The sequence below is a fragment of the Ranitomeya imitator genome, chromosome 1 (assembly GCF_032444005.1).
Source record: "Ranitomeya imitator isolate aRanImi1 chromosome 1, aRanImi1.pri, whole genome shotgun sequence".
NCBI lineage: Eukaryota > Metazoa > Chordata > Amphibia > Anura > Dendrobatidae > Ranitomeya > Ranitomeya imitator.
This window is the reverse complement of record NC_091282.1, coordinates 405766330-406054687: the sequence shown is the minus strand read 5'-3', so window position 1 is coordinate 406054687 and position 288358 is coordinate 405766330. Positions and strand designations below refer to the sequence as shown.

Below are 288358 nucleotides of genomic sequence, written 5' to 3'. Positions count from 1 at the left end.
ACCACAGTGTTGCCACGCTTTGAGCTAAACCGAGACCTGTTGCATCGAGTCGAGAAAATACGTGGAGAAATGGTAGAGCAGTTATTGGTACCTCAGGCATCTCGTAGGCTGGTAATGGACCTAGCACATGTGCATGTACTCGGTGGGCATTTGGGCCAAAAGAAAACCCTAGACTGAATTTTCCAGCGATTTTACTGGCTAGGTGTCCATGAAGAACTGAAACGATATTGTAATTCCTGTCCTTTGTGCCAGGTAACCAGTCCCCAGCCACACGTTCGGAGTCCTTTGGCGCCTCTACCTATTAGAGGTGCCTTTCGAAAGAGTGGCAATGGATCTGGTCGGTCCTGTCAATAAGTCAGCAAGGGGGCACCAACACATCCTAGTAGTTCTAGATTATGCCACCCGGTGTCCTGAGGCCGTTCCGCTTCGCCACACGTCAGCAAAGCTCATAGCGAAAGAACTCATGGGTATGTGTTCAAGGGTGGGGATTCCACAAGAGATTTTAACAGACCAAGGAACCCCATTTATGTCAAAAATTATGAAAGCGCTCTGCCGTTTGTTAAATGTCAAACAGTTGCGCACATCCGTTTATCATCCCCAAACAGATGGGCTGGTAGAAAGGTTCAATAAGACTCTAAAGAGCATGCTAAAAAAAGCCGTTTGTAAAGATGGAAAGGATTGGGATCTATTATTACTATATTTGTTGTTTGCAGTGCGGGGGGTGCCCCAGGCATCTATGGGTTTCTCGCCCTTTGAACTATTGTATGGCAGACATCCCGAGGGCTTACTTGATATAGCCAAAGAGGCTTGGGAGAACCAACCAACCCCCCACAAGATTGTGATAGAACATGTTGCAAAAATGCAGGAAAGAATGGAGACAGTCGTTCCGTTGGTCCAGGAACATATGGAAACAGCACAACGGTCTCAGAGTCGGGTCTATAACCGGGAGGCTCGAGAAAGAACCTTTAGTCCTGGGGATCGGGTGTTGGTACTTGTGCCCACAGTGGATAGCAAATTTCATGTAAGGTGGCAGGGCCCCTATGAGATTATGGAGAAGGTGGGAATGGTAGACTATAAGGTACGCCAACCAGGACGGAGAAAGCCAGAGCAGGTTTATCATATTAATTTGCTTAAACTGAGGAAAGATAGAGACTACTTTGGCGGGAATAGATCGTTGCCTCCATTTCCTGTGGAGAAGGCTCTACCATTACCTTTGGGTGAGTCAGGAGAAGCCTTCTCCATAGTCAAAATAGCAGATACTTTGTCTCCTAAACAGGTTCAGGAGGTCCGGGAGTTTGTTAGCCGAAATACGGGCGTTTTCTCTGAGTTCCCTGGACGTACTTCCATAGTCCAACATGACATTGTCACGGAGCCACAGGCCAAAATCCGATTAAAGCCATATCGGGTGCCTGAGGCCCGGCGACAAGCCATATCGCAGGAGGTGAAAAATATGCTAGTTAGGGGTCATTGAAGTGTACCAAAGTGAGTGGGCCAGTCCAATAGTCATAATACCTAAACCTGATGAAACGCTAAGGTTCTGTAATGAATTTTCAAAATTTGATGCTTACCCCATGCTCCGGGTGGATGAATTGATAGAGCGGTGGCTAGTGGCTATAGGCTATGTAATGAAGTTTCTTCTGTTTGGCACATGTTCTGTGTGAGGAGCTAGGCTGGAATGAGCCTGAACTGGTTTTGTCAGTTACATATGCTGCAGCGGTTGGCGACAAGACTGGTAGCAAACCTGGGAATGGCAACTGGCGGAAGCTGCTGACCTGGCAGCCGCTTAGCTAAGCCCATCCCGTGCAAGGGTGAGTCTGAGACCAGTGGTTCTCCAAGCTAGAGTATGTTTATGTTTTTCTCTCACTTTCTGCCACGGACTGTTAAAATGTTAATAAACCACTGAAGTTTGGACTTAAAGCCTGTGTGTTGCCTCATTACTGTGACCCTGCCACTACCTACCAGAGCAAATTCCTACAGTATGCATAGATACTGGCTTGTGACTATCTCAGGCAGAATTATGTATACTACCCTATATAACATAAAAGATTGTACAAAACTTGCACTTTTTACTTTTTGTGTCAGTCCTAATTCCTTGTAGATAGTTGTTGTGAGCAGGGCTTTAGCACTATGATTTCACCTGTTGTTTAGTTTACTACTATGCATTTTATGTATTTGTTTATACATAGAAGATCAGAGTCCTATATAATTATTACTACATTATATTATCATTATTACATATTATTGCAGAATCTATTGGTGCTATAGAAATTTGATTATTACTAATATAGGTATAAAGTTTTCGATCCGCAGCATATGTAACTTCTATCGCAGTGTACCGCTTTGTGCACTTCCTGCAGAGTTCACTGCTCTTCAGCCTATATGAACAAAAAAATTGCTCATTTCATTATACCTGGCAGTAGGTTTGTTTGTCCATGTAATTACCTATAATGTTTTTGCTTTTCTATATAATGACAGATGTTTTAAGATTGAAAGTGTGTTGCCAAATAAAGCTGGGACATTCAGTAGCATGTTTGCTTCAGTGTGTGCATGTTCATCTACTTGTCTCAATTAGATAAATGCACCTATTGCTGAGGACACAGGCCAATCATACACTAATGGATATATTATCTGATGTAACACTGCCTACTACACAGTGGGCAAAATTGCAACAGGCTTTAGTGGTTTAAAGAGCTTAAATGTTGGTCTATTCCCTCCAAAGATTAAATCTAGTCTGGTCCTGCATTCAAGTGTTGTAATAACGCAAAGTGATGCTGTAATATAATCCACTGACGCTTTACCACTCTTGTTCATTCAGCTAATGGTGGTTAACTACTGCTGTTCTAGGGACAGTGGCCTGACTGTAATTAACTGGCTCCCTGTCCTTGCATTCGATATTGACATTTGGCTTGCACTTACATTTTCTACTTATTTGTCTGACATTTCTATAAGTGAATGCTACCCTTTGAAATAGTGTACATTAACTTCTGAACTTCCAGTTCTTACCACAGGCTTTTCTTTTACCGGTAGGGCTACTTCTGTATGTATTATTGTGCCGCTTTCTACATTATACAAACTAGTGCCAAGTGTAAGCCATAAATGGCATAAGGAGACTTATAGACCATTCAATGCTCCTCTGGGAAATTAATAATAATAATAATAATAATAATTTTATTTATATAGCGCCAACATATTCCGCAGAGCTTTAAATTTAAATTAAATATGCAAATATCCTCTTCGACGAGGAAGAGAACTAGAACTCTAGTGCCACTTATTGGTGGTTGCAATCCTAAAAGTCAATATTAACCCTGCAATGCGCCTTGCCACATGACTTAGGATAAAAATTCAAATCAGACACTTAATCGGCAGAAAAGTGTTTTGAGCTGTTCGCCCCTCATCAGTGCAAAGTAGGAGGTTTCATTTGTCTGGTGAGTGGCCTCTGACATGTGTTCTAGGGGGGAACTTTTCTCCTTGTGCAGAGTGCCAAGTTGGTGTAAGGAGACTTATAGGCCATTCAATGCTCCTTTGGAAAATATGGAAATACTGTCTTCAGAGAGACAGAGGATTAGAACTCTAGTGTCATCTATTGGGGGTAGCAATCCTAAAAGTCAATATTGACTCTTTTAACGAGCCTTGCCTTATGATTGAAGATAAAAAGCCAAATCAGACTCTCCAATTACAGACAAGTTTTTCAGGGTGTTAATTGAAGATATTTGCATATTGGTTATAAACAAGACTCCTGTTCATAGAGCCATCTCTGAAATAAATGCTTAATGAGATTGTTGAGTTTACAAACCTAATTATCAAATATCTTGGTTGGAAATCCTCTATTTGAGATCTCCTCTATATGCAAGAGCAGAAAACATCTGGTATGTCTGTTCATTAAATGAAGAGCCCATATATTTCACATGGCACTGTGCAATGCTTTATTTATCATGCGGCACTGCAGGTGAACACAACACTAGATACAGGTTTTCCCTCAGACAACAGCTGATTGCCCGGGCCTTTAAAAGTCAGAAAACATTTTGACGAGCCTATTGCCAAGAGACCATGCTAACAGTAAGAAATTGTCCAAAGTGGGCAATCTTTTTTAATTTGTTTTTAAATGCTAGCAATTGCTTGATCTTGGCAGTGATCGGTGCAGGGACTTTTTCTTTAAAGTATTTCTACTTTCTTTTTTTATATAGCGCCAACATATTTTGCAATACTATAAAGATTTTTTTCATCAACAATATCAGTCGCTGTTCCCATTGAGGTTCACAATTTATTCTTCAAATTAACTTTGTAAGTATGTTTTTTTATTATATGAAGAAACTAGATGACCCAGACTAAACATATGGAAACATAGGGAGTGCATACAGAATCCATTCAGATATTTCCCTTTTATGAAGTCGAAACCCAGTATCTCAGTGATGTAAAGTAATTGATAACTGATCATGCAAGATTTTTAATATCCAGCAAGAATCAAATCACACATGCTACCGTGAAGCAAAGCAGAATATGCATTAAAGCATAGATTGTTCAAACTAAACCCTTTTACTCTGCTGATAACTTTAAACACCATTGCCATTTTCTTAAGAAGCTTCATCAGGTTGTCAATTAAAATGGTTTCCAATGAAGAGATATGTACACCCAGTGGCATATCGACAATGTTGGCAGGCCACATGGTGCTTTTGGGACCCACGAGCTAGTGGCAGTGCCAGCGACAACACCAGGCCTGTCATCGCAAGTTCATCTGTAACGGGATGCTGATACAGTTGAAAGCAATGATAAAAGAGGGAGCGTCAGCTCATGCTTCCACCTCCATCATTCTTTCTCGGCTTCTGACATCTCAGTGCAGCAGGCACGATAATATTGCTACATGGCGCCCACTGCATCGAGATGTGGGTGCTTCAGAATGCTTGCTTCAGAAACCGGAACAGCAGGGGAGCGAAAAGGAGAAGTGAGTATTGTATTTATTTTTTTTAAACCAGCGAGTAAATTGTGGTAGCCAGAATACTGTATAGAGGACTATGGGGAGTGCATTATACTGTATGGACTATGGAGGACTATAGTATACTATACTATATGGATAACTATGGAGAGTACATTATACTATGTGGAGGAACATGGGGAGTGCATTATACAGTATGGAGGACTATGGGGAGTGCATTATACTATATGAAGAGCTATGAAGAGCTATGTAAGGGCTATTATAATATTTGGAGGGTTATATAGGGGCATTATAATATATTTGGAGGGCTATGTGGGAGCCTTTATACCTTATGGAGGGCCATGTGGGGGACAATTGTACTGTATGCAGGCAATTATACAGTGCAAAGATTTGTGTGTTGTTCATTATACTGTGTGGAGGGTTGTGTGGGTGCATTATACTGTTTGGAGTCTAGTGGGGACCATTATGCAGTGTGGCGAGGTGTGGGGCCATTATACTATATGTAGACCCATTATACAGCATGGAGGGCTGTGTGGGGGTCACAGTTGCGGGATCATGCTGTGTTGGGATCACCATACTTTGCCAGGAAAGTTGAGATGTGATACAATAGGGTCATCATACTGTGCGTGTGGAGGATACTCTGGAGGAATTCACTGTGGGGCTTTTATACTTTGTTTGTGGGGAGCTCCTGTTGGCATCATACTTTATAGGTGGAATGAAAAGGGAACCTAGGGGTTCAGTAGGAGGAAAATTACTTTGTAAAGGTGCAAAGTTGTGAGATATGCTCTCCTGTGACCCTGACAAATATAACTATTATTTTTTGGGGGGAGCAATTTGAACTTCTGCTATGGGGCCCCATGATTTCTATGTATGCCCCTGGGTATACCTCATCAAGAGTTAATTTGTGAAATCATTGGCCTTCTGAAGGTTACAGCGTTGCGACAAAGTTACATATAGTGCTGAGCCTTATTGCATAACTTTTCTAAGCCAGAATATGCAAGAACCACTCAACTAAGCAAAGGGAAACAGCAGTCCGAGTGTTAATAGGTAAGCAGATGCAACAGTGCAGACAATAAGGAGACAGTGGTACTCATTAATGCACACTATGCACCCATCTTGATTGAAAAAACCCAGAAATGTAGTAATTTTTTCAAATGTATTAAAAAAAACCTGAAATATCACATGGTCATAGATATTCAGACCTTTTTCTTACTATTGAGTAGAAGCACCCTTTTGAGATAGTACAGCCATGAGTCTTCTTGGGAATGATGCATCAAGTTTTTCACACCTGGATTTGGGGATCCTCTGCCATTCTTCCTTGCAGATCCTCTCTAATTCCATCAGGTTGGATGGTGAACGTCGGTGGACAACCATTTTCAGGTCTCTATCGAGATGCTCAATTGGGTTTAGGTCAGGGCTCTGTCTGGGCCAGTCAAGAATGGTCACAGAGTTGTTCTGAAGCCACTCCTTTGTTATTTTAGCTTTGTGCTTAGGGTCATTGTCTTGTTGGAAGGTGAACCTTCGGCCAAGTCTGAGGTCCAGAGCACTCTGGAAGAAGTTTTCATCCAGGATATCTCTGTACTTGGCCGCATTCGTGCTTCTGTCAATGACAACCTGTCCCTGCAGCTGAAAAACACCCCCATAGCATGATGCTGCCACCACCACGTTTCACTGTTGGGATTGTATTGGGCAGGTGATAAGCAGTGCCTGTTTTTCTCCACACATACCCTTAGAATTATCACCAAAAAGGTCTATCTTCGTCTCATCAGACCAGAGAATCTTATTTCTCATAGTCTGGGAGTCCTTCATGTGTTTTTTAGCAAACTCTATACGGGCTTTCATATGTCTTGCATTGAGGAGAGGCTTCTGTCGGGCCATTCTGCCATAAAGGCCCGACTGGTGGAGGGCTGCAGAGATGGTTGACTTAGGCTACGTTCACATTAGCGTTGCGCGGGGCAGCGTTGGGCGCAGCCGCGGCGACGCATGTGTCATGCGCCTCTATATTTAACATGGGCGGCGCATGGACATGCGTTGTCTTGCGTTTTGTGATGCATGCGTCATTTTGGCGCAACTGTCAGGGCGCAGAGGACACTACATCATGCATTTTTTTCTGCGCCAAAAATCATGCAAAAATGAATGCATGCGTAACAAAAAGCTGCGTTTTGCATGCGTTTTTTGCATGCATTGTGCGTTGCGTCGCCGACGCAGCACCGCACAACGCAAATGTGAACTTAGCCTTAGTGGAACTTTCTCCCATCTTCCTACTGCATCTCTGGAGCTCAGCCACAGTGATCTTGGGGTTCTTCTTTGCCTCTCTCACCAAGGCTCTTCTCCCATGATTGCTCAGTTTGGCTGGATTGCCAGGTCTAGGAAGACTTCTGATGGTCTCAAACATCTTCCATTTAAGGATTATGGAGGCCACTTTGCTCTTAGGAACCTTGAGTACTGCAGAAATACTGTTGTAACCTTGGCCAGATCTGTGCCTTACCACAATTCTGTCTCAGCTCCTTGGCCAGTTCCTTTGACTTCATGATTCTCATTTGGTCTGACATGCACTGTGAGCTGTTAGGTTTTATATAGACAGTTGTATGCCTTTCCAAATCAAGTCCTATCAAACACAGCTTGACTCCAGTCTGATTACTTATGACCATGTGGTATTTCAGTTTTTCTTTTTTTTATTACATTTGCAAAAATTTCTACATTTCTGTTTTTTTCAGTCAAGGTGGGTGCAGAAAAAATGAGCTTTTTTAATTTACCAAATGGCTGCAATGAAGCAAAGAGTGAAAAATTTAAAGAGGTCTGAATACTTTCCGTACCCACTGTATATATAGGCATGGTTTTAAGGGTAACAGTGTGAACAATGTCAGTATAGTGAATTATGGCACAGTCGTAACTTGGCATTGCAGCTAATCAGGATATCTATACAGCGTTATATATATATATATATATATATATATATATATATATATATATATATATATACAGGTCCTTCTCAAAAAATTAGCATATAGTGTTAAATTTCATTATTTACCATAAGGTAATGATTACAATTAAACTTTCATATATTATAGATTCATTATCCACCAACTGAAATTTGTCAGGTCTTTTATTGTTTTAATACTGATGATTTTGGCATACAACTCCTGATAACCCAAAAAACCTGTCTCAATAAATTAGCATATTTCACCCATCCAATCAAATAAAAGTGTTTTTTAATAACAAACAAAAAAAACAACAAATAATAATGTTCAGTTATGCACTCAATACTTGGTCGGGAATCCTTTGGCAGAAATGACTGCTTCAATGCGGCGTGGCATGGAGGCAATCAGCCTGTGACACTGCTGAGATGTTATGGAGGCCCAGGATGCTTCAATAGCGGCCTTAAGCTCATCCAGAGTGTTGGGTCTTGCGTCTCTCAACTTTCTCTTCACAATATCCCACAGATTCTCTATGGGGTTCAGGTCAGGAGAGTTGGCAGGCCAATTGAGCACAGTAATACCATGGTCAGTAAACCATTTACCAGTGGTTTTGGCACTGTGAGCAGGTGCCAGGTCGTGCTGAAAAATGAAATCTTCATCTCCATAAAGCATTTCAGCCGATGGAAGCATGAAGTGCTCCAAAATCTCCTGATAGCTAGCTGCATTGACCCTGCCCTTGATGAAACACAGTGGACCAACACCAGCAGCTGACATGGCACCCCGCACCATCACTGACTGTCGGTACTTGACACTGGACTTCAGGCATTTTGGCATTTCCTTTTCCCCAGTCTTCCTCCAGACTCTGGCACCTTGATTTCCGAATGACATGTAAAATTTGCTTTCATCAGAAAAAAGTACTTGGGACCACTTAGCAACAGTCCAGTGCTGCTTCTCTGTAGCTCAAAAGTGGCTTTACCTGGGGAATGCGGCACCTGTAGCCCATTTCCTGCACACGCCTGTGCACGGTGGCTCTGGATGTTTCCACACCAGACTCAGTCCACTGCTTCCTCAGGTTCCCCAAGGTCTGGAATCGGTCCTTCTCCACAATCTTCCTCGGGGTCCGGTCTCCTCTTCTCGTTGTACAGCGTTTTCTGCCACATTGTTTCCTTCCAACAGACTTACCATTGAGGTGCCTTGATACAGCACTCTGGGAACAGCCTATTTGTTGAGAAATTTCTTTCTGGGTCTTACCCTCTTGCTTGAGGGTGTCAATGATGGCCTTCTTGACATCTGTCAGGTCGCTAGTCTTACCCATGATGGGGGTTTTGAGTAATGAACCAGGCAGGGAGTTTATAAAAGCCTCAGGTATCTTTTGCATGTGTTTAGAGTTAATTAGTTGATTCAGAAGATTAGGGTAATAGGTCGTTTAGAGAACCTTTTCTTGATATGCTAATTTATTGAGACAGGTTTTTTGGGTTATCAGGAGTTGTATGCCAAAATCATCAGTATTAAAACAATAAAAGACCTGACAAATTTCAGTTGGTGGATAATGAATCTATAATATATGAAAGTTTAATTGTAATCATTACATTATGGTAAATAATGAAATTTAACACTATATGCTAATTTTTTGAGAAGGACCTGTATATATATATTAGATGGTGGCCCGATTCTAACGCATCGGGTATTCTAGAATATGATTGTCCACGTAGTATATTGCCCAGCCACATAGTACATTGCCCAGCCACGTAGTACATTGCCCAGCCACGTAGTATATTGCCCAGTCACGTAGTATATTGCCCAGCTACGTAGTATATTGCCCAGTCACATGGTATATTGCCCAGTCACGTAGTATATTGCCCAGTGACGGAGTACATTGCCCAGCCACATAGTATATTGCCCAGTTACGTAGTATATTGCCCAGTGACGTAGTATACAGCACAGAGCCACGCAGTATATTGCACAGGGACGTAGTATACAGCATAGAGCCACGTAGTATATTGCCCAGCTACATAGCATATTGCCCAGCCACGTATGTCACAGGTTAAAAAATAAAAAATAAACATATACTCACCTTCCGATCCAAGGGACCCTTGTAGTTCTGTTGCCTGTGCGCGGTGCACGCAGCAGCTTCCAGTCCCAGGGTGTGATGACGTCGCGGTCACATGACCGTGACATCATGGCAGGTCCTTCTCGCACAGGCGCGCAGGAGCTGTGATGATGTCGCGGTCACATGACCGTGACGTCATGGCAGGTCCTTGTCGCATACCATCTTCAGCACCGGAACCTGCCGCTTGCATGGAGCGGTCACCGGAGCATCGCAAAAGGTGAGTATATAATGATTTTTTATTTTTTTAATTATTTTTAACATTAGATCTTTTTACTATTGATGCTGCATAGGCAGCATCAATAGTAAAAACTTGGTCACACAGGGTTAATAGTGGCGGTAACGGAGTGAGTTACCCGCGGCATAACGCAGTCCGTTACCGCTGGCATTAACCCTGTGTGAGCAGTGACTGCGGGGAGTATGGAGCGGGCGCCAGGCACTGACTGCAGGGGAGTAGGGAGGGACTAATCGGACTGTGGCCGTCCCTGATTGGTCGCGGCAGCCATGACAGGCAGCTGGCGAGACCAATCAGCGACTTGGATTCCATGACAGACAAAGGCCGCGACCAATGAATATCCGTGACAGAAGGACAGACAGACAGAAAGATGGGGAAGTGACCCTTAGACAAATATATATACACATTGTCTTCTATATCTTGCAGTTAGAGGACTGCTTATCGGTAATACCTAGTCCTGATATCCCAGCTTAATGGGTGCCACTCTTATTACTGGGCCTATGACTGTTGACTTTTCTCTAGGTGGCTCAAAAACGTCACACAGACTCCAACAGGGGTCACCAGTATTTCACGCTGGGCAGCCAGTCCTGAATTGGTGAGTTATTTGGTACACAGTACGCTCATTAGACTGACCATCTTCATTCCCTGAAGCACGGCCTTGGCGCACACTCTGTACTGTACGTCTGAAGATGGATGTAATGGCTCAGACGAACATCCCTCTCTGCTGCCTGGTCGTCTCTCTCATACCTGGCTCAGCTCACTCGATTTGGATCTTTCAGCTCAGGTCACACATCTGGTTACTTGGTCCTTTACTTGCCTCGGGTTATTCGGTTCTCCACTCATATCTAATTGCTCAGTCCTTCACTTGCCATGACGACTATAAGCCAATTCTACTGCACAGCACGTCCGTCCTGTTACAGGCTCAGGCAACAACTCTTCCTCTTCTTTTCCTTCCTGGGATTTTTATAATTATTAACTGTGCCATAACTGTTACCTAACTGTTACCTATCCCAGTGTCCCCTCTTGTCTTCTCCCACTGGGGACATGTGTTCCACTCTTCAGTTCCTACCATTGGCATCTCTCCTCTTTTTCTATCTCCATCATCTTTGGTTAGCAGATGGCGATGTTTTGCTCAGAGACATTTGGCTTCAACACCATGGTGTCTCCTCACTCGTTCATCCCATTACACATCATTACTCATTTAAGACATGAAGATCAGTGAGTCTAGAAAATAACTAATATGTTTAAGGCATCCTCAAATGCAGTTATAATAACCATCATTCGCTTTAATGAAACTCTCCCATAGAGACTGCCCCTGGAAAGGAAGACCAAGTTATACCTCTGCTGCAGAAGATAGGTTCATCAGAGTTATCAGCCTAAAAAATGCATATTTGCAGCACCTCAGAAATTAGCCCTCCTAAATGATGCAGTGATATCAAGTAGCAGACACAATCACCTGACCCGAATCTAATAGAAATGGCTTGGGATGAGTTGAACCGCAGAGGGAAGTCAAAGCAGCCAATAAGTGCTTTGGGAATGCTTTAAAGACTGTTGGAAAGCCATTCCCAGTGACTGCCTGGAGAAGTTGCTTGAGAAAATGCCAAGAGGTGTGAAACTAATCTTTCTGTGCTAGTGTAGATAGCTGAATGTCACCATTTACCTATGTAAATAGAAATGCCTAATTGCTGCTGAGAAAGGGAGGCTGACAGCGGCGAAACGCGCATCGGGGTGTGTTCAGTGGGCTCTCCAGTGCAAGGTGAGAAATGCTCTCCTTTGGTTCCCCTTTCTATGTCCATTATGCCGGGCATATGTAATGGTTAGATGCCTTATAGAACTGGTGGACTTTCACATATACATTCCCTTAAGTCACCACAAGTGATTGATTGTACTAAAAGGACCTTGAATTATAAGAATGAGGGATTTGTCTTCTGGGACATTAAAAAGAGGGTGTTGAAACTCACCAAAATTACTTCACTATTGTGCTGATATAATGATGTATTTATTGTTGTACTGAGTGCCATTAACCCCTTCATGACCCAGCCTATTTTGACCTTAATGACCTGGCCATTTTTTGCAATTCTGACCAGTGTCCCTTTAAGAGGTAATAACTCAGGAACGCTTCAACGGATCCTAGCGGTTCTGAGATTGTTTTTTCGTGATATATTGGCCTTCATGTTAGTGGTAAATTTAGGTCGATAATTTTTGCGTTTATTTGTGAAAAAAATGGAAACTTGGCAAAAAATTTTAAAATTTCGCAATTTTCAAATTCTGAATTTTTATTCTGTTAGATGAGAGTTATGTGACACAAAATAGTTAATAAGTAACATTTACCCACATGTCTACTTTACATCAGCACAATTTTGGAAACAAAATTTTTTTTTCTAGTAAGTTATAAAGGTTAAAATTTGACCAGAGATTTCTCATTTTTACAACGAAATTTACAAAACCTTTTTTTTAGGCACCACCTCACATTTGAAGTCAGTTTGAGGGGTCTATATGGCTGAAAATACCCAAAAGTGACATGATTCTAAAAACTGCACCCCCCAAGGTGCTCAAAACCACATTCAAAAAGTTTATTAACCCTTCAGGTGCTTCACAGCAGCAGAAGCAACATGGAAGGAAAAAATGAAGATTTAACTTTTTACCGAAATCATATATACCTCCCCTAAAACAAAATCACTTTTATTATTAAAAACAGGCAAACTAGAACCACCTAAAGTGACAAACAAAAAACAAACCAGTGCTAAAAAACAAGAATCCCAAAATCTAATGGGGATATCTAGTCCACTCTATTGAAGGCACCTATATCGCCCCTACCTGGCTGCGGAGGTAGACGCCCTAGGGGGGAACGTATTGGCGCCCCCGCTCCATGATGGCTGACCCTAGAAGCCCTGATGCACCCTGCAGCCACTAATGAGAGCCTCTACCCGTGAGCTAGAGGGTCCCCTGTCACTAGACAGTATAATACCTAGACTAGGGAAGACCTAGGTCCCCAAATAAATTTTAAAAACATTGAATGAACACATGGCGGCACATAACTTGTGGATAGTAGGTGACAACCACTTTTGCGGTGGACAATATTATTTGAATGCAGATACTCTCACTGTTTATACCACAAATAGTCAATACTTGGCCCTTATAGTGTGAGCTTGTCCACTAATGTTTTCCACATGCATATAGAGAATACCACCTTCACTTGATAAAACACATATGCCAACAATTCAAAGCAGCATAAATTGCTGTATAAAAGCATATAATATGGAAAGTATCAGTACTCATCCCTTAATGCATTCGAAGTGGTTCACCATTCGCCATCATAGACTAGCACTTCGACGCGTTTCGCCAGATAAGGCTCATCAGGAGGCTTGATATCTTGATAACCAGTGTCATTTATACACTTCATGCAGTCAATAGCCTCTGTGTCTGTACTGCTACTTACTTAGGCAGTTAACTTGTTCATGCAGCTTTACATGAACACCCGAGCCTCACACTATGGCTGGTCCGAATAACTAAAGCAATTGTTACCATCCACCTCTCGTGTCTCCCCTTTTCCTCATAGTTTGTAAGCTTGCGAGCAGGGCCCTCATTGCTCTTGGTATTTATTTTGAACTTTGATTTCTGTTATGCTGTTTCACTTCTTACATTACATGATTGATATCAATAGCTCAGAAACCAGACAGTATAGCGCTCCATACAGAATAATGAGCCCCATATATTGCTCCATACAGTATTTTTGGGCACCACATAGTGTTCCATAGAGTATAACAGAAAGTATGGGGGTTGGGATCAGAGCACGGGGAGAGCGGACAGGAGGACGAAGGGGAGCAGAGGACAGGACGGAGGGGAGGAGATCGGTGGCAGTGGCGGGGGCAGATTGTGGTCTCCAGCCATGGCCAATGATATTGCAGCATCAGCCATGGCTGGATTGTAATATGTCACCAATTTTCATTGGTGAAATATTACGATTGCTCTGATTGAAAGTGAAACGTCACTTTCAACAGCCAATCAGAGCGATCGTAGCCACGGGGGGGGGGGGGGGAAGGTTGCGAAGCCACCCCTCCTGGGCGAAGTACCACTCCCCTTGTCCCCTTGTCCCTGCAGGTCGGGTGACATTTCAGTTAACCCTTTCAACCGATCTGCAGGAACGCGATCCTGCCATGACGCCACATAGGCGTCACAGGTCGGATAGGCACCGACTTTCATGACGCCTACACGGTGTCACAGGTTGGGAATGGGTTAATATTTTGGGAAGGAGCCAATAGCCATAAAGGTTCCTAGGCTATTAATATCAGCTCACAGATGTTTGCTTAGTCTTTACTGGCTAGTTTACAGAGGAATACGAGAAAAAAATTGACTTAGGGTCCCCCCATAAAATTGAACCAGCAAAGGCTAGGCAGAGAGCTGCGGCTGATATTAATTGCCTAGGAAAGGACCATGGATATTGGCAGCCCCCAGGCTTAAAACATCAGCTCTCAGCCGCCCCAGAAATGGCGCATCTTATAGATTCGTAAATTCTGGCACTTAGCCTCACTCATCCCACATGCCCTATAGCAGTGGCAAGTGGGGTAAAATAAAATAATGAACCAACACAAATACTCCCTGTATGCTGTAATCCATTTAATAACAAGTGTCCCATGACAATCTCCCGTTTAGAACAGTCACATCAGAAGATGTGACCATTCTACAGGGCCTGCGGAGATATACTGACAGAAGATAACTCTCCTGCAGTGCATCACTGAGAGTTCACCAAAGTTTATACTTTCACTTTACTTCATCGTTGCTTGGGAATTTTCTCACACAGCGGTGCCGCAAGTGACAGCACGAACTCTGGTGAACTCTCTCACGGCGGTGGAGTGATACACTGCGGGAGGATCACCTCCTGTCAGTGTATCGCCGGAGTCGTGTAGAGCGGTGATGTGACTGTTCTACATGTGAGATCGCCGTGGGACACTCATTATTAAATGGACTATGGTAGAAAGGTAAATATATGGTGGTTTATTATTTTATTTTTATTGCAGAAGATTAAGGGCGTCAGGGAATTAGCTGTTTGGTGAGTATGAATGTGCGTGTGAATATGTAAATGTGTGTGGGGGTGTATACACTTGAACACAGTCGCCGGATGATGGGACTACTGTCCCATCATCAGCTCATGCTGTCACTGTTATATGTGACAGCAGACATAGCCGGATGGGAGCAGTAATCCCATCAGACTGGCTACACACACACACACACACACACACACACACACAGACACCCGCAGACAGACACACAGACCCGCACACAGCCGTGCACATACCCACAGACACCTGCACACATACACAGATACACACAGAGACCCGCAGACAGACCCACACATATTCTCCGCTCACACATAGTCTCCGCCTACACACATAGTCTCTGCCAACACACTCTCCCTCCTTCCTTCCTTCTTTCCTGCAGCGTTTTTGGCACGCATATCCACAGGTAATCTGCAGACCTTTTTACACCTGCAGTTTAGCTGTGGATTTGACTGACTCAATGTAAGTCAATGGGTGCAGAAATGCTGCAGATCCACAAAAAGAATTGACATGCTGCGGAAAATAAATTCTGAGAATCAGTGCAGAATTTTAGGTAGCATGTGCACACCAATTCTGGATTCCCATTGATTAACATGGCCTGAGCACTCTTTACAGATTTGGTGCAAATCCGCACAGAAAAAACGCTGCGAATCCGCAACAAAATCCGCAACGTGTGCACATAGCCTTGTATGGCACTGTAGCCTCATGTATACAGTATGAGCCCGCACATAGCCTTCTATATACAGTATGAGTCTGCACATAGCTCCTATATACAGCAGAAGCCCACACATAGCTCCCTATATACAGTATGAGCCCTCACATAGCCTTCTATGTACAGTATGAGCATGCACATAGCTACCGATATACAGTATGAGCCTGCATATAACTCCCTATATAGAGTATGAGCCTCCACATAGCCTCCTATGTATAGTATGAGCTTCCACAAAGCTCATATATAGGCATACATCCCATTCACATATTAATAAAAAAAATCACCACATGCTCAGCTCACTCCCATAATCTGAAAGCTCTGCTCCGGTCCCCGAGGCTTCATTCTGGCCAGTAGCATGGCTACCGGGGGGGCAGAGGGGGCGGCGGCCCTGGGCGCCACGCTCTGAGGGGGCCTACCCGGATCTACGCTATGTAACTGTAGTGGCGTGTGAACAGTGCACCGATCATGTCTCCCTGCTCTGCTGCAGAATGTAACTATCTCCCTGCTCTGCCTCCCGGCTGCTATGGGGCCCCTGAGGAGGTGGTGGGGGGTCCTGTGGCAGCAATGGGCCCCCCGCCTGTTATTGCTGGTTCAGCTGTATCAGCTGCATGCCAATACAGTTGACTGCATTGATGAGAGAAGGAGTGCTATGCTTCCTCTCCCATCATCCACGTCACTGACGCCGACACTGACGGGAGGTCGCGATGACGTCAGTACTCGGTGCCCGCTGTCTTGAGATGAGTGGGTGCTCAGAGCACTGTGGGAACAAGGAGGAAGAGAGGTGAGTATTGGACTTTTTTTCTATCAGGTGCATTGTATTGTACAGGCTGCCTAAAGGGGGTGCATTATACTATGCAGGCTGCCTAATGGGGGTGCATTATACTATGCAGGCTGCCTAATGGGGGTGCATTATACTATGCAGGCTGCCTAATGGGGGTGCATTATACTGTACTGGCTGCCTATGGGGGTGCATTATACTATACAGACTGCCTCATGGGGATACATAATACTATACAGGCTGCCTAATGGGGATGCATAATACTGTACTGGCTGACTATGGGGGTGCATTGTACTGTACTGGCTGACTATGGGGCTGCATTATACTATGCAGGCTGCCTATGGAGGTGCATTATATATTACTGGCTGCCTATGCGGGTGCACTAAACTGTACTGGCTGCCTGATGGGGGTGCATTATACTGTACTGGCTGACTAATGGGGGTGCATTATACTATACTGGCTGCCTATGGGGGTGCATTATACTGTACAGGCCTATGGGGAGTGCATTATACTATACAGGCCTATAGGGAGTTAATTATACTATACCGGTCTATGGGGAGTGCATTATACTATACAGGCTTATAGGGAGGCATTATACTATACAGGCCAATGGGGAGTGCATTATACTACGCGAGCCTATGGGGAGTGCATTATTCTATGCAGGCCTATGGGGTGAGCATTATACTATACAGGTCTATGGGGAGTGCATTATACTATGCAGGCCTATGGGGAACGCATTATACTATACAGGCCTATAGGGAGTGCATTGTACTATACAGGCCTATGGGAAGTGCATTATGCTATACCCGCCTACGGGGAGTGCTTTATACTATACAGGCCTACGGGGAGTGCATTATACTATACAGGCCTATAGGGTGGGCATTATACTATACAGGCCTATGGGCAGTGCATTATACTATACAGGCCTATGGGTAATGCATTATACTATCCAGGCCTATGGGGAGTGTATTATACTATATTGAGGGGTATCTGGCACAATATAATATATGGAGGCTATCTAGGGGGCCATCATACAGTGTGGGGATTACAGTGAAGGGGCCATCAAACAGTGTTGGGGGCCATCAAGCAGTTTGGGGGCTACTAAGGGGTCAAAAAAGGGGAGAAGCCAGCGCAGCCTAAGGTTAAGACACAATACATAAAGTGCAAATGCACATATTAATTTCTAACGGTATTTTCAAAATGAGACATTTAGCAAACAATTGATCAATTCTTTGAGCCACCCCGCCTCTTCACGGCAATCTCATATTGGGGCAGTCCTACACTACGTTTTTTATATTCGCTGTGCCATAAAGGCCTCCTAAATGAACTAAAAGCAAGACCACATTAAAAGCCTGCTGTACCTGGAGCATTACTGAGTCACCGCCATGGCGCCAGAGTAGGCAAGCGAGGATAAAGGTTGACCAGGTCCAGACAGACATTTCAGATCCAACCTCTACACTGCCCATCCAGAGCCACAGATGAAGAGTGAAACAGGCTGAGGCACAGGTGCATAATTAAACAAAGCCTAGGGCAGGGCAGGGCAGCTGTGTGTGTGTACAGCAGCCTATCAATCACTGAGACACAGTAAGAATGGCGCACATAACCAGGCGCGGCGCACGGCAACAGTGGTGGTCAGCTACTTACCAATAACAGAGCAAAAAAGGGGAGAAGCCAGCGCAGCCTAAGGTTAAGACGCAATACATAAAGTGCAAATGCACATATTAATTTCTAACTGTATTTTCAAAATGAGACATTTAGCAAACAATTGATCAATTCTTTGAGCCACCCCGCCTCTTCACGGCAATCTCATATTGGGGCAGTCCTACACTACGTTTTTTATATTTGCTGTGCCATAAAGGCCTCCTAAATGAACTAAAAGCAAGACCACATTATGTATTGCATCTTAACCTTAGGCTGCGCTGGCTTCTCCCCCTTTTTTGCTCTGTTATTGGTAAGTGGCTGACCACCACTGTTGCCGTGCGCCGCGCCTGGTTTTGTGCGCCATTCTTTCTGTGTCTCAGTGATTGATAGGCTGCTGTACACACTCACAGCAGCCCTGCCCTGCCTCAGGCTTTGTTTAATTATGCACCTGTGTCTCAGCCTGTCTCACTCTTCATCTGTGGTACTGGATGGGCAGTGTGGAGGTTGGATCCGAAATGTCTGTCTGGACCTGGACAACCTTTATCCTCGCTTGCCTACTCGGCGCCATGGGGGTGACTCAGTAATGCTCCAGGTACAGCTTGCTTTTAATGTTGTCTTGCTTTTAGTTCATTTAGGAGGCCTTTATGGCACAGTGAATATAAAAAACGTAGTGTAGGACTGCCCCAATATGAGATTGCCGTGAAGAGGCGGGGTGGCTCAAAGAATTGATCAATTGTTTGCTAAATGTCTCATTTTGAAAATACAGTTAGAAATTAATATGTGCATTTGCACTTTATGTATTGCGTCTTAACCTTAGGCTGCGCTGGCTTCTCCCCCTTTTTTGCTCTACTAAGGGGTCAGTATACTGTGTGAGGGTACATTACAGTGATGAGGCATCATGTTATATATAAGAGAGCATCATGCTTTGTATAGGGGAGCTGTACAGGGGGAGACTCGGGACAGTATTCAATGTTAAGTGAGCACTTATTGTTATAGGGGAACTCAGGTTACTGTGACTATCAAAGGGGCACACAGGGCATTATTATTTTCTAGGGGCAAAATGTTGGCACTGTTTTCTAGGGCACTTGCACGCGGCATTACTATATTTTAGAGGGGTGCTTTAGAATTTAGAAGTCACAGAGAACCACACAGCAGGTGCAGTAATAGGGACACATACGGCAGCAGCTCAGTATTGGGGTATCAGGTGCAGTAATAGGGTCCCATACGGCAGCAGCAGCTCAGTATTGGGGTATCAGGTGCAGTAATAGGGACACATATGCCAGCAGCGGCTCAGTAATAGGGACACATACGGCAGCAGCGGTTCAGTATTGGGGTATCAGGGGCAGTAATAAGGACACATACGGCAGCAGCGGCTCAGTATTGGGGTATCAGGTGTAGTAATAGGGACACATACGGCAGCAGCGGTTCAGTATTGGGGTATCAGGTGTAGTAATAGGGACACATACGGCAGCAGCGGTTCAGTATTGGGGTATCAGGTGTAGTAATAGGGACAAATACGGCAGCAGCGGCTCAGTATCGGGGTATCAGGTGCAGTAATAGGGACACATACGGCAGCAGCGGCTCAGTATTGGGATATCAGCAGGATGCGAAGTTTGTGCAGGTTGGGAATAGATGGTGATGGGGCTGAAAATATGAGAAGTGAAACGTGTCTTTGTTGTATTCTCTGCAGGTGAGTCGTTGCTGGAAGAAGTTGTCATGTCGGTCTGGGCCAGATGGAAAAGACGGGAAAAGTGAACGATTCCATCAGAAAGGACGTCAGCGGTAAGACATTATCTGTAACTGTGCAGCGATCTGTTATATGTTCTGTAGGACTGGTATCTACCATTGACCATTGACCATATGGCGGTAATATCCATGTTGGTCTTTATATACAGGTCCTTCTCAAAAAATTAGCATATAGTGTTACATTTCATTATTTACCATAATGTAATGATTACAATTAAACTTTCATATATTATAGATTCATTATCCACCAACTGAAATTTGTCACGTCTTTTATTGTTTTAATACTGATGATTTTGGCATACAACTCCTGATAACCCAAAAAACCTGTCTCAATAAATTAGCATATCAAGAAAAGTTCTCTAAACGACCTATTACCCTAATCTTCTGAATCAACTAATTAACTCTAAACACATGCAAAAGATACCTGAGGCTTTTATAAACTCCCTGCCTGGTTCATTACTCAAAACCCCCATCATGGGTAAGACTAGCGACCTGACAGATGTCAAGAAGGCCATCATTGACACCCTCAAGCAAGAGGGTAAGACCCAGAAAGAAATTTCTCAACAAATAGGCTGTTCCCAGAGTGCTGTATCAAGGCACCTCAATGGTAAGTCTGTTGGAAGGAAACAATGTGGCAGAAAACGCTGTACAACGAGAAGAGGAGACCGGACCCTGAGGAAGATTGTGGAGAAGGACCGATTCCAGACCTTGGGGAACCTGAGGAAGCAGTGGACTGAGTCTGGTGTGGAAACATCCAGAGCCACCGTGCACAGGCATGTGCAGGAAATGGGCTACAGGTGCCGAAATGGGCTACAGAGAAGCAGCACTGGACTGTTGCTAAGTGGTCCCAAGTACTTTTTTCTGATGAAAGCAAATTTTGCATGTCATTCGGAAATCAAGGTGCCAGAGTCTGGAGGAAGACTGGGGAGAAGGAAATGCCAAAATGCCTGAAGTCCAGTGTCAAGTACCCACAGTCAGTGATGGTGTGGGGTGCCATGTCAGCTGCTGGTGTTGGTCCACTGTGTTTCATCAAGGGCAGGGTCAATGCAGCTAGCTATCAGGAGATTTTGGAGCACTTCATGCTTCCATCGGCTGAAATGCTTTATGGAGATGAAGATTTCATTTTTCAGCACGACCTGGCACCTGCTCACAGTGCCAAAACCACTGGTAAATGGTTTACTGACCATGGTATTACTGTGCTCAATTGGCCTGCCAACTCTCCTGACCTGAACCCCATAGAGAATCTGTGGGATATTGCGAAGAGAAAGTTGAGAGACGCAAGACCCAACACTCTGGATGAGCTTAAGGCCGCTATTGAAGCATCCTGGGCCTCCATAACATCTCAGCAGTGTCACAGGCTGATTGCCTCCATGCCACGCCGCATTGAAGCAGTCATTTCTGCCAAAGGATTCCCGACCAAGTATTGAGTGCATAACTGAACATTATTATTTGATGGTTTTTTTGTTTGTTATTAAAAAACACTTTTATTTGATTGGATGGGTGAAATATGCTAATTTATTGAGACAGGTTTTTTGGGTTATCAGGAGTTGTATGCCAAAATCATCAGTATTAAAACAATAAAAGACGTGACAAATTTCAGTTGGTGGATAATGAATCTATAATATATGAAAGTTTAATTGTAATCATTACATTATGGTAAATAATGAAATTTAACACTATATGCTAATTTTTTGAGAAGGACCTGTAGAGATTATCTTCAGTAATAGCGCGGTCATCTGCTGAGGTTCTCCTCCACTATTAGGGGGCATCACCCAGTTGTAATCAAGGTTACCTGGTTTCAGGGCCACTCAGAAGCTTCGGCCCCCCTGAACCAAAACCCTAGCTATGCCGGCACAAGCCAGCTGATGACATCATTGCATCGACACGTCACAGCAGAGGCGACGGGAGCTCACCTGGAGCTGCGCTGCTATTCTGCATTGTCGGCAGCGGAGCTCTAGGAAAGCATCCTGCCGGGATTTGTGGCAGTGGATGACGGTGCACAAAACATTGTAATGAGGGCAATCTGGCAATGGGACCCACGGAGCCCTGGACCCCGGGCGGGCGGTAGCCCAAATTGCCCTCATTAAAATCCTCCTATGGCACCAGAATTTCCACTCCAGTTAAGTACTGGAGTGAGATTTCTGGCTTAAGGAATGACACATCTCGTCATGAATTAGACCGGCTGTATGGTCGCCTTCTCCCAGCATGCGGCCATGCGACTTTAAAAACTGTTACACCAGAATTGTGTCGTGAAAGCTTTGATGAATTGGGCCCAATGTGCCTGTGCATAGAAATTGTATTTTGATAATATTATAACTTGAGCCCATTGTATTAGAGAGACCACTGTATAACCATCCACATATACAGCTGTATGAAAAAGTATGGGAACTCCTGTAGAATTATTTGTATTTCTGCATTGATGAAAACATGTTATTATCAAATTATAGAATAATAATAATGCAATTATAGACAAACAATATCTACCTAAACTAGAAATGCAGAAATAGTTGTACCATTTACGGTATATATTTTTTGAGCACAATTGCTGTTTCCTGTTCCTTGATATAATAGAAGGATGGAGATTACAAGTACTACAGTAATTACATTGCTGCTTTGCTATATTTGTACCCTATGATTTTTTATTACTTAGGAAAATGAACTAAGGGCAATGTAACAAAGCAAGATATCTGTATTTGTTGTGTCCTTTGGCTTATTTGTATTTATTAATCATTTTTACTTGGCATTGCACTCTCCTATTGATTACATGTGGACAGCTCATCACCTTTTCTGTTTTAATAAAGTGCAGAATAAAATAAATAAAGTTGAGAAGAGCGCTACTACCACCAAGTGGCTGAGGGTGTGTATGACAATTGTGACCTTGGAACTACTGTATGTGTATTGCTTCATCCTCACTAATGTACCTATGACAAATTTCCTCAAACATGACAGGTCTGTAGCAACATTTCGCACAAAAAATGTGGAGAAAGATGTCCTATAAATATATTACAATTCTGTGAAGTTGCCAAACCATTGCTCTAATTTGTGCAACTTTTTTACGCTTGGCCACACTGCTGGTTGAAGTACGGTACTTATGAGTCATAGACCAGCAATGCATCTGCTGTACAATATGTTTTTAGGATATAAAAACTGTACTTCACAGATTCACAAAATGAAATCCCATTATAATCATAATCATCCTTTTTTGTTATATACAGTGCTCAGCATAAATGAGTACATCCCCTTTCAGGGCCGGTGTCAGCACCCGACGCACCCGGGAAAGTGCCGGGGTCCCGAGCAGATGGGGGGCCCACTCACTGTCACAGACACTAGCGCACCATGGGGGACTAGCACCGCAAGTTCCCCCCCGTCTCTTGCTCAGGGTCCCGGCACTTGTGATACTCACCTCTCTCTGTTCCACTGCTGCGGTGTCTTCCACGTCTCATAACTGTGACATTCAGGTCAGAGGGCATGATGATGTCACTAGTATGCGCCTTCTGACTGAGCAGTCACAGTGTAGAGAGCCATAAGATGCCGATGCTGATGAGTCTGGAGCAAAGCAGCGCGGCCTGTAAGGAGAAGTGATTTTGAATTTTAATTTTTTTTTAAAATGTATGAATCATCTTATGGAGAATTATATGAGGCCCATTCTGTTTGGAGCAATATATGGGGCCACCATATACTGTATGGAGCATTACATGATGCCTAGGGTTAAGCGACCTTGACCTTTTTAGAGTCGAGTCGGGTTTCGCGAAACCCGACTATCTCAAAAGTCGAGTCGAGTGGAATCGGCCGATTATCGCGAAAAGTCGGGGATCGACCGAAACACGAAACCCAATGCAAGTCAATGGGGGAGCATAGTCGGCAGTGAGTAGAGGCCAGGAAAACATGTACAGAGCCCATTTTAATGGCAAAAACATCCATTCTTGTTACTGAAGCTTGTCAATCTTAATTTAGCTTATAATAATTGTAAGGCATTTGATATTGGGGGTCATTTGGCTAAAGTTGTGGGGGGTAGGGCTGGTTCAAGTAATTAGTGGGCCCAGTAAATCTGGACCACGTCACAGCAGTGGAGCAGGGAGAGGTAAGTATTTCAACTTTGCAAGTGCTGTGATCCTGAGCAAGCAGGGGGGGCCCACTCGTTGGCATTGGCACTGGCACAGGGCCCCTCAAAGTACAGCGGTGTGTTTGCACGGCGGGGGCGCCTCCCACTGGCAGCAACACTTTTGCGTACTATGAGGGGCCCTGTGCCAGTGACGTCGCCAACGAGTATTCCTCCCCCTACCTGATGAAGGAACCTGCACCTTCATCTGCACCTTCCTCTTTGTCCCCGTGTAAGGTGGTATGGTATGCGGGAAGGGGGACCTGACTTTCAGCAGGGTCACAATCTTGCAGTGTAGCGTGCACGGGGAATGTTGCATTATGGGTCAATGTACCAGCAGACTCATCTATCACTGGCTGGGCAATGGGCAGGATGAGGGAGAAACAGATATGGGCCCAAAGAATAAAGTGGGCTAAATGCAGTTCAAAATTGGTAACAGGACTAACTAGGGGGCATTGTTTTGTTCAGTGGAGGACAACTGGAATGAGAGGCTGACACAGAGAGTAGGCCCAAATCAGTAAGTATTCTAAATGCAGTTCAAAATTGGCAACAGTAGTAAACCGGCGGCACAGCTTTGTTCACTGTAGGAGAACAGCAAGATGCGGCAGACACAGATAGAAGGCCCCAACCCAACTAGTAGGCCTAATGCAGTGTTGTTTTCAACAACTACTAAACGAGAGCCAGAAGATCGAAGCAATGGAGAGGAAACCTGGGGAACACCTTGGAGTGGAAGACACCGTCTCTACACCCCAGACCCAACTTGCAGGCCGAATGCAGTGTTGTTTTCAACAACTACTAAACAAGAGCTTTAAGATTGAAGCAATGGAGAGGCAACCTGTGGAACACCTTGTAGCGGAAGACACCGTCTCTACACCCCAGACCCAACTTGTAGGCCGAATGCAGTGTTGTTTTCAACAACTACTAAACAAGAGCTTTAAGATTGAAGCAATGGAGAGGAAAACTGGAGAACATCTTGGAGCGGAAGACACCGTCTCTACAACCCAGACCCAACTTGTAGGACAAATGCAGTGTTGTTTTCAACAACTACTAAACGAGAGCTTTAAGATTAAAGCAATGGAGAGGAAACCTGGAGAACACCTTGGAGCGGAAGACACCGTCTCTACACCCCAGGCCCAACTTGTAGGCCGAATGCAGTGTTGTTTTCAACAACTACTAAACGAGAGCTTTATGATTGAAGCAATGGAGAGGAAACCTGGAGAACACCTTGGAGCAGAAGACACTGTCTCTACAACCCAGACCCAACTTGTAGGCCGAATGCAGTGTTGTTTTCAACAACTACTAAACAAGAGCTTTAAGATTGAAGCAATGGAGAGGCAACCTGGGGAACACCTTGGAGTGGAAGACACCGTCTCTACACCCCAGACCCAACTTGTAGGCCGAATGCAGTGTTGTTTTCAACAAATACTAAACGAGAGCTTTAAGATTGAAGCAATGGAGAGGAAACCTGGAGAACACCTTGGAGCGGAAGACACCGTCTCTACAACCCAGACCCAACTTGTAGGCCGAATGCAGTGTTGTTTTCAACAACTACTAAACAAGAGCTTTAAGATTGAAGCAATGGAGAGGCAACCTGGGGAACACCTTGGAGCGGAAGACACCGTCTCTACACCCCAGACCCAACTTGTAGGCCGAATGCAGTGTAGTTTTCAATAACTACTAAACAAGAGCTTTAAGATTGAAGCAATGGAGAGGCAACCTGGGGAACATCTTGGAGCGGAAGACACCGTCTCTACACTCCAGACCCAACTTGTAGGCCGAATGCAGTGTTGTTTTCAACAACTACTAAACAAGAGCTTTAAGATTGAAGCAATGGAGAGGAAACCTGGAGAACACCTTGGAGCGGAAGACACCGTCTCTACAACCCAGACCCAACTTGTAGGCCGAATGCAGTGTTGTTTTCAACAACTACTAAACGAGAGCTAGAAGCTCAAAGCTATGGAGAGGAAACCTGACAGGCGTAGTAGGCCTAACATAACAAAATTTGGCTGTAGGCACTTTTAAATTGGTTCCAGGGGTACACGGGCAGCAGTGGTCTGGTCAGTGGAGGACTAGTGGAAGGAGGGACCGCAGACAGGCGTAGTAGGCCTAACATAACAAAATTTGGCTGTAGGCACTTTTAAATTGGTTCCAGGGGTACACAGGCAGCAGTAGACAGGACACTGGAGGACTAGTGGAAGGAGGGACCGCAGACAGGCGTAGTAGGCCTAACATAACAAAATTTGGCTGTAGGCACTTTTACATTGGTTCCAGGGGTACACGGGCAGCAGTGGACAGGTCAGTGGAGGACTAGTGGAAGGAGGGACCGCAGACAGGCGTAGTAGGCCTAACATAACAAAATTTGGCTGTAGGCACTTTTACATTGGTTCCAGGGGTACATGGGCAGCAGTGGACAGGTCACTGGAGGACTAGTGGAAGGAGGGACCGCAGACAGGCGTAGTAGGCCTAACATAACAAAATTTGGCTTTAGGCACTTTTAAATTGGTTCCAGGGGTACACAGGCAGCAGTGGTCTGGTCAGTGGAGGACTAGTGGAAGGAGGGACTGCAGACAGGCATAGTAGGCCTAACATAACAAAATTTGGCTGTAGGCACTTGCAATTCTCTTGCAGGGGTACGCAGGCAGCATTGGTGTTGTCAGCGGAGGCCGATTGTAAAGAGTGTCTGCCGGTTAGTACTCCAAAAAAATAAATAGATGTTAATGTCTCGCATTACAACAAAACCAAAACACAAAAGGGTGGAATACTTAGGTACAGGGGTGGGCTCCTCTACTGAGTTTTAGACCTAGTAATTTGGCGCTAATTATTTACTGGTGTATTGTCAGTGCCAGGCATTGAATGATGTCAGCGCATAGACTAAACATTGGTGGAACTGTGACAGATAATTGTGCAAGTGGTAGAGCAATGTTTGAGCTGGGGGGGGGAAACTCTCTTGTGGCCGGCGGTACAGGCCCAGGGCCCCTCATGTTACAACAGTGTGTCTGACGTTGGGTGCGCACCACCACCGCCAGAGACACTTTATTGTACTATGAGGGACCCAGTGGCAGTGCCGTCGACCAAAAGCGGGCACACCCACCTCTTCAGACAAACGGCACTCTCACGGGTGCTTGCGCCAAGTGGCGAGACCACGGCCCAGTGGGGGGAGTTTGGCCATTTTGGGAGGTGTAAACATGTCGTATGCTGGACAATCAGCTGCTGCAAATTACGCGATTGGAAAAGTCAGTCAGAGTAGTCCACAAACAAGACCTTTTCATAGGAAAGCTAGGTGTCAGCCGGGCAAGGTGGGGCAAAAGAATTCGAAATCCAGTTGTGGTTCATTTTAATGAAGGTTAGATCATCAACATTTTGGGTAGCCAGACGAGTCCTTTTTTCGGTTAATATTGAACCTGCAGCACTGAATACTCTTTCTGATAGGACAGTAGCTGGCGGGCAAGCAAGCTCCTGCAATGCATATTCTGCCAATTCTGGCCAGGTGTCTAATTTGGATGCCCAGTAATCAAATGGGAATGACGGTTGAGGGAGAACATCGATAAGGGATGAAAAATAGTTAGTAACCATACTGGACAAATGTTGTCTCCTGTCACTTTGAATTGATGCTGCAGTACCTGTCCTGTCTGCGGTCATAGCAAAATCACTCCACAACCTGGTCAGAAAACCCCTCTGTCCAATGCCACTTCTGATTTCTGCACCTCTAACACCTCTGGTCTGCTGCCCCCTGCAGCTCGTGTGAGAACGATCACGGGTGCTGTGTGCTGGGAATGCCTGAAGCAAATGGTCAACAAGAGTTGATTGTTTGGTTGCTAATATTAGTTCCAAGTTCTCATGTGGCATAATATTTTCCAATTTGCCTTTATAGCGAGGATCAAGGAGGCAGGCAAACCAGTAATTGTCATCGTTCATCATTTTAGTAATGCGTGTGTCCCTTTTGAGGATACGTAAGGCATAATCCGCCATGTGGGCCAAAGTTCCAGTTGTCAAATCTGCGGTTGTGCTGGGTTGAGGGGCTGTTTCAGGCAAATCTACGTCACTTGTGTCCCTCAAAAAACCAGAACCCGGCCTTGCCACGCCACCAATTTCCAGTGGCCCCGGAAAAGCTTCTTCATTAAAAAAATACTCATCCCCATCATCCTCCTCCTCCTCCTCCTCCTGTTCGCCCGCTACCTCGTCCTGTACACTGCCCTGACCAGACAATGGCTGACTGTCATCAAGGCTTTCCTCTTCCTCTGCTGCAGACGCCTGCTCCTTTATGTGCGTCAAACTTTGCATCAGCAGACGCATTAGGGGGATGCTCATGCTTATTATGGCGTTGTCTGCACTAACCAGCCGTGTGCATTCCTCAAAACACTGAAGGACTTGACACATGTCTTGTATCTTCGACCACTGCACACCTGACAACTCCATGTCTGCCATCCTACTGCCTGCCGGTGTATGTGTATCCTCCCAGAAATACATAACGGCACGCCTCTGTTCGCACAGTCTCTGAAGCATGTGCAGTGTTGAGTTCCACCTTGTTGCAACGTCTATGATTAGGCGATGCTGGGGAAGGTTCAAAGACCGCTGATAGGTCTGCATACGGATGGAGTGTACGGGCGAACGGCGGATATGCGAGCAAAGTCCGCACACTTTGAGGAGCAGGTCGTATAACCCCGGATAACTTTTCAGGAAGCACTGCACCACCAGGTTTAAGGTGTGAGCCAGGCAACGAATGTGTTTCAGTTGGGAAAGGGAGATGGCAGCCATGAAATTCCTTCTGTTATCACTCACTACCTTGCCTGCCTCAAGATCTACAGTGCCCAGCCACGACTGCGTTTCTTTCTGCAAGAACTCGGACAGAACTTCCGCGGTGTGTCTGTTGTCGCCCAAACACTTCATAGCCAATACAGCCTGCTGACGCTTGCCAGTAGCTGCCCCATAATGGGACAACTGGTGTGCAACAGTGGCAGCTGCGGATGGAGTGGTTGGGCGACTGCGGTCTGTGGACGAGCTCTCGCTTCTGCAGGAGGACGAGGAGGAGGAGGAGGGGGTGCGAACGGCTACAGCCAACTGTTTCCTAGACCGTGGGCTAGGCAGAACTGTCCCAAAATTGCTGTCCCCTGTGGACCCTGCATCCACCACATTCACCCAGTGTGCCGTGATGGACACGTAACGTCCCTGGCCATGCCTACTGGTCCATGCATCTGTTGTCAGGTGCACCTTTGTACTCACAGATTGCCTGAGTGCATGGACGATGCGCTCTTTAACATGCTGGTGGAGGGCTGGGATGGCTTTTATCGAAAAGAAGCGTCGACTGGGTAGCTTGTAGCGTGGTACAGCGTAGTCCATCAGGGTTTTGAAAGCTTCGCTTTCAACTAACCGGTAGGGCATCATCTCTAACGAGATTAGTCTAGCTATGTGGGCGTTCAAACCCTGTGTACGCGGATGCGAGGCTAAGTACTTCCTTTTTCTAACCAGAGTCTCATGTAGGGTGAGCTGGACTGGAGAGCTGGAGATCGTGGAACTAGCGGGGGTGCCGGTGGACATGGCAGACTGAGAGACGGTTGGAGACGGTATTGTTGCCGCCGGTGCCCTAGATGCAGTGTTTCCTACTACGAAACTGGTGATTCCCTGACCCTGACTGCTTTGGCCTGGCAAAGAAACCTGCACAGACCCTGCAGGTGGTGCGGAAAATGGTGGCCTTACAGTGACGGAAGGGATGTTGCGTTGCTGACTAGCTTCATTGGCCGAGGGTGCTACAACCTTAAGGGACGTTTGGTAGTTAGTCCAGGCTTGCAAATGCATGGTGGTTAAATGTCTATGCATGCAACTTGTATTTAGACTTTTCAGATTCTGACCTCTGCTTAAGGTAGTTGAACATTTTTGACAGATGACTTTGCGCTGATCAATTGGATGTTGTTTAAAAAAAATGCCAGACTGCACTCTTTCTAGCATCGGATCCCTTTTCAGGCATTGCAGACTGAGCTTTAACCGGATGGCCACGCTGTCCTCCAACAGGTTTTGGCTTTGCCACGCGTTTTGGGCCCGGCAGATGGAACCTGTTGCGATGTTGATGCCTGCTGCGGCCCCTCCTCCTCCGCTTCAGAACTACTGCCGCCTGCACCCTGTTCCCCCGATGGCTGCCAATCGGGGTCAACAACTGGGTCATCTATAACCTCCTCTTCTAGCTCGTGTGCAACTTCGTCTGTGTCACCGTGTAAGTCGGTGGTATAGCGTTCGTGACGGGGCACCATAGTCTCATCAGGGTCTGATTCTGGATCAGTACCCTGCGAGGGCAATGTTGTGGTCTGAGTCAAAGGACCAGCATAGTAGTCTGGCTGTGGCTGTGCATCAGTGCACTCCATATCAGATTCAACTTGCAATGGGCATGGCCTGTTAACTGTTTCACTTTCTAAGCCAGGGACGGTATGTGTAAAGAGCTCCATGGAGTAACCCGTTGTGTCGCCTGCTGCATCCTTCTCTGTTGCTGTTTTTGCTGAAGAGGACAAGTAAGCGACTTGTCCCTGACCGTGAACATCCACAAACGATGCGCTGCTTTTACATTTACCAGTTTCACGAGAGGAGGCAAAAGAGCTAGAGGCTGAGTCAGCAAGATAAGCCAAAACTTGCTCTTGCTGCTCCGGCTTTAAAAGCGGTTTTCCTACTCCCAGAAAAGGGAGCGTTCGAGGCCTTGTGTAGCCAGACGACGAACCTGGCTCCACAGCTCCAGACTTAGGTGCTATATTGTTTTTCCCACGACCACCCGATGCTCCACTACCATCATTACCAGCTGGCAATGAACGCCCACGGCCACGACCTCTTCCACCAGACTTCCTCATTGTTTTAAAAACGTAACCAAACTAACGGTATTTGTTACTGTCAAACATCTTACAAGGTGAACTCTAACTTTTGTATGATTTAGATATCCCTTTATAGGTGGGTGAGACCGCAAGGAAAATCAGGCACGATGTTACACACTCTGTTTTCTGTGGCACCAAATGAGAGAGATGCCACACACGCAGGACTGTCACTCAAGCAGAAAGGCCAATATTAATCTCCCACTGTTTTTTTTTTTTCAGGGAGAATTTAGATACCAAATTAAAAAAAAAAAAACACTAGGCTTTCTATGGCCCACTATTTAAGAGAGATGGCACACTCAGGACTGGCACACAAGCAGAAAGGCCAATATTAATCTCCCACTGTTTTTTTTTTCAGGGAGAATTTTGATACCAAATTTAAAAAAAAAAAAAAAGGCTTTCTATGGCCCACTATTTAAGAGAGATGGCACACTCAGGACTGGCAGACAAGCAGAAAGGCCAATATTAATCTCTCACTGTTTTTTTTTTTTCAGGGAGAATTTAGATACCAAATTTTTTTTAAAAAACACTAGGCTTTCTATGGCCCACTAATTAAGAGAGATGGCACACTCAGGACTGGCAGACAAGCAGAAAGGCCAATATTAATCTCCCACTGTTTTTTTTTCAGGGAGAATTTAGATACCAAATTTAAAAAAAAAAAACACTAGGCTTTCTATGGCCCACTATTTAAGAGAGATGGCACACTCAGGACTGGCAGACAAGCAGAAAGGCCAATATTAATCTCCCACTGTTTTTTTTTTTTCAGTGAGAATTTAGATACCAAATTTAAAAAAAAAAAACACTAGGCTTTCTATGGCCCACTATTTAAGAGAGATGGCACACTCAGGACTGGCACACAAGCAGAAAGGCCAATATTAATCTCCCACTGTATTTTTTTTCAGGGAGAATTTTGATACCAAATTTAAAAAAAAAAAAAAAGGCTTTCTATGGCCCACTATTTAAGAGAGATGGCACACTCAGGACTGGCAGACAAGCAGAAAGGCCAATATTAATCTCTCACTGTTTTTTTTTTTTCAGGGAGAATTTAGATACCAAATTTTTTTTAAAAAACACTAGGCTTTCTATGGCCCACTAATTAAGAGAGATGGCACACTCAGGACTGGCAGACAAGCAGAAAGGCCAATATTAATCTCCCACTGTTTTTTTTTCAGGGAGAATTTAGATACCAAATTTAAAAAAAAAAAAACACTAGGCTTTCTATGGCCCACTATTTAAGAGAGATGGCACACTCAGGACTGGCAGACAAGCAGAAAGGCCAATATTAATCTCCCACTGTTTTTTTTTTTTCAGTGAGAATTTAGATACCAAATTTAAAAAAAAAAACACTAGGCTTTCTATGGCCCACTATTTAAGAGAGATGGCACACTCAGGACTGGCACACAAGCAGAAAGGCCAATATTTATCTCCCACTGTGTTAAGGACCGGCGGAACGCACCAAGTATAGATGATATGAAACTAGGTGCGTTCGCAGTCCGAGGTCCACCGTGCAGGTAAAGACCCTGCTGCTAGTAAGACGGACTATATGGCGGTACTAAGTATACACACATGGGTTAACTTCACCCTGCGTGAAGGAAGCGATCCTGTTGCGTCACAGGACCGCAGTACCGCATATAGAGCGCGAGCAAGAAGTCAGCGAACCCAACCCCTACTCAGGATTGAAGTCCGATTAGACACTTGCTGGCACAACAACGCAACTAGGTGTGTAAGGAAACTAATAAATAGGATATAAAGGCACGAGAGTGCGTGCGGTGCCGCACTGACGGACACCACTAACCACCCAGGCTTGGGTAAGGAAAGCGCAGAGGCAGCGCACGGCGCCGTACTGGCGGACACAGCAACTGGACGCTGTGATGTGTGTTACGTGCAGATGGCTAGTCTGGTGCTAGATAGCTACCATCATCCACGAGCAGTCAACAACACTAGGGAGGGATACTTAGGAGCTTTCATCCATCGACATACATCCATCTACACACACACATTATCAAGACAATACTAGCGCATGGCCGTGCGGTCATGCGCAGTTTATATAGTTGCAGCACAGGAAGCAGCTACAGAAGTTTTGCCCTTTCAGGACCTGCCAAGAGGACCAATGGGATGTGCTGCAGTGCCTGAGCATGTGACCCTCGATCTCCAACGGGAGATCTTGCCCTGGGCATGCTCAGTGTGTGCAAATAAGGACTTAGTCCCAGAGAAGCCCGCTCGCCGCAGATCAGTGCAGGATACAACAGGAGAGCCAGAAAAGGCAGCAGTAACCCCCTGCACAGAATCAGTCCCAGCAAGACGCTGGGAGCGGCGCCTCCGCTGAGCAGAGCCCACTGCGGCCGAAGCAGAATGGGAGACCGCAGCAGACACGGATCGAGATTCCCCCTGTGCAGCAGAGGAAACTCGACTCCTAATATTACCCCCCCCTCCTAGGGCCCCCCCCTCCTTGAGCCTCACTACGCTCAAAAGCTGCAATAAGCAGCGGAGCCCGAATGTGCTCCACAGGCTCCCAGGTTCTATCCTCTGGGCCGTGACCCTTCCAGTCCACCAGATAAAATTTCTTGCCACGTACCACCTTGCACCCCACAATAGCATTCACCTCAAACTCATCCGTGGATGAACCCGATGTCCCAGCAGATGACTCAGAAAACTGGGACAAATGAACGGGCTTTAAGAGGGAAATGTGAAAAGTATCGGTGATACCAAGGCGTGGAGGAATAGCCAAACGGTAGACCACAGGGTTGACCTGTTCCAGAACCTTAAACGGGCCAATGTAGCGAGGAGTAAACTTAGTGGACTCAACTCGCAGCCTGATATTACAGGCGGAGAGCCACACTAAGTCGCCAGGAGCAAAGACCGGAGCGGGGCGCCGGTGTGTATCAGCTGAAACCCTCATTCTCTCCTTGGAGGCCCGGATGGCATCCTGTGTGCGGTCCCAGATGTCACGTGCCTCCACCGCCCAGTCTGCCACCCTAGAATCGGTGGATGACACGGGCATGGGCACAGGGACACGCGGATGCTGGCCGTAATTAAGGAGAAAAGGAGTCTGACCAGTGGAATCGGCTACGGTGTTGTTCAAGGCAAATTCCGCCCAAGGTAGCAAAGATGCCCAGTCATCCTGCCTAGCAGAGACGAAATGTCGCAAATATGTCACCAGAGTCTGGTTGGTTCTCTCCATCAACCCATTCGTCTCGGGATGGTATGCAGAGGAGAGGTTTAACTCTATGCTGAGTAAACGGCAGAGCTCTCTCCAAAACCGAGACGCGAACTGGGGAGCCCGATCGCTGACAATCTTATCAGGCATACCATGCAATCGGAAAACGTGCTTAATGAACAACACCGCCAAAGCCCGTGCAGAGGGTAACCGAGGAAGCGGCACCAAATGCACCATCTTAGAGAAATGGTCGGTGACAACCCAAATAATGGAGCAGCCACGCGACTTGGGTAAGCCCACCACAAAGTCCATCCCGACCATCTCCCAGGGCCTGTCTGCCACCGGTAGAGGGTAAAGCAACCCAGCAGGCCGTTGCCGAGGAGACCGATTCTCGGCGCAAGAAACGCACGCCTGAATATAGTCCCTGACATCTCGGGCCATATGCGGCCACCAGTATGTTCTCGCCAAAAGCTCAGATGTCCTCTTGGTCCCAAAATGCCCACCCACTCTGGAGGAGTGAGCCCAAGAGAGAACCTCCGGTTGCAAGTTAGCTGGTACGAAAGTCTTGCCCGGGGGCACAGACTCTAGCGAAACCGGAGCTACAGTTCTCAGGCTCTCAGAAGGGACAATAAGCCGAGGCTCCTCCTCCTCCTCCGATGACACTACGGAGCGGGAGAGAGCGTCAGCACAAACGTTCTTCTCCCCGGAGAGGAAATGGAGAGTAAAATGAAACCGGGAGAAGAACAGGGACGATCTAGCCTGGCGAGAATTCAGCCGCTGGGCCGTTTGTAGATATACCAAGTTCTTGTGGTCAGTGAAGACTTGGAAGGGAAAGCGAGCTCCCTCCAAGAGATGTCTCCACTCAGAAAAAGCCAACTTCATGGCTAGCAACTCCCTGTCCACGATGGAATAATTCCTCTCCGCTGGTGTGAAGGTGTGAAGGTCTTGGAGAAGAAGAAGCAAGGATGCTTCCGACCTTGAGCATCCTTTTGGAAAAGGACTGCTCTAGCACCAACGGATGAGGCATCCACCTCCAAGATAAATGGTTTATCAACATCGGGGCGATGTAGGATGGGAGCGCTAGCGAAGTGTGACTTGATCGAGAGAAAGGCTTTAGAGACCTCCTCTGACCACAACTTGGGATTTGCTCCCTTCTTGGTGAGGGCAACCAAGGGAGCTACCAAAGTTGAGAAGTGTGGAATGAACTGGCGATAGTAATTAATGAACCCCATAAAGCGCTGCACCGCTTTAAGAGAATGGGGTTCCTGCCAGTCCATTACAGCCTGTAGCTTGGCAGGATCCATAGCCAAACCCTGGGCAGAGATGATATAACCAAGGAAAGGCAAGGACTCCTGCTCAAACACACACTTCTCCAACTTGGCGTAGAGGGAGTTTGCCCGTAAGAGGTCGAAGACTTTGCGAACATCTCTCCGATGGGAGTCAATATCTGGAGAGAAGATGAGAATATCATCCAGATAGACTACGACCGAGGTGGTGAGCATATCCCGGAAGATGTCGTTCACAAAGTCTTGGAAAACGGCTGGGGCATTACAGAACCCGAAGGGCATCACCAGATATTCATAGTGCCCATCCCTGGTGTTAAAAGCCGTCTTCCATTCATCCCCCTCACGGATGCGAATCAGGTTGTAAGCACCCCGCAGATCTAACTTAGTAAATATCCTCGCTCCCCGTAGCCTATCAAACAGCTCAGATTATCAGGGGTAATGGGTACTTGTTCTTAACGGTGATGGCGTTAAGACCCCTGTAGTCTATGCATGGACGTAAGTCTCCAGTCTTCTTCTGTACGAAGAAGAACCCAGCCCCTGCCGGTGACACTGACTTCCTAATGAATCCTCTTGCCAGATTCTCTTGGATGTACTGAGACATTGCCTCCGTCTCCGGGAGAGATAACGGATAGACTCGACCCCGGGGAGGCTCAGCACCAGGCAAGAGGTCAATAGGACAGTCATAGGGGCGGTGAGGCGGAAGGGTCTCCGCAGCTCTTTTGGAGAACACGTCTGCATAGGGCCAATAGTGCTTGGGGAGAGAGGAAAGATCTGCGGGTACCTGTGTAGTAGCAACCTGAACGCACTCCCTCTGACTTCTACCCTCGCAGGATTTACTCCATCCCAAAATTCTCCCAGAGGACCACTCAATATGAGGAGAATGGTAGCGAAGCCATGGTATCCCCAACAGGACCTCATCAATTCCCTCAGGAATGACTAATAGGGAGATTATCTCCTGATGTGATGGAGACACAGAAAGCGTGAAAGGAATGGTTTGGTGGGTAATCTGTGAGGGTAGTGTTGACCCATTTACCACTCGAACGGTTACAGGCTTGGCGAGCATCACCAAGGGTATTGCGTGACGCTGGGCAAAAGAGGAAGACATAAAATTACCCTCTGCCCCAGAATCCACGCATAGCTCGACCATAAGAGTGGATGGGCCTATGGTAATTGTCCCCTTGAAGGACAACTTTGAGGCAAACGTCGCCGTGTCTAGTGTACCTCCTCCAACTGCCACTAGACGCTGACGTTTCCCCGACCGCTGAGGACCCTTGGAGGCAAGATGTCCTGACTGCTGGCAAACATGACGGACCCTATGTGCATGGGCGGACTGAGATTTGGATCCCGCTCGTGTCACCTCTAAGGCCTCATGTGACTCAGATGCCTGGATTGGAGATTCCAAAGGTTTGGCGAAGGTGGGAGCCAGCCGAAACCTCTGCCTACACTGGGCTCGCTCTAACCTCCGCTCGTTAAAACGGAGGTCAATACGAGTAGAGACAGTTATTAACTCCTCCAGTGTGGCAGGAATCTCCCTAGTGGCCAGAGCGTCCTTAACGTGATCAGCCAGGCCCCTCCAAAATATGGGGATAAGGGCTTTATCCGACCACTCCAGCTCAAAAGCTAAAGTACGGAAGCGGACGGAAAAATGGCTGACCAAGGACTCACCCTGAGTTAATGCCAGTAGTTGGAGCGCTGTGTCATGGGTGACTTGAGGTCCTAAAAAGACCTTTTTCAGAGTGCTCAGAAACAACGGAGCACTCTGCACCACATGATCATCACGCTCCCACAGCGGCGTAGCCCACTCCAACGCCCTGTCCGACAAGAGAGAGACAATAAATCCCACCTTAGCCCGCTCTGTAGGAAAACGTGCAGCCAGGAGCTCGAGGTGGATAGAGCACTGACTCACGAATCCCCTACAAGTTTTGCAATCTCCAGAAAATTTTTCTGGCAACGGGAGGCGAGATAATGTCGGAACAGGGGTGGCAGTGGACAAGGTTGCTACAGCCACGCTAGCAGCCTGTACAGCAACTGCGGTAACATTCACAGCTGAGGTTGAGCTCTCGAGAACCGACAACCTACCCTCCAGCTGCTGGATATACCGCCAAGATTGCTGAATGTCCGCCATTTACTAGCCAGACCTTGGCGCTAGTATTATGTTAAGGACTGGCGGAACGCACCAAGTATAGATGATATGAAACTAGGTGCGTTCGCAGTCCGAGGTCCACCGTGCAGGTAAAGACCCTGCTGCTAGTAAGACGGACTATATGGCGGTACTAAGTATACACACATGGGTTAACTTCACCCTGCGTGAAGGAAGCGATCCTGTTGCGTCACAGGACCGCAGTACCGCACATAGAGCGCGAGCAAGAAGTCAGCGAACTCAACCCCTACTCAGGATTGAAGTCCGATTAGACACTTGCTGGCACAACACCGCAACTGGGTGTGTAAGGAAACTAATAAATAGAATATAAAGGCACGAGAGTGCGTGCGGTGCCTCACTGACGGACGCCACTAACCACCCAGGCTTGGGTAAGGAAAGCGCAGAGGAAGCGCACGGCGCCGTACTGGCGGACACAGCAACTGGACGCTGTGATGTGTGTTACGTGCAGATGGCTAGTCGGGCGCTAGATAGCTACCATCATCCGCGAGCAGTCAACAACACTAGGGAGGGATACTTAGGAGCTTTCATCCATCGACATACATCCATCTACACACACACATTATCAAGACAATACTAGCGCATGGCCGTGCGGTCATGCGCAGTTTATATAGTTGCAGCACAGGAAGCAGCTACAGAAGTTTTGCCCTTTCAGGACCTGCCAAGAGGACCAATGGGATGTGCTGCAGTGCCTGAGCATGTGACCCTCGATCTCCAACGGGAGATCTTGCCCTGGGCATGCTCAGTGTGTGCAAATAAGGACTTAGTCCCAGAGAAGCCCGCTCACCGCAGATCAGTGCAGGGTACAACAGGAGAGCCAGAAAAGGCAGCAGTAACCCCCTGCACAGAATCAGTCCCAGCAAGACGCTGGGAGCGGCGCCTCCGCTGAGCAGAGCCCACTGCGGCCGAAGCAGAATGGGAGACCGCAGCAGACACGGATCGAGATTCCCCCTGTGCAGCAGAGGAAACTCGACTCCTAACACACTGTTTTTTTAATTTTTTCAGGGAGAAATTAGAAACCAAATTAAAAAAGAAAAAAAACACTAGGCTTTCTATGGCCCACTATTTAAGAGAGATGTCACACTCAGGACTGGCAGACAAGCAGAAAGGCCAATATTAATCTCCCACTGTTTTTTTTTTTCAGGGAGAATTTAGATACCAAATTAAAAAAAAAAAACATTAGGCTTTCTATGGCCCACTATTTAAGAGAGATGGCACACTCAGGACTGGCACACAAGCAGAAAGGCCAATATTAATCTCCCACTGTTTTTTTTTTTTTCAGGGAGAATTTAGATACCAAATTTTTTTTTTTTTTAAAGGCTTTCTATGGCCCACTATTTAAGAGAGATGGCACACTACTCAGTACTGGCACACAAGCAGAAAGGCCAATATTAATCTCCCACGATTTTTTTTTTTCAGGGAGAATTTAGATACCAAATTAAAAAAAAAACACTAGGCTTTCTATGGCCCACTATTTAAGAGAGATGGCACACTCAGGACTGGCAGACAAGCAGAAAGGCCAATATTAATCTCCCACTGTGTTTTTTTTTTCAGGGAGAATTTAGATACCAAATTTTTTTTAAAAAAAACACTAGGCTTTCTATGGCCCACTATTTAAGAAAGATGGCACACTCAGGACTGGCACACAAGCAGAAAGGCCAATATTAATCTCCCACTGTTTTTTTTTATTTTTTCAGGGAGAGTTTAGATACCAAATTTAAAAAAAAAATAGGCTTTCTATGGCCCACTATTTAAGAGAGATGGCACACTCAGGACTGGCAGACAAGCAGAAAGGCCAATATTTATCTCCCACTGTTTTTTTTTTTTTCAGGGAGAATTTAGATACCAAATTTAAAAAAAAAAAAAATTAGGCTTTCTATGGCCCACTATTTAAGAGAGATTGCACACTCAGTACTGGCACACAAGCAGAAAGGCCAATATTAATCTCCCACGGTTTTTTTTTTCAGGGAGAATTTAGATACCAAATTAAAAAAAAAAACACTAGGCTTTCTATGGCCCACTAATTAAGAGAGATGGCACACTCAGGACTGGCAGACAAGCAGAAAGGCCAATATTAATCTCCCACTGTGTTTTTTTTTTCAGGGAGAATTTAGATACCAAATTAAAAAAAAAAAAACACTAGGCTTTCTATGGCCCACTATTTAAGAGAGATGGCACACTCAGGACTGGCACACAAGCAGAAAGGCCAATATTAATCTCCCACTGTTTTTTTTATTTTTTCAGGGAGAATTTAGATACCAAATTTAAAAAAAAAACACTAGGCTTTCTATGGCCCACTATTTAAGAGAGATGGCACACTCAGGACTGGCACACAAGCAGAAAGGCCAATATTAATCTCCCACGGTTTTCTTTTTCAGGGAGAATTTAGATACCAAATTTAAAAAAACAAAACACTAGGCTTTCTATGGCCCACTAATTAAGAGATATGCCACACTAAGGACTGGCAGACAAGCAGAAAGGCAAGTATTAATCTCCCACTGTTTTTTTTTTTTCAGGGAGAATTTAGATACCACATTAAAAAAAAAACACTAGTCTTTCTATGGCCCACTATTTAAGAGAGATGGCACACTCAGGACTGGCAGACAAGCAGAAAGGCCAATATTAATCTCCCACTGTTTTTTTTTTCAGGGAGAATTTAGATACCAAATTTAAAAAAACACTAGGCTTTCTATGGCCCACTATTTAAGAGAGATGGCACACTCAGGACTGGCACACAAGCAGAAAGGCCAATATTAATCTCCCACTGTTTTTTTTTTCAGGGAGAATTTAGATACCAAATTTAAAAAAACACTAGGCTTTCTATGGCCCACTATTTAAGAGAGATGGCACACTCAGGACTGGCACACAAGCAGAAAGGCCAATATTAATCTCCCACTGTTTTTTTTATTTTTTCAGGGAGAATTTAGATACCAAATTTAAAAAAAAAACACTAGGCATTCTATGGCCCACTATTTAAGAGAAATGGCACACTCAGGACTGGCACACAAGCAGAAAGGCCAATATTAATCTCCCACTGTTTTTTTTTTCAGGGAGAATTTAGATACCAAATTTAAAAAAACACTAGGCTTTCTATGGCCCACTATTTAAGAGAGATGGCACACTCAGGACTGGCACACAAGCAGAAAGGCCAATATTAATCTCCCACTGTGTTTTTTTTTTCTGGGAGAATTTAGATACCAAATTTTTTTTTAAAAAAACACTAGGCTTTTTATGGCCCACTATTTAAGAGAGATGGCACACTCAGGACTGGCACACAAGCAGAAAGGCCAATATTAATCTCCCACTGTTTTTTTTTATTTTTTCAGGGAGAATTTAGATACCAAATTTAAAAAAAAAATAGGCTTTCTATGGCCCACTATTTAAGAGAGATGGCACACTCAGGACTGGCAGACAAGCAGAAAGGCCAATATTTATCTCCCACTGTTTTTTTTTTTTCAGGGAGAATTTAGATACCAAATTTAAAAAAAAAAAAATTAGGCTTTCTTTGGCCCACTATTTAAGAGAGATTGCACACTCAGTACTGGCACACAAGCAGAAAGGCCAATATTAATCTCCCACGGTTTTTATTTTTCAGGGAGAATTTAGATACCAAATTAAAAAAAAAAACACTAGGCTTTCTATGGCCCACTAATTAAGAGAGATGGCACACTCAGGACTGGCAGACAAGCAGAAAGGCCAATATTAATCTCCCACTGTGTTTTTTTTTTCAGGGAGAATTTAGATACCAAATTAAAAAAAAAAAAACACTAGGCTTTCTATGGCCCACTATTTAAGAGAGATGGCACACTCAGGACTGGCACACAAGCAGAAAGGCCAATATTAATCTCCCACTGTTTTTTTTATTTTTTCAGGGAGAATTTAGATACCAAATTTAAAAAAAAACACTAGGCTTTCTATGGCCCACTATTTAAGAGAGATGGCACACTCAGGACTGGCACACAAGCAGAAAGGCCAATATTAATCTCCCACGGTTTTCTTTTTCAGGGAGAATTTAGATACCAAATTTAAAAAAACAAAACACTAGGCTTTCTATGGCCCACTAATTAAGAGATATGCCACACTAAGGACTGGCAGACAAGCAGAAAGGCAAGTATTAATCTCCCACTGTTTTTTTTTTTTCAGGGAGAATTTAGATACCACATTAAAAAAAAAACACTAGTCTTTCTATGGCCCACTATTTAAGAGAGATGGCACACTCAGGACTGGCAGACAAGCAGAAAGGCCAATATTAATCTCCCACTGTTTTTTTTTTCAGGGAGAATTTAGATACCAAATTTAAAAAAACACTAGGCTTTCTATGGCCCACTATTTAAGAGAGATGGCACACTCAGGACTGGCACACAAGCAGAAAGGCCAATATTAATCTCCCACTGTTTTTTTTATTTTTTCAGGGAGAATTTAGATACCAAATTTAAAAAAAAAACACTAGGCATTCTATGGCCCACTATTTAAGAGAAATGGAACACTCAGGACTGGCACACAAGCAGAAAGGCCAATATTAATCTCCCACTGTTTTTTTTTTCAGGGAGAATTTAGATACCAAATTTAAAAAAACACTAGGCTTTCTATGGCCCACTATTTAAGAGAGATGGCACACTCAGGACTGGCACACAAGCAGAAAGGCCAATATTAATCTCCCACTGTGTTTTTTTTTTCAGGGAGAATTTAGATACCAAATTTTTTTTTAAAAAAACACTAGGCTTTTTATGGCCCACTATTTAAGAGAGATGGCACACTCAGGACTGGCACACAAGCAGAAAAGCCAATATTAATCTCCCACTGTTTTTTTTTATTTTTTCAGGGAGAATTTAGATACCAAATTTAAAACAAAAATAGGCTTTCTATGGCCCACTATTTAAGAGAGATGGCACACTCAGGACTGGCAGACAAGCAGAAAGGCCAATATTTATCTCCCACTGTTTTTTTTTTTTCAGGGAGAATTTAGATACCAAATTTAAAAAAAAAAAAATTAGGCTTTCTTTGGCCCACTATTTAAGAGAGATTGCACACTCAGTACTGGCACACAAGCAGAAAGGCCAATATTAATCTCCCACGGTTTTTTTTTTTCAGGGAGAATTTAGATACCAAATTAAAAAAAAAACACTAGGCTTTCTATGGCCCACTAATTAAGAGAGATGGCACACTCAGGACTGGCAGACAAGCAGAAAGGCCAATATTAATCTCCCACTGTGTTTTTTTTTTCAGGGAGAATTTAGATACCAAATTAAAAAAAAAAAAACACTAGGCTTTCTATGGCCCACTATTTAAGAGAGATGGCACACTCAGGACTGGCACACAAGCAGAAAGGCCAATATTAATCTCCCACTGTTTTTTTTATTTTTTCAGGGAGAATTTAGATACCAAATTTAAAAAAAAAACACTAGGCTTTCTATGGCCCACTATTTAAGAGAGATGGCACACTCAGGACTGGCACACAAGCAGAAAGGCCAATATTAATCTCCCACGGTTTTCTTTTTCAGGGAGAATTTAGATACCAAATTTAAAAAAACAAAACACTAGGCTTTCTATGGCCCACTAATTAAGAGATATGCCACACTAAGGACTGGCAGACAAGCAGAAAGGCAAGTATTAATCTCCCACTGTTTTTTTTTTTTCAGGGAGAATTTAGATACCACATTAAAAAAAAAAACACTAGGCTTTCTATGGCCCACTATTTAAGAGAGATGGCACACTCAGGACTGGCAGACAAGCAGAAAGGCCAATATTAATCTCCCACTGTTTTTTTTTTCAGGGAGAATTTAGATACCAAATTTAAAAAAACACTAGGCTTTCTATGGCCCACTATTTAAGAGAGATGGCACACTCAGGACTGGCACACAAGCAGAAAGGCCAATATTAATCTCCCACTGTTTTTTTTATTTTTTCAGGGAGAATTTAGATACCAAATTTTAAAAAAAAACACTAGGCTTTCTATGGCCCACTATTTAAGAGAGATGGCACACTCAGGACTGGCACACAAGCAGAAAGGCCAATATTAATCTCCCACAGTTTTTTTTTCAGGGAGAATTTAGATACCAAATTTAAAAAAAAAAACACTAGGCTTTCTATGGCCCACTATTTAAGAGAGATGGCACACTCAGGACTGGCACACAAGCAGAAAGGCCAATATTAATCTCCCACTGTTTTTTTTATTTTTTCAGGGAGAATTTAGATACCAAATTTAAAAAAAAACACTAGGCTTTCTATGGCCCACTATTTAAGAGAGATGGCACACTCAGGACTGGCACACAAGCAGAAAGGCCAATATTTATCTCCCACGTTTTTTTTTATTTTTTCAGGGAGAATTTAGATACCAAATTTAAAAAAAAAAAAAGCTTTCTATGGCCCACTATTTAAGAGAGATGGCACACTCAGGACTGGCAGACAAGCAGAAAGGCCAATATTAATCTCGCACTGTTTTTTTTTTCAGGGAGAATTTAGATACCAAATTTAAAAAAAAAAAAAACACTAGGCTTTCTATGGCCCACTATTTAAGGGAGATGGCACACTCAGGACTGGCACACAAGCAGAAAGGCCAATATTTATCTCCCACAACTTATTTTTTTAGGGAGAATTAAAAAAAAAAAAAAAAAAAAAGGGACTGTCCTACAATTACTATCTCCCTGCAGTAATCTCAGCCAGGTATGGCAGGCAGCAATAAGAAGGAGTGGACTGCTGCACAAATTAAATCAAATGTGTGGACAAACAAAAAAGATAGCTGTGCAGAAAGGAAGGAACAACAGGATTTGTGCTTTGAAAAAGCAGTTGGTTTGCACAGCGGCGTACACACAGCAATGCAGCTATCAGGGAGCCTTCTAGGGCAGCCCAATGAGCTACAGCGCTGAGGAAAAAAAATGTAGCCTCCACTGTCCCTGCAAACAAAAGGTGGTGTTGGACAGTGGAAATCGCTACAGCACAAGCGGTTTGGTGGTTAATGGACCCTGCCTAACGCTATCCCTGCTTCTGACGAAGTGGCAGCAACCTCTCCCTATGCTCAGATCAGCAGCAGTAAGATGGCGGTCGGCGGGAACGCCTCTTTATAGCCCCTGTGACGCCGCAGACAGCAAGCCAATCACTGCAATGCCCTTCTCTAAGATGGTGGGGACCAGGACCTATGTCATCACGCTGCCCACACTCTGCGTCCACCTTCATTGGCTGAGAAATGGCGCTTTTAGCGTCATTGAAATGCCACTTTGGCGCGAAAGTCGCGTACCGCATGGCCGACCCCACACAGGGGTCGGGTTGGGTTTCGTGAAACCCGACTGTGCCAAAAGTCGGCGACTTTTGAAAATGAACGATCCGTTTCGCTCAACCCTAATGATGCCTATTCTATATGGAACATTATATGGGCCCATTCTGTATGGAACAATATATGGGGCCCATTCTGTATGGAGCAATATATGGAGCCCATTATATTGTATGGAGTAAGATATGGGGCTCATTATTCTTTATGGAGAATTATATGGGGCTCATTATAGTCTATGAAGCAATATATGGGGTCCATTATTCTATTTGGAGCAATATATGGGGCTCAATATTCTGTATGGAGAAATATATGGGGCTCTTTATACTGTATGGAGCAATATATGGGGCCCATTCTGTATGGAGCACTATGTGGGGCCCATAATACTGTATGGAACACTATATGGGGATCATTATTCTGTATTGAGCGCTATGTGGTGCCCATAATACTGTATGGAGCAATATATTAGGTTCATTATACACTATGGAACACTATGTGGTGCCCAAAAATACTGTATGGAGCAATATATGGGGCTCATTATTCTGTATGGAGTGCTGTACTGTCCGCTTTCTGAGCTATTGATATCAATCATGTAATGTAAGAAGTGAAATCTTTGGCATTATACTATACCTAAAGTATATTTCTCTGCCGTATTTGTGCATCCTGTCCTGTGTCCCCCACCCAACAGAGAGGGCATGGATGTCTGACATTTGTACGGTTCTGCAAGACTTTGAGGACTCCACAAAGATGGTGAGCAGCGATGATGCCATCATCAATAGGGTTGAGCGAAACGGGTCGAACATTTTCAAAAGTCGCCGACTTTTGACAAAGTCGGGTTTCATGAAACCCGATCCGACCCCTGTGCGGGGTCGGCCATGCGGTACGCGACTTTCGCGCCAAAGTCGCGTTTCAATGACGCGAAAAGCGCCATTTCTCAGCCAATGAAGGTAAACGCAGAGTGTGGGCAGCGTGATGACATAGGTCCTGGTCCCCACCATCTTAGAGAAGGGCATTGCAGTGATTGGCTTGCTGTCCGCGGCGTCACAGGGGCTATAAAGGGGCGTTCCCGCCGACCGCCATGTTACTGCTGCTGATCTGAGCCTAGGGAGAGGTTGCTGCCGCTTCGTCAGAAGCAGGGATAGCGTTAGGCAGGGACCATTAACCACCAAACCGCTTGTGCTGTAGCGATTTCCACTGCCCAACACCACCTTCGGTGTGCAGGGACAGTGGAAGCTACATTTTTTTTTTTCCCCTCAGCGCTGTAGCTCATTGGGCTGCCCTAGAAGGCTCCCTGATAGCTGCATTGCTGTGTGTACGCCGCTGTGCAAACCAACTGCTTTTTTCAAAGCACAAATCCTCTTGTTCCTTCCTTTCTGCACAGCTATCTTGTTTGTTTGTCCACACTTTTTATTTAATTTGTGCATCAGTCCACTCCTTATTGCTGCCTGCCATACCTGGCTGAGATTACTGCAGGGAGATAGTAATTGAAGGACAGTTCCTTTTTTTTTTTTTTTTTAGTGGGAGATTAAGATTGGCATTTCTGCTAGAGTGCCATCCCTGTCTGTGTCATCTCTCACTCAGTGGGCCATAGAAAGCCTATTTATTTTTTTGCTTGATTTGGGTTCTAAAATCTACCTGAAAAAATCACTACATCAATCAGTGGGAGAAAAATATTGGCCTCAGGGCTTGTGTGCCACTCCTTACTCCTGTGTGTGCCATCTCTCAGTGGGCCATAGAAAGCCTATTTATTTTTTTGCTTGATTTGGGTTCCAAAATCTACCTGAAAAAATCAATAAATCAATCAGTGGGAGATTAATATTGGCCTTTGGGCTTGTGTGCCAGTCCTAAGCGTGCCATCTCTCTCTCTCAGATAGTGGGCCATAGAAAGCCTATTTATTATTTTTTTTATTAGGTTTATAAATTTTCCCTGGAAAAAAAAAAAAAAGTGGGAGATTAATATTGGCCTCTGGGCTTGTGTGCCAGTCCTGAGCGTGCCATCTCTCTCACAAATAGTGAGCCATAGAAAGCCTATTTATTTTTTTGGTTGATTTGGGTTCTAAATTCTACCTGAAAAAATCAATAAATCAATCAGTGGGAGATTAATATTGGCCTCTGGGCTTGTGTGCCAGTCCTAAGCGTGCCATCTCTCTCTCTCAGATAGTGGGCCATAGAAAGCCTATTTATTATTTTTTTTATTGGGTTTATAAATTTTCCCTGGAAAAAAAAAAAAAGTGGGAGATTAATATTGGCCTCTGGGCTTGTGTGCCAGTCCTGAGCGTGCCATCTCTCTCACAAATAGTGGGCCATAGAAAGCCTATTTATTTTTTTGGTTGATTTGGGTTCTAAATTCTACCTGAAAAAATCAATAAATCAATCAGTGGGAGATAAATATTGGCCTCTGGGCTTGTGTGCCACTCCTGACTCCTGTGTGCGTCCTCTCTCACTCAGTGGGCCCTAGAAAGCCTATTTTTTGTTTTATTTGTTTTCTAAATTCTCCCTGAAAAAATCATTTTATTTTATTTGGTTTCTAAATTATTCCTGAAAAAAATCATTTTTTTTTGTATTTTTTTTTTCTAAAGTCTCCCTGAAAAAAAACAAAAAAAACAAATCAGTGGGAGATTAATATTGCCCTTTCTGCTTGTGTGCCAGTCTTGACTCCTGGGTGTGCCATCTCTCTCTCTCCAATTGTGGGCCATAGAAAGCCGATTAATTTTTTTGCTTGATTTGGGTTCCAAAATCTACCTGAAAAAATCACTAAATCAATCAGTGGGAGATAAATATTGGCCTCTGGGCTTGTGTGCCACTCCTGACTCCTGTGTGCGTCCTCTCTCACTCAGTGGGCCCTAGAAAGCCTATTTTTTGTTTTATTTGTTTTCTAAATTCTCCCTGAAAAAATCATTTTATTTTATTTGGTTTCTAAATTATTCCTGAAAAAAAATCATTTTTTTTGTATTTTTTTTTTCTAAAGTCTCCCTGAAAAAAAAAAAACAAACAAACAAATCAGTGGGAGATTAATATTGCCCTTTCTGCTTGTGTGCCAGTCTTGACTCCTGGGTGTGCCATCTCTCTCTCTCCAATTGTGGGCCATAGAAAGCCTATTAATTTTTTTGCTTGATTTGGGTTCCAAAATCTACCTGAAAAAATCACTTAATCAATCAGTGGGAGATAAATATTGGCCTCTGGGCTTGTGTGCCACACCTGACTCCTGTGTGCGTCCTCTCTCACTCAGTGGGCCCTAGAAAGCCTATTTTTTGTTTTATTTGTTTTCTAAATTCTCCCTGAAAAAATCATTTTATTTTATTTGGTTTCTAAATTATTCCTGAAAAAAATCATTTTTTTTGTATTTTTTTTTTCTAAAGTCTCCCTGAAAAAAAAAAAAAAATCAAATCAGTGGGAGATTAATATTGCCCTTTCTGCTTGTGTGCCAGTCTTGACTCCTGGGTGTGCCATCTCTCTCTCTCCAATTGTGGGCCATAGAAAGCCTATTAATTTTTTTGCTTGATTTGGGTTCCAAAATCTACCTGAAAAAAATCACTAAATCAATCAGTGGGAGATAAATATTGGCTTCTGGGCTTATGTGCCACTCCTGACTCCTGTGTGCATCCTCTCTCACTCAGTGGGCCCTACAAAGCCTATTTTTTTTTTATTTGTTTTCTAAATTCTCCCTGAAACAATCATTTTATTTTATTTTGTTTCTAAATTCTTCCTGAAAAATTCATTTTTTTGTATTTTTTTTTCTAAAGTCTCCCTGAAAAAAAAAAAAAAAATCAAATCAGTGGGAGATTAATATTGCCCTTTCTGCTTGTGTGCCAGTCTTGACTCCTGGGTGTGCCATCTCTCTCTCTCCAATTGTGGGCCATAGAAAGCCTATTAATTTTTTTGCTTGATTTGGGTTCCAAAATCTACCTGAAAAAATCACTAAATCAATCAGTAGGAGATAAATATTGGCCTCTGGGCTAGTGTGCCACTCCTGACTCCTGTGTGCGTCCTCTCTCACTCAGTGGGCCCTACAAAGCCTATTTTTTTTTCATTTGTTTTCTAAATTCTCCCTGAAACAATCATTTTATTTTATTTTGTTTCTAAATTCTTCCTGAAAAATTCATTTTTTTTTTTCTAAAGTCTCCCTGAAAAAAAAATAAAATAAATCAAATCAGTGGGAGATTAATATTGCCCTTTCTGCTTGTGTGCCAGTCTTGACTCCTGGGTGTGCCATCTCTCTCTCTCCAATTGTGGGCCATAGAAAGCCTATTAATTTTTTTGCTTAATTTGGGTTCCAAAATCTACCTGAAAAAATCACTAAATCAATCAGTGGGAGATAAATATTGGCCTCTGGGCTTGTGTGCCACTCCTGACTCCTGTGTGCGTCCTCTCTCACTCAGTGGGCCCTACAAAGCCTATTTTTTTTTATTTGTTTTCTAAATTCTCCCTGAAACAATCATTTTATTTTATTTTGTTTCTAAATTCTTCCTGAAAAATTCATTTTTTTTTTTTCTAAAGTCTCCCTGAAAAAAAAAAAAAAAATCAAATCAGTGGGAGATTAATATTGCCCTTTCTGCTTGTGTGCCAGTCTTGACTCCTGGGTGTGCCATCTCTCTCTCTCCAATTGTGGGCCATAGAAAGCCGATTAATTTTTTTGCTTGATTTGGGTTCCAAAATCTACCTGAAAAAATCACTAAATCAATCAGTGGGAGATAAATATTGGCCTCTGGGCTTGTGTGCCACTCCTGACTCCTGTGTGCGTCCTCTCTCACTCACTGGGCCCTAGAAAGGCTATTTTATGTTTTATTTGTTTTCTAAATTCTCCCTGAAAAAATCATTTCATTTTATTTGGTTTATAAATTCTTCCTTAAAAAATCATTTTTTTTTTTTTCTAAAGTCTCTTTTTAAAAAAAAAAATCACAAATCAGTGGGAGATTAATATTTACATTTGCGCTTCAGTGACAGTCCTGCGTGTGTGGCATCTCTCTCATTTGTTGCCACCAACAACAGAGTGTTTAACATTGTGCCTGATTTTCGTTGTGGTCTCACCCACCTGTAAAGGGGTAGCTAAATCATACTGAAGTTATAGCTCACCGTGTAAGTTGTGTGACTGCAACAAATACCGTTAGTTTGGTAACGTTTTTAAAACAATGAGGAAGTCTGGTGGAAGAGGTCGTGGCCGGGGGCGTTCATTGTCAGCTGGTAATGAGGGTAGTGGTAGTGGTCGAGCATCAGGTGGTCGTGGGAAAAAAAATATTGCACCTAAGTCTGGAGCTGTGGAGCCAGGTTCGTCGTCTGGCTACACAAGGCCTCGAACGCTCCCTTTTCTGGGAGTAGGAAAACCGCTTTTAAAGCCGGAGCAGCAAGAGCAAGTTTTGGCTTACCTTGCTGACTCAGCCTCTAGCTCTTTTGCCTCCTCTCGTGAAACTGGTAAAAGTAAAAGCAGCGCGTCGTTAGTGGATGTTCACGGTCAGGGACAAGTCGCTTCCTTGTCCTCTTCAGCAAAAACAACAACAGAGAAGAATGCAGCAGGCGACACAACGGGTTACTCCATGGAGCTCTTTACACATACCGTCCCTGGCTTAGAAAGTGAAGCAGTTAACAGTCCATGCCCATTACAAGTTGAATCTGACATGGAGTTCACTGATGCACAGCCACAGCCAGACTACTATGCTGGTCCTTTGACTCAGACCACAACATTGCCCTCACAGGGTGCTGATCAAGAATCAGACCCTGATGAGACTATGTTGCCCCATCACGAACGCTATACCACCGACCGACAAGGTGACACAGACGAAGTTGCACACGAGCTACAAAAAGAGGTAATAGATGACCCAGTTGTTGACCCCGATTGGCAGCCATTGGGGGAACAGGGTGCAGGCGGCAGCAGTTCTGAAGCGGAGGAGGAGGGGCCGCAGCAGGCATCAACATCGCAACAGGTTCCATCTGCCGGGCCCGTATCTTGCCCAAAACACGTGGCAAAGTCAAAACCTGTTGGAGGACAGCGTGGCCATCCGGTTAAAGCTCAGTCTGCAATGCCTGAAAAGGTATCCGATGCTAGAAAGAGTGCAGTCTGGCATTTTTTTAAACAACATCCAATTGATCAGCGCAAAGTCATCTGTCAAAAATGTTCAACTACCTTAAGCAGAGGGCAGAATCTGAAAAGTCTCAATACAAGTTGCACGCATAGACATTTAACCACCATGCATTTGCAAGCTTGGACTAACTACCAAACGTCCCTTAAGGTTGTAGCACCCTCGGCCAATGAAGCTAGTCATCAACGCAACATCCCTTCCGGCAGTGTAGGGCCACCATTTTCTGCACCACCTGCAGTATCTGTGCAGGTTTCTTTGCCAGGCCAAAGAAGTCAGGGTCAGGGAATCACCAGTTTCGTTGTAGGAAACACTGCATCTAGGGCACCGGCGGCAACAATACCATCTCCCACCGTCTCTCAGTCTGCCATGTCCACCGGCACCCCCGCTAGTTCCACGATCTCCAGCTCTCCAGTCCAGCTCACCCTACATGAGAATATGGTTAGAAAAAGGAATTACTTAGCCTCGCATCCGCGTACACAGGGTTTGAACGCCCACATAGCTAGACTAATCTCGTTAGAGATGATGTCCTACCGGTTAGTTGAAAGCAAAGCTTTCAAAGCCCTGATGGACTATGCTGTACCACGCTACGAGCTACCCAGTCGACACTTTTTTTCCAGAAAAGCCATCCCAGCCCTCCACCAGCATGTTAAAGAGCGCATCGTCCATGCACTCAGGCAATCTGTGAGCACAAAGGTGCACCTGACAACAGATGCATGGACCAGTAGGCATGGCCAGGGACGTTACGTGCCCATCACGGCACACTGGGTAAATGTGGTGGATGCAGGGTCCACAGGGGACAGCAAGTTTGGGACAGTTCTGCCTAGCCCACGGTCTAGGAAACAGTTGGCTGTAGCCATTCACACCCCCTCCTCCTCCTCCTCGTCCTCCTGCAGAAGCGAGACCTCGTCCACAGACCGCAGTCGCACAACCACTCCATCCGCAGCTGCCACTGTTGCACACCAGGTCTCCCATTATGGGGCAGCTACTGGCAAACGTCAGCAGGCTGTATTGGCTATGAAGTGTTTGGGCGACAACAGACACACCGCTGAAGTTCTGTCCGAGTTCTTGCAGAAAGAAACGCAGTCGTGGCTGGGCACTGTAGATCTTGAGTCAGGCAAGGTAGTGAGTGATAACGGAAGGAATTTCATGGCTGCCATCTTCATTTCCCAACTGAAACACATTCCTTGCCTGGCTCACACCTTAAACCTGGTGGTGCAGTGCTTCCTGAAAAGTTATCCGGGGTTATCCGACCTGCTCCTCAAAGTGCGTGGACTTTGCTCACATATCCGCCGTTCGCCCGTACACTCCAGCCGTATGCAGACCTATCAGCGTTCTTTGAACCTTCCCCAGCATCGCCTAATCATAGACGTTGCAACAAGGTGGAACTCAACACTGCACATGCTTCAGAGACTGTGTGAACAGACGCGGGCTGTTATGTTTTTGTGGGAGGATACACATACATGGGCAGGCAGTAGGATGGCAGACATGGAGTTGTCAGGTGTGCAGTGGTCGAAGATTCAAGACATGTGTCAAGTCCTTCAGTGTTTTGAGGAATGCACACGGCTGGTTAGTGCAGACAACGCCATAATAAGCATGAGCATCCCCCTAATGCGTCTGCTGATGCAAAGTTTGACGCACATAAAGGATCAGGCGTCTGCAGCTGAGGAAGAGGAAAGCCTTGATGACAGTCAGCCATTGTCTGGCCAGGGCAGTGTACAGGACCAGGTAGCGGGCGAAGAGGAGGAGGAGGACGAGGAGGATGATGGGGATGATTATATTTTTAATGAGGAAGCTTTTCCGGGGCCAGTGGAAATTGTTGGCGCGGCAAGGCCGGGTTCTGGTTTTTGGAGGGACACAAGTGACGTGGATTTGCCTGAAACTGCCCCTCAACCAAGCACAACCACAGATTTGAGAACTGGAACTTTGGCCCACATGGCGGATTATGCCTTACGTATCCTCAAAAGGGACACACGCATAACAAAAATGATGAACGATGACGATTACTGGTTGGCCTGCCTCCTTGATCCTCACTATAAATGCAAATTGCAAAATATAATGCCACATGAGAACTTGGAACTAATATTAGCAACCAAACAATCAACTCTTGTTGACCGTTTGCTTCTGGCATTCCCTGCACACAGCGCCCGTGATCGTTCTAACACGAGCTGCAGGGGCCAGCAGACCAGAGGTGTTAGAGGGGCAGAAATCAGAAGTGGCGTTGGCCAGAGGGGTTTTCTGACCAGGTTGTGGAGTGATTTTGCTATGACCGCAGACAGGACAGGTACTGCAGCATCAATTCAAAGTGACAGGAGACAACATTTGTCCAGTATGGTTACTAACTATTTTTCATCCCTTATCGACGTTCTCCCTCAACCGTCATTCCCATTTGATTACTGGGCATCAAAATTAGACACCTGGCCAGAATTGGCAGAATATGCATTGCAGGAGCTTGCTTGCCCGGCAGCTAGTGTCCTATCAGAAAGAGTATTCAGTGCTGCAGGTTCAATACTAACAGAAAAAAGGACTTGTCTGGCTACCCAAAATGTAGATGATCTAACCTTCATTAAAATGAACCACAACTGGATTTCGAAATCTTTTGCCCCACCTTGCCCGGCTGACACCTAGCTTTCCTATGTAAAGGTCTTGCCTGTGGACTATTCTGAACGACTTTTCCAATCTCGTAATTTGCAGCACCTGATTGTCCAGCATCCGACATGTTAACACCTCCCTAAATGGCCAAAGTCCCCACACGGGGCCGTGGTATCGCCACTTGGCGCCAGCACCCGTGAGAGTACTGTTTGTCTGAAGAGGTGGGTGTGCCCGCTTTTGGTCGACGGCACTGCCACTAGGTCCCTCATAGTACAATAAAGTGTCTGGCGGTGGTGGTGCGCACCCAACGTCAGACACACCGTTGTAATATGAGGGGCCCTGGGCCTGTACCGCCGGCCACAAGACAGTCCCCCCCCCCAGGTCAAACAGTGCTCTACCACTTGCAAAATTTTCTCTCACAGCTCCACCAATGTTTAGTCTATGCGCTGACATCCTTCAATGCCTGGCACTGTCAATACCATTGTATTGACATTTTTCTTATGTTAGGCCTTCGAAGCCTGTCTGCGGTCACTCCTTCCACTAGGCCTCCACTGACCTGTCTACTGCTGCCCGGGTTCCCCTGGAACCAATTTTAAATTGCCTACAGCCAGCCCAATTTATTATGTTAGGGCTTCGAAGCCTGTCTGCGGTCCCTCCTTCCACTAGGCCTCCACTGACCTGTCTACTGCTGCCCGGGTTCCCCTGGAACCAATTTTAAATTGCCTACAGCCAGGCCAATTTATTATGTTAGGGCTTCGAAGCCTGTCTGCGGTCCCTCCTTCCACTAGGCCTCCACTGACCTGTCTACTGCTGCCCGGGTTCCCCTGGAACCAATTTTAAATTGCCTACAGCCAGCCCAATTTATTATGTTAGGGCTTCGAAGCCTGTCTGCGGTCCCTCCTTCCACTAGGCCTCCACTGACCTGTCTACTGCTGCCCGGATTCCCCTGGAACCAATTTTAAATTGCCTACAGCCAGCCCAATTTATTATGTTAGGGCTTCGAAGCCTGTCTGCGGTCCCTCCTTCCACTAGGCCTCCACTGACCTGTCTACTGCCGCCCGTGTTCCCCTGGAACCAATTGTAAATTGCCTACAGCCAGGCCAATTTATTATGTTAGGGCTTCGAAGCCTGTCTGCGGTCCCTCCTTCCACTAGGCCTCCACTGACCTGTCTACTGCTGCCCGTGTACCCCTTGAACCAACATCAGAAAATATAAAAATAAGTATTTTGCTTATAAAAAAGAAAATACTGGAGAGATATCAAATGCAGACATTTTAACATTAAAAACAAACACATACAACAAAAATCTGGTACAGTACTAAAAATGGCCACCAGCTACAATAACTTTCTCCTGCAAGTAGTTAACTGAAAGTTTTTTTCAATTTAAAACACAGATATGGCATCCACCGAGTGTTGTCCTGTCGCGTCTTCTTTATATTATTGCCAAGAAGATGCAAAACAATGAAAATAATAAAATCATTATTTACCAAAAAAATAGAGTAAGTCAAAACCACATTGCAAATAAACATTCATTACAAATAAAGAAGCAGGGCGCGTCCGAGGGTGAGTATATACCTAATAAGAATATAATCACCCTCGGACGCGCCCTGCTTCTTTCCGACAGCCTTCCTTCCTAAGAATCAGCCCTTCCGTGGTGTAGAGAGAGGGTGTGTTACACTCCAAGGTGTTCCCCAGGTTGCCTTTCCTGAGCTTCGATCTTCATGCTCTCGTTTAGTAGTTGTCGGAAAGTAGGCTGCATTAGGCCTACAAAATGGGTATGGGGTGGAGAGAGATGGTGTGTTACACTCCAAGGTGTTCTCCAGGTTTCCTCGCCATTGCTTCGATCTTCCGACTCTCGTTTAGTAGTTGTAGAAAACTACACTGCATTAGGCCTACAAAATGGGTATCGGGTGGAGAGAGATGGTGTGTTACACTCCAAGGTGTTCCCCAGGTTGCCTTGCCATTGCTTCGGTCTTCCGACTCTCGTTTAGTAGTTGTAGAAAACTACACTGCATTAGGCCTACAAAATGGGTATCGGGTGGAGAGAGATGGTGTGTTACACTCCAAGGTGTTCCCCAGGTTGCCTTGCCATTGCTTCGGTCTTCCGACTCTCGTTTAGTAGTTGTAGAAAACTACACAGCATTAGGCCTACAAAATGGGTATGGGGTGGAGAGAGATGGTGTGTTACACTCCAAGGTGTTCTCCAGGTTTCCTCGCCATTGCTTCGATCTTCCGACTCTCGTTTAGTAGTTGTAGAAAACTACACTGCATTAGGCCTACAAAATGGGTATCGGGTGGAGAGAGATGGTGTGTTACACTCCAAGGTGTTCCCCAGGTTGCCTTGCCATTGCTTCGGTCTTCCGACTCTCGTTTAGTAGTTGTAGAAAACTACACTGCATTAGGCCTACAAAATGGGTATCGGGTGGAGAGAGATGGTGTGTTACACTCCAAGGTGTTCCCCAGGTTGCCTTGCCATTGCTTCGGTCTTCCGACTCTCGTTTAGTAGTTGTAGAAAACTACACAGCATTAGGCCTACAAAATGGGTATGGGGTGGAGAGAGATGGTGTGTTACACTCCAAGGTGTTCTCCAGGTTTCCTCGCCATTGCTTCGATCTTCCGACTCTCGTTTAGTAGTTGTAGAAAACTACACAGCATTAGGCCTACAAAATGGGTATGGGGTGGAGAGAGATGGTGTGTTACACTCCAAGGTGTTCTCCAGGTTTCCTCGCCATTGCTTCGATCTTCCGACTCTCGTTTAGTAGTTGTAGAAAACTACACTGCATTAGGCCTACAAAATGGGTATCGGGTGGAGAGAGATGGTGTGTTACACTCCAAGGTGTTCCCCAGGTTGCCTTGCCATTGCTTCGGTCTTCCAACTCTCGTTTAGTAGTTGTAGAAAACTACACTGCATTAGGCCTACAAAATGGGTATCGGGTGGAGAGAGATGGTGTGTTACACTCCAAGGTGTTCCCCAGGTTGCCTTGCCATTGCTTCGGTCTTCCGACTCTCGTTTAGTAGTTGTAGAAAACTACACTGCATTAGGCCTACAAAATGGGTATGGGGTGGAGAGAGATGGTGTGTTACACTCCAAGGTGTTCTCCAGGTTTCCTCGCCATTGCTTCGATCTTCCGACTCTCGTTTAGTAGTTGTAGAAAACTACACTGCATTAGGCCTACAAAATGGGTATCGGGTGGAGAGAGATGGTGTGTTACACTCCAAGGTGTTCCCCAGGTTGCCTTGCCATTGCTTCGGTCTTCCGACTCTCGTTTAGTAGTTGTAGAAAACTACACAGCATTAGGCCTACAAAATGGGTATGGGGTGGAGAGAGATGGTGTGTTACACTCCAAGGTGTTATCAAGGTTTCCTCGCCATTGCTTCGATCTTCCGACTCTCGTTTAGTAGTTGTAGAAAACTACACTGCATTAGGCCTACAAAATGGGTATCGGGTGGAGAGAGATGGTGTGTTACACTCCAAGGTGTTCCCCAGGTTGCCTTGCCATTGCTTCGGTCTTCCGACTCTCGTTTAGTAGTTGTAGAAAACCACACTGCATTAGGCCTACAAAATGGGTATCGGGTGGAGAGAGATGGTGTGTTACACTCCAAGGTGTTCCCCAGGTTGCCTTGCCATTGCTTCGGTCTTCCGACTCTCGTTTAGTAGTTGTAGAAAACTACACAGCATTAGGCCTACAAAATGGGTATGGGGTGGAGAGAGATGGTGTGTTACACTCCAAGGTGTTCTCCAGGTTTCCTCGCCATTGCTTCGATCTTCCTACTCTCGTTTAGTAGTTGTAGAAAACTACACTGCATTAGGCCTACAAAATGGGTATCGGGTGGAGAGAGATGGTGTGTTACACTCCAAGGTGTTCCCCAGGTTGCCTTGCCATTGCTTCGGTCTTCCGACTCTCGTTTAGTAGTTGTAGAAAACTACACAGCATTAGGCCTACAAAATGGGTATGGGGTGGAGAGAGATGGCGTGTTCCACTCCAAGGTGTTCTCCAGGTTGCCTTTCCTGAGCTTCTATCTTCAGGCTCTCGTTAAATTGTGGTTAAATGGAACAACTGCATTTGGCGTACTAGTTGGTTTGGGGCCTACTAACAGTGTCTGCCGCTCCTTGCTGTTCTCCTGGTTTCCTGTCCTGAAATTCCGTTTTCAGGCGCTCGTTAAGTAGTTGTTAATGTTAGACTGCATTTGGCCTACTAGTTGGGTTGGGGCCTACTATCGGTGTCTGCCACTCCTTGCTGTTCTCCTCCACTGAACAAAGCTGTGCCGCCTGTTTACTACGGTTGCCAATTTTGAACTGCATTTCGACTACTTACTGATTTGGGCCTACTCTCTGTGTCAGCCTCTCATTCCAGTTGTCCTCCACTGCTATGCCCCCTGGTTATTCCTGTGTTACCAATTTTGAACTGCATTTAGCCCACTTTATTATTTGGGCCTATATCTGTGTTTCCTCCTCATCCTGCCCATTGCCCAGCCAGTGATAGATGAGTCTGCTGGTACATTGACCCATAACGCAACATTCCCCGTGCACGCTACACAACAACATTGTGACCCTGCTGAAAGTCAGGTTGCTCTTCCCGCATACCATACCACCTTACACGGGGACAAAGAGGAAGGTGCAGATGAAAGTGCAGGTTCCTTCATCAGGTGGGGGGAGTTATACTAGTTGGCGACGTCACTGGCACAGGGCCTCTCATAGTACGCAAAAGTGTTGCTGCCGGTGGGAGGCGCCCCCGCCGTGCAAACACACCACTGTACTTTGAGGGGCCCTGTGCCAGTGCCAATGCCAACGAGTGGGCCCCCCCTGCTTGCTCAGGTTCACAGCACTTGCAAAGTTGAAATACTTACCTCTCCCTGCTCCACTGCCGTGACGTGGTCCAGATTTCCTGGGCCCACTAATTACTTGAACCAGCCCTACCCACCACAACTTTAGCCAAATGACCCCCAATTTCAAATGCCTTCCAATTATTATAAGGTAAATTACGCTTGACAAGCTTCATTAAGAAGAATGGATGGTTTTGACATTAAAATGGGCACTCTAGGTGTTTTCCTGGCCCCCACTCACTGCCGACTATGCTGCCCCATTGACTTGCATTGGGTTTCGTGTTTCGGTCGATCCCGACTTTACGTCATAATCGGCCGATTTCACTCGACCCGACTTTTGAGATAGTCGGGTTTCGCGAAACCCGGCTCGACTCTAAAAAGGTCAAGGTCGCTCAACTCTAATCATCAACGCAATGATCCCGCTTCTGTGCCTACTTAAACAGTTACTGCTGATCATTAATCATGAAGCTTTGCATGCGGACCAGATGGAGATGGAGGAAGACAAGAGACAGGGAGATATTACTCAGCCCAGCCTCATCTCATCTGTTCAGTTCAGATTGGATAACAATAAGCGGTTGTAGGCTGAGGAAGAGGAGGAGGAATAGGAGCTGGCTTCGCCCTGTCCTTCCAACAGAGATGGAGAGTAGTCATTATGGTGGAGACAGGAAAATGATGGCTGTAGTGACCTTGGCACACATGGCTGACTTTATGTACCGCTGCCTTTCCTGTGACCCTCACGTTACATTCATCTTGGACAAAAAAGAGTACTGGTTGTTCACCCTGCTGGACCCGTGCTACAGGGAAAACCTTCCATCTCTCCTTCCTGAGGTGGACAGGTCTACTAAAATAGTGTTATACCAGAAGGCCAATGTGGAAAATATGTTGAAAAAATTCCCATCAGACAACCAAAGAGGAGAGGTGAGGAGACACAAACCAGATACAGTAGAGGCAGGGATATACTGTCTAAGACATGGATCAATTTCATGACACCCCACCAGCGTCCAGGTGCTTATGACCGGGTAATTTTGGCAAGGAGGGAAAAGTTTTTAAAGAAAGTCAAGCAATACCTGGTCAACAAAACCAGGGTACTTCCCAATTCCTTTGCAACCTTCGGTTATTGTGACTCAAAGCTGGACACTTGGTATGAGCCCAAACGTAGATGAACAGCGCTCCAACCAGGTGTAATAGTATCAAAAAGACAATTTATTTCGCCATGAATCAGCAACATTTCGACCAAAATCTGGTCTTTTTCAAGCATATACAAAGGTACAAAATGCCAGCTTAAATGGTGTGGATGCCACGCAGGGCACCAATCACCATCTAGCTGCTAATTACTATAAAAATACAGCACATAACACACATCAAATAGACATAAAATCCATAGTGACCAATAAAACAAAGCCCACAGTATAGATAATTGTGAAACCATTACAAAATACATAGTTAGTAATGTGTTTATCTTCTGTTGAACAAATCAAAGTCTGGCATCATCATATCCATAGTGATGTTCAGCCAATACATGAGCTCGTATAGTAGTCTTCCAGACCAATCCGGTGTGTCCAGGGCATCGGCGCCAAAAATGGGGACAACCAATCCCTTCTTCACATGTATTAGAACGCACCCGAAGCAGCCTATCGGAGAATACCTTGCATAATACATCCGTATCCACATCATTACATCGCGTCACTTCACTGGTTACACCGCTGGGTTGCAGGCCCTGTGAGAACCGCCTAATGAGAGCGCACGCGTGCCACATCGCAGACCCACCCACATCACATGGCCGCGACATGGGTACGCCCAGTGATGACGCGCAAGAAATTCCCCTCACAGCGAAAGACGCATCATGGGAGCACAAGCGCGTCACACCATAGACCCACCCACATCACATGACCGCGACAAGGGTATGCCCATCGATGACGCGTGCGCAACTCCCCTCACAACGGACTTACAAGACCGCGACCCCAGCTGGTTGTCAGGGTGACACTATTGGAGGAAAACTCCAATACGGTCACCTATTGGGTTGCCAGATAACCTGCATAGAAAAACACCAGCAGAACCAGCGCATCATAACATATTACTCCAAACAGATAATTTGAAGAGTGAAAAAACACAAAATCACCAAACAAACATCTAATATATAAAGCTGAATGTGTGTGTGTATGTGTGTGTGTGTGTGTGTGTGTATTTATGTATGTCCGGGATTGGCATCTGCACCGTCGCAGCTACAGCCACAAAATTTTGCACAGTCACACGTCTGGACCCCGAGAGCATCATAGGCTATGTTGTGAGGTGAAATTTTAACCCCGCGCTTTCCAATTCACAAAACAATTTTGCCCCTATCTACATAATGGGAAAAAATGAAAGGAAAAGTGTAGGAGGCAAATTGACAGCTGCCAGATGTGAACAAGGGGGACTTAAAGAATGAGAGCGATGGCGCCAAAGAGTATATACCGTACAGTTGCTAAGGTGGGGCCCCGACATGGGATACTCACCACACACGGGGATATGAACACACCCACAAAATGCGCCACACACTACCACGTGCTTGAACACATATTACCCTCAGCACACATTTCACCACACATACACCAACCTCGCCACATAAAAGTCGCAACACAAAAGTCGCCGCTCAAAACTCGCCACATGCAAAAACTAGGCTCACGCAAAACTCGCCACAAGTGCAAAACTCACCTCATGGAAAACTCGCCACACGCAAAACTTGCACACGCGGAAAAATTGCCACATGCACAAAAGTTGCAACACATGCAAAAGTTGCCTCACACAAAACTTGCACATACTCAAAAGGCACCACACATAAAACTCGCCACACGCAAAACTTGGCATGCGCAAAACTTGCTGCACACAACTTGCTACACTAACCTGTCACATGCAACTCGACACACAAAAAGTTGCTACACGCATGTCCCCACATAAAACTCATCTCACAAAAGTCGCTACATGCATGTCGCCACATGCAACTCAACACACACAACTTGACAAACGAAACTCGCCCTAAAACACACACAAGTCTGGTATTATCCTTCAAAAATAAAAATCTGATTAATAAGCAGACAAACTACAAGAGCAACAAATGTACCATATAGGAAATATGGCAGCTGTCAGTCACATGACCTGTCTATTATGTGTATGTGTGAGCTAATATATAAAGCCAGGGGGAGGGCTTCCTGTTGGCTGAGGATTTATCAGGCTGCCAATTTAGCTTACAAATACTGAGGTAAAAATACTGAGCAAATAACGTGTGAACGAGGTCTAATACAGGAGGAGATGACACACAGGTATATACTATATACAGGGGAGATGACACACAGATATATACTATATACAGGATAGATGACACACAGGTATATACTATATACAGGAGGAGATGACATACAGATATATGTTATATATAGAAGATGACATACAGGTTTATACTTGTTATGATTAGGTAATTCAGTACCACAATGGACATAGAAGTCAGAGCACATACAGTGACCTGACAATAACCCAAAAACATAGAACGAGCTCTGAGACGTGGGAACTCTGCTGACCGCAATCCCTAATCCTCTCCAACCACACTAAAGGCAGCCGTGGATTGCGCCTAGCGCTCCCTATGCAACTCGGCACAGCCTGAGAAACTAGCTAGCCTGAAGATAGAAAAAAAAAGCCTACCTTGCCTCAGAGAAATACCCCAAAGGAAAAGGCAGCCCCCCACATATAATGACTGTGAGTAAGATGAAAAGACAAACGTAGAGATGAAATAGATTAAGCAAAGTGAGGCCCGACTTTCTGAACAGAGCGAGGATAGGAAAGGTAACTTTGCGGTCAACACAAAACCCTACAAACAACCACGCAAAGGGGGCAAAAAGACCCTCTGCGTCCCAGAGCTTCCAGCAAGCAAGAAAAACAAAATAAGCAAGCTGGACAGAAAAAACAGCAAACAAAAATAACAAAAGCGGAACTTAGCTATGCAGAGCAGCAGGCCACAGGAACGATCCAGGAGGAAACAAGTCCAATACTAGAACATTGACTGGAAGCCAGGATCAAAGCACTAGGTGGAGTTAAATAGAGCAGCACCTAACGACTTCACCACATCACCTGAGGAAGGAAACTCAGAAGCCGCAGTACCACTTTCCTCCACCAACGGAAGCTCATAGAGAGAATCAGACGAAGTACCACTTGTGACCACAGGAGGGAGCTCTGCCACAGAATTCACAACAGTACCCCCCCCTTGAGGAGGGGTCACAGAACCCTCACCAGAGCCCCCAGGACGACCAGGATGAGCCATATGAAAGGCATGAACAAGATCGGAAGCATGGACATCAGAGGCAAAGACCCAGGAATTATCTTCCTGAGCATAACCCTTCCACTTAACCAGATACTGGAGTTTCCATCTTGAAACACGAGAATCCAAAATCTTGTCCACAATATACTCCAACTCCCCCTCCACCAAAACCGGGGCAGGAGGATCAACAGATGGAACCATAGGTGCCACGTATCTCCGCAACAATGACCTATGGAATACGTTATGGATGGAAAAAGAATCTGGAAGGGTCAAACGAAAAGACACAGGATTAAGAACCTCAGAAATCCTATACGGACCAATGAAACGAGGTTTAAACTTAGGAGAGGAAACCTTCATAGGAATATGACAAGAAGACAACCAAACCAAATCCCCAACACGAAGTCGGGGACCCACACAGAGTCTGCGATTAGCGAAACGTTGAGCCTTCTCCTGGGACAAGGTCAAATTGTCCACTACATGAGTCCAAATCTGCTGCAACCTGTCCACCACAGTATCCACACCAGGACAGTCCGAAGACTCAACCTGCCCTGAAGAGAAACGAGGATGGAACCCAGAGTTGCAGAAAAACGGCGAAACCAAGGGAGCCGAGCTGGCCCGATTATTAAGGGCGAACTCAGCCAAAGGCAAAAAGGACACCCAGTCATCCTGATCAGCAGAAACAAAGCATCTCAGATATGTTTCCAAGGTCTGATTGGTTCGTTCGGTCTGGCCATTGGTCTGAGGATGGAAAGCCGAGGAAAAAGACAAGTCAATGCCCATCCTAGCACAAAAAGCTCGCCAAAACCTCGAAACAAACTGGGAACCTCTGTCAGAAACGATATTCTCTGGAATGCCATGTAAACAAACCACATGCTGGAAGAACAATGGCACCAAATCAGAGGAGGAAGGTAATTTAGGCAAGGGTACTAAATGGACCATCTTAGAGAAGCGATCACAAACCACCCAAATGACTGACATTTTTTGAGAGACGGGAAGATCTGAAATAAAATCCATAGAGATATGTGTCCAAGGCCTCTTCGGGATCGGCAAGGGCAAAAGCAACCCACTGGCACGAGAACAGCAGGGCTTAGCCCGAGCACATATCCCACAGGACTGCACAAAAGAACGCACATCCCGCGACAGAGATGGCCACCAAAAGGATCTAGCCACTAACTCTCTGGTACCAAAGATTCCAGGATGACCAGCCAACACCGAACAATGAACCTCAGAGATAACTTTATTCGTCCACCTATCAGGGACAAACAGTTTCTCCGCTGGGCAACGATCAGGTTTATTAGCCTGAATATTTTGCAGCACCCGCCGCAAATCAGGGGAGATGGCAGACACAATTACTTAGTAACGAAAAAGAAAATCCAGCTCACCATAGTAACAGTTCAACTCGGAGCACGGAAACGCTGTGTCAAGGCGTGGGGAATCCAAAAAGCAAAAAAAGAATATCCAGCTCAACGAGACAGTGAAAAGTAAAAACTTGGTACTTTATTCACTTCATGTAGAAGCAGAGGATAAAAACATCAGCACAATAAGGATAAGAACACTATCTATCTACGCGTTTCAGGTGGCAAAGCACCCTTAATCATGATATCATGATATCATGATTAAGGGTGCTTTGCCACCTGAAACGCGTAGATAGATAGTGTTCTTATCCTTATTGTGCTGATGTTTTTATCCTCTGCTTCTACATGAAGTGAATAAAGTACCAAGTTTTTACTTTTCACTGTCTCGTTGAGCTGGATATTCTTTTTTTGCTTTTTAGACACAATTACTCCCTCTTTGAGAATACCCGCCGGCTCAGATAAACCCGGAGAGTCGGGCACAAAACTCCTAGACAGGGCATCCGCCTTCACATTTTTAGAGCCCGGAAGGTACGAAACCACAAAGTCAAAACGGGCAAAAAACAGCGACCAACGAGCCTGTCTAGGATTCAACCGCTTGGCAGACTCGAGATAAGTCAAGTTCTTATGATCTGTCAAGACAACCACGCGATGCTTAGCTCCTTCAAGCCAATGACGCCACTCCTCGAATGCCCACTTCATGGCCAGCAACTCTCGATTGCCAACATCATAATTTCGCTCAGCAGGCGAAAACTTCATGGAAAAGAAGGCACATGGTTTCATCACCGAGCAATCAGAACTTCTCTGTGACAAAACAGCCCCCGCTCCAATCTCAGAAGCATCAACCTCGACCTGGAATGGAAGCGAAACATCTGGTTGACACAACACAGGGGCAGAAGAAAAACGACGCTTCAACTCTTGAAAAGCTTCCACAGCAGCAGAAGACCAATTGACCACATCAGCACCCTTCTTGGTCAAATCGGTCAATGGTTTAGCAATACTAGAAAAATTGCAGATGAAGCGACGATAAAAATTAGCAAAGCCCAGGAACTTTTGCAGACTTTTCAGGGATGTCGGCTGAGTCCAATCATGGATGGCTTGGACCTTAACAGGGTCCATCTCGATAGTAGAAGGGGAAAAAATGAGCCCCAAAAATGAAATCTTCTGAACACCAAAGAGACACTTTGATCCCTTCACAAACAAAAAATTAGCACGCAGGACCTGAAACACCGTTCTGACCTGCTTCACATGAGATTCCCAATCATCCGAGAAGACCAAAATATCATCCAAGTATACAATCAGGAATTTATCCAGGTACTCTCGGAAGATGTCATGCATAAAGGACTGAAACACTGATGGAGCATTGGCAAGTCCGAATGGCATTACTAGGTACTCAAAATGGCCCTCGGGCGTATTAAATGCAGTTTTCCATTCATCGCCTCGCTTAATACGCACAAGATTATACGCACCACTAAGATCTATCTTGGTGAACCAACTAGCCCCCTTAATCCGAGCAAACAAATCAGACAACAGCGGCAAGGGGTACTGAAATTTAACCGTGATCTTATTTAGAAGGCGGTAATCTATACAAGGTCTCAGCGAATCATCCTTCTTGGCCACAAAAAAGAACCCCGCTCCTAATGGCGACGATGACGGGCGAATGTACCCCTTCTCCAAGGACTCCTTCACGTAACTCCGCATAGCGGCGTGCTCAGGCACAGATAAATTAAACAGTCGACCTTTTAGGAATTTACTACCAGGAATCAAATCGATAGCACAATCACAATCCCTATACGGAGGTAGGGTATCGGACTTGGGCTCATCAAATACATCCCGGTAATCAGACAAGAACTCTGGGACCTCAGAACGGGTGGAGGACGAAATAGACAGAAATGGGACATCAGCATGTACCCCCTGACAACCCCAGCTGGACACAGACATGGATTTCCAATCTAATACTGGATTATGGACTTGTAGCCATGGCAACCCCAACACGACCACATCATGCAGATTATGCAACACCAGAAAGCGAATAACCTCCTGATTTGCAGGAGCCATGCACATGGTCAGCTGGGTCCAGTACTGAGGCTTATTCTTGGCCAAAGGCGTAGCATCAATTTCTCTCAATGGAATAGGACACTGCAAGGGCTCCAAGAAAAACCCACATCGCCTAGCATACTCCAAGTCCATCAAATTCAGGGCAGCGCCTGAATCCACAAATGCCATGACAGAATAAGATGACAAAGAGCAGATCAAGGTAACGGACAAAAGAAATTTTGACTGTACCGTACCAATGGTGGCAGACCTAGCGAACCGCTTAGTGCGCTTAGGACAATCAGAGATAGCATGAGTGGAATCACCACAGTAGAAACACAGCCCATTCTGATGTCTGTGTTCTTGCCGTTCAACTCTGGTCAAAGTCCTATCGCACTGCATAGGCTCAGGTTTATGCTCAGATAATACCGCCAAATGGTGCACAGATTTACGCTCACGCAAGCGTCGACCGATCTGAATGGCCAAAGACATAGACTCATTCAGACCAGCAGGCATAGGAAATCCCACCATGACATCCTTAAGGGCTTCAGAGAGACCCTTTCTGAAAATAGCTGCGAGCGCACCTTCATTCCATTGAGTGAGTACGGACCACTTTCTAAATTTCTGACAATATACCTCTATCTCATCCTGACCCTGACACAGAGCCAGCAAATTTTTCTCTGCCTGATCCACTGAATTAGGTTCATCGTACAGCAATCCGAGCGCCAGGAAAAACGCATCAATATTACACAATGCAGGATCTCCTGGCGCAAGAGAAAATGCCCAGTCCTGAGGATCGCCACGTAAAAAGAAATTATGATCCTAACTTGTTGAACTGGGTCACCAGAGGAGCGAGGTTTCAAAGCCAGAAATAGTTTACAATTATTTTTGAAACTCAGAAATTTAGTTCTATCTCCAAAAAACAAATCAGGAATAGGAACTCTTGGTTCCAACACAGAATTCTGAACCACAAAGTCTTGAATATTTTGTACTCTTGCCGTGAGCTGATCCACACATGAAGACAGACCTTTAATGTCCATCGCTACACCTGTGTCCTGAACCACCCAAATGTCTAGGGGTAAAAAATGGCAAAACACAGTGCAGAGAAAAAAAAAATGGTTTCAGAACTTCTTTTTTCCCTCTATTGAGAATCATTAGTACTTATGGCTTCCAGTACTGTTATGATTAGGTAATTCAGTACCACAATGGACATAGAAGTCAGAGCACATACAGTGACCTGACAATAACCCAAAAACACAGAACGAGCTCTGAGACGTGGGAACTCTGCTGACCGCAATCCCTAATCCTCTCCAACCACACTAAAGGCAGCCGTGGATTGCGCCTAGCGCTCCCTATGCAACTCGGCACAGCCTGAGAAACTAGCTAGCCTGAAGATAGAAAAAAAAAGCCTACCTTGCCTCAGAGAAATACCCCAAAGGAAAAGGCAGCCCCCCACATATAATGACTGTGAGTAAGATGAAAAGACAAACGTAGAGATGAAATAGATTAAGCAAAGTGAGGCCCGACTTTCTGAACAGAGCGAGGATAGGAAAGGTAACTTTGCGGTCAACACAAAACCCTACAAACAACCACGCAAAGGGGGCAAAAAGACCCTCCATACCGACTAACGGTACGGAGGTACACCCTCTGCGTCCCAGGGCTTCCAGCAAGCAAGAAAAACAAAATAAGCAAGCTGGACAGAAAAAACAGCAAACAAAAATAACAAAAGCGGAACTTAGCTATGCAGAGCAGCAGGCCACAGGAACGATCCAGGAGGAAACAAGTCCAATACTAGAACATTGACTGGAAGCCAGGATCAAAGCACTAGGTGGAGTTAAATAGAGCAGCACCTAACGACTTCACCACATCACCTGGAAGGAAACTCAGAAGCCGCAGTACCACTTTCCTCCACCAACGGAAGCTCATAGAGAGAATCAGCCGAAGTACCACTTGTGACCACAGGAGGAAGCTCTGCCACAGAATTCACAACATATACTATATACAGGAGGAAATTACACACAGATATATACTATATACAGGGGAGATGACACACAGGTATATACTATATCAGGAGGAGATGACATACAGGTATATACTATATATAGAAGGAGATGACATACAGGTATATACTACATATAGGAAATGATGACATACAGGTATATACTATATACAGGGGAGATGACAGACAGCAGGTATATACTATATACAGGTGAGATGACATACAGGTATATACTATATACAGGAGATGACATACAGGTGTATACTATATATAAGGGAGATGACAAACATGTATATACTGAGGTGAAAATGAGAGGTGTGAGGTGAAAATGAAAAGGTGTGAGTGCAAAATGAGAGGAGTGAGGGAAAGTAGTGGAGTGATCGGAAAATGACAGATGTGAGGTCGAAATGACAAGTGTTAGGGAGGAATGAGAGGGGTGAGGGAGAAAATGAGAGCTGTGAGGGAGTTAAATGAGAGATGTGAGGGGGAAATGAAAGATGTGATTGAGAAAATGAGAGGCGTGATGGGAAAATAAGAGAAGTGAGCTGCTATAACTAACCACAGATATTTACTATGCCCAGGCAACGCTGGGCTCTTCAGCTAGTTATACTTATATAATGGGACAGTCGGGAGACAATGGATCAACATCATATATACCATATCCCTGTATTATTTATTTCCAGAAAGGCCACTATGGATTTTATGTCTATTTGATGTGTGTTATGTGCTGTATTTTTATAGTAATTTGCAGCTAGATGGTGATTGGTGCCCTGCGTGGTATCCACACCATTTAAGCCGGCATTTTGTACCTTTGTATATGCTTGAAAAAGACCAGATTTTGGTCGAAACGTTGCTGATTCGTGGCTAAATAAATTGTCTTTTTGATACTATTACACCTGGTTGGAGCGCTATTCATCTATTTTTGGACTGTTTGGAGTATCCAGGATGGTTCCCTGGACATGGAACGGGCGCCCCCTTGAGTGAGTGCTGTCAGCCCTTTCTTTTTTTCTACTATATGGACTGAACCTGGACTGATGTGCACCCCTACCATAAGGATGGATGCAACTACTGATCTAGAGGTGGGTGGTCTAGATAATGCCATGACCTTTTCATACACTGATGATGACGCCATATGGATATTGTCTGGCTCTAGTGCAGATATGACGTTTCTGAGTAAACCTACAACGGACATGCTAAAAAGGAAATGGGAGAATGACAAGAGGAGTTTTATTTCCCTTGAACTCCATGTTATGACCTTGATGGAATATTTCAGGGCGAGGAGGATTCCACGTGGGTTGCGACCACATCTAAGGCCAACCCTTTTACCTGATAATGAACAATTGTGCTCGAAATTTGAATCCATCTCTAATAAGTTTGCTTTTGATATCATGTTGATATCATATCGGAGAGGAGGAGGGGTTTGTCTCTATGTAAAGTCTTGTCTAAAGTCCACTTTAAGGGAGGATATTAGCGAAGGGAATGAGGATGTCGAGTCCATATGGGTCGAAATTCATGGAGGGAAAAATGGTAACAAAATTCTCATTGGGGTCTGTTACAAATCCCCAAATATAACAGAAATCATGGAAAGTCTACTTCTAAAGCAGATAGATGAAGCTGCAACCCATAATGAGGTCCTAGTTATGGGGGACTTTAACTACCCGGATATTAACTGGGAAACAGAAACCTGTGAAACCCATAAAGGCAACAGGTTTCTGCTAATAACCAAGAACAATTATCTTTCACAATTGGTGCAGAATCCAACCAGAGGAGCAGCACTTTTAGACCTAATACTATCTAATAGACCTGACAGAATAACAAATCTGCAGGTGGTCGGGCATCTAGGAAATAGCGACCACAATATTGTACACTTTCACCTGTCTTTCACTAGGGGGACTTGTCAGGGAGTCACAAAAACACTGAACTTTAGGAAGGCAAAGTTTGACCAGCTTAGAGATGCCCTTAATCTGGTAGACTGGGACAATATCCTCAGAAATAAGAATACAGATAATAAATGGGAAATGTTTAAGAACATCCTAAATAGGCACTGTCAGCGGTTTATACCTTGTGGGAATAATAGGACTAGAAATAGGAAAAACCCAATGTGGCTAAACAAAGAAGTAAGACAGGCAATTAACAGTAAAAAGAAAGCATTTGCACTACTAAAGCAGGATGGCACCATTGAAGCTCTAAAAAACTAGGGAGAAAAATACTTTACCTAAAAAGCTAATTAAAGCTGCCAAAAAGGAAACAGAGAAGCACATTGCTAAGGAGAGTAAAACTAATCCCAAAGTGTTCTTCAACTATATCAATAGTAAAAGAATAAAAACTGAAAATGTAGGCCCATTAAAAAATTGTGAGGAAAGTATGGTTGTATGTTATGAACTGGTGATTCAGAACCACAATGGACCTGGTGGTTAAGAGCACACAAAGTGACCTGATAGTTACTAATAACATAGGACGAGCTCTGAGACGTGGGAACTCTGCTGACCGCAATCCCTAATCCTATCACACCACACTAGAGGTAGCCGTGGAGCGCTCCTGACCAGACCTAGGCGCCTCGGGCACAGCCTGAGAAACTAGCTAGCCCTGAAGATAGAAAAATAAGCCTACCTTGCCTCAGAGAAATTCCCCAAAGGAAAAGGCAGCCCCCCACATATAATGACTGTGAGTAAAGATGAAAATACAAACACAGACATGAAATAGATTTTAGCAAAGTGAGGCCTGACTTACTGAATAGACCGAGGATAGGAAAGATAGCTTTGTGGTCAGCACAAAAACCTACAAACAACCACGCAGAGGGCGCAAAAAGACCCTCCGCACCGACTAACAGTACGGAGGTGCTCCCTCTGCGTCCCAGAGCTTCCAGCAAGCAAGAAAAACCAATATAGCAAGCTGGTCAGAAAAAATAGCAAACAAAAGTAACACAAGCAGAACTTAGCTTATGCAGGGCAGACAGGCCACAAGAACGATCCAGGAGAGAGCAAGACCAATACTGGAACATTGACTGGAGGCCAGGAACAAAGAAGTAGGTGGAGTTAAATAGAGCAGCACCTAACGACTTAACCTCGTCACCTGAGGAAGGAAACTCAGAAGCCGCAGCCCCACTCACATCCACCAGAGGAAGCTCAAGGACAGAACCAGCCGAAGTACCACTCATGACCACAGGAGGGAGCTTGACCACAGAATTCACAACAGTACCCCCCCTTGAGGAGGGGTCACTGAACCCTCACCAGAGCCCCCAGGCCGACCAGGATGAGCCAAATGAAAGGCACGAACCAGATCGGCAGCATTAACATCAGAGGCAAAGACCCAGGAATTATCTTCCTGATCATAACCCTTCCACTTAACCAGGTACTGGAGTTTCCGTCTCGAAATACGAGAATCCAAAATCTTCTCCACTATATACTCCAACTCCCCCTCCACCAAAACCGGGGCAGGAGGATCAATGGATGGAACCACAGGTGCCACGTATCTCCGCAACAATGACCTATGGAATACATTATGGATGGAAAAAGAAGCTGGAAGGGTCAAACGAAAAGACACAGGATTAAGAACCTCAGAAATCCTATACGGACCAATGAAACGAGGCTTAAACTTAGGAGAGGAAACGTTCATAGGAATATAACGAGACGACAACCAAACCAAATCCCTAACACGAAGTCGGGGACCCACACAGCGCCTACGGTTAGCGAAACGTTGAGCCTTCTCCTGGGACAATGTCAAATTGTCCACTACATGAGTCCAAATCTGCTGCAACCTATCCGCCACAGTATCCACACCAGGACAGTCCGAAGACTCAACCTGCCCTGAAGAGAAACGAGGATGGAAACCAGAATTGCAGAAAAACGGCGAAACCAAAGTAGCCGAGCTGGCCCGATTATTAAGGGCGAACTCAGCCAAAGGCAAAAAGGACACCCAATCATCCTGATCAGCAGAAACAAAACATCTCAGATATGTTTCCAAGGTCTGATTGGTTCGTTCAGTTTGGCCATTTGTCTGAGGATGGAAAGCCGAGGAAAAAGACAAATCAATGCCCATCCTAGCACAAAAGGCTCGCCAAAACCTCGAAACAAACTGGGAACCTCTGTCAGAAACGATGTTCTCCGGAATGCCATGTAAACGAACCACATGTTGGAAAAACAATGGCACCAAATCAGAGGAGGAAGGCAATTTAGACAAGGGTACCAAATGGACCATCTTAGAGAAGCGATCACACACCACCCAAATGACCGACATCTTTTGAGAGACGGGGAGATCCGAAATAAAATCCATAGAGATATATGTCCAGGGCCTCTTCGGGACCGGCAAGGGCAAAAGCAACCCACTGGCACGAGAACAGCAGGGCTTAGCCCGAGCACAAATCCCACAGGACTGCACAAACGAACGCACATCCCGCGACAGAGACGGCCACCAAAAGGATCTAGCCACCAAATCTCTGGTACCAAAGATTCCAGGATGACCAGCCAACACCGAGCAATGAATTTCAGAGATAACTCTACTCGTCCATTTATCAGGGACAAACAGTTTCTCCGCTGGGCAACAGTCAGGTCTATTAGCCTGAAATTTTTGCAGCACCCGCCGCAAATCAGGGGAGATGGCAGACAAAATTACCCCCTCTTTGAGAATACCCGCCGGCTCAGGCAAACCCGGAGAGTCGGGCACAAAACTCCTAGAAAGGGCATCCGCCTTCACATTCTTAGAGCCCGGAAGGTACGAAACCACAAAGTCAAAACGGGAGAAAAACAGCGACCAACGAGCCTGTCTAGGAATCAACCGTTTGGCAGACTCGAGATAAGTCAAGTTCTTGTGATCAGTCAAGACCACCACGCGATGCTTAGCTCCTTCAAGCCATTGACGCCACTCCTCGAATGCCCACTTCATGGCCAGCAACTCTCGATTGCCAACATCATAATTACGCTCAGCAGGCGAAAACTTCCTGGAAAAGAAGGCACATGGTTTCATCACCGAGCCATCAGAACTTCTTTGCGACAAAACAGCCCCCTGCTCCAATCTCAGAAGCATCAACCTCGACCTGGAACGGGAGCGAAACATCTGACTGGCACAACACAGGGGCAGAAGAAAAACGACGCTTCAACTCCTGAAAAGCTTCCACAGCAGCAGAAGACCAATTGACCACATCAGCACCCTTCTTGGTTAAATCAGTCAACGGTTTAGCAATACTAGAAAAATTATTGATGAAGCAACGATAAAAATTAGCAAAGCCCAGGAACTTTTGCAGACTCTTCAGAGATGTTGGCTGAGTCCACTCATAAATGGCCTGAACTTTAACAGGGTCCATCTCGATAGTAGAAGGGGAAAAAATGAAACCCAAAAATGAAACCTTCTGAACACCAAAGAGACACTTTGACCCCTTCACAAACAAAGAATTAGCACGCAGGACCTGGAACACCATTCTAACCTGCTTCACGTGAGACTCGGATAATATGATATGGGGGCACCACAGAAAATATGAAGCTGGGATCCAACCCTGACCTTAGGATATAAACATGTACAAGAAAAACAGAGAAACAGCAAAGGCCATAAAATGGAGATCACCAAGCAGCAAAGATTTGTACAGCAAACACAGCTTTTATTGAGGTATAACACGAGACAAACATATTAAAAACATTTAAAAGACATAAAGAACAACTGCCTAAAGTAAGGCATATGCCTGTATACAGATAAACGAGGGGGATACACAATACTCCTCACAGTCCTATATGAACAGCATAAATAGTACAGTATACACTAAATGTGCAAACACCTATAGATTATGTAAAACACAAGTAGGACTGAGGTAGATGGATGCATGCGAACAAGCAATTCAAAGGAGGGCCCATAATAGGTCCTAATCCACTGACAACCAGAGATAAGATATATAAAAATGGTAGCACTCAGATAAAGTAAAGCATGAGGCTATATCTATTTGTTAGCCTTACTCCATAAATAGTGCAAAGACAATAGTGCACTTAGGTGGTACCACTCAAATAAATAGAGCAAGGCATAGAACTGCTTACAGTGGATACCAAAGCTCCCCAGGTAGTACGGTGTATGATAAACCAAATGGCCCTAAGAGTCCAAATGCAAGGACATATCAAAGCAGGCACATATTAACCTGCTCAGAAAGAGCCAACCACCTGGTTGCAGCGCATACCTACCAATCAATCCCCCAAACAAGGAAAAATCAAGTGGGTATAATAACCCAGTATAAGTGACAGGCATACAAGAAAGCAAGTACCCTACGCGTGTCGCCACTACCGTGGCAGTGTTTGGGGGATTGATTGGTATGTATGCGCTGCAACCAGGTGGTTGGCTCTTTCTGAGCAGGTTAATATGTGCCTGCTTTGATATGCTTTACTTTATCTGAGTGCTACCATTTTATATATCTTATCTCTGGTTGTCAGTGGATTAGGACCTATTATGGGCCCTCCTTTGAATTGCTTGTTCGCATGCATCCATCTACCTCAGTCCTACTTGTGTTTTACATAATCTATAGGTGTTTGCACATTTAGTGTATACTGTACTATTTATGCTGTTCATATAGGACTGTGAGGAGTATTGTGTATCCCCCTCGTTTATCTGTATACAGGCATATGCCTTACTTTAGGCAGTTGTTTTTTATGTCTTTTAAATGTTTTTAATATGTTTGTCTTGTGTTATACCTCAATAAAAGCTGTGTTTGCTGTACAAATCTTTGCTGCTTGGTGATCTCCATTTTATGGCCTTTGCTGTTTCTCTGTTTTTCTTGTTCACGTGAGACTCCCAATCATCCGAGAAGACCAAAATATCATCCAAGTATACAATCAGGAATTTATCCAGGTACTCTCGGAAGATGTCATGCATAAAGGACTGAAATACTGATGGAGCATTGGAAAGCCCGAATGGCATAACCAGGTACTCAAAATGGCCCTCGGGCGTATTAAATGCTGTTTTCCATTCATCGCCCTGTTTAATACGCACAAGATTATACGCACCACGAAGATCTATCTTGGTGAACCAACTAGCCCCCTTAATCCGAGCAAACAAATCAGACAACAGCGGCAAGGGGTACTGAAATTTGACTGTGATCTTATTTAGAAGGCGGTAATCAATACAAGGTCTCAGCGAACCATCCTTCTTGGCCACAAAAAAGAACCCTGCTCCCAATGGTGACGACGACGGGCGAATATGACCCTTCTCCAAGGATTCCTTTACGTAACTCCACATAGCGGCGTGCTGAGGCACAGACAAATTAAACAGTCGACCTTTAGGAAACTTACTACCAGGAATCAAATCGATAGCACAATCGCAATCCCTATGCGGAGGTAGGGCACTGGACTTGGGCTCATCAAATACATCCCGGTAATCCGACAAGAACTCTGGGACCTCAGAAGGGGTGGATGACGAAACAGACAGAAATGGAACATCACCATGCACCCCCTGACAACCCCAGCTGGACACAGACATAGATTTCCAATCCAATACTGGGTTATGGACTTGTAGCCATGGCAACCCCAATACGACCACATCATGCAGATTATGCAACACCAAAAAGCGAATATCCTCCTGGTGCGCAGGAGCCATGCACATGGTCAGTTGGGTCCAGTACTGAGGCTTATTCTTGGCCAAAGGCGTAGCATCAATTCCTCTCAGTGGAATAGGATACTGCAAGGGCTCCAAGAAAAACCCACAGCGCCTAGCAGACTCCAAGTCCATCAAATTCAGGGCAGCGCCTGAATCCACAAATGCCATGACAGAATAGGATGACAAAGAGCAGATCAAAGTAACGGACAAAAGAAATTTCGACTGTACCGTACCAATGGTGGCAGACCTAGCGAACCGCTTAGTGCGCTTAGGACAATCGGAAATAGCATGAGTGGAATCACCACAGTAAAAACACAGCCCATTCCGACGTCTGTGTTCTTGCCGTTCAGCTCTGGTCAAAGTCCTATCACATTACATAGGCTCAGGTTTATGTTCAGATAATACCGTCAAATGGTGCACATTTTTACGCTCACGTAAGCGTCGATCGATCTGAATGGCCAAAGACCTAGACTCATTCAGACCAGCAGGCATAGGAAATCCCACCATGATATCCTTAAGGGCTTCAGAGAGACCCTTTCTGAAAATTGCTGCCAGCGCACATTCATTCCATTGAGTGAGCCCAGACCACTTCCTAAACTTCTGACAATATATCTCTACCTCATCCTGACCCTGACACAGAGCCAGCAAATTTTTCTCTGCCTGATCCACTGAATTAGGTTCATCATAAAGCAATCCGAGCGCCAGAAAAAATGCATCAATATTACATAATGCAGGATCTCCTGGCGCAAGGGAAAATGCCCAGTCTTGAGGGTCGCCACGTAATAAAGAAATAATGATCTTAACTTGTTGAACTGGGTCACCAGAGGAGCGGGGTTTCAAAGCCAGAAATAGTTTACAATTATTTTTAAAACTCAGAAACTTAGCTCTATCTCCAGAAAACAAATCAGGAATAGGAATTCTAGGTTCTAACATAGAATTCTGAACCACAAAGTCTTGAATATTTTGTACTCTTGCAGTGAGATGATCCACACAAGAAGACAGACCTTTAATGTCCATCACTACACCTGTGTCCTGAACCACCCAAATGTCTAGGGGAAAAGAAAGACAAAACACAGTGCAGAGAAAAAAAAATGGTCTCAGAACTTCTCTTTTCCCTCTATTGAGAAGCATTAGCACTTTGGGCCTCCAGTACTGTTATGAACTGGTGATTCAGAACCACAATGGACCTGGTGGTTAAGAGCACACAAAGTGACCTGATAGTTACTAATAACATAGGACGAGCTCTGAGACGTGGGAACTCTGCTGACCGCAATCCCTAATCCTATCACACCACACTAGAGGTAGCCGTGGAGCGCTCCTGACCAGACCTAGGCGCCTCGGGCACAGCCTGAGAAACTAGCTAGCCCTGAAGATAGAAAAATAAGCCTACCTTGCCTCAGAGAAATTCCCCAAAGGAAAAGGCAGCCCCCCACATATAATGACTGTGAGTAAAGATGAAAATACAAACACAGAGATGAAATAGATTTTAGCAAAGTGAGGCCCGACTTACTGAATAGACCGAGGATAGGAAAGATAGCTTTGTGATCAGCACGAAAACCTACAAACAACCACGCAGAGGGCGCAAAAAGACCCTCCGCACCGACTAACGGTACGGAGGTTCTCCCTCTGCGTCCCAGAGCTTCCAGCAAGCAAGAAAAACCAATATAGCAAGCTGGTCAGAAAAAATAGCAAACAAAAGTAACATAAGCAGAACTTAGCTTATGCAGGGCAGACAGGCCACAAGAACGATCCAGGAGAGAGCAAGACCAATACTGGAACATTGACTGGAGGCCAGGAACAAAGAACTAGGTGGAGTTAAATAGAGCAGCACCTAACGACTTAACCTTGTCACCTGAGGAAGGAAACTCAGAAGCCGCAGCCCCACTCACATCCACCAGAGGAAGCTCAAGGACAGAACCAGCCGAAGTACCACTCATGACCACAGGAGGGAGCTTGACCACAGAATTCACAACAGTTGTAGATGATGAGGAAAAAGCTAACATATTAAACACCTTCTTCTCCACGGTATTCACGGTGGAAAATGAAATGCTAGGTGAAATCCCAAGAAACAATGAAAACCCTATATTAACCCCTTCACCCCAAAGCCGGTTTTCACCTAAGTGACAGGGCCAATTTTTACAATTCTGACCACTGTCACTTTATGAGGTCATAACTCTGAAACGCTTGAACGGATCTTGGTGATTCTGACATTGTTTTCTCGTGACATATTGTACTTCATGAAAGTGGTAAAACTTCTTCGATATGACTTGCATTTATTTGTGAAAAAAACAAAAATTTGTCAGAAATTATGAAATATTAGCAATTTTCAAACTTTTAGTTTTTATGCCCTTAAATTAGAGAGTTATATCACACAATATAGTTAATAAACAACATTTCCCACATGTCTGCTGTACATCAGCACAATCTTGGAAACATAATTTTTTTTTGTTAGGGAGTTATAAGGGTTAAAAGTTGACCAGCGATTTCTCATTTTTGCAACAAAATTTGCAAAACCATTTTTTTTACGGACCACCTCACACTTGAATTGACTTTGAGGGGTCTATATGACAGAAAATGCCCAAAAGTGACACCATTCTAAAAACTGCACCCCTCAAGGTACTCAAAACCACATTCAAAAAGTTTATTAACCCTTCAGGTGCTTCACAGGAATTTTTTTGAATGTTTAAAAAAAATTTAACATTTAACTTTTTTTTCACAAAATTTTTACTTCAGGTCCAATTTGTTTCATTTTACCAAGGGTAACAGGAGAAATTGGACCACAAAAGTCGTTGTACAATTTGTCCTGAGTACGCCGATACCCCATGTGTGGGGGTAAACCACTGTTTGGGCACATGGCAGAGCTCGGAAGGGAAGGAGCGCCATTTGACTTTCCAATGCAAGATTTGCTGGAATTGAGATTGGAGCCCATGTCACGATTGGAGAGCCCCTGACGTGCCTCAACAGTGGAAACCCCCACAAGTGACACCATTTTGGAAAGGAGACCCTCTAAGGAACTAATCTAGATGTGTGGTGAGCACTTTGAACCTCCATGTGCTTCACAGAAGTTTATAATGTAGAGCCGTAAAAAAAAATTCTTATTAATTTTCACAAAAAATGATCTTTTTGCCCCCAATTTTTTTCCCCAAGGGTAACAGGATAAATTGGACCCCTAAAGTTGTTGTGCAATTTGTCCTGAGTACGCCGATACTTCATATATGGGGATAAACCACTGTTTGAGCGCATGGCAGAGCTCGGAAGGGAAGGAGCGCCATTTGACTTTTCAATGCAAAATTGGCTGGAATTGAGATCGGAACCCATGTCGCATTTGGAGAGCCCCTGACATGCCTGGTGGTGAGCACTTTTAACCCCCAATTGTTTCACTAAAGTTTAGAATGTAACGGTGTGAAAATTAAAAAATCATTTTTTCTTTCCACAAAATGATGTTTTAGCCCACAATTTTTTTTTTCGCCAAGGGTAACAGGAGAAATTGGACCACAAAAGTTATTGTCCAATTTGTCCTGAGTACGCTGATACCCCATATGTTGGGGGGAACCACCGTTTGAGTGCATGGCAGAGCTCGGAAGGGAAGGAGCGCCGTTTGAAATGCAGACTTAGATGGATTGGTCTGCAGGTGTCATGTTGCATTTGTAGAGCCCCTGATGTACCTAAACAGTAGAAACCCCCCACAAGTGACCCAATATTGGAAACTAGACCCCCCAAGGAACTTATCTAGATGTGTTGTGAGAACTTTGAACCAACAAGTGTTTCAATACAGTTTATAACGCAGAGCCGTGAAAATAAAAAATATATTTTTTTCCACGAAAATGATATTTTAGCCCCCAGGTTTTTTTTTTCCCAAGGGTAACAGGACAAATTGGACCCCAAAAGTTGTTGTCCAACTTGTCCTGAGAACGCTGATACCCCATATGTTGGGGGGAACCACTGTTTGGGCGCACAGGAGAACTCGGAAGGGAAAGAGCAGTGTTTTAGTTTTTCAAAGCAGAATTGGCTGGAATTGAGATCGGACGCCATGTCGCGTTTGGAGAGCCCCTGATGTGCCGAAACAGTGGAAACCCCCAAATTATAACTGAAACCCTAATCCAAACACTCCCCTAACCCTAATCCCAATGGTAACCCTAACCCTAGCCCCAACCCTAACCCTAGCCCTAAATGAAAATGGAAATAAATACATTTTTTTTACATTTTATTATTTTTCCCTAACTAAGGGGGTGATGAAGGGGGGTTTGATTTACTTTTATAGCGTTTTTTTTGGCGGATTTTTAGGGTTGGCAGCTGTCACACACTGAAAGACGCTTTTTATTGCAAAAAATAGTTTTTGCATCACCACATTTTGAGAGCTATAATTTATCCATATTTTGGCCCACAGAGTCATGTGAGATCTTGTTTTTTGCGGGACGAGTTGACGCTTTTATTGCTAACATTTTCGGGCAGATGACATTTTTTGATCGCTTTTTATTCCGATTTTTATGAGGCGGAATGAACAAAAACCAGCAATTCCTGAAATTCTTTTAGGGGGGCGTTTATACCGTTCCACGTGTGGTAAAATTGATAAAGAAGCTTTATTATTCAGGTCAGTACGATTACAGCGATACCTCATTTATATCATTTTGTTATGTTTTGGCGCTTTTACACAATAAAAACTATTTTATATAAAAAAATAATTGTTTTTGCATCGCTTTATTCTGAGAGCTATAACTTTTTTATTTTTCTGCTGATGACGCTGTATGGTGGCTTTTTTTTTTGCGGGACAAGATGACGTTTTCAGCGGTATCATGGTTATTTATATCCGTCGTTTTGATCGCGTGTTATTCCACTTTTTGTTCGCCTGTATGATAATAAAGCAATGTTTTTTGCCTTGTTTTTTTTTTTGCGGTGTTCACTGAAGGGGTTAACTAGTGGGATAGTTTTATAGAGCGGGTCGTTACGGACGCGGCGATACCAAATATGTGTACTTTTATTGTTTTTTTTAATTTACATAAATAAATGGATTTACTGGGAAATTGTTTTTTTTCTTTATTTGGCGATTTTTTTTTATACATTCTATTTTTTTTTTTTTTACTTTCTACCATTGTCCCAGGGTGGGACATCACTGTATTAGATCAGATCATTGATCTGACAGTGTGCATAGCACACTGTCAGATCAACGATCTGACAGACAAGCTTAGGTGGCTTTCCGGCGCCTGCTCTCAGCAACTCTCAGCAGGCGCCGGCTAGCCATGTCATTTCATGACCCGGAAGGAGTCCGGCGGCCATCTTGGATCCGGGGACTCCTTCCGGGTCACCGGAGCAACGCGATCTCATCACGTTTCTCCGGTGGGAGAGCGCAGGGAGCCCCCATCCCTGCGGGATCCCCCTCTATGCCGCTGTCACTACTGACAGCGGCATCAGAGGGGTTAAATGCCCGCGATCGGCGCTACCGCCGATCGTGGGCATTCCTGCGGGGTGTCAGCTGTCATATACAGCTGACACCCACACCCGATCACCGCGGCGCTCAGCACGAGACCGCGGTGATCGGTGCGCCGTACTAGTACTGCTGCTGGCACAAATGCAGTGCCGGCAGCGCAGTACTAGTACGGCGCATGGCGCGGAGGGGTTAAGGGTCACCAATCTAACCCAATAAGAGGTGCGAAACCGGCTAAATAAGATTAAAATAGATAAATCTCCGGGTCCGGATGGCATACACCCACGAGTACTAAGAGAACTAAGTAATGTAATAGATAAACCATTATTTCTTATTTTTAGGGACTCTATAGCAATGGGGCCAGTAAGTCTAACCTCTATTGTTGGTAAAATATTTGAAGGGTTTCTGAAGGATGTTATTCTGGATTATCTCAATGAGAATAACTGTTTAACTCCATATCAGCATGGGTTTCTGAGAAATCGCTCCTGTCAAACCAATCTAATCAGTTTTTATGAAGAGGTAAGCTATAGGCTGGACCACGGTGAGTCATTGGACATGGTATATCTCGATTTTTCCAAAGCATTTGATACCGTGCCGCACAAGAGGTTGGTACACAAAATGAGAATGCTTGGTCTGGGGGAAAATGTGTGTAAATGGGTTAGTAACTGGCTTAGTGATAGAAAGCAGAGGGTGGTTATAAATGGTATAGTCTCTAACTGGGTCGCTGTGACCAGTGGGGTACCGCAGGGGTCGGTATTGGGACCTGTTCTCTTCAACATATTCATTAATGATCTGGTAGAAGGTTTACACAGTAAAATATCGATATTTGCAGATGATACAAAACAATGTAAAGCAGTTAATACAAGAGAAGATAGTATTCTGCTACAGATGGATCTGGATAAGTTGGAAACTTGGGCTGAAAGGTGGCAGATGAGGTTTAACAATGATAAATGTAAGGTTATACACATGGGAAGAAGGAATCAATATCACCATTACACACTGAACGGGAAACCACTGGGTAAATCTGACAGGGAGAAGGACTTGGGGATCCTAGTTAATGATAAACTTACCTGGAGCAGCCAGTGCCAGGCAGCAGCTGCCAAGGCAAACAGGATCATGGGGTGCATTAAAAGAGGTCTGGATACACATGATGAGAGCATTATACTGCCTCTGTACAAATCCCTAGTTAGACCGCACATGGAGTACTGTGTCCAGTTTTGGGCACCGGTGCTCAGGAAGGATATAATGGAACTAGAGAGAGTACAAAGGAGGGCAACAAAATTAATAAAGGGGATGGGAGAACTACAATACCCAGATAGATTAGCGAAATTAGGATTATTTAGTCTAGAAAAAAGATGACTGAGGGGCGATCTAATAACCATGTATAAGTATATAAGGGGACAATACAAATATCTCGCCGAGGATCTGTTTATACCAAGGAAGGTGACGGGCACAAGGAGGCATTCTTTGCGTCTGGAGGATAGAAGGTTTTTCCACCAACATAGAAGAGGATTCTTTACTGTTAGGGCGGTGAGAATCTGGAATTGCTTGCCTGAGGAGGTGGTGATGGCGAACTCAGTCGAGGGGTTCAAGAGAGGCCTGGATGTCTTCCTGGAGCAGAACAATATTGTATCATACAATTATTAGGTTCTGTAGAAGGACGTAGATCTGGGGATTTATTATGATGGAATATAGGCTGAACTGGATGGACAAATGTCTTTTTTCAGCCTTACTAACTATGTTACTATGTTACTATGTTGCCTAACATAGAATTTTTGAAGAAAGAAATGGAAGTGATAAAGAAAGGTATCACGGAGTTGGAGGAACAACTAAGGACACAGCTGACAGCACAGGATTGGAGCACCCTAAAAAGTAAGATTGATGAGAATCTGGAGTAATTCAGCACAGACATTGAGACCACTAAGAGGGTTAAGTGGTTTCGTGACATGGAAGACTATAAGATGGGTCGAGTCTTTTCATGGCACATGGGACCTAATCATTTTCCCTATAATAAAAAAGGTAAGCCTGGGACATATAGGAGACGCAGGAAACCACATGGGAGGAAGCACTCCAACTTTGGCTTTACCTCTGCTGAGTCTGATTCTACTGAAGACTCTAATAGGGAAGGAACCAAGAGATTACATTTTTTAGAGAGAGAGAAGGTGGACAAAACAAATCCAGGAGATGCGGCCACAGAGGGGGCTGGAAGCACAGGAGAACGGGGCTCACACAGGGAGCAACGTCAAGTGAGGAAATATACAATGAAGACGAGGAACATGAAGGACAACTAATGGACAATAAAGAGTTAGTGGTAAATATCTCATCTGTTGTATTATCTGAGACTGAACTTAAAGTACTATCAAATGGTCTGTCATTTTGTCCGTCCAGTAACCAGGATTGGTTTACATTGGAGATTGATCTGCATGCTTTTTTTAGGAGGTTAAGGGTGTCATCATATTTCCCTGATAAATCTAGTGACATGAATGTAACTACAGATAAGTCGGTACAGGGCTTTTCCTTACATGACGTGGGGTTATATATGAAAAGTGATTTTCAACCACCTAATAGGGACCACTTTGTGGAATCCTGTATTGAATTGGTACAGAGAGATATCAATAAATGATGGAATACTTTTAAATCCCCGATGAATCACAATATGACGTCAGCCGATAGAAAGGTTTTGAAGGCATTGGCAGACAATACTCTGTTGACTATTAAACAGGCCGACAAGGGTGGGGCGGTGGTTATCATGGACAGTGTGAAATACAGAGCAGAGATACTGCAACAATTGGGAGATCATTGTGTCTACGAGAGGCTTTCATGTAACCCTACAACTCATTTTCAGAAGGAATTACAACTTGTGGTCAGTGACTCCCTGACCATGGGACTCATTGACCACAAGTTTTCAGAATATTTGATTGTTGATACACCGGTTGTACCAGTGCTATATGTACTACCCAAAATTCATAAGGATTTGTTTAACCCCCCCGGGAGACCAATTGTATCAGGGAGGGGCTCCTTATTTAACAAAACTGCTATTTTCTTGGATCGAGTACTCCGTACCTATGCTGTGTCAGCACGATCGTACATCTGTGATACAAATGATTTTTTTAATAAAATCGATGATGTGATTGTGTCCGATTCCACCATTTTGGCTTCATTCGATGTTGTATCATTATACACATCGATTGAACATGATAAAGGACTTGATGCTGTATCATGTGCGCTATCGGGCTCTGACGTGGCCCCAGAGTGTGCACAGCTTGTCCTCACACTGATGGAATTCATCCTCAGGAGGAATTATTTCCTCTTTGGGGATGATTTTTTTCTACAGTTGAGAGGTACCGCCATGGGGTCTAATGTGGCCCCAACGTATGCTAACATCTACATGACGGTATTTGAGGACAGGTACGTGTACAATTCCAACCTCTGGTCAGAGCCCTACATTGATGACATTTTTCTAATTTGGGATGGGACTCTAGCGGACATTGGAGGAGTTTCATAAGGGCCTTAATGGGGTGTACTTGGAGTTACAATTTACTTTAACACACTACATGACTCGACTCCAGTTTTTGGATACTTTGGTATATAAGGATGGTGACAGATTGAAGACAGACATTTTTATAAAGGACACTGATAGGAATGGTTTGCTATTATTTGATAGCAACCATCCAAGGACGATGATTAACTCGTTACCTTGGAGTCAACTATTGAGGGTCCAGAGAATAGTGTCGGATGGCACTGTAGTTGATAAAAGATTGGAAGAAATGTGCTCTAAATTTGTGACTAGAGGATATCCAAAAAAGGAGTTGAATAGGTTTAGTCTAAAGGCCCGCAATCTACCACTTGAATCCATCCGTAATAGGATTATCTCAAAACGCTCTTGTGAACGTATTCCATTTGTGTCAACGTATAATTCAGCTAGTAGTCAGGTTGATAGGATTCTAAAGAAACATTGGTCCTATTTACAGCCTGGTTTACCGTCAATTCCAGCTTTTGAAAATTACCCTATGATGTCATATAGAAGAGGGCAGAATTTAGGTGATAGTCTGGTTAAATCAGATATTAAGACATCCAAAATCTCAATTCAACAGACTTTGAGCACACCCTGGAATGGAAACTTTCCATGCCTGGGTTGTGCTAGCTGTAATAATATGCTCAAAGGGGAATTTTTTCATCACCCCCACACGGGTAAAAAGATTTTCTTGAAAGAACGGTATACCTGCACTTCGAATTTTGTTGTTTACATGTTTATTAGCCCATGTGGTCTGGTATATGTGGGTGAGACCACAATGGAAGTGAGGGCCCGCATCAGTAAACACAAAAGCACTATTAGGACAGGACTTACTGATTTGCCGATCCCTAAACACTTTATGGATAATAAACATTCAGTAAACCAACTACATTTTAGGGTGATTGACAGTGTCCCAACATTAAGAAGAGGGGGGCATAGGTTATTGTTACTTAGAAAAAAGGAGATGAGATGGATCTACACCTTGGGGTCATTACAACCCAGGGGTCTGAATTTGGATTTTAAGCTACAGGTATGCATCCCCAAATAACTCTATTCCCCTCCTGGATGTAGCAGGGTCATTAGTGTTTTGATTTTAATGCTTTTGATTTCTTACAAATTTTTTATCATGTGTGGTTTACATGTTGTTTTGTTTCCCCGATATAGGTAATTGATGTGACAGTTTGTGGAGATTCTTGGAAAATACCATTATTTTTTGGCCTTTCTGGAAATAAATAATACAGGGATATGGTATATATGATGTTGATCCATTGTCTCCCGACTGTCCCATTATATAAGTGTAATGTTTGTTTAGTGATTTTCTGCTTTTTCACTCTTCAAATTATCTGTTTAGAGTAATATGTTATGATGCGCTGGTTCTGCTGGTGTTTTTCTATGCAAGTTATCTGGCAACCCGATAGGTGACCGTATCGGAGTTTTCCTCCAATAGTGTCACCCTGACAACCAGCTGGGGTCGCTGTCTTGTAAGTCCATTGTGAGGGGAGCTGCGCGCGCAGCATCGATGGGCATACCCTTGTCGCGGTCATGTGATGTGGGTGGGTATATGGTGTGACGCGCTTGTGCTCCCATGATGCGGCTTTCGCTGTGAGGGGAATTGCTTGCGCGTCATCACTGGGCGTACCCATGTTGCAGCCATGTGATGTGGGTGGGTCTGCGATGTGGCGCGCGTGCGCTCTCATTAGGCGGTTCTCGCAGGGCCTGCGTCCCAGCGGTGTAACCGGTGAAGTGACGCGATGTAATGATGTGGATACGGATGTATTATGCAAGGTATTCGCCGATAGGCTGCTTCAGGCATAATACATGTGAAGAAGGGATTGGTTGTCCCCATTTTTGGCGCCGATGCCCTGGACACACCGGATTGGTCTGGAAGACTACTATACGAGCTCATGTATTGGCTGAACATCACTATGGATACGATGATGCCAGACTTTGATTTGTTCAACAGAAGATAAACACATTACTATGTATTTTGTAATGGTTTCACAATTATCTATACTGTGGGTTATGTTTTATTGGTCACTATGGATTTTATGTCTATTTGATGTGTGTTATGTGCTGTATTTTTATAGTAATTAGCAGCTAGATGGTGATTGGTGCCCTGCGTGGCATCCACACCATTTAAGCCGGCATTTTGTACCTTTGTATATGCTTGAAAAAAAACAGATTTTGGTCGAAACGTTGCTGATTCATGGCAAAATAAATTGTCTTTTTGATACTATTACACCTGGTTGGAGCGCTGTTCATCTACTTTTGGACTGTTTGGAGTATCCAGGATGGTTCCCTGGACATGGAACAGGCGCCCCCTTGAGTGAGTGCTGTCAGCCCTTTCTTTTTTTCTACTACCTGGTATGAGCCGTCCATCTATGGAGATTATGCAAAGCCCTGCCACTAGTGTCTTGACTGAGCAGGATTTTAATGCTGCCGGGGAGGTCATAACAAGCAAACGCTTTCACCTGTCAACAGAAAGTGCTCACAGGCTCACTCTCATAAAAATGAACAAAGCCTGGACTAACCCCTACTTTTCCATACCACCAGATGACCGCAGCACACAAAGTGTTTTTAATCTTCAATATTTGAATGAGGGCCTCCAGTTGTTGCCTTCAAGGGTCTATGGATGACTGGATGACTCCACTTATATTTTTTTCATAGTTTTGTACAGTGCAAAGCCTTTATGAGCATAGAAGTGTCACAACTACACTTACTTAATTTTTTATGAGGCACTCCAGTTGGTGCCTTGAAGGGTGAATGGATGACCCGTCTTGTAATTTTTGTCAGGCTTTGCACTGTGTGCAGATCATTTATCGATGTAGAAGTACCACAACTACACTTTGTTCACACTATTTGAGTGAGGTGCCTTGAAGGGTGTATGGATGACACTGCTTGTAATTTTTGGCAGGCTTTGCACTTAGTGCATAGTCCTTATGAGTCTAGGAGTACTACTACATGACAATTTGAATAGAACATGTATGAGGCCTTCCATTATGTCTAATATAGGATGTATATTAGTCCCTCTGAATCCTTAATTTTTAGAGCTTCTTGCTTCCTTCATAAACTACAATGAAATTTCCAATTTTTTAATAAAAAAAAATCAATTTTGGATTATGTAAATTATTATTTTTTAAAATGTTGCCTTACATACATGTCATTATACAGGAAAAAATGTTTCTTAACATTTATTTCCTGTAAACTCCAAGTTCTCTTCGATTTTGAATGTTTTATTTTCTGTCCTTAAAGTGAAGTAAAAGTGTGATGCCATTGTTCTCAGCAGTGATTTGGGAGTCAGAAATGCTTCTAAGGGTTTTCCCAATGTTCTTCTCCTTTCTTCAGCACTTTTTCTATCCATTTCAACATTTTCACTGCCCCCCAGACCTCCATGCAAGGTGTGCCGGAAAAATGCTCAAATTTACCATTACATTCATTAGTCAAAACAAGCATTGGGAATTGCCTGGTTTGAGTAACGAGCATCCGGGCATTATAGTGCTCACTCATCCGTAGTCACAAAGCTTAAAGAGAACCTGTCAGGTTCCCATGCTCCCAGAACCACCAGCAGTTACATCTGCATATGTATACACCCTGCCTAACAGTCCCTGTATCACATTACATACATAAACAGATTTTTAGAAAAAAGTATTTTTAAAGTCCTGTTTATGATATGTAAATAAGGCCTTTGACTAGTCAATGGGGCGTTAGTGTCCCCAGCCCACTAAGCATGTTATCAGACCCCTGTGGGCGCACTATCATAACTTAAGTTACAAGTGTTGCATCATCGCAAGTGCTATACTTACCTCGCGCATGCCCGCAGCTTCTTCACCTTGAATCATTGATCATCTGAAGCCAGGTGTAGGCATCCCGGCCCTCAGGAAGGCGCACTGCGCATGATCGGAAGACACATATACCCGGCTTCAGATGATCGATGATGCGTGCATGCGCAAGGTAAGTATAGCACTTGCAATGACGCTGGCGCTTGTGAATTGTTATTACGCCCACAGGGACTGTTAGGCAGGGACTTTATATATACAGATGCAACTGCTGGTGGTTCTGGGGGCACGGGGGACCAGACAAGTTGTTCCCTTTAATTCATTTAGTTGCTATGCATGTTTATAGGGCATACAAGCCATTCACGCCTTTATTAAAAAAATGAAAAATACAAAATAAAAAACAAAGACTAATCTGAATGTAAACATTTTATAACATATAAATAACATTCAAATGTTTTAATGTTTCAGTTGAAGTTGTTATCGTTGACATAGACAAAACTAAACAATAATTTTATTTAGAAAATGTTCACTTCTGTATAAAAATGTATATACAAAGAACTGTATTTATCCAGAATGGAAGTGTATGTGCATTTTCAAGCTCATTTTACAGTCTACATATACGATTAATCTAGCTATTACCGTAAATATCTTTGTAAATACATTGCAGTAGTTGTATTATCCTTAAGACACTTTATAAATGCTAAGATAAGCTATTGGGAATGTGTCCCTGTTGACTTTTTCCAATTATAAGAAGCAGAATTGTGAATGCGGCTCTGAAGTATAATACCAGTTGTAACTCATTGTATTCACAAACATATTCAACTTCTTATGGAGATTAATTCTATTTATAAAGTGTAAAATTGAATTTAAAAGTGAAAATACTTTTTAATACATTTGTAGAAATTGTAATCATACAGTCGAAGTCTAAGCTACTGGAGCAAACCAAGTACAATTGAAGGATGGTGAATCAATGATCTGGCAGCATCCGGATAATAGGTTCATGCTATAATTGCCTCCAATGGTAACATTTGTTGGACTTTCAGCAACAACCCTGCAACAATAACAGAAGAGAAGATTATTACCATTGCTTTCCTCAATCTTCAGCTATACTTGATTTTGAAAAAATGGATACAAAATGTTTACTAACGGTTTATTGAAGTGTATAGTCTATACGTAAAAATATGATTATTTTTTGTGTTATAGAATTCAATGCTAAGGTTCCTCTTAAGTGGGTGGACAAATTGTGCCACTTGACAATATAACAAATTGATCTACACTAGTTTACTTGCACTTCTGTTATAACCGTGTGAGTTTTTGAACTATGATTCTTTTTGTAATTCTTCATTTAATCCCATACGGTTTCCATTACAGTCAACAATCGGATGAGATAACTGTTCATAGGAGGGAATGCGAAGACAGCAAACAATGCTTTTTATGACAGCATAAAAGTTGCAGACAGTGAAAAACAAGCAAATTAATGTTTAGTTTTATTCAGATTTTCTGAGTCAATAAAGATAATATCAGGTGTAAAAACAGTAGATATTATCGCTCCTCTTTTTTTTAATCCACGCCTGCATCACAAACCTGGATAAAAAACCTGGAACAAAAATCAAACTGTCTGGCCAGTACCAGTAAAAGCTATGAGATTTCAGAAATCTCAAGCAAACTCATTGTTTTTTTTCTTTAAGTGAATTGGAAAACTGATGCGTTTTTGAAAACTGTAGCATGTCACTTCTTTCAGTGAAGACCGTAAGAAAAAAAAACGGGGCAAAAATCGATGCTTTTTCATTATACCATCGAACAAAAAGTAAAATAAAACACGACAAAAAAAGATAGCAAATAAAAATGGTATCGCTTAAAACGTCATTTTGTCCCGCAAAAAACAAGTCGCCATACAGCTCCATCAGTGGAAAAAATAAAAAAGTGATAGCTCTCACAATACAGCGATACAAAAAGTATTAATTTTTCTATCAAATAGTTTTTACTGTGTAAAAGCGCCAAAACATAAAAAAAACTATATAAATATTGTATCACTGTAATCATACTGACCGGGAGAATAAACTCATCTAATCACTTATACTGCATGAGGAATAGGCGTAAAAATTAAAACTAATTCTTCACCTGCTGTTGATTTGTTCATTTTGCCTCCCAAAGATCGCAGTAAGGCTAGGTTCACATTGCATTAGTGCAGTCCGTTCAACGCATGCGTTAAATGGACTGCGTTATCGCAAGTGCCGAAAAAGATTTTGTTATGCGATTGCGGTAGTGCAGGTGCTCTATCTGCGCTTGCGGTGACAGACCCGGAAACGCTGCAGCCCACGTCTGAGGGTCCATCACAGAATGATGGCACATCGCTAGCACATGCAGATTATGGCATGCGTTGGCGATGCGCCCGTTAATAGGGGTTAATGGCAGCATTAACGGACTGCCATAACACAATGTTAACCCAGCCTATGGCTCAGCTGACATTTATCCTGCGCTTTACTATGAGCATTTACACTGGGGTTCTTGTGATACGTGATTCAGATGAAACCCTAGGTAGAAATTTTTTTTTCCATCATCTCCTCATATGAGAAAATCGGATCACACTCAGATTATACTCTGATTAGAGTCTTATCATAGTGTGATTAGCATAATCAGACTGATTTTCTTGGAATAAAGAAAATACGGTCTTGAGACCCTAGCCTCATGCTGTGGAATGATGGTGAACAATTGTTGGTACAAACAATTATGACAATTATTGTCATGCATAATGGGTCTATTACACATAAACATGGTGTAAGAAAATTGTAATGTGTAAATAAGCTTGATTTTACATTTACAAGTTTTGTCCAGACTAAACAAATGTTATCGCAGTAGTCAGTGGTGATTTATCACTTCAATATGTTGCCTTCGCCTTTTTGGTGGGAGTCTGTTGTGACTCTACCAAAACTTAAGGTAAGGGCTTCAGCCGGTACAAGGTCTACTTCGACCAGCCAGTCTGTTAGTATAGAATAAATAGCTCTGGCAAAAATTAAGATACCACTGCAAAATGTCAAGTTTTTCTGATTTTCTCTTTATAAGTATATTTTTGAGTAAAATGTAAATTGTTCATTTAGTCTACAAATGTCTTCGAATTTCCAAGCAATACATTTTGTAATTTTGTTTTGCTTTTACTGAAAAGAAGAAAAGAAGAAATGGTCAAAATTAAAAAAAAACAAAAAACAAAACGGGGCTTTCAGACCTCAAATAATGCAAAGAAAACAAGTTCATAATCATTTAGAAACAACAATACTAATGTTTTAACTCAGGAAGAGTTCAGAAATCAATATTTTGTGGCATAACCATGATTTTAGCTTTAATGCGTCTTGGCACACTGCTTCTGGCACAAAAATTTAAGCAGTTCTTCTTTGTTTGATGTGATCCTCTTGATTACATTCCAGAAGTTTCGAAAGGGGTTCAGGTCTGGAGATTGGGCTGCCCATGACAGGGTTTTGATGTGATGGTCTCTTAATGTTTGCCAGAGCTGTATTTGCTTATTGTAATGTACTCCATGACTGATGTAAAGAGCACACATTTGAGAATGAAAAACAGAACAATTTTTGTTTAGACATTAAGCCAAGGAATGTTCTGAAATTTTAGCTCTGAAGCCACCTATAGAATTGTGAAGTTCTAGCTTGTAAAATTTGTACCTTAGCATTGGTACAAGGCAAGATATTGCATACTAGCTATTGAACCCGTTCTGTGCCCGGGTGGCGAGCATTTATATTGGTTTATGGTCCCCATCCTGTCATGTGCTGCTCCAATCCTGCACCCCCATTTTGTGATGTGGTGCTGTCATCCTGCTCCCATATTTTGTAATGTGCTGCTGCCATCCTACGTCCCCATCCTGTCATGTGTTGCTCCCATCCTACACCCCCGTTTTGTGATGTGGTGCTGTCATCCTGCTCCCTTATTTTGTAATGTGCTGCTGCCATCCTACGTCCCCATCCTGCCATGTGCTGCTGCCATTCTACGTCTCCATCCTGCCATGTGCTGCTGCCATCCTACATCCCCATCCTGCCATGTGCTGCTGCCATCCTACGTCCCAATCGTGCCATGTGCTGCTGCCATCCTACATCCCCTTCCTGTCATGTGCTTGTCACGATCTATGTTTGGATCTGTGGCAGATCTGGTGTCCTTCAGATTAAAATGTTTTTTCCTTTCTGGTCTTTGGGGGTTAATGCAGTTTTCTCCCCCCGGTGGCCGCTGGTGATATTGCATTGCATTGCATTGCTGCTGGGTCAGATGATGTTTGTTACCACTCCCTCCTTCCTTTAAAAGGTCACCTGGTGCATCAGCTAACTGTTGGTTATACAGGTCCTTTGGATACCAACCTTGGTGGAATTGCTGCTTGCTAGTGCTTTGGTTCTACAGCTGAATCCTCATTCCTGGTGCCTTACGCTGCTGCGCGGTGCTTTTCAGCAGAGAAAGCTAAGTGTGCTGTTATTGTTTCTTTTTCCCTTTGTTGTGTAACTCTCCTTGTGTTGCATTAGTGCAGCGGTGGGACCAGTGCTCTTACCTGCCAGTTCCCTACATATGGATTAGAGCAGAGCAAGTGAGGGACAAGGTATCCTGGTCGGCGTCGCGTTGAAAGAACCCATATAGGGACGTGTTGTGAATTCCGCTCTTGGGCTCCCTCCGGTGGTTGTAAGTGGCACTTTTGTGAGTTCTGCTCTTGGGCTCCCTCCGGTGGTTTTAAGTGGTATGGCTGCTCCTTGGATTTAGCAGTCTGCAGCTGCTTCCACTGATTGTCTTTCTGCTCGGCTATTTATGTCTGGCTCTCTCTTCAGCCAGTGCCACTTGTCAATGGTTCCTGGTTGGATTCACATCTCTTTGGATTTCCCTGCTATCCTGACCAGTTCAGCAAAGCTAAGTCCTTGCTTGCTCTTTTCTGTCCACAGGTTGTGGACTTATCCGTTCTGTGCTTTCTATGTTTGTCCAGCTTGTCAGTATGAATTAATTCTGTGTAGCTGGAAGCTCTGGGAAGCAGATTTACCCTCCACACCTTTAGTCAGGTGTGGAGATTTTTGTAAACTCTGTGTGGATTTTTTGTAGTGTTTTATACTGACCGCACAGTATTCCATCCTGTCCTATCTAACTAGCTAGACTGGCCTCCTGTGCTCATCCTGGTTTCATTCTGTGTATGTCTTTTCCCTCTCCACTCACAGTCATTACTTGTGGGGGGCTATCTATCCTTTGGGGATTTTCTCTGAGGCAAGATAGTTTTCCTGTTTCTATCTTTAGGGGTAGTTAGTTCTCAGGCTGTGACGAGGTGCCTAGGGAGTGTCAGGAGCATCCCATGGCTACTTCTAGTGTTGTGTTGAGCTTAGGGACTGCGGTCAGTACAAGTACCACTTCCTTCAGAGCTCGTCCCATGTTGCTCCTAAACCACCAGATCATAACAGTACAAGTGGCAAGAAAATGAATTAAATGCATCTCAAAACAAGGAAAAAATTCTGAGCCATTTTTTTTCTGTGCTCTGTTCTGTCTTTTCTTTCCTCTTGATCTCTGGGTGGTTCAGGATTTATGCTCTGGCATGGATGTTCAGGGTTTGTTTTCTCGTGTGGATCAACTTGCTGCAAGAGTACAGAGTATCCAAGATTATGGTGTCCAGACTCCGGCTTTGGAGCCTAGAATTCCTACTCCTGATTTGTTTTTTGGGGACAGATCCAAGTTTTTGAACTTTAAAAATAACTGCAAATTGTTTTTTGCTTTGAAACCCCGTTCTTCTGGTGATCCCATTCAGCAAGTTAAAATCATCATATCCTTGCTGCGTGGTGACCCTCAGGACTGGGCATTCTCCCTTGAATCAGGGGATCCGACATTGCTGAATGTAGACGCATTTTTTCAAGCGCTCGGATTATTATATGACGAACCTAATTCTGTGGATCATGCAGAAAAAACCCTGTTGGCCCTGTGTCAAGGTCAAAAAGCGGCAGAATTATACTGCCAGAAATTTAGGAAATGGTCTGTGCTCACTAAATGGAATGAGGATGCTCTGGCTGCTATTTTCAGAAAAGGTCTTTCTGAAGCCCTTAAAGATGTTATGGTGGGCTTCCCTACGCCTACTGGTTTGAGCGAATCTATGTCTCTAGCCATTCAGATTGATCGGCGTCTGCACGAACGCAAAGCTATGCACCATATGGCAGTCTCCTCTGAGCAGAGTCCTAAACCTATGCAATGTGATAGGATTTTGACTAGAACAGAACGGCAGGAATTCAGACGTCAGAATAGGCTGTGTTTTTACTGTGGTGATTCTGCTCATGTTATTTCTGTTTGCCCTAAACGTACTAGGAGGGTCGCTATGTATGTTACCATTAGTACTGTACAGCCTAAATTTCTTTTATCTGTGACCCTGATTTGCTCATTGTCGTCCTTTTCTGTTATGTCATTTGTGGATTCAGGCGCTGCCCTGAACTTAATGGACTTAGAATTCCCCAGGCGCTGTGGTTTTTCCTTGCAGCCTTTGCAGAGCCCTATGCCTTTGAGGGGCATTGATGCTACACCATTGGCCAAGGATAAACCTCAGTATTGGACGCAGATGATCATGTACATGGCTCCTGCACATCAGGAAAATTGTCATTTTCTGGTGTTGCATAACCTGCATGATGTTGTTGTACTGGGTTTTCCATGGTTACAGGAATATAATCCGGTGCTGGATTGGAAAACTATGTCTGTGACTAGTTGGGGTTGTCAAGGGGTACATAGTGACGTTCCTTTGATGTCAATTTCCTCTTCCCCCTCTTCTGAGGTCCCTGAGTTTTTGTCGGATTTCCAGGATGTATTTGATGAGCCAAAGTCCAGTTCCCTTCCTCCACATAGGGACTGTGATTGTGCTATTAACTTGATTCCTGGTTGTAAGTTCCCTAAGGGCCGACTTTTCAATCTGTCTGTGCCAGAGCATGCCGCCATGCGGAGCTATGTTAAGGAATCTTTGGAGAAGGGGCATATTCGGCCGTCTTCGTCACCATTGGTAGCGGGTTTCTTTTTTGTTGCTAAGAAGGATGGCTCCTTGAGACCCTGTATAGATTATCGTCTTCTTCATAAGATCACGGTCAAATTCCAATACCCCTTGCCTTTGCTTTCTGATTTGTTTGCTCAGATTAAGGGGGCTAGTTGGTTTACTAAGATTGACCTCAGAGGGGCATATAATCTTGTTCGTATTAAACAGGGTGACGAATGGAAAACTGCATTTAATGCGCCCGAAGGCCATTTTGAATACCTTGTGATGCCATTCGGGCTCTCTAATGCTCCATCTGTGTTCCAATCCTTCATGCATGATATTTTCCGCAATTATCTTGATAAATTCTTGGTTGTATATTTGGATGATATTTTGATTTTTTCCAATGATTGGGAGTCTCATGTGAAGCAGGTCAGGATGGTGTTCCAGATCCTTCGTGATAATGCTTTATTTGTGAAGGGGTCTAAGTGCCTATTCGGAGTTCAGAAGGTCTCTTTTTTGGGTTTTATTTTTTCTCCCTCGTCTATGGAAATGGATCCTGTTAAGGTCCAAGCTATTCATGACTGGATTCAACCCACATCTGTGAAGAGCCTTCAAAAATTTTTGGGCTTTGCTAATTTCTATCGCCGTTTCATTGCCAACTTTTCCAGTGTGGTTAAGCCCCTTACTGATTTGACGAAGAAAGGCGCTGATGTGACGAATTGGTCCTCTGCGGCTGTTGAGGCCTTTCGGGAGCTTAAACACCGATTTATTTCTGCCCCTGTGTTGCGTCAGCCGGATGTTTCTCTTCCTTTTCAGGTTGAGGTTGACGCTTCTGAGATTGGGGCAGGGGCCGTTTTGTCTCAGAGGGATTCTGATGGTTCTTTGATGAAACCGTGTGCTTTTTTTTCCAGAAAGTTTTCGCCTACGGAACGCAATTATGATGTCAGCAATCGGGAGTTGTTGGCTATGAAGTGGGCATTTGAGGAGTGGCGACATTGGCTTGAGGGAGCTAAGCACCGCGTTGTGGTCTTGACTGATCATAAGAATCTGATTTTCTCTGAGGCAAGATAGTTTTCCTGTTTCTATCTTTAGGGGTAGTTAGTTCTCAGGCTGTGACGAGGTGCCTAGGGAGTGTCAGGAGCATCCCACGGCTACTTCTAGTGTTGTGTTGAGCTTAGGGACTGCGGTCAGTACAGGTACCACTTCCTTCAGAGCTCGTCCCATGCTGCTCCTAAACCACCAGATCATAACAGGGACGGTAGTAAGATCAGGGCACAGCCTCAGGTGAGTGCAGGAGGTGCCCATTCCCCGTTCTCTACCGTCAGGGCCCACCGTTGGTAAAGTGTCCCCGGTGTACCCTTGTGTGTTCCGTCATTTTGTGACCGACCCGTCAGGCCGTGCTACACCTGGACAGTGACTTCACGACAGTGCTGCTCCCATCCTGTGCCCCCGTTTTAATCAGTGATGGCAACAGACACTGTAGCGGTATTGAGTCGAAAGTGGCTGCCTTGCTCCACAGACATGTGTTATATATTCTTTAGAAAGTTACTTGGTATTTTTTTTGCTGATGTATTGTATAGTGTAGATATTCTTACACATGCTCCTGATATCTGTAACGAAATCATTGATGTGGGCGGAAATGCCACGAAATTATGAGAGGGCGAGATTGTGACGCTGTAATCGGCACCTGCGTAGTCCGCGCTGCAGTGTCTCTTCAGATGTATGTAAGTAACGTCATGAGGGCGGGATCGTGTCCACCGTGTCCCCACGGCCTCTGATTCCAGCCCATTTATGAGCCTGAATCAGGGGGCGTGGGGACACGGTGATCACAATCCCTCCCTCATAACGTTGTGGCAGTTCATGCCACAGCAATTACTTACTTAGGCCCCCTGATTCCAGGGCATAAATGTCCCCCTGCTCCCTGAATCGGCGCTTGCACAGTCCGCGCTTTCCGGTGCCATTTTCTTTAAGACACACTGCAGTATCCAAGAAAATGGCACCAGAAAGCGCAGACTGCGCAGGCGCTGATTCCGGGAGCAGGGGGACATTCATGCCCTGGAATCAGGGGGCCTAAGTAAGTAATTGCTGTGGCATGAACTGCCACAACGTTATGAGGGAGGGATTGTGATCACCGTGTCCCCACGCACCCTGATTCAGGCTCATAAATGTCCCCCTGCTCCCGGAATTGGTGCATGCACAGTCCGTGCTTTTCTTGAAGACACACTGTAGTATGTATTCAAGAAAATGGCGCCGGAAAGCACAGACTGTGCAGGCGCCGATTCCGGGAGCAGGGGGACATTCATGCACCGGAATCAGGGGGCGTAAGTAATTGCTGTGGCATGACCTGCTGCAGCGTCATGAAGGCGGGATTGTGTCCACCATGTCCCCACGCCCCCTGATTCCGGGAGCAAGGGGACATTTATGGGCCAGAATCAGGGGGCGTGGGGATACTGTGGGGGTGGAAATAAAGTGATATGGGCGGGATTGTGACACAGATTTCGGCGCCAGCGCAGTCTGCGCTTTCCAGAGCCATTTTTTCTTGAATACGGACTCTGTGTCTATAATCTAACACTAGGAGCGTCGCGCTTGCACAGTCTATAAAGGCTTCGGACAGAGTGACGCTCCTATCGTTATATTATAGATATTTGCAAGGTTAAAGTAAAATGGTGTGATATGGACATGTACTTAAGGGTAGATTCACACAGTTTATTACCAACCAACCTGGATTCAGTAGGACAGGATTTTTTAAGCTATCCTGCTGTTCTGGGGGGTCAGGGAAATGTCCCGACTTAAACTATATCTCTGTGTCTTTAGGACAGGTATACAGTTGAGTATAATGATGGAGCAGGGAGCCCTCACATCTCTGCTCCCCCATTCCGTCTGAATAGATACTGAAGAGTTTACAAAGGAACTTTAGGTCACATGATTGGATATCAGTGACAGGCTCTAAAAAGCAAGAATGTGACAGGACACACAGGTGGGATGCTTGAGTGTATGTGTGGGGAGCGATTGACATCATACTGTGTATGGGGGAGCTGTGGTGAGCAATATACCGTATGTGTGAGGGGGAATGTAAAGTGAATATATCACACTATGTGTGGTGAGTGAGGATTGTGAGGGGCATCATACTATGTCAGTACTGTATGACCATCATACTGCGTGGTGGCAGAGAGGGGCATTATATTGTGTTTGGGGTTGTGAGTCATCATATTGTATTTGGTGACATCATGTTGTGTGGGAGCTACAAGGGCATCATACTGTGTGGAGGGCACTGTGGCAGCAGCATACAGTATGAAAGGGCTGTGAGGACATAATATTGTACTGTCTCTGTGGCTATGAGGGCATCATACTTTGTGTGGGGACCGTAGAGGAAGCATATTGTTTGTGTGGGTGGCTGTGGGGGCATCATACTGAGTGTTAGGGCTATGGATGTGTCATACTGTTTGGAGGGACTGTGGGAACATCACACTGTGTGTGGGGCTGTGGGGAATTATACTTTATTGGTGGGCTCTGGGGACATTATACTCTGTGTTGGTGGAATGTTTTCAGGGATAAACTATTGTTTTCATGAAAGGGATACGATGCTGCGTGGAAATACTAATTCGCTTCAAGAGGAGAAATATTTCTGTGCGGGTTCATATAAAGGAGTTTTTGAGTTTAGGGACGTGGCCTAGTATAAAATAATAATTGCCGCAAACCTGTATTTCCTATTTTTCAAAGATGTAAGATGTGGGTTATTGACGAAATATCTGCAAATGAAAATCAGAATGCACAACAAGCACAATGATTTCTGCAAACCTCATTCAGATGATTTGGTAGTGTCGCAGAAATTTCTGTATGAATACAACCTAAAGTATTCATTCATCAAATTCTGCAACTTGAACACCGTAAAAAAAGGAAAAAAAAATGTTAACACATAGTTACCATGTGTAGAGGTTCAAGCAGCAGTCAGTAATCTCCGGTGCCATAACAGGCAAGTCTGTAGAATTAAGGAAGGCGCTGTCTAACACGTCACTGCATATGATTGTGGCAATTGGTGGCGTTAATATTCCTGTAAATGGTATGAATTAATGAAAAAATAGAAAGATATTAATCTACATAAAACTAGAAGCAAATTATTCCAATAAATATAATCTCAAATAACTAAAGTAGACCACACTTAGGTACTATCTTTATGTATCTATCTATTTATCTGTCTATTATCTATGTATTAGATGCTCAGTACCTAGGTAACTTCTCACTCTGAGATTGCATGGTGGTCGGTAACAAAGGTAATGAGCTGCACACTGAAGAATACAGGGGTTTTTAATTCTATAGAGGAGAGGATTTGCAACATAAATTGCAAAGTTGCTTCATTTTACTTTGCAATTTTAACCATTTAAGAACTTGAGCCAAGCCAATATTTCTCTTTCTGTATAACTTTCTCTTGCAGGTTTCAAAGTGGCCACTGGGACTATTTTAAACTCCTACTTCTTTTTCCTCTAGGATATCCATATGTACAATAATAGCATCAGTAGACTATGTACTGAAGCTTCAACTGAAGGTGTGTCGTGAATGGGGGAAAATGTGTTATCACCAGCTGCCTATATAGTAGGTTTTACATGCTATTGTAAACCTGCCTGCGATGATAGTGAGGCTTCTGAAAAGTTTTTTGTAAAAAAAAAAAAAGGAAGTAAAATAGCCACAGTCTAAAATAATCTAAGTTGCTCGTGTGAAAATTGCAAGATTACTATTTAAAAAAACAACAAAAAATATTGATCTAGATTGTGAGCCCTATTGGGGACAGTGATGTTAATGTATGTAAACTGTAAAGCGCTGCGGAATATGTTAGCGCTATATAAAAATAAAGATTATTATTATTATTATTGTGTCGTATATAAGAAAAATACAACCACATGTTTTTAACACAAAATCCTGTTTTAAACTACAGGTCATTTTACGATGACACATTTTTTAAGGCTATGTTCACATGTCCAGTAGTGATCCGTTGGAAAGGATCCAGCAGTGTTTTTTTGACAATGAAGTCTATGGAAAACGGATCCATTAGTAGCCATCCATTGTTCTCCCATTTGAAATGGATCCTTTTTTTTCCCTACTGGATCAGTTTCAAATAGATGATTACATGAAAGGTCACATGTCCAGCAGTATATGTTAAATAATTGGTTTTCCACCTCCATTAAGCAAAAAAAAATGGGAGAACAGCAAGTGGCTAATTAACGGATCCATTTTCCATAGATTACAATGTTAAAAACAAATCTAACTGAAATCAGTTTTTTTAAAATGGGCAAAAAAAGCCAACGGATTGCTGCTGAATCCATTCTAGCGGATCACTACTAGAAAAAGGCACATTGCCTAAGAGTTAAGTTTATATATTTGATTTAAATATGAAATATATTTGTTATTAAAAATACAATACCTGCAATGCAAGCAGTCATAAAACATGCTACTGTGCCAGCGATCATGGCTCTAATGGCACCTGCTGCAATATCGCCTTTTCTGCTTGGTGCCATGGAGGCTGCAACAAGACAAAAAAGTATTTGAAATATTGCATGTAACAGTTCAAAACTAGTGTGAAATATGCCAAATACATCTATGTAGCCTATTTATCCCATGTTGTCTTTTACTAGAATAAAGTATGTTCCAATTTATTCAAGCAATTTCTTATGGTGGATGTAAGTGCTGCTTTATGTTAACCCCGTCCCAACATTGGACATACTTCTTATGTCTCTGTCAGGTCCCAATGTATGATGCTGACTCCGGAGCTAAGCTTGCATTATACCTGGCAGACACTGTCTGTTTTACACAGTCAGCATCTTACTCAAACAGTGTGAGATGTGTGTCGGCTCACCAGAGTGGTATAATAGTATTTTCCTGTTTCCACACCAGTATAACACTGTACCTGTTGTAAATAGATTTGCTTCTCTACAGTAATGTTGTTGTTCAGCTACAAGGTGTCACTGTTGCCTAGGCATTGCTGAAAGTCTGTAAGATGCTTGTAAAATGTCAAAGGTGGGACTACAATGTGACTGATGTGAAACACAGGAAGAGGAAGTGCGGCCATCTTAAGGGCAATCTGCAGCTAATGAGAACAGGGAGAGGATGTACTGTGCAGGAATCTGACAACATCCTCTCGTGGAAGCACCTGACTGAGACCAGATCAGCAGCAGATTTTAGTTCAATGTGACCAGAACTTGTCCAGATGTGAGTAGATTTCTGCCAGAAATGCTGCTAAGAGACGGAAAAGGCCAGGAATTAGCGTGAGAGGTGTTGGAGTTAAACCACAAGCATCAAAGGTACCGCTCACCTGTTGAAGGGGCCCTGTATCTGTCTGTAAACTGACTGTTTGTCAGACAGAGTAGACCCAGGTCGGTAAGAACACTAAGGCCCACTGTGCCACAGTAGGTAACTGTGCATGCACCACCCTACATTCTGGCGCCAAAAGACGTAAGGCTGAAATAGAGCCTGTGGTAAGATAGTTAGGCATATCGATTGTTAAGGCCATGTTATTGCCAAAATCAGCATCCAGGACTTTTGGATTTTTTGCCATGTTTCCTGCTTGTTTTGTAGCTAAGAATCCTAATCCACACCTAGTTGCCGACATGGCACGCAATGGACTCTAGACCAAACTTGAACTTCCTTTTGTTTCAGGAGAGAGTTTTTCAGTGGTACATTATAGTACAAGACAGTTGTTCAACTGCAGACACAGATGGTTAACTTTTGGGGTATTTTCAAAATAATTGAGGACAGACTATTCCTTTGAGCAGAGAGCTTGAAGATGAGTCCGGCTGTCATCTCCAAGGACAATCAGACTCAGAACTGCGGGAATAGGAAATGATTTTCATGGAATGTAATGTGGTGCTAAGCTAGGTGGTCGTGAAGGAAATAAGACCAATGTGGCAGGAATGTGTGAGACTGTATGTATTGAGATGCACTGTGTTAATGAAGAAACATAAGAGATGTTGTGTACCCGCTATCATGTGTTCATAGTTGCCATGTAATGGCTGTTTAGTTAAGAATCACTTGTTAAGTCCTGGTAGTGTCCCTATTATGAACTGGTTAACATCTGGTCCTGGCAAATTAGTGTCTTCAGTTACATGCTGCCTGCACAGGCGTAGCACCCTCACAGCACATGTCTACACACTGAACCAGGACCCCACTTTCATGTAATGTGCCGGGATGTGGCAGACAAGTACCTCTCCCAAGGCTCCTGCCCCTCGCCGCATTACACTACTGTCAATGGTTGACAATGGCATTTTCAACATGCAATCTGGGGAGACATGCCATTCCACCACCTTCCATGCTACCGATGAGTTGCCATGGCAGCTGTGGACCTGCAGAATGCCCCAGTGCCTGCTATGATAGTACTCATGTGAAGACCAGCCTTTGGGCTTTATAGGAGACTGTGATGTTTACTATTTTTACTATTTTTGCAGTGTATAGCACAAGCAATCAGACGATCGCAGGCTTGAGTCCCCTAAGATTAAAAAATAATGTAAAGTTAAAAAATATATACAGTGGGGCAAAAAAGTATTTAGTCAGTCAGCAATAGTGCAAGTTCCACCACTTAAAAAGATGACAGGCGTCTGTAATTTACATCATAGGTAGACCTCAACTATGGGAGACAAACTGAGAAAAATAATCCAGAAAATCACATTGTCTGTTTTTTTTAACATTTTATTTGCATATTATGGTGGAAAATAAGTATTTGGTCAGAAACAAACAATCAAGATTTCTGGCTCTCACAGACCTGTAACTTCTTCTTTATGAGTCTCCTCTTTCCTCCACTCATTACCTGTAGTAATGGCACCTGTTTAAACTTGTTATCAGTATAAAAAGACACCTGTGCACACCCTCAAACAGTCTGACTCCAAACTCCACTATGGTGAAGACCAAAGAGCTGTCAAAGGACACCAGAAACAATATTGTAGCCTTGCACCAGGCTGGGAAGACTGAATCTGCAATAGCCAACCAGCTTGGAGTGAAGAAATCAACAGTGGGAGCAATAATTAGAAAATGGAAGACATACAAGACCACTGATAATCTCCCTCGATCTGGGGCTCCACGCAAAATCCCACCCCGTGGGGTCAGAATGATCACAAGAACGGTGAGCAAAAATCCCAGAACCACGCGGGGGGACCTAGTGAATGAACTGCAGAGAGCTGGGACCAATGTAACAAGGCCTACCATAAGTAACACACTACGCCACCATGGACTCAGATCCTGCAGTGCCAGACGTGTCCCACTGCTTAAGCCAGTACATGTCCGGGCCCGTCTGAAGTTTGCTAGAGAGCATTTGGATGATCCAGAGGAGTTTTGGGAGAATGTCCTATGGTCTGATGAAACCAAACTGGAACTGTTTGGTAGAAACACAACTTGTCGTGTTTGGAGGAAAAAGAATACTGAGTTGCATCCATCAAACACCATACCTACTGTAAAGCATGGTGGTGGAAACATCATGCTTTGGGGCTGTTTCTCTGCAAAGGGGCCAGGACGACTGATCCGGGAACATGAAAGAATGAATGGGGCCATGTATCGTGAGATTTTGAGTGCAAACCTCCTTCCATCAGCAAGGGCACTGAAGATGAAACGTGGCTGGGTCTTTCAACATGACAATGATCCAAAGCACACCGCCAGGGCAACAAAGGCGTAGCTTCGTAAGAAGCATTTCAAGGTCCTGGAGTGGCCTAGCCAGTCTCCAGATCTCAATCCTATAGAAAACCTTTGGAGGGAGTTGAAAGTCCGTGTTGCCAAGCGAAAAGCCAAAAACATTACTGCTCTAGAGGAGATCTGCATGGAGGAATGGGCCAACATACCAACAACAGTGTGTGGCAACCTTGTGAAGACTTACAGAAAACGTTTGACCTCTGTTATTGCCAACAAAGGATATATTACAAAGTATTGAGATGAAATTTTGTTTCTGACCAAATACTTATTTTCCACCATAATATGCAAATAAAATGTTAAAAATACAGACAATGTGATTTTCTGGATTTTTTTTTCTCAGTTTGTCTCCCATAGTTGAGGTCTACCTATCATGTAAATTACAGACGCCTCTCATCTTTTTAAGTGGTGGAACTTGCACTATTGCTGACTGACTAAATACTTTTTTGTCCCACTGTATACATAAAAAATAAATTTAAGAATTGGAACCATTGTACCTTTTTTCCATTAAAACAAATACATAGAAACAATAGATATATTTAGTATTACTTTGTTTTAAAATCTGACCTATCAAAATCTAAAATTTATTAATCCAATTGGTAAATGCAGTACAGAGAAGATAATTTAAATGCAAGAATTGTGGTATTGGATTTGCTGCAACTCCACCAAAACGTTTAATAAGAAACAATCAAAACACTGAATCTTCCTGAAAATGGAATCGGCATCACCTATCTAAAAACAAAAATGTTACAGGTCTCAAAAAATGGTGATAAAAACTAAATTTTTTTTTACAATTTCCTGAATTTTTTTCACCACTTAAGCCAAGAAAATACATACAAGTTTCTTATCTGCAATTCTACTGATCTGGAAAATTATAATACCCAGTACTTTTACAGTACAATGAATCTCATAAAAGCAAAACCCCAAAACAATTACGAAATTGCGTTTTTTCCTCTCATTTTTCACTACACCTGGAATCTTTTTTCCTGTTTTACAGTATGTCATTTGGGAAAATAAATGGTGTAATTCATACTACAACTTGTCCTGCAAAAAACAACTCCTTTTATTGCTGTGTTTCCGTAAAAATAAAAAAGCTATAGTTCTGGGAAAAAGGGGAGAGAAAAACAGAAAAATAAACAAAACAGAATAGATGGAAAATTGCCCATTCTGGATTAACAGATAAGAACATTTTTGACTTTTGCAGAAAAAAAATCTATAGTTAACAGCTTTGCTGCTGTAAAGCTCAAGTATTAGTGATGTTTTCTCTCTAAACAATCACAAAAGACTTCCCAATCACAGTATTTGGAGGAATTCAGGTTCCTGGGTTTTATAGCAAGACTCCAGGGCAACATTTTGAAGTGCAACTTTCCATTTTACTATTAAACTACTGCCATAACCCATTAAAGTACACAGTTTCCCCAGGCCCCTCAAACCACCACTATGCAATTAATACTATCTTTATACCCTCCTACTATACAAGCCACTTTATATTATAGAAGTCACTTTTATTGATTACTGCATATGGCAAAAAACAATTTTATACATTTGGTGGCCAGGGGCATAATGATTGCCATCGCAGAGGGTGTGACTTTCGCTGGGCCTAGGTAGGAGGGGGCCTGTCAGTTCCAACGCCTATTTTAGTTGGACGTGCCAGAACGTGGCCTGACGTGATGGGTGAAATTATTACAGAAAGGGACCCAGGATAGGGGACATTATATCAGGAAGGGCTCAGGATGGGGGACATTATTACAGAAAGGGGCCTAGGATAGCGGACATTTTTACAGGAAGGGTCCCAGAATGAGGGACATTACAGAATTACAGAAAGGGCCCAGAATGGGGGACATTACTACAGGAAGGGCCTAAGATGAGGGACATTATTACATTAAGGGGCCTAAGAGGGAGGAGGTTATTATATGGGGTGGGCAAACACATATGTCTTTATAAAATCTAAAACGCTAAAAGGGCCTATACATCTGTGCAACATACAGTTGGGGGACAAGTCGAAATTTTGCAATACCTGACTCTAGTTCTACCACTGTTGGTGGTAATATGCTAATTAGGGGGTTAGTAATCGTGCTGTCATTGTTTTTCATAGACTAACCATCCCACTAATCCTGTTATCATTCTCCTGTAGGCATCTGTAACATGAGGTACAAGAGGGATGTCACTATAATCTCCCCCTTACAATGCACGGTAAGCTCAGTGTATGCACCCCAGCTTCATTGGTGTACTGCACATGCTCAGCCAATAAGTCGTGACATAGAACACAGCCATCCTCAAGATTTTCAGAGTTGGCAGTAAGGGCTGTATGAGTTATGCATCATCACTGGCTCCCTGGGCATGTGCTATGCTCTGAGGAAGCTGGAGTGGATGCACTCCACTTACTGCGCATAGTCAGGGAGGCAGAGATTTGCCAAGAGCAGGTGGTGACGTCACTCTTGCCGCTCACATTAGTGAGGTTGACTAGGGTGATAAAACATGATCAGTGAGATTATTAGTCTGGGGAAGACAATGACCATATGATTAGTCACCCACTAATTAACATATCTCTAGTAATAAAATTGATTTTTATAGCAATATATTTGCAGGTTGTGCTGCAGAAAAAAAAGACAGTGAAATAATGGAGTCAGACCTACCCACTGAGATACCCATTTACTTCAGTATAGCAAACTGATTACAAAGCATAATCATTTTGAATATGCTGGAAGTCCTTTCTGTCAGTGTCCATTTTGCGGGACATAAAAGCATAGTTGCCTAATGGGAAGCACTTTTCTAGTGTGAATGTGGCCTAAGGAACATGGAAGTGTCCTTAATCTACATCCTTTCGAGCTATAGTTACCCCAAGCCTTGCAAGACAATGACCATATTGTTAAATCAGTGATGGACAGCATTTTACTATGCCCAAATTGTTGTCATATTATGTATCATTTCAACTAATGGGATTAGACTTTAACTCTACAGAATATAAATATATATATACATACATAGTCCACCAATAGTAATTCCTAAGGAGCCAAAATTTGCAAATCCACACAAAGCATAAGTTGCAATAACTTCAGATCGAGCCTAAAACAGAAGATATAATAATAATGAAAAATAACTTATTAAGGCATTTACAATTGCTTTTGGCATCTATTTATCGCAACGTTTTACTGACTGAAGGTCAAAGTGAGCAGAAAGTCAAAAGAGGCCATGTTCACATGAAGCATAAATGCTGTCTATGTTTTTTCCTGCATTTTATCTTCAAATTTACGGCAGGTGTTAACACCAAAAAATATGCAATCAAAATGTTCTCTGATTATTGTATTTATATATAAATTAAAAAAAGGTGCAATAATTAAAGGTGAATGATATCAGTAATATTAATAGTAATAATAACAATAATAATAGTACCAGTATATACAGTATATAGTGGTGCCAATTATAATAAATAAGCATAGATGAAGATAGTAATGCTAGACATCCAACTTTTGTAAAGTGGTGACTGGAATTACACACAAGAAAGAAAAGCTCTCAAAATATCATATAATTTGAACAATGTTACAGCATGGTCAAATACATGGTGCCGACCAAAGTAAAGGGGGACTCAAAGTGCCTGGCCACCCGGAAGCACGTTTCACACAGCATGCATCATCTACTCATCTTTTCTTTATGCATGCCCATCTGCATTGTGCCATCCCTTGGGGCCTTGGTTCTTAACCTTGAATGGATTCCTTGAACTATATTTTTATATGTAGAAAACCTATTTTGTTTACTATAAAATACATTCATTTTGATGACAGACGTGACTGATCTACCAGCTACCAGCCATCATAAAAATGATGGACCACCTCTTTTTAAAATGACTACAATGTTGTTTCTCTGCCTGTGAACAAATAGCAAACAGAGACTTAACATGGTTTGGGCACGAAGACTCTATAAAGATATTAAAAAGACATTTATTAATGTATTTTCTATGCAGATATACACAGCAAGAGGATACATTTCAGTAAATTGGGGGTAAAATGCTACTTACTGACATATATTGCTTTACTCCACCTATAAACAATGGCCCATTATCCTTCCTCTTCTTAATTAGTCCAGCAAGGTATTCATATGCCACAAACTCGTTAAAAAATGTCTTGTATCCTATAAGCTTTCCAACTATGAAGCTGTCTTCCAAGTCTACACCCATCATGAAGGAGAATGGCATGAAGACATAAGAACATATTATCTGCACACAAAAAAATACATGATTTTTCAAAACATGCCAATGTTATTTATCAAAGGGTCATTCTTCCTATCTTAGCTGTTCTGTTATGCACGTTACCCAGCCCACTTGGCTGTTCCTGGAACCCTGGCCACTGGTGGCTGGCAAAAAAGCACATTTGGATTAAAGAAGCGCATAAAAGACCAGTTCTTAATGGCAAGCAGTGAAGTTAGGACCACGTATATAACGTATAAAAACTCACTGTTAGATGAGGATAAAAATAATTGGATACGAGCCAAAAAAAATTTTGAAGAGTGGGCGGAAAAAAGGGAACAATTATATAAAAGTAACTTGGAAATAGAGTTGAATAGATATGGGGATAAAGCAGGGAAAATATTGGCTAATCTAGCTAGGGGAAGATATGCTTATGCATCTATAATGGCAATTAGAGACTCAAGAGGGCAACGCCTGATGGACCCCAAAGATATAAATAAGGAATTGGGCAAATTTTACACTAAGTTGTACAAAGAGGAGGGACGACAGGACGTAGCAGGGGATGTATGGCTTGACAAAATTAAAATTCCCGGATTGACAGATGAGGAACTACAAGAATTGAATGGATGCATTACGGAAGAAGAAATTAGTATGGCAATAAAGGGGATGGGAGCCAATAAGGCACCTGGACCCGATGGATTTAATGGTTCTTTCTATAAAGCAATGAGTGAGCAAATAACTCCCACACTTAAAGATTTATATAATCGTATTTTACAAGGAGAAACTATGTCAGAAGTCATGAATACGGCTTACATAAAACTTCTCCCAAAGGGAGGGAAAGACTTAGAGGACCCCTCGGGTTATAGACCGATATCACTGATAAATCAAGATGTCAAACTCCTCTCAAAAATTATGGCAGATAGGTTGGCTAAAATACTGCCAAGATTAATATCGAAACATCAAACAGGCTTTGTAAAGGGAAGGTCAGCCGTTGCTAATATAAGAAAAGCCATGTTGTTGTTAGACATGGTTAGGAACAAACAATTGGAAAAGGGGGAGGATCCAGCAATGGTCACATTAGATGCAGAAAAAGCATTCGATAATGTGAGGTGGCCATGGCTGGGTCAAGTACTAGACAAAATAAACCTAGTAGGCCCATTTAGGCAATTTCTGGAGGTATTGTACCATAACCCCAAGGCAAAGGTATATACAACGGGGTTTCTTTCCGATGCCTTTGAGCTGAAGAAGGGAACAAGGCAGGGATGCCCTTTATCTCCTTTGTTGTTTAATCTAGCAATCAAACCCTTGTCAAGGTACCTAACTGATCATAGCTCTTACAAGGGGATAAAGGTGGGAAAGGAGGTGGTCAAAACTGCTTTGTTTACAGATTACATAATTTTGTTCATGAGAAATCCAGAAGAAGATCTCCCTAGGTTACTATTAGAGATTGAAAAATTTGGGGAATTCTCGGGCTTTCGATTAAACAAGACTAAATGTGAAATTCTGTTCATGAGAAATAATGTGAAACGTGGTCAGGGAAATAATATAATGGGCATCCCGAAAGCGACAGCATCTGTAAAATATTTGGGAATACATTTGGGAAGTTCGCCGAAACAAATATATGACCTAAATTATAAGCCTATTATTGACAAAATAGAGAAAGAATTGGAAAGATGGGGAAATCTACCCCTCTCACTACTAGGCCGCTGTCATCTAATTAAGATGACAAGCTTTGCGAGATTATTATATCCAATGCAGACTATTCCAATGCTAATCCGACACGTCGATGTTCTCAAATTGAATAGGGCTTTCTCTAAATTTATTTGGAGGGGGAGAAAAGCGAGACTTGTTATGAGAACACTAATGCGTCCAAAAGAGGGAGGAGGAGTAGGGTTGCCGAATATTAGAGGGTATAATCTCTCGTGCTTAATGAGGAATGTAGTTGATTGGATTAAAAAGACAGGACGCTATACAGATTATACACTAGAAACGGAATTTTGTGGCTCATGGGATTTGACAGCATTGCTTCACACGCCACTGTCATACTTACCACCAAATATTAAACACTCGGTTATTTGTAAAGACACTATTGCTACATGGAAAGCAGTAAGGAAAAAACTGAAAATGTCATGGAGAGTGTCAAAGCACCTGAATCCTTGGTCATTTCCAGCCTTTAAATTGGGAAGGGAAAATAAATTATTCATAGAATGGTCTAGAAAAGGAGTACAGACACTAGAAGATTTACTACATTTACAGGAAGGTCGGTGGCTGACGGGATCTGAGGTATTAGACAAATATGAGCTACCGGGATTCCATTTGATGCTATATAGTCAACTGAAGCATTATGTACTAGATCTCTTACAAGATGTAAGGAAGGAGGTTGACTCAGATGTGTGGGGAGACTTAGTCACTAAAGACATTAAGGAAATATCGATCTCCTCGATATATGGGTCGTTGAGAGATGTATTACGACCATCAGGGTCAGACAAAGTGTTTTGCAAATGGGAAAAATTCATGCAAGATGAAGAACTTGAGCATAAAATACTACATGGATGGAAATTGGTAAGGGAACATATCATAAATGAGCAATGGAGGGATAGCCAATTTAGAATAATGCATAAAATAATATGTGGCTTTAATATACCGCCAACTCCACAGAACCCTGATAGGCAGATGAGTTGCCCCAAATGTAGCGCATCAAGAACAGATATGGAGCATGGCATGTGGTCGTGTCCCAAGACACAAGAGCTTTGGACCATGGTTCAAGATATGTATCTACAGATGTGTGGGATTTGGGTAGACTCTAGCCCGATGTGCTGGTTGTTTCATTATACGACAGGCAAAACAAGAGGGGGACAGTTACATGATCTGTTCCATACTATTGCTTTGGTGACAAAACGTTTAATTTTGCAATATTGGTTGGCTAGTTTACTCCCAGGGATAAAAGAGATTAAAGCAGGACTAATGGCTGTCCTATATTTAGAAAAAAGAGAAGCAGAAAGGGATAAAGATAAGATGACGAAAAGATTTTTCAAAAAATGGAGAGTGTTCATAGAATCCCTATTGTCGACAGGGGAAATTCAAGAGATAATGAGGCCCTTTGTTAATTCAGATTGGTATTTGTTAGAAGATTTAAGTGGTAGTTTGGATAAATTAAAATTTGTCACATGATAAAGGCATCAGTTGGTGTATGTTCTAGATTTGATTGTCGGACTCCAATCATTGAAGTGGGTTAGATGTGGACATTAGGGGACATGTTAATATTATTTGTGTTATAAAGATTAACGAGTGTTTTATTTCTGTGTAATAATTTAAAGTAACACTTGCAATATGTATTGTACTTATTTGTTTAAAAAAAAAAAAACAACCAATAAAAATGATGTTTAAAAAAAAAAAAAAAAGCACATTTCTGCGTATATCAGCTATGACGTAAGAAATTACCTTTTAATATACGGTAGTTTAATATAATTCAATTGAGCTCACACTGCACATTCTCAAAATAAGACCAAGTTCACACTACCGTGTTTTACGTTCGAGTGCTGTCAGTGAAAAAGCGGACTGCAGACGAGCCAATGTTATTCAATGGGGCATTGTGGACAAGCAATTTTTTTTCACAGGCAGCCAGCTTGCTGAATCTGATTTTTGCGGATACATTGCAATTATTAAAAATAGGAAAGTATTTAGTCTTGTTAAGTTTGAATAACTGTTGCAGTGTAAAAAAGGACCGCATACAGATGACACATGAGAAAAAATCGTCCAAGTTTTCTGGATGAAAGTTTAACGATTGTTTTATATGTTTGTGTGAACTGACCCTAGGTCAGATGAAAGTCTGAGCTAGAATCAGTCTTTTAAGTCTGACAAAAATACATATCTTCATGTTTACCTCAAAGCTTAACTGTGGATAATCAAACATATTTCCCAGCCATGAGAGGACGGAATTGAAGAATGCCAGCAGCGAGAGAAAAGCCATCAGGTTTACTGCTATGTTTGCCACTAGAGGAATTGACGCAGAAGCTCCTTGACTTGCAGCTTCCAGAATATTTCTCGCATCCCTGATTCAAAGCAAGAAAAATAATGCAGAATAAATATGCCAGATGATAATTCTAAATACTGGTGTGACATGAGCAGCACAAATAATATTCAATATAATTGTATTTATTTGCTTGACCACGTTAAATTAGCAATATCTTATCAGATATATACTGTAGCTTTCATCAGACGCTATGTGTGAATATTATCCTTACAGTGCAAATTATTGTATAATGTGTATTACATTCTACACAGCTATTACATAATAAAAAAAATAATAATAAGTCTGTGCTTATTAATTGTATAAGCCGTCCACATTTATTACCTACTTATAATATATGACCTATATACCTCTTACCCTTTCTCCAGCTTAAGCCCATTCTGCATATTTATTTTTATTGGTTCAGTTTCTGGCCAAAATAACTTGGATATAGCGAGCGCCGCTGGGGCAGACATCACAGAAGCAGTCAGGAGATGAGAAGAAGATACCTACAAGCGAGGATTTCAGATTGATTATATCTGATCATTTTGTACAGATTAATCCTATATTGAACCCAATGGGCCCAGTCATTTTGTGATTTTTTTTTATAGTCGCCTTTCTTTTTTTTGTCTTCTGGTATTCCTTGTCGTTGTTTTGTATAAGATTCAACAAAATGTCACACGTGGTTCATGAAATGTGCACAAAAGTAAAAAAGCTTTTTGATTTTGTTTTTAAAGGGAACCTGTCACCCCGTTTTTTCAGATTGAGATAAAAATACTGTTAAATAGGGCCTGCGCTGTGCGTTACAATAGTGTATGTAGTGTACCCTGATTCCCCACCTATGCTGCCGAAATACCTTACCAAAGTTGCCGTTTTTGCCTGTCAATCAGGCTGGTCAGGTCGGGTGGGCGTGGTCAAATCAGGCTGGTCAGGTCGGGTGGGCGTGGTCACAGCACTGTTTCTTCCCCAGCTTTACGTTGGTGGCGTAGTGGTGTGCGCATGTCCCAGTGCCGAATCCACTTGCGCACACGTTAAGAAACAGCGCGCGATCTGCGCTATTACTGTCTTCGGTGGGGGCGGCCATCTTCCTGGGGCCGCGCATGCGCAGATGGAGTGCTCTGCTGCACGGGGCTTCAGGAAAATGGCCGCGGGATGCCGCGCGTGCACAGAAGAGATCGCGGCGGCCATTTTCCTGAAGCCGAGTATGCAAACTCGGCTTCAGGAAAATGGCCGCCGCCACCGAAGACAGTAATAGCGCAGATCGCGCGCTGTTTCTTAACGTGTGCGCAAGTGGATTCGGCACTGGGACATGCGCACACCACTACGCCACCAACGTAAAGCTGGGGAAGAAACAGCGCTGTGACCACGCCCACCCGACCTGACCAGCCTGATTTGACCACGCCCACCCGACCTGACCAGCCTGATTGACAGGCGAAAACGGCGACTTTGGTAATGTATTTCGCAGCATAGGTGGGGAATCAGGGTACACTACATACACTATTGTAACACACAGCGCAGGCCCTATTTAACAGTATTTTTATCTCAATGTGAAAAAACGGGGTGACGGGTTCCCTTTAACATTTTCTGTGACTTTTTTAGCTTAAAAAAAGAATGTTCCGCTAAAATGTCTCAAAAATTACATCAAAAGTTCCAGGTGTACCCAAAATCATTCAAGAGACTGGGGTACATTTGTGACATTTCAAAAATTCCCAAAGGATGAATCAGGCAAACTATAAACTCAGCCCAAAGTAGAGAAAAAAAACACAGATGAACACATCAGTTAGGCTATGTTCATACGTCCAGTAGTGATCAGAGAGAACAAATCCAGCAGCAATTTGTTGGCAAAAAAAGTTATGCGAACACAATAATTCACTGCCAAATAATCAATTCAATGTCTCCAAAAACTGATTAACAAAATTATCTTACAAACTTATCCAATTGGAGTAATGAGAATAAAATTTAACTTTTAATGTTGCACTCTAAAATTAATACTATTAATTGTTTTAACAAATTTGTCTACTTAAAAATAAAACCACCACAAATATACTACAAAAGAATTGCAGTTAATGATATACTATCCAGGATATTATCAACATCCTAAACTGCAATCTTGATACAAAGGGTATTATTCAATATCCGGGGAGTTTTGTTATTTGCTATTTTAATACTGTGTACTCTACAGTATTCTTGTGTAATGCATTAATAACAAAGTGCTCTTGCGCCATTCAGTTTCCAATGCTCTAGTTGATTAATTCTGTGTCAAATGGATAACAAGTAGAAGATTTCTTCCTCCAAGATGGTGCCGCCTGCGCAATAGCAGCTATCGGATCTCCATACACACCAATAGCTGCTACTGCGCAGGTGCGGTGGGCGCCATTTTAAAATTGACTTTTTTTCCTCGCTCAATTAAATAAGCAAAAGGGATTAAGTGCACAGTACACATGCGATTATGCTGCAGCGCAGGTGGCACGGCTGGCACCTGCCTGCAGAGGTGTTTTTTTTTTATTATTCAGTTTGTGCTGGTATTCATTACGCAAACTAGGGGGCAGGTCAGTAAGGGATCAGTAATAATAAAAGTGGATAGGATCAGGCTCAACCACTGTTGGGTGCTCAGGGGTAAAACAGTAAGACAATACAAAAGATTTAACCCCTTACACTCCAAAAACATGAAGACAGAACTGTTGCTTTCAAAGTTTTTTAATATATCTTGTGCAAAAGAGAATGGCTTCCAACGTTTCGGCTCAGGCACGAGCCTTTATCAGGAAGACAATCTTACGGTAGTTTTATCGTATGTAGGTCCTGGGCTCTCAGATTGCCCTATGGAAGTCTGTCAAAAGTGGTCTTGATTGGCCAACAGAATGGAATTAAATGAAACTGTCCACACCCATAGTGGACTATCCTTTGTTATCAATTGCTGGGAAAACAGATGTATTGAGGTACACTTAGGGTACCGTCACACAGTGGCACTTTGATCGCTAGGACGGCACGATCCGTGACGTTCCAGCGATATCGTTACGATCTCGCTGTGTCTGACACGCTACTGCGATCAGGGACCCCGCTGAGAATCGTACGTCGTAGCAGATCGTCTGAAACTTTATTTCGTCGCTGGATCTCCCGCCGACATCGCTGAATCGGCGTGTGTGACGCCGATTCAGCGATGTCTTCACTGGTAACCAGGGTAAACATCGGGTTACTAAGCGCAGGGCCGCGCTTAGTAACCCGATGTTTACCCTGGTTACCAGCGTAAACGTAAAAAAACAAACATTACATACTTACCTTCAGCTGTCTGTCCTCGGCGCTCTGCTTCTCTGCACTCCTCCTGCATCCTGTGTCAGCACCGGCCAGCCGGGAAGCACAGCGGTGACGTCACCGCTCTGCTTTCCGGCTGACCGGCGCTGACAGTGCAGTGGAAAGCAGAGCGCCAGAGGATAGACAGCTGAAGGTAAGTATGTAGTGTTTGTTTTTTTTACGTTTACGCTGGTAACCAAGGTAAACATCGGGTTACTAAGCGCGGCCCTGCGCTTAGTAACCCGATGTTTACCCTGGTTACCAGGGGACTTCAGGATCGTTGGTCGCTGGAGAGCTGTCTGTGTGACAGCTCTCCAGCGACCACACAGTGACGCTGCAACGATCGACATCGTTGTCGTATCGCTGCAGCGTCGTTTCAGTGTGACGGTACCCTTAGCCTTTCAAAAGTAATGGAATGCACATAAGGTATTGTAAGAGGTTGTTAGACCACAATGAGCCTTATTCACTGTTCATAGGGAAGGCTGCAGCTGGCATGTGGCTCCCACCCTGTGTCCTTGTTAGTGACTGCTTCAGTGTGGAGGCTCATTGTGGTCTAACTACCTCTTACAATACCTTATGTACATTCCATTACTTTTGAAAGACAGACTTCCATAGGGCAATTTGGGAGCCCAGGACCTACATACGATAAAGCTACCATAAGATTGTCTTCCTGACGAAGGCTCGTGCCTGAGCTTAAATGTTTGAAACTATTCTCTTTTGCACAAGATATATAAAAAAAACTTTGAAAGCAACAGTTCTGTCTTCACGTTTTTTAAATGTGCCGAAGTAAGGGATCAGTGACCTGTCAGTGACCTGTATTATGAATATCTAATCAGAGCACCACATACACCATCCCGGCCTTAGGGCACGAGAATCTCATTAACACAAAACTGAAAATAAAGATTAAGATACAACCACAAGATGCATTTCATCAACCAATGTATCATTTTATTCAGTATAACGGTGCCGACCTGACACTTTGTGTAGGTTTCTATGCACAATTCTGCTGACAGGCTCCCTTTAAGGTGTTGTTTATATGTTTGGTTTTGCCTCCCAAGGATCTAATGGGGTTCAGATACATTTGTCTAACCGTTCGGCGAAGGGCAGTCCATTCTGCGAATCCGAACAGAACCTCGCTCATCTCTACTCCTAACTATGCAGCATAAGCTAGCTCTGGCAATGAATACTTGCCAGGGCCCAGAGTATATAGGAGATGGGAGTGGCTAACAGTGAACAGCTGAGAGCCTTAATGCAGGAAAAGCTTCCAAGAGCTCTCAACCGGGCAGATTAACCTCTGCACTGCTAAAATAAACCTGCACCATTTAATTTGAAGGTGAAGTGCTTCTAATCAGTGCAGGAGTAGGAGAAATCAGATGCTGTGGTATTCTTGCTCATCTTAGTAAGCCCATGACAAATGGATGGCTAATTAATCGATACGTTTTTTACGGATTTCATTGTTAAACAACGGTCCCAGCAGAGATCAGTTATTTAAAAATGGACTCATAAGTAGTGCCTGCACAATTCTTTGCCCATGAATTGCTGAAGGATCCATTCTAACTGATCACTACTAGACATGTGAACATAGCGTTAGTGACTTTAAAAAAAATGCTCAAATAAAAGGATGGCAGAAATACAATAATAAATTGGGAACTATGTTATAGCCATACATTTAAGATAGCATTGTTGTGTCTATTGGTAATAAGAAGGTTGCTCTACTCAATACAAGTACCCTCCAGGTAATACTGTTCTAATAACCAGTATGTGTCAAAGAAATGTATTCTGCACATTATATAAGCAGATAAGAAAGTAATTGTGAATAAAATGGCAACTGCCTTTACTTACTCCAAATGAAATGTATGCTCCAAGGACACTTCCTGCAATGGTAGCAAAACCAGCTGTCATAACTGCATGTATCTCAGACTTTGTCAAGTGTTCTAGGTATGGCCGTATCAGAAGGGGAGATTCTGTCTTCAAATAAAACACAAACTATTTAGAATGCATTTAACATGTACCTCAATTTATGTGTGTATGTCGGCAGCGATACTGTGAAGTCATTCAACAGTGAATATATGTTTATTCAGGCACAAAGATAACACAGCTTACAACTGGTATTTCCTTTAGCTTAGGATCTTAGCATCTTGTCTGTCAGCTTGCAAAGTGAAAGTAAAATCTGCTCCAACTACACACACAGTGAGCAGGAACGTCCTGTTTTTTTTCACAGTGCTTTACTGCCAATATAACACTACTGCTGGAGACAGAAACTCATACACTATTAAACAGTAGTAAATAGTAGTTGATACAATATTCACAATAATAATCATTATTTAAACACTCCCACTCAACAACTACTTATCCTGTTAGTTCCATATAGGTTCTAAATGCTTCAAATGTGGCTCTTGGAAGTGGCTTTGTCTTCAGACACATGCTCTGTTTCTGTAGATGACAAGGCTACAGACACCTGTTTTCTGCTAGACCATGAAATTGATCTTTCTTCAAGCTTGAATAAATATCCGCTTGTCGATTTACAGTCACTTAAGTCATCAGCCCTGTCTGGATCTACGTAGCCTGTATGATTTAGGTCTCTTGTTGAAGATATCCTTAAATGTATGTGTTGAGTCTCCTTCAAGTATCAAAGAACTCTCTTAATGGTGTTTCAGTCTTTTGGGTGCATTTTTTCACATATCTGCAGATAATTCCAATTGTTGTTGCGATATCTGGTAGATTCATAGTTGAAATGTGTAAAAGTGCCCCACTGCCTGTCAGTACTTCTCATTGTTAGGTAACAGATGATCACCTTCCAACTTTTAGTAGGATGGTTCCTTTGGGATTGACATATAGAGATGAGCGAACCCGAACTTAAAAGTTTGTCGTTCGTACTGGACAGTTAGTTAGTGTCCGGTGCTAAACTCCAAACAAGGACTTCTCCCGAAAGTCCGTTGCAATGTTTGGAGTTCCAGGGGAAGTCCAAAGTCCATTGCAGAAAGAGAGAGAGAGATTTTTTTCAGATGTAAAGTTCAGGTCTCTATTGTTTTCATAAGGTTCTGGTTCAAGTTCGGGTAATGTTCTGGTACCCGAACCAAACTTTGGACTAAAGTTCGAATTGGGTACCAAAATCCTATCTTCCACAGGTCTGCTCATTTCCATTGATATAACTTTGGCTTCTGACATTCTAAATTGATTCAGAATTGAGTTGATTTTTGCACTTTGGTTTAGAAGAAAGCTTCTTTTCTTTAGAAGTGGATTCCTAGATAATATGTCACATTTCCAAGGTCTTTAATATCAAAATGTTGATTCAGAATTTTAGTCATCTTTGCAATTTCTGCTTCCTCTTGATGAACCATAATCGCATCATCCACTTCTAAGAGAATATATATCCACTTTCTGTCTGTACATTTTGTGTATAAACACGGATGTGCTTGACCTCTTTTAAATCCTACCAATAAAAGACTTTGTTCATTTTGGTGTTCCATGCTGTTGCCGATTGCTTAAGACCATAGAGAGATTTTTGTAGTACTATTATGAAAAGATTTTCTCTCTGATTACACAGATTGACTGTAATACCATCAGCAAGTTTTTTTTGTGGTAACCCACTCGTCCAAATGGATGTGCAAACATTTATTAGCACCTTTTGAGTATGAACACTGAGCCAGTAATGAATTCACCTAACCGTAGCCTTGTCAATCCCATATTTGGTCATTTTTTCAATAAGGATAATGTGAGATTCTTTTTCAAATGCTTTGCTGAAGTCGAGATATACTATATCTAACGCATTTCTCTGATCCACCCAGTCAATGATTTCATCATAGAAGGAAATTAGATTAGTCTGGCATGACTTGCTTGCTAGAAACCCATGATGCCTCTAGTTAATTACTGTATTCTTATACAAGTACTTACATAAATACTATTCAATAATTTGCTAAAACATCTTTCCTGGTATAGAAGTAAGGCTCACTGGCCGGTAATTTCCTGGCTCTATCTTATTTCCTTTTCTGAAGATAGGGACAACATTTTCCCATCTCCAATCTTCTGGGACTTCTTCTATTCTCCAGGAATTTTCAAAGATTCTGGCTAGTGTTTCTGCAATTTCCTCTGCTATCTCTTTCAGTACCCTAGGATGTAATTCATCTAGACCAGGAGATTTAAATTAATTTAAATTTGCAAAGTGTTCCTTCACCATCTCTATGTTTATATATAGTGTTGATCCTTCTATCCCTTCAATAGCACATTGAAGATCAGTTGATGTTACATTTGCTTTCTTAGAGAACACAGTTGAAAAATAGGAATTTAAAAGCTCGGCCATCTCAACATAATTTTTGACCACTTCACTTTTTTCATTCAGTAAAATATAGCAGCTTTGACTTTTCTTTTACTTTTGACATACCGTCAAAATCCTTTTTTATTTCTTTTTGTCTCCCTTGCAAGCATCACTTCATTACTGGCTTTAGATATTCTAATGCTTGCCCTGCATTTCCTGCAGATAGCATTGTATTCTTCTTTAGATATGCCCCCCCTTTTCCAGTTTATATAAATTCATTTTTACTTTTTAGCAAGTGTTTAAGTTCTGTGCTTATCCATCCTGGTCTTTTTAAATGCTTCCAATTCTTCCTTCTTTTCGGGACTGTTACTGATTGTGCAGTGAATAATTCATTTAGCAAAATCTCCCATCCTTCTTGGACATTTTTGTCCTACAGAACATTCAGCCATTGTACCTTTCCTACCCTCTTTATGAGTCCATTAAAATCTGCCATTTTGAAGTCCAACCTTAAAGTCTGAGTCCTCACTGGTCTTCTTCCTCTTGTAATCCAAAATTTGAGGATAACATGATCGCTGTCTCCTTAATTCCCAGCCACCTTTACTTCCTCAACTATTTCCACTCTATTGGTAAGAATTAGGTCCAAGATGGCAGATCCTCGTATTCTTTCTTCTACCTTTTGAAAGATAAAGTTGTTAGCAAGAGAAGATAGGAATTTTCTGGACCCATTACTTTTGCCGGAAAGAGATTCCCGACAAGTATCTGGAAAGTTAAAATCTCCCATGATCACTATGATCATGATCACTTTTTTTTTTAGAACAAAGTCATCTGATGTAAAAAGAGCTCATCTATATCTTCAGTCTGTCCAGGTGGCCTATAGTAAACCCCTAGAATAGTGTCCTTTCTGTTCTTCTCTCTTTGTAGTCTTACCCAAACAATTCCTACGGAGCTATCATTCTCTGAAGCTTGAATCTCTGTGGAGATATACACTTCCCCTACATACAATGCAACACCTCTTCTCCACTTGCTAAGCCTAAAGGTACCGTCACACTTAGCGACGCTGCAGCGATACCGACAACGATCCGGATCGCTGCAGCGTCGCTGTTTGGTCGCTGGAGAGCTGTCACACAGACCGCCCTCCAGCGACCAACGATCCCGAGGTCCCCGGTAACCAGGGTAAACATCGGGTAACTAAGCGCAGGGCCGCGCTTAGTAACCCGATGTTTACACTGGTTACCATCGCAAAAAAACAAACAGTACATACTTACATTCAGCTGTCTGTCCCTTGCCGTCTGTTTGCTGCACTGACTGCTGGCCGCAAAGTGAAAGCAGAGCACAGCCACAGCGGTGAGTCACCGCTGTGTGACTCACCGCTGTGCTGTGCTTTCACTTTCACTTTGCGGCCAGCAGTCAGTGCAGGAAATAGACGGCAAGGGACAGACAGCTGAATGTAAGTATGTACTGTTTGTTTTTTTACGATGGTAACCAGGGTAAACATTGGGTTACTAAGCGCGGCCCTGCGCTTAGTTACCCGATGTTTACCCTGGTTACCAGTGAAGACATCGCTGAATCGGTGTCACACACACCGATTCAGCGATGTCTGCGGGGAGTCCAGCGACGAAATAAAGTTCTGGACTTTCTTCCCCGACCAGCGACAGCACAGCAGGGGCCTGATCGCTGCTGCCTGTCACACTGGACGATATCGCTAGCGAGGACGCTGCAACGTCACGGATCGCTAGCGATATCGTCTAGTGTGACGGTACCTTAATTCTTATAAATAGGTTTCTTACAAATAGCCTTCAAGATTTCAATTCCATTCAAGTGTATCATCCCATTAGGTTCCAGTGATGCCTATGACATCATATTTTTCTTCCTGTGTTAACATCTCCAATTCTCCTTGTTTTTCTCATGCTATGCGTTTGTATAGACACATTTTAGTTTGTTATCAGTTTCGTTTGCTCCTCTATTTTTACTCAGAGTTTGTTCCACTTCTCATTGCAGGGTTCGCAAAAGAACTCGGTACTTATTCCTGGCCGTATACTTCCCATCCCATATTGCTCTAATTTAAAACTCTACTGATGAGTGTTGCAAGACATCCACCAAATATATGTTCTCCTTTTTTTATTAGATGCAATCCATCTTTAACAAGGAGTCCATCATGCAAGAAATTCACTACATGGTCAAAAAACTCAAAACATTGCTGATGGCACAATTGATGTAGCCAGCTGTTCACCTGCAGAATGCTGTTCACTCTCCTTTTTCAATGTCCAACCACTGGCAGGATGAATGAGACAATGACCTCCAGTTTATTTACTTTTCAGCCTAGGTCTTCAAAGTCTTTGCATATAGTTTCCAGGTCCATTTTGCTGTGTCATTTGTTCCTACATGTATTGGTGGGTCTGTGTAGTTGTCTATAGCAATAAAGAGTCTTGATACTCTATCAGGCACATCTTTGATTTGGGCATCTGTAAGACAGCACACTTCTCGTGAAGTGATGTCCAATCGGCAGATAACAGATTGCTTTCAAGACTCGGGATATAGAGGATACTCGAGGTTACTCGAATCTTTCTGCTTTGTGTTGGGGAGACTTGACAATTAATGTAACCATTTCCAATTCCTTCTGAATTCATATACTGACCATTAGCGAAGATCACTTGCTATGACTTTGGTCAAGGTTAGAGAAACATCTTCTGTCATTAGTCATATGGCTAGTTGCCCCAGAGTCTATACACCATGCATGCTTTGATGTACTTGCCTTAACAGTAAATGCAGTTTCAGTACTTGAAGTGCCATATTTTTCAGTAATGGTACTTGTAACCCTTTGACAATTGTATTTCTTTTTAGCTGATTCATTATAGTTTTCTAGACTCTGCAGTCAGTCTTTAAGTGCCCTGATTTCTTGCAAAGATAGACAAAACACTCATATGTTTCCTTCAAATGACTTTTCTTTTTGGTAGATCTTGGGTTTTTAAAGCGGATTCTGCTTTGGATAAAGCACTGTTGCTTACACTTTCTGTCTTTCGCTTATATTCATCTACATGCTTCTCTGACATACTCCAATATAAGCTTATAATCTGGGTGCATCTAGTGCTGTTACACGTGTGTCATATCTTTCTAGTAGATAGCTTAGTAGTAGTGCAGCAACATGGAAATACTTTAGATCTTCCCCAATGCCTCACAGGTGCTAAACAATTTCTAGAGTTTTTCTTACATAACCCTGGTTATCCTGGCCCTTATTTAGCTTAGACTGATAAAGTTCACTCATTAAATAGAGCTTATTGCTGAGATGTATCCTTTCATGCACTTTCTGCAGCTGTTCCCACATTTCTTTTGCAGTTACACATTTACATAAATTCACAACTTGATCATCATCTATACTGATGGAGAAAGTGTGTTTTGCTTTTTGATCCTTCTCTACCCAATCTTCTGGTATTGGGTCAGGTGTTGTGAATTCTGTGGCAGAGCTCCCTCCTGTGGTCACAAGTGGTACTTCGGCTGATTCTCTCTGTGAGCTTCCGTTGGTGGAGGAAAGTGGTACTGCGGCTTCTGAGTTTCCTTCCTCAGGTGATGTGGTGAAGTCGTTAGGTGCTGCTCTATTTAACTCCACCTTGTGCTTTGATCCTGGCCTCCAGTCAATGTTCTAGTATTGGACCTGTTTCCTCCTGGATCGTTCCTGTGGCCTGCTGCTCTGCATAGCTAAGTTCCGCTTTGCTATTGTGTTTGCTGTTTTTTTCTGTCCAGCTTGTCTATTTGTTTTTTCCTGCTTGCTGGGAGCTCTGGGACGCAGAGGGTGTACCTCTGTGCCGTTAGTTCGGTACGGAGGGTCTTTTTGCCCCCTTTGCGTGGTTTTTGTAGGGTTTTGTGTTGACCGCAAAGTTACCTTTCCTATCCTCGCTCTGTTCAGAAAGTCGGGCCTCACTTTGCTAAATCTATTTCATCTCTACGTTTGTCTTTTCATCTTTGCTCACAGTCATTATGTGTGGGGGCTGCCTTTTCCTTTGGGGTATTTCTCTGAGGCAAGGTAGGCTTATTTTCTATCTTCAGGCTAGCTAGTTTCTCAGGCTGTGCCGAGTTGCATAGGGAGCGTTAGGCGCAATCCACGGCTGCCTTTAGTGTGTTGGAGAGGATTAGGGATTGCGGTCAGCAGAGTTTCCACGTCTCAGAGCTCGTTCTATGTTTTTGGGTTATTGTCAGGTCACTGTATGTGCTCTGACCTCAATGTCCATTGTGGTACTGAATTACCTTATCATGACAGTCAGGTCTAGACTCATGGGTGTATATTCATGTACTTTCTCTTTTCAGCAGCATCTCTACCTTAAATTTCCATGATTTTGTAGTTTTGGTTAGTCAGATTTGGCACTGTGAACTTCACAGAGTTGCTGCTGATGGTCATCTTCTTATTACACTGTTCTTCTCTCTCTTCTGGGTTGTTCTCTGAGTCACTAGGTCTCTGGGCCTATAGCATTGGATTAATCTCTGTACTATCCAGCTATTCAACAGTGAATATACAGTACAGACGAAAAGTTTGGACATACCATCTCATTTAAAGATTTTTTTGTTTTTCCATGGCTATGAAAATTGTACATTCACACTGAAAGCATCAAAACTATGAATTAACACTTGTGGAATTATACACTTAACAAAAAAGTGTGAAACAACTGAAATTATGTCTTATATTCTAGCTTCTTCAAAGTAGCCACCTTTTGCTTTGATGACTGCTTTGCACACTCTTGGCATTCCCTTGATGAGCTTCAAGAGGTAGTCACCGGGATTGATTTTCACTTCACAGGTGTGCCCTGTCAGGGTTAATAAGTGGGATTTCTTGCCTTATAAATGGGGTTGGGACAATCAGTTGTGTTGTGCAGAAGTCTGGTGGCTACACAGATGATAGTCCTACTGAATATACTGTTAGAATTTGTATTATGGCAAGAAAAAAGCAGCCAAGAAAAACGAGTGGCCATCATTACTTTAAGAAATGAAGGTCAGTCAGTCCAAAAAGTTGGGAAAACTTTGAAAGTGTCCCCAAGTGCAGTTGCAAAAACCATCAAGTGCTACAAAGAAACTGGCTCACATGAGGACCGCCCAAGTAAAGGAAGACCAAGAGTCACCTCTGCTTCTGAGGATAGGTTTATCCAAGTCACCAGTCTCAGAAATCCCAGGTTAAGAGCAGCTCAGATTAGAGACCAGGTCAATGCCACACAGAGTTCTAGCAGCAGACACATCTCTACAACAACTGTTGAGAGGAGACTTTGTGCAGCAGGCCTTCATGGTAAAATAGCTGCTAGGAAACCACTGCTAAGGAAAGGCAACAAGCAGAAGAGACTTGTTTGGGCTAAAGAACACAAGCAATGGACATTAGACCAGTGGAAATCTGTGCTTTGGTCTGATGAGTCCAAATTTGAGATCTTTGGTTCCAACCACCGTGTCTTTGTGCTGCGCAGAAAGGGTGAACGGATGGACTCTACATGATTGGTGCCCACCGTGAAGCATGGAGGAGGAGGTGTGATGGTGTGGTGGTGCTTTGCTGGTGACACTGTTGGGGATTTATTCAAAATTGAAGGCATACTGAACCAGCATGGCTACCACAGCATCTTGCAGCGGCATGCTATTCCATCCGATTTGCATTTAGTTGGACCATCATTTATTTTTCAACAGGACAATGACCCCAAACACACCTCCAGGCTGTGTAATCACTATTTGACCAAGAAGGAGAGTGATGGGGTGCTATGCCAGATGACCTGGCCTCCACAGTCACCAGACCTGAACCCAATTGAGATGGTTTGGGGTGAGCTGGACTGCACAGTGAAGGCAAAATGGTCAACAAGTGCTAAGCATCTCTGGGAACTCCTTCAAGATTGTTGGAAGACCATTCCCGGTGACTACCTCTTGAAGCTCATCAAGAGAATGCCAAGAGTGTGCAAAGCAGTCATCAAAGCAAAAGGTGGCTACTTTGAAGAACCTAGAATATAAGACATATTGTATTTTCAGTTGTTTCACACTTTTTTGTTAAGTATATAATTTCACATGTGTTAATTCATAGTTTTGATGCCTTCAGTGTGAATGTACAATTTTCATAGTCATGAAAATACAGAAAAATCTTTAAATGAGAAGGTGCGTCCAAACTTTTGGTCTGTACTGTATGTTTATTCAGGAACAAAGATAACACAGCTTACAACTGGTATTTCTTATAGCTTAGGATCTTAATATCTTGTCTGTTAGCTTGCAAAGTGAAGTGAAAGGAAAGTAAAATGTGCTCCAGCTACACACATACAGTGAACAGGAGCTTCCTGTTTTTTTAATGTGTTTCACTGGCAATAGAACACTACTGCTGGAAACAGAAACTAATGCACCATTAAACAGTATTAAACGATATTAAACAGTAGTTAATGCAATATATACAATAATAAGTATATATATATATATATATATATACACAGTATATACTGTGTATATTATTTGAACTATTGAAATATGAGTATGGGAGACATACCTGGCCAACAAAAATGTTCCCAGCAGCAACCAATGATTCAGTAGGAGTTGTTGCCATAGTAATTTGCATTAACCATCCAACCTATTAAAAAAGTACATAGTAAATATTAGTTTCTTTTTTCCACAGTTTAAAGGGAACCTGCCATGTCAAAAAGCACTATTAACCAGCATATATAGGGCTAATCTGGAGGTTAATAATGTTTAAAAGCCTTGTGCCTGCACCACTGCAAGCTCAGCTACTGGGAGGAAATCAGCTTATTCCTCCTGTCAGTCTTTGGCTTTCAGTCATAGGCATTAATGATGAGCGAGTGTAATGCTCGGGTGGTTTTCAAGTATTTGTAACTGCTCGGAAATTTAGTTTTCATTGCCTCAGCTGCATGATTTACAGCTGCTAGCCAGCCTGAGTACATGTGGAGATTGCCTGTTGCTAGGGAATCCCCACATGTATTTAACCCTGCTGTTCTGTTCGGTCTGGGGAGACCTATTTTGAACTTTGGTATTTTTTGGGGTGTTCAAGATGCGGTTCTGAAACTTGTGGTTGATTGACTTAAATGAGGATGGGTCGGTCGGCCACGGGTTTCAGAGCCGCATCTTGAATATTTTAAAGAATATTGAAGTTCAAAGTCGGTCATTTTTGACCAACAGAACAGCAGGGTTAAGCTGTCTATCAGCTATAAATCATGCAGCTGAGGCAATGAAAACTAAATCTCCGAGCAGTTATAAATACTCAGAGATCACCAGAGAGTGCACGGGAAAACCCGAGAAATGAGTACACTCGATCATCACTAATAGGCACAGATTCATTCACCGCTCAGTACAAAGTAAGTGGCAACTGTAACCACATCCTGTCACTGACTAACAGTCACCTCTGCACTGATGCACTGTAGAGCCAACTATCAGTCAGTGCTGAGGCAATGTACTAAGTTGGCTACACCTTATGAAGAGGAGCTTCCTGGAGGCATAAAGTTAATTTCCTCCTGGTAGCCGGGCTTTCAGTGCTGTGGCTTAATATCTGCAGGTTAATAGCATTTTGGGACATAACTAGTGATGAAAGAAGGTGTTATGAAAGCATGCTTTGTTGTTATCCGAGCGTGCTCAAAAAACATGTTTGAGTCCCAGGGGCTGCATGTCTTGTGGCTATTAGCCGCAACACATGCAGGGATTGCCTGTTTGTTAGACAAACTCTGCATTGCGGCTGTCAAACAGCCACAAGACATGCAGCCGCTGTCACTCGAGAAATATTTTTTTGAGTATGTCGAAGACACTCAGTTAGCACCCAAACATGTTCAGATAACCCTTTATCTGAGCATGTTTGCTCATCACTAGATATGACAGGTTCCTTGTAACATATACAGCTCTGGCAACAATTAAGAGACCACTGAAAAATGTTCAGTTTGTCTGATATTTCTCTTTATAGGTATAAAAATATGAGTAAAATGAGTAAAAATGTAAATTGTTCATTTATTCTATAAACTACTGACAATATGTCTCTGAATTTCCAAGCAATAAATTTTGTATTTTTTTTCTGAAAAGGAGAAATGGTCAAAAACATTTTTAAAAGCCCAGTTCTTTCAGACCTCAAATAATGCAAAGAAAACAAGTTCATAATAATTTAGAAACAACAATACTAATGTTTTAACTCAGGAAGAGTCCAGAAATCAATATTTTGTGGAATAACCATGATTTTTAATCACAGCTTTCATGCGTCTTGGCATGCTTTCCATCAATCTTTCACACTGCTTCTGGCGCAAAAATGTAAGCAGTTCTTCTTTGTTTGATGGCTTGTGACTATCCATCATCCTCTTGATTACATTCCAGAGGTTTTCAATGGGGGTCAGCCAGGTCTGGAGATTGGGCTGCACATGACAGAGTTTGATGTGGTGGTCTCTTAATTTTTGCCAGAGCTGTACATATGACAATTAACTTTTTTATTGTTATTACACCATATAAGATGTTAGCTACAACGACAAAATAATGTTTAAACAAATACTTATTTTTAAATGAACACCTTAATAACCTATGATATACCAAACAGGCATCACTGTGTTTAAGAGCTGGCATCTGTAACTACATCGGCCAAAGCACACTCTGATCACTGTTGTTTAACCATTTAAAGGGAATTTGTCAGTAGGATCAACACTCCTAAGCCGTCGATATGTGTATGTACAGTAGGTTATAGGAAACTGAATAAAATGATAACTTGATATCTGCATTCTGATGTTTTATTCCACAGAAATCCACATTTTCATTATATGTAAATGATCTATTAAGATCTCTGTGTCGGACTCTGACCTGCAGGGCATTATGTCTAAACTCGAAAGGCAATGTAAAACATCATTAGCTTGCTTAACCAAAGCTTCGGCAGCTTGGAAATAGTGCCAGGCAAGTTGTTTTTTATTTTTTCGGCGGCGAATAATAAGTCGAATCTTAAAGTGTTCAAATCTGCATGAAACCACAAATTTGAGAAAATATTACTTTATCCTCTCAACTCTAATTGGGACTATTTATTCAGCTGTAATAAAGTTACAGTTACTGTTCTACTGCATTCTTACGCCTTAAGACAACAATCACGTTATATGTATTGTGTTATGCGGATTTAGATGTAATGTGAATGGTGATGTGCATTTTATAAAATGTGTTATGGTAATGTACATCAGGGGTGTCAAACTGCATTCCTCGAGGGCTGCAAACAGGTCATGTTTTCAGGATTTCATTGTACAGCACAGGTGATAATTTAATCACCTACACAAATAATAAGTTGGTGATTAAATTATCACCTGTGCAGTACAAGGAAATCCTGAAAACATGACCTGTTTGCAGCCCTCGAGGAATGCAGTTTGACACCCCTGACGTACAGCATGTAAGTAATGTAAAATGTTAATGTATAATGTGAGTAGTGCATAGTGTAGAGTAGGCAAAGGATTAGATTAGGGATAAGAAAAGTACTGTTTGTATAGTAAGTGAGTTAGCAATGGTATAGGACATAAGATCAGGCCAATAGGTTTAGCCTATAGGATAGGACATAGTTATTGATAGAACTAGCCCAGTGGGTCAAAACTAATGTTAATGAAAGGTGGTCACTTCTTGATGGTGAAAGAGATAGAGAAGAGCAATGACAAGTCCAAATTCAAGTCCAGTGCGCTGCTAGGGTCAGCATGTGTTTACCATTCGAGGCAGTGGGATGCCATGCTATAATCCCGAGGGTACTCTCCTGTCATGTCTGGAGCCCAAGGACTAACATAGGGGCTGCCGGGCACATCGTATCCTTTGGCATACAAGGGAACATTGACAGGGACCCACCAAGATGGAAGGTAATGGATCCCGGGTGCATTGCCAAATTTGAAGGGAGGTCCCATGGGGCTAACAGAGCCAGTGTGAGAAGAGATGCTCAAGGACGAACGAATGATAGGACTGAAGATGTGTTGTGCTGAGAAAGTAAGGAATATTAAGTGCTGTGCCCTATCCCATGTGTTACCACTTGATGAACCAGAACGAACTATTAAACATTTGCTTGTTGCAATGAACTTGGTGTTCCCTGAATTGTGTACGGCGGCTTCTGAGTGTGGAGGCCTGGAGACATCCTAGGCCTGCGGCCTACAAGTGACTGTGGTGTTCCCCACACACGACAGCACACTGAGACTGGGACACCGTTTGTCTTTAAAGTGCCAGAACGTAACCAGAAATCAGCTCAGTCATGACTACCTCTCTTGCACGCTTTACACAGCTATACTGTATATTTACATTATATCTATAACATGTAAATGGAAACATTGGTAAGAAGAGAAAAAGCAAAAAAAAAGAATATTTACCTTTTTAATTAACCACTGCATGAAACCGAGGTAATAAAGCATTGACATGACAGTGCTGAAGAATATCACAATTGGTAGGACCTGCGTGATACAAGAGAAAAGTTTCACTTGACAATTTCACCTAGAATCTCTGACGTAGCACTTCTATGAATGTACCACTCCCTTGCCTTGAACCTGAGACTAAAGGTACCGTCACATTAAGCGACGCTGTAGCGATATAGACAACGATGCCGATCGCTGCAGCGTCTCTGTTTAGGTTGCTAGGAGACGTCAAACACCGGCAACAGCAGAACGATGCAGGAGCGATCCAGTGACGTACTTATCGTTCTCGCTGGTTGTTCGCTCCATGGAAAAACATTGCAGGCATCGTTGCTTTTGCTGTCAAACAGGACGAATCACGCCGACCTGACGACCAAATAAGGTTCCGGACTTTCAGCGACGAACAGCGATGTCACAGCGGGATCCTGATCGCTGCTGCGTGTCAAACACAACGAGATTGCTATCCAGGACGCTGCAACGTCACGGATCATTGTCGTTCTCATTGTTAAGTTGCTTAATGTGACGGTACCTTAAGGCCACATTCACACGTTCAGTATTTGGTCAGTATTTTACCTCAGTATTTGTAAGCCAAATCCAGGAGTAGGTGATAAATACAGAAGTGGTGACATGTTTCTCTTATACTTTTCCTCTGAGTGTTCCTCTCCTTGTTTTGGCTTATAAGTACTGATGTAAAATACTGACCAAATACTGAACGTATGCACATGGCCTTAGGGTTAGTAAAATCCTTGACAGATGCTAAATGGGTTTAGATGCCCGAATAGACTCAGTAATCCTATATTTTAGAGCATTGGTGGTAGTGTCAGCTTCTTGTGTTCTAAAATTTCCCAATGGCATATAGAACAAAGAATAATAAAAGCTATAAAAGACGTAAAGGTCGGTTGGTTCATTATAATGCTTGAAGCTATCTGGATTTCTAATCTAGGGGAAGGGTATACAATAAATGTATGCTGTCGCTGTCCTTATGTTCTTCCTTTTGGTGCAGTGTAAGTTTGTTTTTCAAACTAGCGAGATGACAGCCAACATTTATTGGTACAGAGTATGCTCCTCAGTTATTTAGACACAATTTATTAACTTTTTTAGGGCTCACCTTAAAAGCGAAAAAGTGGTCAACATACTTTTCTCCAAACACAAACTTTGAGCCAGTATCTGAGTACTCCAGGAAAGTCTGAAACAAAGTAAATGAATACAGTTTAGTTACTGGTCACCACTAAATTTACATAATAATATAATAATAATTTTTATTTATATAGCGCCAACATATTCCGCAGCGCTTTACAAATTATAGAGGGGACTTGTACAGACAATAGACATTACAGCATAACAGAAATCACAGTTCAAAATAGATACCAAGAGGAATAAGGGCCCTGCTCGCAAGCTTACAAACTATGGGGAAAAGGGGAGACACGAGAGGTGGATGGTAACAATTGCTTTAGTTATTCGGACCAGCTATAGTGTAAGGCTCAGGTGTTCATGTAAAGCTGCATGAACCAGTTACCTGCCTAAGTATGTAACAGTACAGACACAGAGGGCTAATACTGCATAAAGTGTATGAGAACATGATGCGAGGAACCTTTTTTTTTTTTTTTTTTTTTTATTATAAATAGGCCACACAGGGATCGTTAGGTTAATGCATTGAGGCGGTAAGCCAGTCTGAACAAATGAGTTTTTAGGGCACGCTTAAAACTGTGGGGATTGGGGATTAATCGTATTAACCTAGGTAGTGCATTCCAAAGAATCGGCGCAGCACGTGTAAAGTCTTGGAGACGGGAGTGGGAGGTTCTGATTATTGAGGATGCTAACCTTACATGACCTTCTTTAGAATCCTACTGATATTGGTATGACGTGTATAGTACTGACCTTTGAAAATTGTGTTCTCTAAAACCATTAATACAACAATTTTTCAAATGCTAGTGAGAACGAATTATCACCTGTCCGCCGGAGAGGTGATAACTTAATGATCGTGAAGTCCGACCTCTGGGACACATACAGATTGGCAGAACAAGGAACTTTTATCCCCATTAGAATTTATCACACAGTCCCTCTATTCTTTCTCTATAGGGCTTCCAGAAAATGCTGAGAGCCCAGCTTGGCAGCCCCTTAGGGAATGAATAGGGCAATGGTCTAGAATGCACACAGCCACTCAATTCTAAGAGGGGTTAAAAGTTCCCCATTCTGTTCATCTGTGCAGGTCCGGGCAGTCAGACTGTAGGAATGTGGACTGTCTAACCCTGCTCTAATGGTACCGTCACACATAACGATATCGTTAACGATATCGTTGCTTTTTGTGATATAGCAACGATATCGTTAACGAAATCTTTATGCGTGACAGCGACCAACGATCAGGCCCCTGCTGGGAGATCGTTGGTCGCTGGGGAATGATCAGGACTTTATTTCGTCGCTGATCACCCGCTGACATCGCTGAATCGGCGTGTGTGACGCCGATTCAGCGATGTCTTCACTGGTAACCAGGGTAAACATCGGGTTACTAAGCGCAGGGCCGAGCTTAGTAACCCAATGTTTACCCTGGTTACCATTGGAAAAGTAAAAAAAAAAACACTACATACTTACATTCCTGTCGCGTCCTTCAACGTCAGCTTCCCTGCATCCCCCAGTGTCAGCGCCGGCCGTAAAGCAGAGCACAGCGATGTCACCGCTCTGCTTTCCGGCCAGCGCTTACACAGTGCAGGGAAGCTGACGCTGGGGGACGCAACAGGAATGTAAGTATGTAGTGTTTTTTTTTTTTACTTTTACAATGGTAACCAGGGTAAACATCAGGTTACTAAGCGCGGCCCTGCGCTTAGTAACCCGATGTTTACCCTGGTTACCCGGGGACTTCGGCATCGTTGAAGACAGTTTCAACGATGCCGAAGTCGTTCCCCTGATCATTGGTCGCTGGAGAGAGCTGTCTGTGTGACAGCTCCCCAGCGACCACACAACGACTTACCAACGATCACGGCCAGGTCGTATCGTTGGTCGTGATCGTTGGTAAATTGTTAAGTGTAATGGTACCTTTAGTCACGAAGACCAAAGACATGCTATGTGAATATCGTTGTGCTGTTTTATATGGAAAAGTAACGCGCGTCTAATGTAATGTATTATGTTGATGTACAGTATATAAGATGTTAATGCATAATGTGAGTATCACATAATGATAAGCTTAGCACAGCATATGATATAGAATAGGGATAAAAGGTTTAGCATACAAGATAAGACATGGTTAAAGATAAATTTAACTCAGTGGGTGGGCACTAGTGTCAGTTAAAATGGGGGCACTTACTGGTTGGAGGGAGTTCAGTGTCAGTTAGTGAAGTGTATAGTGGAGTTCAAATTAAGGTGGGGTGGATCACTAGGGGCAGCATGGGATAAATATTTGAGGCAGTGGAAGGCCAAATGGAGTTTCCTGATGGACCTAGGGCTTGGGCCAGGACCCAGATGCACTGCCGAAGTGGACAATGAATCATTGAGGTTGATGAAGACAGCGGGTTTGGAGGTAATCAAGAATAAATGGGTGGCAGGGCTGAAGAGGAGTTTACTGAGGAGGAAGGAAGTGCGAGTTGCTGTGCCCTTTCCCACTTGTGCCCACCTGATCAACTTGGACTGTTTAGGAAAAGTTTGACTTTTTCAAAAAACTTGGTGCCCCATGCATTGTGCACGACAACTCTTGAGGCTGGAAGACTGGAGCCAGTGGATGCCTGCAGCCTACATGTGCGTGTGATGCCCCTGCACCCTACAGCACACTGGAACTGGGACACTTCTTGTCTGTAAAGTGCCAAAGCGCAACCGGACAACAGCTCGGTCGCAGCTACCTTTCTCGGACACTTTACAAGATGCTCACTGACTAATAAGTTATTGCATATCCTGCAATAACCTGTTTTGACTGGAGAACCCACCTAAATTTTAATACAATTCAGCGCCATTCAGAGAGAAAATAATACCGCCATGTAATATCCTATGGATTCAATAAGTAGTTTTTTGTTTAATTCCTTCATCCCATACTTTTGTATCAATATTATTATACTCATTTTCATTTGTAGTACCTGTCAGTATTAGAAGAGAAAGCAACTCAGAGACACATTGTCCAGTGAATAAAAGGGAACATGTCAGTAGGATTTCACCCCCCCAAAACTATGTATATGAGCATGTAGCTCGAACAAGTTCAACAGAACCTTTACATGGCCAGTCCATTCCTCCCCTACTGACAAGTCAATGTAAGAATTTATATGCAAATGTGCGAGAAAGACTGTGGTAGATCTGAAGCCTCCATGAGTCCAGCTCTTTACCTCGTCCAGCACTGCCTCTCCTGGACTGACTGACTGACTCTATGCTGTGACGTCAGGCAAGGGGCACGTCAGTTGAGGAGGCATTAGTCTACTGGGAGTAGAGCTGAAGTGACAGATCTACAGATACTTCTTCAGCCTCATTTGCATATCAATAGAAACGCTGTTTTTTTTGTAATGGAGAATGGACTGACAATATAAAGGTATTAATCGTCCTATACATCTCTGTATGGTAATGTCAAATATATGTTCTTTATCTAACATTTGGCATTTCGGTACTGCCCAAAAGAAAATGCCGCCAAATTTAGTTTCATATGTCCCTCCCATGACTTCTTTAGAAAATAATTTTAAAGAAAACCTCAACATCCATTATGACTAAGGTACACTTGACAAAATTTGCAGGACAGGATTAACGTTTTTGTATATGGGAAATAGACACTTTGTGCAATATTAAAACATTAGTGCATAAACGTGTGATGTCCAAACATAACATGATCATGTCACACGTTAAGTATGATAATGTCATCAAAGGGCACTGTTGTGTACAGATTCCTTCATCCTTTTTCCAGTGGGGATGGAAAAGCATTATGGCTAAAGTTTGCAGAGCACACGTTTGAGACATAACTACTGAGCCCCAGTGCGATATCGGTAACGGGCCTCCTTATCTACTATGTGCCATTTTATAATACTGCTGTCTTCTTATGTGACCAAGAAGCTTTTTGGGCAACCCAGGCCCTATGGCATGGGTGCGACTTATACCTTTATACTCCCTGTAATTGTTCCTCTGCTTTGTGTGCTCTCAGCATAATACTGATTAAAATAAATAAATAAAAATGAAAAGTCCTCAACTGAAAGAGGAAATGAAAAAATGAGTTTAGATAAAGTCTGAAAACACATTGTAATTAGTCACACCTACTCAGTATCCTTAAATTAAAGCAAGTCAATAAGAAACATGCATAACTTGAAAATCTTGTTTGAATGCGTTTCTTATGATTGAATACAATATTTTGCCTGCCGGGAATATAAGGGAGGCTAAAACAATAAATCAGGTGTTCCAGTTACTGGAATAGCCTGAGAATTAATATTTTTTCAGAAATGTATCTGATGTTTCTGAAGAAATAGGATTTGTCTGTGACATATCCTATGCTTTTGTAATGAAGAAAGCAAAAAAATGTTATGACAGAAAGTCACATTGTAGAATCAAATGTGGACTAAAAATGCACTAGGCTAATTAGATAGGACAAATAATGCCCCTAAAGAGCGTTAAAGGTCCACCATTACATATCAAATCCACTGTAAAGATCATAAAAAAATAATATTTATAATTTACATGGTGTTAAAAAATAGCCAGATGAAGAGTTATTACTAGAGTTGAGCGACCTTGACCTTTTTAGAGTCGAGCCGGGTTTTGCGAAACCCGACTATGTCCAAAGTCGGGTCGAGTGAAATCGGCCGATTATGACGTAAAGTCGGGATCGACCGAAACACGAAACCCAATGCAAGTCAATGGGGCAGCATAGTCGGCAGTGAGTGGGGGCCAGGAAAACACCTAGAGTGGCCATTTTAACCCCTTCATGACCCAGCCTATTTTGACCTTAAAGACCTTGCCGTTTTTTGCAATTCTGACCAGTGTCCCTTTATGAGGTAATAACTCAGGAACGCTTCAATGGATCCTAGCGGTTCTGAGACTGTTTTTTCGTGACATATTGGGCTTCATGTTAGTGGTAAATTTAGGTCAATAAATTCTGTGTTTATTTGTGATAAAAACGGAAATTTGGCGAAAATTTTGAAAATGTCGCAATTTTCACATTTTGAATTTTTATTCTGTTAAACCAGAGAGTTATGTGACACAAAATAGTTAATAAATAACATTTCCCACATGTATACTTTACATCAGCACAATTTTGGAAACAAAATTTTTTTTTGCTAGGAAGTTATAAGGGTTAAAATTTGACCAGCGATTTCTCATTTTTACAACGAAATTTGCAAAACCATTTTTTTTAGGGACCACCTCACATTTGAAGTCAGTTTGAGGGGTCTATATGGCTGAAAATACCCAAAAGTGACACCATTCTAAAAACTGCACCCCTCAAGGTGCACAAAACCACATTCAAGAAGTTTATTAACCCTTCAGGTGCTTCACAGCAGCAGAAGCAACATGGAAGGAAAAAATGAACATTTAACTTTTTAGTCACAAAAATGATTTTTCAGCAACAATTTTTTTATTTTCCCAATGGTAAAAGGAGAAACTGAACCACGAAAGTTGTTGTCCAATTTGTCCTGAGTACGCTGATAACTCATATGTGGGGGTAAACCACTGTTTGTGCGCACGGCAGGGCTTGGAAGGGAAGGAGTGCCATTTGACTTTTTGAATGAAAAATTGGCTGCACTCTTTAGCGGACACCATGTCACGTTTGGAGAGCCCCCGTGTGCCTAAAAATTGGAGCTCCCCCACAAGTGACCCCATTTTGGAAACTAGACGCCCCAAGGAACTTATCTACATGCATAGTGAGCCCTTTAAACCCCCAGGTGCTTCACAAATTGATCCGTAAAAATGAAAAAGTACTTTTTTTCACAAAAAATTTCTTTTAGCCTCAATTTTTTCATTTTCACATGGACAACAGGATAAAATGGATCCTAAAATTTGTTGGGCAATTTCTCCTGAGTACATTGATACCTCACATGTGGAGGTAAACCACTGTTTGGGCACATGGTAAGGCTCGGAAGGGAAGGAGCGCCATTTGACTTTTTGAATGAAAAATTATCTCCATCGTTAGCGGACACCATGTCGCATTTGGAGAGACCCTGTGTGCCTAAACATTGGAGCTCCCCCACAAGTGACCCCATTTTGGAAACTGGACCCCCCAAGGAACTTATCTAGATGCCTAGTGAGCACTTTAAACCCTCAGGTGCTTCACAAATTGATCCGTAAAAATGAAAAAGTACTTTTTTTCACAAAAAAATTCTTTTAGCCTCAATTTTTTCATTTTCACATGGACAACAGGATAAAATGGATCCTAAAATTTGTTGGGCAATTTCTCCTGAGTACATTGATACCTCACATGTGGAGGTAAACCACTGTTTGGGCACATGGTAAGGCTCGGAAGGGAAGGAGCGCCATTTGACTTTTTGAATGAAAAATTATCTCCATCGTTAGCGGACACCATGTCGCATTTGGAGAGACCCTGTGTGCCTAAACATTGGAGCTCCCCCACAAGTGACCCCATTTTGGAAACTGGACCCCCCAAGGAACTTATCTAGATGCCTAGTGAGCACTTTAAACCCTCAGGTGCTTCACAAATTGATCCGTAAAAATGAAAAAGTACTTTTTTTCACAAAAAATTTATTTTCGCCTCAATTTTTTCATTTTCACATGGGCAATAGGATAAAATGGATCCTAAAATTTGTTGAGCAATTTCTCCCGAGTGCACTGATTTCTCATATGTGGGGGTAAACCACTGTTTGGGCACACGGCAGGGCTCGGAAGGGAAGGCGCGCCTTTTGACTTTTTGAATGGAAAATTAGCTCCAATTGTTAGCGGACACCATGTCGCGTTTGGAGAGCCCCTGTGTGCCTATGCATTGGAGCTCCCCCACAAATGACCCCATTTTGGAAACTAGACCCCCCAAGGAACTTATCTAGATGCATACTGAGCACTTTAAACCCCCAGGTGCTTCACAGAAGTTTATAATGCAGAGCCATGAAAATAAAAAATAATTTTTCTTTTCTCAAAAATGATTTTTTAGCCTGGAATTTCCTATTTTGCCATTGGTAATAGGAGAAATTGGACCACAAATGTTGTTGTCCAGTTTGTCCTGAGTACGCAGATACCCCATATGTGGGGGTAAACCACTGTTTGGGCGCACGGCAGGGCTCAGAAGGGAAGGCACGCCATTTGGCTTTTTAAATGGAAAATTAGCTCCAATCATTAGCGGACACCATGTCGCGTTTGGAGAGCCCCTGTGTGCCTAAACATTGGAGATCCCCCACAAATGACCCCATTTTGGAAACTAGACCCCCAAAGGAACTAATCTAGATGTGTGGTGAGGACTTTGAACCCTCAAGTGCTTCACAGAAGTTTATAACGCAGAGCCATGAAAATTAAAAAAAAAAATTCTTTTCTCAAAAATGATTTTTTAGCCCGCTTTTTTTTATTTTCCCAAGGGTAACAGGAGAAATTTGACCCCAAAAGTTGTTGTCCAGTTTCTCCTGAGTACGCTGATACCCCATATGTGGGGGTAAACCACTGTTTAGGCACATGCTGGGGCTCGGAAGTGAAGTAGTGACATTTTGAAATGCAGACTTTGATGGAATGCTCTGCGGGCGTCACGTTGCGTTTGCAGAGCCCCTGATGTGGCTAAACAGTAGAAACCCCCCACAAGTGACCCCATTTTGGAAACTAGACCCCGAAAGGAACTTATCTAGATGTGAGGTGAGCACTTTGAACCCCCAAGTGCTTCACAGAAGTTCATAACACAGAGCAGTGAAAATAATAAATACGTTTTCTTTCCTCAAAAATAATTATTTAGCCCAGAATTTTTTTATTTTCCCAAGGGTTACAGGAGAAATTGGACCACAAAAGTTGTTGTCCAGTTTGTCCTGAGTACTCTGATACCCCATGTGTGGATTATTTAGGATTATTTAGTCTAGAAAAAAGACGACTGAGGGGCGATCTAATAACCATGTATAAGTATATAAGGGGACAATACAAATATCTCGCTGAGGATCTGTTTATACCAAGGAAGGTGACGGGCACAAGGGGGCATTCTTTGCGTCTGGAGGAGAGAAGGTTTTTCCACCAACATAGAAGAGGATTCTTTACTGTTAGGGCAGTGAGAATCTGGAATTGCTTGCCTGAGGAGGTGGTGATGGCGAACTCAGTCGAGGGGTTCAAGAGAGGCCTGGATGTCTTCCTGGAGAAGAACAATATTGTATCATACAATTATTAGGTTCTGTAGAAGGACTTAGATCTGGGTATTTATTATGATGGAATATAGGCTGAACTGGATGGACAAATGTCTTTTTTCGGCCTTACTAACTATGTTACTATGTTACTATGTTTGGGCACACGTCGGGGCTCAGAAGGGAAGTAGTGACTTTTGAAATGCAGACTTTGATGGAATGGTCTGCGGGCGTCACATTGCGTTTGCAGAGCCCCTGGTGTGCCTAAACAGTAGAAACCCCCCACAAGTGACCCCATTTTGGAAACTAGACCCCCAAAGGAACTTATCTAGATATGTGGTGAGCACTTTCAACCCCCAAGTGCTTTACAGAAGTTTATAACACAGAGCCGTGAAAATAATAAATACGTTTTCTTTCCTCAAAAATAATTATTTAGCCCAGAATTTTTTATTTTCCCAAGGGTTACAGGAGAAATTGGACCACAAAAGTTGTTGTCCAGTTTCTCCTGAGTACGCTGATACCCCATGTGTGGGGGTAAACCACTGTTTGGGCACACGTCGGGGCTCAGAAGGGAAGTAGTGACTTTTGAAATGCAGACTTTGATGGAATGGTCTGCGGACGTCACGTTGCATTTGCAGAGCCCCTGATGTGACCCCCCACAAGTGACCCCATTTTGGAAACTAAACCCTGCAAGGAACTTATCTAGATATGTGGTGAGCACTTTGAACTCCCAAGTGTTTCACAGACGTTTACAACGCAGAGCCGTGAAAATAAAAAATAATTTTTCTTTCCTCAAAAATGATGTTTTAGCAAGCATTTTTTAATTTTTCACAAGGGTAACAGGAGAAATTGGACCCCAGTAATTGTTGCGCAGTTTGTCCTGAGTATGCTGGTACCCCATATGTGGGGGTAAACCACTGTTTGGGCGCACGTCGGGGCTCGGAATTGAGGGAGCACCATTTGACTTTATGAATACAAGATTGGCTGGAATCAATGGTGGCGCCATGTTGCGTTTGGAGACCCCTGATGTGCCTAAACAGTGGAAACCCCTCAATTCTACCTCCAACACTAACCCCAACACACCCATAACCCTAATCCCAACTGTAGCCATAACCCTAATCACACCCCTAACCACAACCCTAATTCCAACCCTAACCCTAAGGCTATGTGCCCACGTTGCGGATTCGTGTGAGATTTTTCAGCATCATTTTTGAAAAATCCGCGGGTAAAGGGCACTGCGTTTTACCTGCGGATTTACCGTGGATTTCCAGTGTTTTTTGTGCGGATTTCACCTGTGGATTCCTATTGAGGAACAGGTGTAAAACGCCGCGGAATCCGCACAAAGAATTGACATGCTGCGGAAAATACAACGCAGCATTTCCGCGTGGTATTTTCCGCACCATGGGCACAGCGGATTTGGTTTTCCATATGTTTACATGGACCTGCAAACCTGATGGAACACTGCTGCGAATCCGCAGCGGCCAATCCGCTGCAGATCCGCAGCAAAATCTGCACCGTGTGCACATAGCCTAATTCTAAAGGTATGTGCACACGCTGCGGAAAACGCTGCAGATCCGCAGCAGTTTCCCATGGGTTTACAGTTCAATGTAAACCTATGGGAAACAAAAATCGCTGTGCACATGCTGCGGAAAAACTGCACGGAAACGCAGCGGTTTACATTCCACAGCATGTCACTTCTTTCTGCGGATTCCGCAGCGGTTTTACAACTGCTCCAATAGAAAATCGCAGTTGTAAAACCGCAGTGAAATGCGCAGAAAAACCACGGTAAATCCGCGATAAATCCACAGCGGTTTAGCACTGCGGATTTATCAAATCCGCAGCGGAAAAATCCGCAGAGGAAAAGAATACGTGTGCACATACCGAAACCCTAACCCTAGCCCTAACCCTACCCCTAACCCTAACCCTAGCCCTAACCCTACCCCTACCCCTAACCCTACCCCTAACCCTAACCCTACCCCTAACCCTACCCCTAACCCTAGCCCTAACCCTAACCCTACCCCTACCCCTAACCCTACCCCTAACCCTACCCCTAACCCTAACCCTACCCCTAACCCTAACCCCACCCCTAACCCTAACCCTAACCCTATTCTAACCTTAGTGTAAAAAAAAAAAAAATTTCTTTATTTTTTTATTGTCCCTACCTATGGGGGTGACAAAGGGGGGGGGGGGGTCATTTACTATTTTTTTTTATTTTGATCACTGAGATAGGTTATATCTCAGTGATCAAAACTCACTTTGGAACGAATCTGCCGGCCGGCAGATTCGGCGGGCGCACTGCACATGCGCCCGCCATTTTGGAAGATGGCGGCGCCCAGGAAAGAAGACGGACGGATCCCGGGAGGTAAGTATAAGGGGGGGGGAGATCAGGGCACGGGGGGAGAGTCGAAGCACGGGGGGGTGGATCGGAGCATGGGGGGGTGGATCGGAACACGGGGGGTGGATTGGAGCACGGGGTGGGGGATCGCTGTGCAGGGGGGTGGATCGGAGCACGGGGGGGGGGGAATCGGAGCACGGGGGGCGATCGCTGTGCGGGGCGGGGTGATCGGAGTGCGGGGGGTTTGATTGGAGCACGGGGGGTGTGATTGGAGCACGGGGGGAGCGGACAGGAGGACGGGGGAGCGGAGCACAGGACAGAGGGGAGCGGACCACAGATCGGGGGGCTGGGGGGGCGATCGGTGGGGTGGGGTGGGTGCACATAAGTGTTTCCAGCCATGGCCGATGATATTGCAGCATCGGCCATGGCTGGATTGTAATATTTCACCAGTTTTTTAGGTGAAATATTACAAATCGCTCTGATTGGCAGTTTCACTTTCAACAGCCAATCAGAGCGATCGTAGCCACGGGGGGGTGAAGCCACCCCCCCTGGGCTAAACTACCACTCCCCCTGTCCCTGCAGGCCGGGTGAAATTGGAGTTAACCCTTTCACCCGGCCTGCAGGGACGCGATCTTTCTGTGACACAGCATATGCGTCACAGGTCGGATTGGCACCGACTTTCATGACGCATACGCTGTGTCACAGGTCGGGAAGGGGTTAATGTCAAAACCATCCATTCTTCTTAATGAAGCTTGTCAAGCGTAATTTACCTTATAATAATTGGAAGGCATTTGAAATTGGGGGTCATTTGGCTAAAGTTGTGGGGGGTAGGGCTGGTTCAAGTAATTAGTGGGCCCAGGAAATCTGGACCACGTCACGGCAGTGGAGCAGGGAGAGGTAAGTATTTCAACTTTGCAAGTGCTGTGAACCTGAGCAAGCAGGGGGGGCCCACTCGTTGGCATTGGCACTGGCACAGGGCCCCTCAAAGTACAGCGGTGTGTTTGCACGGCGGGGGCGCCTCCCACCGGCAGCAACACTTTTGCGTACTATGAGAGGCCCTGTGCCAGTGACGTCGCCAACTAGTATTCCTCCCCCCACCTGATGAAGGAACCTGCACTTTCATCTGCACCTTCCTCTTTGTCCCCGTGTAAGGTGGTATGGTATGCGGGAAGAGCAACCTGACTTTCAGCAGGGTCACAATGTTGTTGTGTAGCGTGCACGGGGAATGTTGCGTTATGGGTCAATGTACCAGCAGACTCATCTATCACTGGCTGGGCAATGGGCACGATGAAGTGGAAACACAGATATAGGCCCAAAGAAGAAAGTGGGCTAAATGCAGTTCAAAATTGGTAACACAGGAATAACCAGGGGGCATTGCAGTGGAGGACAACTGGAATGAGAGGCTGACACAGAGAGTAGGGCCAAATCAGTAAGTAGTCGAAATGCAGTTCAAAATTGGCAACCGTAGTAAACAGGCGGCACAGCTTTGTTCAGTGGAGGAGAACAGCAAGGAGTGGCAGACACCGATAGTAGGCCCCAAACCAACTAGTACGCCAAATGCAGTTGTTCCATTTAACCACAATTTAATGAGAGCCTGAAGATAGAAGCTCAGGAAAGGCAACCTGGGGAACACCTTGGAGTGTAACACACCATCTCTCTCCACCCCATACCCATTTTGTATGGCCTAATGCAGTGTACTTTTCTACAACTACTAAACGAGAGTCGGAAGACCGAAGCAATGGCAAGGAAACCTGGGGAACACCTTAGAGTGTAACACACCCTCTCTCTACACCCCATACCCAATTTGAAGGTCTAATGCAGTGTAGTTTCCAAGAACTACTAAACGAGAGCCGGAATATCGAAGCTCAGGAAAGGCAACCTGGGGAACACCTTGGAGTGTAACACACCCTCTCTCTACGCCCCATACCCAATTTGTAGGCCTAATGCAGCGTAGTTTCCGACAACTACTAAACGAGAGCCGGAATATCGAAGCTCAGGAAAGGCAACCTGGGGAACACCTTGGAGTGTAACACACCCTCTCTCTACACCCCATACCCAATTTGAAGGCCTAATGCAGTGTAGTTTCCAAGAACTACTAAACGAGAGCCGGAAGATCGAAGCTCAGGAAAGGCAACCTGGGGAACACCTTGGAGTGTAACACACCCTCTCGCTACACCCCATACCCAATTTGAAGGCCTAATGCAGCGTAGTTTCCAACAACTACTAAACGAGAGCCGGAAGATCGAAGCTCAGGAAAGGCAACCTGGGGAACACCTTGGAGTGTAACAAACCCTCTCTCTACACCCCATACCCAATTTGTAGGCCTAATGCAGCGTAGTTTCCGACAACTACTAAACGAGAGCATGAAGATCGAAGCTCAGGAAAGGCAACCTGGGGAACACCTTGGAGTGTAACACACCCTCTCTCTACACCCCATACCCAATTTGTAGGCCTAATGCAGCGTAGTTTCCGACAACTACTAAACGAGAGCCGGAATATCGAAGCTCAGGAAAGGCAACCTGGGGAACACCTTGGAGTGTAACACACCCTCTCTCTACACCCCATACCCAATTTGAAGGCCTAATGCAGTGTAGTTTCCAAGAACTACTAAACGAGAGCCGGAAGATCGAAGCTCAGGAAAGGCAACCTGGGGAACACCTTGGAGTGTAACACACCCTCTCGCTACACCCCATACCCAATTTGAAGGCCTAATGCAGCGTAGTTTCCAACAACTACTAAACGAGAGCCGGAAGATCGAAGCTCAGGAAAGGCAACCTGGGGAACACCTTGGAGTGGAACACACCATCTCTCTACACCCCATACCCAATTTGAAGGCCTAATGCAGAGTAGTTTCCAAGAACTACTAAACGAGAGCCGGAAGATCGAAGCTCAGGAAAGGCAACCTGGGGAACACCTTGGAGTGTAACACAACGTCTCTCTACACGACGGAAGGGCTGATTCTTAGGAAGGAAGGCTGTTGGAAATAAGCATTGCGCGTCCGAGGGTGATTATATTCTTATTAGGTATATACTCACCCTCGGACGCGCCCTGCTTCTTTATTTGGAATGAATGTTTATTTGCAATGTGGTGTTGACTTTCTCTATTATTTTGGTAATTAATGATTTTATTATTTTCATTATTTTGCATCTTCTCGGCAATAATATAAAGAAGACGCGACAGAACAACACTCGGTGGATGCCATATGTGTGTTTTCAATTTAAAAAAACTTTCAGTTAACTACTTGCAGGAGAAAGTAATTGTAGCTGGTGGCCATTTTTAGTACTGTACCAGATTTTAGTTGTGTGTTTGTTTTTAATGTTAAAATGTCTGCATTTGATATCTCACCAGTATTTTCTTTTTTATAAGCAAAATACTTATTTTTATATTTTCTGATGTTGGTTCCAGGGGTACACGGCCAGCAGTGCCCTGGTCAGTGTAGTAGTAGTTGAAAGAATGGACCGCAGACAGGCATCGAAGGCCTAAAATAATAACACATGGCTGTAGGCAATTTTAAATTGGTTCCAGGGGTACACGGACAGCAGTGGTGTGGTCAGTGGAGGCCTAGTGGAAGGAGTGACCGCAGACAGGCATCGAAGGCCTAAAATAATAACACATGGCTGTAGGCAATTTTAAATTGGTTCCAGGGGTACACGGGCAGCAGTGACCTGGTCAGTGTAGTAGTAGTTGAAAGAATGGACCGCAGACAGGCATCGAAGGCCTAAAATAAAAAAATTGGGCTGGCTGTAGGCAATTTTAAATTGGTTCCAGGGGTACACGGGCAGCAGTGGTGTGGTCAGTGGAGGCCTAGTGGAAGGAGTGACCGCAGACAGGCATCGAAGGCCTAAAATAATAACACATGGCTGTAGGCAATTTTAAATTGGTTCCAGGGGTACACGGGCAGCAGTGACCTGGTCAGTGTAGTAGTAGTTGAAAAAATGGACCGCAGACAGGCATCGAATGCCTAAAATAATAACACATGGCTGTAGGCAATTTTAAATTGGTTCCAGGGGTACACGGGCAGCAGTGACCTGGTCAGTGTAGTAGTAGTTGAAAGAATGGACCGCAGACAGGCATCGAAGGCCTAAAATAAAAAAATTGGGCTGGCTGTAGGCAATTTTAAATTGGTTCCAGGGGTACACGGACAGCAGTGGTGTGGTCAGTGGAGGCCTAGTGGAAGGAGTGACCGCAGACAGGCATCGAAGGCCTAAAATAATAACACATGGCTGTAGGCAATTTTAAATTGGTTCCAGGGGTAGACGGGCAGCAGTGACCTGGTCAGTGTAGTAGTAGTTGAAAGAATGGACCGCAGACAGGCATCGAAGGCCTAAAATAATAACACATGGCTGTAGGCAATTTTAAATTGGTTCCAGGGGTACACGGGCAGCAGTGACCTGGTCAGTGTAGTAGTAGTTGAAAGAATGGACCGCAGACAGGCATCGAAGGCCTAAAATAAAAAAATTGGGCTGGCTGTAGGCAATTTTAAATTGGTTCCAGGGGTACACGGGCAGCAGTGGTGTGGTCAGTGGAGGCCTAGTGGAAGGAGTGACCGCAGACAGGCATCGAAGGCCTAAAATAATAACACATGGCTGTAGGCAATTTTAAATTGGTTCCATGGGTACACGGACAGCAGTGGTGTGGTCAGTGGAGGCCTAGTGGAAGGAGTGACCGCAGACAGGCATCGAAGGCCTAAAATAATAACACATGGCTGTAGGCAATTTTAAATTGGTTCCAGGGGTACACGGACAGCAGTGACCTGGTCAGTGTAGTAGTAGTTGAAAGAATGGACCGCAGACAGGCATCGAAGGCCTAAAATAAAAAAATTGGGCTGGCTGTAGGCAATTTTAAATTGGTTCCAGGGGTACACGGGCAGCAGTGACCTGGTCACTGTAGTAGTAGTTGAAAGAATGGACCGCAGACAGGCTTAGAAGGCCTAACATAACAAACTTGGGCTGGCTGTAGGCACTTTTAAATTGGTTCCAGGGGTACACGGGCAGCAGTGGTCTGGTCAGTGGAAGTCTAGTGGAAGGAGTGACCGCAGACAGGCTTCCAAGGCCTAACATAACAAACTTGGGCTGGCTGTAGGCACTTTTAAATTGGTTCCAGGGGTACACGGGCAGCAGTGGTCTGGTCAGTGGAAGTCTAGTGGAAGGAGTGACCGCAGACAGGCTTCCAAGGCCTAACATAACAAACTTGGGCTGGCTGTAGGCACTTTTAAATTGGTTCCAGGGGTACACGGGCAGCAGTGGTCTGGTCAGTGGAAGTCTAGTGGAAGGAGTGACCGCAGACAGGCTTCCAAGGCCTAACATAACAAACTTGGGCTGGCTGTAGGCACTTTTAAATTGGTTCCAGGGGTACACGGGCAGCAGTGGTCTGGTCAGTGGAAGTCTAGTGGAAGGAGTGACCGCAGACAGGCTTCGAAGGCCTAACATAACAAAATTGGGCTGGCTGTAGGCACTTTAAATTGGTTCCAGGGGTACATGGGCAGCAGTGTATGGTCAGTGGAAGTCTAGTGGAAGGAGTGACGGCAGACAGTCTTCGAAGGCCTAACATAACAAAATTGGGCTGACTGTAGGCACTTTTAAATTGGTTCCAGGGTAACACGGCCAGCAGTGGCCTGGTCAGTGTAGTAGTTGTAGAAAGAAGGGACCGCAGACAGGCTTCGAAGGCCTAACATAACAAAAATGTCAAAACAATGGTATTGTCAGTGCCAGGCATTGAAGGATGTCAGCGGCTAGACTACACATTGGTGAAGCTGTGAGAGATAATTTTGCTAGTGGTAGAGCACTGTTTGAGCTGGGGGGGGGAACTGTCTTGTGGCCGGCGGTACAGGCACAGGGCCCCTCATATTACAACGGTGTGTCTGACGTTGGGTGCGCACCACCACTGCCAGAGACACTTTATTGTACTATGAGGGACCCAGTGGCAGTGCCGTCGACCAAAAGCGGCCACACCCACCTCTTCAGACAAACAGCACTCTCAAGGGTCCAAGCGCAAAGTGGCGATAGCACGGCCCCGTGTGGGGAGTTTGGCCATTTCGTGAGGTGGAAACATGTCGTATGCTGGACAATCAGGTGAAGAAAATTACGAGATTGGAAAAGTCATTCAGAATAGTCCACAGGCAAGACCTTTTCATAGGAAAGCTAGGTGTCAGCCGGGCAGGGTGGGGCAAAAGATTTTGAAATCCAGTTGTGGTTCATTTTAATGAAGGTTAGATCATCTACATTTTGGGTAGCCAGACGAGTCCTTTTTTCTGTTAGTATTGAACCTGCAGCACTGAATACTCTTTCTGATAGGACACTAGCTGCCGGGCAAGCAAGCTCCTGCAATGCATATTCTGCCAATTCTGGCCAGGTGTCTAATTTGGATGCCCAGTAATCAAATGGGAATGACGGTTGAGGGAGAACGTCGATAAGGGATGAAAAATAGTTTGTAACCATACTGGACAAATGTTGTCTCCTGTCACTTTGAATTGATGCTGCAGTACCTGTCCTGTCTGCGGTCATAGAAAAATCACTCCACAACCTGGTCAGAAAACCCCTCTGTCCAACGCCACTTCTGATTTCTGCCCCTCTAACACCTCTGGTCTGCTGGCCCCTGGAGCTCGTGTGAGAACGATCACGGGCGCTGTGTGCAGGGAATGCCAGAAGCAAACGGTCAACAAGAGTTGATTGTTTTGTTGCTAATATTAGTTCCAAGTTCTCATGTGGCATAATATTTTGCAATTTGCCTTTATAGCGAGGATCAAGGAGGCAGGCCAACCAGTAATCGTCATCGTTCATCATTTTTGTAATGCGTGTGTCCCTTTTGAGGATACGCAAGGCATAATCCGCCATGTGGGCCAAAGTTCCCGTTGTCAAATCTGCGGTTGTGCTTGGTTGAGGGGCAGTTGCAGGCAAATCTACGTCACTTGTGTCCCTCAAAAAACCAGAACCCGGCCTTGCCACGCCACCAATTTCCCGTGCCCCCGGGAAAGCTTCCTCATTAAAAATATACTCATCCCCATCATCCTCCTCATCCTCCACCTCCTCTTCGCCCGGTACCTCGTCATGTACACTGCCCTGACCAGACAATCGCTGACTGTCATCAAGGCTTTCCTCTTCCTCTGGTGCAGACGCCTGATCCTTTATGTGCGTCAAACTTTGCATCAGCAGACGCATTAGGGGGATGCTCATGCTTATTATGGCGTTGTCTGCACTAACCAGCCGTGTGCATTCCTCAAAACACTGAAGGACTTGACACATGTCTTGAATCTTCGACCACTGCACACCTGACAACTCCATGTCTGCCATCCTACTGCCTCTGTTCGCACAGTCTCTGAAGCATGTGCAGTGTTGAGTTCCACCTTGTTGCAACGTCTATGATTAGGCGATGCTGGGGAAGGTTCAAAGAACGCTGATAGGTCTGCATACGGCTGGAGTGTACAGGCGAACGGCGGATATGTGCGCAAAGTCCACGCACTTTGAGGAGCAGGTCGGATAACCCCGGATAACTTTTCAGGAAGCACTGCACCACCAGGTTTAAGGTGTGAGCCAGGCAAGGAATGTGTTTCAGTTGGGAAAGGGAGATGGCAGCCATGAAATTCCTTCCGTTATCACTCACTACCTTGCCTGCCTCAAGATCTACAGTGCCCAGCCACGACTGCGTTTCTTGCTGCAAGAACTCGGACAGAACTTCCGCGGTGTGTCTATTGTCGCCCAAACACTTCATAGCCAATACAGCCTGCTGACGTATGCCAGTAGCTGCCCCATAATGGGAGACCTGGTGTGCAACAGTGGCAGGTGCGGATGGAGTGTTTGTGCGACTGCGGTCTGTGGACGAGCTCTTGCTTCTGCAGGAGGACGAGGAGGAGGAGGAGGAGGGGGTGCGAACGGCTACAGACAACTGTTTACTAGACCGTGGGCTAGGCAGAACTGTCCCAAACTTGCTGTCCCCTGTGGACCCTGAATCCACCACATTTACCCAGTGTGCCGTGATGGACACGTAACGTCCCTGGCCATGCCTACTGGTCCATGCATCTGTTGTCAGGTGCACCTTTGTGCTCACAGATTGCCTGAGTGCATGGACGATGCGCTCTTTAACATGCTGGTGGAGGGCTGGGATGGCTTTTCTGGAAAAAAAGTGTCGACTGGGTAGCTCGTAGCGTGGTACAGCGTAGTCCATCAGGTCTTTGAAAGCTTCGCTTTCAACTAACCGGTAGGGCATCATCTCTAACGAGATTAGTCTAGCTATGTGGGCGTTCAAACCCTGTGTACGCGGATGCGAGGCTAAGTATTTCCTTTTTCTAACCATAGTCTCATGTAGGGTGAGCTGGACTGGAGAGCTGGAGATCGTGGAACTAGCGGGGGTGCCGGTGGACATGGCAGACTGAGAGACGGTGGGAGATGGTATTGTTGCCGCCGGTGCCCTAGATGCAGTGTTTCCTACTACGAAACTGGTGATTCCCTGACCCTGACTGCTTTGGCCTGGCAAAGATACCTGCACAGATACAGCAGGTGGTGCGCTAAATGGTGGTCCTACACTGCCGGAAGGGATGTTGCGTTGATGACTAGCTTCATTGGCCGAGGGTGCAACAACCTTAAGGGACGTTTGGTAGTTAGTCCAAGCTTTCAAATGCATGGTGGTTAAATGTCTATGCATGCAACTAGTATTGAGACTTTTCAGATTCTGACCTCTGCTTAAGGAAGTAGAACATTTTTGACAGATGACTTTGCGCTGATCAATTGGATGTTGTTTAAAAAAATGCCAGACTGCACTCTTTCTAGCATCGGATACCTTTTCAGGCATTGCAGACTGAGCTTTAACCGGATGGCCACGCTGTCCTCCACCAGGTTTTGGCTTTGCCACGCGTTTTGGGCAAGATACGGGCCCGGCAGATGGAACCTGTGGCGATGTTGATGCCTGCTGCGGCCCCTCCTCCTCCTCTGCTTCAGAACTGCTGCCGCCTGCACCCTGTTCCCCCAATGGCTGCCAATCGGGGTCAAGAACTGGGTCATCTAATAACTCTTCTTGTACCTCCTGCGCAACTTCGTCTGTGTCACCGTGTCGTTCGGTGGTATAGCGTTCGTGATGGGGCAACATAGTCTCATCAGGGTCTGATTCTTGATCAGCACCCTGTGAGGGCAATGTTGTGGTCTGAGTCAAAGGACCAGCATAGTAGTCTGGCTGTGGCTGTGCGTCAGTGCACTCCATGTCAGATTCAATTTGTAATGGGCATGGACTGTTAACTGCTTCACTTTCTAAGCCAGGGACGGTATGTGTAAAGAGCTCCATGGAGTAACCCGTTGTGTCGCCTGCTGCATTCTTCTCTGTTGTTGTTTTTGCTGAAGAGGACAAGGAAGTGACTTGTCCCTGACCGTGAACATCCACTAACGACGCGCTGCTTTTACTTTTACCAGTTTCACGAGATGAGGCAAAAGAGCTAGAGGCTGAGTCAGCAAGATAAGCCAAAACTTGCTCTTGCTGCTCCGGCTTTAAAAGCGGTTTTCCTAATCCCAGAAAAGGGAGCGTTCGAGGCCTTGTGTAGCCGGACGACGAACCTGGCTCCACAGCTCCAGACTTAGGTGCAATATTTTTTCCCCCACGACCACCTGATGCTCCACCACTACCACTACCCTCATTACCAGCTGACAATGAACGCCCCCGGCCACGACCTCTTCCACTAGACTTCCTCATTGTTTTAAAAACGTAACCAAACTAACGTTATTTGTTGCAGTCACACAACTTACACGGTGAGCTATAACTTCAGTATGATTTAGCTACCCCTTTACAGGTTGGTGAGACCACAGCGAAAATCAGGCCCAATGTTACACACTCTTTTTTTGGTGGCTGCAAATTAGAGAGATGCCCCACACGCAGGACTGTCACTGAAGCACAAATGTTAATATTAATGTCACACTATTATTTTTTTTTTATTTTTATTTTTTTCAGGAACACTTTAGAAACCCCCCAAAAAAAAAAAAATAGATTTTTGCAGGGAGAATTTAGAAAACAAATGTAACAAACTATATGCTTTCTATGGGCCACTGAGTGAGAGATGACGCACACAGGAATCAGGAGTGGCACACAAGCCCAGAGGCCAATATTTTTCTACCAATGATTGATGGAGTTATTTTCTCTGGTAGATTTTGGAACCCAAATCAAGGAAAAAAAATGTAGGCTTTCTATGGACCACAATTGGAGAGAGAGAGAGAGAGAGATGGCACACCCAGGAGTCAAGACTGGCACACAAGCAGAAAGGCCAATATTAATCTCCCACTGTTTTTTTTTTTTTTTTTTTTTTTTTCAGGGAGACTTTAGAAAAAAAAATAATAAAAAAAATATGATTTTATCAGGAAGAATTTAGAAACCAAATAAAATAAAATGATTTTTTCAGGGAGAATTTATAAAACAAATAAAAACAAAAATAGGCGTTCTATGGCCCACTGACTGAGAGATGACGCACACAGGAGTCAGGAGTGGCACACAAACCCAGAGGCCAATATTTTTCTACCAATGATTGATGTAGTTATTTTCTCTGGTAGATTTTAGAACCCAAATCAAGGAAAAAAAATGTAGGCTTTCTATGGACCACAATTGGAGAGAGAGAGAGAGAGAGAGAGAGAGAGAGAGAGAGAGAGAGAGATGGCACACCCAGGAGTCAAGACTGGCACACAAGCAGAAAGGCCAATATTAATCTCCCACTGTTTTTTTTGGTTGTTTTTTTTTTTTTTTTTCAGGGAGACTTTAGAAAAAAAAATAATAAAAAAAATATGATTTTATCAGGATGAATTTAGAAACCAAATAAAATAAAATGATTTTTTCAGGGAGAATTTATAAAACAAATAAAACCAAAAATAGGCGTTCTATGGCCCACTGACTGAGAGATGACGCACCCAGGAGTCAAGACTGGCACACAAGCAGAAAGGCCAATATTAATCTCCCACTGTTTTTTTTGGTTGTTTTTTTTTTTTTTTTTTCAGGGAGACTTTAGAAAAAAAAATAATAAAAAAAATATGATTTTATCAGGAAGAATTTAGAAACCAAATAAAATAAAATGATTTTTTCAGGGAGAATTTATAAAACAAATAAAACCAAAAATAGGCGTTCTATGGCCCACTGACTGAGAGATGACGCACCCAGGAGTCAAGACTGGCACACAAGCAGAAAGGCCAATATTAATCTCCCACTGTTTTTTTTTTTTTTTTTCAGGGAGACTTTAGAAAAAAAAATAATAAAAAAAATATGATTTTATCAGGAAGAATTTAGAAACCAAATAAAATAAAATGATTTTTTCAGGGAGAATTTAGAAAACAAATAAAACCAAAAATAGGCGTTCTATGGCCCACTGACTGAGAGATGACGCACACAGGAGTCAGGAGTGGCACACAAACCCAGAGGCCAATATTTTTCTACCAATGATTGATGTAGTTATTTTCTCTGGTAGATTTTAGAACCCAAATCAAGGAAAAAAAATATAGGCTTTCTATGGACCACAATTGGAGAGAGAGAGAGAGAGAGAGAGAGAGAGAGAGAGAGAGAGATGGCACACCCAGGAGTCAAGACTGGCACACAAGCAGAAAGGCCAATATTAATCTCCCACTGTTTTTTTGGTTGTTTTTTTTTTTTTTTTTTCAGGGAGACTTTAGAAATAAAAATAATAAAAAAAATATGATTTTATCAGGAAGAATTTAGAAACCAAATAAAATAAAATGATTTTTTCAGGGAGAATTTAGAAAACAAATAAAACCAAAAATAGGCGTTCTATGGCCCACTGACTGAGAGAGAGAGAGAGATGGAACGCTTAGTACTGGCACACAAGCCCAAAGGGCAATATTAATCTCCCTTTTTTTTTCCAGGGAGAATTTCTAAAACCCCAAAAAAAAATAAAATAGGCTTTCTATGGCCCACTATTTGTGAGAGAGATGGGACGCTCAGGACTGGCACAGATGGCACGCTCAGGACTGGCACAGAAGCCCAGAGGCCAATATTAATCTCCCTTTTTTTCTGGGAGAATTTATAAAACCAAAAAAATATTTAAATAGGCTTTCTATGGCCCACTATTTGTGAGAGAGATGGCACGCTCAGGACTGGCACAGATGGCACGCTCACAACTGGCACACAAGCCCAGAGGCCAATATTAATCTCCCTTTTTTCAGGGAGAATTTCTAAAACCCAAAAAAAAAATAAAATAGGCTTTCTATGGCCCACTATTTGTGAGAGAGATGGGACGCTCAGGACTGGCACAGATGGCACGCTCAGGACTGGCACAGAAGCCCAGAGGCCAATATTAATCTCCCTTTTTTTCTGGGAGAATTTATAAAACCAAAAAAATATTTAAATAGGCTTTCTATGGCCCACTATTTGTGAGAGAGATGGCACGCTCAGGACTGGCACAGATGGCACGCTCACAACTGGCACACAAGCCCAGAGGCCAATATTAATCTCCCTTTTTTCAGGGAGAATTTCTAAAACCCAAAAAAAAAATAAAATAGGCTTTCTATGGCCCACTATTTGTGAGAGAGATGGGACGCTCAGGACTGGCACAGATGGCACGCTCAGGACTGGCACAGAAGCCCAGAGGCCAATATTAATCTCCCTTTTTTTCTGGGAGAATTTATAAAACCAAAAAAATATTTAAATAGGCTTTCTATGGCCCACTATTTGTGAGAGAGATGGCACGCTCAGGACTGGCACAGATGGCACGCTCACAACTGGCACACAAGCCCAGAGGCCAATATTAATCTCCCTTTTTTCAGGGAAAATTGATAAAACAAAAAAAAAAATTAAATAGGCTTTCTATGGCCCACTATTTGTGAGAGAGATGGCACGCTCAGGGCTGGCTGGCACAGATGGCACGCTCAGGACTGGCACACAAGCCCAGAGGCCAATATTAATCTCCCTTTTTTTCTGGGAGAATTTATAAAACCAAAAAAATATTTAAATAGGCTTTCTATGGCCCACTATTTGTGAGAGAGATGGCACGCTCAGGACTGGCACAGATGGCACGCTCACAACTGGCACACAAGCCCAGAGGCCAATATTAATCTCCCTTTTTTCAGGGAAAATTTATAAAACAAAAAAAAAAATTAAATAGGCTTTCTATGGCCCACTATTTGTGAGAGAGATGGCACGCTCAGGGCTGGCACAGATGGCACGCTCAGGACTGGCACACAAGCCCAGAGGCCAATATTAATCTCCCTTTTTTTCAGGGAGAATTTATAAAACCAAAAAAAAAAATAAATAGGCTTTCTATGGCCCACTATTTGTGAGAGAGATGGCACACTCAGGACTGGCACACAAGCCCAAAGGCCAATATTAATCTCCCACTGTATTTTTATCAGGGAGAATTTATACACCCCACAAAAAAAAATACAGAAAAATGAAAAGGCTTTCTATGGCCCACTATGTGAGAGAGATGGCACACACAGGGATGGCACTCTAGCAGAAATGCCAAATTGCCAATCTTAATCTCCCACCAAAAAAAAAAAAAAAAAAAAAACAGGGAATGTCCTACAATTACTATCTCCCTGCCTGCAGTAATCTCAGCCAGGTATGGCAAGCAGCTACTATCTCCCTGCCTGCAGTAATCTCAGCCAGGTATGGCAGGCAGCAATAAGGAGTGGACTGATGCACAAATGAAATAAAAAGTGTGGACAAACAAAAAAGATAGCTGTGCAGAAAGGAAGGAACAAGAGGATTTGTGCTTTGAAAAAAGCAGTTGGTTTGCACAGCGGCGTACACACAGCAATGCAGCTATCAGGGAGCCTTCTAGGGCAGCCCAATGAGCTACAGCGCTGAGGGGAAAAAAAAAAAAAAAAAAACTTCCACTGTCCCTGCACACCGAGGGTGGTGTTGGACAGTGCAAATCGCTGCAGCACAAGCGGTTTTGTGGTTAATGGACCCTGCCTAACGCTATCCCTGCTTCTGACAAAGCGGCAGCAACCTCTCCCTAAGCTCAGATCAGCAGCAGTAAGATGGCGGTCGGCGGGAACGCCTCTTTATAGCCCCTGTGACGTCGCAGACAGCAAGCCAATCACTGCAATGCCCTTCTCTAAGATGGTGGGGACCAGGACCTATGTCATCACGCTGCCCACACTCTGCGTTTACCTTCATTGGCTGAGAAATGGCGCTTTTCGCGTCATTGAAACGCGACTTTGGCGCGAAAGTCGCGTACCGCATGGCCGACCCCGCACAGGGGTCGGATCGGGTTTCATGAAACCCCGACTTAGCCAAAAGTCGGCGACTTTTGAAAATGTTCGACCCGTTTCGCTCAACCCTAGTTATTACATTCTTTAAATTTGGTATGGCGAATGGTCGTGCATGCTCAGTCACTCTGCCTTGCAGTACAGAAAAATACTCTGCATTTGCCTACAGGACCAGTAAGAACAGGCTGTGGGAAGAATGACTGAGCATGCATGACCAGCAGAATTTAGGTCACTAGTTGGACCTGCACATTTAGTGACCTGAACCAAGTGGTGCCAGACTATGTAAGTAACACTTAATGACACCAGACTATATAAGTAACACTAAATGGTGCCACACTATATAAATAACACCAAGTAGTGTCAGACTATGTAAGTAACACCAAGTGGTGCAAGACTATATAATATCATCAATTGGTGCCAGACTTTGTGAGTAACACCAAGTGGAGTCAGACTATGTATGTAGCACCAAGTGGCATCAGACTATGTAAGTAACACTAAGTTGTGCCAGACTATGTAGGTAGCACCAAGTGGCGCCGGACTATGTAGGTAGCACCAAGTGGCGCCAGACTATGTGAGTAACACCAAGTGGCATCAAACTATGTAAGTAACATCAAGTGGCACCAGACCATGTAAGTAACACCAAGCGGCGCAAGACTATGTAAGTAACACCAAGTGGCGCCAGACTATGTAGGTAGCACCAAGTGGCGCCAGACTATGTAGGTAGCACCAAGTGGCGCCAGACTATGTGAATAACACCAAGTGGCATCAAACTATGTAAGTAACATCAAGTCGTACCAGACCATGTAAGTAACACCAAGTGGCGCAAGACTATGTAAGTAACACCAAGTGGTGCCAGACTATGTAAGTAATACCAAGTGGCATCAGACTATGTAAGTAACACCAAGTGGCTCAAGACGATGTAAGTAACACCAAGTGGCGCCAGACTATGTAAGTAAAACTAAGTGGTGCCAGACTATGTAGGTAGCACCAAGTGGCGACAGACTATATAAGTTTCAAAAACCTGACCTGCACATCCAAACATAGACTCAGTGTGAACAGGTGCTGAACCTAGAGTCGCCAACTCGTATATAGTTAAGTAAATAAGGCAGCACACTGCAGCGCTAGAACATACAAACTTGAAATACGAAATTTGAACTGCATTACTGCACTAGAAATATGAAAAATGAGAGCGTTTAGCGCATAAAAATGGCCAATTTTATGTGTACCTGGTAGCCCCTTTACGGCATATCTCTTATACCAGGTCCTACGCTTGCCTTACCTCGCTGAGAATAAACGTCTCCATCTGAATGGGTACATGTGAAACCTCTTCCTAGACTAAAAATTCTCTCTCTCTATGGAGGGGTATTGGACCTGCTGTAATTAAAACACCTGTAGGCTAGGAGGCGGAGTGCACGATCAGAAGGCTAGAGAATACATTTCAAAAACCTGACTGGCACATCCAAACATAGACTCAGTGTGAACAGGTGCTGAACCTAGAGTCGCCAACTCGTATATAGTTAAGTAAATAAAGCAGCACACTGCAGCGCTAGAACATACAAACTTGAAATACGAAATTTGAACTGCATTACTGCACTAGAAATATGAAAAATGAGAGCGCTTAGCGCATAAAAATGGCCAATTTTATGTGTACCTGGTAGCCCCTTTACGGCATCTCTCTTATACCAGGTCCTACGCTTGCCTTACCTCGCTGAGAATAAACGTCTCCATCTGAATGGGTACATGTGAAACCTCTTCCTAGACTAAAAATTCTCTCTCTCTATGGAGGGGTATTGGACCTGCTGTAATTAAAACACCTGTAGGCTAGGAGGCGGAGTGCATGATCAGAAGGCTAGAGAATACATTTCAAAAACCTGACCTGCACATCCAAACATAGACTCAGTGTGAACAGGTGCTGAACCTAGAGTCGCCAACTCGTATATAGTTAAGTAAATAAGGCAGCACACTGCAGCGCTAGAACATACAAACTTGAAATACGAAATTTGAACTGCATTACTGCACTAGAAATATGAAAAATGAGAGCGTTTAGCGCATAAAAATGGCCAATTTTATGTGTACCTGGTAGCCCCTTTACGGCATCTCTCTTATACCAGGTCCTACGCTTGCCTTACCTCGCTGAGAATAAACGTCTCCTTCTGAATGGGTACATGTGAAACCTCTTCCTAGACTAAAAATTCTCTCTCTCTATGGAGGGGTATTGGACCTGCTGTAATTAAAACACCTGTAGGCTAGGAGGCGGAGTGCACGATCAGAAGGCTAGAGAATACATTTCAAAAACCTGACCTGCACATCCAAACATAGACTCAGTGTGAACAGGTGCTGAACCTAGAGTCGCCAACTCGTATATAGTTAAGTAAATAAGGCAGCACACTGCAGCGCTAGAACATACAAACTTGAAATACGAAATTTGAACTGCATTACTGCACTAGAAATATGAAAAATGAGAGCGTTTAGCGCATAAAAATGGCCAATTTTATGTGTACCTGGTAGCCCCTTTACGGCATCTCTCTTATACCAGGTCCTACGCTTGCCTTACCTCGCTGAGAATAAACGTCTCCATCTGAATGGGTACATGCGAAACCTCATCCTAGACTAAAAATTCTCTCTCTCTATGGAGGGGTATTGGACCTGCTGTAATTAAAACACCTGTATGCTAGGAGGCGGAGTGCACGATCAGAAGGCTAGAGAATACATTTCAAAAACCTGACCTGCACATCCAAACATAGACTCAGTGTGAACAGGTGCTGAACTATATAAGTAACATCAAGTGGCGCCAGACTATGTGAGTAACACCAAGTGGCACCAGACCATATAAGTAACACCAAGTGGCACCAGACTATGTAAGTAACATCAAGTGGCACCAGGCCATGTAAGTAACACCAAGTGGCGCAAGACTATGTAAGTAACACCATGTGGTGCCAGACTATGTAAGTAATACCAAGGGGCATCAAACTATGTAAGTAACATCCAGTGGTGCCAGACTATGTAAGTAACACCAAGTGGCGCCAAACTATATAAGTAACATCAAGTGGTGCCAGACTATGTAACACCAAGTGGAGCCAGATTATGCAAGTAACACTAAGTGGTGCCAGACTATGTCAGTAAAATCAAGTGGCACCAGACAATGTAAGTAACATCAAGTGGTGCAAGACTATGTAAGTAATACCAAGTGGCATCAGACTATGTAAGTAACATCCAGTGGTGCCAGACTATGTAAGTAACATCCAGTGGCACCAGACTATGTAAGTAACATAAAGAGGCGCCAGACTATGTAAGTAACACCAAGTGGCGCCAAACTATATAAGTAACATCAAGTGGTGCCAGACTATGTAACACCAAGTGGAGCCAGATTATGCAAGTAACACCAAGTGGTGTCAGACTGTAAGTAACACCAAGTGGCGCCAGACTATGTAAGTAACACCACGTGGCACCAGACTATGTAAGTAATATCAAGTGATGTCAGACTATGTAAGTAACATCAAGTGACGCCAGACTATGTAAGTTACACCAAGTGGCGCAAGACTATGTAAGTAATACCAAGTGGCATCAGACTATGTAAGTAACATCCAGTGGTGCCAGACTATGTAACACCAAGTGGAGCCAGATTATGCAAGTAACACCAAGTGGTGTCAGACTGTAAGTAACACCAAGTGGCGCCAGACTATGTAAGTAACACCACGTGGCACCAGACTATGTAAGCAATATCAAGTGATGTCAGACTATGTAAGTAACATCAAGTGACGCCAGACTATGTAAGTAACACCAAGTGGTGCCAGACTATGTAAGTAACACCATGTTGCGCCAGACTATGTAAGTAATATCAAGTGACGGCAGACTATGTAAGTAATATCAAGTGGTGCCAGACTATGTAACACCAAGTGGAGCCAGACTATGCAAGTTACACTAAGTGGTGCCAGACTATGTCAGTAAAATCAAGTGGCACCAGACAATGTAAGTAACACCAAGTGGTGCAAGACTATGTAAGTAATACCAAGTGGCATCAGACTATGTAAGTAACATCCAGTGGTGCCAGACTATATAAGTAACATCCAGTGGCGCCAGACTATGTAAGTAACATAAAGAGGCGCCAGACTATGTAAGTAGCACCAAGTGGCGTCAAACTATATAAGTAACATCAAGTGGTGCCAGACTATGTAACACCAAGTGGAGCCAGATTATGCAAGTAACACCAAGTGGTGTCAGACTGTAAGTAACACCAAGTGGCGCCAGTCTATGTAAGTAACATCCAGTGGCGCCAGACTATGTAAGTAACATCCAGTGGCGCCAGACTATGTAAGTAACACCAAGTGGCGCCAAACTATATAAGTAACATCAAGTGGTGCCAGACTATGTAACACCAAGTGGAGCCAGATTATGCAAGTAACACCAAGTGGTGTCAGACTGTAAGTAACACCAAGTGGCGCCAGACTATGTAAGTAACACCACGTGGCACCAGACTGTGTAAGTAATATCAAGTGATGTCAGACTATGTAAGTAACATCAAGGGACGCCAGACTATGTAAGTTACACCAAGTGGCGCAAGACTATGTAAGTAATACCAAGTGGCATCAGACTATGTAAGTAACATCCAGTGGTGCCAGACTATATAAGTAACATCCAGTGGCGCCAGACTATGTAAGTAACATCAAGTGGCGCCAGACTATGTAACACCAAGTGGAGCCAGATTATGCAAGTAACACCAAGTGGTGTCAGACTGTAAGTAACACCAAGTGGTGCCACACTATGTAAGTAACACCAAGTGGTGCCAGACTATGTAAGTAATATCAAGTGATGCCAGACTGTGTAAGTAACACCAAGTGGTGCCAGACTATGTAAGTAACACCACGTTGCGCCAGACTATGTAAGTAATATCAAGTGATGGCAGACTATGTAAGTAACATCAAGTGGTGCCAGACTATGTAACACCAAGTGGAGCCAGACTATGCAAGTAACACCAAGTGGTGCCAGACTATGTAAGTTACATCAAGTGGTGCCAAACTATATAAGTAATATCAAGTGGTGCCAGACTATGTAAGTAACACCAAGTGGCATCAGACTATGTGCGTAAAACCAAGTGACATCAGGCTATGTAAGTAACACCAAGTGGCACCAGACTATGTAAGTAACGCCACGTGGCGCCAAACTATGTAAGTAACATCAAGTGATGCCAGACTATGTAAGTAACATCAAGTGGCACTGGCCTATGTAAGTAACACCAAGTGGTGCCAGACTATGTAAGTCACACCAAGTGGCATCAGACTATGTAGGTAACACCAAGTGGTGCCAGACTATGTAAGTAACATCAAGTGGTGCTAGACTATTTAAGTAACACCCAGTGGCATCAGACTATGTAAGTAACACCAAGTGGCGCCAGACTATGTAAGTAACACCAAGTGGCACCAGACTATGTAAGTAGCACCAAATGGCATCATACTATGTTAGAAACACCAAGTGGTGCCAGACTGTGTAATTTAAGGTCATAACTCTTTATTGGATTTTTTTTATGCTATGGGAACTTTATCTTGATTTTGATGTATAAAGTGGATGGGTTATGCAAGGAGTCCACTGCTGTATTACAATGTGTATGGAGACCAGAAGTAAGTGGTTACTTTTCTATGCTGGTAAAGTAAACAAATTGAAAAGAATGTGAACATTATAATGTTTACCAGTGAAGCTTCACCTTTACCATTTACATTTTTCATGTGGAAAAATTATATATTTACAGTGGGGGAAATAAGTATTTGATCCCTTGCTGATTCATGTCCACTTAGTATATGGCCCAGCCACGTAGTATATTGCCCAGCCATGTAGTATATTGCCCAGCGACGTAGTATATTGCCCAACCACGTAGTATATTGCCTAGCCACGTAGTATATTGCCCAGTCACGTAGTATATTGCCCAGCGACGTAGTATACAGCACAGAGCCACGTAGTATATTGCCCAGTCACGTAGTATATTGCCCAGTCACGTAGTATATTGCCCAGTCACGCAGTATATTGCACAGCCACGTACTATATTGCCCAGTCACGTACTATATTGCCCAGCTACGTAGTATATTGCCCAGTCACGTAGTATATTGCCAAGTCATGTAGTATATTGCCCAGCCACGTAGTATATTGCACAGCCACGTAGTATATTGCCCAGTCACGTACTATATTTCCCAGTCACGTAGTATATTGCACAGCCACGTAGTATATTGCCCAGTCACGTACAATATTGCCCAGCTACGTAGTATATTGCCCAGTCATGTAGTATATTGCCCAGCCACGTAGTATATTGCACAGCCCACGTAGTATATTGCCCAGTCACGTAGTATATTGCACAGCCCACATAGTATATTGCCCAGTCACATAGTATATTGCCCAGCCACGTAATATATAGCACAGAGCATATTGCCCAGCCACGTAGTATATTGCCCAGTTACGTAGTATATTGCCCAGTGACGTATAGCACAGAGCCACGTAGTATATTGCCCAGTGACGTAGTATACAGCACAGAGCCACGTAGTATATTGCCCAGTCACGTACTATATTGCCCAGCTACGTAGTATATTGCCCAGTCACGTAGTATATTGCCCAGCCATGTAGTATATTGCACAGCCACGTAGTATATTGCCCAGCGATGTAGTATACAGCACAGAGCATATTGCCCAGCCATGTAGTATATTGCCCAGTTATGCAGTATATTGCCCAGTGATGTACAGCACAGAGACACGTAGTATATCGCCCAGTGACATAGTATACAGCACAGAGCCACGTAGTATATTGCACAGCCATGTAGTATATTGCCCAGTCACGTACTATATTGCCCAGCTACGTAGCATTTTGCCCAGTCACGTAGTATATTGCCCAGCCACATAGTATATTGCACAGCCATGTAGTATATTGCCCAGCTACGTAGTATATTGCCCAGCTACATAGTATATTGCCCAGTCACGTAGTATATTGCCCAGCCACGTAGTATATTGCACAGCCACGTAGTATATTGCCCAGTGACGTAGTATATTGCCCAGTGACGTAGTATACAGCACAGAGCATATTGCCCAGCCACGTAGTATATTGCCCAGTTAAGTAGTATATTGCCCAGTGACGTACAGCACAGAGCCACGTAGTATATTGCCCAGTGACGTAGTATGTAGCACAGAGCCACTTAGTATATTGCCCAGCCACGTAGTATATTGCCCAGCGACGTAGTATACGTAGTATACAGCACGGAGCCACGTAGTATATTGCCCAGCTACGTAGTATATTGCCCAGCCACGTATGTCACAGGTTAAAAAATAAACATACTCACCTTCTGTTCTGAGGGCCCCCTGTAGTTCTGTCGCCTGTTCGCCAGCTTCCGGTCCTAGGGTGTGATGACGTCGCGGTCACATGACCGTGACGTCATGGAAGGTCCTTCTCACGCAGGACCTGTGATGACGTCGCGGTCACGTAACCGTGACGTCATGGAAGGTCCTTCTCGCGCAGGCACGCAGGACCTGTGATGACGTCACGGTCACATGACCGTGACGTCATGGAATGTCCTTGTCGCATACCATCTTTAGCACCGGAGTGTCGCAAGGAGCGGGATAGGCGCCAGAGGGTGAGTATATGATGATTTTTTATTTTTTTTTACTATTTTTAACATTAGATCTTTTTACTATTGACGCTGCATAAACAGCATCAATAGTAAAAACTTGGTCACACAGGGTAAAATAGCGGCGGTAACGGAGTGAGTTACCCGTGGCATAACGCGGTCCGTTACCGCTGGCATTAACCCTGTGTGAGCGGTGACTGCGGGGAGTATGGAGCGGGCACTGACGGCAGGGGAGTAGGGAGGGACTAATCGGACTGTGGCCATCGCGGATTGGTTGCAGCAGCCATGACAGGCAGCTGGAGAGACCAATCGGCGACTTGGATTGGATTTTGAGACAGATTAGGGACAAAAAGTTTTATACTTTTGTATACACTTTATTTTTATTAATAGAAATAAAAGTTACATATTATGGTCTTCTAATGAGGGTTTATTTGTGGTTCTCCTCAATATGGAAATTACCATTTACTCTGCTGTAGCACAGTAGCGGACATCACATCACACCATCATCAATAACAGCAATTATTGTATTTCCTAAATGAACTTGTTGGAAAAGTTGCGACATTGCTGTTGCACTCTCTGTTTTGTTGGCTAGCATAGGTTTAAGCTTTAGCCTAATACCAGACAACAGCAGACAACAGAACATTTCAGATATGGGGCAGTTCAGGTACAATAGATGAAAACATGTGGCCAAGTAGACTTTCTTAACAATTTTTTTTGTACTGGGTATCACAAAAGTATTACCTGTACTTGTATGCCAAGCCAGTCAAATGCATCAAATCCTGGCTTTGTTCTTAGGATAAGAAGTCCTAATAGGAACTGTAGTCCAATTCCCCAGAACACTTGTCGCCAGTGAACCTTCCAAACAAAGATACAGACAGAACATTACTTCTCCCCCTTAATCTGATTTAATATATTTATTCTAATCTTTTAGCACTTTACTACTGACATCTCCCATTATTTCCCTGTTAGTCATAGCCAGTACTCTTCTCTGCACTGATGGGGCAAAAACTCAGGCACATCTGTCTGCAGATGGGTGTCTCTTTTGGAGGAAACCTATTTGGCTTATATCCGTAGTCATGTTGAAAGGCTCATTAAAGGATCAGACACTATCTTCAATAGGTGGTTCTAGAAAGGCACTATTCTATGTTCTATTTTCTGGAAGAGATTTTTGCCTATTCCTCAGGGCAAAACTTCACCAGCTCCTTCAAGTTAGATGGTTTCCTCTGCTAATCAGCAATCTTCAAGTCTGACCACAGGTTCTCAGTTGTATTAAGGTCTGGGCTTTGACAGCGCCACTCCAAAATATTTACATGTTTCCCCTCAAATCACTCGAGTGTTGGTTTAGCAGTATGCTTTGGGTCGTTGTCTTGTTGAGAAGTTAACCTTCGTCCCAGTCTCAAGTCACTGATAGCCTAAAACAGATTTTGCTCAAGAATATCCCTGTGTTTCGCACCATACATCTTCCCCTCAGCTCTGACCATTTTTTCTGACCCTGCTGCTGAAAGACATGTCCAAAGCATGCTACTGCTACCACTGTGTTTCACTGTGGTGATGGTGTTTTTGGAGTGACGAGCTGTGTAGCATTTACCTTGGTGGCCAAAAGGTAAGATTTTGGTCTCATCTGACCATAGCACCTTCTTTCATACATTTGGGGAGTCTCCCACATGTATTTTGGCAAACTAAAAATGAGCCTTACAATTTTGGTGTGTAAGTAAAGGCTTTTTTTTGCCCACTCTTCCAAACAGGCCACCTCTGAGTGTATGGCTTATTGAGGTCATATGGACAGATACTCCAATCTCTGCTTGGGAACTCTGCAGCTACTTTAGGGTTACCTTTGATCTCTGTGTTGCCTCTCTGAATAATGCCCTCCTTGCTCGGGCTGAGAGTTTTGGTGGGCGGTGCTCTCTTGGCAGATTTGTTGTGCACCATGTTCTTTATATTTAATGATAATGAATTTGTTGGTGCTCCGAGGGATCATCAGAGATTGGGATATTAATGCATAACCCAACCCGGACTTGTACTTCTCAACAACTTTGTCCCTGATATTTTTGGAGATCTCCTTGGCTTTCATGGTGTTGTTCGGTTAGTGGTGCCTCTTGCTTAATGTTGTTTCAGCCTCCGTGGCCTTTCGGAAAAGGTGTGTATATAGTGACAGACCATGTGACACTTACAGTGCACACAAGTGGACTTCTTTTCACTAAGCATGTGACTTATGAAGGTAATTACTTGCACCAGAAATTTTTAGGGCCTTCATAGCAAAAGGGGTGAATATTCATGTACATGCCAATGTTTAGTTATTTGATCCCATAAATTTAATTTATGTCTTTGTTTTTTCATCCAATATGGCAATATTACGGTTTATGTCTGAACCTTTTTCAAGTAAAAAGTATTGGCTTTTGCCTGGGAAGCTTTGCATCCACACATCAGTTAGCTGGTGCTGCATCTCACTTTGTCTGTTTATCTATCTAATCACAATTCTATCTATCTAGAAATTCAAAGATTGGAGGCAGCACACCGTTCAAAGTGGAAAAAAAAGAGCTTCTGTTTAATAGCCCATCATAGTGACGTTTGAGTTCATTAGTGAGAACCTTTTTCAAGCAATACATGGGTGCACATACATGATATTTAAAGCATACAAATGATTGAGGTGCTTAACAACAATTACATAAGAAAGAGTATGTCGTTTTACAAATAAAACATACAAAAGTGCATTCATAGGTCATATATATATATATATATATAGAGAGAGAAATACATTAAAGTGCAGTGATTACATATAGACAAAACACTACAGTAGTGGATCAAATATTAATTGGTAATTTAGTTACAGCTGTATGTTATTAATCGCTTTCATGACTCACCCCATTCAATTCATGCAGGTGCACGTCGACATCGGCGTCCTGTTAATCTCAATGCACCAGTCAGAGTAAAAAAGAGAAAGACAGCAAAGCAGGAAGTGTGCATCATCCCACGCATGCGCGGGAGACATTCTACGGTCCCGGCGTCATCTTAGTTACAGGCAAAGGAAACTCACAGTACTGCGCATGACAGGTGCATATAGTCTTTTTTCTTCTGTCATGCGCAGTACATTCATAATACATGAATGTAATTGTTGTTAAACACCTCAATCATTTGTATGCTTTAAATATCATGTGCGCCCATGTATTGCTAAAAAAAGGTCTTCACTAATGAACCGAAAGGTTACCATGATGGGCTATTAAACAGAAGCTCTTTGTTCATTCTGAATGGTGTACTGCCTCCAATCTTTGAATTTCTACTTCAGGTTTGGCCTCTACCTGGGGGGCTCTGCGCCAAACTTGTAATTTTTAGTGCTGCTCTTACTTTTTTGATCGATCTATCTATCTATCTATCTATCTATCTATCTATCTATCTATCTATCTATCTATATCTATCTATCTATTATCCAGAAAAATGAAGGCAGCACTCCAATAGAAAAAGTAAATGTGGTTTATTGGCCCATGTCCGACGTTTCAGTCCAGAATGTGGACCTTTCTCAAGCTTGAGAAAGGTCCACATCCTGGACTGAAACGTCACACATGGACCAATAAACCATATTTATTTTTTCTATTGGAGTGCTGCCTTCATTTTTCTGGATAATAGCATGAGGTTTGGTATATACCTGGAAGGATTTTTTGCACCCTTTGTTTTCTTTTGGTGCTACTTTTTGTTTTCTTTTTCTATATCTATCTATCTATCTATCTATCTATCTATCTATCTATCATAAAATACTAATTTGAAAGCCATTTATAAATTACTTCTTCCTCCATTGTTTATTTCCATTAAGAATAGGTATATGCTCACATTTTACATTGCCATTTGGTACTATCTTGTCACTAAGTTGTAGACTTCCTCCTCCATCATTTATTACCTATTTGTCATATACCAAATTTAAAGAAAAAGAAACAATAACTTGAAATGTGTTTCTTGGGTAAATGTGATCTCTATACCTTAGTTGGATGTTTAGAGAAGATGAGCATCAGGAGGATATACATAACAAGGCCACCAAATGAAATCAGCTGATTGGATCCCATTTTTGCTGTGTCAAAAATAAGCCACAATATCACTGCTGCAATAAGACTTATCCAAATTACCCTACAGAGAAAGCACACCATATTAACTTTTAAAAGCAAAATAGTAGAAAAACATTAAAATACTGTATATGAAGTTTATATATTTCATTTTAAGAAAAATTACACATTTTTCTCTTAATAAAAATGCTATGTTTAGCTGAAATTAAGTGGAATGTTTTTCTTTAGGCTTGTCTATAAGATTTGATAAATGTCTGAAAAAAGCAAGGACAAAACACATGAGTAGAAAGCAACACAAAATAGCTTCTAAAAGTCATATGAAATGTGTGTCATTTTTTATATGCCAAAAAAAGAAAATGCTTCTAAAATAGAAAAACAAACAAACAATAGGGCAGATTTACTAATGAATAATATTGTGACAGTGTAAAATCAGAAGAGTCTAAAGATGTGTTTTAGTGAAGGAAATTTAATCTGACCCAAATAATAAAGTTTCGTTATAGCAAAATTGGGATATTAAAACTTAACCTTTAATTAAGTATATAAAATATTCACAAAAAAAGAAAAAATTTAAAATGTGTATATACACAAGTGACTTTAACCGGTTATTAGTGAACAAAATAATGAACCTTACAAAGTTTTACTTGCTATTGTGAGATAGCGCTTACTGAGTGTGTTGGGGGACACTCGCTTAGCATGGGATTCAGTCACACAGGCATGGGTTTCCACTTAGGCTACTTTCAACTTCCGTTGCAATGCGTCGTTCTATGCAAAAAACGCATCCTGCAAAGTTGCCCGCAGGATGCGTTTTTTGCACATAGACTTGTATTACCGACGCATCGCGATGTATGGACACACGTTCCATACGTCGTGCACTGTATGCGCTAGTAATTGGCGGACCGTCATCACAAAAAAAGTTCAATGTAACGTTTTTTTGTGCGACGCGTCCGCCATTTTCGACCGCGCATGCAAGGCCAAAACTCGGCCCCCTCCTCCCCAGAACTCATAATGTGCAGGGAAGCATCTGAAAACTGCATCCGCTGCCCATGTTGTGCACTATTTTGCACAACGTCTGTCGGAACGTCGGGCCGATGGTTTGCGATGGCCTCGTACCGACGGAAATGTGAAAGTAGCCTTAAACAGTCTATCTGGTTGATTTTATGCAGCATAAACCGGGTCATGCACAGTTCATTATATACATGCGGGACTTCTCACTTCGTTGAGTTACCATGGGTGACTGTACACTGAACAGTTCATCAATGTCCATGGAACACAACAAGCACCAACAGTCTGTTCCACTGGCAGATACTTTTCTGCCATTATAATAGCCCCTTCCCGGGTGTTACCTTTCTGGAACTCCTGCTGGAGCTCCTGCTTCACATGCTGACCTTTTGTAAGTCCTTTCTCTCTCAGGAAAGCTGCCGAACGGGGATCACTGTCCCAGACAATGCCTTGCTCACTGTGCCACCTGATGGTCCAGATCCTCAGACTGGCTGTAGCTCCCCCAATGCAGTGCCATCACAGACTCTGCACATTCGGCCTTTCTGTGCGCTCTTCAGGACGTCTGTCCCCACCTGGGACCGTCCAACACACAGGCCACTGTGTGTGCTGTTCAGGACGTCTGTCCCCACCTGGGACCATCCAACACACGTCTCTCAGTGCGCTATTCAGGGATCCGATCCTACTCCCAGGATTTCCAAACACACAAGTCTTCAGATCCACAGCCTCTCAGTGCGCTATTCAGGGATCCAGTCCACACACAGGACCTCCCAAAACAGACTACTGGGTGAATTATCAACCCGACGATCATAATGCAGCAAAAATCAAAATATTACTTACAATTTTATGTATGTATAAAGAACTATAATAGCTGTGTATGTCACAACCAATGCTCACTGTATTTATGAGGGACAGGCCTGTTGTGCCATTTATGTCCTCATATTGAGATGGTGAATACATTGAGACATCATTCATACATGTGTATGTCAATGCTGAAAATGGCTTGATCTCACCCAATTGGTCGGGTATGCATACTCTGCCAAAAAATTAGAGGTACAGTCAAGCCCCAAGATAATCTCCTGTCTCCTTGATCTCACCCAATTGGTCGGGTATGCATACTCTGCCAAAAAATTAGAGGTACAGTCAAGCCCCAAGATAATCTTCTGTCTCCCGACGTGTTTCATCCATGTGGACTCATCAGGGGAGTTATTACACCAGAACTCCTGGTTGCTGTCGTATGCATACTCACCAGTTTTCCAGTTTAAAATAACTCAAACTCATGCCTGATTAGTTTCCGCCTCCAGTGTGTGATTTGTTTCTGGCCCATGGAACGCATTTCCAGTATGTGGAATGTACATCCGGTCATTGGAGAAGACAGTGCCAGTGGTGACACGCACCACATCACCATGGCATCGCCGTTTCTCTGGACCCGGCATTTTTGCTAATCTGCTTAAACCAGACATGGTAGGGGATTGAAAGAAACGATGAGGATCTCAATTTTTGGCCATTATATGAATTGTGCACTGCGTGTTCACCACCACTTTTCTCCTTTGGAAGCTCTATCTCTTAAATTAAAATTGACTCCGAGCTATTTTGGGTAAACTAGATATTATGTCTCTCATTCATTTCTTATGATCTCTAGAGCTCCAAATCCCATGCCTCAACTGCGGAGTTGACATACTTAAAGGGGTTTTCCATCTTTAAAAGTTTTCTTTATTCCTACCCCTTGCTGCTCCAATGTTGACACTCTGACATGGCTCCCTGTCTTTATTGATGCACCTCCAGCACATGACCAATCGCTGGACTTAGTGGCTTTCAACAGCTACATCAACATCACCACGACCGCTGAACACAGTACCTGGCTGCAATGGTCATGTGCTGTACTTGTGACATTACTACTGCAGTTGTGTTAACAAACTCAATGACTAGAGAAACTTGGTAATTTAGACCAGGGTCACACTTGTGAGTGCAATGTGAGAAACTTGCGTGAGTCTCTCGCATCAATACCTGGCACTGCCGCCAGCACTCAGGACCGGAGTGTGTGGCTGCATGTATTTCTATGCAGCTGAACGCTCCGCTCCCGAGTGCCGGCGGCAGTGCCGGGTATTGATGCGAGAGACTCACGTGAGTTTCTCGCACTGCACTCGCAAGTGTGACCCTGGTCTTAGGCTCATTTTGCTTTTATTACACAAAAAGTCTTAGCAATAAAATAATTTTTACAATGGAAAACTGTTCAACCTAGGTAAAATTCTGTAATATGCATTTATTAAATCATAGGTAACTTTTAATTGTTAGCGGACATTTTTAGAACAACAACATCATTATTATCAAAATATCCAAGACAAAAGTGAATGCAGGCCAATAGACATCTTGGAAATGTAGAGATTCATATAACAGATACTGATATATTGTATGACACTCACCATTTCATCCAAAACCATTGTTTTTCGAAAAATGTATTAACAGGGCTGAAAAATGTGACAATTTTGCCTTCATATTTGTCCATAAATAAATCCCAGCAGACAAAAAAGATGACCAGAAGAGTTAGAACAAAGAGAGCCAGCGCCCTTTTGAAGTTCAAAGCACAGGCTGCGATCACCATCGCCAAGAAACCTTTAAGACAATATGATAACAGTTATAATGTGAAAAATATTTCATATCACTTGATGCGAAAAGATTTTTATCATCAAGGTAAAACAAACTTACAACGATGCCTGTAAACCATACTGATTACATATTACAGGAGAAATTGCCAAAAGCCACCTCTTCATCTGGACTTCCTGCTTTGCCTGGTGACTGCATGCGCTGTGCACATAGTACTGGCTATAATGCAAGCTCCCTGCTCCAGTTCATCTACTTTCTTATGAAATTCAAGAAGAAGCAGCAAAGAGGAAATAAAGGGCTCCCACTGTGACCAATTATTATATACTAGATGGAGGCCCGATGCTATTGCATCGGGAGGGCGGTAATGGGGGCAGGCTTTGCAGCTTTGAGAATCTCTCCCCTCCATGTACTCACCCACCTATCCACTCTCTCGTTCCCCATGTGCTGACTTCTCCCTTCTGTGCTCTCTTCTTTGATCTGTCTACCCCATGTGCTATGCGCTGTTCCTGTACAAAGATGGCGGTGGTCAGTGAATCATTCGGCTGATGCCGGCGGAGGCGTGTTCGCGATGGTGTTCCGCTGGTGGTAACATGCAAGAGGCTGCGTACAGCGTATACAGTGTGTGTGTGTGTGTGTGTGTGTGTGGTGCATACGGCGTATATTGTGTGTTTGTGTGTGTGGTGCGTACGGCGTATACAGTGTGTGTGTGTGTGGTGCGTATGGCGTATACAGTGTGTATTTGTTTGTGTGTGTGTGTGGTGCATATGGCGCATACAGTGTGTGTGTGTGTGGTGCGATGGTGTTCCACTGGTCTGGTGGTACCGCGCAAGCAGTTTCATATTGAGACACCCATCACTTGGGCGTACCAAAATGGAGGTCGGTGAACTTCCGCCACTTGGAATTCTGGGATCCGGACACATATGGACGGAACAGAACGTGAAGACATTACAAGGTAAGTATATATTAAGATGCTGCATATCCATGTCTAGAACAACGAAGACATCTATGAGGTGAAACTTTAGCCAATAGCGGCAGCACAGGAAGCCATGTGAAATACGCCAGCATCGTTTGAGTCACTTCTCCTGTACAGCCCAGTAATTTGCAGCTGTATCATATCATAAGCAGCTTTCAGAACAGCTTAAAAACAGGAATTTACAGGACTAGTGTATAAACGGCCCTGAAATATTAATTGGCCTTATTACCTCATTTTACAAATCAAAAATCTAGCTCCATGGCAGTACACTTTCAGGATTAGTTTATTGAATAAATCTAGATGTGGGGAAAGAGCGAACCATGCGGTAATTAGCAATGGAGGAAGAGTGGGTAAGTGTTAGTAGACTCCCCTGGTGGAGTGACCGGCACAACTCCTATGGAGACATGAAGAAAACTAGCTGCTGCTGCCCTGTGACTGGTGGATAAATCCTCCAGTAGATATTGGATCCACGTGGAAGAAACACACAAGGTGGGTTGCACTGCTGGAGTAAATCAATTCTTCAACTATAATAATGATGACCCTTTTGTCATCACCATTGTTGAACAATCAATTTACCCCAATAGTGCCACCCACCATGAGTGTTTCATCCAGCTGGGTAGTTTACTGACACAGGTACTTGCTGGGAATCTGTCAAAATGTTTTTGCTACCCCAACTAAGAGCAGCATGATATAGGGGCCAAGACCATGATCCCAGCAGTCAGTCACTTATTGCAGCAGTTTTGATAAAACTTGTTCTATCTGCTGCAGATCTACCAGTTCCCTGAATCCTGAGCTCTGTATAATCCCACCCACACCACTGATTGGCAACTTTCTGTGTACACTGTGTATAGGCAGAAAAGTGCCAATCAGGGGTGGGGGGCGGGGTAATACAGAACTCATGAATATGGAGGACTACATGGCAGTAGGTTTACTAGTCATCTAGTGATAATCATCTTCTACTGATAAAACAGATATTTTATCAAATCTGCAGCAAACTGCCCAGTAAGTGACAAATCGCGGCTCCTACATGGGAAGCAAGGCACCCCAGGAGCCATCTCAATGTTCCATAGGCTTTTATTGTCTGACTATCTTAGAGAACATCCACTTTGATACTTTCATGAAAGAAAAATAGGAGGCAGATATTGAGGAAATTGATGCTAAGCAATGGAAGCCAATTTTATGATCTATGGGGCAAATCTGTATCCGTGAAGCCCATTCACCCTCTCAAATATACGTAGTGCATCAAACCAAACAATTTTTATACTAGATTGATGTCTGGTCAGATGCAAAGTGTCCGAGATGTGGGTTCACTCCTGATGATGTCCTTCGCATGACCTTAAACTGTGTCCCTCTTGGCTGTTTCTTGAGCAGATTCCTTGGCTATATGGGAAATGTTTTGGAAATGCAAATTTCTCTGGAACCACTTACTTGTGTCTTAGGCTATATGGATGATATAACAGAGGAAGACTATAAAAGAGGATAGGCAAGAATTGTAAAAGAAACTAAAAGAAGAAATGTAAGAGACGTGTCCTAAGGCTGGAGTCACACTAGCGTATAGATTGAGATGCGAGAGCATTGGATGCAATATTCTAATGACCCTCGGCTCCTGCTCTGCTGCGAGCATTATTAGAGTGTCAGGGGAAAGGTGGATGTTTGGAACTTTTATTTGCTTATTTATTACACTTTTTCAAACCTTTATTACTTTTTACTCATCTTATTAGCCCATTGCAGATGTGATTGTCAGATCGCTTGTGCTATATAAAGCGGTGCCTGAACATCGCTGCATATAGCAGAAATCACAGTCTCATTTGCAGCCCGGCCATAGGTAAGGTTTCAAAGGCGCTCCGTAATGCATGGGGGTCATCAGCTGAACCCCGGCTGTCAGGACTAACACGTGCCCACGTCGGAGTGTGATAAATGCCACTGAGTCCACCTGTGATTGTTAGCAGCAGGTTCTGGCTGTAATACTCAGCCATCACTGTGCTTCCAACCTGTGACATATATAAGAAAGATGTTGTGAAGGGGTTAATTAGAGCCAATATGCTTTATACATCATGTATGTAGTGACTGTGAAGCTTACGCCCCCATAGATGGTGAACTGTTACATGAACTGGTGCGTATCTGTACATACTAGAGGTGGGAGATGACCAATCAATTGCCCACTGAATGTGGAATTAAGATACAAATACAATAATAATTTAATAATATCAAATAAGTAGCCATGTATCAAGAGTGTTCCTTGACACTATAAATATACAACTGGAGTACATACAATTCCTTCTGATCCTCCACATTGACTTATTAATCTTAGGACTGCCTAGCACTGAGGTTATTCATTCTTACCTGCCAACAAAATGCCATAGATGACATGCTTAATTATGTTTTTATGTTTGTTGTAGAAGTAACATACAGCATCATATTTCTCTTCAAAGAATCTGTGGAAGAAAAAACATAATTAGATGATTGGAACATTATGGAGCCAGTTCACCGAAGCTTTTATGACAGAAATCTGGCAAAACAGCTTTGGAAAGTCGCACAGTTTTTGAGCAAAAATTTTGCAACCTTTGGTGATCTTCCAGAAGTTTCACTTAGCTCTGCTAAAATTGGCAAAACAGGAGTAGGAAGGGGCATGGTCACACCCGTCCATCAAATTCATCAAAAATGCCAGCGCTTTGTATGCCAGAGATGATACTCCAGTACCTGACTAGAGTAGCATTTCGGGCGCAGCACACAGAGATGCTTGCCACTTAGAAGGGGTACCAAATTAATTAAGTGATGCCTTATTGAATTTGGTGCCATCTATTTCAGTAAGTTTGGAGTATGCGTTTGAGCATTGGGTCAATCTTAATGAATTGACCACTATGTCTCTATCTATCTATTTCTCGATCTAAAAAAAAGAAAGCAATCATAAATTATTTCCCCTTCCATTTTTTAATCCATTCAGAATAGGTAAATGTCCACATTCTATCATATGTAATATACTGTAATTAGACTTGTTCACATGACCAGCACACTGTCCATGGCAAATCAATGGTGTGGTTGAACATTTTTTACACATGGCGCATTTGTCTACTTAAACTTGCCCATTAAACTCAATGGCCCCGATTCATCAAAACAAGCATTGTTTATGTGGTGAAGATGTCCCTGATTCATGAAGAATATCTGTACAATTTTTGCTTCTTTTGGCAATAGAAATCTGGCACAAAAGTCATAATAAATTATTATTCAAGCTGTTAGACCTTCACATTGCTATTAATAGCTTAACCCCTTTACCCCCCAGGGTGGTTTGCACGTTAATGACCAGGACAATTTTTACAATTCTGACCATTGTCCCTTTATGCGGTTATAATTCTGGAACGCTTCAACAGATCCCCATGGTTGAGTCATATTGTACTTTATGATAGTGGTAACATTTCTTCAGTATGACTTGTGCTTATTTGTGAAAAAATGGAAAATTGACTAAAATTTTTAAAAAATTCGCAATTTTCACACTTTGAATTTTTATGCCCTTACATCACAGAGATATGTCACACAAAATAGTTAATAAATAACATTTCCCACATGTCTAGTTTACATCAGCACAATTTTGGATCCAATTTTTTTGTGTGTTAGCACGTTATAATAAGGGTTAAAAGTTGACCAGCGATTTTTCATTTTTCCAACTAAATTTACAAAATCATTTTTATTAGGGACCATCTCACATTTGAAGTCACTTTGAGGGGGCTATATGACAGAAAATAACCCAAAGTGACACCATTCTAAAAACTGCACCCCTCAAGGTGCTCAAAACCACATTCAAGAATTTTATTAACCTTTCAGGTGCTTCACAGGAATTTTTGGAATGTGATGAAAAAAATTTTCTTTTAACGGGTGAGAGTCATTTCTCTTTTCCAGATCCTTTGTGCTACCAGTAACGTGGAAGCCTCTATATTTCCGTTAACAGATGACGGACCTGAGTGGGGACTTGCTTTTATTTTTGATTGAGTGGAAGCTTTTATTGGGAATATTTTACATAATGTTTGGGATCACATTTATCCGGCGCTCTATGCTGAGCACTTATTTTGGGGTTTCCATCTAAATCTGATTCAGATGAAACCCCCGAGGGATCCATTCACTATAATGAAGCAGCAGAATAAGGCTATGTGCACACGTTGCGGATTTTGCTGCAGCAGTTTCCCATGAGTTTACAGTACAATGTAAACCTATGGGAAACAGAAAACGCTGTGCCCATGCTGCGGAAAAAAAAAACACGTGGAAACGCAGCGGTTTAGATTACCCAGCATGTCAATTCCTTGTGCGGATTCCGCTGCGGTTTACACCTGCTCCACAATAGGAATCCGCAGGTTTAAAACCGCAGGGGAATCTGCACAAAATCCACATAACAACTGCGGTAAATCCGCAGGTAAAACGCAGTGCCATTTAGGTGCGGATTTCTAAAATCGGCTGCGAAAAAATCCGCAGAGGTCCGTTCTACATGTGCATATACCCTTAGTCTGGAATCCATTTGGCCTCTGGTCAGTGGTGTCCTTTTCAGAAGTGCACAAAACTGTGGCAGATGGCACTTTTATGCAATCCTCAAAAGACGGACACCACAGGGTCATAGGTCAGACGGCATCCACAGTGCCTCCATCTGCCTCATTATAGGAAATTTTCAGCCGGGGTTCGGGCTGATTCACATATTTCAGAGATTTATTGAACTGAAATCACTTTGAGGGGAAAATAAGTATAACAAACTATAATAATGTGGTTACAAAAGTGAGAACACTCTCTTATAATTGGGGATGTGGTTGTGTTCAGAATTAGCCAATCACATTTAACCCTTTCATGACCAGAGGTATTTTCGATTTTGCTCCCCTTCTTCCCAGAGCCATAACTTTTTTATTTTAATGGTCATGTGAGAGCTTGTTTTTTTTTTGTTTTTAATCATGTTCACTAAATGTTAAATCTGACCTGCATTGTAATTCACCAGGTCATTACGAGTTCATAGACACCAAACATGTCCTAGATTGTTTTTTATTTAAGTGGTGAAAAAATATTCAAAATTTTGGTTAAAAAAAAAAAAAAAAATTAGCATGGGAACCGCGGCTCTCTGACCGGCGGGGATGATTTCACCGCCGATCAGAAGCGGTGTTTGCCGCGCTGTCATGCCCAGACCTGAATCAAATTGAAAATCTGTTGGTTGGCCTGAAGAGGGCTATATACAGGAGATTGAATGCTGTCATAAATTCCAAGAGTACTTCAATCCTTTGCTAGGTGAAGAGAATGGGGCATCAGACTGCGCTGCTCGCCTGTCAGGATAATGTACCAGAGAAGTCCAGGTATAGACTGTCCTGAGGAAGTGGTGTGATCACCACGAAACGTGTAGAAATAAAGTCTATTCTCTATTACATCTACCTGGACTTCTCTGGTACATTAACCTGACAGGCGAGCAGCGCAGTCTGATGCCCCATTCTCTTCACCTAGCAAAGGATCCTCACATCGGGGCTTGCAGCAGCCGCCAATGCTAAGTGCAGTGGTTGTGTCTCACACAACCATAATAGGTGAGTGAATTTATACTATCTCTCACGAATATTCCCTTTATCTCGGATAAGACCCTATGTGCGCTCTATATTCCTTCTAGCTACTAAGGGTACTTCAATAAAGTATTTGTTCAAGGGTGTGCAAATTTATACAACCACATTATTCTAGTTCTTTATTTTTATTTTTCCACCCGGGAAGATTTCATTTAATTTTTCAATGAAATTGTAGAGATTATGGGTGACATTAAAGGTGGAAAAAGTTAGGAAAAGATTCTTCTTGGTATTGTTTTTTTTACATAACAAAACCTCACATGTTAACAGGGATGTTCAGACTGTTTAAATCCACTGCAAATAGCACTAAAATCATGTAAGCCGGCCTTACTGGGGCAGTGGCCACAATGAGGAAGTTATGTTATATGCGCCCTACAGGGGTGTGTAGACTTTTTATATCCACTGTACATGCCTCATATCTGCAGATAAATAACATTCCTGGATGTAACAGGCTTTCTTTAAATGTATGTAATTTGAGCAAAACATTTTTTGCTTGCAAATGGGTTTCATTAAACATTTAGCTACTTTTGCCTGTATAGCCTATATGTCAGGGGTGTCAAACTGCATTCCTGGAGGGCTGCAAACAGGTCATGTTTTCAGGATTTCCTTGTACTGCACAGGTGATAATTTAATCACCTACACAAATAATGAGTTGGTGATTAAATTATCACCTGTGCAGTACAAGGAAATCCTGAAAACATGACCTGTTTGCAGCCCTCCAGGAATGCAGTTTGACACCCCTGCTATATGTTACACTGTCTAGTGCTGGCTGCAGATGCTCGTAAATCTTTTATCCTTTTGTATTTTTCTGAGCTCAGACCACATGAACTTTCAGTTGAACTTTGATAAGCACAAGTCAGCTGAGAAGAGCACAATAAAAACAAGATAATAATCAGAAACTCAGAACAATCTCTTTGACAGATTTTCAGTTAAAAAAAAAACCTCTCACCAGTTTTAGCATGCTAAACTGGCCACATCATGGAATAGTGTCTGCAGAGATGAATACAATGTGTTTGCTATTTTTTTTATTTTATATTTCTCATCTCAGTTGTGGAGATATAATTATATAGCTTGTAAAGTTTAGATTGTAGTTTCCCCTTTAACCAAAAAGAATGTTTGCAGAGGTTCATTTCTGGGGTCAGTGACTTTATTTTTTCCAATGTCATGCAGGGAAAAAAGAACATGCCTCCAGAGAAGCTTAGAACAGGCTTTTTCTGTGTGAGACATTTACTGACACACAGTTCTGCTCTCCGAGTCCTCATTAATCTTATTGTCAGCATCTACCATGATTACAAGCAAGGCAGGAGAGTAGAGTAGAGCTGTGTGTCATTACAAACCAAACACCCCTTGCAACTCTCCTCTCACAGTGTTGTCATCTCTGCACTACTCCACCTCCATTGCATTGAAGGCGAGCTCTGCTCTACTGTCCTCTCCTACTTTAAACAACAGTAGATGCTGGCAGTGAGGAGAGCAAGATTGTGCAGCATTACATACTGTCTATCACAGAAAGAAAGCCATATCTGATATTCTTTGGTAACTTGTTTTGTTTTTCCACAGCCTAACACCTAAGGTTAATAAGCAGGAGGCATTATGCAGAGGAAAAAAACACTACCTCATCTACATTAATACATCACCAGAAACACTATCAGTACATGAATACATCACCAGCACCACTATCAGTACAGGAATGCAGCCCAAGAGCCATCATTGGTACATAAATACATGATGAGAACCATCATCAGTACATAAATACAGCACCAGAACACCTTTTAATTAGCACCAAGTTTAGTACAGAGATCAATTGCAATGTCAGGTTGGCCTCTGCCATATACAATTGTGTTGCAAATTGGTGGGGATCTGGGTTCTGAGATGCTCCACTGAATTGCTGAAAAGACGTCATCATCTATATTCCACATTTGGTTTGCACTCCTGTCTCCTGTCTATTGAGCAAAAGGAGGGAGTGTTAGCACATAGACCTCTATTAATCTGCTCAGAATTAAAGAGCCTGCAAAATATTAAAAAGTCTCACAAAAGTTTAGTTACTAATTAACGGCTTCAGAATCGCCCATATATGATAAACATCCAGGGGTTCTGGGTTCTCTTCAGCGACGTTCTAAAATGTCACTGCATTGCAGAAGTCCTGAGATGACCATCAGATTCAGATATACTCCTCATTGAGAAGGCAACTTTCTGACCACTGTATACATTACTGCTCATCATTATTAGCACCTATGAAGTTTAAGTACATAATGTGGAATATCTCCTGAAAAAAATTGAATCAAGTGACGGCTTTTTGTATGAAGAACCCTTTTAAATCCAAAAAGAGCAAATAATAAACTATAATTTAAAACAAAAAACAATGGGAGCGAAAAATAGAAAAACCTAAAGCTTGATGTGATGTGACACTGGTATTGGAAACCTTTACATTGAATTAGTATGGAAGCACATTTTGACTAGACTGTGGTAAATCACAAATAAGAATCAACTGTGATTAATTGTCAGTGCCCGTGTGACATAAATGAGTCAATGAATGATGGCTCCAGTGTTTTAAAAAGCCACATGGTAGGTCCTGTTCCTTTGTCACAATGGTGAAGACAATGTACTTGTCCGAGGACATCAGAACTGCTATTATTAGCAAACACAAGACTTCCAAAGGGTATAAGGCCATCTCTAAAGACCTTGGTATCCTATTTACAACAGTGCACAATGTTGTTAATAAGTTTGCCAAGCATGTAACCATCAAGAATCTTCTCGGACGTGGGGGAAAGAGGAAAATTGACAAGAGATGTTTTCGAAGGTTGGTGCGAATGATGGAAAAAACACCATGTCAAACATCCAAGGACCTTAAGTCCAACCTGGGGTCATGATTTCAATAAGTATCATATGCTGCACACTAAACCATGCAGAGCTTTATGACCGAAGGCCAAAGAAGAAACCATTGCTGAAGAAAAGACATAAAAAGGAACAAGTGATCTTTGCCAAAGAGTACCATGACAAACCAAATTCCTTCTGGAAAAAAATTCTGTGAACAGATAAAACAAAAATTGAGCCTTTTGGCAATGCAAAGCATCAGTTTGTTTACAGACTGCGCAATGAAGCTTATAAGGAAAAGACCCTACCAACAGTTCAGCATGGTGGAGGTTATATAAGGCTGTGGGGGTGCTTTGCTGGGTCTGGCACTGGAGGCCTTGAGTATATCACAGGAATCATGAAATCAGAAAATTATGAAGAGGTTTAAGAGCGAAATGTCCTACCCGGTGTAAGAAAACTGATTTGAGTCGAAGATTATGGGTCCTACAGTGAAACAATGACTCTAAGCACACATCCAAAAGTACACAGAAATGGTTGAAGAGAAAAAATTGACTATTTTATAATGGCCAGCAATGAGTTCTAACCTCAATCCCCCTGAAAATCTTTGGTGTGAGCTGAAATCTGCTATTGGGAAAAAGAACCCTGTAAACATTCAAGAGCTTGAACAAACTGCAAAGAAACAGTGGGAGAAAATACCAGCTGAGAAGTGCAAGAAGCCTATAGATGACTACAAGAAACGTTTGGAGGCTGTCATCAATGCCAAAGGGTGTGCAACTAAGTATTGATCAGGGGTGTCTTTATTGCTGCATATTCTATTTATTCTGTTTCTTCTTTGAAACTGCAACATGTAAGTTCAAAAACAATAATTTATTGTCATATTACTTTGGACCACTAATTAAAATATCCTGAGTATATAACTTTGGTACATTTCCATTTATTTCTGAAGATATTGTAGTATATGAAAAAATGAAGGGGTGCCAATAATGGTGAGCAGGACTGTAAACAGTGCTAAACAAGCGCTTTGCCTACAGGATATACGAAGTGCTCACAGTGCTTCCTCCTCTGGATCCAGCAGTCAAGTGATTGCTGGGTATAGGGAGGGACAAGGAGCTGCTGGGTACAAGAGGACCCAGTCACCTCTTTCATGCAACCAGACTGAATTTCTCCTAAAACTAAGGCTAAAAAACAAGCCTCACTTGCAAGAAAAAATATTCAAAAAATCAATCCCTCATATCTCAACGTGGATAGAAAAATAAAAGAGTTATGGCTCTGGGAAGAAGGGGAGGAAAAAACAGAAATGCAAAAACAGAAATTGGCCACTGCGCGAAGGGGTTAAATATCATCATTCTTGGCAGCAGATCCTCCTGTTTAAACAGGACATATGCTGCTTAGAACAATGTTATTCTATGCGCAGAGCAGGGGTGGACATATCATTAGTGAAACTCGTGCGGCCGCACAGGGGCTCGAGAGGTAAGGTTCCCACCTTCAAAGCAGGTGGAATTGTGCATTATGATGAGCTCTTGGGCTGCAAAGGGCCCATATATTGTTTTTGCACAGGGGCCTCTTCTGTCTGTGACCGCCAGTGGCGCAGAGAACAATCATGTTAACGATTGTTCTGTGCACATAAAAGTGCAGTCGGCCTCTCTAAACAGACTATTAAACAACTGTGGTTCTTTAAAAACCGTGATTGTCCAGCGTAATTGTATTCTTAGATCCATACTTCCACCATGATGTGATCTCACACTATCCACCACCCTGTATACTGACGTCTCATACTGTGCCTTCACACTATATACTGCCCCTATACTGTGCTCTCTCTATATACTGCTTCACACTATATACTGCTCCCCATATTGTGCCCTCTCACTATATATTGCCACTCTACTGTGTACTTACACTTAATACTGCCCCCTATATTGTACTCTCACACTATATACTGCCCCTATACTGTGCTCTCACTCTATATACTGCTTCACACTATATACTGCTCCCCATACTGTGCCCTCTCACTATATATTGCCACTCTACTGTGTACTTACACTTAATACTGCCCCCTATATTGTACTCTCACACTATATACTGCCCCTATACTGTGCTCTCACTCTATATACTGCTTCACACTATATACTGCTCCCCATACTGTGCCCTCTCACTATATATTGCCACTGTACTGTGCACTTACACTTAAAACTGCCTCCTATATTGTACTCTCACACTATATGCTGCCCGTATGCTGTGCTCTCACACTATACGCTGTTCCTATACTCTACTTTCACATGATATACTGCCCTAACACTATATACCACCACTCATACTGTGCCCTCACACTATATACTGCCCTTATACTGTGCTCTCACTCTATATACTGCTTCACACTATATACTGCTCCCCATACTGTGCCCTCTCACTATATATTGCCACTCTACTGTGCACTTACACTTAATACTGCCCCCTATATTGTACTCTCACACTATATGCTGCCCGTATGCTGTGCTCTCACACTATATGCTGCTCCTATACTCTACTTTCACATGATATACTGCCCTAACACTATATACCACCCCTCATACTGTGCCCTAACACTATATACTGCCCAAATACTGTACTCTCTCACACTACATACTGTCCCTCATACTTGGCCCTCACAGTATACAAAGCCTCCCATACTGGGCCCTCACACTATATACTTCCCTCATAACTTGCCCTCACACTATATATATATAACATTAGCACACTGCTGCATGTTGGGGCAGGTAATACAAATGAGAAGAACCCATCCAAAAAGACAGTTACCCATATGTGGTCTGGAGGAGGGGAGGGGGAATAAAATATATATGTATATTCTGTTTTCTTTTCTCCTGACAAATATTGGTCTACTTGCAGTGCAGGTTAATTGCTGATCTCCATATTATGGTGCCTTTTAGTTGCCCATCGTCATCACAGATACTGTATAGGAGATACAGGCCTTGTTACTTTGACTTGGTGCATTTTATGATTGTGTTTATTGATGTACAGGTCTCAGCAGATCTTTTGATAATGCGTGATGTTTGCCGATAGCTTTCTTCTAGTGTCCATAATTACTATAGTATGGGTGAACTGCATCTTGACCGTCTGTGTGAACTAAAATGATTTTATTCTTGTGCGTTCACTTCACAAGTGTACGGGCACATACACGAAACATCACATACACACTATACAGAATTTTCCTATAAAAAAGGTTGCAAAGCAGAATGTCCAAAATACCTTTTATGATCTGAGGCTTCTTTATTATGTTTGCTAAATGATGGATCATCTTCGAGCTAAAATTAAAGTTGGAGAAAAAAGAAACGGATGTAATTACAGTATAATATGTAATATAATGAGTACAGATGAGCGGGTCACTTCGCACAACCCTGGTTCATGGTCCAAGTCAGTGCTCTATGGCTGTGGTCAGGAGCTGGGTGAGATTCCTATGCTTCATAGATGCCTGACGTGGCGCTTGATTTTCTGTCCTGGCGTGACGTCATTTGGGCAGTGTGTGGCGCACAGATGAAGTCTCGCCAACCCAGCTAATCATGAGCCGAGTCTGGGATCTCGGAGGATAAGCAATTTTGTGGAGATCTTGTTCATGGCCAGAGAATGTTGACCTGGACCGTGGACTGGGGTTGCGTGACGCGACCCGCTCGTCTCTAATAATGAATAACGGTACATTTTTTCATCTGGTTATTACAATTTATCCACAAATATTTAAATATCAAAAGTAACTGGAAATTAAGTGAATGAAACGTAAATTTGTTTACCACTTACCTGGCTAATAATGACAGAGTCTCCATTAATATGTTTCCTGTTTGGTACATCGCTAGAGGCAGATTCATCATTCTGTAAAATATAATCATATATATGAATTATTCAGATAATCAATAACTAAGAAAATCTTAATAGTTGAAAATTATTTTTTTTCAGTACTCTACTCCTGCTCAGCTAGGTTGCTCTTTACAGACATTTCCTAATGGAGTATGTTTTACAATGGAAATGAAAACACACATGGACCGATTCAACAAGTATTCCTACACTAATTTTGAAGATAAACCTGCCAAAGTAAGATGCAACTAATTCAGGGCTGCTTTGTGCGTCCACCATTGTAGATGTTCCGCCTGTTAAGCCCTTGTACATTATAGAAAAGTGTCATGGCCGGCGTAAAAAGGCAAAAGCTACTTTAAGCACTAAATATCAGGCATAAAAGTCATAATAAATTGATACTCAAGCTATTGTTTAACTGATAATAGGTTAAATCTCGAATATCTGAACTTCTACTGTTTACCATAATTTACTATCTACCAAAAGTATTTTCTGAGCTCATATTTGCAGGGGAAAGCCACATTGGCAAGAGTAAAGTTAGCACCATTTGTTATTTCATTCATACATTTTCTATAAGAATAAAAGAAAAAAGAAATAATGCAAAATTCTATTGATTAGATGCTTCAGCGCTATCAATTCACAAGAAACTCAAGTATTATCTAATATAGCCATGTCACGAGAGATACCAGGTTGTCTGTAATATGACACACTGTGGCTTAAGCTAAGAGCATTTTGACATTTTATATACTACAGTTTGCCAAGAAATGTATAATGCGGTAATAGGGAAAATAAATTTTGGGAGACCAATATAAAATTGATTGTATGAGAAAGCGTTAAACACCATGTGCTGCATACACAAAGTACAGGGGAATATTCCTGCTGATGATCTGCACTTATAGATTCCTAAAATACACCATAGCATTTTCACCAAGTGTGGCTATTTCATGAAGAGCAGTTTTCAGTCTTCTTTATGCATCTGCCATAAAATGGAGGTAAAATGGGATTCCTCAGTATGAGGACACCAGTGAATACTGTATTGAAAAGTTCACTTCACTTACTTTTCTTTGAGCATTTTTTTATTGTTTTTATGCCTTTATATAACATAATGTATTTAATAAAAAAAGAATCTTCTAGGCTTGGAATATCCTTTCTACTTTTCACAGTGATTAAAAACTACAATGAACTATACCAATTTTAACTTATACTATTTTTTACAAAATATATAGTAAACTTGCTCTGTGCAAGAGCCATATAAAAATAAAACCGGTTATTTCTTGTTGCAGACCAGGGGTTTATCGGCCAAGTTGGAATTCCCTGTGCTCACAGCTGAACTTGGCTAGCCACTTCTTTCCCCTTTATATGTAGGCTCTGATACAAATCCTTGTCAGAGCTAGCTTTATTGCTGCATGGCTAATGGAGGGAGAGGCGTTCTTATGAGAAGGAGAGTTGGAGGAGTTATCTGTGACTGTTTCTTGGTTTGTATGTGTGGTAATTCCCTATCGTTCTCTATTTTGGTTTATTCCCCTACTTTCACACTCCGATGCATTCCTCTGTTATATGTGAGTGAATATTTTGTATGCCTAAAGTTTTCTGTTAACCCTTGTTTGTGTTGCCTTGTTTGTCGGATTGGTGTACTATGGTGCACAGTAGTGCCCCTGTTGCCTGGATGGGGGAAGAGAACAGATGGAGGGCTAACTCAACAGATAAGGCAAGTGTGGAGGCCCTGGAATCTTCATGTTCAGAAGTATCCCGGGGAGTAGGGAGAGCTAGAGCGCCCCCTAGTGTTAGGGAGATGGAAGGAGCCCCTGGTCCCGGGTCACCTGACAGCTGTGTTTTCATATACGATCAGCATTTTGGACCAGTGTGTCATCAGTGTGTTGGATCAGTGTGTCATCAATGTGTTGGATCAGTGTGCCATCAGTATTTTTGATCAGTGTGCCATCAGTGTGTTAGATCAGTGGGCCATCAGTGTTTTGGATCAGTGTGCCATCAATGTTTTGGATCAGTATGCCATCAGTGTTTTTGGGGTATAGCAAATAAAAAATAAATTGCATAGCTCCTCCTAAACTTTGCAATGTTAAACAATTACAGCACATGGATGGCACACTGATGACACACAGATACCATCCGTATGCTATACATGTTTTACACAGACCCAAAGACTTATATTGCTTTTTGTCATCCATGCTGAGGGTAAAAAAACAGACATGTCTTAGAGTAGTTTACACAGACACAAGGTCCTGGTAAAAAGATGGACATGTGCACAGCAGAATAGGTTATAATGGGTATGTGTGGCATCCGTGAAAAAAATGGATGCCACGCATACTGCAAACACGGGCCGTAGATATGCTCCAAACAAACTTCACTAGCTAACTTCTTTGTTTTTTGTTAAAAAGTCCTGCTGACAATTTTGCTTGGAAAGCAGCAAGTTCAGAGCTCAGCGGTAGTTGCCTGCTTTCCTTTGTAAGGAGGTGGCTGGGACCGTCGACTAACTCCTCTCTCCTCCACACTGGGCCCCTACGCTACCTCAATGGTTCCTTTATGTTTAACACTGTTCTGTTGTGTATTGGTGTTGTCCTGTCATACATTAATATGTACTGTGATATGGGTTGGTTGCTATGAACTGTGCGTGTAGCTGCTATAAGATTGAGCTTTTTTAACCTTGAACTGTACCCATTTTTAACCCTGAACTATCCCCCAGCTAAAAGCAGCGCACCGAAGTGCTAATGAGCCCGTAATCTATAAAAAGGAGGGAGGGGGAGAAGCGAGGAGTGAGCCGGGTCAGGACTGTGTGGCTATCAGGCCAGTGTGTTTGAATGGGTCCCAGGAGCCAAGGGACTGCGGTCAGTCAGACCCACTTTAAAAGGAACAAGAACTCTTATGTTTCTAAGGTTTTACCTCAGTCGAGCCAAGGTCTTGGACTCAGCCAGAGACTGCATATGTTTAATAAGCTGATTTATGTTTACAGGAGCCGGTATGGTTGGGGACAACCATGTTTAGGAGGGAGGGGTGTAAGGAGGTGGCTGGGACCCTCGACTGCCTCCTCTACTTCACACTGGGCCCCTAAGGTACCTCAACGTTTCCCTTATGTTTAACACTGCTCTGTTGTGTATTGGTGTTTTCCTGTCATACATTAATATGTATTTTAAAATGTGTTGTAAATGCCATGTAACTGCCTTGTATATAATTAGCTCAGGGACAGAAGGAGTTAGGAAATCAGGCTGGTCCACCAGGCTTACAGGAGACAGATTTCCTTTTCCTGGAGCAAAGCCTGGGCAGGCTTGCCCGTGGCAGGACATGCTTCACTGTCAGGAGCAGAGGACACCCCAGGAGAGGGAATAAAGGACTGCCAAGGACTGATAGGCAGTTTGGACAGGCATCAGTGCTGTGGGAGCGACGGCAGCAGGCCTGTTGGTTCCCAGAATCCAGATGGGAGCCATTGATACTGCACAATTTGTGAAGACGCAGGGAAAGCACAGGAAGCATCACTTTATTTTCCTAATGTTACCTCATGTTCATTAAAGTTTCTAACGTTGGACAGAATCGTGACCTGTGGTCAGCAGAATGGTGGGATTTAAAGTAGGGTGTGGGACTGTCCCATAGGCCACAGCAGGGAGTTTATTACACTAGCTTGTCTGCTGGACAGCACTTACACACATTAGCCTAGCTTGGTTGAACCACAGGTCTCAACCACACCAATATCTCTGGCAGCACAAAATCTGCACCACCTAGTTACAATGATTTTGATGGTAGCACCTGTTGATAAAATCAGATGTCATCAGAGCAGATCTGGGTGGTAATGTGATAGCACCTCTGGATTCACATGTTGCATGCAATTGTACTCTCTAGTTCAGCAGTACAGTGTCCTTAATCAAATATGTCGGTGCTTGAAAATGTATGAAAACTTGAGAATTTTCCATATTTCAACATAAATTTAGAGTAGATAAAGATAACTAAGTGAAACAAATGAGTCAATATATTAGATTCTGTGAACCTTTGCTTTCAGTAGTTGGTGTTACCCCCAGGTATAGCAATTATATTTGCTATAATTGTTGATTAGCCCTGCACAACAGCTTGGATGAATTTGAGCTCATTCCTCCCTACAAAATAACTTCAGCTCTGTTATGTTGGTGCGTTTTCACCCATGAAGAACCCAGTTTACATCCTTCCACAGTATTTCTATAAGACAAAGGTAAGGACTTTGACTTGACCATTCTAAAACTTTAACTTTATTCTTTTTTACCCATTCTTTTGTAGAACAACTTGTATTCTGTTGGTCGTTGTCTTGCTGCATGACTCATGTTGTCTTAGTATTCAGCTCATGGACAGATGTCCTGCCATTTTCCTTTAGAATTTGCTGGTATAATTGAGAATTCATTGTTTCATCAATGATGGCAAGTTGTCCCAGCAAGTACACAGCAAAACAGGCCTAAACCATGATACTACCACTACCATGTTTCTTATATAGCATGAGGCTTTTCTGCTGTAAAGCATTGTTTTCTTTTCTCAAAACATACCAGTTCTCATTTAAACCAAAAATTTGCATTTAGATTGATCCATCCACAAAGCTTAGTCCTGATGGTGGATTAATGAACATTAACTAATGTGAGATAGGCCTTTAGTTGCTTAAAGATTAGCATGGGTTTCTTTGTGACCTTGCGGACTATTATACGTCTTGCTCTTGAGTGATCAATGTATTTAGGGAAGGAAAGAATGGTCTTGCATTTCCTCCATTTTTACCTAATCTGTGTGACTGAGTCAAAACTCTTTAGAGATGGTTTCCAGCCTGATGAGTATCAACAAGGTTTCTTATTAGGTTCTCAGAAATCTCCTTATTCATGCAATTATACATATTCACAATCACATATTGTGAAGATCACACTTTGATAGATCCTTGTTTTTTAACTGAAACAGCTTGCTTGCTCCCTAATCCTTTATCATCCCTTCGATGGAAAACACCAGACCCTAATTTCTCCTTCAAAGTATCTGCTAATTCTAAAGGCCATACTTTGCCACTTACATGCATGTGACATTGGCTAATTAAAAAAAGACAGTGTATTATTTTTTACTCTTGTTTTATTTGATTCTCTTTATTTTTTTTAGAACTTCTGTGAAAATCTGATTCAGTTTTAGGTCAAACTTATGCACAAGTATGGAAAATTCTGAAGGATTCACAAACATTGAAGCACAACTGTAAATGAAAACGGTAAACCACATTTAATAGCACCTTTGTGATGCTGTATTGCTCTATAGGTACCGTCACACTCAGCGACGCTGCAGCGATATAGACAATGAGCCGATCGCTGCAGCGTCGCTGTTTAGGTCGCTAGGAGACGTCAAACACTGACAACAGCTGAACGATGCAGGAGCGATCCAGTGACGTACTTATCGTTCTCGCTGGTTGTTCGCTCCATGGAAAAACATTGCTGGCATCGTTGCTTTTGCTGTCAAACATGACGATACACGCCGACCTGACGACCAAATAAAGTTCTGGATTTCTAGCTACGACCAGCGATGTCACAGCAGGATCCTGATCGCTGCTGCGTGTCAAACACAACGAGATCGCTATCCAGGACGCTGCAACGTCACGGATCGCTGTCATTCTCGTTCTAAAGTTGCTCAGTGTGAAGGTACCTTAAGTCCTGTTTTCATGGCAAGAGCTTTAGGGTGGTGGTAGCAGTTGCATTACTTTGACTGTTAGGGCTGGTGTTGTACGAGGCATGGTATTGTGGCACCCCTAGGGGTATTTGCCACAAAAATAGTTACTGACAGTAAATACAAATACTAAAATAGCAAGACTGCACTACCACCTCCGGCCAGAAGGGGGAGCTCCAGAGACTCCCCTTGATCCATTCTGGTCTGAGAGAAGAAATGGCAGTTGGGCCAAGGAGCTGAAAGTGAGAGGTCATACAGCTGAATTTCTAACAGCCCTGTGACTGTTACCAGGCCTAAATCACCGGCCTGAGGAGAAGAGGGATAGAGAAAAAGGACATTGTGAGAACCAGGTAGCATTAATCACTACCCAGAACAGGCGCAAAGACGGATACCGGATCCGTGGCTGTATTCATTATATATAATACAGCAACCGGAAAAACGTGAGGTGATATCAGCTTCACTAGGGCCGGACGCAGCAACAGACACAGAGTTCAGCGGTACTCCCGGAGGGGGTAAGCTGATAAAAGGACTCGGGTTGCCCGTCGAACCAGGACCCGGAGGGGACAGATTGGGCCGGCAGCCAGTTCACATACAGCAGCAGGGCCACACAGAAATTGCGCACAATAAGAGGCGAAGACCCCGGCAGGGTCAAAGTAACTCAGAGTTCCCATACAGACTCCGGTGACAGGACTGGTTGTAAATCCTTTTATGTTAAAGTAAACTGGTTAAACGTTTCAGTGCCTCAGTCTTTCATTTGGACAATAGCCATCTATCCAGGATCGGGATCGTCACCGCTGGGAGAACCTGCTGCTGATCAAGTAAGTGCCTGTCCCCTCACGATACCCCTTACACTGTGCATTGCCTGAGGCAACAGCACCGGGTCAAGCCACCCGTGACATCCCCCTCAAGAGACAGACTCCATTGGTCCGGTGCTGGGTATCCCGGTCTCCTGGGCGTCACAATTGGCGTCACGAACAGGATCTAGCCAGCCCGTATACCGGGTATTGTGTGCCGTGATTGGAGCCCAAAACTGTGAAAACTTGGATGAAAAATCTTGAAAATTGACTTTATTAAAGAAAAATCCATTCCCCATTGAAAACTATTGAAAGTGACTTTTCCCCATTGGTTATAATGGAGTAAAGATGGCCGCCATCCCCTGAGGTAATCACTTCATAACCGTTAGGCACGAGACTGTTAATTGAGCTACGCCATCACTTGAACCCCAGTGTAACTGAAAAACTTCAGAATCCGCCATTACAGAGCGCGGCGGGCAGGAGCAGCAGGGGGCGTGTCATTGTGGGCGGCACCAAGCTGAGCGCTCTGACATCAGAGCAAGGGGAAAATCGATCCTGCTGCACAGCGGAACGAATCTACACTATCCCGATGGAAGCGGAGGACCGGAAGGGTCCGGATTAACTAAGGGGGCACAGTATGTCGCAGCACGGAGACGCCGCAGCACCCGGCGACGCTAATGCAGCTGAAAGACAGAGTGTCGATAGAGAGTCCGGTAGCGCAGCCGTGCAAGGAGTGGCGCCCATCATGCCGGTGCTGATGCCATATACCCCGGGTGGCCCATGGCTTCCAATGTATGAAGGTGAGCCTAATACCCTTGACGATTTCAGAGAAAAGATGCTGGCCCATTTTGACATGTTCCCCTTGGGTGAAGTTCAGCGTGTTAGTCTCCTGATGATGCAGTTAAGTGGCCATGCTAAGCGAGAAGTCACAGCATGGGCAGCTGATCTAAAAGGCACTGTTGAACGCATATTTGCTGGATTAAAAGCTACATTTGAAACCACTGCCAGCAGCAAAGCTAAAGTACGATTCTTTAATTGCAAACAAAAAGTTAATGAGGGCGTGAGAGACTTTGCCTTAAACCTGCAGGAAGCCCTTAAATCACTTACACTGGCTGAACCCATTTTTAACACCGGAGCGGATAAACTGCTAAGAGATCAATTTATTGAGGGACTCTACACCCCTTCTCACCGGGGGCATGTGAGCATGCTTGTTTTTAAGAACCCTGAATTGACATTTGCCCAATTAAAGGAAAGCGTTATACGTCTCCAGCTGGCAGAGGCACCTCGGGATCAGGAGCCTGCGCAACTCATGGCAGAGGCTCCTCAACAACATGGAGTACCAGTGACATCAGCTATGTCCGGGGCCATTGCTAAGCCCCTGGGGCCCAGTACTGAGGCTCTTCAACAAAAGCTTGACTCTTTAACTGATGTTGTTGCTTCAATGGCTAAAACCATGCAGGAGATGAGAGGACCCAAGATGGAGTTGTCAAACCGTAGAGAAGGTGTTCCATGGATGAGACCCCGGAGATACCCGACATGGAGAGGACGACCCCGCGACCGCTACTAACCGGATGGACAGCCCATTTGCCGCCGTTGCCAGCAGCCAGGCCACTTTGCACGAGATTGTGATTTAAACGGGTATCCCCTGGGAATGCGGGCCGCTTCGCAGGAATGAACTTTCAAGGCCCAACACCCTGGCACGACAGGTACATCGGAGGACGACCCATTATCCCTATCGTGCTGGACGGAATGCCCCTCAACGCTTTGCTGGACACAGGTTCCCAGATTTCATCTATACTGTATATCCTTTATAAGAGGTACTGGGCTGATGCAGATATTGATAAAGGGCCCTCTGATGTTGAACTAGATATATGGGCCAGTAATGGTAAGTTGGTACCGAAACTAGGATTCAGGGAGATGACCATAAAGATTGGTAAAGTAGAATTGAAGAAACAGGGTATAATTGTTGTTGATGTTGACCGGCGGAACTGTGAACCAACTGTATTGATAGGAATGAATGTGTTAGAGAACTGCTTTTCCGAAGTCATTTCTGTCTTACAGCAAATTGCTGAAACTGCCCAATCCTGCCAGCAGAGAGTTCTCCGGAGGGAAATAAAAGTATTGATGTTAAGGCAACAGGTAGAAGTTGCAGGTGGAGAAATCGGCAGTGTGAGGGTAAGTGATCCAACGTCTATTGTAATCCCACCAAAAACAGAAATGCTGGTATGGTGTTGAGCAGCCATTGGACACCGACAGCAGGCCCACTATACTCACAGCACGAGGGATAGTCGAGGTACACCGGGGACGAGTGCCGGTACGACTTTTGAACTGTGGAGAGGAAGAGGTCACTTTGCCAAGGTATGCTACAATGGCAAAGCTATATACTGTTGACAACAATGCCATCACAACCATTGAGCCCTTAGAACCAACCTGTCAGGTGGAAGGCAATGGCTCAGATGGAGAAATGGAGGATTGGTGCCAACAGCTACACGTGGGCATAAAATTCAACACCTACCCATCAAAAACAAGGGGTGTATAGGCTAGTGATGGAATATGAACAAGTCTTCAGTAAACACCCATTGGACTTCGGACGGATAGAAGGGGTAGAACACACAATCCCCACAGGTGACCATCCCCCAATAAAAGAAAGATATAGACCCATACCGCCCGCTCACTATCAATGTGCAAAAGATATGCTGAGGGAAATGAAACAGGCCGGGGTAATAAGAGACAGCTCTAGCCCCTGGGCGGCCCCTCTAGTGATTGTCAAAAAAAAAGATGGAACTATGAGAATGTGCGTAGACTACCGGCAGATTAATAACATCACTCATAAAGATGCCTACCCCTTGCCTAGGATAGAAGAGTCCTTGACTGCTTTGAAATCTGCTAATTATTTTTCCACCTTAGACTTAACAAGCGGGTATTGGCAAGTCCCTGTGGCTGAGAGAGATAAGGAAAAGACGGCATTCACCACACCAATGGGTCTAAGTGAATTTAATCGCATGCCGTTCAGACTCTGCAATGCATCCGGTACCTTCCAGCGGCTGATGGAATGCTGCCTCGGACACAAGAACTTCGAGACCGTCCTCCTGTACCTAGATGATGTGATCGTCTACTCAAAGACTTACAAACAACACTTAAAAGACTTGGCAGAAGTGTTCGAAGCCTTATCCAGGTATGGCATGAAAATCAAGCCATCCAAATGTCACCTTCTCAAGCCAAAGGTACAGTACCTGGGACACATCGTGAGTTCGGAGGGAGTAGCACCGGATCCCGAGAAAATAACCGCCATAAGGGATTGGCCGAGACCTACCAGCGCAAAAGAAGTGAGGCAATTCCTGGGATTGGTGGGTTACTATCGCAGATTTATAAAAGGATTTACCAAGTTGGCAGCACCCTTGCAAGACGCCTTGGTAGGGCAGACGAAGAAACCTTCAAACCAAAACCCTCCTTTCCAGTGGAACGACGAAAGGGAAGACTCCTTTGAACAACTAAAGAAGGCACTAACCGGAGAAGAGGTTCTGGCATACCCAGATTACCATCAACCTTTCATCCTCTACACCGATGCCAGTAATGTGGGACTAGGAGCGGTGCTGTCACAAAAGCAAGAAGGTCGGGAGAAAGTCATCGCCTTTGCAAGTAGAAAGCTCCGGCCTACTGAAAGAAATCCAGAAAATTATAGCTCCTTCAAATTGGAACTACTGGCAGTAGTTTGGGCTGTGACGGAACGTTTCAAACACTATCTGGCCGCTGCAGAATTTATTGTCTATACTGACAACAATCCGTTGACCCACCTGGACACAGCCAAATTAGGTGCGTTAGAACAGCGATGGATAGCCCGGTTATCTAATTACAACTTCAAGATCAAGTATCGAGCAGGTCGCAAGAATGGAAATGCCGATGCCCTATCCCGGATGCCACACTTGAGAGATGTAGAAGAAGAAACGGGGGAGCTTGAAGAAATTGAACTACCAGCCTTCCATCATCCCAAGGCAAAACATCATCAGTCAAGTACCTATCAGAAACAACAAGAGGTGAATTTTAATCCGTTAGCACACCATAGATGGGCTGACACCCAAGACAGCAATCCGGCTGTGAAGTTGGTGAAGGAACTGTTAACTGAGCAAAGTGCATATCCCGATGAGGATGCCCCCGAAGAGACGCATCAACTCTGGAAAGAGAGAGGCAAAATGTTCCTGTATCAAGGGAAGCTCTGTAGAAGGTACACCAATCCGAAAACACATGAATTGGTTTGGCAGATTATCGTGCCTAAACAAGATGTCAAGATGGTCCTCGAAGCTTACCATAATGGTGCTGGTCACTTTGGTTGGAAAAAGTTAGAAGTACTTCTAAGAGAAAGATTTTATTGGGTCGGGATGAGAAAATCAATCGAACAGTGGTGCAGAAATTGTGGCCCGTGCAACCTCAGAAGAAACGATCAAAAGAACCAAAGAGCACCACTGCAGCCCATAATCACCAAACAACCACTTGAACTTGTAGCCATAGACCACGTGAAGTTAATACCAAGCCGGTCCGGCTATGTCTATGCCTTGACCATCGTGGACCATTATTCACGCTTCTTGGTAGTAGTACCCGTAAAAGATCTGACAGCAAAAACGGCAGCCAAAGCGTTCCAAACGTACTTTTGTAGACCCCATGGATATCCGGAACAGGTTCTCACCGACCAAGGTACACCCTTTGAATCAGAGATCTTCAGAGAATTCTGTAATATGTAATATGTATGGTTGCAAAAAGATCAGGACGACGGCCTATCATCCACAAACAAACGGCTTATGCGAGAAGATGAACCATATTGTAATAGACCTACTAAAGACTTTACCTGAGACAGAAAGGAATCAATGGCCAGAGAAATTGCCTGACTTGGTGGATCTGTATAATCATGTCCCGGTGAGCTCCACCAACTGCACCCCAGCTTATCTTATGCGTGCAAGACCCGGCCAATTACCAATCGATCTAGAAATGGGAATTCTGAAACCAGACGCAGAAGTTCAAGACTCCAATTGGGATATCATACGGCAAAAGCAGTATCGCCAAGTGCAAGAGAGTGTGGAAAGAAGCCTTCAGCAAACTAGAGAAAGACAAGAGCGAACTTTCAACCAGAATGCTCTAGTGACCCCATTAAGACCGGGTGACCAAGTGCTCAAGAGAAATCGTCGAACCAATAAACTGGACAATCAGTGGGAAGCCGTACCCTACACAGTTTTACCAACAAGAGTGGATAATCCTAAAATGTGTCTCATTAGCAAAAACGGAGGCTTAACATCCGTACTAGTGTCAAGAGACAATCTTAAATTATGTCCGGAAGCATTGAAAGAGCCAGACGTTGTCCAGCCAGAACCAGAAGTTATTCAACCCATACAGGTTCAACCAGTAAAGGAAAAAGAAGAGGAAGTGTATCACACCTGTATAGGAGACTTTCCCAAAACCCTACTAACATACCATGGTGCAGTAGTGGTTCCCATGGTGGCCTTTTATCCAACACCGAACCCAATACCAGAAGTCCCAAGACAGGAAGAGGCTGACCCCGTACTACGGGAGGTTCCAGGCCAGGAAGAACAGATTCCTGAAAAGAGTAATCCCATTCACGGTGGACTTGCCAACTCCATAGTTATGGAATTATCTTTAGCAGAGCGGGCAGATACTACATCCGCAGTAGACAGTAGTACACCACATGAAGAGACACCGCTATTACGTAGATCACAGCGTAGTACCCAGGGTCAATTACCGGCCAGGTATGCAGATTACCAACTATAAAGCTCATAATGTGAATTGTATATATGTTATGCCGTATATAGTTAAACAGAAAGTGTAGTATAGTCATTGTTATCAGTCTGCAACGTTTAAGCCCAGTGCCTACAGAGACTTGTCTGTATGAACTTCTTGCATATTCTTGAACTTGTTATCAGCCCGGAGGCACTAAATCAAAGCTCCGGAAAGACTGCTTTTTGAACTTTGCTTTTTGCTCTTTTTGAACTTTCTTTAGACTTTATATTGACAACTTCGTTGGAAAAATGGAACTAAATTCCTGGACACAAAGTGCAGTGCCTTTCCTAGTACCTTCAAGGATAGGACTGTATTAATGGACGCTATTTGAAGTGACTTTTTACAGAACTCTATTTTTGTTTCTTTGAGTGGTTTTTGTAACTTTTCATTTTTAAGACTCTGTACATATTAATTGTTATTTCAAAATGTTATTGTCCCACAGTCCCGGAGTACTGTTCTTAACTAAGGGGGAATGTGGCACCCCTAGGGGTATTTGCCACAAAAATAGTTACTGACAGTAAATACAAATACTAAAATAGCAAGACTGCACTACCACCTCCGGCCAGAAGGGGGAGCTCCAGAGACTCCCCTTGATCCATTCTGGTCTGAGAGAAGAAATGGCAGTTGGGCCAAGGAGCTGAAAGTGAGAGGTCATACAGTTGAATCTCTAACAGCCCTGTGACTATTACCAGGCCTAAATCACCGGCCTGAGGAGAAGAGGGATAAAGAAAAAGGACATTGTGAGAACCGGGTTAATCACTACCCAGAACAGGCGCAAAGACGGATACCGGATCCGTGGCTGTATTCATTATATATAATACAGCAACCGGAAAAACGTGAGGTGATATCAGCTTCACTAGGGCCGGACGCAGCAACAGACACAGAGTTCAGCGGTACTCCCGGAGGGGGTAAGCTGATAAAAGGACTCGGGTTGCCCGTCGAACCAGGACCCGGAGGGGACAGATTGGGCCGGCAGCCAGTTCACATACAGCAGCAGGGCCACACAGAAATTGCGCACAATAAGAGGCGAAGACCCCGGCAGGGTCAAAGTAACTCAGAGTTCCCATACAGACTCCAGTGACAGGACTGGTTGTAAATCCTTTTATGTTAAAGTAAACTGGTTAAACGTTTCAGTGCCTCAGTCTTTCATTTGGACAATAGCCATCTATCCAGGATCGGGATCGTCACCGCTGGGAGAACCTGCTGCTGATCAAGTAAGTGCCTGTCCCCTCACGATACCCCTTACACTGTGCATTGCCTGAGGCAACAGCACCGGGTCAAGCCACCCGTGACATCCCCCTCAAGAGACAGACTCCATTGGTCCGGTGCTGGGTATCCCGGTCTCCTGGGCGTCACAGTATAGAGTACAGTTATGTTATTTTTACTGTTACTCTCCGGAAAACAATCACTCATGTTCTTCAATTGTTCGGGCAATGCTTTTTTGTAGCTTTTTTGCATACTTTTAACAAGAGACCATTGATATAAAGGCTTTAACTTGATATCCACAAAAACAATCAAAACAATTTGTGAAAGAGTGATGCAGTCACAGATATTGCAACCAATATTACTATAGCTGATAACTGGCCTTATACAACATGCCATCAGAAGAATTTTTGTATGACCAGTTATCGAAATTTGAACAGCTGACATGTGCCTGGAACAGCCATGGGCGGAATCACGATCCACCCCCGGCTATTAACCCATTAACACATTAAATGCCACTGTCAAACTCTGACAGCAGCAGTTAACATGCGCTTCCAGCAATCACGCCGGAAATCCACCCATTGGTGACCCCATCACATGATCTTAGGTCACTGATGGGTGAGCGTGACAACCAGAGGTTTCTTGCAAATTGCAATGATAGCAGCTATATACTGACTAGTATTTAACATGAGTTTAACCCCTTTCCATTGCTGGGCGTAATAGTACGTCCATGTCGGTATCCCTCCCTTTGATGTGGGCTATGGCGCTGAGCCCATATCTTTCCCAGCACATCAGCTGTTTTGAACAGCTGGCATGTGCCTCTAACAGCCACTGGTGTAATCATGGTCCACGCGCGGCTGTTAACTAGTTAAATGCTGCTGTCAATCTTTGACAGCGGCATTACACTCGCTCTTACCGGAAGCGCGTAGCAGATACCTCCCATCAAGGACCCCGTCATGGGATTGTGGGTCATCGATGGGTTGGCTTGACAACCAGAGGTCTCTGGCAGACCTCTATGGTTGTCAATGCCGGATTGCTATGTTCTGCTACACACAGGCGTTCTGATCATCACCTGTATGTAGCAGAGCGGACAACTGAAGCTTCTAGTCTCCCATCAAGACTATTGAAGCATGCAAAAGTAAAAAGTTTTTCAAAATATTAGAAAAACTTTCGTCCCATTCAAAATAAAACAATAAAAAAAATCAAACATGCACATATTTGGTATCGCCATGTTCAAATTCGGCCTATCTATCAAGTTATAAAAAGAATTAACCCAATTGCTAAACGGTGTAACGGGAAAAAAGTTAAAAATGCAAGAATTACGTTTTTTTTCATCATCACAGCATTGCATTAAAATACAATAACGATCGATCAAAATATCGTATCTGCACCAAAACAGTATCTTTAAAAACTTCAGGTCAGCACGCCAAAAATAAGCCCTCATGCAATCCAAGATCACGAAAAATGGAGCTGCTACGGGTCTCGGAAAATGACACAATTTTTTAAAAATTTTTTTAACAAACTTTGGACTTTTTTTTCACCATTTAAATAAAAAAGAATCTAGACATGTTAGGTGTCTATAAACTCTTAATGAACTGGAAAATCATAATGGCATGTCAGTTTTAGCATTTGGTGAACATTGCAAAAAAATAAAAAAAACACTTGAGTTGGACTTTTGTTTTGCATTTTCACCGCACTTGGATTTTTTTTCCCGTTTTTGAGTACATGATATGGTAAAACCAATGATGTCTTTAAAAGTACAACTTGTCCCGCAAAAAAAAAGCCCTCACATGGCCATATTGACAGAAAAATAAAAAAGTTACGGCTCTGGGAAGAAGAGAAGCAAAAAACAGAAACGCAAAAATGAAAAAGGGCTCCATCATGAAGGGGTTAAAGGACTGAAGTTCAAAGTATAACAAGGAATTTCAATAAAAGAAAAACATGGGAACAAATGCAAAATAATATTGTTCTTATGCTCCCAACAAATTTTAGTTTGAGGCACACATGGGATGCACAGCAGCACTGTTAGCAGCAAAACCAAGATGGGCTTTCAGCTATTGTAAGCAGCTTAATAGAAAGGCACAAGCACAGTTTAAGACACCTTTACTAGGTTGCCACATTTTGACCTGAGGTGTGAAGTCTAAGATACAGATGTCTAATCAAAGAGTATGACAAAAAATGGCCTTGGAGCATTATATTATTAATTATGAACAAGATGGGTAGAACCCCATATAAAACCTAGTAACATAGTAACACAGCTAGCAAGACCGAAAAAAGACATTTGTTCATCCAGTTCAGTCTATATTCCATCAGAATAAATCTCCAGATCTATGTCCATCCAAAGAACCTAATAACTGTAAGATACAATATTATTATGCTCCAGGAAGACATCCAGGCCTCTCTTGAACCCCTATACTGAGTTCGCCTTCACCACCTCCTCAGGAAAGGAATTCCAGATTCTCACTGCCCTAACAGTAAAGAATCCTCTTCTATGTTGGTGGAAAAACCTTCTCTCCTCCAGACGCAGAGAATGCCCCTTTGTGACCATCACCTTCCTTAGTATAAACAGATCCTCAGAGAGATATTTGTATTGTCCCCTTATATACTTATACATGGTTATTAGATCACCCCTCAGTCGTCTTTTTTCTAGACTAAATAATCTTAATTTTGCTAATCACTCTGGGTATTGTAGTTACCCCATCACCTTTATTAATTATGTTGCCCTCCTTTGTACTCACTCTAGTTCCATTATATCCTTCCTGGGCATGGGTGCCAAAAATTGCACACAGTACTCCATGTGTAGTCTAACCAGGGATTTGTACAGAGGCAGTATAATGTTCTCATCATGTGTATGATGTACCTCTTTTAATGCACCCCAAGATCCTGTTTGCCTTGGCAGCTGCTGCCTGGCAGTGGCTGCTCCAGGTAAGTTTATCATTAACTAGGATCCCCAAGTCCTTCTCCATGTCAGATTTACCCAGTGGTTTCTCGTTCAGTGTTTAATGGGGATATTGATTCCTTCTTCCCATGTGTATAACCTTACATTTATCATTGCTAAACCGCATCTGCCACCTCTCGGCCCAAGTTTCCAACTTATCCAGATCCATCTGTAGGAGAATACTATCTTCTCTTGTGTTGACTTCTTTACATAGTTTTGCATCATCTGCAGTTATCAGTATTTTACTGTGTAAACCTTCTACCAGATTGTTAATAAATATGTTGAAGAGGATAGGTCCCAACACTGACCCCTGCGGTACCCCACTGGTCACAGCCACCCAGTTAGAGAATATACAATTTATAATCACCCTCTGCTTTCTATCACTAAGGCTAGTTTCACACTAGCATTCGGCATGGCTGCGGATGAAAGCCTTCTTCCTCAGTGAAGTCCTGCCCACTACAGCGCCTCTTCCTTCAGCTCCGCCTATGTCTGCCTGTATCCTGCATACCCTATCTTTAACATTGGGTGCGCAGGCCATGCGGATGTAGGTGGATGCCTCCGCATGCATCGTTTTGAAGCTGCACTGACAGCAACAAAATCCAACATGTTGCGTTTGACACAGGTCAGCGCAGCGTCAAGATGAGGTATGCGGAGCCATCCACATACATCCGCATGGCCTGCGTACCTAATGTTAAAGATAGGGTATGCAGGATGCATGCAGATGTAGGTGGAGCTGAAGGAAGTGGCACTGCAGTGGGCGGGGCTTCACGGACGAAGAAGGCTTTCATCCGCAGCCCTGCCGAACGCTAGTGTGAAACTAGCCTAAGCCAGTTACTTACCTACTTACACACATTTTCCCTCAGACCCAGCATTCTCATTTTGTGTACCAACCTCTTGTGACACAGTATCAAACACTTTGGAAAAATCAAGATATACCACGTCCAATGACTCACCTTGGTCCAGTCTATAGCTTATCTCTTCATAAAAACTGATTAGATTGGTTTGACAGGAGCGATTTCTCATAAACCCATGCTGATATGGAGTTAAACAGCTATTCTCATTGAGATAATCCAGAATAACATTCCTCAGAAACCCTTCAAATATTTTACCAACAATAGAGGTTCGACTTACTGGCCTATAATTTTCTGGTTCGCTTTTAGAGCCCTTTTTGAATATCGGTACCACATTTGCTATGCACCAGTCATGCTGCAGAGTCCCTAAATATAAGAAATAATGGTTTATCTATTACATTACTTAGTTCTCTTAGTACTCGTGGGTGTATGCCATCCGGACCCGGAGATTTATCTATTTTAATCTTATTTAGTCGGTTTCACACTTCTTCTTGGGTTAGATTGGTGACCCTTAATATAGGGTTTTCTTTGTCTCTCGGCATTTCACCTAGCATTTTATTTTCCACTATGAATACTGTGGAGAAGGTGTATAATATATTAGCTTTTTCCTTGTCATCTACAACCATTCTTTCCTCACAATTTTTTAAGGGACCTACACTTTCAATTAGGATTCTTTTACTATTGATATAGTTGAAGAACAGTTTGGGATTAGTTTTACTCTCCTTAGCAATGTGCTTCACTGTTTCCTTTTGGGAGCTTTAATTAGTTTTTTAGATAAAGTATTTTTCTCCCTATAGTTTTTTTTAGAGCTTCAATGGTGCCATCCTGCTTTAGTAGTGCAAATGCTTTCTTTTTACTGTTAATTGCCTGTCTTACTTCTTTGTTTAGCCACATTGGGTTTTTCCTATTTCTAGTCCTTTTATTCCCACAAGGTATAAACCGCTTACAGTGCCTATTTAGGATGTTCTTAAACATTTTCCATTTATTATCTGTAGTCTTATTTCTGAGGATATTGTCCCAGTCTACCAGATTAAGGGCATCTCTAAGCTGGTCAAACTTTGCCTTCCTAAAGTTCAGTGTTTTTGTGACTCCCTGACAAGTCCCCCTAGTGAAAGACAGGTGAAACTGTACAATATTGTGGTCGCTATTTCCTAGATGCCCAACCACCTGCAGATTTGTTATTCTGTCAGGTCTATTAGATAATACTAGGTCTAAAAGTGCTGCTCCTCTGGTTGGATTCTGCAGCAATTGTGAAAGATAATTTTTCTTGGTTATTAGCAGAAACCTGTTGCCGTGATGGGTTTCACAGGTTTCTGTTTCCCAGTTAATATCCAGGTAGTTAAAGTCCCCCATAACAAGGACCTCATTATGGGTTGAAGCTTCATCTATCTGCTTTAGAAGTAGACTTTCCATGATTTCTGTTATATTTAGGGATGTGTAACAGACCCCAATGAGAATTTTGTTACCATTTTTCCCTCCATGTATTTTGACCCATATGGGCTCGACAGCCTCATTCCCTTCGCCAATATCCTCCCTTAAAGTGGACTTTAGTCAAGACAAACCCCTCTTCCTCTCCGATTTTTACGATCCTTTCTGAACGGACTTTAACCCTGTAAGTTAACTGCCCAGTCATAGCTTTCATCTAACCATTTCTCGGTTATTCCCACTGTTATGCTGTGCTATCAGGCAACACAGTGTGCAGTAATCAGCGCACATACAGTGATATGGCAATAACCCAAAAACAATAGAACAAGCTCTGAGACGTGGAATCTCTGCAGACTGCAATACCTGAACCTATCCTCACACAACTAAAAGCAGCAGTGGATTGCGCCTAACACTACCTATGCAACTCGGCACTGCCTGAGGAGCTGACTAGCCTGAAGATAGAAATACAAGCCTGACTTGCCTCAGAGAAATACCCCAAAGGAATAGGCAGCCCCCCACATATAATGACTGTTAGCAAGATGAAAAGACAAAACGTAGGAATGAAATAGATTCAGCAAAGTGAGGCCCGATATTCTAGACAGAGCGAGGATAGCAAAGAGAACTATGCAGTCTACAAAAAACCCTAAAGCAGAACCACGCAAAGGGGGGCAAAAAGACCCACCGTGCCGAACTAACGGCACGGCGGTGCACCCTTTGCGTCTCAGAGCTTCCAGCAAAAGAGAATAGCACAGCTGGACAGAAAAAACGGAAACAAAAACAAAGTAACACTTATCTAGCAGAGCAGCAGGCCACAGGAAAGATGCAGTAGCTCAGATCCAACGCTGGAACATTGACAAGGAGCAAGGAAGACAGACTCAGGTGGAGTTAAATAGCAAGGCAGCCAACGAGCTCACCAAAACACCTGAGGGAGGAAGCCCAGAGGCTGCAATACCACTTGTGACCACAGGAGTGAATTCAGCCACAGAATTCACAACAGTACCCCCCCCTTGAGGAGGGGTCACTGAACCCTCACCAGAACCCCCAGGCCGACCAGGATGAGCCACATGAAAGGCACGAACAAGATCTGGGGCATGGACATCAGAGGCAAAAACCCAGGAATTATCCTCCTGAGCATAACCCTTCCATTTGACCAGATACTGGAGTTTCCGTCTAGAGACACGAGAATCTAAAATTTTCTCCACAATATACTCCAATTCCCCCTCCACCAAAACAGGGGCAGGAGGCTCCACAGATGGAACCATAGGTGCCACGTATCTTCTCAACAACGACCTATGGAATACATTATGTATGGAAAAGGAGTCTGGGAGGGTCAGACGAAAAGACACCGGATTGAGAATCTCAGAAATCCTATACGGACCAATAAAACGAGGTTTAAACTTAGGAGAGGAAACCTTCATAGGAATATGACGAGAAGATAACCAAACCAGATCCCCAACACGAAGTCGGGACCCACACGGCGTCTACGATTAGCGAAAAGCTGAGCCTTCTCCTGGGACAAGGTCAAATTGTCCACTACCTGAGTCCAGATCTGCTGCAACCTGTCCACCACAGAATCCACACCAGGACAGTCCGAAGACTCAACCTGTCCTGAAGAGAAACGAGGATGGAACCCAGAATTGCAGAAAAATGGAGAGACCAAGGTAGCCGAGCTGGCCCGATTATTAAGGGCGAACTCAGCCAACGGCAAAAATGACACCCAATCATCCTGGTCAGCAGAAACAAAACATCTCAGATATGTTTCCAAGGTTTGATTGGTTCGTTCGGTCTGGCCATTAGTCTGAGGATGGAAGGCCGAGGAAAAAGATAGGTCAATGCCCATCCTACCACAAAAGGCTCGCCAGAACCTCGAGACAAACTGGGAACCTCTGTCAGAAACAATATTCTCAGGAATGCCATGCAAACGAACCACATGCTGGAAGAACAAAGGCACCAAATCAGAGGAGGAAGGCAATTTAACCAAGGGCAACAGATGGACCATTTTAGAAAAGCGATCACAGACCACCCAAATGACCGACATCTTTTGAGAAACGGGAAGGTCAGAAATGAAATCCATCGAAATATGTGTCCAAGGCCTCTTCGGGACCGGCAAGGGCAAAAGCAACCCACTGGCACGTGAACAGCAGGGCTTAGCCCTAGCACAAATCCCACAGGACTGCACAAAAGCACGCACATCCCGTGACAGAGATGGCCACCAGAAGGATCTAGCCACTAACTCTCTGGTACCAAAGATTCCTGGATGACCAGCCAGCACCGAACAATGAAGTTCAGAGATAACTTTACTAGTCCACCTATCAGGGACGAACAGTTTCTCGGCCGGACAACGATCAGGTTTATTAGCCTGAAATTTCTGCAACACTCTCCGCAAATCAGGAGAGATGGCAGACACAATGACTCCTTCCTTGAGGATACTCGCCGGCTCAGATAACCCCGGAGAGTCGGGCACAAAACTCCTAGACAGAGCATCCGCCTTCACATTTTTAGAGCCCGGAAGGTACGAAATCACAAAATCAAAACGAGCAAAAAATAACGACCAACGGGCCTGTCTAGGATTCAAGCGCTTGGCAGACTCGAGATAAGTAAGATTCTTATGATCAGTCAATACCACCACGCGATGCTTAGCTCCCTCAAGCCAATGACGCCACTCCTCGAATGCCCACTTCATGGCCAGCAACTCTCGGTTGCCCACATCATAATTACGCTCAGCAGCAGAAAATTTCCTGGAAAAGAAAGCACATGGTTTCAACACTGAGCAACCAGAACCTCTCTGTGACAAAACCGCCCCTGCTCCAATCTCAGAAGCATCAACCTCGACCTGGAACGGAAGAGAAACATCTGGTTGACACAACACAGGGGCACAGCAAAAACGACGCTTCAACTCCTGAAAAGCTTCCACGGCAGCAGAAGACCAATTAACCAAATCAGCACCCTTCTTGGTCAAATCGGTCAATGGTCTGGCAATGCTAGAAAAATTACAGATGAAGCGACGATAAAAATTAGCAAAGCCCAGGAATTTCTGCAGACTTTTCAGAGATGTCGGCTGAGTCCAATCCTGGATGGCCTGGACCTTAACCGGATCCATCTCGATAGTAGAAGGGGAAAAGATGAACCCCAAAAATGAAACTTTCTGCACACCGAAGAGACACTTTGATCCCTTCACGAACAAGGAATTAGCACGCAGTACCTGGAAAACCATTCTGACTTGCTTCACATGAGACTCCCAATCATCAGAGAAGATCAAAATGTTATCCAAGTAAACAATCAGGAATTTATCCAGATACTCACGGAAAATGTCATGCATAAAAGACTGAAAAACAGACGGAGCATTGGCAAGTCCGAACGGCATCACCAGATACTCAAAATGACCCTCGGGCGTATTAAATGCCGTTTTCCATTCATCTCCCTGCCTGATTCTCACCAGATTATACGCACCACGAAGATCAATCTTAGTAAACCAACTAGCCCCCTTAATCCGAGCAAACAAGTCAGATATCAATGGCAAGGGATACTGAAACTTAACAGTGATCTTATTAAGAAGGCGGTAATCAATACACGGTCTTAGCGAACCATCCTTTTTGGCTACAAAAAAGAACCCTGCTCCCAATGGTGATGACGATGGGCGAATATGTCCCTTCTCCAGGGATTCTTTCACATAACTGCGCATAGCGGTGTGTTCAGGCACGGACAAATTAAATAAACGACCCTTAGGGAATTTACTACCAGGAATCAAATTGATAGCACAATCACAATTCCTATGCGGAGGTAGAGCATCGGACTTGGGCTCTTCAAATACATCCTGATAATCAGACAAGAACTCTGGGATGTCAGAAGGAATGGATGACGAAATAGACAAAAATGGAACATCACCATGTACCCCCTGACAACCCCAGCTGGTTACCGACATAGAGTTCCAATCTAATACTGGATTATGGGTTTGTAGCCATGGCAACCCCAACACGACCACATCATGCAGATTATGCAGTACCAGAAAGCGAATAACTTCCTGATGTGCAGGAGCCATGCACATGGTCAGCTGGGCCCAGTACTGAGGCTTATTCTTGGCCAAAGGTGTAGCATCAATTCCTCTCAACGGAATAGGACACCGCAAAGGCTCCAAGAAAAATCCACAACGTTTAGCATAATCCAAATCCATCAGATTCAGGGCAGCGCCTGAATCCACAAACGCCATGACAGAATACGATGACAAAGAGCATATCAAGGTAATGGACAGAAGGAGTTTGGACTGTACAGTACCAATGACGGCAGAGCTATCGAACCGCCTAGTGCGCTTAGGACAATTAGAAATAGCATGAGTGGAATCACCACAGTAGAAACACAGCCTGTTCAGACGTCTGTGTTCTTGCCGTTCAACTTTAGTCATAGTCCTGTCGCACTGCATAGGCTCAGGTTTACTCTCAGACAATACCGCCAGATGGTGCACAGATTTACGCTCGCGCAAGCGACGACCGATCTGAATGGCCAAGGACATAGACTCATTCAAACCAGCAGGCATAGGAAATCCCACCATGACATCCTTAAGAGCTTCAGAGAGACCCTTTCTGAACCAAGCCGCCAGTGCAGATTCATTCCACAGAGTGAGTACTGACCACTTCCTAAATTTCTGACAATATACTTCTACATCATCCTGACCCTGGCATAAAGCCAGCAAATTTTTCTCAGCCTGATCCACTGAATTAGGCTCATCGTAAAGCAATCCAAGCGCCTGGAAAAACGCATCAACATTACTCAATGCAGGGTCTCCTGGCGCAAGAGAAAACACACAGACCATTCAGACGTCTGTATTCTTGCCGTTCAACTCGAGTCATAGTCCTATCGCACTGCATAGGGTCAGGTTTAACCTCAGGCAGTACCGCCAAATGGTGCACAGATTTACGCTCGCGCAAGCGTCGACCGATCTGAATGGCCAAAGACAAAGACTCATTCAAACCAGCAGGCATAGGAAATCCCACCATGACATCCTTAAGAGCCTCAGAGAGACCCTTTCTGAACAAAGCTGCCAGCGCAGATTCATTCCACTGAGTGAGTACTGACCATTTCCTAAATTTCTGACAATATACTTCTATATCATCCTGACCCTGGCACAAAGCCAGCAAATTTTTCTCAGCCTGATCCACTGAATTAGGCTCATCGTACAGCAATCCGAGCGCCAGGAAAAACGCATCGACACTACTCAATGCAGGGTCTCCTGGCGCAAGAGAAAATGCCCAGTCTTGAGGGTCGCCGCGCAAAAAAGAAATAATAATCAAAACCTGTTGAATAGGATTACCAGAAGAATGAGGTTTCAAGGCCAGAAATAGCTTACAATTATTTTTGAAGCTCAGGAACTTAGTTCTGTCACCAAAAAACAAATCAGGAATAGGAATTCTTGGTTCTAGCATAGATTTCTGATCAATTGTATCTTGAATCTTTTGTACATTTATAACGAGATTATCCATTGAGGAGCACAGAGCCTGAATATCCATGTCCACAGCTGTGTCCTGAAGCACTCTAATGTCTAGGGAAAAAAAAAAACAAAACTGAAGACAGAGCTGAGGAAAAAAAAAAATGATGTCAGGACTTCTTTTTTCCCTCTATTGAGAATCATTGGTTTGGCTCCTTGTACTGTTATGCTGTGCTATCAGGCAACACAGTGTGCAGTAATCAGCGCACATACAGTGATATGGCAATAACCCAAAAACAATAGAACAAGCTCTGAGACGTGGAATCTCTGCAGACTGCAATACCTGAACCTATCCTCACACAACTAAAAGCAGCAGTGGATTGCGCCTAACACTACCTATGCAACTCGGCACTGCCTGAGGAGCTGACTAGCCTGAAGATAGAAATACAAGCCTGACTTGCCTCAGAGAAATACCCCAAAGGAATAGGCAGCCCCCCACATATAATGACTGTTAGCAAGATGAAAAGACAAAACGTAGGAATGAAATAGATTCAGCAAAGTGAGGCCCGATATTCTAGACAGAGCGAGGATAGCAAAGAGAACTATGCAGTCTACAAAAAACCCTAAAGCAGAACCACGCAAAGGGGGGCAAAAAGACCCACCGTGCCGAACTAACGGCACGGCGGTGCACCCTTTGCGTCTCAGAGCTTCCAGCAAAAGAGAATAGCACAGCTGGACAGAAAAAACGGAAACAAAAACAAAGTAACACTTATCTAGCAGAGCAGCAGGCCACAGGAAAGATGCAGTAGCTCAGATCCAACGCTGGAACATTGACAAGGAGCAAGGAAGACAGACTCAGGTGGAGTTAAATAACAAGGCAGCCAACGAGCTCACCAAAATACCTGAGGGAGGAAGCCCAGAGGCTGCAATACCACTTGTGACCACAGGAGTGAATTCAGCCACAGAATTCACAACATCCCACTATGTCATAGTTACCTGTAGATATTTCTGCTTGTAGTTCTTCCATCTTGTTTGTCAGGCTTCTGGCGTTTGCAAGCATGCAGTTTAGAGGATTTTGTTTTGTTACAATCACCTCCCTGTGGATTGTTTTAGAAATGTTCCTACCTCCCTTGCGAGTATGTTGTCTTGGGTCTTCTTTGCCGCACAGAAATCTCATAAAACTTAGCTTTTATTATTATTATTTACAATTAAAATGCACAGAGGGTATTAAAATGTTGTTTCTAATCTGTTTATAAAATAGCCACTTACATGAATACATCTGGTGACTCCCTGGGATGCCACCATTTATATAGCCGAATAGGACAGTTGTGGTATAAAGCATGAGTTCCCCAACATGTTTCTCCATTTTATAAGGGAGTGGGACACTGGCATGTCCTCTTCTGCTATATAAATGGTGGCACCCCAGGGTGTCATCAGATGAATTCTTATACGGTAAGTGGCAACTTAAAGGTCAATGATATAGGCAGATTAGGGACAACATTTGAATACCCTTGGTTCATTTTTAATTGTAAATAATAATAAAAGCTAAGTTTTATGGCCTGGTAGAGAGGGATTTCTATATGAGGTTCTCACCATCTTGTTAATAATTAATAAGATACATATGTGCAGTTCATCCTTACCTTTTCTTAAATTTGGTTACAAACTTTACAAAGTTTTCCTTAGAAGGCTGGACAGAAGACAGTGGGCTGTGAAATGTAGTCAAGACAGATCTGGGTCAGAAATAAGCTGGTAAATATCTGGTCCGAAAATTGTTGACACATGGCTGGGTCGGTACACAAAAAAGTCAGATGAAGGGGTCAGTGAAGTTAGACAATCTGGGTCAAACACAGGAATGCAAACAGAAAAAAAGCCAGGAACTCAGGGCTGATATCGCTGATATCTAAGCACTGAGGAAATAGAATATTTCCAAGTCTTGATCCTGTGGCTGAAACTTATACAAACATGGTGTCCTATTGGTATGGTCACACCAAAGATCTGCAGGAGCCCTATGGCTTAAAACCCCTGTTTTTATTATAGTAGGTATTTTTTTTATCCACTGGTTTAATGCGCAGTTGTCTCTACATTAATTGATACTGATTTACTATAATGACTTAAGGCTGATTCATCATTACAGTTTGGTCTAATTCATATCAACCTATTAAACCTAATTACTAGTTGACTCATGCAAAATATCTTGTCAACTCTCCCATTTACATTTCCTTGTTCATATGGGATTGTTATAATTTAACATAAAACTTGGACACATATTTATTGCTAAATAACATGACTGGACAAGAAACTAAATCACAACGTAAAAACTAACATCCAAGCAGAGAACAAACGTTTTTTTTGTATGAAAAGAAATATATATTATGGCTCCTTAAGTTAATTACGCTGGAGCAACCTGTATCATAATTTCATTACCAATTATTGAGTGAGATTTCAACAAAAGAACTAATGGTGCAATCTGAAGTGAATTTACATCTCAGCAATCTCAAATTAATAGTCCCAATACACATACCAATATACAGTACTGTATATGAAGGCACAGTCAATAAAATGCATTTACACTGAAAGATAATTGTGGTCAGGTAAGATATGAGAAAAGTTGATACAGGTCAGATATGAGAAAAGTTTTGTGACCAGAGGCCAAAAGATATAAGCAATGCCGGCTTAGAATTACTTCAATTACCAACAACTCTTAGTTTCCATTTATACTAGCTGATTATCGTGAATGAGTGTTTCTAATTACACTGGTTTCCCATTTATTGGCCAATGTGAAGATCATGCCAACAAAATGTTTGTCTGGTGAAATTATTTTAGCCCCTCCACCCCCTGGACAATTTTCCGCTTTTTTGCTTCGTTTTTCTCCTTCCCTTCTTCCAAGAGCCATAACTTTTTTATTTTTCCATCCACATAGCCATTTGAGGACTTTTTTTTGCGGATTGAGTTGTACTTTTAAATGCTATCATTCAATATGTAATGTACTGGAAAGCAGGACAACAAATCCAAGTGTGTTGAAATTGCCAAAAAGGAGCAATTTCACATTTTTTTTTATTTGTTTTTATTTACCATGTTCACAGTATGGTACATCTGAACTGGCAATATGACTCTCCAGGTCAGTATGAGTACGAAGATACCAAACATATATAGTTTTTGTAAATGTATATGGTCACAGAGAAGAGCTACCTGTGAATCACTGGCAGGAGGTCTGTGCTGAGAGGAGAAAGAAGCTACTGAGCTGCAAATGTAGGGCAAGTCTCTGGACTTGAGAGCTCATTTGCATCAGACCGTGCAAACGAGACATAATAGACGAAGACTTATTATTATTATTTAGGTATGAAAGTAATTATTATTACTGGTGCTTTACTGTGATGATGTTTTTTTGGGGTCTAAACACCTGCTGACGGATTCCCCTTAATGGAAAAGACCTTTGCAAAATATTTTTATAATCTAATGCATCTAAAATAAGAAACAATAATATTTTAAAGTCTACCAATTATGTTTACAGCTCATATGTGTCTCCCTGGTGACAGACTACAGATTTTATGTAGTCTGATACTACAGTCATTCACCCTTTCATCTATACCTTGCATTATGCTAATCTAACAAATGAATGTTAGCAAGACATAAGGAAGAACATGGACAATAGTAATAGAAGAGATCAACATTGTAGTCTGCAACTGTCGGCACATAGGTCTGCAGCAGTGGGGTAACTAGAGTCTGACGAGTTCTGCGGCAAAATTTGGACCTTGGGCCCACTCCTGCATGTTGGTCAGATGTGTGAGCCCTTGTAGCGTTCAAATCCTATAAATATGTGTTTGACCCCTTCATTATGTGGTAATGTCCATACCTCCCAAAAGAAAGAGGGATAGTTCATGTGGTGTTCATAACTCGCTGCTGCAAATATTCACCACGTCCCTGGCCACACCTCAATCCACGCCCATTTACCATTTCTTAATCCCCTGACAGGAGAAGTAGTGAGGGAGCAGTGGTAGTGAGGGAAATTCAGACACCTGAGACTGCAGGGAGTAGACCCAAATACGGGACTTGTCTGCTTTATCCTGGACAGTTGGGACTAGAGTTGAGCGGATTCATTTACGGGACTTTGGTCCAGTGTCTAGGTCAGTGGTGCTTGGCGGCATGCAGGGGAGGTGATGGAAAATGCATGCAAAGTATTCTGACACGGCTCTATTACTACCTCATAACTAATGATCTGAGCCGACAATAGAGTGAGTGATGTCATTATGCACATCGTGAAGGAACTAACCCCCCCCTCCCCCCCGAAATGAGTGCCACTGATGATGTTTCATTTCAGGGAGGAGGCAGGGGCTGTGGCAGTGACAACACACTGGGATTCTCAAAGAGTCATCTGAAAGGAAGTAGAGAAAATAATAGTAAAGCAGTTAGATGGTGTAGTTAGGGAATGGTAGAAAATTTTTTATGAAATTATAACAGAAAATAGTTTAGATTATGGCACTAAATAGATAGGGAATTAGAAAAAAAATGAATTTGCCTTCAGACCACCCCTTTACCACTTGTGCACACGTTGCAGATTTCCTGCAGAACTGCAGCTTTTTTTTCCGCACTGAAACGCTGCAGATCTGCAAGTGATTTACAGTACAATATAAATCAATGGCCAAAAAAAAAATGCTGTGCTAATGGTGCAGAATAATCTGCACAGAAAACGCAGCAAATTCAAAAAAGGAGCATGTCACTTCTTTTATGCAGTTCTGCTGCGTTTCTGCACCCATCCATAATAGAAATCTGCAGGGGTAAAAAAAAGAAAGAAATCCGCACAAAAATCTGCAATGTGTGCACATACCAAAAAAAGGAGCAGCTTCTGACTTGTGTTTTCTGCCAAGAAATTCAGAATCTGCACAGGAAATTCCACAGGCAAATCTGCAACGTGTGCACATAGCCTAACTGCTAAGTTATTCCCCTGAAGTTCAGCAACAGGCAGAGCTTCATAGAACATCAATTTCACTATACCCTGCAATACCAAGGTATTGTAGTATGTAGCATAAAAATCCCTTTCAAAAGTAGAGAAAATAATTTTAAATAAACATGTTTGTAATTCTCATGACCAAAAAAGAATGATCTATCAAAATTTTTAATTATTTAAAAGCATTGTCAAGTGCATAAAAGAGGACAAAAATGCATTCAAAATATCATATGTGCACCAAAACTGTTACTGTGCAAGGCGGCACTATGTTGCTTTTTTCTTCACCTGATGTAGTATAGAAGTTGTGGTAAAAATGAAGAGTGTGCTCTGACAGCGGTCAGCTATAAATAACTGCTTTATTTTCTGCAGAGACAAGTCCTGGCTGGAAGAAGTGATGGCGGTCTGCCGTGGATGAAGAAGAAAAGTGAAGGTGAATGACTTCAACCACAGAAATCACTGGTGAGCCAGTGTGTTACCTGTACTATACATTGTATACTATATACTGAGCTCTTGTGTATAATGTCACCAGTGGTCACTGTATTACCTGTACACTATATACACAGGAGCTCTGAATATACTGCAATGTCACTGGTGATCCATGTATTACCTGTTCACTGACACTATACACTGTATACTATGTACAGAGCTCCTGTGCATAATGGCACAAGATATCACTGTATGCGGATACTATACACTGTATACTCTCTACAGAGCTTCTGTGCATAATGTCAATGGATAGTGTCCGTATTATCTGTACACTGACACTATACACTGTATACTATGTACAGAGCTCCTGTGTATAATAGTAGTATTGTGTTTTTTTAATTAACGATCAGTATTGTAGTATTCGGTCACAGTGGTGATAATATGTGGTCTGGTCATGGTGTGGCAGTATTTCACCCTTGCATGTGGTATTATTCGGTCACAATCTGGTGGTAATATATGGTCTGGTTATGGTTTGGCAGAATTTATTCCTTGTAAGTGGTATTATTCACTCACTATGTGATGGTAATATGTGGTCTGGTCATGGTGTAGTGGTATTTGTCCCCTTGTATGTGGCATTATATGGTCACTATGTGGTCGTAATATATGGTCTGGTCATAGTGTGGTGGTATTTGTTCCTTGTATGTGATACTATTAGGTCACTATGTGCTGGTAATCTGTGGTCTGGTCATTAGGTGGTAGTATTTGTTACTTGTATGTGATATTATTCAGTCACTATATGGTGGTAATATATGATCTGGTCATGCTGTGATGGTATTTGTCCCTTGTATGTGGTATTATTAGTCATTTAAAAACATTTAAGTGACATATTCCCCTAAAGAAAAATAAAGAAAAATATACCTAAAAAGAGTATTGGATGTTTTAAGAATTTTTTAATAGGGTAGAGTAGAGTAGGACCTGGCCAAGCATCTGGTGGAGGCTTAAAACATCTTTTGGCAAAAACAAAAGTTGATGGCTATGTATGTGATATGGCGTTTGGTGTGAACTATCACTGTGTGATTGGTGAGGACATGGTGCAGAAGTGGAGTTTTTCCAAGAGTGGGTGGTGGAACTGTGGAAGGTTCATGGAATGGCGGCAGAGCTGGGGTGGATGGGGAGCTAGGGTGGAACCAGAGCTGGTTCTAAAGGGGGCCAGCATGGATATCTGAAATTCCTGGTGGCAGCCCTAATTGAACAGGAAGCCTGCTGTTCTGTCCTAGCAGTAAATTTGCTGTCTAGAAAGTTTAGTAATTTTGAGCCTCAGAGTTGTAACAGGACAATTTTTCTATGTATTTAATCCTTTCTATATTTTTATATTGTAAGGTAACCACACCATCTGCTGGCAATTTGCTGTATGCATTCCAGTTCAGTTTGCAATTTATCATGGGAAGTTCCTAAAGCATTGTGGGATTGTTCCTGTTGCATTGTGGTCTTGTTATGACACTGTGAAAGGAACAGCAGCCATTGTTCCTGTATGCTCCTGAGGAGAAACCGCATCACTGGTTTTTCTGCCTCGCTCCTTGTAAACAGCCTGCTCTAAGCATAGTTGGTAAGCCACTATCTGTGTGGTACAGTCCTGGGTTTATAATTACTTTTGCTGTATTAACCCCTTTTTGCCATCGGGCGGAATAGTATGTCCGATGGCAGAACCCCCGCTTTGATGTGGGCTCCGGCGGTGAGCCCGCATCAAAGCCGGGACACGTCAGGCGATCTGCCTTTGCCTATTAACTAGTTAAATGCCGCTGTCAAACTCTGACAGCATCATTTAACAAGCGCTTCTGGCCATCCAGCCGGAAATGCGTGCATCGGTGAGCCCTGTCATGTGATCGGGGGTCATTGGGGCATCGGCATGACAAGCAGAGGTCTCCTGAAGACCTCTATGGTTGTTGATGCCAGATTGCTAAGAGCGCCACCCTGTGGCCAGTGCTCATAGCAAGTCTGTAATTCTGCTACATAGAGGGGATTTGAGCATCGCCTCTATGTAGCAGAGGCAATCGAGTAATGGCAGCTTCTAGCCTCCCATGGAGGCCATTGAAGCATGCCAAAATGTAAAAAAAAAATTGTAAAATAAATATGAAAAGAATAAAAAAAAATTAAAGTTGAAATCACCCCCCTTTCGTCCCATTCAAAATAAAACAATAAAAAAAAAAACCTACACATATTTGGTATCGCCGACTTCAGAATCACCAAATATATCAATAAAAAAAAATGATTAGCCTGATTGCTAAATAGAGTAGTGAGAAAAAAGTCAAAACGCCAGAATTACATTTTTGGTTGCCGCGAAATTGCATTAAAATGCAATAACGGGCGCTCAAAAGAACGTATCTATTGCGGGCACATGTCAGCTGTTTAAGACAGCTGACATGTGCTGACTGTGATGTGGGCTCACGGCCGGAGCACACATCAAAGCGGGGGTTCTGCCATCAGACTTACTATTCCGTCCAATGGCAGAAAGGGGTTAAAAACAAAGATTCACATCTGCACCAAAAATGCATCAAATATGGGGGAACACGCATAAAAGAAAGGCAGCAAACATACAATAATCAGAGAATATTGTTATTGCATCGTGTAGTCAAGACACCTGCAGAAAGTCTGCAGAAAAAAAGCAGTAGAAAGAACACAGCAATTAAACTACATGTGAACACAGCCTCAGCGTTACATTTTTATTAAAAAATTTTATGGGCTTAGTAGAGAAAATATATCAATTGTGCCACTCCTGTAAATAATATGATCACCATGTTGTGCGGTTTGTTACAATTACATGAGCACCAAATATGTCTCTCATTTGCTGATTTGTGGTGTTTATTATTTTTTAATAAAGCAAATTAAAACTGACATTATTGTAATTCTTTTTCATTATATTTTAATAATTTTATAGAAAGAAAAAAATCTATTTTTTTTGCTCTAGAATCCAGGCAAAAAGGAATACACTGTTGTGCACAATGTATCAGTAAATTCTGTTCGTAATGGTTTGTATTAGTACAATTTGTCTGCAATACATATGAAGTGCACAAAATTCTCCACATTGAACTGCTGGAGCCTGTGGCTCAATATGTTTAGCTCCAGCCTGTAATGTTGAAGGTTGTAAGTTCAAGACCTGGGGAGACTCACAAAAAAAAAAAGAAAATCACATTTTTGTAATTGATTTTTATTATTTTTAGTAGTTTTATAGGAACAAAAAATCAGACTTTTTCTTCACATCAGTACAAAGAAATACATAATCTCGCTTCTGGGTTCGCTGCTTACACTACAAGTCAAGCTAACCAATTGTTCTCTGATCCCACGATGTGCGGCCTAATATTCTGTGGCCGGCAGCTAATTTCGGTTTGCCTGCTATGGAGGGATAATGCCAATGCCTGAAACACTGGCCTCTGATTGGCTGGGGATGTGTATTGCGGCGCAGGGAGCCAGAGGGTCATAGCTCTGCATTATAATTCAGCTCAATATCCATGCACAGACGCACATCCAGCTGGAGTCGGTGTTCCCCTCTCCCTCATTGGCCTGATTGCAGTTGCACTTTCTGCAACTGTGATTGCTACACCCCAGGTCTGCATAGGATCTGTATGCACTTCCAGGAGTCATTGTTCTTTTCACTGAAAAAAGTTCTTCATGGTATTGTGTGTATTTTTGATGCTTCCATGCTGTTTTTTAAGTGAAAGGGCCATCATACCAAATACTGATTTGACTTAGATTTTCTCTTTTGCTTACTTACATGCATTTTATTAACCCTTTCATGCTCCATTGCATACTATTAGGTCATGAAATGTGTCAGAGACTTGACATTGGTATTGTCGATGTTCTCGGTGGGTCTACCACTTCTACTATATCCCCAAGTAACCCAACATTTACACCAAAACCCGATCCCCTCTCACTAATAAAGATACAAACTCCAATTTTGGATAATAATTGGCCACAGCAGCCTTTATTATAAACATATAAATATTTAACATGAAATAAATAACACGGGGAGGGTCCTTGAAGCTCAAAAATCTGGTGATTAACCATAATGAAAAGTGAACACATAACAGACCATAAATTACTCTCAGCCGTCACCCCACTGGCTCGGGAGCACCAAATGCCCCGAAGGGTTCCATTGTCCACTTAACTCCTGGGATCCGGCCCAACGTTGCCAAAATCCCCCCAAAATCACCATACCAGAAAAACCATAATATAACACCAACTGAGGAATCCATATACCCACAAATTTAGCACCAACTTCAAGGACCCCCAACTGCCACAACAAGGGTATTTCACCACCTAAATTACCCGAGAACCTCCCACACCAAACAACTATGGCCCTCTCAATACCGCTCGGTAAACCGAGTGCCCACAGATCAAAGCCCACAGCATTCAAATGCACTCCATCTGCCAAGAGAAATTCTCCCTCCCCCTCCTCTAATTCAAAATGACACACCGCCACACCACCACTTAATTTTTGCCTTATTGATTCGCTCAACTGATCTATCATGCCGCCAGCATTTCCGTGGAACAATATCTGACCACACCACAGTCAGACCACAAAAAGACACCTATAGCCTCAGTAAATCGTGTTTAATGACTCTTATTAATTCATGGAATGGGTGAACCTTCAGGTCATCCCCCCAACATGTAGCACCAGAATATAAGGTGACCTATCCAACCTGACACTACTATGAACCTCTTGAATGACCCTGTTCCAAGCCATGCCCATGGAACCCAAACACCTGATGATCGCCACATTAGTGGAAAACCCGGGTTGTCTTCCTTCGCATCGCATGTCTGCACATCTTGCACCCCAATGGACGCAGGAATGGCCCAAGATCCAGACCAACAGAGGATTGGAACCAAAAACAAAAATAAATAGCTTACCACCAGCACTTAATAAACAAAGCAACCACCAACCCCCCCTCCTCACAGAAACACCCCCTACTCTTGAGGCCTAATGTAACTCCTGTAAAGCCCGGAATCCCATCTCCCGATCCTCCGCACTACTTCTGGGGCTAAACCCCAACGGCTGCTTCCATTACAGCCCCAAACCGAAATAAATGAATGCAAATCTAGAAGAATCCAAACCCAACAAAACCAAAGCTTTCTTGAAAACTGCGATAAACTGAAATTTCGAAAGAAAGGAACCATCCTCATGACACAATAACAGCCCCTTCTCTACAGGCTGAAAACTATTAAAAACATGCAAACAATGTATTGGGCACATCAAAGAACCGCCTGATCCAAAATTCCAAATGACCACCAGTAATCACCACATCCTTAGCCAACAAGCCTCCCTGCCTACTCTTACTGGGAGACACAATCTTCCCAACCCGTAATGCACTGAAAAAGGCCAGAGACAAAGCCAGTCAGAAAAGAGCAGACTCGAAGTCAGAGCCACAAAGCTCTACCAAACATGCACCTAACATTACAGCACGCTAAAAGAAACCAGGCGCCTACTGTCACCCCGCCCACACTCCCTTCTAAATACCTTATGCACTTGCTTTACCAAAAACTCCTTTTTCAATTTTTTCTGATCACGGAGTTTAAAACCGAAAGCTAAGACTGCCCTAATTCGCCCAACCATTGCCGCTGACCAACCTTCCTCGGCCCCACGACTCAATCAACATAACAATGCTCCCACCAGATTCTCATCGGTGTTGCTGGCCTCACACTCCACCAACCAAGCCTCCCATGCGCACCATACCAATTGATAATCGGCCCAAGTGATGGGAGACAACAATGCCCGAATCAAAAATCCTGCAGCCCGGAGACCACATTGCAAAGCTCCGCTGGACAATCCAATCCATGTTCTTCCGCATCCGGGGCCAGCAACTGGAAACGATCCCACTGCATACGAGACAAGGAATCAGCTACGGAATTTTTTACACCTGGTACATATGAAGCAGTAACATATAAGTTTATAAACAATCAAGATTACACCAACTGCTGAAGAAACCGAATAACCGGGGTAAAAATGCAGTCAAACTATTGATCGTGCACATTACACCCATGTTATCACAATGGAACCAGACTCTCCTGTTCTGAAAATCAGCCTTCCACAAGTGCACAGCCACCAAAATAGGAAAAATCTCCAGTAACTTTACATTCTTAACCAAACCCAACGCAAACCATTCATTGGGCCACCTAGTAGCACACCATTGACCTCTAAAAAAAACCCAAATCCAACACCACCGGACGCATCCGTAAACAAATCCAAATCAACGTTGCCCACCATTTCCTCCATGAGTAAAGAACGGCCGTTATAATGCACTAAAAAAACTGTCCCAAACTTCCAAGTCAGCCTTACGTTGACTGGACAAATGAATGAAATGATGTGAAGCCTTAACACCCGTCATGGCGCTGGGCAACCTACATGAGAAGACTCTCCCCATTGGGATAATGCGACAAGCAAAATTCAATTCCCCAGAAGTGATTGAACTTCACATAGTGACTGCTTTTTCAAATGCCTCGCCCGTTCAACTTCTTCCCACAGGGCCACCAGCTTCTCATCAGGCAACATAAACTCCCAACTGACCGAGTCAATCACAATGCCCAGGAAGGAAATGCTCGTGCAAGGCCTTACCTTTTTCTCCGGGGCCAATGGCACACTGAAAAGTTCTGCCACCCAAAAAAATGTCCTCAAAATCATATTACAGCACCTAGACTGATCAGGCCCGAAACACAAAAAATCATCCAAGTAATGTATCAAGGAATCAAAACCTGACATATCCTGAATGACCCATTCAAGGAAAGAATTAAACACCTCAAAAAACACACAAGACAGCAAGCAACCCATTGGCAAGCATCTGTCCATGAAAAACTCCCCTCCCCAATAACAACCCAATAAACTTACACTTTCCAGATGAACCGATAGTAAACGAAAAGGAGATTTGATATCGGTTTTAGCCAACAAGGCACCCCTGCCACAACTACGCACCCAGCACGCCGTCTCATCGAAGGATGTATGCTACATGACTGAGCAGAGCTCCGGGTCTATCCCATCATTCACCGACCTCCCCCGAGGGTACGATAAATGATGAATAAGCTGGAAATTATTTGGCTCCTTCTTCGGAACCACACCCAGGGGCAAAACCACCAAATGCGCCAACGGAGGAACCTTAAAAGGTCCAGACATGCTCCCAATGCAACCTCCTTACCAAACTCCTGCATGACAACCTCCGCTGACCTGAGATTCTTAAGAACCACAGGTATTTCAAAAGGAGGAGCAGGGATTGGAAAACCATCCCTAAAACCCGACAATAACATTTCCACCTTGTCCCTATCCGGAAACCTACAGTACTTAGATAAGGGAACATTGCGTCCAGCTTCACAGAACTCACCCCCATTGGAATTAGTATTCTCTGGCTTAGGTTTATTCTTTTTGAAACATTTGGCAACATCATGGGAGGAACCACTGCAGTGTGAGCACAAGTGCTTGAACTTGCAAGTGGCCCCAAACTTACTCTGGCCTTTGTTAAACTGCCAGCATAATCCATGTTTTTGACCTCTGGACTGACCTGACTGGCTCCCGGCCCCCTGATTACTGCCTTGGGAAGTGGACTGGCCAGTAACCCCAGCCCCACACTGAAAGGAATGACCAAATCTCATGGGAGCCATAACCTGCAGCCACAAACCAATGTTCTTTTGATCCCACCGAATCGCCGGAAAAATTGCCTTCCTCTGCCTGAATTACTCATCATACCATAACCAAGCCTTGCACCCATAAACCTTATTTGCCTACCCTATGGTGTCCATATAGCAAAACAGACCAAAGCAATTCTCTGGAGCCTTTTCACCAATTACACTTGCCAAAATTGCAAATGCCTGCAACCAATTAACAAACATCTGAGGAATCAAGCGCCACATCCGTTTTTCCTCCTCTTCCTTCTTACTCTCATCTCTTTTGCGTTTATCCAAATTAAACTTTTCTAACAAAGAAATGAAAAGATTTCGACATATTCATCTTTCCAAATCTTTTCACACACCTTTTTCTTCAAATGATCCCCCAGTGGCTCCTCAAAACAAACATAAACTTTGCCATGTGCCCTGTCATCTAAATGAAACCCTCTTTTTCTGTCTGAACAGAGACCAATACCGGATCAGAAATTCTACTGGGTGCCACTAAACCCATGCCCGTAAAACCATGGCCTACTCCATGAGAACCCATCCAAGCGGCTGAATGTGTCGGCGTCGACCTATCCCCCTCCAAACGAGCAAGCAACTCCCGCACATTGCTCAAAACATTTCTAACCCCACCACCCCTTACACCAGTTTGAGCCCCCTCATCCTGGCATGGAACCCCAGACCCCACTGCCTTACTAAGCCTCCCTGATGGCGACACCGAAAACGATGGCAACAGACAAGACATAGACTCATGTTCACCGGGCTGCAAGGGAGCTGTGATCCCTCCAGCCGCAGACCTTGCGTTCATCCAGCTGTCCGTCATCCCTGATCCACACTCCGGACCCTCAGAGCCCTGAGGTCCGCCTTCAAAAAAGGATCCTGCTGCCATTGCCCTGCCTGGCCTCTCAACCCTCGATATGACCGCAGTGCGAGCACCTCCTGTGCCAGCAAGCACAGCCTGAGAGGCAAGCCCAGCCTGAGAGTCAAGCCCCTCTTGCAGGAGCACACTGCCTGCTCTGCTCCCAAGTCCTCCATGCTGCAAATTATCTCCAGCCCCGCTGGAGGACAATATGGCAATTTCTGGTCACCAGACAGGTTCAGCAGCCCCACATCCCCTGGGGCAGCGCCTGTCATTGCATCCAGGAGTTTTCTCCCCCTGATGTCTCAGAAAGCAGCAGAGATTGGCCACCTGGCCGGGTCCTCACCACGGCGACCTGCCGTTATATCACCGGAAATAGTAGAGAACATGGCGTGCGTAAGCTCCACCCCTTGCAGTGAAGGGGGAGAAGGCCTACTCACAACCACAGGCCCCAGCCCAGCCAACGGATTCCTCCCAGACTGGGGCCTGCTTGGATGCTTGCGGGCAGGTATACAGCCCAATGAGTCCCTGGAGGGGCTCCTGTGCTGGCGCTGGGACCGAGGAGGTGCATCTGGGGACAGGTGCTCCTGAGGCCGCACACACTGGGATCGCTGCGCCCATAGAGAATCCACTGGTGCATCACTGCTACCTCCTCCGATGATCCCTGACATCTGGGCTTCCAGCCAACCTGGCAGCTGAAGCTCCACAGCCGCCCACAGCCTCTCCAGCAACCGCCAAATGGATCTCATGATGGTAAGTACGGGGTGCTGGTGGACTTCTCACAAATGCCTCCGGAGCGGGAACTGGCAAGCCCCTCCCTTACCCTGCACTATAAAACCTCCCTTTTTGCATACCCCCACCTACTCCCACTATCTCCAACCCCCGGTCATGCCAGCCTTTGCTAATGCCGCAGAGGGGAAGAGGCAGCTTGCTCCGGCCTGTACTTTGGAGCAGGTTCAGAAGCAAAGCCACAGAGAGCAGATGTCATCTATATTATACAGCAGAAATCTGCCTCTAACAGAAGTGACCAGCATACTCTTAAATGTCGCTGTCAATCATTGACAGTGGCAGTTAAGCATCTTCATCTGACCCGGATATTAATTATGGCACCCATCAGCTACCCACAATGCAACTGTAGGGAGCCAAGAGAGCCAATCGGTTTGCTATGATAGCCAGAGCCAGATGCCTGGCTGAAAACCCTGGTGCCTATCACGTGATCTCTCCTGTGATGTCCAGCCCCTGGTTGGATGTCACAGGAGACTGTCATTTTTATAATATACAGCATTACTGTATAATAGCGAAGGGGGCGGCACAAGATATATGTCCAAATAGGAATTAGAATGCTTCAAGGGCCCATACATATGACCAACATATTGGGGGAAGAGGTCCAAATTTTGCACGGGGGCCCATTACTATCTAGTTATGCCCCTGTAAGCCCTCATATGTCTGTCAGTGCAAAAGTATAAAAGTTATGGCTATGCCTAGTGATCAGACTTTAAAATATTATAAAGCACAGCATCAACACATTGATCATTTTTTATATTTCCCAATGAGGAAATCATGTGAGTACCTTGAGTTCTAATGATACTTGACACAACATGAACTCTTCATTTTCTGATACTGCTGTCTTAAGTGCCAGAAAAAGTGTCAGTGCATACCTAAGAGAAAGCTTTACAATATATTTTCAACTGTGCATTGCATGCTTCCTGATATTATGTGCTCTTATGGTGCATTATAAAAATCTATGGCTGATTTTTTAAAACATGTGTTCTATTTTAGACGTTTCTGTTTGTGAATATAACAGTAACTCATGTAAAAAGAGAATCAAAAAAGCACTCTCATCAAAGTTTTTATCGCATATATTGCAGTTATCATATTATACATCACTGTGTACTTAAAATTGCTCATTTTGCCTTCACTTTTCTCTGCTCTGTGTAGAAACATGAAGTCTCTTTTCCTTGCATTTATTATTATTATTATTATTTATTATTATAGTGCCATTTATTCCATGGTATTTTACATGTGAGAAGGGGTATACATAATAAAAAATAAGTACAATAATCTTAAACAATACAAGTCATGACTGGTACAGTAGGAGAGAGGACCCTGTCCATGAAGGCTCACAATCTACAAGGGATGAACGAGGATACAGTAGGTGAGGGTAGATCTAGTCATGCAGTGGTTTGGTGGATCGGTGGTACTGCATGTTGTAGTCTTGTCGGAAGAGGTGGGCCGTCAGGTTCCTTTTGAAGGGTTCCATGGTAGGCCAGAATCTGATATGTTGTGGTACAGAGTTCCAGAGTAGGGGGGATGCGCTGGAGAATTCTTGTATGTGATTGTGGGAGGAGAAGATAAGACGTGAGTAGAGAAGGAGATCTTGTGAGGATCAGAGGTTGGGTGCAGGTAAGTACCGGGAGACTAGGTCACAAATGTATGGAGGACACAGGTTGTGAATGGCTTTGTATGTCATGGTTAGGGTTGTGATCTAGAGTCCCTGGGTAATGGGGAGCCAATGCAGGGATTGACAGAGGGGAGAGGCTTGGGAAAAGTTGGGGGACAGGTGGATTAGTCGGGCAACAGAGACTAGAGTACACTGGAGGGGTGCAAGAGTGTTAGAGAAGAGGCCACAGAGCAGGAGGTTGCAGTAGTCGAGGCGGGAGATGAGGGCAAGCACTAGTGTTTTTGCAGATTCTTGGTTGAGGAATGTGCGGATCCAAGAAATATTTTTAGTTGAAGTAGGTAAGAAGTGGAAAGGGCTTGGATATGTGGAGATCAGGGTCAAGGATTACCCTGAGGCAGTAAGCTTGTGGCACTGGGGAGAGTGAGCAGCATTTACTTTAATTCATAGGTCTGTTGGTGGGGGTTGAGTGAGATAGGGAAATATGATAAATTCTGTTTTGTACATATTAAGTATTAGAAATCTAGAGGAGAAGAAGGGTGAAATAGCGGGCAGACATTGTGGGATTCTGGTTAGTAGGGAGGGGATATCTGGTCCAGAGATGTAGATCTGTGTGTCATCAGCATAGAGGTAATACTGAAAGCCATGAGATTCTATTAGCTGTCCCAGGCCGAAGGTGTAAATGGAGAAGATCAGGGGCCATAGGACTGAATCTTGCGTGACTCCGACAGGGGGCGAGCTGAGGAGGTGGTCTGCGAGTGGGAGACACTGAATGTCCGGTCTGTTAAGTATGACAAGATCCAAGATAGGGCCAAGTCTGTGATGATGTTATCATCCCCCATTTCAACACCAGACCCATCTGCTCCCTCCTTTCCTCTGCCATAGACTGTTGCAGTGACTGATGACTTGTGCAGACAAAATTGACCTCCTACTTCTACATAGAGCTTAGAATGATCCAGCTAGTAAATTTTTAATTACATGACGCTATAAACCTAATGGACACGAGAAGAATTAGCTGGGAAGAAGTGCAAAATGAGCAATTGTAAGTACACAGTGCCATATAATTTGATGACTACAATATATTAAGAGGATAAAAACTTTGATGGGAGTTCTTTACAGAAGAGGTAGAGTAAGACAAGGAAGTGTTTATATGCTTAATGCAGCCTGTGTAACTATGTGATCTAAAACTGTTGATCATAGTTTCCAATATGGTTAACATTGCTTACAACTTTATGTTCCCATTTTAAAGGTAAGAGCAGTTTTATAGCACAAATTGCTGTTTTGGATGTTCATATACCAGCTGTGACGGAAAACTGTAAGGAGAACAGATCACACAATACCGTAGGGTGATCCCCTATTAGAGCATACCTCCCAACTTTTGAAGATCAGAAAGGGGGACAAATTATGTGACATGCGTAGCCATGACAAAAATTTTCCGCGCCCCTAGCCATATCCCAATCCACGTCCATTTACAATTTCTTTCTCCCCTGGCAAGAGGAGGTGTCAGAGGGGCGGTGGTAGTGAGGGACATTCAGAACACGACCGAGACTGCAGGGCGTAGACCCAAAGATTGGACTGTCCACTCTGTCCGGGACAGTTGTAAATAGAGATGAGTGAATGGGTTTCTGGGCCACCGTGCAGGCCAGTGGTAACTGGACAGGAGGCCTCGGATCTCTTACCTTCTGGTGAACCTGGTGCGGCTTTTTGATTAGAGAGCTGGTGTGATGTAAATTGTGCATCATGCTCATCTCTAGTTGGCACCTCCTGTAGATTTATGTCTGTATTATCTGGCTTCTTAATGTCTGTAAGGCAGTGTTCATAGATAGTGTAAATACTATGTTCTTTGTTTCCTGCAGGTGTCCGCACCAAACTATTGCATCTTTGCTGCATTTTTTATGCCTTTTTCCCCCTTATTTGATTCAGTTTTGGTGCATATGTAAATTCGCTTTTTAATGTTTTTTTTTAATAGTACAGGGAAGCCTTTGATTCTGCTCTTAATAATGCAATATTTTTTTTAAATGTGTTTTTCAGGCTCCCCATAGAAGTTTATAGAAAAAAAAATAAGTAAGAAAGCTGCAGAGTTCATTAGTGTCTTTAGGATCACCCAGGGTCGAGATTTCCACTTTGCTTAGACATTTTCACCAAGTTCACATGTAGCATAAATGCTGCATTTTTTTCCTGCTTTATTTTGCACAGAAATTCTGCTGCGTTTAGCTATCCAAGCAATGTGAATGTGATTTTAATGAAAACTACGCCGGCTGAACTGTGCTGTCTAAACACGCTGCTCAATTTTGCTTTTTTTTTTCTCTAGATCCTTCTATATGAAGCCTAAAAAAAATGAATGTAAAAAACTGCAGTTACTTTTTTATGTGCAGCATCAAAGCTTTTCTGTACTATAAAAAAGACTTAAAAACGCGGCTTCACATCTGCACCAAAAACGCATCAAATAAGGGGTAAAAGGTATAAAAATGGCAACAAAAATGCAATTACTAGAGAAGATTGCTATTGTTTAGTTTGGTGCAGACACATGCAGAAAACAAAAAACACAGTATTTATGCTATGTGTGAACATGACCTTACAGACGCAAAAAAGCCAGATGTTATATAGTGAAGGTACAGTAAGATGAGAAAGTTCTGGCGGCTCCGATTGTGAATGAATGAACAAAAACTAAATCCACATGTCAAAACTAGAGATGAGCAGGATGCACATATGATATCATGCCAGCCCTGGCTAATCTAGAGCCTCTCCGGGGACGCAGAAAGGAAAGAGATTCAAGAGTCTACTGTCCAGCCTCCATGTACCACTGATCTGGATACTGGACAAGAGTGACATGAATCAATCTGCTCATCTATAGTCCCAATTGTTAGGGATACAGCGGGGGCAGTCCGGGATATTGATCTATGCTTTGCAGTCTCAGGTGTCTCCTGAATGATCCTCAATGCCATCATTCCTCAGACATCTCCTCCTGCCAGTGCAGAAATAAATGGTAAATGGGTTTGGCCAAGGGTATGGTTACAATTTGCCACACCTCACATTATTCATCCCTCGTTCAGTTCTTCAAACATTGGAGGTGTGATCAACTCAAACATATAAAAGATTAGAAGACCTACACTACCAATATTTTTAAGTGTTCGGCACAATATATATTTTGGTGACATATCTCTTGGGTATGTCAACAATATTCAACCAGTGGTTCTGGCAAGGCCACTTTTGGAGCCTTCGAACTAAAAATTGTTGAGAGTCTTAAACAATCAAAAATATTTGGTGTTTTGCTACCACTGCTATTTCATTTTGTGATTGGCAGGATCACTTTTGCCAATTGTCCCTATTTTTCAGAGACGATCCTGGTAACCGGAACAAAAGATCATGGTTTCTATGTAAACCCAACCCAAAAATTGCCATTTCTGGGCAGTGTTGAGTGTTACTGGGATTATTACTGTTTGAGGCATTGCAATATTGGTAACATTGCACAGTAGTCAGACCAATCAAGAATCGGTTGAATCAGTGGCCACCAATGTCTGTGAGTGACGAACGAACCCCATTAAGATAGTTTTTCGCTTGACAAAAACTTTATTTCAACCAAAACTACAATCTGTGTAAAAATCAGATTAGCCATAAATAATAATTTTAAGTTCAATCCACACCTTTTAAATGACTTTTTATTGCTCCATAAACGACTAATTGGATTACTCCTGATTTAGATACAGAGTGATGTCATTAGCTGTCTCCTTTACTAAAACAGAAGTTGTATTTCTGGATTATGTTTGTCTTTTCTGCAATTTCAGTGATTCAGTGATAATGGAACTCCCTGCTTGCTTCATAAACTGTCTGACCTAGCATACGCGATTGGTTTTGACAGCCTAAATTATATCTTGATATTATATCTATTTGGCTTCAGTTCAGTAAGGCAGGTTCAATAGCATTACATGAGTGTGTATAGCTAGAGCTGACAATTAACTTTCATGAGAAACTCTTACTAATTATGCAAGATGAATCACAAATTCATCACAAAATTGTGATGTGAAGTTTGTTCCAGTTTGTCCCATCCTTTAATGGGGCTGCAGTTGCAAACCATTAAGAAAGAAATTATTTGCTATACTTTTCAGGTATCTTGGTGAAAAATATCCCATACAGCCCTGATCTCACATCATCGAGTCTGTCTGGGACTTAAGGTACTTTCACACTCAGCAACTTTACAATGAGAACAACAACGATCCGTGACGTAGCAGCGTCCTGGATAGTGATCTCGTTGTGTTTGACACGCAGCAGCGATCTGGAACCCGCTGTGCCATCGCTGGTCGGAGCTAGAAGTCCAGAACTTTATTTGGTCGTCAGGTCGGCGTGTATCGTCATGTTTGACAGCAAAAGCAACGATGCCAGCAATGTTTTACATGGAGCTAACAACCAGCGAGAACGATAAGTGAGTATCCGTTACGTCACTGGATCGCTCCTGCATCGTTCTGGAGCTGCTGTGTTTGACGTCTCTACAGCGACCTAAACAGCGACGCTGCAGCGATCGGCTCGTTGTCTATATCGCTGCAGCGTCGCTGAGTGTGACGGTACCTTTAATGAAGAGACAGAAGGATTGGCACAAAGTTAAATCCGCAGATTGCACAATACTGAGTGGGTATATATACATCTAGGAAGGTTTTTTACAATATTTTGTAATGTGTTTATCCAAAATGTGTTTGATGGAGTTGAGGTGAGGGCTCTGTGTGGATCAGTCAAGTTATTCCACATCAAACTCCTCCAACCATTTCCTTTTGGACCTGTGAATTATTTGACTGTGTCCCTCATTACAGGGACACAGTCCTACAATTGTCCAAAATGTCTTGCCATGCAGAAGAATTAAAATCTCTCTTCACTGGACTTAAGGGGCCAAAGACAGCTTCTAAAAACAACCCCATAGCATCATCCCTCCTCCATCAAACTTTACACCTGGCACAAGGCAGATAACTTTCTCATGGCATTCCCTAAACCCAGACTCATCCATCAGACTACAAGGTATAATAGCGTGATTCAAAACCAAGAGCAAAGTCTGCACTCACAGCCGGTTAAATCAGAGATACTGGGTGGAAACCATGAACTGTGCGTCTCTTCAGCCAGTATTAAGGATTCGGGTGCTCCGTGAGATAATCAGAGTCCAATATGCAATACAACGGAAGAAAAATAGAAAGGAGCACTCACCATCCGAAAGTAGTGTTCAGTCTTTAATGTGGCATAAAAAATAGCAAGGTCTCACAGGAGAACGTGGGTGTCACTACAAGGAGCATGATTTGTACTCCTTTGTAAATATTCTTTATACCATTCAATCTAACATATGGCATTGTACTTGTGATTTAAGGCTTGCATGCAGCTGTTCAGCTATAGGAACCCATATAATGAAGCTCCGTCATACAGCTTGATATTAGAAGAGGGCAGGAACTTCGCAGTTGAGTCAGCATGTTTTTGGCGAATTTTATGCACTATGCTTCTCATCACTCAGTAATGCAACTCTACGTGGTTATCCACTTCATGGCTGTGTTGCTGTGGTCCTTAAAGTTTTCCACATTTCAATAGCACCACTTACAGTTGATCATGGAACATTTAGGAGGAGTGAAATTTATGATACACTGAGTTAAAACCAATTAAAAACAACACACTGCACAAACTATAGTAAAGAATGATGTGCTACAGATAAAACAGAGTCCGTATCTATCCTTTTACTAGTATCACTAAATTGTGCAAAAAATGTAATAATGCAATAAACAATCATGAGCCACAAAATGAGTACCCAACAAACACAGTATACTTATATGAAAAAGGGGGCGGGGGTCTCTGGGCTACAAGGTGAAGACCTTATTGCATAGCGCTTCATCCGGGAAGACCTTTAGGCCGGGGACACACAACGTATAAAAATACGGTCCATTTTACACGGACGAGAATTGCACAAATGTTTACAAAACAGTGATCCATGTGCAGTGCGAGGATGCGATTTCCTCGCATCAAATTATCCGTGTGACATCCGTATGGCATCCGTACGGCATCCGTATGGCGAGATTTTCTCGCCGGCTTGCAAAACGGACATAGAATGGATCCATGGCCTCAAATATTAGTTAAAACATATATACAGTCTAAATATATATATATATGTCAGTGAGACACACATATATATACAGTATATACATATATTTATATTTCATACAGCGCTAGATAGCAGAAAAGCCGGTAATTCAATTGCCAGCTTTTGCTATCTCCTTCCCAAACCCGACAGGATGTGAGACATGGTTTACCATACAGTAAACCATTTCATATCCCTTATTTTTTTACATATTCTTCACTAGCAATGTTAGAAGTGTCTGTGTGCAAAATTTGGGGGCTCTAGCTGTTAAGCTAAAGGGTTAAATCGCGGAAAAACTGGTGGCAATTTTCTCCGCCAGAGTGGTAAAGCCAGTGACTGAGGGCAGATATTAATAGCCTAAAGCGGGACCATGGTTATTGCCCCCCGGCTAAAAACATCTGCCCCCAGCCACCCCATAAAAGGCACATCTGTAAGATGCGCCTATTCTGGCACTTGGCCACTCTCTTCCCACTCCTGAGTAGCAGTGGTATATGGGGTAATAAAGGGTTAATGTCACCTTGCTATTGTAAGGTGACATTAAGCCAGGTTAATAATGGAGAAGCGTCAATAAGATACCTATCCATTATTAATCCTATAGTAATAACTGCACGGTGTGGGGCTGTGAGCACAACCCCCATCTGTGGACGTCGGGCACTCAGACCATCCTCATGGATTCAGTTTCTAACTGTTTGTGTGGACACATGCACATTTGTGGCCTGCTGGAGGTCATTTTGCAGTGCTCCTCCTGTTCCTCCTTGCACAAAGGCTGGGGTAGCAGTCCTGCTGCTGGGTTGTTGCTCTCCTACGAACCCCTCCACATCTCCTGGTGTACTGGCCAGCCTCTGGACACTATGCTGACAGACACAGTAAACCTTCTTGCCACAGCTTGCTTTGATGTGCCATCCTGGATGAGCTGCATTACCTGAGCCAATTGTGTGGGTTGTAGAGTCCGTCTCATGCTACGACGAGTGTGAAAGTACAACCAACATTCAAAAGTGACCAAAACATCAGCCAGAAAGCATTGATTCTGAGATGTGGTCTGTGGTTCCCACCTGCAAAACCACTCCATTATTGAGTGTGTCTTGATAATTGCCAATAATTTCCATCTGTTGTCTATTCCATTTGCACAACAGCATGTGAAATTGATTGTCAATCAGTGTTGCTTCCTAAGTGGACAGTTAGATTTCACAGAAGTTTGATTTATTTGGAGTTATAGTCTGTTGATTAAGAGTTCCCTTTATTTTTTTGAGCAGTGTATATTACATAGATGGATAGAGGAAAAGCCATTCAATTCTATCTGAAAGGATAGAATAGATGGATTACATACAGTAAATACATATACAACGCCTGGCAAAAATCATGTAATCACTGGCCTTGGAGGATGTTCATTCAGTTGTTCAATTTTGTAGAAAAAAAGCAGATCACAGACATGGCACGAAACTAAAGTCATTTAAAATAGCAACTTCCTGGCTTTAAGAAACACCCAAAGAAATCAAGAACAAAAAATGTGGTAGTCAGTAATGGTTACTTTTTTTTAACCAAGCATAGGGTAAAAATGATGGAGTCACTCAATTATGAGGTAAAAAATTATGGAATCATGAAAAACAAGCAAAAAACACTCCAACACATCACTAATAGTTACATAGTTATTAAGGTTGAACAAAGACTTTAAGTCCATCTAGTTCAACCCATAGCCTAACCTAACATGCCCTAACATGTTGATCCAGAGGAAGGCAAAAAACCCATGTGGCAAAGAGTAAGCTCCACATTGGGGAAAAAAATTCCTTCCCGACTCCACATACGGCAATCAGACTAGTTCCCTGGATCAACGCCCTATCAAGGAATCTAGTGTATATACCCTGTAACATTATACTTTTCCAGAAATGTATCCAGTCCCCTCTTAAATTTAAGTCATGAATCACTCATTACAACATCATACGGTAGAGTGTTCCATAGTTTCACTGCTCTTACAGTAAAGAATCTGCATCTGTTATTATGCTTAAACCTTTTTTCCTCCAAACGTAGAGGATGCCCCCTTGTCCGTTTCAGGTCTGTGATTAAAAAGATCATCAGAAAGGTCTTTGTACTGTCCCCTCATATAGTTATACATTAAAATAAGATCACCCGTTAGTCTTCATTTTTCCAAACTAAATAGCCCCAAGTGTAATAACCTATCTTGGTATTGCAGACCCCCCAGTCCTCTAATAACCTTGGATGCTCTTCTCTGCACCCGCTCCAGTTCAGCTACGTCTTTCTTATACACCGGAGACCAGAACTGTGCACAGTATTCTAAGTGTGGTCGAACAAGTGACTTGTATAGAGGTAAAATTATGTTCTCCTCATGAGCATCTATGCCTCTTTTAATGCATCCCATTATTTTATTTGCCTTTGTAGCAGCTACCTGAAATATTTTGTTGCACCACCTCTGGCTTTTATAACCGCTTGCAATCTCTGAAGCATGGACTTAATGAGTGTCAAACACTACTCTTCATCAGTCTGGCTCCAACTTTCTCTGATTGCTGTTGCCAGATCTGGTTTGCAGGTTGGAGCCTTGTCATGGACCATTTTCTTAACTTCCACCAACGATTTTCAAATGGATTGAGATCCGGACTATTTGCAGGCCATGACATTGACGTTATGTGTCTTTTTTCAAGGAATGTTTTCACAGTATTTAATCTATGGCAGGATGCATTATCATCTTGAAAAATGATTTCATCATCCCCAAACATCCTTTCAATTGATGGAATAAGAAAAGTGTCCAAAATATCAACATAAACTTGTGCATTTATTGAAGATGTAATGACAGCCATCTCCCCAGTGCCTTTACCTGACATGCAGCCCCATATCATCAATGACTGGGGAAATTTGCATGTTCTCTTCAGGCAGTCATCTTTATAAATCTCATTGGAATGGCACCAAGCAAAAGTTTCAGCATCATCACCTTGCCCAATGCAGATTCGTGATCCATCACTGAATATGACTTTAATCCAGTCATCCACCATCCACAATTGCTTTTCCTTAGCCCATTGTAACCTTGTTTTTTTCTGTTTAGGTGTTAATGATGGCTTTTGTTTATCTTTTCTGTATGTAAATCCCATTTCCTTTAGGCGATTTCTTACAGTTGACGTTGAATCCAGTTTCCAACCATTCGTTCCTCATTTGTTTTGTTGTGCATTTCCTGTTTTGGAGACATATTGCTTTAAGTTTCCGGGCTTGACGCTGTGATGTCTTCCTTGGTCTACCAGTATGTTTGCCTTTAACAACCTTCCAATGTTCTGAAAAGTGAGGTATCGTGCTAGAACAGCTACAACAAACTATACATGTGGGTTTTTTCTTAAAACCTGTAGTGTGCCCATAAACGACTAATACTGGAACTACCAATGCTGGTATTGATCATATATAAAAGTAACACTAAAGTAACATTAAAAACTTACTCGTTGCCTAGGTCGTGGAAAATCATGCCAGTGGGTATATATTTATATATATGTATTTATACCCACTGGCATGATTTTCCACGACCTAGGCAACGAGGAAGTTTTTAATGTTACTTTAATGTTACTTTTATACATGATCGATACCAGCATTGATAGTTCCAGTATTAGTCGTTTATGGGCACACTACAGGTTTTACAGTTTGACGGCACTGTGAATGTGAGAAAGTTCTCCTGCTCGCAGTGCCGTCAGAGAGGTCCTGGAGTTCACAGCCAATGAACTCACTTCACCTATCTGACATCAATGTGCTTATTGATGCCTCTCCATTACTAACCTTTGGGCTTGATGTCATAGTGACTTGGAGATCCATACTGCTAGGTTATTTTTACAGCACAAAGAATGCCACAAAAACAAAACATCTAAAAGACAAGTGCAGATTTTTTTTTCCATTTTCAATGCATTCAATGTTAAAATGAATGGTGTCATACAAAATTAAAACTTGTCCCCCAAAAAAAACAAATCCTCAAGCCTTTCCTCCATCTCACCTAACTCCCCTATCTGATTTATCTATCACAATAAGTGACATCAAGTTATTCCCTGTATCAAAAGTCTGCTGCCTCGGACTAATCTTCGACTCTGCTCTGTCCTTCAAACCACATATCCAAGCTCTTATCTTCTCCTGCCACGTCCAGCTGAAAAATATTTCCATAATCCATCCTTTCTTCAACCGTGAATCTACTAACATGTTAGTGCATGCCTTCAGCATCTCCTGCCTCAACTACTGCAATAGTCTCCTGTATAGACTCCCTGCTATCACTCTTGCTTCTCTCCTGTCCATCCTTAACTCTGCTGCCGCAATAATCCCTCTCTCTCCTTGCTACACCTCTCTGAAAATCCCTTCATTAGCTCCCATTTCCCCAACTTATCTAGTTTAAACTACTAATATTGATCTGCAAAGCCATCCATCATGTGTCTCCTCCACATATAGCTCTGAACTAATCTCCCAAAATATTACCACACATAATCTCCGGTCCGCCCAAGACCTTCTCTCCTCTACACTTGTACGTTCATCATCACCAAATCGCCTCCAAGACATTTCCCGGGAGTAGCCCATCCTCTGGAATTCTGTGCCCCAACACATCCGGTTTTGCAACACATTCGCAGCTTTCAAATGGAACCTGAAAACTTCTGCAAAAAAGCTTACCACCTGCAATGACCTGCTGCCACCTTATTACCATCGGTGCTGCTGCATCTCCTCTTTATACTTTGTATGTTACCTCTTCTCATGTACAGCACCATGGAATCAATGGTGCTAAAAAAAAAAAATTAATAGTAATAAAAAATAAAATGACAGCTATGTCAGCTAAAAAAAAAAAAGTTATAGCTCTTGTAAGAAACAGAATTCTAAAACTAAATTGAATTCTACAACTAAATTGCTTGGTCGGATAGGGTTTAAATAGTCATAGGCCTGTTATTACCTACTATAGTTATAATACATTTGAGCCATGGATTTTCCACTACAAACTCTTGAATAAAATCTTAATGCTTATATGAAAGGTCCACCCCTAAATCATACCACTATAAATCATGGGCCAGTGCTTAATCCCTGGAGAAAAATGTGGCTACTGTTAGAAGATTGATCATGTTCCTAACCAATGACTAGTTTGTGACTTGGCAGAACTTAGTATAGGGCTATGGTCATACTATCAACATTTTGTCAGTATTTTACATCAGTATTTGTAAGCCAAAATCAGGTGAGGAGCCATCATAGGAAAAATATAATAGAAACATGTCACCACTTCTGTATTTATCACCCACTCCTGGTTTTGGCTTACAATTACTGATGTGAAATACTGACCAAATACCGATAGCGTGACGGCAGCCTAAGAGGGCAGATCACAAACTGCAATACAAAACTGGAACTTAGCATTTGTATATATTGGGTTAATCTCTACCCAAGTGCAATGTTTACCATCCTAACAGTCCAGACTCCACTTCCCAGTTCATGAAGAGTAAATCCACAAGATGTAATGTCCTCTGTTAATATATCACTTAGGAAGTCTTCGCCAAATACAGCCGAAAATCATTTTACAGCGAATCAAATGAATTTGCTCAAATGAAAAATACTTCTAGAGTTACAATAAGCACGGTATACTACAGGATACAGAGATCATAAAATGTTTGCATGGTTATGGATCCTATTGCATTAGATTACAGCACACCTTCTCTTTCAAATATCTGTAATGCTTTAGTTTTTACATTTGTATTTAGTAAGCCATTCCACCATTCATTTGTACAACAAAAGTGCAGAACAGTTAAATAATGACTATAGAGCTTAGATATTTCTCACATACTAGTAATCAAACATTCACAGTTAGCCAAGTCTTTAAAATAATATAAAATAACAACACTGGTCAACGCAATTTTTCTGGCAAAATGTTTTAAAACATATTTTAAGTCAATTTTGGCTGCTGATTACGAATATGAACTCTGTTTTTTTTGGCTATCACATCAGGATTTCGAGATATTTTCAATTTTTTGATGAAAACTACTAATGTTTTATGATAAAAACACATGATTTTCGGTACTACATTTTTTATATTTTTAATCAAGGAATAGCAAAGATTACAAAGTCTATGTACAGCAAATCAAATATACTTACAGAATTAAACTACAAAATATAAAAACATATATATGGCACACAGATGAATGACAAATGGCAGTTATTTGAACTTTATTTTCTTGGCTGCTCTGTGATGTTCAGCTTCTGGGTTGTCTTTCATCAAGCTCCAGAAATAGTCAGCCATCATTTGTGAGTCCCACCGGCCTTGATACCGTTCTTCCATTGTTTTAATGTCCTGATGAAAACGCTCGCCTTGTTCCTCGCTCACATCCCCAAGGTTCTTTGGAAAAAAGTCCAAATGGCTGTGTAAATAGTGAATCTTGATACTCATTCTACATCCAAGATTTCTCAGACTCATTAGTAGCTCTTCCACAATCTCTTCATAGTTGTCTGCTTTCTTATTCCCTAGAAAATTCTGCACCACATTACAAAATGCATTCCAAGCTCTTTCTTCCGTCTCATTCATTGATGTGATAAAATTTGGGTCTCTCATAAGTGTTCTTATTTGAGGTCCATCAAATATTCCAGCCTTTTTCTTCTCTTCACTAAGACCAGGAAAAGTTGAATGTATATAGTTAAAGCATTCTCCACTGTGATTGAGAGCTTTGATGAACTACTTCATCAATCCAAGTTTTATGTGTAATGGAGGAAAGACAATGTTCTTCCTATCCACTAGAGGATCATGGAGGACATTCTTATCGCCAGATGCCAAACTCTGTCGCTGAGGCCATTCAGTTTTCACCCAATGCTCTGCTTTAGCTCTACTGTCCCAGTAGCACAGAAAACAAGGGTGTTTTGTGTACCCTCCTTGCAGACCCAAAAGAAAGTTAACCATTTTCAAATCAACAAAAATTAACCACCCAAATTAAACAAAATTTACCTTAGTGAACCGTCTAAACCGGCACTTTTCATACACTACTTATATTTATCATGGAATTCATGAAAATGGGCTATATACAGTACAGACCAAAAATTTGGACACACCTTCTCATTTAAATATTTTTCTGTATTTTCATGACTATGAAAATTGTACATTTGCACTGAAGGCATCAAAACTATGAATTAACACATGTGGAATTATATACTTAACAAAAAAGTGTGAAACAACTGAAATTATGTCTTATATTCTAGGTTCTTCAAAGTAGCCACCTTTTGCTTTGATGACTGCTTTGCACACTCTTGGCATTCTCTTGATGAGCTTCAAGAGGTAGTCACCGGGAATGGTTTTCATGTCACAGGTGTGCCCTGTCAGGTTTAATAAGTGGGATTTCTTGCCTTATAAATGGGGTTGGGACCATCACTTGTGTTGTGAAGTCTGGTGGATACACAGCTGATAGTCCTACTATCAAATAGACTGTTAGAATTTGATTTATGGCAAGAAAAAAGCAGCTAAGTAAAGAAAAACGAGTCGCCATCATTACTTTAAGAAATGAAGGTCAATAAGTTCGAAAACACTTTGAAAGTGTCCCCAAGTGCAGTGGCAAAAACCATCAAGCGCTACAAAGAAACTGGTTCACATGACGACCGCCCCAGGAAAGGAAGACCAAGAGTCACCTCTGCTTCTGAGGATAAGTTTATCCGAATCACCAGCCTCAGAAATCGCAGGTTAACAGCAGCTCAGATTAGAGACCAGGTCAATGCCACACAGAGTTCTAGCAGCAGGCACATCTCTACAACAACTGTTAAGAGGAGACTTTGTGCAGCAGGCCTTCATGGTAAAATAGCTGCTAGGAAACCACTGCTAAGGACAGGCAACAAGCAGAAGAGACTTGTTTGGGCTAAAGAACACAAAGAATGGACATTAGACCACTGGAATTCTGTGCTTTGGCCTGATGAGTCCAAATTTGAGATCTTTGGTTGCAACCACCGTGTCTTTGTCCGATGCAGAAAAGGTGAACGGATGGAATCTACATGCCTGGTTCCCACTGTGAAGCATGGAGGAGGAGGTGTGATGGTGTGGGGGTGCTTTGCTGGTAACACTGTTGCGGATTTATTCAAAATTGAAGGCATACTGAACCTGCATGGCTACCACAGCATCTTGCAGCGGCATGCTATTCCATCCGGTTAGCGCTTAGTTGGACCATCATTTATTTTTCAACAGGACAATGACCCCAAACACACCCCCAGGCTGTGTAAGGGCTATTTGACCAAGAAGGAGAGTGATGGGGTGCTATGCCAGATGACCTGGCCTCCACAGTAACCAGACCTGAACCCAATCGAGAAGGTTTGGGGTGAGCTGGCCAACAAATGCTAAGCATCTCTGGGAACTCCTTCAAGATTGTTGGAAGACCATTCCCGGTGACTATCTCTTGAAGCTCATAAAGAGAATGCCAAGAGTGTGCAAAGCAGTCATCAAAGTAAAAGGTGGCTATTTTGAAGAACCTAGAATATAATTTCAGTTGTTTCACACTTTTTCGTTAAGTATATAATTCCACATGTGTTAATTCATAGTTTTGACGCCTTCCATTTGAATGTACAATTTTCATAGTCATGAAAATACAGAAAAATCTTTAAATGAGAAGGTGTGTCCAAACTTTTGGTCTGTACTGTACCTATAGCGCAAAAAAATGTGATGTGATAGAGAAATTATAAGATCAGATTTGAAGTCAGCACCCTCAAATTAGTCTAAAACTGTTCTTAAAGTCCATGCCAGAAAAAGTTTTATTTTTTTGTAGACCAGTGTAATAAGATAAATAAAGAAAATGGTTAAAATTTTGTGCTTCCCAAAATTGTGAAGATCTGATCAACACAATCTTTATATATTTAAATGGAAAGGTGGTTACAGTTTCATCTCTGACGTATATGGAGAATTCTGTGGTTGAGAATTTGGGGACACCCAGTCATCCATTAACCCCTTTTTGTCATTGAACGTACTATTTCGTCCATGTGAGGTGGGCCTTAATTCCCATGAATGGAATAGTATGTCCAGCCCGATCGGCCGCGCTCATGGGGGGAGCACGGCCGATCGTGGCCGGGTGTCAGCTGCCTATCGCAGCTGACATCCGACACTATCCCGACACATTAACCCCTGGCACACCACGATCAAACATGATCGCGGTGTGCCGGCGGTGCAGGGAAGAATTGCGCAGAGAGAGGGCTCCCTGCGGACTTCCCTGAGACCCCCGCAGCAACGTGATGTGATCGCGTTGCTGCGAGGGTCTCTTACCTTCCTCCCTGCAGCAAGGCCCGGATCCAAAATGGCCACGGCATCCGGGTCCTGCAGGGAGGGAGGTGGCTTACCAAGTGCCTGCTCAGAGCAGGCGCTTGGTAAGCCTGCAGCCCTGTAAGTCAGATCACTGATCTGACAGAGTGCTGTGCAAACTGTCAGATCAGTGATCTGTGATGTCCCCCCCTGGGACAAAGTAAAAAAGTTAAAAAAAAATTTCCACATGTGTAAAAAAAAATAAATAAAATAATTCCTAAATAAAGAAAAAAAATTTATATATTATTCCCATAAATACATTTCTTTATCTAAATAATAAAAAAAAACAATAAAAGTACACATATTTAGTATCGCCGCGTCCGTAACGACCCAACCTATAAAACTGTCCCACTAGTTAACCCCTTTAGTAAACACCGTTAGAAAAACAAAAAAACGAGGCAAAAAACAACACTTTATTATCATACAGCCAAACAAAAAGTGGAATAACACGTGATCAAAATGACAGATATAAATAACCATGGTACTGCTGAAAACTTAATCTTGTCCCGCAAAAAACGAGCCACCATACAGCATCATCAGCAAAAAAATAAAAAAGTTATAGTCCTCAGAATAAAGCGATGCAAAAATAATTCTTTTTTCTATAAAATGGTTTTTATCGTATAAAAGCGCCAAAACATTAAAAAATGATATAAATGAGGTATCGCTGTAATTGTACTGACCCGAAGAATAAAACTGCTTTATCAATTTTACCAAACACGGAACAATATAAACGCCTCCCCCAAAAGAAATTCATGAATAGCTGGTTTTTGGTCATTCTGCCTCACAAAAATCGGAATAAAAAGCGATCAAAAAATGTCACGTGCCCGAAAATGTTACCAATAAAAACGTCAACTCGTACCGCAAAAAACAAGACCTCACATGACTCTGTGGAATCAAATATGGAAAAATTATAGCTCTCAAAATGTGGTAACGCAAAAAATATTTTTTGCAAAAAAAAGTGTCTTTCAGTATGTGACGGCTGCCAATCATAAATTTTTTTTAAAAAAACCACGATAAAAGTAAATCAAACCCCCCCTTCATCACCCCCTTAGTTAGGGAAAAATAAAAAAAATAAAAAATGTATTTATTTCCATTTTCCCATTAGGGTTAGGGATAGGGTTAGGGTTAGGGTTAGGGCTAGGGTTAGGGCTAGGGTTAGTGTTAGGGTTAGTGCTAGGGTTAGGGTTAGGGTTAAGGTTAGGGCTAGGGTTAGGGCTAGGGTAAGGGTTGGGGCTAGGGTTAAGGCTACAGTTAAGGTTGGGGCTAAAGTTAGGGTTTGAATTACATTTATGGTTGGGAATAGGGTTGGGATTAGAGTTAGGGGTGTGTCTGGGTTAGAGGTGTGGTTAGGGTTACCGTTGGGATTAGGGTTAGGGGTGTGTTTGGATTAGGGTTTCAGTTATAATTGGGGGGGTTTCCACTGTTTAGGCACATCAGGGGCTCTCTAAACGGGACATGGCGTCCGATCTCAATGCCAGCCAATTCTGCGTTGAAAAAGTAAAACAGTGCTCCTTCCCTTCCGAGCTCTCCTGTGTGCCGAAACAGGGGTTTGCCCCAACGTATGGGGTATCAGCGTACTCAGAACAAATTGGACAACAACTTTTGGGGTCCAATTTCTCCTGTTACCCTTGGGAAAATACAAAACTAGGGGCTAAAAAATAATTTTTGTGGGAAAAAAAAAGATTTTTTATTTTCACGGCTCTGCGTTATAAACTGTACTGAAACACTTGGGGGCTCAAAGTTCTCACAACACATCTAGATAAGTTCCTTGGGGGATCTAGTTTACAATATGGGGTCACTTGTGGGGGGTTTCTACTGTTTAGGTACATTAGGGGCTCTCCAAACGCAATGTGACGCCTGCAGACCATTCCATCTAAGTCTGCATTCCAAATGGCGCTCCTTCCATTCCGAGCCCTCCCATGCGCCCAAACGGTAGTTCACCCCCACACATGGGGTATCAGCGTACTCAGGACAAATTGGACAACAACTTTTGTGGTCCAATTTCTCCTGTTACCCTTGGGAAAGAGCAAAACTGCGGGCTAAAATATTATTTTTTGGGGAATTTTTATTTTTATTATTTTTACGGCTCTGCGTTATAAACTCTAGTGAAATACTTGGGGGCTCAAAGTTCTCACAACACATCCAGATAAGTTCCTTGTGGGGTCTAGATTCCAACATGGGGTCACTTGTGGGGGGTTTCTTCTGTTTAGGTACATTAGGGGCTCTGCAAACGCAATGTGACGCCTGCAGACCAATCCATCTAAGTCTGCATTCCAAATGATGCTCCTTACCTTCCGAGCTCTGCTATTCGCTCAAACGGTGGTTCCCCCCACATATTGGGTATTATCGTACTCAGGACAAATTGGACAACAATATTTAGGGTCCAATTTCTCATGTTACCCTTGGAAAAATACAAAACTGGGGGCTAAAAAATAATTTTTGTGGAAAAAAAAATATTTTTTATTTGCACGGCTCTGCGTTATAAACTGTAGTGAAACACTTGGGGGTTCAAATTTCTCACAACACATCTAGATAAGTTCCTTGGGGGGTTTAGTTTCCAATATGGGGTCACTTGTGGGAGGTTTCTACTGTTTAGCTACATTAGGGGCTCTCCAAACGCAATGTGACGCCTGCAGACCAATCCATCTAAGTCTGCATTCCAAATGATGCTCCTTCCCTTCCGAGCTCTGCCATGTGCTCAAACGGTGGTTCCCCCCACATATTGGGTATCAGCGTACTCAGGACAAATTGGACAACAATATTTAGGGTCCAATTTCTCCTGTTACCCTCGGGAAAATACAAAACGGGGGGCTAAAAAATAATTTTTGTGATAAAAAATTTTTGTTTTATTTTTATGGCTCTGCATTATAAACTTCTGTGAAGCCCTTGGTGGGTCAAAGTGCTCACCACACATCTAGATAAGTTCCTTAGGGGGTCTACTTTCCAAAATGGTGTCACTTGTGGGGGGTTTCAATGTTTAGGCACATCTGTGGCTTTCCAAATGCAACATGGCGTCCCATCTCGATTCCTATCAATTTTGCCTTGAAAAGTCAAACGGCGCTCCTTCCCTTCCGAGCTCTCCCATGCACCCAAACAGTGGTTTACCCCTACATATGGGGTATCAGCGTACTCAGGACAAATTGTACAACAACTTTTGGCGTCCAATTTCTTCTCTTACCCTTGGAAAATAAAAAATTGGGGGCGAAAAGATAATTTTTGTGAAAAAATATGATTTTTTATTTTTACGGTTCTGCATTATAATTTTCTGTGAAGCACTTGGTGGGTCAAAGTGCTCATCACACCTCTAGATAAGTTCCTTAGGGGGTCTACTTTCCAAAACGGTGTCACTTGTGGGGTGTTTCAATGTTTAGGCACATAAGTGGCTCTCCAAACGTAACATGGCGTCCCATCTCAATTCCAGTCAATTTTGCATTGAAAAGTCAAATGGCGCTCCTTCGCTTCCGAGCTCTGTCATGCGCCCAAACAGTGGTTTACCCCCACATATTGGGTATCGGCATACTCAGGACAAATTGTACAACAACTTTTGGGGTCCATTTTCTCCTGTTACCCTTGGTAAAATAAAACAAATTGGAGCTGAAGTGAATTTTTTGTGAAAAAAAGTCAAATGTTCATTTTTATTTAAACATTCCAAAAATTCCTGAGAAACACCTGAAGGGTTAATAAACTTCTTGAATGTGGTTTTGAGCACCTTGAGGGGTGCAGTTTTTAGAATGGTGTCACACTTGGGTATTTTCTATCATATAGACCCCTCAAAATGACTTCAAATGAGATGTGGTCCCTAAAAAAAATTTCAAAGTTGGAAAATTGCAAAATTTTCAAAATTTTCGCCAAATTTCCGCTTTTTCACAAATAAACGCAGGTAATATCAAAGAAATTTTACCACTATCATGAAGTACAATATGTCTTGAGAAAACATTGTCAGAATCACTGGGATCCGTTGAAGCGTTCCAGAGTTATAACTGCATAAAGGGACAGTGGTTGGAATTGTAAAAATTGGCCTGGTCATTAACGTGCAAACCACCCTTGGGGGTAAAGGGGTTAATTGAGGATCCCAGAATCTGTATCTATAGTCTATATTGCAAAGATTAAGTGCACAAGTATTTTCTGCAGTGTGGCTCTGCATGCAGTTTTACCATGAAATATCACAGATTACAACTTGATTGTTAATATTATCTGCACGTTTTTTACAGGATAACAGCAGTTTTACTCATCAAACTTGTGAACCAATTAACAATCAATCAATAGTGATGAGCGAATATACTCGTTACTCGAGATTTCCCGAGCACGCTTGGGTATCCTCCAAGTATTTTTTAGTGCTCGGAGATTTAGTTTTTATTGCCGCAGCTGAATGATTTACATCTGTTAGCCAGCATAAGTACATGTGGGGGTTGCCTGGTTGCTAGGGAATCCCCACATGTACTTATGCTGGCTAACAGATGTAAATCATTCAGCTGCGGCAATAAAAACTAAATTTCCGAGCACTAAAAAATACTAGGATGACACCCTAGCGTGCTCGGGAAATCTCGAGTAGCGAGTATATTCGCTCATCACTAACAATCAACTTGAAAATAGTGGTAAGGGCTCATTCCCACTCCAAGTCAGTATGATTATCGCTATAGCAAACATGTAGAATTTATTTTTTATAAAGTGCTAAAAAAATTACGAAATTAAAAATTGTGTCAACTTTTTCCAAAGAACCTGCTACATTTTCATTTTTACATTGATGGAACTGTATGAGAATTATTTTTGTGTGGTGACCTAATATTATTATTGGTGCAGTTTTAAGGTAGATATGACTTTTTGATTGGTTCTAATTTTTAGCAAAGACAGAAAAAACACAATTCTGGTATTTTTTTTCCTCTTTACAGAGTCTACCAATTGTGTCCATACATTTTATATATTGATAGATCTTATTTTAATAAGAGAAAAAGGTTGAGTTGAATTTTTCAGATATTTTAAAAACTATTTATATGTTTTACCTTTTTACTTTTTTGTCTTCATAATGAACTTGAACCTGCAATAATGTAATCACTTGTAGCATATAGTGCAATACATCAGTATTTGCAATACTGTACGGTTATGGCCAAAAGTTTTGAGACTAACACAAATTTTGGCTTTTACAGTTTGCTGCTTAAAGGTTTTTATCCTTTAGTAAGATGTTTGCCAAGTCTCGCCAATGCAAGTCTATGGTTGTGAGAAAAAAACGCACAGCACTCACAGCATGCGAGTGCTGTCCATTTTTTACGCACCAGTGTCCTTTGAAAAGCCGGTAATTCAGATGTGTTGTACAGTAAAATCACACTGACAGGTTAGAATGGAATATATATATATATATATATATATATATATATATGTATATATATACATGCCAGTAGCATGCACATATACAGCTCTGGCAAAAATTAACAGACCACTGCAAAATTTTCAGTTTGTCTGACATTTCTCTTCATAGATATATTTTGGAGTAAAATGTAAATTGTTCTTTTATTCTATAAACTACTGACAACTAGTGTTGAGCATTCCGATACTGCAATATCGGGTATCGGCCGATATTCGTGGTATCGGAGTTCTGATACTGAGTTCCAATACTTTCAGTATATCGAATACCGGAATCAGAAGTTCCCATAATGCAATGACCCAGTTTGATGTGATTCAGCCAATGAGAAATCCTAAGAAGTGTGGGCACATCCTGTTATGCATGTTAGGCATGTAACTAATGGCATGGCTGTGATTGGCTGATGAAATGATGTCATGATGCACTATAAAAGCCGCCACCGCCATTTTGGGTTCACTCTGCTGTGAATTCAGTTAGGGACAGGACGCTGCTGATCTGACTGAGGGACAGTTTGAGATAGCGATTTGCTTTATTGTGCTTTACCCAGTCTACTTTAGCAACTGCTGTGTGAGAAGCTTTTTTTTTGCCTTGCAGCGCCGTTCACGGCTGTCTGCAAGGTCTCTGTGTGTGAGTGCAGCTCATGCTGTAGTCTGTTCTGCAGCCTTATCTGGTTATAGTCTGCTCAGCGTGCGTCACTGCCTCATACTGTTACATTGTCCTTTTTTGCATTAGTGCTGCTGCACATTTTTCCAGATTTCTCCCATCAGTGTGGTTCCTTCCGTATCCAGCTAGATTGCGTGTAAGCACTATATAGGAGTAGATGGAGGAGCTTTTCTGCAGTCTTGCAGCGCTGTTCACGGCTGTCTGCGAGGTCTCTGTGTGTGAGTGCAGCTCACGCTGTAGTCTGTTCTGCAGCCACATCGGGTTGTAGTCCGCTCAGCATGCGTCACTGCCTCATACTGTTACATTGTCCTTTTTTGCATTAGTGCTGCTGCACATTTTTCCAGATTTCTCCTATTAGTGTGGTTCCATCCGTATCCAGCTAGATTGCGTGTAAGCACTATATAGGAGTAGATGGAGGAGCTTTTCTGCAGCCTTGTGCCCTGCAGCCCCAGCCAGATTAGTATTAGCCTATTTTTTGGCACCTCGTCTATTGCATTGTAGGTTACCTTCCTGCATTGTAATAGCTACAAAAAGTTTGTGATACTATCGGTTTGACATCTTTGGGCAAATCCAGTGTCTTTTTGTTAAAAAAAAATGAAATAAAGTTCACCAAACACTCCACTTTACAGTTGTGTAGGCCACATTAGCTCATATTAAAGTCTAGTCCACACACAAAATTAGTGTTTCTTATACCTGTTAGCAGCTGTTCAGGAATAAGCACACTAAGCCCTTAGTACTTTTCTGCCTATCTTTCTCAGTCTACCAAGATGAAGAAGGCAGGGAGAAAGGCACGTGGTCGTGGGCGTGGAGTTTCTGCAGGGAGAGGACGTGGCGATTCTGTGCCTGCTGCAGGCACCAGTGGCTCAGCATCCCCCAGTTTTACCAGGGAACAGTCCTTTATGCGAAGCTTTGTAGGAGCTCGTTGTACCCCACTGCTGTGGGACGAACAAATTGAAGCCGTTTTCGGATGGATGGCAGCTAACGCATCAACTTCAATTAGTGCCACATCCTCTCAGGTCCAGAGCACTAAAGAGCACCCATCTATCTCTTCACCACCTGCCAAATTGCCCAGGCAGTAAGAGAGCCCTGGACAGGAGCCATCTCTACTTCTGTTCTCTGAATCTCTTGGCTTGGAAAGAGGGGGCCAGCCAAGCAGCATTCGAGAAATTGAAGAAGAGGCAGTATGCAGTGATGCGCAACTGCTTTGTCTCTCTGAATCTGAAGAGGCGGGTGGGCCAGTGCCTCCGGTCAGCACACCTCAGTACGCATCTGATGATGAGACTTTCTGGTGCGTACTGTACTGCCGAGACTACCCAGGAGAAGCAGTTGTTGGAAGAGGGTAGTGTAGATGATGAGGTCCTTAACCCATCATGGGGTGAGGTACAGGAGGGTGGTGGGAGCAGCTCTGATGAAGAGATTCCCCGAACGGCCCAAGAAGGAGGGAGAGGGAGGGGGCAGACTGGGTTGCATGTAGCCTCCAATTCGGCACCCATTAGGAGCATGCCTCTTCCAAAACCCAAAACAGGCGCTCCCAAGACTTGCAGTGCCTGGTCCTTTTTTGACACAGTTGCAGATGACATTTGCTTTGTCAAATGCAAGCTGAGTAATCAGAAAGTCAAAAGAGGGAAAAGTGTCAGCAACCTCAATATCACAAATATGTGGAAACATGTGCGGACCAAGCACGTGGTGGAGTTAAAAGACACACTGAAGACCTAGGTCAACCTACAGCGCCACCTACCACCTCTTCAGCTCATGTTGTAGCCTCTTCCTCCAGCTCACACACAGCTGGTTCGGCTTCCTCACAGGATCACCATGGAAGAACCTCTGGCACTGTTGTACAGAGACAGTGTAATTCCACCCACAGCACCACGTTCCCTGTCATCCTCACACTCCCAGGCCAGTCTACAGCCATCGGTAGCACAGGCATGGGAGAAAAGGCGGCCATACTCGGCAAACCACCCCCGAGCACAGGCTCTGAATGCTGGCATTGCAAAACTACTTTCCATTGAAATGCTCTCATTCAGGCTGGTGGAGACTGACACCTTCCGTAACTTCATGGCATTGGCAGTTCCACAATACAACGTGCCCAGCCGCTTTTATTTCAGCAGGCAAGCTGTCCCTGCCCTGCAAAAGCATGTGGAGCGAAAAATTAAACTTGCGCTACTAAACGCCGTCAGTAGCAAGGTCCACCTGACCAGCGATGCGTGGACCAGTAACCATGGACAGGGACGATACCTTTCCCTCACTGCCCATTGGGTAAATGTTGTGGAGCCGGGTACAAATCTTGAGAGTGGCTCTGTATGTGTTCTGCCAACTCCAAGGATAGCAGGAATCCAGTCTGTACACATTGACTCCTCCTCATACTCCAGTTCCTCTGAATCAGCGCTGCAGGAGCCGTCACAGTCTACCTCCACATGGACCTGTGAACGCTTACCTGTTACGACCGATATGAGTACAGCCGTGGCCAAACGTCAACAGGCCATATTGAAATTAATTTCTTTGGGGAATCAAAGCCACGCAGCGCAGGAGCTCCGGAATGCCATCAAGCAGCACAGCGACGTGTGGTTTGTGCCAGCGAATCTCCAGCCAGGCATGTTAGTGTGTGACAATGGCCGAAATCTGGTGGCAGCTCTAGGCCTAGGCAACCTCACTCACATCCCATGTCTGGCACATGAGCTCAACTTGGTTGTGCAGAGTTTTTTGAGGAACTATCTGCATCTTGATGCACTGCTGCACAAGGTCCGCCTAGAGTGCGCTCACTTGCGGCATTCCAGCATGGCAAGATCGCGCATTGCAGCTCTGCAGCGCCGATTCCGCCTTCCGGAACATCGCGTCATATGTGACCTACCCACCAGGTGGAATTCAACGTTATATATGTTGGAGCGGTTGTGTAAGCAGCAGGCAGCAGTAATGGAGTACCAGCTGCATCAGGCGTAAACAAGTCGCACTGCACGCCATTACACATTACCACCACTGAGGGGGCCTCTATGAAGGACATCTGCCACGTTTTGCGCGCCTTCGATGATTCCACGCGGATGGCGAGTGCACATGATGCACTAGTCAGCAGGACTATCGCCCTTATCTGCCTGCTTGAAAAAACACGGCAAGCACTAAGGGAGGAGGTTGTTGAAGAGGTGGGGGATGAGGGGTCACAAATGCCATCTGCTTCTGGACAGTCTGCGCAAAGTGGTTCCTCACAAAGGCCTAGGCAGGGGACATTTTTTGAGGAGGATGAGGAGGAAGACATCTGTCCAGAGGAGGGAGGTACACAATGCTCTAGTAGTCAGTGTGTAGAGCGAGGGTGGGGTGATCCAGAGCAGGCAGAGATGATGCCTCAAGCAAGGGACAGTGTTTCTTGGCCAGTTGGCAGTCTGCAGCATATGATTGATTTCATGCTGCAGTGCTTGAGAAACGACCACCGCATTGCGCACATTCTCAGCACGGCTGATTATTGGGTGTGCACCCTCCTAGATCCTCGCTACCAGGACAACTTACAAAGCCTAATAACACCTTTGAACTGAGAGCGTAAAATGTGGGAGTACCAAGACACACTGGTGCATTCCATCATGTTCTCCATTCCAACCGAGAGCAATGCTGCTAGTGCTTAAAAAAGGCAGCTCAGTGCATCGAGGCAGTGGAGGAAGCTCTGCACAAAGAGGGAGCAGAAGCAGCGCCTCAGCACAAGAAAAGACCAGTATGGCCCAAATGTGGCAAAGTTTTGTGTCCCCGCCACAAATATCTTACTCCATCATAGACGGCTCTAGTCAGCACGAGGCAACGTTTCTGTCAGATGGTGACAGACTACATGTCTTGCCCTCTCAGTGTTTTCCCACACGGCTCTTCCCCCTTCAAGTTTTGGGTCTCTAAGCTGGATACATGGCCAGAGCTTAGCCAGTATGCATTGGAGGTGCTGGCTTGCCCTGCTGCTAGTGTATTATCGGAACGCGTCTTTAGTGCCACAGGTGGTGGACTAAGAAACCGTCATATGCGACTATCCTCTGATAACGTTGACCGGCTTACTTTTCTGAAAATGAACAAGGCCTGGATCTCGCAGGAATTTGCCAGTCCTCTTCCAGATTAAATTGGTTGGCAACAGTATCCAGGTCTCCTGTTGTGTTCATGTTTCTACCACCTGAACTGTAATCCCTGGGCTCAAATACCACCAGTTGCTGCTCAGAAGTACAGTCTGCACAGTCAACACATGCTCCAGTATTATTGGGGTTCAGTAGCGTCAGCTGATCCCCTGCTGTGTATCCAGCAATTTCTCCTGCTCTGTCCACATTCACACTACTACAGATTTTGAACTTGCTCCAATTACGCCTCTGCCTCCACTCTGTTTCTAGTATTTACCCTGGGCTCCAACACTGCCAGTTGCTGCTCAGAAGTGCTGTCTGCACAATCAACACTTGCTGCCATGTTATTGGGGTTGAGTAACGTCAGCTGATCGCCAGCTGTGTGTTCGGCAATTTTGCCTGCTCCGTCCACACTCACACTACACAGATATTATACTTGCTCCAATTAGGCCTCTGCCTACACTCTGTTTTTAGTATTTACCCTGGGTTCCAGCACCGCCAGCTGTTTCCCAGCAGTGTCTTTGGCACGGGTACTCCCTCCTGCCCAGCCTGGTTCCCGCACGCCAGCTGTTTCCGGGTAGTGTCATCGTCACTTTGCCTCCAATACGTTGTCCTGTCGTGTTGCGGTTGGGTTAGCCGACTCTATGGTGCCTGCAGTTTAGGTGCTTCCTATGTGGGCTGTGAGATCTGGCAATCAAGGCCAGTTCTGTTGTGCCAATAGGACAAGCTCCCCCTGTAGGACTGTGGGTTTTGGTAACTGCGGCCGGCTCGCGGCCTTGCTACTTTTTTTCATGTGGACCGTCTGCTGCCTATCTGAGTTCCAGCACCATTAGCTGGTTCTTTGGAAGTCATTCTTGAATAGGTCCCCCTGGGTTCCAGTACCGCCAGCTGTTTCCAGGCAGAGCCTTTGGCTTAGGTGCCTCCTTCTCGGTATCCGAGTTGCACCAACGTGTGGTGGTCCTTGGTAGTGCTTTCTGGCACGGGTACCTCCTGCTTAGTAACCGGGTTCCAGTACAGTCAACTGGTCTTCGGTAGCTCCATTGGCTCTTTTACCTTCAGCTAACCATCCGGGTTCCAGTACTGCCAGCTGGTTCTTGGTAGTTCCTCAGCCTTCTTATACCTTCTGCTTCATTTCCAAGTTCAAGCTTTTTGACATGGTTTTTGGTAATCACTCTGTATCTCCCTGACGACGACCCTAAAGATGACGACCCTGAAGACCACCCTGAAGAAGACGACGATCCCAAAGACGACGACCCCGGAGACGATGACCCTGAAGACCACCCCGAAGAAGACGATGACCCCGGAAACTATGACCCCGGAGACGACAACCCCGGAGACGATGACCCTGGAGATGACGACCCTGACGACCACCCCGAAGAAGACCAAGAAGATGACCCTGAAGAAGATGACCAAAAGGACAAAGAACAAGAAGACAACCACCAAGACACAGAAGAACAAGAGACAGAAGACCAAAAAGCAGAACAAGAAGCTGCAGAACAAAAAGCAGAAGAACATTGAGCATAAGACTAAAAATCAGAGCAAAAGATATTATCTAATTTATAAGTAGAAGAAGACTAAGCAGTGTATGGGGGTGAGTCCATTCCTCCTCGTGGTGCCCCTGGATAAAACCTGCCGATGCAGGCAAAACTGAACGCGGACAAATCCTGTTGTAAATCTTTTGTGACAGGCAGAACGGAAGGTGTAATCTTCAAACTTTTATAGATAACAACTACAGGAATGCCTGTCACAAATAAGAATATGATGAAGAAGAAGAAGAATATGAAGAAGATGAAGAAGTAGAATATGAAGAAGAAGAATAGTTGAATAAGAAGAATATGAAGAATGTAAAAAAAGAATAATAGGAAGAAGGTGAAGAAGAAGAAGATGAATAAGGTGTAGAAGAAGTTGATGAAAAAGATGCTGCTGAGGATGATGAAAGAGAAATTGTGGGAGAAGTAAAAAAGAAGGTGAAGAGCATGGGAGTAGCGAAACATAAATATCTGACAAAATATAAAAAAGCTTAACATAGTCAATATCTTTGTAACTCCGAAGGTCTTAAAAAAAATTAATTCCTGCTATTCCATTTTATTGGGCTAAACCTCTATGCCTTTAATGTCTCCTCCACCTCCCCCAATACATTCTACATTATTCTTAGTTGTTTTCCTTCATGTAGAATTAACCTACAAGGGAAGAAAGGGTTTATTTTAATTCCGATATTTGTGACCCATTGACATGCATTGGTTTCCAGTATCGGAATTGGCGATACCCGATATTTTTTGGGTATCGGTCTGATCCAATCCGATTAGATATTTCCCGATATCAGAAGGTATCGCTCAACACTACTGACAACATGTCTCCGAAGTTTCAAGCAATAAATTTTGTATTTATTTTCGGAAAATGAGAAATGGTCAAAATAACAAAAAAAATGCATTGCTTGCAGACCTCAAATAATGCAAAAAAAGAAAACAAGTTCATAATCATTTAGAAACAACAATACTAATGTTTTAACTCAGGTAGAGTTTAGAAATCAATATTTTGCGGAATAACCATTATTTTTAATCACAGCTTTCATGCATCTTGGCATGCTTTCCACCAGTCTTTCACACTGCTTTTGGGTGACCTTATGCCACTACTGGTACAAAAATGAAAGCAGTTCTTCTTTGTTTGATGGCTTGTGACTATCCATCTTCCTCTTGATTACATTCCAAAGGTTTTCACTGGGGTTCAGGTATGGAGATAGATTGGGCTGGCTATAACAGAGATTTGATGTTGTGGTCCTTTATCCACACCTTGATTGACCTAGCTTTGTGGCATGGCGCATTGTCCTGCTGAAAAAAACAGTCCTCAGAGTTGGGGGAACATTGCCTGAACATTGACTCTCTTTCTTGGTCAAATAGCCCTTAGACTGCCTATAGGTGTGTTTGGGGTCATTGTCCTGTTGAAAAATAAATGATGGTCCAACTAAACGCAAACCAGATGGAATAGCATGCCGCTGCAAGATACTGTGGTAGCCATGCTGGTTCAGTATGCCTTCAATTTTGAATAAATCCCCAACAGTGTCACCAGCAAACCACCCCCACACCATCACACCTGCTCCTCCATGCTTCACGGTGGGAACCAGGCATGTAGAGTCCATCCGTTCACCTTTTCTGCATCGCACAAAGACACAGTGGTTGGAACCAAAGATCTCAAATTTGGACTCATCAGACCAAAGCACAGATTTCCACTGGCCTAATGTCCATTCCTTGTGTTCTTTAGCCCAAACAAGTCTCTTCTGCTTGTTGCCTGTCCTTAGCAGTGGTTTCCTAGCAGCTATTTTGCCATGAAGGCCTGCTGCACAAAGTCTTCAATTTCTGAGGCTGGTTACTCGGATAAACTTATCCTCAGAAGCAGAGGTGACTCTTGGTCTTCCTTTCCTGGGGCAGTCCTCATGTGAGCCAGTTTCTTTGTAGCGCTTGATGGTTTTTGCCACTGCACTTGGGGACACTTTCAAAGTTTTCCCAATTTTTCAGACTGACTGACCTTCATTTCTTAAAGTAATGATGGCCACTCATTTTTCTCTACTTAGCTGCTTTTTCCTTGCCATAATACAAATTCTAACAATCTATTCAGTAGGACTATCAGCTGTGTATCCACCAGACTTCTGCTCAACACAACTGATGGTCCCAACCCCATTTATTAGGCAAGAAATCCCACAAATTAAACCTGACAGGGCACACCTGTGAAGTGAAAACCATTTCCGGTGACTACCTCTTGAAGCTGATCAAGAGAATGCCAAGAGTGTGCAAAGCAGTCATCAAAGCAAAAGGTGGCTACTTTGAAGAACCTAGAATATAAGACATATTTTCAGTTGTTTCACACTTTTTTGTTAAGTATATAATTCCACATGTGTTAATTCATAGTTTTGATGCCTTCAGTGTGAATTTACAATTTTCATAGTCATGAAAATACAGAAAAATCTTTAAATGAGAAGGTGTGTCCAAACTTTTGGTCTGTACTGTATTATATGTGTATGTGTGTGTGTTTTGAAGAATATTTCATTTTAAAACGATGTGTAAATGACAGAGAACTGCTGTTTGTAAAAGTTCATGTTAAAATCGCATTGCATATGGATTGCATACAGATGTCATATGGATACATAGATGTGAGCAATTCGTATAGTCACATTGCAAATGGATTACACACGGGTGACCATACGGAGAACACTTGTGCGACTCTCGGCCGAGAGAATTGAGACGATTTTTAATACGTTAAGTATGACGCTGGCCTTAGAGGCAGGATTACAATGTCCCATAACAACATAAGGTGTCTATACACAGCTGATAACACAAGATCCATCATTCATAATAATGATGACACAGCTCAACCTGTTACCCCTCCCTTCACAATGACCTTTGCAAATGCTCAGAAGATTTTTCAGTATAAAAGATAGGGTCAGGCATGTTCATTGTGGCTCTTTGTAGTTGTACTCCAAAACAACAGGAAGTTAGAATATAAAAAAGCTCAAGTGGACAGATTGAAAATTGCAGGATTCTATTTTTTTTTTGTTTTTAATACAGTTCGTGATATGGCAAAAAAAATTAACAAAATACATTTAAGCCAAAAGTATGATTTAAACAATAGGTTGATTTCTAATGGCAAGTTCACTTTAAACACCTTGGCGAAAGGAAAGTTGATTTGTTAATTCCTACCTTGGCACTGAGCAGTCCGTTCATTAACTCATGAGCCAATTTCCCATACCAAAACCTAATGTGTGTTTTATCATTGAAGTGAATCAAAAATCTTTGGACTACCAGGCCATTTTTAGGCTGACCAGTGTATTCTGGTGATCAAGCAATTTATCAACAAAATATTATGCAAGTCAATTTTTGACTTTAAGTCAACTGTCAAACTCGGCAACCTGGAACATTTAATTTTCATTCAAGGCACATGAACATACTCAATGAGACAATGGCATCTGATGACCAAATTGTTCCACCTTACAGCAGATCTTAGTGATTGTGATTACTACTAGTTTGTTTGATCACACGAGCGTGCCACGAGGTAGTGAAACGGCAGGTCTATCCAGGTAATATGTACCGAGGAGATTGTGTGCAATATGGAGTGACTTTTCACATGTGATGTTTATGAGGTGACAGGAGGTGCAATAGGTTTTGACCTCACGGATTACAACTTGGTGGTGACTTATTGGTCCCTGTGTTTGGGTGAGTCTGCCCGTGTTAACGATACCTGAGGTGTATAAATGCCTGGTGGTTATGCTTGATATATCTAGTGGTGGGCAATTGCCCTACACAGCAGAGAAATGTTTATTCTCTCTGGGAATGGATATTCGCTTCACTCGGATAATAATTATTTTGTGACCCCATGCACTGGCACCCTCATGTGAAAGGGCCTGTAATAATTACTCCGCACTGTCACTTTAAAACTCTGGCTATCTGCTGTGAGTAGGAGAGAAGGACTGCTCTCAATAATTAAAGAAATTGCCAGGAGCACTTATGTATATATTTGAAGCAGAAGAAATTACTGTCTGTGTCTGGATACCTGCCGATGGTTCGCTGGCCTCTATTATGTCATTCTGTTCTGGTTTTGAGGCACTGATTTTAATTGTGTGTATTTTTTACATGTGAATAAAATTTTTCTCAAATCAACAAACACTTCGTGACTAAGTACAGTCTAATAACTTTACAGTCAGTATGTTTATATCAAATTTGGAGCGTTGCCCATCCTCAGTTTAAGGAAATGGGCTGGTGCGTTATGTTTATTATATTATGGCGCAATTAGTTTTAAACCAAAAGGAACATTCATAGGGTGGAATTTAAGAGCAGGCAAACATTTTATCCGAAATATATCACATTATCATGAGAAATTAGTTTTTATGTCTGATACACTAAAGTTCATTCTGTAAAAGATCTTTTTTCCTCCTTAATGATTAGTAGATCTATTCAATGAAATTTTACCTTGAGTCGAATTTCATGAATTTCACAGGTCGTAGTAAATTCAAACAATTTGCAATACGATTTGTGAGGATTGCAAAAAAAAATATATGAGGGGTGCCACTTTAATCACTGCTGAAGATAGCATCAGCCAGAGAGTGGGCTCATGATACCACCATAATGCTGTGCAGCTGTAACATTACATGGTCTTGTGCAGACAAACAGCAGGGACTATCACAAGAACTATAAAACATATGGGCAGGGAAATCAGCTGCCATTTTAAGATTTTTCAGTCTAGAGATAGGAGGTTAGAGTGTATAGCTCATCATAATAGGGAATATAAAGGCCTAAATCTGAGTGTGGTCTACTACTGTAGCACTAAAAAATATTGAAAATAGGAGTGGTAGTCTCAGTCTGTGAATAATAATCCAAGTGATAGGAAGGTTCTGGACTTGCAGTTAGTGTATTGTGATTAATATGTGAAGTACTCTAGTGCAACACCTAAATAACACTTTTTTTATGTCATGACACTGCAAACAAAGAGGACATTTTTTTTTATGAATCTTTTCCAAAAGAACACAAGGAAAAGGTTTTTTCTTTCTGAATCCGTTAGAAATAGACAACAACAGATGCTGCATTAACGGATCCGTTGCTCATTGACTCCAATGTTAAAAAAACAGATGCCGCAGAGATCATTAATGAACAATCGATTAAAAAGTTGTGTCAGCCCAACTGTTTTTCCTATCTGATTTCCAGCACTTGTGAACATAGACTAAAGGTACCGTCACACATAACGATATCGTTGACGATATCGTTGCTTTTTGTGATGTAGCAACAATATCGTTAACGAAATCGTTATGTGTGACAGCGACCAACGATCAGGCCCCTGCTGGGAGATCGTTGGTCGCTGGGGAAAGTCCAGGACTTTATTTCGTCGCTGGATCTCCCGCTGACATCGTTGAATCGGCGTGTGTGACGCCGATTCAGCGATGTCTTCACTGGTACCCAGGGTAAACATCGGGTTACTAAGCGCAGGGCCGCGCTTAGTAACCCGATGTTTACCCTGGTTACCAATGTAAAAGTTAAAAAAAAACACTACATACTTACATTCCTGTCACGTTCCTCAGCGTCAGCTTCCCTGCGTCCCCCAGTGTCAGCGCCGGCCGGCCGTAAAGCAAAGCACAGCGGTGATGTCACCACTCGGCTTTCCGGCCAGCTCTTACAAAGAGCAGGGAAGCTGAGGCCGGGGGACGCGACAGGAATGTAAGTATGTAGTGTTTTTTTTTTTACTTTTACAATGGTAACCAGGGTAAACATCGGGTTACTAAGCGAGGCCCTGCGCTTAGTAACCCAATCTTTACCCTGGTTACCCGGGGACTTCGGGATCATTGGTCGCTGGAGAGCTGTCTGTGTGACAGCTCTCCAGTGACCAAACAGAGACGCTGCAGCGATCGGCATCGTTGTCTATATCGCTGCAGCGTCGCTAAATGTGACAGTACCTTAAGCCATGAACCTGTCCCAATAAGCCGCATTCCTTTTCAGCAAAACCATGCCTCCTAATCACACAAGTTGTATAAAAGTGTCTAAAACACATGATAAATATATTACAAGTCATGAAAGACAGATTTTTGGTGCAAATGACACCGGAAATCTGGTGCATTTAGCTTGATAAATATGCTTCAGTCTATACTCCCCTCTTTTCTCCTCTTCCCACAATCGCATACAAGATTTCTTTCGCGTATCACCCCTACTCTGGAACCCTCTACCACAACATATCAGACTCTCGCCTACCGTGGAAACCTTCAAAAAGAACCTGAAGACCTACCTCTTCCGGCAAGCCTACAACCTGCAGTAACCACCGATCGACCAAACCACTGCACGACCAGCTCTACCCTCGCCTACTGTATCCTCACCCATCCCTGGTAGATTGTGAGCCCTCGCGGGCAGGGTCCTCTCTCCTCCTGTACCAGTCATGAGTGACTTGTATTGATTAAAATTGTTGTTCTTATTTTTTATTATGTATACCCCTCCTCACATGTAAAGTGCCATTGAATAAATGGCGCTATAATAATAAATAATAATAATAATTTTAAATTATAAAGTAGAAATTCCTTGCCCTTAGCTTTGGTATATTAATGGGAAATGTAAAAAAAATAAATGTGGGAACAGCAAAGATACCAAACAAAAGTCCAGCTACCAGATAAGCATTGTCTCTCCCTTGAAACCTTTTATCTGAATTCATTGTATGTTTGAAGGCTTTTATGGCTTTGGTCAATATAAGCCTGTATATTGTACTCCCCTCATGCAGAACATGTAAATAGAATTTAGAGATCTATTTAATCCCAGCATTAAAGGTACCTTCACACTCAGCAACTTTACAACGAGAACGACAACGATCCGTGACGTTGCAGCGTCCTGGATAGCGATCTCGTTGTGTTTGACACGCAGCAGCGATCTGGATCCCGCTGTGCCATCGCTGGTCGGAACTAGAAGTCCAGAACTTTATTTGGTTGTCAGGTCGGCATGTATCGTCACGTTTGACAGCAAAAGCAACGATGCCAGCAACGTTTTTACATGGAGCTAACAACCAGCGAGAACGATAAGTGAGTCGCCGTTACGTCACTGGATCACTCCTGCATCGTTCTGGTGTTGCTGTGTTTGACGTCTCTACAGCGACCTAAACAGCAACGCTGCAGCGATCGGCTCATCTTATGAATATACAGTAGCAGACTCCTTGCTAGACACACACTGCAAGATTTAAAGGGAACCTGTCACCAGAAATAACGTTGTTAACCTGCAGATTTGTGGTTAATCTGCAGGTTAACAGCATTACGATGCTGCTCTGTACCTGCCAGCATTCGGTATTCAGTCATGGAGGTGGAGGCAGCACCAGTTGAGTCACCGGTCTGAGAATACAGAGGGGCGTCAGTAACCGCATCACCGGTCCGGACTGAAAATGGCTCTAGATTGGGGCCAGCTGTCAGCCAGTGGCGGGGGTGCAGCTACAGAGGCCACTCTGTATTCTCAGAGCAGTAACTAAATCTCAGCCACCTCCGCCCTTATGACCTTTATACCATATGCTGGTGCGGATCATTTTCTCCCCACTTCATTCAGCTGCATGCAGGTGCCAGAAATCATCATAATGCTGTTAACCTGCAGATTAACCACATATAGGCAGGTTAACAGTGTTATTACTGGTGACAGGTTCCTTTAAGATCTCACAAACTACTGAACATTAAAGGGTAACTAAACTTATTTTTTTTAAAATTGAAAGTTACTTGGATCATATTTGCCACTTTGATCAACAGGAAATAAGTCAAATATCCTAGTGAAATAAATTATAAACTTTCATAACTTTCCATGCTCGATAAAATAATGGAAAAAAAGGGAAAGTTTACTTACTCTTAAACAGGGGTGTAATGATCACGATTCCACAGGTCGCAACCTTGACCGTGACCATGTGGGTGGGGGACTGCCGACATCAACACAAACTTCAACTGGATGTGCGTCCTTGGATGCACATGAAGCTAAAATGTTAGTGCTTCTGCAATACATGCTGCCAGACAATCAGAGGGCAGTAGCAGACGTTGGCACGCACATGACTGGGAGCGCATGGCAGTGATGTAATGCTCCCTTAGTTTTGTGCGTTGAAGTCAGCTTCATAGTGGATGCCGTGCAATGGTGGAGAGGGGGGAAGGTAAGTAGAATCATCTTTTTTTCTAGGCATTAAAGAATAGTGGCAGAATGGAGGACATATATACCAGGATGGGGGGTATATATATATATATATACCAAAATGGGAAACATACACACCAGGATGGGGAATATATAAATCAGGATGGGGGGTCATATATACCAGGATGGAGCCCAGGATGAGGGACATATATACCAGGATGGGGCCCAGGATAAGGTACGTATATACCAGGATGAGGGATATGTATACCAGGATTGGGCTATGAAGGGGAATATATATATATAGGTATATATCATGGAGGACCTATATATAAACCAGTATGGGGACATGCATACCAGGATGGGGGACTTGTATACCAGGACGGGGACCTACATACCAGGAAGGAGTCCAAGATGGGGGGCATTATTACATAATGGGGAAGGGCTTGGACTCTAGTTATGCCACTGTTCTTAAACACGCTAGTAGCAGACAGCAGAAATCTTCCTGTCTTTAACTACTTTATGTTGCCTTTAGAAATGGAAGCATAATGAAGCTGAAAGAATATTTCAACTTGTAAAGTGTTTTTTCAGTTTAGTACAACATTTATGCAAACCTGGGAGCATGATAATGTTTAGCTTGTACACAGGTATACAAACACCAAAATCATGAGAGTATTATAAACTGTATAGTATATATAAATAGTAAGCTATATTACTAAGAATGTGTATTATAAATTGGGAGTTATTTTTTACTATAATGTCATGATTTGATGATAAAAGGACATTTAGACCCCAAATTCACAATGGTCAACTGCCAGCAAAGCGACTGGCCTACAGCTAATTTTCTTAAGTCTAACATACACAGGAGTGCTTGGCCAAATCCTTCTGCATTTTTGATGAGACAACCGCTGCCAGAGAGAACTTATTACCCGCATTACAAAACCATCATCCATTGGACATGCTGGTTCTTCTCTTCCCCAATATCATCAGTTGGTGGAGAATCCAAAAGACACCACACACATTAGACTGTTGGCCTGTCCTGCTGATAAAGTGTACGGAAGTCTTTACAGAAGGAATGTCAAACTCAAATACCAAGAGCCAAAATTAAAAGCTTGGACAAAGTGGCAGCCAACCTTGATATTTCTAAAGAAAAAGTCTACAATGGAGAAAGTGTTTCTTATCATAAGATATAATGATTAACTTTTTCATATGGAAACAAACTAAAAGGGGCTGTCCCGCAAACAATTACATTGTAATTCATAGATCTCAAAATAAAATATTGGGGTAATATGATATGTTGTATAAGAGCAATAGAAAGCATATGGTCCAATGGCCTAATTTAAATATGTAATCACAAAGGATAAAAAAACTTGAACAATATAGATTCTGATGCAAACAAAAGTGCCCCCCAAACACAGTATGATACTCCCATGATTAATTCCTCCACAGTACCATTCATGCACACGATATGATGACTGTACCCCCCTCCCTCAATCCCCCAGACAAAGAATGGTGACACCCACAGTATGATTCTACAACTGTAATCCCCATACAGCCCTGCATATAGAATAATGGTCACAAAAAGTGGTCCATACAGGAAACTGGGCCACACATAGTCCTCCATACAGTATAACAGGGCCTCGCATTGCTTTCCATACAGTATAATGGCCTCTCATCCCCGTTATAGATTTCACTTAGTGATGCACAGACGGCCCAGAACGCATTACATTTATTAAGAGGTGTGCACCTTAAATTATTTTGCTGCATTCACTCAACTAAGTTATTTGTTAAAAAAACGACAGTCTTGATGAATTACATGGGTTTGAAAGCAAGAACTGTCCCCTGTTGCGGCACTTTTTTTTGAACTGTGAAAACTTACGGTATGTTAATCCAGATAAAACAAACTCATTCCCTTCCCTTTCCCACAAGCTGGAGGATAAAACGTACAATACACACCTCTTTTTCAGACAGCGCCTTTCTTACTAAGCAATGCTGTTTGGCAAAAAGTATTTAAATGAACAAGTCATAACATGGAGTGTTTGGCAATTTGCACTGATCTATTGTTTCGCTATATTTGTTATTATGTTGTTGACTGCACCTGTTTTGTGCTTGCTTAGTACACTTGTGGATACTCATTATAATGCAGTCTCAATATACACATTCAAATGGTGCAAAATAACAGTAATAGTAGTTTCTGAATGCTACATATGCTGATATTTCATCAGGAATGGGTGCTAAATGCAACTTGATTTCCATAATATGAAATATATCCAAGTGACCTACCTGAAAAGCAGTGTTCGTGAAACCAAGAGTGTCATCTCTGTTTTTTTCACTGAGCTCCATGTCAAAACAGCAAGAATTTGTAAATGTTCCAACCGCACAAGTGATTCTTGAATACACAAGAGCAGAGGTTTACCTGCCTGCAGTCACTCCCAGCCTGGATTTGGCTTCCTTGCTCCACCCTTGAAGAAATGTAAGTGTTCGTTCTTTCAGAGATTGCTAAACACTGTAAATTGCTCATTTCCATATAAAGATGGGAACTGGTGCAAGTTTATGTGTCAGTGTCTTACCCAAAGCTGACAATCATCTCATTCTTGCAAAATGTTCTCGCATCACACGTAGCAAAAGTTAGTTCACTTTGTGACTTACGCAGAAGCATACACAGAAATGTAAATTAAATATTTGAAAGACTTGTGTAATCCATGTAGAAAGGTAATACAGGACACATATACAGTATGCATGTGTGGATGTCGCTATCTATCTATCTGATAAAACAATGGAGTCAGCACACCAGTTCAAGGTGAAAAAAGGTGCTATTTAATAGCCCAAAGTGGCCACCAAACTTCTATGTAGAAGATCTCTATCTACCTATCTATCTATCTACCGTATATACTCGAGTATAAGCCGACCCGAGTATAAGCCGACCCCCCTAACTTTGCCACAAAAAACTGGGAAAACTTATTGACTCCAGTATAAGCCTAGGGTGGAAATGCAGCATTTACCGGTGAATTTCAAAAATAAAAATAGATCATTATTTCCCCGCTGTGCCATATAGTGCTCTGCACCGTTCATTATTTCCCCATAGCTGTGCCATATAGTGCTCTGCACCGTTCATTATTTCCCCATAGCTGTGCCATATAGTGCTCTGCACCGTTCATTATTTCCCCATAGCTCTGCCATATAGTGCTCTGCACCATTCATATTTTCCCATAGCTCTGCCATATAGTGCTCTGCACCGTTCATATTTCCCCATAGCTGTGCCCCATATAGTGCTCTGCACCATTCATATTTCCCCATAGCTGTGCCCCATACAGTGCTCTGCACATTCATATTTCCCCATATCTGTACCCCATATATGCTCTGCACCGTTCATATTTCCCCATATCTGTGCCCCATATATGCTCTGCACCGTTCATATTTCCCCATATCTGTGCCCTATATAGTGCTCTGCACCATTCATATTTCCCCATATCTGTGCCCCATATATGCTCTGCGCCGTTCATATTTCCCCATAGATGCTCCACATAAATCTGTGCCATTGATGCCGCTGCTGCTGCTGCAATAAAAAAAAAAAAAGCCATACTCACCTCTCTTGCTTGCAGCTCCCAGCGTCCGGTCCCGGCGTCTCGTCCCGGCGTCCTCTGCACTGACTGATCAGGCAGAGGGCGCCGCGCACACTATATGCATCATCGTGCCCTCTAACCTGCACAGTCAGAGCGCAGAGACGCCGGGAAGACAGAGCGGCGCCGGGAAGATGGAGCGACGCCTGGCGTGTGGAACGGGGACAGGTAAATATGACATACTTACCTGGTCCCGGCGTCCCGCTCCTTCTCCCGCACAGCTGGTCTTCGGTGCCGCAGCTTCTTCCTCTATCAGCGGTCACCGGCACCGCTGATTAGAGAAATGAATAGGCGGCTCCACCCTTATGGGAGGTGGAGCCGCCTATTCATTTCTCTAATGAGCGGTCCCACGTAACCGCTGAAGAGGGGAAGAACTGCAGAACCGAAGACCGTGGGACTGCAGGGGGAGCGTCAGGACCACCGGGACTAGGTGAGTATGCCTCAGCGCCCTCTCCCCCTCACCCGCCGACCCTGCCACCCACCTTGACTCGAGTATAAGCCGAGAGGGGCACTTTCAGCCCAAAAATTTGGGCTGAAAATCTCGGCTTATACTCGAGTATATGCGGTATCTATCTATCTATCTATCTATCTATCTATCTATCTATCTATCTATCTATCTATCTATCTATCTATCTATCTATCTATCTATCCATACAATATAAAGTTAGTTGTGCAAATGAAACAGACAATAGGTAGAAATGATAGGCAATTAGCAAGACAATCCCTATAAAGGAGTGGTTCTGCAGGTGGTGACCACAGACCATTTTCCCTGTTCTCATCCATTTCAGCTGTTGTTTTGGTCACTTTTTGCATTTTGTCATTGCACTCTAGAAGTACAGCAGCATGAGGTGGTGTCTACTTTACAACCCACGGAAGTTGCTAAGGTAGTGTAGCTCATTCAGGATGGCACATGTCCAAAGCACAGAGCAGATACCAGGAGACAGGCCAATACACCAGGAGATTTTGAGGGGTTATAGGATGGCAACAACCCATCAGCAGAATCCCTGCATCCTCTTTTGTGGAAGGAGGAACAGGAGGAGCTGTGACAGAGCCCTACAAAATGACCTCCAGAGGCCTCTAACATTCATGCTTCTTCTTAAACTGTCAGAATCAGACTACATGAGGGTGGTATGCGGGCCCGACGTCCACAAGTGGGTGTCATGCTTACAGCCCAACACCATGAAGGGCGATTAGCATTTGCCAAAGAACATCAAGACTTGCAGATTTGACATTGGGGTTCTGTGCTCTTCACGGATGAGTACATGTGACAGATGTGATATAGTCTTGAGACACTGTGGAGAATGTTCTGCTGCATGCATCATCCTCCCAGCATGACCGGTTTGGCAGTGGGAAAGTAATGGTGTGAGAAGATATTTCTTTAAATGGCTGCACAACCCTCCATCTGCTAGCCAGAGGTAACCTGACTGCTGTTAGGTACTGGGATGAGATCCTCAGACCCATTGTAAGACCATATGCAGATGCAGTGTCCCTGGGTTCCCTCTGATGCATGACATTGCTAGGCCTCATATGGCTGAAGTGTGTCAGCAGTTCCTGAATGATGAAAGCATTGATGCTATGGACCTGAATCCAATCGATCAACCTGGGACTTCATGTCTCATTCCATCCACCAATGCCACGTTGCACTACAGACTGTCCAGGAGTTGATTGATGCATTAATCCAGGTCTGGGAGGAGATCCCTCAGGAGAAAATCCTCCACCTCATCAGGATCATGCCCAGCTCTTGTAGGAAGGTCATACATGCATGTGGAGGCCACACACTACTGTCTTGAGGCATTTCCACTGAAGTGTGATGAGCTTGTAATTTGATTTTCTACTTTGAGTTTGAGTATCATTCCAAATCCAGACCTTCGTGGGATATTAATTTTGATTTACATTGATCATTTTTATGTTTTATTGTTCTCAACACATTACACTATGTAATGAATAAAGATTCACAACTGGAATATTTCATCAGTGATATCTAGGATGTGGTATTTTAGTGTTCCCTTTATTTTTTTTACGCAGTGTATAAACGAATGTGTGTATATAAAACCACACATATAGACACATAAATATATACAAGTGCTTGGATCGTCTTCTGCCGCTAGTTTTGACCAGCTGGTCAGTAATGCAGCAGTGTATATCTTCATAATTGGTTATAATAGCTTAAAGGGACACTGTCACCTGGATTTGGAGGGAACAATCTTCAGCCATGGAGGCGGGGTTTTGGGGTTTTTGATTCACCCTTTCCTTACCCGCTGGCTGCATGCTGGCTGCAATAATGGATTGAAGTTCATTCTCTGTCCTCCGTAGTACATGACTACACAAGGTGCAATCTTGCCTTGCACAGGCGTGTACTATGGAGGACAGAGAAATAACTTCAATTCAATATTGCCGCCAGCATGCAGCCAGCGGGTAAGGAAATGGTGAATCAAAAACCCCAAAACCCCGCCTCTATGGCTGAAGATTGTTCCCTCCAAATTCAGGTGACAGTGTCCCTTTAATCCAATTTCAATTTAATTGTGGGCCTCAGGGTAAAGGTTAATTTTATATATATTACATGGACAAAAGTAATGCGCCATTTCACATTTTATCTACAGGAGTTCTTATAGCATCCTAAAGGCATTAATATAGAGTTTTTCACATCTTTTACAACATCTTGCCTTCTTCTGGCATGGCTTTCTACACAATTTTCAAATTCATCCAAAAGAGCATTTGTGAGGTTAGACACTGATACTGGTCTAGAGGGCCTGGCTTGCAATCTCCATTCTATTTCATTCAAAAGATATTTGATTGTATTAAGTTCATGACTCTGTGTCAAGTTCTTCCACACTATATTTACCCATCCATGTCTTTATGAACATTTCTTTGTACACTAGGGCACAGTCAATCTCCTCAGAGCCTATGAAAGTGGACCAGGTGATAATGGCCAAACATTGCCAGGAGGTCTATCGTACTGATTTTAAGTGCTTCTATTGTGGCAGTTCTGAGCATATCATCCACTCCTGTCCTGAGAGACCGGGAACCTCCAGAGCGTAGGGTCTGTTGGAGAAGCCACTCTGCGCAAGAATCACCCATCTACATCACTGTCTCTAACAGTAGCTGTTTCCAGTGGCGACGTCCTTTTTATTCAATCAGCCTACCTGGACTCTGGGTCTGCAAATAATTTCATCATGCAGGGCGATTGGCTCTCATGGAGTGACATAAAATAATGACCCAATGTCTACTGATCCATTGGTGGTTTCATCGATGGATGGAAGACTCTTCTCCGAGGCCATCCTTTCCGTCACTGAACAAGCAGAACATTGGGTAGGAATGCTTCACTCAGAAAAGATTCCGCTATATGTGTTGTCCAGATTGTCTCACCTGCTGCTTCTAGGTCTGCCATGGCTGCAAAAACACGAGACAGTCCTGAGCTGGAAGTCTGGAGAAATACTTTGCTGGGGTCAAGTCTGTCAAGAAAGTTGTCTTGCTCCTATTCATCCTGCCCGACCTCTAACGTCCCACCTCTAATTTGTCTGGTTTTCCTGCAGCAGTTTGGACTTCGGATGGATCTCTTTGTCAAGAAAGAGGCTGAGACTTTGCCACCTCATAGGCCGTATGACAGTCTGATTGACCTTCTGCCTGGCACATCTTCTCCATATGAATCCCCAATTGTTATCATGTGTTTCTACTCAAATCTGTCATTCTTAGTTCTTTCTTCAAAGATCCTGGTACCACTTCTGCTCTAGTCAACACGGAAGACATTTTCAAGGTAGAGAACATTCTGGCCACCAAGAGGGTAAGAGGAGAGACATTTTTTTCCTATAGATTAGAAAGGGTTCGGTCCTGGGAGACCAGCGAGAACATTCATGCCCCTCTCCTCCTGGAAAGATTTCTTGCAAGCTTGAAAAAATAGGGGGCATAAAGGGGAGGTAACCACCGCAGTCTCCGTTCCTCACTTCATGCTTCAGTGGCTGATGCTTAGGGCACACTCCCGCATGGTCATGTTCTCTTAAAGGGACAGTTTGTGCCTTCATAAAGTGTCCCCAGCCAATGGCTGAGAGACACAAATTATTTACGGCATCTCCACCTGAAGAGAGGTGCCTTTGCAACGTTGTGAGTTTGTTCCTAAACACTTGTTAGTTTTCTGATCCCAGTGCTCATATTCCTGTATACTCACCTGTCTATAAGCTGTTCCCACCTGTCTATCAGCCAGTCCAACCTGCACCTACCAGTGCTCATCTCTACTTCAGCCAGTACAGCTGCACTGGCCACCGCTCATCTCTACATCAGACAGTTCTCCTGTATCTGCCAGTGTTCATCTCTATGTCAGCTGGTCCAGCTGCAACTGCTAGTTCTCATCTGTACATCAGCTGGTCCTGTCTGCATGCATGGTTTCCGTGTTCTTATAGAGCTTGCCTGCATCTACTGGACATTCCTTCAGGCCATTCCAGCTTCCTGTCCCTAAAGGCTCAGCTGCCGTGTACCCAATTTCAGTCCAAGTGTAGCACGTGCTCCACCTTCTTTGTCTCTCTTTGGATCATGGTATCGTATGCCACTCTATACACAAGGTCAGATCAGGTGAATCTTCTAGTTATGCCCCTCCAGGCTTTCCTGGGGCCCAGGCACAGTGGTTCCACCACCCAGCCCATTACAGAACATTTTAATTTTCCCCACAAAGTTCATTTAGCCCAATATTTTGCATTTTTAAAAGGTTAAAAAGTGAAAGTGAACTGTACAATTTGTTGTGCAATTTCTCCTGAGTATGTCATATCCCATATGGGGTGGAGAATTACTTTTGGACAGAAGGCCGAGCTCTGAAGGAAAGGAGTTCCATTTGACTTTGAGCCACTGATGTGCCTAAACAGTGGAAACACCCCACAAGTGACCCCATTTTAAAAACAAGACCCCTTGTGGATTTTATCTAGAGGTGTGGTAGTCACCTTGAACCCATAAGTGATTTATAGAATTTTATAATGTTGAGCAGTGAAAATGAAAAAATACGTTTTTTCAACAACAATGTTGCTTTAGCCCCAAATATCCATTTTGACAAGGGTTATAGGGAGAAAATGGACTATACAATTTGCTGTGCAATTTCTCTTGAGTACGTCGATGCCCCATATGTGGATGAAAATTACTGTTAAGGCATAAGGCAGGGTTTGGAAGGGAAAGAGTGCCATTTGACTTTTGAAACGCAAAATTGCCTGGAAAAGAGAGCAGGCACCCTGATGTGCCTAAACAGTGAAAAACCCCCACAAGTGTCCGCATTTTGGAAAGTAGACCCCTCAAGGAATTTATGTGTGCTGCTCACCTTGAAATCACAAGTACTTGACAGTAGGGTTGAGCGAAACGGATCGTTCATTTTCATAAGTCGCTGACTTTTGGCAAAGTCGGGTTTCATGAAACCCGACCCGATCCCTGTTTGGGGTCGACCATGCGGTACGCGACTTTCGCGCCAAAGTCGCGTTTCAATGATGCGAAAAGCACCATTTCTCAGCCAATGAAGGTGGACGCAGAGTGTGGGCGGCGTGATGACATAGGTCTCAGTCCCCACCATCTTAGAGAAGGGCATTGCAGTGATTGGCTTGCTTTCTGCGGCATCACAGGGGCTATAAAGGGGCGTGCACGCCGACCGCCATCTTACTGCTGCTGATCTGAGTATAGGGAGAGGTTGCTGCCGCTTCATCAGAAGCAGGGATAGCGTTAGGCACTGTACATTAACCCCCAAACCGCTTGTGCTGTAGCGATTTCCACTGTCCAACACCACCTTTTGTTTTTTTCCTCAGTGCTGTAGCTCATTGGGCTGCCCTAGAAGGCTCCCTGATAGCTGCATTGCTGTTTGTACGCCGCTGTGCAAACCAACTGCTTTTTTCAAAGCACTAATCCTGTTGCTCCTTCCTTTCTGCACAGCTATCTTGTTTGTTTGTCCACACTTTTGACTTTTTTGTGCAGCAGTCCACTCCTTGTTATTGCTGCCTGCCATACTTTGCTGAGATTACTGCAGGGAGATAGTAATTGTAGGACAGTCCCTTTTTTTTTTGTTATATCTCTTCAAGCCACTTTCTGCCACAGAAAATATACTCTAATACAGTGGCCCAGATTTATTCACTAGTCTCCCTGAAGAAAAAAAAAAATAAAGGGTGCAGATTAAAATTGACAAATCTGCATCAGTGGCAGTCCTGTGTGTGGCATTTGTGTCTCATTTTATGGCACAGAAAACATACAGTCTAACAGTGGGCCTGATTTCTTGCCAATTCTCACATAAATAAAAAAATATTAGTGGGAGATTAAGATTGGCATTTCTGCTTCGGTGCCAGTGCTGTGTGTGGCATCTGTCTCTAGTTTTGTGCCACAGAAACCCTAGTGTGTATTACTGGGCCAGATTTTTTTTAAATTCTCCCAGGAAAAAAAAAATAGTGGGAGATTAAGATTGGGATTTCTGCTTCGGTGCCAGTCCTGTGTGTGCCACCTGTCTCTAATTTTGTGCCACATTAAACCTAGTGTGTAACACTGGGCCAGATTTCTTTTAAATTCTCCCTGAAAAAAAAAATAGTGGGAGATTAAGATTGGCATTTCTGCTTTGGTGCCAGTCCTGTGTGTGCCACCTGTCTCTAATTGTGTGCCACATTAAACCTAGTGTGTAACACTGGGCCAGATTTCTTTTAAATTCTCCCGGAAAAAAAACAAATATTGGGAGGTTAAGATTGGCATTTCTGCTTCGGTGCCAGTCCTGTGTGTGCCACCTGTCTCAAATTTTGTGCCACATTAAACCTAGTGTGTAACACTGGGCCAGATTTCTTTTAAATTCTCCCTGGAAAAAACAAATAGTGGGAGATTAAGATTGCCATTTCTGCTTCGGTGCCAGTCCTGTGTGTGCCACCTGTCTCTAATTTTGTGTCACATTAAACCTAGTGTGTAACACTGTGCCCGATTTCTTTTAAATTCTCCCGGAAAAAAAAAATAGTGGGAGATTAAGATTGGCATTTCTGCTTCGGTGCCAGTCCTGTGTGTGCCACCTGTCTCTGATTTTGTGCCACAGAAAACCTAGTGTGTAACACTGGGCCAGATTTCTTTTAAATTCTCCCTGGAAAAAAACAAATAGTGGGAGATTAAGATTGGCAATTCTGCCTCAGTGCTAGTGCTGTGTGTGGCATCTGTCTGTAATTTTGTGCCACAGAATATATACTGTATAAGAGAGGGCCGCATTTCTTCAATATTCTCCCAGAAAAAATAAAAAGGGGGAGATTTTAATTGTTAGTGTCTGCATCAGCGTCAGTCCTGTTAGTGGCATATCTGTCTGCCACTGAAGCTGTGTACTGTTATACATTGGGCCTGATTTTCCCTGCAGTCTGACCCACCTATAAAGGGATATATAAATCCAACAGAAGTTTGAGTTCACCTTGTAACTGGTTTTACAGTAACAAATACCGTTAGTTTGGTTATGTTTTTCAAACAATGAGGAAGTCTGGTGGAAGAGGTCGTGGCCGTGGGTGGTCATTGCCAGATGGTAAAGATGGTAGTGGTGGTGGAGCATCAGGTGGTTGTGGGAATAGCAATATAGCACCTAAGTCTCGAGTTGTTGAGCCAGGTTCGTCGTCTGGCTACACAAGGACTCGAACGCTCCCTTTTCTGGGAGTAGGAAAACCGCTTTTAAAGCCGGAGCAGCAAGAACAAGTTTTGGCTTTCCTTGCTGACTCAGCCTCTAGTTATTTCGCCTCCTCTTCTGAAACTGCTAAATGTAAAAGCAGAGCGTCGTTAGTGGATGTTCACGGTCAGGGACAAGTCGCTTCCTTGTCTTCTTCACCAAGAACAACAGAGAAGGATGCGTCAGGCGACACAACGGGTTACTTCATGGAGCTTTTTACACATACCGTTCCTGGGTTAGAAAGTCAAACAGTTAACAGGCCATGCCCATTACAAGTTGAATTGGACATGGAGTGCACAGATGCACAGCCACAGCCAGATTACTATGATGTTCCTTTGACTCAGACCAGAACATTGCCCTCACAGTGTACTGATCCAGAAACAGACCCTGATGAGACTATGGTGCCCCGTCACGAACGCTATACCACCGGCTTACACGGTGACACAGACGAAGTTGCACACGAGATAGAAGAGGAGGTCATAGATGACCCAGTTGTTGACCCCGATTGGCATCCATTGGGGGAACAGGGTGCAGGCGGCAGTAGCTCTGAAGCGGAGGAGGAGGAGCCGCAGCAGGCATCAACATCGCAACAGGTTCCATCTGCCGGGCCCGTATCTGGCCAAAAACGCGTGGCAAAACCAGTTGTAGGACAGCGTGGCCATCCGTTTAAAGAAGCTCAGTCTGCAATGCCTGAAAAGGTATCCGATAGTAGAAAGAGTGCAGTCTAGCATTTTTTTAAACAACATCCAAATGATCAGCACAAAATCATCTGTCAAAAATGTTCAACTACCTTAAGCAGAGGTCAGAATCTTAAAAGTCTAAATACAAGTTGCTTGCGTAGACATTTAACCACCATGCATTTGCAAGCCTGGACTAACTACCAAACATCCCTTAAGGTTGTAGCACCCACCCAATGAAGCTAGTCAGCAACACTACATCCATTCCCTCTCTGTAAGCCCACGGTTTACCGCACCACCTGCAGTAAATGTGCAGGTTTCGTCGCCAGGCCAAAGCAGCCAGGGAATCACCAGGTTCATGGTAGGAAACACTGCATGTAGGGCACCAGCAAGAATACCATCCATCTCCAACCCTCTCTCAGTCTGCCATGTCCACCGGCACCCTCACTAGTTCCACCATCTGCAGCTCTCCAGTCCAGCTCACCCTACATGAGACTCTCGCTAGGAAAAGGAAGTACTCATCCTCGCATCCGCGTACACAGGGTTTGAATGCCCACATTGCTAGACTAATCTCATTAGAGATGATGCCCTACCGGTTAGTTGAAAGCGATGCTTTCAAAGCCCTGATGGACTACGCTGTACCACGCTACGATCTACCCAGTCGACACTTCTTTTCGAGAAAAGCCATCCCAGCCCTCCACCAGCATGTAAAAGACCGCATCGTCCATGCACTCAGGCAATCTGTGAGTACAAAGGTGCACCTGACAACAGATGCATGGACCAGTAGGCATGGCCAGGGACGTTACGTGTCCATCACGGCACACTGGGTTAATGTGGTGGATGCAGGCTCCACAGGGGACAGCAATATTGCGACAGTTCTGCCTAGCCCACGGTCTAGGAAACAGTTGACTGTAGGCGTTGGCCCCCCCTCCTACTCCTCCTCGTCCTCCTGCAAAAGCGAGAGCTCATCCACAGACCGCAGTCGCACGACCACTCCATCCGCAGCTGCCACTGTTGCACACGAGGTGTCCCATTATGGGACAGCTAGTGGCAAGCATCAGCAGGCTGTATTGGCAATGAAGTGTTTGGGCGACAACAGACACACCGCGGAAGTTCTGTCCGAGTTCTTGCAGAAAGAAACTCAGTCATGGCTGGGCACTGTACATCTTGAGGCAAGCAAGGTAGTGAGTGATAACGGAAGGAATTTTATGGCTGCCATAGCCCTTTCCCAACTGAAACACATTTCTTGCCTGGCTCACACCTTAAACCTGGTGGTGCAGTGCTTCCTGAAAAGTTTTCCGGGGTTACCTGACCTGCTCCTCAAAGTGCGCAGACTTTGCGCGCATATCCGCCATTTGCCCGTACACTCCAGCCGTATGCAGAACCATCAGCGGTCTTTGAACCTTCCCCAGCATCGCCTAATCATCGACGTTGCAACAAGGTGGAACTCCACACTGCACATGCTTCAGAGACTGTGCGAACAGAGGCGTGCTGTTATGTATTTGTGGGAGGATACACATACACGGGCAGGCAGTTGGATGGCAGACATGGAGTTGTCAGGTGTGCAGTGGTCGAAGGTACAAGACCTGTGTCAAGTCCTTCAGTGTTTTGAGGAATGCACATGGCTGGTTAGTGCAGACAATGCCATAATAAGCATGAGCATCCCCCTAATGCGTATGCTGATGCAAAGTTTGACGCACATAAAGGAGCAGGCGTCTGCAGCCGAGGACGAGGAAAGCCTTGATGACAGTCAGCCATTGTCTGGTCAGGGCAGTCTACAGGACGAGATAGCGGGCGAAGAGGAGGAGGACGAGGAGGATGATGGGGATGAGTATTTTTTGAATGAGGAAGCTTCTCAGGGGCCAATAGAAACTGTTGGCGTTGCAAGGCCGGGTTCAGGTTTTTTGAGGGAGACAAGTGACGCAGATTTGCCTGAAACTGCCCCTCAACCCAGCACAACCGCAGGTTTCACACTTGGAACTTTGGCCCACATGGCAGATTATGCCTTACGTATCCTCAAAAGGGACCCACGCATTATTAAAATGATGACCGATGACGATTACTGGTTGGCCTGCCTCCTTGATCCTCGCTATAAAGGCAAATTGCAAAATATCATGCCACATGAGAACCTCGAACAAATATTAGCAACCAAACAAGCAACTCTGGTAGACCGTTTGATTCAGGCATTCCCAGCACACAGCGCCGGTGATGGTTCTCACACGAGGTGCAGGGGGCAACAGGGCAGAGGTGTTAGAGGTGCACAAATCAGAAGTGGCGTTGGACAGAGGGGTTTTCTGACCAGGTTGTGGAGTGATTTCGCAATGACCGCAGACAGAACAGGTACTGCAGCGTCAATTCAAAGTGACAGGAGACAACATTTGTCCAGTATGGTTACTAACTATTTTTCATCCCTTATCGATGTTCTCCCTCAACCGTCATTCCCATTTGATTACTGGGCATCCAAAATAGACACCTGGCATGGATTGGCAGAATATGCATTGCAGGAGCTTGCTTGCCCAGCAGCTAGTGTGCTATCAGAAAGAGTATTCAGTGCTGCTGGTTCAATATTGACTGAAAAAAGGACTCGTCTGGCTACCCAAAATGTTGATGATCTAACCTTCATTAAAATGAACCATTCATGGATTTCTAATTATTTTGCCCCACCTTTCCCGGCTGACACCTAGCTTTCCTATAAAAAGGTCTTGCTTGTGGACTTGTCTTACTGACTGTTCCAATATCTTAATCTGCAGCAGCTGTTTGTCCAGCATACGACATGTTTACACCTCCCTAAATGCGCTAACTCCCCCCCACGGGGCCATGGTCTCGCCACTTGGCGCAAGCACCCGTGAGAGTGCCGTTTGTCTGAAGAGGTGGGTGTGCCCGCTTTTGGCCGACGGCACTGCCACTGGGTCCCTCATAGTACAATAAAGTGTCTCTGGCGGTGGTGGCGCGCAACCAACATCAGACACACCGTTGTAACATGAAGGGCCCTGGGCCTGTACCGCCGGCCACAAGAGAGTTCTCCCACCCCCAGCTCAAACAGTGCTCTACCACTTGCAAAATTATCTCTCACAGCTCCACCAATGTTTAGTCTATGTGCTGACATCCTTCAATGCCTGGCACTGACAATACCAATTTGTTGACATGTATGTTGCTAGTTAAAATAGTCAGGGTCAGTGTCCTATATTAACACCAGTAAATACTTAGCGGCGCCAAATTACTATGTCTGAAACTCAGCAGAGGAACCCACCCCTGTACCTACCTAAGTATGCCACCCTTTTGTTTTTTGGTTTAGTTGTTTTGAGAGACATTAACATCTATTTATTTTTTGGGAGTACTAACTGTGTCAGACACTCATTCCAATCGTCCTCCGCTGAACAAACCAATGCTGCCTGTGTACCCCTGCAAGATAATTCGAACTGCATTGAGCCTAATTTTTTTAATTTTAAGACTACTAAGTCTGTCTGCGGTCCCTCCTTCCAATAGTCCTCCGCTGACCACACCAATGCTGCCTGTGTACCCCTGGAACCTATTTAAAAGTGCATAGAGCCTACTTTCTTTATTGCAGGCCTATTAAGTCTGTCTGCAGTCCATCCTTCCATTTTTCCTCCGCTGAGCACACCAATGCCGACCGTGTACCCATGTACCTTTTTTTCAACCTGCAGTGAGCCAACGTTGTGGTGTAAGGCCTACTAGCAGTGTCTGTCTGCGCCACTTAATACAGCTGTTCTCCTCTAAAAAAAAAAAAAAAAGCCTGGTTTTCAGCCTGTCAGAATTATAAAACTGCATTGGGGCCACAAGTTTCGTTGTGGTCTACAAACTCATTCTTCCGCTCCAAGGTGTTCTCCTGGTTGCCTTTCCTGAGCTTCAATCTGCAGGCTCTCGTTAAATAGTTTTTTAATCGAACAACTGCAGTGGGGCTACTGGTTGGGTTGGGGCCTACTACCAGTGTCTGCCGCACCAAGGTGTTCTCCTGGTTGCCTTTCCCGAGCTTCAATCTTCAGGCTCTTGTTAAATAGTTTTTTAATGGAACAACTGCAGTGGGGCTACTAGTTGGGTTGGGGCCTACTACCAGTGTCTGCTGCTCCAAGGTGTTCTCCAGGTTGCCTTTCCTGAGCTTCAATCTTCAGGCTCTCGTTAAATAGTTTTTTAATCGAACAACTGCAGTGGGGCTACTAGTTGGGTTGGGGCCTACTGCCAGTGTATGCCACTCCAAGGTGTTCTCCAGGTTGCCTTTCCTGAGCTTCAATCTTCAGGCTCTCGTTAAATAGTTTTTTAATCGAACAACTGCAGTGGGGCTACTAGTTGGATTGGGGCCTACTACCAGTTTATGCCGCTCCAAGGTGTTCTCCAGGTTGCCTTTCCTGAGCTTCAATCTTCAGGCTCTCGTTAAATAGTTTTTTAATGGAACAACTGCAGTGGGGCTACTAGTTGGGTTGGGGCCTACTACCAGTGTATGCCGCTCCAAGGTGTTTTCCAGGTTGCCTTTCCTGAGCTTCAATCTTCAGGCTCTCGTTAAATCGTTTTTTAATCGAACAACTGCAGTGGGGCTACTAGTTGGGTTGGGGCCTACTACCAGTGTATGCCGCTCCAAGGTGTTCTCCAGGTTGCATTTCCTGAGCTTCAATCTTCAGGCTCCCGTTAAATAGTTTTTTAATGGAACAACTGCAGTGGGGCTACTAGTTGGGTTGGGGCCTACTACTAGTGTATGCCGCTCCAAGGTGTTCTCCTGGTTGCCTTTCCTGAGCTTCAATCTTCAGGATCTTGTAAAATAGTTTTTTAATGGAACAACTACAGTGGGGCTACTAGTTGGGTTGGGGCCTACTACCAGTATCTGCCGCTCCAAGGTGTTCTCCTGGTTGCCTTTCCTGAGCTTCAATCTTCAAGCTCTCGTTAAATAGTTTTTTAATCGAACAACTGCAGTGGGGCTACTAGTTGGGTTGGGGCCTACTACCAGTATATGCCGCTCCAAGGTGTTCTCCAGGTTGCCTTTCCTGAGCTTCAATCTTCAGGCTCTCGTTAAATAGTTTTTTAATCGAACAACTGCAGTGGGGCTACTAGTTGGGTTGGGGCCTATTACCAGTGTATGCCGCTCCAAGGTGTTCTCCAGGTTGCCTTTCCTGAGCTTCAATCTTCAGGCTCTCGTTAAATAGTTTTTTAATCGAACAACTGCAGTGGGGCTACTAGTTGGGTTGGGGCCTACTACCAGTGTATGCCGCTCCAAGGTGTTCTTCAGGTTGCCTTTCCTGAGCTTCAATCTTCAGGCTCTCGTTAAATAGTTTTTTAATCGAACAACTGCAGTGGGGCTACTAGTTGGGTTGGGGCCTACTACCAGTGTATGCCGCTCCAAGGTGTTCTCCAGGTTGCCTTTCCTGAGCTTCAATCTTCAGGCTCTCGTTAAATAGTTTTTTAATGGAACAACTGCAGTGGGGCTATTAGTTGAGTTGGGGCCTACTACCAGTGCATGCCGCTCCAAGGTGTTCTCCAGGTTGCCTTTCCTGAGCTTCAATCTTCAGGCTCTTGTTAAATAGTTTTATAATGGAACAACTACAGTGGGGCTACTAGTTGGGTTGGGGCCTACTACCAGTGTCTGCCGCTCCAAGGTGTTTTCCTGGTTGCCTTTCCTGAGCTTCAATCTTCAGGCTCTGGTTAAATAGTTTTTTAATGGAACAACTGCAGTGGGGCTACTAGTTCGGTTGGGGCCTACTACCAGTGTATGCCGCTCCAAGGTGTTCTCCAGGTTGCCTTTCCTGAGCTTCAATCTTCAGGCTCTTGTTAAATAGTTTTTTAATGGAACAACTGCAGTGGGGCTACTAGTTGGGTTGGGGCCTACTACCAGTGTATGCCGCTCCAAGGTGTTCTCCAGGTTGCCTTTCCTGAGCTTCAATCTTCAGGTTCTCATTAAATAGTTTTTTAATGGAACAACTGCAGTGGGGCTACTAGTTGGGTTGGGGCCTACTACCAGTGTATGCCGCTCCAAGGTGTTCTCCAGGTTGCCTTTCCTGAGATTAAATCTTCAGGCTCTTGTTAAATAGTTTTTTTAATGGAACAACTGCAGTGGGGCTACTAGTTGGGTTGGGGCCTACTACCAGTGTCTGCCGCTCCAAGGTGTTCTCCTGGTTGCCTTTCCTGAGCTTCAATCTTCAGTCTCTTGTTAAATAGTTTTTTAATGGAACAACTGCAGCGGGGCTACTAGTTGGGTTGGGGCCTACTACCAGTGTCTGCCGCTCCAAGGTGTTCTCCAGGTTGCCTTTCCTGAGCTTCAATCTTCAGGCTCTTGTTAAATAGTTGTTAAATGGAACAACTGCATTTGGCCTACTAGTTGGGTTGGGGCCTACTAACGGTTTATGCCGCTGCAAGGTGTTCTCCAGGTTGTCTTTCATGAGCTTCAATCTTCAGGCTCTCGTTAAATAGTTTTTTAATCGAACAACTGCAGTGGGGCTACTAGTTTGGTTGGGGCCTACTAACGGTGTCTGCCGCTCCAATGTGTTCTCCAGGTTGCCTTTCCTGAGCTTCAATCTTTAGGCTCTCGTTAAATAGTTTTTTAATCGAACAACTGCAGTAGGGCTACTACTTGGGTTGGGGCCTACTACCAGTTTATGCCGCTCCAAGGTGTTCTCCTGGTTGCCTTTCCTGAGCTTCAATCTTCAGGCTCTTGTTAAATAGTTTTTTAATGGAACAACTTCAGTGGGGCTACTAGTTGGGTTGGGGCCTACTACCAGTGTCTGCCGCTCCAAGGTGTTCTCCTGGTTGCCTTTCCTGAGCTTCAATCTTCAGGCTCTCGTTAAATAGTAGTTGAAACAACACTGCATTAGGCCTACAAGTTGGGTCTGGGTTCTACAAACGGTGGCTTCCGCTCCAAGGTGTTCTCCAGGTTGCCTTTCCCTAGCTTCTATCTTCGGGCTCTCGTTAAATTGTTTTTAATATAACACTACATTTGGCCTACTTGTTTTGTTGGCCCTACCAGCGGTGTCTGCCGCTCCTTGATGTTCTCCTACACTGAACAAACCAGTGCCACCTGTTTACTACTGTTAACAATTTTGAACTGCATTTAGCCTACTTACTGATTTGGGCCTACTCACTGTGTCAGCCTCTCATTACAGTTGTACTCCACTGAACAAAGCAATGCCCCCTGGTTAGTCCTGTTACCAATTTTGAACTGCATTTAGCCCACTTTATTCTTTGGGCCTATATCTTTGTTTCCTCCTCATCCTGCCCATTGCCCAGCCAGTGATAGATGAGTCTGCTGGTACATTGACCCAGAACGCTACATTCCCCATGCACGCTACACAGCAAGAATGTGACCCTGCTGAAAGTCAGGTTCCCCTTCCCGCATACCATAACACCTTACACGGGAACAAAGAGGAAGGTGCAGATGAAAGTGCAGGTTCCTTCATCAGGTGGGGGGGAATACTCGTTGGCGACGTCACTGGCACAGGGCCCCTCATAGTATGCAAAAAGTGTCGCTGCCGGTGGGAGGCGCCCCCGCCGTACAAACACACCGCCGTACTTTGAGGGGCCCTGTGCCAGTGCCAATGCCAACGAGTGGGCCCCCCCTGCTTGCTCAGGATCACAGCACTTGCAAAGTTTAAATACTTACCTCTCCCTGCTCCACTGCCCTGAGGTGGTCCAGATTACCTGGGCCCACTAAATACTTGAACCAGCCCTACCCCCCACAACTTTAGCCAAATGACCCCCAATTTCCAATGCCTAACTATTATTATAAGGTAAATTAAGATTGACAAGCTTCAGTAACAAGAATGGATGTTTTTGCCATTAAAATGGGCACTGTAGGTGTTTTCCTGGCCTCCACTCACTGCCGACTATGCTTCCCCATTGACTTGCATTGAGTTTCGTGTTTCGGTCGATCCCCGACTTTTCGCGATAATCGGCCGATTCCACTCGACTCGACTTTTGAGATAGTCGGGTTTCGCGAAACCCGACTCGACCCTAAAAAACTAAAAGTCGCTCAACCCTACTTGACAGCATTTTATAAATTTGAGCCATTAAATTGAAAATAATAATTTTTTTTCCATAACACTGTTGCATTAGCCCCAAATATTTCATTTTTACAAGGTTAAAAGGGAGAAAATGAACCATACAATTTATTGTGCAATTTTTCTTGAGTACACCGATACAAAATAGGTGGTGGAAAACAACTGTTTGGGCACATAGCAGGGTTCAGAAGGGAAGGAGCGCCAATTGAATTCTGGAGTGCAATTTTGGCTGGAATAGATTGCCGATGCCATGTCATATTTAAAGAGCCCTTGACATGCCAAAACAGTAGAAACCCCCACAAGTGACCCCATTTTGGAAACAACACTTCTTAAGGAATTCATCTAGGGGTGTAGTGTTTTCAACCCTCAAGCTATTCACAGAATTATATAACATTGGCTAATTCAGTGGAAAATTACCATTCTTCCACTAAAATATTGCTTTGGCTCCAAGTTTTACATTTTCAAAAGGGATAAGAGGAGAAAATGAATGATACATTTTGTCACGCAATTTCTCCTTAGTTCACCAATACACAATGTGTCATCGAAGACTACTTTTGAGGCACAGTGCAAAGCTCAGAAGAGAAGGAGAGTCATATTGGAGTTCAGATTTTGCTGGAATGGTTTGAGCATGCCATGTCACATTGTCAAAACTGCAGAACCCCTGATACATGACCTCCTTTACAAACTACACCTCTCAATGGGTGCAGTGATCATATTGACACTGCGGTGTGTCACAGAATTTTATACCATTGGATGGTGAAGAAAAAATAATCACAATTTTGCCACAAATATTTAGTTTTAGCCCCAGATTTCACATTTTCATACAGGATAATGGATAAAAAATGGCACCAAAATTTGCCACACGATTTGCCACATGCTGAACATGGCAATAACCCATATTTTATTTGCAAGTTTAGTAACGATTTTGACTCTATGGGTGGAGTGTCAAACAGCAGTGAATTGGCTGAGTGAAAATTGTAAATCTGCCAGTGTAGTCCCCGTATGCTCTAGTGTCCATAGACAGCATTACAGAATGCTGTAGATAAGCCCCTGATGCTGGTGGGCTTAGCTCATCTTCGATTTTGGAGGTGACAGGTTCCCTTCAATTACATAGGGGCAGTTTTACAAGAAGTTTTCTGGTTACATCCTCATAGGTCAGATACATCATGGATTTTCCATATGGATTTCACCTTTTGCATTGCACTCTTATACACGCTTATTTGTTTAACTAGTTCATATTTTGCAACCGGACCTAATATATTTGCTATTAATCCAGCAGTATGTGCTTTCATATCAGTGTTCTTTTACATGAAGTACAGGAAAACTGTAGATATTTTCAAATAATAGATAAGAATTCAATGAGTGTGTGTGCTGGCTTAGCATGGTAAGGAGGAGACCCGAATGGTTGGCAGCCTGGGGTATTGTGTCTTTAGTTACATAGTGACGTCTGTTTACAGCCACTTTGAGTAATTAAGCAGCCCATTAAAAGTTAGTTTGCAGGATAAATCAATTGTAAATAGAGTAAAGTAACGCGTACGTTCACCAAGAGAATGACAATTGTTTTTCTTCTCACAGACCATAAATCAGTCGATATTTATTTTAAAGACATCTAGTAAACATAGGACATATGTTCAATAATTATTCACCGTGATTGCCATGGCTTCAAGCTCTAGATCCATTTTTCTTTCATTTGTAATGGATCCGTTTTTTGCTTATTGATCCAGTAAACAAAACACGGATCTGTTACAAATGAAAGAATAACGGATGGATATTTAACGGATCAGTTTTCCATAGACTTCAATGTCAAAAAAACAGATCCAGCAGAGATCAGTTATTTAAAAATGGACTAAAAAGTTGTGTCTGCACAATTTTTTTTGCAAATGGATTGCAACTACATCTGTTGTAACTGATCACTACTGGACATGTGAACATAGCCTTAGTGTAAAATCATTACCCCACGTTGTGTATAAAAAGGGTATAAAGGTTGAAATAGCTTATGTGCTCATTTTTTTAAAGCCACACCACACATTAAAAGAACAGCAGAACGATAAATAGCATTTAGTAGGTGAATATTACAATTACAACTTTTTCTTTACCCCATCCAGGTTCAAAAATCACTTTTTCTCTGGACAGCTTAAAGGGAATCTGTCACCCCAAAATTCGCCTATAACCTAAGGCCACCGGCATCAGGGGATTATCTACAGCATTCTGTAATGTTGTAGATAAGCCCCCGATGTAACCTGAAAGGTAAGAAAAATAGGTTATATTATACTCACCCAGGGGCGGTCCCAGTTTGGTCCGGTCCGATGGGCGTTGCTGTCCGAGTCCGGCGCCTCCCATCTTCATACGATGACGTCCTCTTCATTGCTTCTTGTCACGGCTCTGGCGCAGGCGTACTTTTTCTACCCTGTTGAGAGCAGAGCACAGTACTGCAGTGTGCAGGCGCCGGGCCTCTCTGACCTTTCCCGATGCCTGCGCACTGCAGTACTTTGCTCTGCCCTCAACAGGGTAGACAAAGTACGCCTGCGCCAGATCCGCGGCAGGAAGAAAAGAAGAGGACGTCATCGTATGAAGATGGGAGGTGCCGGACCCGGACCACGACGCCCATCGGACCGGTCCGAACCGGGACCGCCCCTGGGTGAGTATAATATAACCTGTTTTTCTTCTCTTGCAGGTTACATTGGGGGCTTATCTATAGCATTACAGAATGCTGTAGATAAGCCCCTGATGTCGGTGGCCTTAGCTTATAGGTGAATTTTGGGGTGACAGATTCCCTTTAACCCTTTCACGACATGCGCAGTAATAGTACGGCACATGTCGTGTCTCCCCCTTTGATGTGGGCTCCGGCGGTGAGCCCACATCAAAGTTGCGACATGTCAGCTGTTTTGTACAGCTGACATGTGCGCGCAATAGCGGCGGGTGAAATCGCTATTCACCCGCCGCTATTAACCTGTTAAATGCCGTTGTCAAACGCAGACAGCGGCATTTAACCGGTGCTTCCGGCCGGGCAGACGGAAATGATGTCATCGCCGACTCCCTGTCACATGATCAGGGGTCGGCGATAAATTAGGAAGGTAACCATAGAGGTCCTTGAGACCTCTATGGTTACTGATGCAGGCCTGCTGTGAGCGCCCCCCTGTGGTTGGCGCTCACAGCACACCTGCATTTCTGCTACATAGCAGCGATCTGATGATCGCTGCTATGTAGCAGAGCCGATCAGGCTATGCCAGCTTCTAGCCTCCCATGGAGGCTATTGAAGCATGGCACAAGTAAAAAAAATGTTTTTAAAAATATGAAAAAAATATAAAAAATATAAAAGTTTAAATCACCCCCCTTTTGCCCCATCCTAAATAAAACAATAATAAAAAAAAACATGTATTTGGTATCGCCGCGTTCAGAATCGCCCGATCTATCAATAAATAAAAGCATTAACCTGATCGCTAAACAGCGTAGCGAGAAAAAAATCAGAAACGCCAGAATTACGTTTTTTTGGTCTCCTCGACATTGCATTAAAATGCAATAACGGGCGATCAAAAGAACGTATCTGCACCGAAATGTATCATTAAAAACGTCAGCTCGGCACACAAAAATAAGCCCTCACCTGACCCCAGATCACGAAAAATGGAGACGCTTCGGGTATCGGAAAATGGCACTTTTTTTTTTTTTTAAGCAAAGTTTGGAATTTTTTTTTCACCACTTGGATAAAAAATAACCTAGACATGTTAGATGTCTATGAACTCGTACTGACCTAGAGAATCACAATGGCAGGTTAGTTTTACCATTTAATGAACCTAGCAAAAAAGCCAAACAAAAAACCAGTGTGGGATTGCACTTTTTTGCAATTTCACCGCACTTGGAATTTTTTTCCTGTTTTCTAGTAAAAGACATGCCAATGGTGCGGATCAAAAGTACAACTCAGCCCGCAAAAAATAAGCCCTCACATGGCCAAATTGACGGAAAAATAAAAAAGTTATGGCTCTGGGAAGGAGGGAAGTGAAAAATGAAAACGCAAAAACGAAAAAGGGCCGCGACTTGAAGAGGTTAAGCTCCCAAAAAACATTAGACTAATGTTGATTAAACCCCCTGATAACAGCAGGGTTGCCTAAGGGTATGTGCACACGTCAGGATTTCTGGCAGAAATTTCCTGACAAAAACCGGACATTTCTGCCAGAAATCTGCATGCGTTTTTTTTTGCATTTTTGATGCTTTTTTTGCGTGTTTTTTATGCGTTTATGCGTTTTTGATGCTTTTTTGCATTTTTTCCAAATGCATAGAATAGCGGGAAAAATGCGAAAAAATGCAAAATTAATGAACATGCTGCTTTTTTACCGCGATGCATTTTTTTCGCGGAAAAAAACGCATCATGTGCACAAAAATTGCAGAATGCATTCTAAATGATAGGATGCATAATGCATGCATTTCTAATGAGTTTTTAATAGCATTTTTATCGCGAAAAAACGCGAAAAAACCTGAACGTGTGCACATACCCTAACAGTCTAATGTATAGAGGAACTTTGCACACCTGATTGCCTAAGCTAAGGATTTGGAATGTCCAATTTTGGACTGACCATCCTTTTGTTCTCTCAAAGATAAGCTGCCACCAGACATTGCCTGGTGGCAGCTATTTCATAGAGAATACAGGAGCTCTCAGCTGAGTAAGAGCTCCAGTGTATGGGAGAGACAGCTGAGATGGCTGCCTGCCAAATGATCTGCCGAACCATTGTTCTGCTTATGTGTATGGGGGGCTTTAAATCACCAGGTTACTGTATCTGATACATTACTAAAGGTACTGTTACACTTAACGATTTACCAACGATCCCGACCAGCGATACGACCTGGCCGTGATCGTTGGTAAGTTGTTGTGCGGTCGCTGGAGAGCTGTCACACAGACAGCTCTCTCCAGTGACCAACGATGCCGAGGTCCCCAGGTATCCAGGGTAAATATTGGGTTACTAAGCGCAGGGCCGCGCTTAGTAACCCGATGTTTACCCTGGTTACCATTGTAAAAGTAAAAAAAAAAAACAGTACATACTTACATTCCTGTTGCGTCCCCCAGCGTCAGCTTCCCTGCACTGTGTAAGTGCTGGCCGGAAAGCAGAGCAGTGACGTCACCGCTGTGCTCTGCTTTATGGCCGGCCAGCACTGACACTGGGGGACGCAGGGAAGCTGACGCTGAGGGAACGTGACAGGAATGTAAATATGTAGTATTTTTTTTTTTTTTTTTACTTTTACAATGGTAACCAGGGTAAACATCGGGTTACTAAGCGCGGCCCTGCGCTTAGTAACCCGATGTTTACCCTGGTTACCAGTGAAGACATCGCTGGATCGGCGTCACACACGCCGATCCAGCGATGACAGCGGGTGATCAGCGACGAAATAAAGTCCTGATCATTCCGCAGCGACCAATGATCTCCCAGCAGGGGCCTGATCGTTGGTCGCTGTCACGCATAACGATTTTGTTAACGATATCGTCGCTACGTCACAAAAAGCAACGATATTGTTAACGAAATCGTTATGTGTGAAGGTACCTTAACAGTGCTCACTTGGGTATTTTACAGATCTGTCTATTGTTGTGGATGGTTTGTGCCATGCAGCTACTGAAAACGGTGAGTTCCCAGAATAAATTGGAAATGCATTTTTTTAATGTTTCTAGATGTCACTTATTAATAAATTAAATGAATGTCTCACAAACCAATTAACGGAATAGACACGCTTGTATAGAACTAGATTAAACCTTTAGAAAACATGAAAATTGGGAAGCAAAGACCTGCACAGCTGAAAGGCAAACATGAGAACACCTGGGTAAATGAGGGAACTCGGAGAATGTGAATTGTGAAAAGATTAAAGAAGTCATCAAGTGGCCTGAGTAGCTAAGGTCTTTGGTAATATTAGCTGGACAACAGGGCTACTGAGAAATTTATGTGGAGGATAACTTTTACTTGAACATAGAGTATACCTGTATTCCAGATATCATCAAGCTTTTGTAGTTTAATGGCCATCTCATGAGATTGTGCTACTTTCCAATGGCTGCAATAAAATGCACGGGTATTTCCATGTAATACACATATAGTATAGAAGTATAGAAGGTCTAACAGTTTATGTGGTTGTGTAAGAGGATGTTGGATTGCTGGTTCCCTGGTTTCCTGCTATTGCATTTCTTGTTATTTTATAATATATGGGGCCACTATGTGGAAGCTCCTGCTACTTCAGAGGTGTTTACCTTGTTCATTAAGTTGATAACACCTTTATTGCATGACTGTTGACATTCAGTTCCGTGTCCAGTGACTGGTATATATATATATATACAGTATATATATATATATATATATACAGTGGGGCAAAAAAGTATTTAGTCAGTCAGCAATAGTGCAAGTTCCACCACTTAAAAAGATGAGAGGCGTCTGTAATTTACATCATAGGTAGACCTCAACTATGGGAGACAAACTGAGAAAAAAAAATCCAGAAAATCACATTGTCCGTTTTTTTAACAATTTATTTGCATATTATGGTGGAAAATAAGTATTTGGTCAGAAGCAAACAATCAAGATTTCTGGCTCTCACAGACCTGTAACTTCTTCTTTAAGAGTCTCCTCTTTCCTCCACTCATTACCTGTAGTAATGGCACCTGTTTAAACTTGTTATCAGTATAAAAAGACACCTGTGCACACCCTCAAACAGTCTGACTCCAAACTCCACTATGGTGAAGACCAAAGAGCTGTCAAAGGACACCAGAAACAAAATTGTAGCCCTGCACCAGGCTGGGAAGACTGAATCTGCAATAGCCAACCAGCTTGGAGTGAAGAAATCAACAGTGGGAGCAATAATTAGAAAATGGAAGACATACAAGACCACTGATAATCTCCCTCGATCTGGGGCTCCACGCAAAATCCCACCCCGTGGGGTCAGAATGATCACAAGAACGGTGAGCAAAAATCCCAGAACCACGCGGGGGGACCTAGTGAATGAACTGCAGAGAGCTGGGACCAATGTAACAAGGCCTACCATAAGTAACACACTACGCCACCATGGACTGAGATCCTGCAGTGCCAGACGTGTCCCACTGCGTAAGCCAGTACATGTCCGGGCCCGTCTGAAGTTTGCTAGAGAGCATTTGGATGATCCAGAGGAGTTTTGGGAGAATGTCCTATGGTCTGATGAAACCAAACTGGAACTGTTTGGTAGAAACACAACTTGTCGTGTTTGGAGGAAAAAGAATACTGAGTTGCATCCATCAAACACCATACCTACTGTAAAGCATGGTGGTGGAAACATCATGCTTTGGGGCTGTTTCTCTGCAAAGGGGCCAGGACGACTGATCCGGGTACATGAAAGAATGAATGGGGCCATGTATCGTGAGATTTTGAGTGCAAACCTCCTTCCATCAGCAAGGGCATTGAAGATGAAACGTGGCTGGGTCTTCCAACATGACAATGATCCAAAGCACACCGCCAGGGCAACGAAGGAGTGGCTTTGTAAGAAGCATTTCAAGGTCCTGGAGTGGCCTAGCCAGTCTCCAGATCTCAACCCTATAGAAAACCTTTGGAGGGAGTTGAAAGTCCGTGTTGCCAAGCGAAAAGCCAAAAACATCACTGCTCTAGAGGAGATCTGCATGGAGGAATGGGCCAACATACCAACAACAGTGTGTGGCAACCTTGTGAAGACTTACAGAAAACGTTTGACCTCTGTCATTGCCAACAAAGGATATATTACAAAGTATTGAGATGAAATTTTGTTTCTGACCAAATACTTATTTTCCACCATAATATGCAAATAAATTGTTAAAAAAACAGACAATGTGATTTTCTGGATTTTTTTTTCTCAGTTTGTCTCCCATAGTTGAGGTCTACCTATGATGTAAATTACAGACGCCTCTCATCTTTTTAAGTGGTGGAACTTGCACTATTGCTGACTGACTAAATACTTTTTTGCCCCACTGTATATATATATACATATATATAAACCTATATATATATATATATATATACACTAATCTATCTGACATGGCCCCCCAGTCTTATATTTGTTTTGTCTATTCACTATGCCTATTTAGTCTGTCATAGCTTATTGGGTACCCTTTCAACCCCTCCTTTTTATTATACAAATTTGAAATTTTATCTACAGTAATTTGTACATACTTTGGGTGTACACACATTTTCTTCTTTTGTACATCCATTACATAGCGTCTCCTTAATACAAATAAAGTTTACAATTTTTTAATTATTTGATTGTTTAAATCATTGACCACAAGATTGGTTTTCTTGCTTTTGGTTCCTGTGTTCATTTACCAGTTGGTCGAGGCTCCACCATGTGCATTTGATACATATATGTATATATGTTGATAGATTCACATACATACTTTACTTTTATTGATACTATATTATGAATAAGGTCCATGTGGCCATCTAAGCCTCCTAACCTCAATATCATTGAGTCACTCTGGGGAGATCTCAAGGGCGCAGTTCATGCTAGATAGATCAGGAATTTACAGGAACTGGAGGCTTTTTGCCAAGAAGAGTGGGCAGCTTTACCATCTCAGAAAATAAAGAACCTCATCCACAACCACCACAAAAGACTTCAAGCTGTCATTGATGTTAGAGGGGCAAGACATGGTATTAAGAAATGGGGTATGTGAACTTTTGATCAGGGTCATTTGGATGTTTTAGGTTGTCATTATGATTTCAAAACAGCTAACATAGAGAAACTAAAAAAATACCTCATAAAAAATGCCTCACCAAAACCTTGTCAAATGACAAATGCACTAGCAAGATGCAGCAGGCCCCCACTGATAAAGGCTGGAGCAGCACAGGTGCAAGCTACTGATGAGAAC

The 288358-nt window shown here is 43.3% G+C and overlaps 1 protein-coding gene across 1 annotated transcript; it reads right to left on the bottom strand.

Annotated features, from left to right (window-relative positions):
• Window positions 1-88777: 88777 nt before the first annotated feature.
• SLC28A3 (solute carrier family 28 member 3) lies at window positions 88778-262071 on the bottom strand. The gene is made up of 18 exons (XM_069762596.1): window positions 261894-262071; window positions 184163-184234; window positions 183620-183675; window positions 174339-174430; window positions 170842-171031; window positions 167342-167486; window positions 164115-164228; window positions 131167-131244; window positions 130020-130100; window positions 126212-126292; window positions 117312-117437; window positions 112560-112690; window positions 112056-112224; window positions 108005-108202; window positions 106974-107055; window positions 100745-100843; window positions 99253-99379; window positions 88778-89415 (listed from the first exon to the last, which is right to left on the bottom strand). Exons 1-18 carry the CDS (start codon window positions 261951-261953, stop codon window positions 89289-89291), a joined length of 2028 nt encoding a protein of 675 aa, XP_069618697.1. The 5' UTR covers window positions 261954-262071; the 3' UTR covers window positions 88778-89288.
• Between the last annotated feature and the right edge of the window lie 26287 nt (window positions 262072-288358).

Excerpts from the sequence above, each read along its gene's own strand:
- SLC28A3 (XM_069762596.1), bottom strand. The coding sequence starts at position 261,953 with ATGGAGCTCAGTGAAAAAAACAGAGATGACACTCTTGGTTTCACGAAC. Across the intron at positions 112,691-117,311 it reads GAGCATACATTTCATTTGGA|GTATCTTCTTCTCATCTCCT; the intron begins GTAAGTAAAGGC and ends CCTCGCTTGTAG. Across the intron at positions 100,844-106,973 it reads AATTACTATTGGTGGACTAT|CCTCCATGGCACCAAGCAGA; the intron begins GTATGTATATAT and ends GTCTTGTTGCAG.